This window comes from Topomyia yanbarensis, chromosome 2, assembly GCF_030247195.1.
Source record: "Topomyia yanbarensis strain Yona2022 chromosome 2, ASM3024719v1, whole genome shotgun sequence".
Lineage (NCBI taxonomy): Eukaryota > Metazoa > Arthropoda > Insecta > Diptera > Culicidae > Topomyia > Topomyia yanbarensis.
This window is the reverse complement of record NC_080671.1, coordinates 79,667,718-79,956,075: the sequence shown is the minus strand read 5'-3', so window position 1 is coordinate 79,956,075 and position 288,358 is coordinate 79,667,718. Positions and strand designations below refer to the sequence as shown.

The 288,358-nt window shown below is 38.6% G+C and overlaps 2 protein-coding genes across 2 annotated transcripts; one reads left to right on the top strand and one right to left on the bottom strand.

Moving 5' to 3' along the window:
• Nucleotides 1-29,696: 29,696 nt before the first annotated feature.
• Nucleotides 29,697-35,315, bottom strand: LOC131679550 (uncharacterized). Its single transcript, XM_058960290.1, has one exon. The coding sequence runs from the start codon at nucleotides 35,313-35,315 to the stop codon at nucleotides 29,697-29,699; it is 5,619 nt and encodes a 1,872-aa protein (XP_058816273.1).
• Nucleotides 35,316-46,140: 10,825 nt separating this feature from the next.
• On the top strand, nucleotides 46,141-284,103 carry LOC131678565 (uncharacterized). Its single transcript, XM_058958778.1, has 11 exons — nucleotides 46,141-47,866; nucleotides 149,983-151,846; nucleotides 172,896-173,045; nucleotides 184,959-186,078; nucleotides 204,823-205,051; nucleotides 205,150-205,246; nucleotides 222,930-223,062; nucleotides 223,490-223,710; nucleotides 234,207-234,468; nucleotides 281,126-281,201; nucleotides 282,192-284,103. Exons 2-11 carry the CDS (start codon nucleotides 151,076-151,078, stop codon nucleotides 282,424-282,426), a joined length of 3,294 nt encoding a protein of 1,097 aa, XP_058814761.1. The 5' UTR covers nucleotides 46,141-47,866; nucleotides 149,983-151,075; the 3' UTR covers nucleotides 282,427-284,103.
• The last annotated feature ends 4,255 nt before the right edge of the window (nucleotides 284,104-288,358 follow it).

The following is a 288,358-nucleotide window of genomic DNA, read 5'->3' as shown; positions in this document are numbered from 1 at the left end:
ATTCGCAAAAAACAACTTTGACCTGAATATGCGAATCGATTCGATTTATCCAAATGCTCTCCTGTAACTCTTCAATGAGAAATTGGAATCAAGCGTGTAGAAAGAAGGAAAGAACAGAGAAATCAAAAGTACAGGTAAATATAGTTCGACGGTGCTTGTCTTTCCTACCTGTTAAAACTGGCTTATTTATTGCCATCTTTATTGTGAGCAAAGAGAGCCATATTGATCCAGAAGAAAGCCGAAGAGAGGATTGAAAATAACGAAGTATGCGCAAGAGGAGCATGTCATATTTTTGTCTTTTTCCGGTAACATGATGCTGCCATTTGCATTACTGCGTTCTGATCGGCAATACACGGCAATGTTAAAAACCGTACAATGAGGTTAATTAAAAATTCACTGTTTATGCCATATATTTATATTTTTAAAATGATTTTGGAATCCTCGGTTTAGCTTAAGCAAAGTAACATTAGAATTATTTAAGATTCAAGTGGCTAATACTACGTTCACACAACAAGTAAAAACGTGTTTTACCGCTATCTCGATGACATTTTTCTTGTTGCTAATTATTATAACATGTTTTAACTCTGTAGTGTGAACATAGTATACAACGTTATTTCGCTATTTTGCTAATAATGGTGCATACTATCGTGAACGTTATAGAGTTGTATTGTTAGTCTCTAGCCACTTCAAGAATTGAAAAAGCTTCTCTAACATTATATTTAGTAGTCAGACAGTTCAGCCAAATCTGACTATTTCAAATTAAATCAAATGCTTACAGAACAATAATGGAAGCTTACCTTTTTTGGAAACGTTTTTATTAGTTGCTGTTCTGCAGCACATGAAAAAGCCAAAAACAATTATTTATTTGCTTCAGATAATTATGTGGTCATTGGAAAAGGAATCTGACATTTTAGCCTGGTGGGGCTAATTATACCATCCTACCCATCTACTCCACTAACCATGCATATAGAATTTGGCAGACCTACTTTGCTGAAAATGAAGTAATTCAAATTATCAGTACGAGCTGAGAATTTGACAATTCCAAAATCTGATTTTCAGCGAAGTAAATTTGTCAAATAGGTTATATCCAAATTGCTGAGCTTTCAACATCTTGAATTGCTAAAACGTTCTATTCAACGAAATTTTGCGACGTCGTGCGAGAAAGCTCCAAATCCTGATTACAAAATAATAAATTACAATTAATTACTTCCTATGGTCTGCAATCTGTCTGATAATCAATTGACAGATATAACTTAACAAATTGAACCTGACACTTGATGCAGACAGTGAATCTTCAGGAGGCACCTCGACAAAATGCGGTGTAAACCGTAAATCAAAATTTCCTGGACCAATCGTACTGAATTTTGCACAATTTTTTTTCTTCACATTATTGTCCATGTAACTACAAAAGCTTTTTGCAAAATGCTTGATATTATTATTTTTTCAATCAATTTTCATCGTTTTTTAGCAATAATTGGACTTTGAATTCAAAGTGCTACGAAAAGTTTGAAAATCGACCAAGAAATAAAAGCTCCATTAGTTACTTATGGAGTGATGTTAAAAACAACTATGCAAATGTATCAACGATTGGTCCAGCAGATTTTGAGTTATGGTGTACACCGTAAAACCAGTTTTCGATGTGGCACCTGACTGAATAGACAATCTTTGCATCGAAAAAAAAATTAAGGAATCCAATTTTTTTGCCGATAATACTTTACACAACCCCCCTTAAGTTCCGACACGATTTAGGCGATTCTTCCGCATTCAACTTTTTGTGTCATTTTTCCAAGTCATCTGTCCAGTCTCAACTTTCACAACTTCTTTCAAACCCTGTGCATTTCTGTTCTATCACTAAGAATTAAATGACAATTTGTTCTACAGTGGAAATGCTAATCGTCCAAGATCTGATGGAAAATTATAAATAGTGAAACAATATAAGCAAGCTTCGATATTATTTAAATAACGATCAAAATGAGAATATTTGTAGCATATCGTTTGCCGTCATAGTGTTACTTAGGTTGCATGGCATGGCTTTATTTATAATCTTTTATTAAATCTTAGTTTGAATTCTTTCGAAAGCAGTAAAAATATAAGAAAACTTCCCCATGCTTATTGTGTTCTTTGTGAGAAGATATAAGTAGAAAAGGGTACACATTGTGATTATATATTCTTTTATTTTCCTCTAGTTAAACTAACTAAAGAAATGAGGGTAAATTAAACAGCTTCACTCATTTTGATAGCCATAAGTAAACTAACAAACGCAAACAATTTTTATTTAATGCAGCTCTGCATCCAATTATAAAATTTTGTTCAACGGTTTGTTTCAAAATGATTCGACTTCTGCTAACCTGCAATATAACTCTTCGACATGGCATTTTCAAATGAGCGTGCAGCACCTTATGGATAGGACGATAAAGAATATCAAAAAAATGACATTTAAAACTCGATTATACCTGTTTTTCGTACGGGATAAAACTTGCTTACTTACCCTCATATGGTTTATGTGCAACATGGGCCATAATATTGCACATAAAGGTCGAAAAGTTGATTCAAATTATTGAGATGTATGCAAGAGGAATATGGCGCCCCTTTACACTGTTTTCATTTGGCTTCAGGATGCAGCCATTTCTGCGATGACAGGTACTAACGTCTTAGACCGGACTAAAATCAAAGATAGTACCGTGCGGCGGTACCAACTAGCTTCAAGCTTACCGCTATTAATCTATCACAGTCCTGCCTGGAAATGAAAGGGCGGCTGATTCCTATTCAACAAACATTTAAGATAGCTTGTGCGGCAGGCCTGCAAATGTTAAATTCACCATCAAGCATGAAACCAGCCAATATGTCTTGCAATGAAACCGAACAGAAAGATCTAGTATTCTTTTTCTCAACAAACTGCAAACCTGTTGCTCCGCATTCTTTGCATCCCTGTTGCACGTCACGAGAAACACGTAGAAGGGACATGGTCTTATTATACCGTGCAAGAAGCATTTGGGTGTTGATTTATAACGGAACAAATTTTTATATTTTCGCGCTTTCAAGGAAGAAGTTTGAGAAGCAAAAATGCTAATCCCTTTTCGCCAATCAAAACATGTGGGGTCGACAAACGGCCAGATAACAAAGTGTTCACAAGTATACTATCTCGTGCCACCACGTGATCATATCATCTATTGATGATATTTTATCGCTAGTTTGGCGTCGACTAATTATGATGCTAGTTGCACTTATTTGGCCTTTATAAACCCTCATATACATGTATTTTATTGACAATCGGCACATGAAGAATAGGAAATATTACCCTTGATCTATTTCGAAGCTCTTTTTTGACGGCTGAAAATGAACCTGATGCGACTCACGGTGAATAGAAACAATATTCATTCAAATATCCATGTTATTCATTCAGTTGAATATTAATTTTACCTAATTATCTAGGAAAATGTTTTCAAATGCCGGTAAAACATATGAAACAACAATCATCATCGCTTGCATTGTGCACGGGCCTACTTTGATGCGTTTGATTCGTTGCTGCACTGTCGCTTCGTGTAAATAACACTAGTTTACAAAATAAACATAAAAATCTGCACTTTAATATTCGAACACCATTTCTGATGTAAAATTTCGTGATGAATCCGAAAATGAGGTTCAAAAAATTTACAATAGGACAGTTAGAATATTATGTTTAAGTGCGACTACTGGTTCTGGCGTTATTTACGAATGTATTAAACTTTTTTTTATTTTTCGTCATTTTTGGCAGAAAAATGAGCGCTTTTGTCAATATTTTGGGTAAGATAATGCAATCCTAAAAATATATTTTTATGGTAAATTAAAACCTATTAACAACTTATGAAAATAAGCACTTATTAGTTCAAATCAGATGGAAATTGTGAAAGTTATTCAATTTTTGTAGAATGGAGATTTTTGAGTTTCTCTGGGTCAACTTATTGAACCGTCTCGACTCCATTTTTTTCTAGGCTTTGTTTCATAATATATGAGGGACTCTCTATCAGAATTCTGTTAAACAAGTAGGTTGAAGAATATTGAATGATTTTAATGTGGGGTAATATTCGAACTCGTTTATCCAAATGATTCAAGACTTCTGATAACAATAATTTTAGGCTCAATGAAATTATAAGTCATCGAATAATTGGTATGCAATACTGCGTGTAATATATACAAGTGTATTACATAAAATAACACTCTTTTGATACAAAACTCGTTATAAACTAAATCCTCACACGTCATAAAATTCGTTTTTTGAAACGCTAGCTGCTCAACTGGATTTTGTACAATGTTAATACAAACTATACGAATCCGTACAGATATGTGATACTACATATGTCAAGTATTATAAAATTAATAATTTGTAAAACTTTTAATTTGTTATCCTTCACAGAACATCTAGCAGTTCGTGTTTTGAAATTATGTAGGACATCGACTTATTTTAGGTTTAAAATCTCAAAATCTGAACTTCAGAATGATTTGAAGAACGTAGAATATTTTGTAATTGCACTTAGATGTTTTACGCAATATATTGTAGTATATTGAAATTTTGTGAACCAGTACAGTAAAATCGGTACATCGTAGAAGCCAATGTGAATCCCATATAATTTCCAATTATAAACTTAAAGACGTTGTAATAACGTAAAATAAATTGTTAGTAGAACAAAACGTGACGAAATAGGTCATAAGCTTCCGATGTGTGTATCCAGGCGTTGTGGAGCGTGCAGTTTACAACGTTTCTTGAACATTTGCGATTCTGTATGACACATTTAAACATTATGTGTATTTTTTAATGCCAAATTTTTGATGACATTACTCCACTGAGCTGAACTTATTGTTTTAGGAAGTCTTGAATCATTTGGATAAACGAGTTCGAATATTAATTTTTCTCAAAATTCTTCCACTTACTTGTTTAACAAAATTCTGACAGAGAATCCCTCATATATTATGAAACAAAGCCTAGAAAAAATTGGAATCGAGACGGTTCAAGTTCTAGTTGACCCAGAGAAACTCAAAAATCCCCATTCTACAAAAACTGAATAGCTTTCACAATTTTCATCCGATTTAAACTAATAAGATTATTTTCATTGGTTATTAGTAGGCTTTAATTTCCCATAAAAATATATTTTTAGGATTGCATTATCTTGCCCAAAATATTTTTCTTCAAAAAATGACGAAAAATCAAGAAAAGTTCAATAGATTCGTAAATAACGCCAGAACCAGCAGTCGCACTAAAACAAAATGTTATAACGATCGAAAGTGCATTCAATTACCTTTAATTCAACATAATAATATTTCATGTCGATGCACTACAACCGGAGATATTTTGGATTTTATTGAAGGCATTTTTAATTTAGCATTCATTTTGTTACTGTAACTCGAAAAATGTTCTACTGTGAATTTTTTGGACTTCATTTTCGGATTCAGCACACGATTTTACATTGAAAATGACCACCAGCTTATTTAGTTCAGAAATGCTGTAAACTAGTGTAATCGGAGTCGAATGAAAATCTGCATGGGTGAATGGGCGGTTTGTTCGTTTGACGTTTTCAGCTGCGGCACTGAATAGGGACCATTGATAAATTACGTAACGCAAAAATCGCCCAAAATTGACTCCCCCCTCCCCCCATGTAACAAATTGTCACAAATTTCTCCATCCCCCCCTCCCCTATTACGTAACAAATTCCCAGAATTTTTTTTTTCTTCGGTGAAAACATGTTACGTAACGATCTAGCTAACTCCCCCTCCACCCTGTGTCACAACATGTCACAACTTGTTGTACCCCCTCCCCCCCCCCTAAAAGCGTTACGTAATTTATGAATGGTCCCATATTGAAAATTAATGCGGCTGAATATGATCAATTTTCATTCAATGAATTTGAATATTTTTAACTTTGCTCCTAACTACACTGACACCTCAATTTACGAACTCTTTCTTTACGTCATTTTCTATTTACGTAACTTTTTGCCTTTCTCATTTTGAAAGGTTTTGCAATCACTGAAAAACGTCAACCTAATCCCGGCCCGAAGGGCCGAGTGTCATATCCCATTCGACTCAGTTCGTCGAGATCGGAAAGTCTGTATGTGTGTGTATGTGTATATGTTTGTGTCTGTGTGTGTATGTGTGTGTATGTATGTGCGTATGTGTCAAATAATGTCACTCATTTTTCTCAGAGATGGCTGGACCGATTTGCCCAAACTTAGTCTCAAATGAAAGGTGCAACCTTCCCATCGGCTGCTGTTGAAGTTTGGATCGATCGGAATTCTGGTTCCAGAATTACGGGTTTAAGAGTGCGGCCACACGGAAATTTCTCATATAAACTATAGGAAAAATTAAAAATAGAATTTTTATTTTTGATGCTAAATGTCTTCAAGGTGCATGAAACGTCGAGATTTGATGCAAACTCGAAAAAATTTTTTACGACGATTCACTTTTTTGGATTTTGGCACATTTTTGCCTTTCTCATATAGAAAGGTTATGCAATCACTCTGAAAAACGTCAACCTAATCCCGGCCAATTTTTTTTTTTTTGACTCGCATAAGGTGTCTGGATTTTAACAGGGGCGTAGTTGATGGCTTAAGGAGAGGGGTTACACCCCCCCTCTAGCGTTCACTCCCGTCCCTTAAAAATCTCCTTAAATCACCCCTCAGCCCTCACACCCCTCCCCTTCAACCCCATCATCTTTAAACCACCATTATATCACAAAGCATACCAATTTAAGCTGGGGAGTCGTTCGTTCATGGAACTTTCGCCCTCCTCACATACCCACCCCCGCATGACAAAATGAGTTAGCAAGCAGATAACATTCTAATACTGATTAGGCTAATGAAGTACGATATTTTTTTGTTTCAAGTGTTTCACCGTCGACACGTAGCTCATCAAGTTCGTGACTGGCAAGCCATTGTGTATAAATGCAAAGTGTACTAAGAATGTAATGGACATTTCCACAACTATGTTGAACATAAAAAGCCTCCGTGCTATAGTTTAGAGAAATGAGAAAGGCACAATTGCACCGCTAGGTGGATTAAAACAGGTTTTTAGTAGTAAATTCGAAATAACGAACTCTTCCAATTTTCGGCCTAAAGATGAGACTTCTCCAGCCCTTAAATTCCTCTGAATGTACTGTTGAACCAAACACAATTATTGACTAATAAAATAAGTGCGTGGAAATTGACTTACAATCCATCAGACCTCCTGTGAAACTAACTTAGACATAACTTCGTCAAAATCTTAAACAACTTTACAGAATGATTTCAGATCGATTTCCAGTTGTTAACAAAGTTGTAGAAAATTAAATTATCTATCAGGTTCTCGATTTTAAAATTATTTGAATGTCTAATGCACCTTTTAGGAGAAGAAATGTATACTAGTTCCCACATAAAACCTATGTTTTCACGAAATTTTTTTCAAAAAAGAAGTTGCTCTAGACCTTCTGACGGATTATTTTAAAATTGATTGCAAATGAAAGAAGATAGCCTATTCTTTCATATCCTGAAGTTTCAGAGGTGCTGATTTTTTTTGCATAAATTTGTTAAAAAAGACACAGTGTGCGTTTAAATTGAGGTGTTAAAATTGATATTATTTTCAAAAGGCTTACGTTTCCTTGCACTTTTTTAAGATTTTAGAATCTTATATATTTTTTTTGTGGATTTTAGAAGTTTGTTTATTGTTGTTAAAACAGTTATCCTACTTAAAAGCGAGAGCATTTTCAAGTGATGCCAGTTAGGCATAATCGATTTATTGGATGCCTAATTTTAAGTAGTTTCTATGCGATACTAACTATATCACAAGCGACTAGTGATCTATGAGCGTATATTTAAAATGTAGTGACTTTCCCCTCTCTGTCGTTGGTCTTTTTCATGATTATGATGCATAAAGTGACGCTATGAACTTTGCACATGAGCGATTTAGTTCGAGAGTTTCATTCACAAACTAATGAAAGCGTTAGTGAGTACCAACCATAGTTCGAGCTCGTATAAACCAACCGACTGACTAAACCTACTGGAATAAAGAAACAAATAATTCCTCAACCACTGCAGTGTGGTGTCGCCTATTGTTGTGAATTTAATTGGCTTGTAAAGGAAACAAGTTTGTTTAAGTTATATTATACAGTGCAGTACGAGACAGAGGGTGACCACAGGAGCTGGCTGGAATGAAACATGAAGTGTTCCTTCTACAGATGTCATCTGAACTGGCCCACATGCAATAACTTGGTTTCTTATCAGGTAACAACCAAGTAGTCATGAGGTTGTTTGTGATTGTATGTGGTTTCAATTGAAGAAAACATGCTTTGACATTGATTTTTCAAGCATAAGTTTTTGAAGGAATGTGGAATTGTATGTGGAAACTCACCACCCCTCCAGTGAGTCTATGGATGACATTTAATCCTTGGACCGGCGTCGACTGGGTGCTAAAATTTTGAAAATCACTTGATTTTTGAACACTGGGTTCAACACAGATGTAACGCTGTAGTTTCACAGCGCTAGAACATTAAGTCTCTAGTACCTACAGTCTCCAAAATAAATTCAAGCATTACCCATCCAGTAGCATTGGGTTTCAATTCTTGTTTTCGAAAGAAAGCTTTAAAATCTATTGTCGAATATACCAAATATATAATTTTCAATTTTCGTTGCCCCGCTATATTGCATCTAAAAATCAACGTGAACTGTACGTAATTGTAGATCCTGAAAGTATTACGCTCTTTTACTACTATCAATATCATTCCATCAACCACTATCAAGATGCCAGCAGATACCTAACGTTTCCCATTTAATCATGTTCGGTTCATTGCCGCAGCCTATCACTATAAATTGCCGGCAATCCTTCACAATTTGTCAACCATAGCAACGAGTTCCTCGTTCGTCATCGCTCCTGTCGCCGTCGCTCTAATCTAAATGCTGCCCACGAAAAACCTAAAAAAAAAGTCCCAAAAACTGCTGAGTCGACCTCGTTTTCGGTACATTGACTCCAGGGCTTTCGCTGTCTGATTTCTAGACGGTCGGTGTGTGTATGTGTGGTAGCATCAGCCACACCACATTGCGGCCCGGTGCTGTTCCCAACTAGCATCCGTCTTTCGACACTATATTTGTCCAATCGAGTTGGTATGTCACTTACAAATGAATTGTACCACCGCGCACCAGCTCGTGACGGAACTAGTAGTAGCACACAAACTTGAGAACGACCGGAATCGGATGGATAATGTAATGAGTGTGCTTTTTAGTGCCGAGACAGACATCTAACGCCGACTGCGCGCTATGGCCACGTCAGCCTGTTACCCGCTCGCAGCACGGTACCCTATCTGCTGCTGCTACTCGGTGAATAATCGAATTTTCATTCTGAATGTTTTAGGGCGCCAGACGATGGTACGATTCAATCGAAGCCGACACTATTCGAGTATCGTTCTATTTGCTTGGCAAGGTACTGCGATTCGGTATATATTAAAAAGGTTCAGGATGGTTCTGTAAAACGTGGTTTGTATCCTAAGGGGGTCTCCTCAGCAGCGGTTCACAGCGGCGGATACTGAAAAAAATTTCGGGAGGGGTTTGAAATTTCGATTATGAAATAAACATTATACAATACGTAATACGTAAAAATTTCACTTAATGAACATCGATTTTGGTGGTCAAATTTGGTTTGAAACGATTTTGAGTTTAAATCTTTTATAAAACTGAAACTAATTTAAAATATCTCAATAAACTGAAAATTGTCGGAAGGAGGGGAGGTGTTGAGTTCTGACCCCCAGGACTTTCTCCTGGATCCGCCAGGTGATTTTTTAGAATTTATGCTTGAACATGAAAAAAAACAAGAGAATCTTTTTCATATTTTTGAAAAATCACTCAATAAAAAAGGTAGACATGGGGAAAAATATATGGGGGTCTTAGGTTACTAGGGCGTCCTGGATCGGTTTATTAGAGAGTCTTTCTTGCTCTTACAGAACTCTATTAAGTTTAGGTCTGGCTTCACGATAATCACAGCCAGGCTCTGAGCAACTACCAGACGACATGGTCAATAGCCTTTACCACAATGTCAAATAATGCTTTCGGCAAGTTCTATGCGCGAGTGATGAAAATTACTGTTATAGTGGTTTGACACCAATCTCGACGTAAGGCGAATAAAGTGTCTCGGTTAGTCAAAACTCGTAAACCACTGTTTAAAATAAACGTTTGTTGGCATAGAGTGTAGCCAGCGCCCTTAATCACCAATAGGGCATTGAAAAAAATTTTTTTTTGGATTCTCAAAGGCCCCCCCTCTCATATTGTAACAATTATCAAAGTAATCTCAGATGCCAAATTTTACATCATTTGGACAATTTTAGACCCCCGCCCACTTCGCTTGAAATTTTTTGAAATTGGTGGTACGTGAAAATATGGAGGAAAAATACATTAAATACTACAACTTTTGAAGCAGCAATCAGAAAATTACAATTTATACTTCTTTTGAAAGGAAATAATCCTAGTATTTGAATGGAAATATTTTTGTTTCTAGGAAAATACGGAAAAGTGGGGTACTGGGCCATTTTGGCCCCAAAATCCCATATTTTTAATGATTTTTCTGCTCCGTGATGCAAATCATACATATGTTGTAGTTTTTCTAATGTAAAAAATCTCAAAAATCGATCGGAGCCTTTTTGACCTTTGTCCAAATACGAGAAGTTGGGGTTAAATGGCCTTTTGTCAATCATATTAAACTTCATCATTTTCTCGTGCATACATCTCTATTATTCTTCACTCAATTTTCAGAAACTATACCTTGTTGAACGTAGAAAATCCTTAGAATTATAACAAAAATAGATTCGTTACCGGTAAAATTCAGGAACATCAAATTATCTGACATATAGTGTCGATTTCACATTTTTATCTTAAAATCGCGCATATTGACTCCATTTAACAACAAAATTCTTATTTGATTTACTACTTTTAGTGTAAAATATGCTTAGGGCTCACGTGAGAAAACTTTCATTCCTGGAAAAATAGGGGAAGTTGAGGTATTAGGACAAATAATGAAAAAATTGAGATTTGTAGAGTAAATATCAAAAAATTTGATGTTTCTGAATTTTAACTCTAACGTTTTTATGTTTGTTTTATTCCTCAGAATTTTACACGTTCAACAAGTTACATTATATGAAAATTGATTGAAGAATAATAGAGATATATGTATGAGAACATGATAAAATTTAATATGAATGACAAAAAGCCATTTAACCCCAACTTCTCGTATTCGGACTAAAGTCACACAGGTACCCCACTTTCCCGTATTTTCCTAGAAACAAGAATGTTTCCATTCAAATACTAAGATTTTTTCCTTTCAAAAGAGATATTAATTGTGATTTTCCGATTGCTACTTCAAAAGTTATAGCATTTAATGTATTTTTCCTCCATATTTTCCCATACAACCAATTTCAAAAAATTTCAAGCGAAGTGGGCGAGGGTCTAGAATTGCCCAAATGATGTGAAATTTGGCATCTGAGCTTACTTTGACATTTGTCACAATATAAGAGGGGGGGGGGCATTGAAAATCCAAAAAAAAAAATATTTTTTTTGCAATGCCCTAATCACCAATACCACATCTCGATTGCCAGGCCGCAAGGACCTTTTGCCAAAGAGAGTTGAGATATTCGTTGTAGGAGATAAGCCTCTCGAGAATATTTTCTTTAGTAGCATCTTTTTTGTGAAGCTCGTCCGCCTTTTCATTACCTTGAACTGAGCAATGCAAATTTCACATTTTTTAGTTATTTTTTAAGGATCTTGCAAATTTTATAAATTTTTGTAAAGTTCACAATTTTTTCAAAGTTATGCAGATTTTGAAGTTTTACAAACTTTAATAAATTTTACAAACCTTCATAAAATTTTCAAATTTTACAAACCTTTGCACATTTTGTAATTGCAGATTTTTGTGTAAGTTTTACAAATTTTTATAGATATTACAACATTTTATAAATTTTACAAATGTTTGCAAATTTTACAAATTTTGGCAAACCTAACAAATTTTTGTGAATTGTTCAAATTATTGCTTGTAAATTATTGTAATTTTTTTAATCTTTTGTAAATTTTACAAATTTTTGACAATTTAACAAATTTTTGACAATTTAACAATTTTTTGAAAATTTAACAAATTTTCGGAAAACAATTATTTTTTTGTGATTTCACAATTTATTTCATTGGTGAATTTTACAAAATTTTTTTAAAGTTTTCGTAAAATTGCAAATTTTTGTGAGTTACACAATATTTTGCAAGTATTACCAATTTTCGTAATTTTGAAAATTTTTGGGAATTTTATAAATTTTTATGTTTTACAAATTTTTGTGAAATTTAAAAATTTTTGTGATCTTAACAAATTTTTGTAAATTTTCGAAAATTTTACAAATTCTGCAGTTTTTTGTGTATTTAAAATTTCTTAAACCGTCTTTAAATTTAACAAACTTTTGTAGTTTTCAAAATGCCTGTGAATTTTGTAAATTTTACGCATTTTTGTAGATTCTTTAAATTTTTACAATTTTTTGTAAATTTTAAAAATGTTTGTAATTTTTACAAATTTTTGTGAATTCTGCAAAGTTTTGTAAATTTTGCAAATTTTTGTAAATGTTACAAATTTTGAAAATTTAACGATTTTTTGTAAATTTCCCAAATTTTCGTAAATTGCAAATTACACATATTTTTACGAATTTACGTCGATTTTGGAAATTCATAAAAATTTGAAAAAAATGCAAAAAATTGACCAATTTTCAAAAACTGTGAAATTAACAAAAATTAGTAAATCTTAAAATTTTCGTTCATTTTTCACATTGTTATCAATTTTACAAATTTTTGTGAATAGTAAAATTAACGAAAATTTATAAAATTCATCAAAAAATTAAATACTAGCAATTTTTCGAAAATTTAGTTTTTCAAATTTTGAAAATTTCACAAATTTTTGAAAATCTTAAAATTTTTTGAATATTTTACAAATGTTTGTAAATTTTGAAATATTACGAAGAAATTTTTTGATAATTTTACTAGTATATTTTTTACTAGTATATTTTTGACTTTTTTGTAACTTTTTGTAAATTTTGGGCAAATTTATGTATAAATTCCGAATTTGTAAAATTTTTACAAATTTTGTTAATTTTACAATTTACGAGATTTTTCAAGATTTAACAAATTTTAGAAGTACATTTTACAATTTTTTCGAAATTTGATTTAGAAATTGTACAAACTTTTGTTTGCGAGCTTTACAAAAACATTTCAATTTTACAAACTTTCGTAGAGTTTGTAAATTTTACAAACTTCTGTAAACATATTACAAATTTTACAAATTATTTACATTCAATTTAAATTTTACAAATTTCAATAAATATTACAAAATTTTGTAAATCTTACAAATTTTGTTTTTTTAGAAATTTAATAAATTTTTGTTAATTTTACAAACTTTCGGAAATTTTACAATTTTTTGTAAATTTTACAATTTTTGTAAATTTTACAAATTTATGTAAATTTTACAAATTTATGTTAATTTAACAAATTAATGTAAATTCAACAAATTTTCGAAAATTTTGCCAATTTTACAAATTACAAAATTATAAATTTTTAAACTGGTAATTTTTTACAAATTTTTGTAAATTTTAGCAAATTTTTGTAAATTTCCAAATTTTTGTATGTTTTCCAAATTTTATTAACTTTACAAATTTTACATTTTTTAGTTATTTTAGAAGGATCTTGCAAATTTTATAAATTTTTGGAATGTACACAATTTTTTCAAAGTTACGCAGATTTTGAAATTTTACAAACTTTTTAAATTTTACAAACCTTTATAAAATTTGTAAATTTTACAAACCTTTGTACATTTTCTAATTGCACATTTTTGTGTAAGTTTTACAAATTTTTATAGATATTACAACATTTTATAAATTTTACAAATCTTTGCAAATTTTACAAATTTTGGCAAATCTAACAAATTTTCGTGAATTGTTTTTTAATCTTTTGTAAATTTTACAGTTTTTTGTAATTTTATAAATTTTTGACAATTTAACAATTTTTTGAAAATTTAACAAATTTTTGGAAAACTTTACAAGTTTTTGGAAATTTTACAAATATATGTAAATTGTACAAACTTTGTTAATTTTGCATGCTATTGTAAATTTTAGAATCCTTTACAATTTTGCTAACTTTTGTAAATTTTACGAATTTTTGTATATTTTTCAAATTTTTGCAAGTTTTATATTTTGTAATTTTTATAGATTTTCTAAAATTCTGTGAATTCACAAATTTTTGCAAATTTAACAAACTTGCCCAAAGTGAACAAATTCGTGCAAATTTTACAAATTTTTGCAAATTTTACAAATTTTTGCAAATTTTACAAATTATGACTAATTTTACAAATTTTGTGACTCACAAAAATGCGTTTCGATTTCGTCTTATCAGAATCCGACAATGACTTAATAATAATCAGACTTCGACATTGACTTAATAAGCAAGTGCCGGATTGATACTAGCTTTAAAATACCAAGACACAATTTGTGCTAACCCGATCAGAAACACATAACAGAAATATTTCAAAACTATATCTCGCATTGTTACTTGTTATAAATTTCTGTTATTTTAACTACTAACGAGACCTAATTTATAACACAATATTTTACAAAAATTATGTTCTGTTATAATCTTGCTATTTCATTCTGATCGGGAAGCCAAACCAAATGTTTCGATTTCATAAGTTCTCATCAGCTTAAAATGAAACACAAATGTGTCTCTGTTTTTTAAGCTAGCGTCAATCCGACCCTAGCTTAGTCCTGTTACTAAGTTCGTGTCGGTTTTCTGATGAGACAAAGTCGAAACGCAAATTCCATAACTAATTTAAACTGTGAGTTGTTAAGCTGCAGTGGGAAGCTCATAGAACCTTTCAGAAAGAGGAAGCACTCCAGCTACTATCTCAAAGCTTATCGTGTGAGAAGAATGCATGCAGTCAAGGGCTACACGCAAAACCATTACTGAATTCTTTCTAGCTGAATGATGTGCGTTTTGGATCTGAATCTTTCAATTTTGCTCTCCTGCTGTGGTCGAGTTATGATGTGGTCTTTCTTTTGAGTTGGGAGACTCTGATACTGAGTTCAACTGTTTGATTTCTAGTATCAACTTACGGAAGGTTGTAGGTTGTAAAAATACCCACAACATTTTTTAGGTTGGCAACAGTGAACGACTCTTCCGTTATAACGCCATCTATTTCAACGACGTTATCCGGAATGTATACGCGATATTCAATGTTAACCCTCCGGAAGTCGTGCAAATGGCTTAGTGAATGAGCAGCCGCTGGTGCAATAGGATGATTTCGTTGTTTTTTTCAGAGTGGAGTGTACTTAGTGCTCTAGCGCGAGTGACGGAATGTTAAAACCTGGATCATTTACGATAGCATTGGTCTGATTCCAGCCTAAGAGAACGACACGAAGTTCATTCGATATTCATAATTTCGTGCAAACACGCGTGAAATCGATAGTCAGACTCCTGCTAATTTGTGAAATTTATAAGAATTGTATTTATCATTTTAAAAACGTAAAAGAAACTTTTTTAGTGAATTTGGATCATGGAGAAGCTTTCAAAAAAAAAATTTCCCGACAAATTTTGACATATTTTTATAATTCATGGTATCTGTAGTCAAAAATACAATTTTCTTATTGAATATGGTTCTAAACGCCATTTCAAATCAAAATGCTTATAACAAAAAAAATTTAAATTCTCGCTACAAACAGATCGGTGGTGCATTCCACTTTTAAATTTTAATGCAAAACTTTCTTAAATTATTAAACAAACCGATATGCTGGGGATATAATTGTTTCACTTATAATTCCACATTGAAACACCTATATAACATAGAACGCTGCAGAACATGCACTAAATTCATTGTTTTAGTTTCAAACCGGAACCGGTTTAATAAGACTGTAATTTATTAAATAACTTCATTTGTTTGGACATTAATCAATTAAGAAATACTCAACCTAAAGATTGCTTACCTAAGCTGATTATTAAATAATTGAAGATTTAATTGGAAAATTAAACATTCATATTTTGTGGATGAACTGAATACTTCCTTTGGTGAACGTGGGCTTCCTCATCACAGTCCTCAATATGGAGCTACTGAAAATCATACATATTTTGCAGATTTTCTTATGTGAAAAAATCTTAAATATCGAAAGGAATCTTTGCGTTCTTCATCCGAATACGTGAAGTTGAGATTGTAGGGCAATTTGTCAGTCATATTAAATTCTATAATTTCCTGGAGCATATATCTCTGTTATTTTTTGGTCAATTTTCATAAAATGTACCCTCTGGAACGTGAAAAATTCTTAGAAACAAAATTCAAAAACATCAAAAATTTTGACATTAACTCTACAAACCACATTTTTGCCTTTCTCACATAGAAAGGTTATGCAATCACTCTAAAAATCGTCAACCTAATCCCAGCCCGGAGGGCCGATTGCCATATGCTATTCGACTCAGTTCGTCGAGATCGGAAAATGTCTGTGTCACCTCTGTTTCTCAGAGATGGCTGGACCGATTTGCACAAACTTAGTCTCAAATAAAAGGCACAACTTTCTCATCATTTTTTATTAATTGGACTTTCGGTTCCAGAGTTACGGGTTGAAGAGTGCGTCCACACAGCAAATTCCCATATAAACAAGAATGAAAAATTCTCAAAGGGGGGAAAAGGGAAAATTTCAAAATCAAATTTGCATTTTTGATGCCAAATGTCTTTAAAATGCATAAAACGTTGAGATTTGATGAAACCTCGAAAAACAAATTTTTGACTGAAATTGACTTTTTTGGATTTTGGCACCTTTTTGCCTTTCTCATATAGAAAGGTTATGCAATCACTTTAAAAATCGTCAACCTAATCCCGGCCGGCGATTTTTTTTTTTTGATTTATTTCTTGCCGATTTTTTTTATATTAGTTGAATTAGGGTGGTCCTTGTGGTAAGGGTGTTCAAAGCATCAACTTATTAGATATGTAAAATTCAGCTACATAGTGTTCTACAAAGCTATAAATCAATCAAATTGAAGCAACTTTTCTGAAGAAACTATGTGGCTATCTCTAATAGTTCATGTGCTATGATTTTTGCAATATTTAAGGTAGGGTGGCTCTTTAAAAATTGGTTTTCTATTAATATCTTTTTATGTGTTAATTTCTCGCTAATACTTTGTTGTAGAGGTTTTTAGAACTTTTGTAAATACACATTTTTGCCGAAGCGATGAAGTTTCTATCTCTTTTGTTTGCATAGTTACAGGCGATTTTCAAAACAAAAATGGTTTTTTTCAAAGCTATATATCCTCCAACATTGAAAATGGATTTTCAATTTATTAATTTCATTTGAAAGATCGGAGCTTTTGTAGTTTTTGGTGAAAAAACTGCGGGAGCGTTATTTCTGTAAAATAAATAATTAATTTTTGAAAATGCTGTATTTTTCAACAAAAATCGTTCATAACTTTTCAAATAGACGAGATAATATTTTTGTTACTTCAGCAAAAATATTCGCCATACAAAGTTCTAAAAGTGCTGCAAATAAAGTATTTACGATAAATCAATGTATGAAGTGACAAATGAAAAATAGTGATTTTAAGGGGTCACGTTTTCAACGCTCAATCTCTTATGGTAAAATCAACTGAGAAATAGTCATTGAGTGTGATAATACCGAATGTCATGGCAATTCTATTGGATTTTTAAACGTTTTTGAAAGAACAATCTACCGTACATCTAAATAGTGTTAGTGTTGTGTTAGCTGCAAACTATCGTTAATTCTTAATCGGCCAACAAAAGTCATCTATGCTCACTTAAGTAAATCCTTTTTGGTTTGGACTAGTGCTCAAAACGAGTGCTAGAAAGAAAATGTTTTAGTTCACGTCTTGTTATCTTAAAATAAAATCTTGAAACGAGTTTGTTATTCATAGCAGCGGAAATTTTTGTATGCTTTTCCAACATTTATGCAATGTTTGAAAGAATAAATTAATTATCGACTATAATGACGGCTGTGGGTAAGTTAAGGAAAGATTCTCAATTTTTTGTTACTTCAAAACAAATAAAAGTAAGAGGTCTGAAAATCGCTAACCGCGAACTGGTAAAATAACTCATAAAGCATAATTCCCTAGCATCTATATAATGCATGATGACGGTACTTGCTTTATTGGCCCCGTAATAGATAACTTTTATTTAGAGTTTACTATAGTACGCTATTAACACTATTGTGAATTCACGCTAACATGTAGTTGTACGGTAAAATGTTGTGTTTTCAAACAGTGTCACATATTCAATAGATTTTCATTATAACACACATTGACTATTTCTCAGTTGATTTTACCGATTTTAGCGATGAAAACGTGACCTCTTAAAATCACTATTTTTCATTTGTCACTTCATACATTGATTTATCGTAAATACTTTGTTTGCAGCACTTTTAGAACTTTGCATGGCGAAGATTTTTGCTGAAGTCACAAAGTAATTATCTCGTCTATTTGAAAAGTTATGAACGATTTCTGTTGAAAAATGCAACATTTTCAAAAATTTATTATGTATTTTACAGAAATAACGCTCCCGCAGTTTTTTCACCAAAAACTACAAAAGTTCAGATCTTTCAAATGAAATTAAAAGATTGAAAATCCATTTGCAATGTTGGAAGATATATAGCTTTGAAAAAACCATTTTTGTTTTGAAAATCGCCTGTAACTATGCAAACAAAAGAGATAGAAACTTCATTGCTTCGGCAAAAATATGTACTTACAAAAGTTCTAAAAATCTCTAGAACAAAGTATTAGCGGGAAAATAGCACATAAAAAATATTAATAGAAAACCAATTTTTAAAGAGCCACCACACCTTAAATATTGTAATAATCATAGCACACGAACCATTAGAGATAGCCACATAGTTTCTTAAGAAAAGTTGCTTCAATTTTGTTGATTTATAACTTTGTAGAACATTATGTAGCTGAATTTTACATACCTAATAAGTTGATACTTTGAACACCCTAACCACAAGGACCACCCTAATTCAACTAATATAAAAAAATCGGCAAGAAAGTTCTAAGAAAGTTTGCCGAAGATACTATATATCTAAAACCAACGGTTTTGGCGCAAACAGTTTTGTCTTCCTAAATACAGCTTTGGGACCATAGTGCGTTGTATTGAACATAACCAGCCTTGGAATCGTAGTTTGGACAAATGGGAAAGGCACAATTGCACCACTAGGTGGATTAAAACAGGTTTTCTTAAAATGTTCTAATAACGCAACTTCTAGTATTTTAATAGGAATGTAACTTTTCTCATGGGATCCTCAAGCGTATTTCTTCATTAGAAGTAGTAATTTAAAAAATAATTTATTGTTAAATGGAGTTGACATGTGCATTTTAATTATAAAAATAAGGAATCCATGCTAAAAGTAAAAAAATCTAACGTTTCTGAATTTTACTGCTAACGAGTCTATTTTTATTTTGTTCCTAAGGATGTTCCACGTTCAACGAGGTACATTATATTAAATTTGACTGAAGAATATTAGAGACATACGCACGAGAAAATGATAAAATTTAATATGAAGGATACCTATAACCCCAAATTTCTCATATTCGGACAAAGGTAGCAAAGGTTCCGTTCGATGTATAATTTGAAGTACGACGACGAAAAAATATTGAATATAGGATATTGTGGGGTAAAATAACCCAAAACTCCAGTTTCCTTTATTTTTGGGAAACGAAAATATCTCCATTTAAATACTAAGGTTATATCATTTAAAAAGTTATATGAATTGTAATTTTCTGAGTACTACTTCAAAATGTATAGAATTTAATATATTTTTCCTCCATATTTTCCCGTGGTACCAATCTCTAAAGCTTCAAGCGAAGTGAGCGAGGGTCTAAAGTTGTTCAAATGATGTGATATTTGGCATCTGAACTTACTTTGACAGTTGTCACAAAATGAAAGGGGAGGGACTTTGAGAATCAATTTTTTTTTGCGATGCCCTATTGGACAATAGTTTCTGTATTTGTTTTTGTTGTGCTCATTATTTTTGTCTGGGGTACTCCCGCGCAGGGGTTTTCGTAGTTAGCGTATTGTTTACAGTACTGACACGTAGGAGACTGATTATCACATGTACTCAATGTTCTCTGTGTATATACAGTAGGTGTTCCAGGAGACAGATTATGTAGTTTTACGTCGACTGCATTATCTTCAAAGTATACGGGTGAATGACCTATAAGGTTAAAACCCGCTCCAATAAAATCAATCAATCAATCTTCAAAGTACACGGGAGAGTCCACTCTATCATTCTCACACTCAACAAAGTGTTTCATGTTTCATGTTGTTGCGTGAAATAAAGATTTCTGCTACAAGTATGGATCGTATGGACCTTACATTCGCGAAGGCACATTTTATCCTGGAATCGCTCTACTTCTCAAATAGGGGTCTCATTTTCGCGCCTTTAAACTTCACTAATGTCGTACAGATACGTCGAAGAGTAAAGTGTTTGCAATCACTCAAGTTCACCTCACTCGATACAATCTTGATGATTATAGAGGTTTTAATCTGAAGGTTGTAGAATCTCTTTAGAAAGTTCTCTAAGCCTATGTGTGAGGTTGGGAATCGAACCCAGGTAAGCTGCGCACCAGGCATTCGATTTACAAACCACACTATGCCTGCGCGATATATTTCGATTAAACCGTTCATTTGGATGGATATTTCAGTCACACTTGTTAGGTGGATATGCACTTGATTTTACCCAAGCAGAACTATACTCGCCCCATTTATATGAACAATTGTATTTGCACAAAAGAGTCAAACATTCGAGCGAATAAAAACGGCCTGCTTCCGCTTTCGTCTATTAAATCGTCCGGTTCCGAATGGTGGATGTCGATAACATCGGAAGCAGACAAACTGGTAAACGCGATGACGGTGTGAGGCAGCAATCTGCTAGAAATCACACCGATGCGATGTAGACACATCCTGCATACCAATATTTCTATAGTACATGCCACCGTCAGGCGTTCAGGGCTTAATTTATTCATACCGAGTTTTTCGTGATAGTTGATGATATTTGTGGTACAATTGAATGGCTGGAGCCTTCAATAATTTTTGTCATCCGAACTATGGGATAGCTTCAATGAAGCGGGAAAATTTCGTGTCTACTCCTCCTACAAAATGATGAGGAATTATTTTTTCTCAATAGTCGAACAAAAAAGATTTATTTAAAGATGATGTTTCATTTATGCTCTAGGGACAGACAAATACAGCAAACCAAACCAAACCTTTATTCAAATAATTCCATTCAAGGACTGGACAGTTTATGTATACTGCCGTAATCAAGATAAATTAATTTTGGAGACTCTGAGACTCGTGTGAAATTGTTGTAATCTGTGGTTTCCGGCCAATTTTCACTTTGCCAAAAAAGTGCATTCTTTCAAAGCATTCAGCTTTCGAACCACATTGACTAATCTTCTTTTTGGTCGACCCACTGAGCATAACCTACTTCTTCCACTCCTCGTTGGGCTAACCGATGGATTTAGTAGGTGCCTGTGGACTTTATCACAATTTCGAAACGAAACAAATTATGGTGCTAGCTTCTCGTTTACCTGGTCTGGTAGTCAAGCGAGATGAGTTGAGTTGCGATGGTAAAACCGTATCCACACCCTTTTTCGCAGGTGACGGGTTCGACTTATAATTTCGGCGCAAAAGGATGCCAAAGGGAATTTAAACTAAAATCGTGGGAAAATACTATGCGTTATTCATGCGAAGGATTCAGCTCCAAGAAAAAAAAAAAGAAACACACCAATATACAAACTTCAAGAGAAAGAAAAAAACAACCAAACCAGACCAGGCATTGATTCAATAAAAAAGGGTGGAATTGCTCCGAGAACACCGGCTACTTGCCAATAGGGAGTGAATAGGAGCCGGAAAATGTGCCCCACTAGAAGGAGAACATCCGAACCAAAGTTTTCTCATTTATCGTCTACGGTAATTTGCATTTGCATACCCGTTCCTTCAAGTGCGATGGTGAAGGGCTGCTGACTTGATGCTCGTCATTAAGGCCAAGTTCGTCAATTCCCAAGTGCAATGTTTATTCTGCAATCGATTCGGACTCAAACTTTTCGGTATAAACACTGTGTAAAGTTATCTCCAGGGGAGTGCTTTGCTGCTATTTCTGTGGTTCTGGTGCAGGTTCGATATATACAGAAGTGAGAGAAGAGAGCAAAGCAAAGTTTCACAGCTAATAAAATTGAATTTTGTTTGACCTATGTGTAATTCAATTCAATGTTGCATTTCTCGGTCATTCAGATGTCCGGGGTAACCGAAATATACTGATGGTTGGAGAAAGAGTCCAACGTGCGGCAAATCAAACTTCATGAAATAATAATTCATGGATGCAGCTTGATCAAATTTACCCATTCTAACACAGCTCATGGGTACTTTTCCAAAAATATAAAGAATGACTTAATCATGATGTAGCATATCAAACTACATTCAATAACAAATTCTGAGCTCTTTATAAATTTACATTTAACCCTTGTATGTAGGGTTCGTCGCGGTGCGGATGTGGGCGGTAAATGGATAGTCCGCACCGCAACCGCAAAAAAATAATAAAACCGCACCGCTTACCGCAACCGCATTGCATTTACCGCACCGCACCGCGCGGTAATGCGGTAAATGCGGTAAAAATCATGTATTTTAAAAATTGTGCTCAAAAAAAATATTCATTTGTTTTGTATATCCATATATAATAAAATGTTATTCTTATTTACACGAAAATTAACTTTGACGGACTTCTAAGAATGTAACATTTATGAAAATATTGAACTTTGCAAGTTTTATTAAGGGGGTAAGGGTTTTGGCGTAAAAAACACTTTCTCGATTTTTTAAACTGCATAAAGCGAATTGATCAAAACTTTTGTACATTCTAGTGTATCATTTCCATAACATGCTATAATTTTTCATTACAAAAAAATCGACAAACGACTCGGTGACGAAGCTTTCTGTAGAACGTCTCTGAAAAAACATGATTTGCGATGTTACCTGCCATTCAAAAACTACTTAACCGATTTCTTTCAAACTTTGTATACAGATTCTATGTAAATGATACCCAACCCCTACGTTAAGCTTTCGAGATAAATTTACAATCAACGCAAAAACTGTCCAAACTATGCAAAATTTGGCATCTGGGCTAACTTTTACACTTTTCACAATATGAAGGGAGGCCTTGAGGGAGACTTTGAGAAACACAAAAAAATCGCACTGCTCTACACTAATTTCGAAAGCTTTACTTTCAAAAAGTTAAAAAATACTCCTAACTGAAAAATATTATTTGTTAATTTGGTAGAAAATATTCCCAGTTGGACGAACAATAGATGCACGCGAAAAAAAATTCCTTCAAATTCGTTTGGTTTGATGATGATAATTACATTCTTTGGATTGTTTTTAAGTCTTAGTATTAGTAGTTCTTCAAGTTCTCCAAATTAATCAAAATTCACAGTTGAGAAAATATCATCGAAAATGATTCATAATTCGATTGTCAAGAGGAATCGAGAGAAATGATGCATTTTGTAATTGGACTTGACATTACAATTTAATTGTTTTTCAATGATTGGATTTTGCGTTTTATGTATTTGAAAAGCTTCGTTTGTAAATTTTTTCTTTGAAGTATAAAATAAATAGTTTTCAAAATATGTCGTAAAATAATGGTGCCAAATTATATTGGACACAGCCTTTAGATTTTATTTCTTAATAACAGTATGTTTTATGTCAAGTCTATGGAAATTAGAGCAAGTAAATGTTTATCATGTTTCTGTATTATAGGGTAATAAGTAAAACTCGAACGATCTGACAGAGGGATTTTCCTAATAATGACATTGCTAAGCATTCGTTCAGAAAATAAATCTAGTTGCGTTCTTCTCAAGTGGTAAAAGTCATAGTTTTAATTCTTTATCAATTATTTTTTGAAGCGCGGTTGCGGTAGTACCGCGCGGTAAAAGCCATTTCCCGCACCGCATCCGCGGGAAAAAGTGTCTCACCGCACCGCAGTTTTTGCGGTGCGGGTGCGGTAAATACCGCGCGGTTGCGGTAATTACCGCAACCGCGACGAACCCTACTTGTATGATCAGTAAAAAAACCCAAAAGGCCGACAAGGGTACTCGGGTACTCGTCAATTAATAGGTTCATAACAATATAAAAATTTCCAACCGATTTGAGTTCTTCAAGATATTTTGGATTAAGAAACTCGTACGCTTTTAGATCTTGTGAAAATGAACCTAATGAACACATCTGATTCGCCGTAATCTGGATTTCCGAAGAGATAGAATATGATTTGCAAATGTGAAAAAATAAGTCTATCAATTGTCGTGAATTTCGAAAAGGCGATGAGCGCTCCATATAGAAGCGTTCATCCGTGGGAAACGTGGTCGAATGAATGCCGAACAAGGCTGATTTCTTTTTTGCTCATCGATTTGTACGCATCGTATATTCTCACACTCACATTGGTATTCAGTAGTTCCCGCGCACCAGGATATTGCTCTCGTTTGCTCAATCGCAATTCTTACAATGTTTATTTGCCGCTCTTATCTAGACCTTATTCTCCACAGGAATGTAGGTATGCAAATTTTTGAAAATTTCTCCGAAGTCTGTTATATATCGTAACAGAACTGGAACATTTCTCCGGAAATCCGAATTCTCGGGAATCAGATGAATTCATCCGGTTCATTCTCGCAGCGTCCGGAAGTAGATAAGTTCCTGCATCCAAAACATCCAACAATCCAGTATTCAGTTTTGCGGGTAGTCGGGTAGCTTTGTCGGACTGTTACGAGGGAAAATGAAGAAGCCCTTCCTCTCCTTACACCCCTCATTAATTTTATTCCCCAAAAAACAATGCTTCGTGATCTTCTTAATAAATAACAACTTTCTGCTTAGGGAAGTACACTGGAATTTCGTGAATTGAACTCTAACAAGGTACCCGGATACCCTTTCAGACATAAGAATCCTGAACACGATTTTGTCAGAATCGTTATTAAACCATATTCATCAGTGAAATTCATTTAAGAGAAAGATTCCATAGGAACCCCGTGAACCGTTTCTTTATAATCTTCCTAAGGAAAGTAACAGAATATTGGCCGAATCCTGAGGAGGACTCTACACAATTCTAAGAAATATTTTATCAAAACCTTCAGTCGAATTTCACAAAAATCATGAGGTTTGTCCTACCCGAATCCTGAAAAAAAAATTCATTTGAATCACAAGCAGGATAATGTATAAATAAAAAAAGAATTCCATCGGAATACTGAGATACATTCCTTCAGTATACTGAAGAACATTGAAACAGAATCTTGAATCTAGTCTGGTATAATTCATAGAAGAACTTAGTATGTCCCTGTTGAAATATTGTTTTCTACGCACTACTAATGCCGCAGAGCAAATATTGAGAGGTCTCTATATCACAGGCACAAAACTGACAGACTTTTATTTTTTCACTCGTTTTGTGACTCTCGGACCGATCACCGTAATATATGCAAGCTATGTATCGCTATAACATTACACTTCCCATCCTTCTCCACAGCACCAGGTTGCACTGGGCAATAGGCCCGTGCACAAATGGCTTCCCTTGACAGTGGTTCATCTCAAAGTGAGATGGATGTCGAAACAAAATCGGGTTCCCGGCTCAAAGCAAATCCAAGCTCGGCCACCGGGCCCTACGTTATCTTCTTCCGGGCCAAAGATGAAAAGTGTCTGAATCTATTATTGATTTCTCGAGTTCTGACGGAACGGTATTCGGCCGTGACAGAAATATCGAAAAGTCGCCCTGATAAACTTCGGGTGGTGGTAAACAGTTAAAATCAGGCAAATGATGTTGCCGACTCCGGGCCTTTTATGAAGGAGTACAGAGTGTATATGCCAGCTAACAAAGTTAAAGTATGAGGAGTCGTTTCCGATTCGAGTATGAGTTGCGAGGACCTGCTGAAATATGGGACTGCCTGTTTCAAAGACCCCATGCTTAAGCCAGTGAAGATACCGGAGTGCAAACGTTTGCATTCAGCATCAGTCGCAGCTGACGGATAGAGAATATACATCAAGTAAGACTCTTTTCGGGAGCACTGCCGCCCCCTAGCTTTGTTGTAAAGGCCAGAAGGTGTTTCTTCAAGGCCACCTAACTACTCGATGAAGTCCTAGTGCAAAACCGAAGTAAGTAGCTCCCGGTCTCCGAAACCTGAGCTCAGAAAAGGAGTTTCCAGCACTTCCTGGGCCATAAAAACCCCAAGTGTTCCCATGCCTCAGCCGGAGAAAGAAACCACCGCTGGCTTACTAAAATTCTCTGACATTGCGGACCGTATTTTTACAGCTTTAAACATGACCTTCTTATAAGCATTGATCGAAATAAGCTTTCTCCACGCAGTAAGAACATTTTTGATCACGTATTTAATCACTGTTCTACAGTGGAATTGCAGAAGCATTGTCCCGGAAATCGTTTTTTTTTTTAATGTTAATAAATAATTTGAAATGCGATGCATTTGCATTATGCGAAACCTGGCTTACTTCAGAAATAAACCTCAACTTACACGATTTTAATATGATTCGTTTGGATCGAGAAGTCTCTTGCGAAGGAGTACTTTTGGGGATCAAAAAGTGCCATTAGTTCAATCGAATCGACTTTCCCTCGACACCAGGCATTGAATTTGTCGCTTGTTCCTACCATCGAACTTCAAATGCCTATATCTCAAGAAATTCATGACCGATTGGAATAATTTTGAGTACTTTGGGAAGAAGGCTGAATATGCTAAACAATGAGATTTTTGTACAGATATCATTTGCGTTTGTTCTGAATCAAGAAAAAGAAATTGAGAAATTCAATATCATATCAGTAATTTATCTTTATATGTCTTACAATTTTTGAGATGGGAGACCATGGGTCACTTATCATGAATCTGACTCAGAATTTAGTATAGTTTAAAGATAGATAGGTCTCATCTTGCGCATTTTTGCGCCGAAGTTGTTATATGTATTTTTTGGAAAATACCCATATGAAGACACCCTGTCGCTCATAAATCTTCTTACATATTGGTTGCCTGAACAACATCATATCACTAAAAAACTAGTGGTTTTTACTAGTTTTTTTACTATCAAAAATTGATTCCTTCTATCTAGTGTGTGAAACATGAACAAACAATGAGTGACAACACAAAGCAAGTGTATACCCCGTTGCAGGCAAACTGTGTTGCAGTTGACTTCTCGAAATGTCCGGTAAGACCATCGATTCGTGAAGTGGAACAAATGTTGAAAGTGAACATGAATTTCAACGTAGCAGAAGTTAATGCTGTAAATTGTGCTATATACGCCATGAGGTACTAATTATGTTCAACAGTATTAGTCAAGCAGAATCATTCGCTTCGCAGAACAACTTGAAATACGTCGTCGAACGTAATGACATTTTATACAGCTATATAGATATATAGATAATGACAATATTGAAATAAAACTACATGACTTGACACCGCGTACTAGTCCCACCGCTATCAAACTACTCATGTCAAAATACGGAGAGGTGGATAGTGTTAAAGCAGATACTTGGAGGAACTTCTTCCCAGGACTTCACAACGGCATTCGTGTGGTGAGAATGCGTCCGACAAAACCTATTCCCTCCTACTTGACACTCACCACCAGATCACCTCAAGGTGTTACATATTCTCAATGAACACTGATCACGTACCCAGGGCAGATTCCTACGTGCGAATACTGCGATCAGCCGCCACACCACGGAAAACCTTGTACAGAGGCTGCCAAGGAAATTCCACCTGCTACGACCAAACCGGGATACAACCGTCGTATGCTGAACCACAACCGGTTCTTAAACCAACGACTGCGGACCAAGGCAGAGGATCTCAACACGTAGCAGCAAGCCGTCAACAAGACCGGATGGACACATGAAAGTTAATTTTAATTTTCACATATTGTCAAAATCATAAGACCCGCGGCTCAGTTATGCTAACGCATGGAACCGTGTCAAATAAACAAAAAGAAAATGGGTCGAGAAAATGGCTGTCATACACTATTTGGCTTTTACCTTGAGTTGTTCTCAATGCCACATTAGCTATCGGAAACGGAAGTGCCAACAAAGGATCAATTTTTTCCGTACAATAACTGGACCATCGCACAGTGGCCCAAAACAGCGTTTTGAGGTACTTAATTCATTGGAGTCAAAACTGTCCATAGTAGCGATTTTATGTATTCTACAATATTTGTACGTGTAGAAAGTGCCCTCTTTTGGTAACATTACTTTCTAAGAAAATAGATGATAGTAGGTTATAGAAAATTTAACGTTTGAACTGAAAGAGATAGCGATTGGCTATCTTCAACGAAGTTGCAGGGGAGTTATACCATGTTCACACTACAGAGTTAAAACACGTTATAATAATTAGCAACAAGAAAAATGTCATCAAGATAGCGTTAAAACACGTTTTAACTCGTAGTGTGAACGTAGTATAATATTCATAAATTTTTCAGAATAAATGTTGTCTGTCACTTATAGTTATCAAGTTATGAGACGTTTTCTATGATGAACTCCGTAAGTTCTTATTTTTACTTATAACTTTATTATTACAATGTCTGAAGGTATTATTTATCATTTTAAAACACGAAACTTTTCCGATGATATCAAATATCTGTGAATACTTTGTAAAGAGTTATGGCTGATTCTGAATTTATTTTAGCCTGATTTTGAACGTATATAATTTTGCTATCGGTAAAAAGTTAATTATTTCATAAATTTTTCTACTAGAACTGGGTTTCACTTACAAAACGAAGGTAAAACCGTTTGAGCATACGAACTCGTTCAGAAGTTATACACTTGTTCACGCACTTCACCACTCTTCTTACTTTCTGGATCTTTTAGAAAGTTTTTTGCCGTTTTCACCTGCTGAATCAGGACTTTTTCTGCATCCACTGCACTTTCAGCTGTCGCGCGCGAAATGAACGGGTTTGTAGGGAACTTTGGATATCGCGAAAATGAAAACTCGAAAAACTGTTTTTCTGCGACCGACACCAACGATTGCGTTTTACTATCTGTTTTTATTCTATGTTGTTTGTTTACATTCGTCGTCTGTTTTATGGTACAGCTGATTGACAGCGGTTTTCGCGATGCAGAATCCATTTCTGCTTTATGCTCGCACAATGGGTTTGAAGTGTGAATCTTATGGTAAGTATCTTAACATTGCATTTGTTTCTAGGGTTAGTTTAGTTCACTTATTCTTAAATCTAGGTAAGTATTTACAAGTATATACAAAACATAAAATTTCATTTTCATTTCAGGTTCGTATTGGAGAATTAGAGGTGAGTATTGAACATTCCGGCCGCCAATGAAATTTTAAGGAATTCAACGGGCATTAGCGGCGGAAGTTCGAGCTTCTTGCGATGACTGACGTTCAACGGGATATGAAGACCTGGATTCGTCTTCTCGGTACAGGCCTCCTTACAGCTTCCAGGATGATTTTTCGAGGTGCGTCGGGTCCGACTGCAGGATACTGTCCGGGAGTGGTGTGCTGTAAAGGAGGAACATCTGTACGCGAACTGTTGGTTTGACAAATTAGGATGGGGTACTTAACTTGAGTCAAGTCCCAGCCGGGGGTTCTAGGAACCCGCACGGCGAGGCTTGGTTCTTTACAGGTGAACCACGAACCGCTCGATACCCCCGAGCTTGGGCCAGGATCTCGTCTGGCGACTCATTTCCCCGAGTAGGGGCCGGGAGCTCGTCCGGCGGCTCTGTACCCTGAGCAAGGGCCGGGATCTCGTCCGGCGGCTCTGTTCCCTGAGCAAGGGCCGGAATCTCGTCCGGCGGCTCGGTTCCCTGAGCAAGGGCCTTCATTTGGCGTTGTTGACGTAGGGCTGCTAATTGGTGCGGGACTCTGTGCTACGATGGGTGGCGCTACTTCAACTGGAAGTAAGCAGAGCTTCGGGATGGCGCGTTGAACGATGCCGAAGGTCGACTTCACGGTGGCGACACGAACAAGGCCGTCAGGGCCGGGATGAACGCTGAGCACGCGTCCCAGGGGCCATTTCAACGGCGGTGCTCTCTCATCTTTGAGAGCGACGATGGAACCAACGGCTAGATTGTCCATGGCTTCTGTCCAGCGGTAGCGACTTTGCAGGGTGGCGAGATACTCCTTGTGCCAACGACTCCAGAAATGCTGAGTTAGCTGTTGTACTCGTTCCCATCGAGACAACCTGGATTCAGGAACTTCACGGCAATCTGGATCAGGTACCGCATTCAACGGACGACCAATCAGGAAATGTCCTGGAGTCAGAGCAAGCTCATCGGATGGATTGTCCGGCAACGGCGTGATTGGGCGAGAGTTTAGCATTGACTCGACCTGAATCAATGCGGTTTGCAGCTCGGATTCGGTTAGGTGGGCATTTCCGAGGATTTTGCGAAGCAGGGTCTTCACGGATTTCACGCAGGCTTCCCAGATTCCACCGAATGTGGGAGAGCGAGGTGGGATGAAGTGGAACTGTATTCCGTTGTCTGCGCATTCGTTTGCTACGGCATCTTGGTGAACTTGAGTTCGGAAAAGCTTCCGCAGTTCTTCCAGTTCTCGCTGTGCTCCAACAAAGTTCGTGGCGTTATCGCAGTAGATATGCGCAGGCTTTCCTCTACGGCCGACAAATCTTCGCAGGCTCGCAATGAATGTGCTAGTGGTCAGATCCGACACAAGGTCCAAGTGCACGGCTTTGGTAGCCATACATACGTATACGGTGATGTAGGCTTTGAAGAATGGCGATCTCTTATTTCGGAGTGACGTTCTCACGTACATTGGCCCAGCCAAGTCAACGCCAACATTCTGAAACGGGTACGCCTGGTTGACCCGAACAGATGGCAGATCCCCCATCAGCTGCTGCAACGGCTTGGGTTTGGCACGTGCGCATACCATGCAGCCGTGAACAATGTTGCGAACCAAGTTCCGTCCGCCGAGGGGCCAAAATCTTTGGCGCAACGAGGATAGTAGTAAGCTGGGACCGGCATGGAGCGTCTTATGGTGTTCTCTCGTGGCGATCATGTCGGTGAGACGATGTTTGGGGAGGACGATCGGGTGTCTTCCGTCGACAGGTATTGCAGCATTGTGAAGCCGGCCGCCGACACGAATAATGCCGTCTACGAGTGTCGGGTGCAGATACCGTAGCTTGGATTTACGGTTTACTTTTCCGACGGTTTCAAGTTGGCGTATCTCGTTGGCAAAGTACTGCTGTTGTATGCGACGGACCAGATTGAGCAGAGTGCGATCAATGTCAAGAGCCGTCAACGGGCCGACAAGAATTGGTTGGTGATTCTTCCGGTGAAGGCAGTTAGCGGCGAAACGCCGAAGAAGTGTGCCGATCCGAAGTAGCTGACGAAGATTGGAATAGCGATCGACGATATCTGACGGTTCTACGCTCACGACCGGAAGGGCAATAGTCTGTCGGACCTCCGGTTGGTCTAAGTTTGAGGTCGCTACGACGACGTACTTCGCTGGCCAAGGAGCGAATATTGGTTTTAGCCACTGCGGTCCGTTCCACCACAGTGCACTAGCGAGGAGTTCATCGAGGTCCATTCCTCGAGAAACGAGATCGGCGGGATTGTCTTCGGATGGGACGTGATTCCAAACGGCGTGAGACGTCAGCTCTTGGATTTCAGCCACTCGGTTGGCTACGAACGTCTTCCATGTCGATGGAGTTGCGGATATCCAGTTCAAGACGATGGAAGAATCGGTCCATAGATATGTGGTGGCGGTTATGTCGATGCTGTCCTGAACTTGTTTAAGAAGTCTGGACAGGAGTTGAGCTGCGCATAGCACGAGGCGTGGAATGGTTTGAGTCCCCATCGGAGCGACCTTGGACTTAGAAATCACCAGGCGAACTGTACAAGGGCCCTCGGCAGGTATTGACCGGAGATAGATGCATGCGCCATATGCAGACTCTGAAGCGTCGCTGAACCCGTGAATCTCCAAGCGGTCGTAACCCGGACGTAACACATGGCGAAAAACTCGAAGGTGGGCAAGTGCTGAAAGCTTCTGGTGAAATTCCTGCCATTCGTGAGCGAATCCGTTAGCCACGGGTGTGTCCCAGTCGAGATGGAGTTTCCAAAGACTCTGCAGCATGATTTTCGCCTTTGCAATGGTCGGTCCAATCAAACCTAAGGGGTCGAAAAGACTGCTGATCTGAGAGAGGATCGTTCGTTTGTTCAGAACCGTGCATTCCTTCCAATTCGGCGTCTTGAACGAAAGAAAATCGGTCGACGGTTCCCAGCGGAGGCCAAGTGCAGTCACGGAGGACTCGTGGTCCAAATCGAGTAGTGTTTTCGTCTCTCGGAGCTCCAACGGAATGGTATCAAGAATAGCTTGACAATTCGAAGACCATTGTCGGAGAGGAAGTCCTGCGCAGGCGAGCATTGCAATGAGCTGGTTGCAGGTAACGGCGAGAGATTCAGCATCGTCAGAACCGGACAGCAAATTGTCGACGTAGAAGTCGTGGCGGACAGCGGGTTCCGCCAGCGGAAAATGTTGCCCTTCATCATCGGCGAGCTTCTGCAGCACCCTAGTTGCCAAAAATGGAGCACTGCTTGTGCCGTATGTGACGGTGCGGAGCTGGTAGCTCTTCAGTGGAGCCTCGGGATCGTCGCGCCAGAGAATTCGCTGCAGCGGTTGGTCGGTGGGATGGACCAAAATCTGCCGGTACATTTTTTCAATGTCCGCAGATATCACGAACTGGTGGATTCGAAAACGGAGGACAATCGTCACGAGAGTGTCCTGGATTGTGGGACCAAGAAGCAGGACATCGTTCAGCGAGATACCGGACTTCGAGCGGCATGATGCGTCGAATACGGTACGAAGCTTTGTAGTGGTGCTGTCGAGTTTCATCACAGCGTGGTGTGGAAGGTAGTATTGCGGTTGCGCGTCGATTTCATCGGGGCCAATCTCCCGCATATGTCCCAATCTCACGTACTCGTGGATGAACTGCTGATACATCGCCTTCTTATCGGGACTCGCACCGAGTGAGCGTTGTAGAGAGAAGAAGCGGCGGGTGGTGTTGTATTTGTTGTCCTTTAACTGCCAAAGCAGCTCGTCACGCTTGGGCAGCTTGACGACGTAGCGGCCTTCGGAGTTGCGGGTGGTGTTCTTCAAGAAATGTTCCTCACAGTATCGTTCCGACGGAGACCATCCCTTTGCATCGTGGACTTCTTCGAGCTGCCAGAATCGGTTGACCAATTCATCGATTGTGCAGGGATTACTGAACTGGCACTTGCGTGGATCGCTGTGATCGTGGTTTTCCAATAAACACTCTCCGGAGACGACCCAACCGAACTCTGTGTTCTGCAGAAGCGGTAACTCTTCCCCGAGCGATATCCTGCCGTATCGAAGAATTTGGAAGAAATGGGCGGCACCCAGAATCATGTCGATGTCGCCAGTAACAGCGAATGTTGGATCTGCAAGCTCCACGTGCTTTGGAATCGGCCAGTGGCGGGCTTCTATCGTCGACTGGGGCAGCTTGACGGTAATGGAAGGCAGAACGAGCATGGAGCATTGTACGGAGAAGGGAGTGACTCGAGAGAAGATGGTTATCGTGGCCTGGTATTCAACCAGCGTTGTAGTGTTTCCGATTCCGCTTATCGGGATAGCATGCGGCAATCGGATGCGAGGAAGCTGCAGTCGTTCGCAAAGAGCCCCAGAAACAAAGTTGCGTTGGGAAGCACAGTCCAGCAAGCAACGAGCAGTGACGATGCGACCTCTACCGTTACGGATGTTCACTAGCGCAGTCGGAAGGAAAACGGTTCCAGGAATCACTTCACCAGTATGTGATACGAGGGCAGTCTGAGAACTCATGGAAGGCGCATGAATGTGGGATAAGTTTGCGATTGAGGTAGAGGTAGACGGTTGCTGGATGGGAGCTTGCGAAACAGACTGGGGTGACAGTGAGTTTGGAGCATGCAGCGCAGATGCTGCGGTGAGAGTCGGCTGGAGGGCAACACAGCAAGTTGATCCGGTGGCTTGACCAGAAGCGGGATTGTCGTCAGAGGGCTCAGTATGAAGAAGCGTGTGGTGCTTCTTGGTACATGTACGGCATCTTGACCCAGAACAGTTCCGGGCATAATGGGAACTCGATCTCAAACAGTTAATGCAAAGGTTTTTCTGTCTTACCAGATCTATCCGTTGGCGAAGGTTGAGTTTCCGAAATTCCGGACAGCTGTACAGGTAGTGACTCTCACCGCACTTGTCGCACGGCTTCGGCTTGCTGGCGCTGGAAGAGGGTGTACTGGATACTGCAGTTTGCTGTGTAGCTGCGACTGGAAAGGCTGCTAGCTTGGATGTCGGATTTGGCTTGCTGCGAGGAGGAGCGGTGTTCGAAGTGGCTGAAGAAACTGCTTGCAAAACTCGAGCGTAGTTCTGGAGGAAGTTTACCATCGTCACGTATGATGGCATTGAAGTTGACGCACCAGTGCTTGTGTCCTCTGATGTGCCGGCGGTTCCTCCCAGAACCGAAGCGATGTTGTCAGCATCGAGTTTGCTACAGTGGTTCTCCCATTCCCGGAGCGTACAAGGATCGAGGCGTATAGATAGCTGGTAAACCAGGATAGAGCTCCATCGGTCGGCTGGTTCACCCAAGCTCTTCAGAACGGATATCTGCTGCTCGAAGCGATCGATCAGCGCAAGCAGATCTTCAGCTGATTCCTTGCGCATCACTGGAGTGTCGAAAAGCGTCCGAATGTGACACTTGATTAACTGCCGGTTGTTCTCAAAACGCAGCCGCAACGTTCGCCAAGCGTCCTTGTAGCCCTGCTCGCTTATTTTGATAGGGTCGAGAATGCGCGCTGCCTCTCCTTGAACGAGGCCCTTCAGATAGTGCATCTTCTCGACCGCACTGATGTCGCTCCGGGAACCTACAGCGGATTCAAACGAATCGCGAAAAACACACCAGTCTTCCAACTTACCGCTAAACTTGGGTAGGTTAAGCTCCGGAAGCCTGATGTTCATTGGTCTCGATGGTGCGGGGTTGGCAGAAGGGGGAGAACGTATTTTCTTCGCCAGTTTGGCCAAGTAGAAGGACCGAAGAGCATAATAGCGACCGTCGAACAACTGCCGTTCCTTTTTCAGGTCGATTGGCTTCTTATCGGTGGAAAACATCTCCAATTTCACCACCGTCCGGTGAAACTCGTCGTAAAATTTCTCCAACTTTTCCGCCCACGCTTCTACTTGGCCCGCAAACTTACTGTCCTTGTCGAACTCCTTCGCATAATATTCCAACAAAGCCATTGAATCGACAATAATCTGCTTCGTCAGCTCCAACTCACTGAATTTCCTCTCGTCGGCCATTTTCTTCTGCGGTAGCGCCGTATTCCCGTTCACTCACGCACTTTTCAACCTCCAAGAATCCAAAATGCACCCGAACAGTCAATTTGCAAAATAAAAATTTCACCGCGAAACTTAAAAACTTTTTTGAAAATATTCCTTCAGAAATCTTTATGTTCCAGCACGGCGCGCTCCGTTCAGGCAGTAGGTAAACAATGCACACTACCTACGCTATCGTCAGCTGGCTGTGTCTCGCACGCACTACTCGTTGTAACGATGTAAATATTCTGCGATGGTGGATTCTTGGAGGGAACACTATGCGGTTTTGTTTGCACTACCGCGTAAAATGGCTAGTTTGCCGCTTGGGGACGCTACCGAAAATCACCTTTCGCGCACTTTTTCTGGCTTTACCCGTCTTCAGCGGGGCCGTTCTTTGCGATTTTTTCGCCTATTCTGGGCAATTTACAATCACCTTTTGCCTCTTCTGGGCACCTTTAGTTCACTTTTTGCCTATTCTGGGCAGTTTCCTGTTCACTCGCGGGCACTTTTCTTCAAGATCCGGCTCGAAGGACCAAATTTATGTTCACGCACTTCACCACTCTTCTTACTTTCTGGATCTTTTAGAAAGTTTTTTGCCGTTTTCACCTGCTGAATCAGGACTTTTTCTGCATCCACTGCACTTTCAGCTGTCGCGCGCGAAATGAACGGGTTTGTAGGGAACTTTGGATATCGCGAAAATGAAAACTCGAAAAACTGTTTTTCTGCGACCGACACCAACGATTGCGTTTTACTATCTGTTTTTATTCTATGTTGTTTGTTTACATTCGTCGTCTGTTTTATGGTACAGCTGATTGACAGCGGTTTTCGCGATGCAGAATCCATTTCTGCTTTATGCTCGCACAATGGGTTTGAAGTGTGAATCTTATGGTAAGTATCTTAACATTGCATTTGTTTCTAGGGTTAGTTTAGTTCACTTATTCTTAAATCTAGGTAAGTATTTACAAGTATATACAAAACATAAAATTTCATTTTCATTTCAGGTTCGTATTGGAGAATTAGAGGTGAGTATTGAACAACACTGTTGAAATCTTGAAATGGCTCACTGAACGAATAGGCACTGGTGTTCAAAAACATTTTCGCATGATTTTTTGAGTGGTGCGCACTCTGTGTACTAGCGCATCTACCGGAAGGTTAACACAGATATTGATTGATTTTCTAACAGGTGATGTACAAGTTCATATCGGCCCGCTTTATCGAGTGAATATTATTGGAGGATATATTTTTATATGTTCTTATTATCACCCCTCCAATTCAACTTCCTTCTCCTTTTCATCCATTCAGGGAAATTATGAAAAGATGCGCTAAGGCATACACAGCCGATGAAACGTCAAAGTACATACCAAAAAAATATGAATTTTATCGTTGACGTAACTGCAAGCATGACAAAATTTAACAAACCGTAATTCACGATATGACGAAATATAGCCGTGCTCCGTTTAATTTTACATGAAACATATACATTACACGCGAAATATCATAAAATTACACTTACTGCCTTTCAGAATAACGCCATATGTGGAGTAAAATTACGTGATTTACGAAATTCAACGTCATGTAAAATTAAAATCAAACTTAAAAGTAAGTCATTTTTGATGCTCGTATATGTCAGGGTCAGGAGACGTAAATTAACACGATTTTTTCTAGGTGTGTATTTTAATTCCTAATTGAATGAATTTAATACATTTCCTATATATGAGATGTAAAAACCGTTTTTTCAACTTCGATTATTTTTTATTTGATATATGATCCCGAAAATATGCCTCGGTTTTACCAACCCTAGACCGCACGGCTTTCCAACGATAATTTTTTTAATAAATTATTATCAATTTTTTAGATAATTTGTTCGTTAAATAACGCGATGCAAGCCGAGTTCGTGCCAGACCCTATTCCTTCCACGTCATTTGCAAGAAACTCGCAACAACACTCCTGTTCAATCACCACATTCGATTACCAGCGCTTCACGGTCAATTCGACAACCCTTCCCCGCACCCCAAAGCTCCGTTCGATAATGCCACCAGCACATTATTTCCAAATATCTTGAGAAGTTCTGGCAACTCTAGTTTAAATATTTACTATCAGAACGTTGGTGGCATGAATAGTACCATCTCTGAATATTTCCTGGCTTGCTCAGACTGTGAGTACGATATGTATGTATTTACAGAAACTTGGCTGAACAGTAAAACGTTATCCAAACAGAAATTCTTATTCTGGGTTTAAGCTGGATAGAAACGAACAAAACAGCAGTAAGAAGAGTGGTGGTGGAGTGCTTATAGCATTGCGCTTAAAATTCAAAGCACGTTTGGTGTCCCTCTCTAATGGTGCCAGCTTTTGGCAACTTTGGATCGCTCTCAGGCTCAATCTTTTCACGCTTTATATGTGTGTGCTTTACATTCCACCCGATCGCGTCAATGATTTTGATCTCATTGATCAACACTTGCGCTCGCTTTCATCGATCACGAGTCAAATGGCTTTGAACGACAAGATCATCATACTAGACGATTTCAATTTTTCCGGTATTAAATGGAACCGTTGTTCTTCTGATAATTTGTACCCGGATGCGAAATATTCTACAATAACTTCATCGAGCTCCCGGCTCCTGGACGATTATAACATCGCTGGTCTTGTTCAACTAAACGATAATTGTAACAGCAACAATCGTCTGCTTGATCTGTGCTTTACTAGTCAAGAACTTACAAACTCGTGTTCAACAACCGCTGCACCTTCTTCGCTTGTCAAAATTTGTCGTCATCACCCTCCTCTTCAAGTTACCATTAATGAATGCACACCTGTCGTTTTCGAGAACATTTCTAAAATAATTTATTACGATTTTAGAAATGGAAATTACGTTTGGATGAATCAATTTTAGTCATCATTGGATTGGGGTTTTCTTTTATCCAATCGCGATTGTAACTCGGCTGCTATGTTATGGCCGCACATGTTACTGTATGTAATCGATCAGTTCATACCAAAGAAAACCAGACGTGAGCCTATCCATGCAGTGGTTTTCAACCGGGGGTGAATTCACCCCCAGGGGTAAATTGGATGATTGTTGGGGGTGAATTATGCGGGACAAATTTTAACTTGTTATCCAAACATTCCCGTCGGGTATTTGTCTTTATATGTTGTGTCAGTATGTCAAGAATTGAGATGCTTACTGAGAGTGCCCTGGAACAGATTTCTAATTGTAAAATTGTGGCATTCATCCAATTGAAAATCTTTTTTACAGGGTAATAGGGTTACCACCTTTGGTAAGGTTTTCACCCGGACATTTTTAGTGACCTGGAATAGGTTTTTATAGAATCACTTTGAACCTATCTGACCTAGCTGCTGAGCTTAAATTAGACAAGTATAAACTCTTTCATTCTTTTTGTAACTCGTCGAAGTATCAATCACCAATATTGACTTACATTGACGGTTTGTTGTTCTGTTTTGGGAAAGCATGATGCACACCACTACTTTGAGCTTTTCTTATTAGCTGTAAATTTATCGCGTTTGTAAACCGTATTGTCTATTTAGATAGGTGTTAAATTTCACTTCCCTGGCTATCGAAAAAAATTCAAAAGCACCGGCCACTCACGCTGTGGAGGAGCAGCCGAACAACCATTGCTCTCTGCCATAGCTAAGTACCGTGAAGCAGGCAAGAAAGCGGTAGCATCTGTGAAGCACACTGCGGTGTATTCCGAAATTTTTGCTGGGCACAAAATATTCTGTTATTCGTCATCACAGTCGCTAGGAAGGTTCCAGCAAAGTAGCAGTTTTTTTCTACCTGGCCAACAGTTAAGGTCCGCTTCTGGAGCAGCCAACATTAACACCGGAGAAACTTATTTTAACATATTGAGTTAAAATTATTCTTCGTATCACTATACTCGGAGAAATAGACGCAAAAACCCGGAGGCCATGAGATCCTCTTCAAAAACTGGAGTCTCCGGGTCAAACCCGGAGGTGTAGCATCCCTACAGGGTAATGATGGTAAACAATTTTCAGACAGCGGTATATCATGGGGATCAATATTCGGAAAGGGGTACATGGAACGAAAAAGATTAAAAACCACTGGTCTAATGCAACTTTGAAAGGCTATGAACGTGCACAACGGCGCCCTAAAAAACTTACGGAGCGGCCCTCTCTCCAGTTGAGAGCGCATTATTTACACCTCAACATCCGCTATAATCGCCTGAACAGAACACTCCACTCTGCCTACTTACGTCGCATCCAGAATAATCTTAGAACCGACCCCAAAAGCTTCTGGAACCACGTCAATGAACAGAGAAAGGTAACTGGACTGCCAATTCACATGTCACTCGAAGGAGTTGAGTCATCATCCTTGCCCGATATATGCAACTTGTTCCGAACAAACTTCAGCAGTGTTCTGTCCGATGAAACCTTAACCAATGAACAAATTTCCGAAGCTGCCAACAACGTCTCTCTCCGTTCTCCTTTTGGCTCTCATCCTCCAATTGCTACCACCATGGTGAACACTGTGTATGTTCCAAGCTGAAATTATCGTCGAATGCTGGACCTGATGGTGTCCCGTCCGTAGTAGTGAAAAACTGCTCAAATAGTATTCTCGTACCTTTATCAATGCTCTTCAATCCCGAACAGAATGAAATAACAAGATTATAACAAAACACAATTTGTGTAATATATTGTGCTATAAATTAGGTCTCGTTAGTAGTTAAAATAACAGAAATTTATAACAAGTAACAATGCGAGATACAGTCTGGAAATATTTCTGTTATGTATTTCTGATCGGGATACCTCTCTACAGTCAGGAAATTTCCTCGTCTCGGGGAAAAAATCGAATATCTTCCTAGTATTCAAAAGGGGATTAAATCCGATATTTCGATTTACCGCGGAATTGCTGCATTACATGCTGTGTCTAAGCTGTTTGAGTTAATAGTTCTCGATCAACTTCCACGAATCTAGTATCATACACTTCTTTTATTTTGAAATCATTACAAGTACGTCAACAAATCGACTCTATCAACACCGATTTCACTGCAGCCTTCGACAAAATTACCCCATCAAATAGCTGTAGCAAAACTGAATAGGCTCGGGTTCAGTGGTTCTTTCCTGAACTGGCTTCAGTCATATTTGACTGGTCGCGAATCGACAGTAAAAATTGGCGACCATACTACATCTCCTTTCGCAGTCTTAATGATTTAAACTTTGCAATAGACTGTTTCAAGCTATCTTTTGCTGATGACTTCAGACTAGACCACCTAGTTAAAAACCTTGAAGGTATTTTGCAAATCCCTCTCGACCAAACATAGCGGTATATTTTCTGAACAATTGGAGAAAAAATTATTGAAATCGGACCAGTACTTCTATGAAAAGTCTTACTTGGCCGCTTAACAAACTCTACTTTCGGGAAAACACGTTTAAAGAAAAAGTACGGTATGTAACTCGATAGTAGGAACTTGCTAGATAATCTACTATACCGGGTCCGCAGAGCTCACCTTCCTCATTACGAAAATGTTCTTATTTTTGCACATTTTGCTCTCTCTGTTGAATTCGGGCCTGTTTTGCCCACTTTGCGTTCAGAACGAGTTATACGTTCACTGTCATCTTTCAGCTTCAGTCTCTAACGTAATCTCCTTCTCCTCCATAGCTTGTAAGATCTATAAAGATCCTTGGTTGAAGATACTGACTGCCAAATAAGTCACAACATTGACCACCTGCCAGTCAGAATTTGTGCATGTGTTTTGGGAGTAAGGAACAGATTTCACTATTCAGAGACTCATTGATGTTTTGGGTCTGAGCTTCTAGGCATCTTTATAATAAATCATTAGGTGATAGACTTTCGTAGATCCTGACATGTTCGAAAGTTTATAAAGTTTCTTTTACTACAGCCTGACGCTACTTGCACCAACTGCCTTCGCCGGGTGAACACTTTGAGTGTTGGGGATTTTCGTTCGACGGCGAGCAGTGTTCGAGGGAAGCCCAGATTGCTTTTCACATAAGGTCAAGGCTCCGAAAATGGCAACCAGAGGCGAAATTATTTTTTTATCAAATTTTGCGTCAAACTGTTTGTTTTCCGTATGTATATAACCTCTAATATTAAAACATATGAATGGTAATCCCAGAAAAAAAAATTCATGTCTGTCATTTATGAAAGTTTGTTGATGCTACTTGCATGACCTGAAAGTGGCTAAAAGACCGTAAGGAGATAAAAAGGTACACAAAATCCATATTTTCAAATTTTTGCTTGCAACCACATTTTTCTATCGTAGTCTAATTTAAATTTGATGGTATTGCTTGAAATTTTTTGATGAATATGGATTATTGCTTATTTTCAGTTGTGAAGTAATGAAAACCAAATAACTTGTAACGTGACAGATTAAAAATTCAAAAAAGTTTTGTGGACCACACCAACAGCATGCATACAATGTCTAACCTGCATTTTTTCTTACTACCCTGAGTCTACTTTTTGAAACTGCATTGTGAAAACTTTAAAGTTTTAATAAATTTTAAGAAAACACAGTTTATCTAATGTAACGTGACAGATTTTTTCTGCTGTAAAGCAATTCTATCAAGTTTGATTCAATTGCGTCAATATTGGCAACCATCTTTGATTCTGATGAAACCTTTTACGTTTCATGTATACTGCCCATGATCGCATACCAGTCCCATAAAGATAGGAAATCCCATAGAAAACGGGACAAATATGCGATCATGGGTAGTATATGGGAGACTAAGTATTTTTCAATATTAAACAAACAATTTTTATTCAAGAGTAATATTTAAAAAGGGCGAATGAGATCTTGAATGCACTACTTTCAATATATATTTTTCCAAAATCGCCATTTGTGCAGCAAAAGTATATGTTCTAGGGAATTAATTGTTCTGTGTGATTATTTTTTGGTGAAATTTTTCAAAAAAAGTAAAAAAAAATGTTAAAAATATAAATATATTGTTAAAAAAACAAAAAAAATGAAAATACTATTACAGAAAAACAATGTTTTTTTGTTAACGAAAGCCTGTAAACTGATAAAACTATAATTGCACTATTAGGAAGTTTTTAGTAAGAAAACATTTTAAACTTCAAGTATTCTTCTAAATTTCTTCGTATTTGCCAGTCATAAATATAATTTTCTTATACAATATTAATACTAAATATAATTTCAAAGCAAAATGCTCTTAAGAATTTTTTTTTCGAAACATTTTGATTTTTTTTTTCAACAAAAATATCTAGTAGTGAAAATACGCCCTTTTAATAAATTACTCACAAATACCAATCGCAAAAAACATAACTCGTTTAAAATTTAATTGCAAATAAAAAAAAAACTTTAAAATACAGAGAAATGTAGAGAAAATAACAATAAAAAGATTTAACATATTTCAATAATTCTTTTAATTTTAATTTTTTATTTAATTTTTTTCTTTAAATGATTTAGTTATAGAATGTATTTCAAAATGGGTTTTCAATTCAAAATGCTCACGAAAAATTATCCTTCAAAATACAGATGTTTTCAAGTTATTTTGGATTTTCTTTCGACGTAATATGTTACTTCGTGAAATTACGACCTTTTCAAAAGTTTTTCACGTTTGTTCATCAAAACCAATATGTTTTTCAAAATAAACATGAAATTTCCCGTTAACACTCAGTTCCTAGATTAAGGATGATTTGTGTACGATTGTCTTGATATCCTTGCTTCAAAGAAAATGCAAACAGTAACGTGACAGATTCTGGTTGTAACGTGACAGATCATTGAGAATACTCCATAAAATCAAAAACAAAGTTTTTCTTCAGGAAAACTATATTTCAAACTCTTCCTTGCTTTCTAAGCTTCAACTTAAAACTGTTTTCATGCAAATTTGGGGGCCAACGGAGCAGACTTTTTCTATTTAGTCGGGCAACCTCCAAACTAACTGCGAAAATTGTGTACGTGACAGACGTATCAAAATGACAATAAAGTGAAAACGGTTCATGATAGAAAAAAAATTTCTGTAGAAAAAATGTGCGGTTCATTGGCCTTAATAATGTGCAGTTGTGATAGAATATGGTTTTATTGTTTTTGCTGACTTATCTTATGAAATATGCGTAAAAATGTAACGTGACAGACAGAAGCCTTGACCATATGCTCTACAGAATTTGAGTTGTTCCGAATCTCCAGCCCATAAAATTTTGTTAGCCAGCCGATTGATTTGTCCGTCAACTTTCACTTTCCTTTACCACAGATACCTTTATTTTCCTTTTTTCGGTTTTAGTAATATCGTTCCCATACGCTTCGAAACATTTCCAACGCATTCTTTCTTCCGTACAATAATCTCGTCCCCAAAAAAAACAAGAAACCATTCCCATACGCTCACATATACATAAACCGTCGTGGACCGGTGAATTCTTTAAACAATGATTTTTCGATAGACAAGCGCTATCGTGGTGCGCCGCGTTTAGTATCTCAGAAACGGGTGGAAATGGGTATTTTTCGGTTCCCAGAAACATGCCAAGGAATATGATTTTCACCAAATCCTTTCGGTGGCGTATTCTCAGATACATGTAGATTGAAATTAAACAAAGAAAATTTTGAAACCGTACGAATAGAAGACCCTCTTAAATGCTTCAAAGTGTTTAGTCTCCCCTTTCACCCGCAAACGCTTATTAATTATATATGACTACAAAATTTCGCAAAATGTTCTCAAGCGAGAAACTTCTGTGAAGAAATTATTTTAGATCCCAAACTCAGTTTTAAGGATCATATAGAATAGGGTAAGGTGGGGCAAATCCGACCTAGTAAATGGTTTTGGCTGTAAAATGCTTATTTTACATCGGATCAAGTCGTTTTGTATACCAAATTAAAGGTTAGACTTCTGGACAACTTTCAATGTATAGTATTTTATTCCTATCTTGGGAAAACTATGAGATACAAGTGTTTTACGAAAACGTTCATTTTTGCTGTTTTCAAAAATTGTGGGGTAAACCCGACCGCCTATGTTTTTGGTTGATTTAGTATAGATACTACCCAAATTATATGGATTTATCATTGAAAATAAATCAATGAATGTTATGTTATTGAATTGTAGCATGAAGAAAATGGAATTCAATGTCAATTTTGGAATGTCAAAATCACGAGCAGTAGTACGTAAAGATATTCCCATTTTCTCGGAGCAATTACTAGACGAATTCTATATTCATCACGTTTTTGTATCTTTCGTTTGTAATTATTAACCATTGTGAAAAAATAATAAAAAATAACAATAAACATATATTCCAATCATTTTCTTAGCAAAAAAGCGGTCGGATTTACCCTACTATTTAGAGGTCGGATTTGCCCCACCGCGTCATTTTTCATTACGTTGCAATTAAAAAAAATGATGAAAAAGTTGGACTAAATTCATCTATGCACTTTGTAGGCCTTTAATCAAAGAATTTAAATCCACTTGCACTTTTTAGGCTTTCACTTCAATAATGAGAAACATCCTGTAGTCAATGATACACAAAAATTAAATCAAAAGTTGTAAAAACACACTTATTGTTGTTTGAGCATCTCAATGTGATAAAATGCTGTCATACCACCATTATAATTATTTTCGATGCTCTACACGACAACATTGATATTAGTTAGCGTAGTGCTTTCGATTTTCGATAACAGAGGGGGGTCGGGTTTACCCAACGGTCGGATTTGCCCCACCTTACCCTATGTTATTTCCAAAGCCTGAAAGCTGATCTAATTCAATCAAGAATTGACTGCCCAGCTCTCCCTCAGCGTGTGGATTTTGACATCCGCCGTCGTAGTCTTAAATCTCATCGATTTTTACGAATCCCTCTTGCCAGAGCCAATTACGCTTACAATGAACCATTCACCAGTATGTGTCGTCTATTTAATCGTTGTTCCAATGTTTTCGATTATCATCTGTCTCGCGATGTCTTGAAACGATTGATTCGACGATCCTTGTATTAGTAGCATAAGTTTAAACATTAGTTTCTAGAGATTTGTTATGTTTATGTTAATGATAATTTGTATAGTTATATGTTTTATTTGTTGAAATGTATCATTTGGATATTTGTCATCTGTTGGTACAATTAAAAAAGGGCGGTTGAAAGACATTTTTCGGATCTTGAAACAAGAGTTAGCGGGCTCCGAGCAAAGCAAGCAAAAATCGAAATTATTTGAAATAACATTTGCCAACTTTAAAATTTTTTCCCCTTGATTACAATACCAACCAACAGATTTTAAATATTCCAAGTTTACTAGCCACCTTGCGCTTCCTTTAAATGAAGCTAACTAGTACAGACAAAATAATATTGACTGGACGAAAAATAATATGTACCAATTCCTAATTGAAACTGTCTAAGATTAATATTCTATGAACTTTGTTCTTGTTGGAAAATACTTCAATTTATTCAACAACTTAGTGAAGCATGAACGAACTGAAAGGTATCTTCACTGACTTTGACTACATTTTGATATGATAAATACGCCTACGCCAGTTAGTTTCCCTGTCGGCTTTCCCAACTCGAAGAAATTCCCAAAAATGAATGAGGCGGGTAAGTTCAACCACGTGAATAGCGTAGCGAAAAATCCAAAACATTAGAGTTCATCGCCGGAAAACATTCTCTCGAATCCCGTTCACCCAAACGCGAGTATGAACAATTTTCCCGAACCCGGAGAGGAGCGAATTCCTACACTGCCGTCAATGATTCTAACGATGATGATGATGATGATGATGTTGATGCTGTGACTTCCACTGGACCAGTCTCGCACATGTTTTGCAGGCTGGCAGGTTTTCGCATCCCATCAGCATACCTCGGTTCGGAAACGTTATCCTAGGCTCAGTCTGGCTCCAGACATCACCGCGGATGGTGGGGCTTTTTCGCTTGGGTCGTGTTTCGAAGGGATAACAGCGCTCGGTTTCCTCGGCACCTAGTGATGGCAAAAGGACAGTTTGAATGGAGTTAAGTGGTACGATTTGTCGTTGGGCCTCGGTGCGGTACACGCAAGCGAGCAGTTGGAAACGCTTCTAGGCATTGTTTGTTTGTGTGTGTGTGTGTTGCTCGGAGCTGTAAACAAACTTTCCAGATAAGGTAAAAATGGAACTAACCAGCTGAGCAGCGGGAGGCACGTTCTTTGATGCTGGGAATCCAACCGACAGTCACGAGTCACAATTATTTCAGCCTGTTCGGGTTTTTTTCTTTTTATTAAAACCGTGTGTTCCCTGAGAAGGGAGGAAAAACTTCGAAAACAACGGAAAGCTATTATCCGGGGTGTTGGTCGGTGTTCGCTATGTGACGTTGAAACGGGGAATGAATCCGAGCGGAAGTTTTTTCCCTTGCATTACAATAATAATTCACATTATATTGTTATCGTTTGAAAACGAGAGTTGAGAGGTTGTGCGGAGACGTTTTCATGGTGTGGTATGGTTGATGGTACTGATCACCCCCAATGGAAAAACTTCTTGTGAGATTTTAGGATTTTCGGTATTTAGCATAAGTATGTAAAACTTGTCTGCTATTTGATACTATCATTACTGTTGAGGATATTATTTTTATAAGCGGAAAAATATATTTATGTGTAAAGAAAAAGTCTCATCTGTAAAGTGCTGTGAGCTGAAATATTATCCACGAGGCAAACCAAATGGTAGCATAAAATATGCATATTCGGTGTCGGAATAATATGCAATAAGCTGTATTATGGCAGCTCCAAATGATGGCAATAATCATGGTGTGATGATGATGTGTCAAGCTGTTTAGCGTTCTTGAGCTCGTTGGGAGCTCGTTCATTCGCTGCGTCATACAACGGAACGCAAAAACAAGACAAAAGGACAATCTCGCGCGCAAGGCGACAGTATAAAGTGTCGGGCTAAGCGTTTAATAAAAGTCATAACTCAGCAGATTCTCTGCGTCAGTAAAGTGTTTAAATTAAAAGCTTCCTCGGAGGATTGTGCCATCAAGTGATTACCCGACTACGAAGAAACTGTGCATTAGTGGAAAGATATTGTCCCCGTGGGGGTGGGTTAGCCGAAGAAAGGAGTAAAGCATAATCGTAAAGTGAAATTTAATCCTTAGAGTGCTCTGCTTTCAATGTCCGTACGGAATTCTGTTTAGCAACAAACAGTGCACAAACCATAAATATCAACGAACGAAAGGACAATACTCACGAAATAGTCCTCCCGTTCGCCCAACCTACGTTGCTATACATTGGTTACTCTTCTACCGTGAAACGAAATCCTGTTGTATAAGTGTGTATCTAGACACCGTTGCTTTCGCTGTCGATGACCAGTCAACAAAGTTCTGAGAATCTGACATCCACCAGCAGGTTTGCACTAACCGGCTGAAACTGCCATCCGTACGGTTTTTCACCATCCACACCAGGATTACGCGTGATAATGCAGTGGACCATATCTTCTACGGTTTTATGAGCACTTTTTCGGATTTCTCTACGTAAAAGCGTCAGTAAAAGTCAACGGCAGCATTGATGAGGACGACAACGACGACGACGACGACGGCCGCTTCATTGCACCATTTGTATCGAATCGAAGCCACGGTGGTACTTACGGCAGCATCCGGACCAGACCGAGTAAGTGAACTGAACACGAGTGGGTGGGATTTAGCGGGTTTTTTTGTACCAATGCCGGACCGTACAAAAAGGCGGTTACATTGTTTTGACAAAAGAGGCGCATTTGGGATTGGTTTATGGCTTGTTTTGCTTTTATGTTATTGAACAGGAATTTAGTGTGTTTCAATGGCGTTCGTTAGTGTAATGCAGAAGGCTTGTTATGGTACGGATTCTCTATTGTCAACAACAATCTGATGTGGCAGTGAGATAAGGTTCCACCCTTTTACTTTAAATTAAAAATGTATTTCTTAATACAAGAGTTTATTATTTGCAGAAAAATAACTAACGTCTATTATAACTAAGTTATTATTAAGAAGTTATTAAAAATAATTTAACCAAAATTAGCAATATAAAAAAACTAGGCATCGGTCCTTTCTGCAGAAATTTTCGAAACCACGCTCATTTTATAATTTTAGAACGGCAATGTAATGATTATTTATTATGTGCAATTGACTTGTAGAGAATTAAAGAAAATGCAAAGAATGACGATTAAATCGACTAACAGTGATTTTTATCAACGTTGGTTCCTCGGGAATTGCATTTAGATTCAGGTTACATTTTCAAATGGCAATCTCCAAGCGTGATACATTTTTCTTTGAAACCAGGTTGAACTCTGCGAAGTATGTGGGATCCAATAGGGCAACGAAAATTTCAAATTGACTGAATAGTATTATATTTGAGTTAATTTGATACGGCTTAATCCGCCAGCATTTATTTTTTTAGAATAAATAAAATTGATATAAACAATACCAAGCTACGGCCAACCGTTGAGTTTTGTGACGTCCATATCGTCATCGTTCAACAGGAATCAGAATATATTGACTCTTTTGGCACGTTCCCCATGTCATTCAGAGACTTTTGCATTGTTTAGGGGCGGTTCCGAGAGGAGGCTGAATTGAGCCGGAGTCCCAAACGTTGCAAGTTCGAATCCTGCCTATGGGGGGAATTTTTTGTGTTTCAAATATCTGCTTTCGTTTAACTTACAATTTTGATCAGTTCTCCCCGTTGGATATCACCAAAAATGTTTGAAATATGGCATTTGGCACTTACGTCAAAACTACAAAAAGAAATTAATTAGTAGTATAATTTTAAGTTAATTCCAATTTTAAATTAGTTTCAAACTCAAAATCATTTCAAACCAAATCTTTCACTGATTTTTATTGATTGAGGTTATTACATATTACAATTGTGTAATGCTCATTTCAAAATCGAATTTTTAGCAAATAACGACGGTTCAAACGAATTCGGACGAGCCAATTTGCCAACTCATGCGTAATATTGGGTAGTGTAATAAGTTTCCGCCTTTTTCCCCAAAGGTGTCGCTAGGATATTGACAGCAGGCGACAAATGGTTATCCCTGGATTCGATAGCGTTTGCCTTATAGATTCGAATGAATATGGCTTTGTCTGCGGAAATTTGCGGATTGGAGAGTTATTTCATACCAAAATGTAGCTTCTTTGGTACTAAAAATTTCGATAACTCAACAGATATAAGAGATAGAAATAAACTTGTTTAACAAAAATTGTGTATTTTCTTACGTCAAACAAAATCTTAGAACATTTTGAAATTCTAAAATATCACCCAGAAAAGTTATATTGAAAAAAGTGATTTTCAGTGGTGTATCATAGAAAACTTCACAAATGTGTATTGAAATCAAAAGATAGATACATAATCTCTTCAGCAAAGTTGTTTCTTATTATATTCCCTACAACTTTTCTGAATGCAGTTTTTTACTATTTTCATAAATGACCAAACAAAAATTTGCTTCTCAGCTTTAGGGGGATTAATCATCAAACTAATACTTTAATAAGATAGGGAATATTTTTTAGACAAGCTTTGCTGAAGACACTATATCTCGAAAATCGTTTTTTCGTGGTCACGTTTTTGCCTATTTGGAAATCACGTTTTTGTCTATTTGGAAACACTGTGCACCCCTCGGGTCATGGGAGCACCCCCCCGTTTTCGGCGATGCGCAAAGTGGTGGAGCAGCTCGATGCAATAATCGAGTACACTAGCGCAAAGCAAAACATAAGCAAGGAGTTAAAACAGAGTCTCCTGGAACTCCGAAAAACTGTTCGTGTCGCAAGACAGAAACAGCAGGCTTATGCCAAGAGGGTGGAATGTCGGGAGAAGTCCGACAGAGAAACCCAGACAGTGGCCTCCAAGAAGGAGGGAAAAGAGAAGGTCGATACGGGCACTCAGACAGTGCCCTTCACCTTCTATGGAGCAGCCACGTCGCTTGAAGCGGCGGCCGAGTTCCCCTCGAAGGGAAAAGGCAAGGGCAAGGGCAATCGCAAGACGGCGTCGAACGCGAAGCGCCCTAGGAAGTCGCCAGGCGAGGGTGCAAAAAGCGACACCACACGGCGTGCAACCGTTAAGGTCAAACGCCGTTTGGGCGAGGTAAGCGAGGGCGAGAGTGACCTCGCTGAGCAGAGTGTTGGTACCAGCAACCCGGCGCGACCGGGGCAGGGTGCCCAAACCCCTGGACGCTGGTCACCAGGAAGAAGCCGGCACCGACACCGGAGGTACCGCGGCCCGCGAAGAAGGCCAAGGACAGAGGCGAGGCCTTGTGGTTGAAAACCGACAAGGACAAATATGCCGATGTCCTAAAGTCGATGAAGGCGGCCGAAAGCCTTTCGGCCCTTGGGCAAGATGTGCGTAGCGTGAGACGCACCAACACGGGAGAAATGCTTCTGGTGCTGAAGTGAAGCGCACAATCTAGTGCGGTATACAAGGCCTTGACCCAAGAGGTCCTTGGTGAGGGCGCCCAAGTTAGGTCGCTAGGGGCGGAAATGACTCTCCAGTGCAAGCATCTGGACGAGTTCACGACCGCAGAAGATGTCGTCGCAGCCGTTAAGGAACAATGCGGCGTCACAATCGAGCGGGCCTCTGTGCGATTTAGAGATGGACCCTCTGGCACCCAAGTAGCCTACCTCAGACTACTGAAGGCGGATGCCAAAAAGGTACCCGAGAAAAAGAAGCTGAAGATCGGCTGGTTGGTATGCCCTATTAGTATACCCCAGCCGCCTTCAGTGGATAGGTGCTATCGGTGCCTTGAGTCCGGCCACAAAGCATACGAGTGCAAAGGCATAGATAGGAGCAAACTATGTCGTCGCTGCGGCGAGGAGGGACATAAAGAGCGGGGGTGCACTAAGGCACACAAGTGCCTTATCTGCACCGCTAAGAAGCAAGCCCATAAACATGCTATGGGCGGACCTTCGTGTCCCTTCGGTGAGGCAAATAAGAAGAAGCCGTGAACGTCACACAGCTAAATCTTAACCATTGTGCAGCAGCCCAACAGCTGCTGTGGCTGTCGGTCTCGGAATCGAGGACAGATGTCGCCCTCTTATCAGACCCGTACCGCATCCCTGCCGGTAACGGCCATTGGGTGTCGGACGGGTCTGGAATGGTGGCAATCTGTACAACGGGACGGTTCCCGGTTCAAGAGGTAATACACCCCTCCGCCGAGGGTGTATCGATTGCCAAGATCAATGGTGTGTTCTATTGCAGCTGCTACGCCCCACCAAGGTGGCCAATAGAACAGTTCAACCAGATGATCGACAGGCTCTCGTCGGACCTAGTGGGCCGGAAACCGGTAGTCATAGCGGGAGACTTTAACGCTTGGGCAGTGGAGTGGGGCAGCCGCTGTACAAATAGCAGGGGTCAAGCGCTAATGGAGGCGCTTGCGAAACTCGATACTGTGCTAGCTAATAATGGCTCCGCTAGTACATTCCGTAAAAACGGAGTGGAGGCGTGGATTGACCTAACATTTGCCAGCCCGAGTCTGGCTCCAGGCATGGAATGGAGGATAGACGAAGGCTACACCCATAGCGATCATTTAGCAATCCGCTTTAAGATCAACTATGGTGTGCAGCATCCGAGGGCGGGAGATCCCTGTCAGGTACGCGGGTGGAAGTCCAATCACTTCGACAGCGAAGCTTTCACCGCGACCCTGGGACTGGAGGCCAACACCGACAGTCTAAGCGGGGATGCGCTGGTAGCTGTTCTATCACGCGCGTGCGACGCCACTATGCCGAGAAAAACACTACCAAGAAACGGTAGATGCCCGGTATACTGGTGGAGTGCCGAGATTGCAGCTCTACGGTCAGCCTGCCTCAGAGCTAGACGTAGGATGCAAAGAGCTCGCACCGAGGATGCAAGAGAGAACCGCCGTGAAGTGTTTCGAGCTGCGAAATTGGCCCTCAACAAGGCCATTAAAAGCAGCAAGAGAGCGTGTTTCGACAACCTATGTGAGAGTGCCAACGCGAATCCGTGGGGTGACGCCTACAGGCTTGTGATGGCCAAGACCAAAGGAGGCTCCTCACCCCCAGAACGGTCTCCGGACCGGTTGGCAACGATTATCGAAGTACTCTTCCCGTCTCGAGCCACAAGCCCCTGGCCACCTGCACTACGAGACAGTGCGGGCACGACCGAAATGGTGACTCCAGTGACGAATGAAGAACTACTCGCAGTGGCTAAATCCCTAGCAATGAACAAAGCTCCAGGGCCAGATGGAGTTCCAAACAACGCACTCAAGGAAGCGATCATAGCGAACCCGAACATGTTCAGACTAGCTATGCAGAGATGCCTTGACGAGTGCAGTTTCCCCGATAGATGGAAAAGGCAGAAATTGGTGCTGTTGCCGAAGCCCGGGAAGCCGCCAGGCGACCCATCAGCGTACAGACCAATCTGTCTGATCGACACGACTGGCAAACTGCTTGAGAGGATCATCCTCAACAGGCTAACCCCGTACGCGGAAGGTACGGACGGTCTGTCAAGCAACCAGTTTGGCTTTCGGAAGGGTAAGTCCACGGTGGACGCTCTCAACTCAGTGATAAATACTGCCGAGATAGCGATCCAACGGAAAAGGCGAGGTATTCGATACTGTGCGTTAGTGACACTTGACGTGAAGAACGCATTCAACAGCGCAAGCTGGGATGCCATCGCGATCTCGTTACACCGGCTTAGCCTACCGGTGGGTCTGTACCGGATCCTGGAAAGTTACTTCCAGAACCGCGTACTGCTATACGAGACCGATGACGGTCAGAAAAGGGTTCCGATTACCGCCGGAGTCCCGCAGGGCTCGATCCTAGGCTCGGTGCTACGGAACCTCATGTATGACGGGGTTCTGAGACTGAAGTTCCCTCCTGGGGTCAAGATCGTCGGCTTTGCTGACGACGTAACCTTGGAGGTCTACGGGGAGTCAATTCCTGAAGTAGAACTAACTGCAGAACACGCGATCAGCACGGTGGAGGAATGGATGAGCGCGAGAGGCCTGGAGCTCGCTCATCATAAGACGGAGGTAGTTATCGTCAACAACCGCAAGTCGGCACAACATGCAGTTATCCATGTGGGAGAAGTCGCGATCACTTCACAGCGAAGTCTGAAGTCTCTCGGAGTCATTATAGACGACAAGCTGACCTTCGGCAGCCATGTCGACTATACATGCAGGAGAGCGTCGACTGCCGTTGCGGCTCTATCGAGAATGATGTCCAACAGCTCAAAGGTGTGCGCCAGTAGACGTAGGTTACTGGCAGGCGTTGCCGTATCTATCCTCAGGTACGGCGGTCCGTCATGGTCAAGAGCACTGAGGGTAACCAGTTACCTACAGAAACTGGAGAGCACCTACCGCGTGATGTGCCTCAGAGTGATATCTGCCTACCGCACGGTATCACACGATGCATCCTGCGTGATAGCGAGCATGATGCCAGTCGGGCTGGTCTTTCGGGAAGATGAGGAGTGCTTTGAGCTACGTGAAAATAGGGGAGCCCGCGAGCGACCTCCTCGAAAGGTAGGTGGACCCACTGGCTGATACCTAGCATATCGAGCTGGGTGGGAAGACCCCATGGGGAAGTTCACTTCCACCTGACACAATTCCTGTCAGGCCATGGCTGTTTCCGGCAGTACCTCCACAGCCTCGGGCACGCGGAGGTCCCAGTCTGCCCAGGTGTAGACGAAACTGCCGAACACATACTGTTCGTATGTCATCGGTTCGACGTCGAAAGAAGAGCAATGCTCGACGTCTGTGGCTGGGACACAACCCCTGATACCCTTATTCAGCGGATGTGTCAATCGGTGGCGAAGTGGAACGCAGTCTCGGCTGCTACCATCCAGATTGCCAGTAGGCTACAGGTAATCTGGCGAACCGAGCAACAGACGACGGGCACGGCTAACTAGTGATTGGTTAGCTGGAGCGAAAAAGGCCAAGTGCAAAAAACGGAGTGAAGGGTCTGTTCATGCCGAGGCAGGTTTGGCGCAGCGAATGGCAACCGTGTAAGGGGTAAACCCAGCCACCCCGAAGCAAGACAGAAGAGTGAGTGTATAGGCGTATAAGTGGACTGCCTCATGCCAAGACGGGAGGGTCGTAGCGTAGTATGTTGGGACTTAGCTATCGATATCTCATGGCGTGGCAGAGGAGTGAAAGGGTGAGCATCCAACTCAGTCTCACACGGCATGTTAAGGGTGAGCACAAAAGTCAGCCTCACATGGTATGGTAGAGGCTAGCACAAAAGTCAGCCTAGCAAGGAATGAAAAAGGTGAGCACACAAATCAGCCTCGCATGGTATGTCAGAAGTGGAGCCTAAGAAAAATGTCCCACATGGGATGCCAGGGGGGTGACAGAGGTACAATAGAGTGGCACGATTGAGAGTGAATCAGGTGATAGAGTCACAGCACCCAAGTCAGCCTCACATGGTATGGGTGGGGCGAGCACAAAAGTAAGCCTAGCAAGGAATGAGTAAGGTGAGCACACAAGTCAGCCTCGCATGGAACGTAAAAGGTGAGCACAAAAGTCAGCCTCATGTGGGAGTGTTTGAGAGTGAATCAAAGTGCGATTGAGAGAGCACCCAAGTAAGCCTCAAACAGGATGTATGAACGCGTGAGTGAGAGCGAATGAGTACATTTAGTACAGCCATCCCCCCAGAATTAATACCGAGAGGTAGTTCCTGGGAGGAATGATGGCGGAGCCCAAAGGAGTTTAGTCGGTATTAATGGCTGGTCACCATTCGAGTCCGACACGCCCCAAAAACCCTTGATTTTCTTTTGATCATATCTCCGGTTCTATTTACTCTAGAATCAAACCGCAAGATGGCTTTTGAAGAAAATTGTTCAAGGAATCTAGAAAAAATATTAATTTTTGGCGGCCGTACTGCCAACTACGCGATTTTTTCAGTTAAATATTAAGAGGTTATGTTTCTCTCAATACATATATTTTAATTTTGAAAATTCTAATTCCATCGCGTTCCTCAGACATTTTTACATACAAAGCACTTATCATCTCAAAATAATATGAGCACATCCTGAGATATACCATTTTGAAGGGGAAAACTCGCATTTTCTCATATAAAAATTCATTTTTATTGGCCAAAATTGAGAAAATCTTCAAACGGTCATAAAAATCGACCCTGATCTTCTAGGAGCAAACCAAAAACGTAGTTTTTCACTATTTCTCGTCTACTTCACGAAAAATTATGTTTGAACTCAGAATACTCAAGTTGGTTTTTTGGTGTTGTGCCCTTGCGATTTTATATGGGAAATTGCGGTTTTTTATCTTCAAAATGGTGTATCTCAGGATTCGCTCAAATTATATTGAGATTATAAGTGTTTTTTATGTAAAAGTGTCTGAGGAACACTATGGCATTAGAATTTTCAAAATTAAAATATATGTCCTATGCTATATTTCACCCTAAGGAGGAAAATTTGGTAAAACCAAAATATTCCGACAATGTGTTAGTGTCGGTTTCTGATGAGGCGAAGCCGAAACGCAACATAGTATGAAATAAGGATTTGTGCCCTCCTGTACAAAGACTGGTTTTTACCAACAAATTTTCACCCTAGTGAGAAATTTTGGTTTTACCAAATTTTCCTCCTTAGGGTGAAATATAGCATAGTGCTTTCGCATAGGCCTGCTAAGCCAAGACAAGTTTCGGCTTCACTTGTGTCTCATCGGCATAAACAGAACTTCTGCTCGAACGGGACATCACGTTTGATCAGTCGTTTGATTGAAACACATAGTATGTTTTAGTTTTAAGGGATTTGCGTCAAGCCGGCGCTAATCTATTCCGACAATGTGTTAGTGTCGGTTTCTGATGAGGCGAAGCCGAAACGCAACATAGTATAAAATATATGTATTGAGAGAAAAATCACCTTTTAATATTTAACTTAAAAAATCGCGTAGCTGGCAGCACTGCCGCCAAAAATTAATATTTTTTTCTAGATTCCTTGAACAATTTTCTTCAAAAGCCATCTTGCGGTGTGTTTCTATAGTAAATATGATCAAAAGAAAATCAAGGGTTTTTGCAATTTGCCAAAACGGGGGGTGCTCCCATGACCCGAGGGGTGGTTCAATTGACACAAAAATTTGGGTATTTATATATTGACCCTAGATGAACAATTCCTCCAAATTTGGTTGAAATCCGTGTAGGTCGATTACGCGTGCCTTGATCACTTCGCGTGGAATGACCCAAGTATTTCAAATTTCTTGTCAAAAATGACAACTTTCGTTCCAACAAAACAGCATTAGCGGGAAGTTTTGCTGCATTATTTTCTTATGGATAAAAGTGCTGCTGAAACACATCGTTTGTTGATCAATGTATATGGTGAAAGAGCCCAATCGAGCACAACCTGTAAAGAATGATTTCGGCGATTCAACAGTGGCGCTTTTGAAGTTAGTTATAAAAAACCTATTTTAATCCACCTAGCGGTGCAATTGTGCCTTTCTCAATCATGAATCACGAGAATGTGTGCGTTGTTTATATTCATTAAAAACTTTTAAATGCATATATTACATTTTATTATTATACCTCACATGACAACTATATACAGGAAAATAAATCATTATTCGAGTTCTAAAATTTTGAAAAAGAAAAAACAGCCACGGTAATATTGAACTGAAAAAAGGTGCGAAATCGGCAAAGTCCCAAAAAGTCGATTTTTATAAAAAAAATGTTTTTCGAGATAACATAAAATCTCGACGTTTCATGCATTTTAAAGATGTTTGGCATCAAAAATACGAATTCGATTTCTGAAATTTCATGGGGTCCCCCCTTTGAAAAAAAATATGAGTTCAGGCTTATATGGGAATTTCATGTGTGACCGGACCGTTCAGTCTATATTTCCGGAACCATACAAGCGATCCGTGCGAAATTTTATAGACATCTGTGGGGATAATATAGCTATCATTTGGGACTAAGTTTGTGAAAATCGACCCAACCATTTCCGAGAAACTGATATGAGTTTGCTAGTTATGAAAGATGGCCGCTTTTCCCGGGCACTTCCGGAACCGTCTATGGTGGTTAATGTAATCAACGAAAGTTTGGTTGGCCGTCGGTGACCTAGAACAGCAAATTTAAGTTGTTTGAGAGACATTTTAGCGAAATTTTTACCTTTTTTGCTTTCATCGGAGTATCGGTTTGAATCACAATTTGCTATGTGATCGCACGCCACAACCTGTAACTCCGGAACCGGAAGTCGTATCGGGATGAAATTAAATAGCCATTTACGGGGACGCAACACCTTTCATTTGAGGCCAAGTTTAGTCGAATCGGTCTAGCCATCTCCGAGAAACCGATGTGACTGTTATTCTGAATTTAGATACTTCCGCCGGGGCTTCCGGAACCGAGGATGGTGGCCAATGTGGCCAAATAGACTTTGAATGGATGTTAGTGACCTAATACTACAAATCGAAGCAGTTGTGGTCATATTTTGGAAAAATTTTCACCTTTATACATTCATTGCAGAATTTATTAAAATCGACATTTTCTGCGTGTTCGTACTTATCACCCTGTAAATCCGGAACCGGAAGTCGGATCCATTAGAAATTCAATAGCAGCCTATGGGAACGTTGCACCTTTCATTTGAGACTAAGTTTGTCAAAATCGGTTCAGCCATCTCTGAGAAAAATGAGTGACATTTTTGGTCACATACACACACACATACACACACATACATACATACACACATACATACACACACAGACATTTGCCGAACTCGACGAACTGAATCGAATGGTATATGTCACTCGGCCCTCCGGGCCTCCGTTAAAAAGTCGGTTTTCAGAGCAATTGCAATACCTTTCTATTGAGAAAGGCAAAAAGGTGCAAAATCGGCAAAGTCCCAAAAAGTCGATTTTTATAAAAAAAATTTTTCGAGATAACATAAAATCTCGACGTTTCATGCATTTTAAAGATGTTTGGCATCAAAAATACGAATTCGATTTCTGAAATTTCATGAGGTCCCCCCTTTGAAAAAAAAATTTGAGTTCCGGCTTATATGGGAATTTCATGTGTGACCGGACGGTTTAGTCTATATTTCCGGAACCATATAAGCGATCCGTACGAAATTTTATAGACATCTGTGGGGATATTATAGCTATCATTTGGGACTAAGTTTGTGAAAATCGGCCCAACAATTTCCGGGAAACTGATGTGAGTTCGTAAATTTTGAAAGATGGCCGCTTTTCCCGGGCACTTCCGGAACCGTTTATGGTGGTCAATGTAGTCAACGAAAGTTTGGTTGGCCGTCGGTGACCTAGAACAGCAAATTTAAGTTGTTTGAGAGACATTTTAGCGAAATTTTTACCTTTTTTGCTTTCATCGGAGTATCGGTTTGAATCACAATTTGCTATGTGATCGCACGCCACAACCTGCAACTCCGGAACCGGAAGTCGTATCGGGATGAAATTAAATAGCCATTTACGGGGACGCAATACCTTTCATTTGAGGCCAAGTTTAGTCGAATCGGTCTAGCCATCTCCGAGAAACCGATGTGACTGTTATTCTGAATTTAGATACTTCCGCCGGGGCTTCCGGAACCGAGGATGGTGGCCAATGTGGCCAAATAGACTTTGAATGGATGTTAGTGACCTAATACTACAAATCGAAGCAGTTGTGGTCATATTTTGGAAAATTTTTCACCTTTATACATTCATTGCAGAATTTATTAAAATCGACATTTTCTGCGTGTTCGTACTTATCACCCTGTAATTCCGGAACCGGAAGTCGGATCCATTAGAAATTCAATAGCAGCCTATGGGAACGTTGCACCTTTCATTTGAGACTAAGTTTGTCAAAATCGGTTCAGCCATCTCTGAGAAAAATGAGTGACATTTTTGGTCACATACACACACACATACACACACATACATACATACACACATACATACACACACACAGACATTTGCCGAACTCGACGAACTGAATCGAATGGTATATGTCACTCGGCCCTCCGGGCCTCCGTTAAAAAGTCGGTTTTCAGAGCAATTGCAATACCTTTCTATTGAGAAAGGCAAAAAGAAATTCTCAGATGTTGAACTGAAAGAATTACTTAGTGAAGATCCATGCCAAATACTCGAGGAACTATCGAATACATTAAATGTTGATAAATCAACGGTTGGTAAACGCATACAAGCAATGGGTATGGTACAAAAACTCGGAAATTGAGTGCCATATCATGTGAAGGAGAGATATATTGAGAGACGTTTGGTTACCTGCGAGATGTTGCTTCAACGGTACCTGCATCGAATTATTACTGGTGATGAAAAGTGGATTTATTACGACAACTCTAAGCGACCGAGGTCATGGACTATGCCAGGAGAACCAGGTCCATCAGTGCCGAAACGAAATATCCACAGTTCGAAGATTATGTTGTGCACTTGGTGGGATCAAAAAGGAGTTGTGTATTATGAAGTTCTTAAATCCTCCGAAACTATCACTGGAGATCGCTACCGACTGCAACTTATACGATAGAACCGAGCTATAAAAGAAAAAAAGCCAGTATGGAACGATAGACACGAAAAATTAATTCTGTTACGTGACAACGGAGGGCCTGCGCTGTAGCAAAACCTGTCAAAAACTATTTAGAAGGAATTAAATGGGAAACCTTAGCGCACCTGCTAACCCCCCAGACATCGCCCCTTCAGATTTTCACTAGAATCCATTTACTGCCAGAGAGGTGGGCGAAAGTTGTCGAATCTAATGGGGAATATTTTGCATAAAATTACTTGGTAAGCATATGTTAAAATGAATAACAAACTTAAAGAAAAAAAGGCGGGAACTTATTCCGCTACCCAATACTATCAAAGCAGAGAGTTGCATTTAACACATCTTCCCCGTCAGATTGTGAGAATGTTGGGCAATTTTTAACATAAAGTATATACAAATTTGCACTGCTTAAGTATCCCATCAATTCGGTTCCATCTTTGCCGATTATGAGTGGAAGTCCATTTCTGCCACATTACGATACAACCCTTTTGCAATCATCAGAAGGTGATGATTTATTATGCGTCAAATATGCCGAACAAAAGACGCATTGGCTGTTTATGTTGCCAACAGTTATATTGACTGTGATAGCACAAATATCGTGAATTGTAAGATATATAGCTTGCATAAGAATCACTATTCGCAGGTATACACGTACGAGGCATTTCACTTGGATTTATCATGCCATTTTTGTTAACAGCTACGAATACGAGGTTAAGTAGCTTTCCAACATACAAGTTTCCTTTATGGAAATGCGGTTCTATGAATGCTTTTCCTTCCTGCAAAAGACTGGATAGATTCATAGTTTCCCTACGTTTATGCTAGAGATACAGCAACTAGAAGATACCTAATACATTGGCTTATAATCGCCTATAGCGAACCGCGAAATGGGTATTAGGGACTTGACCATTATTTGAATCACACAACTTGCGAAGAAACAAGATACTTTGCTGTTTTTCGCAACCTGGACTAAGTCAAAATCTCAATATAAATCGAAACTGTGTTTTTCACAGTTCTCCCCAACACAATAGTTAATGAACTATGCCAACTTCTAAGCAATTTTAGTATGTAATAAACTAACTCAAATTTACTTTTATATATTCTGTAGTTATATTTATATGAATGGCTGTTCAATTCTACGACTAAGAAAAACCCGTAAATGATAGTTAAACCTTTGTTTCTCCGCAAAATGTTACAAAACGCTCTGTAAGACCCAACAGTTGCGATAGTGTCTATGTTAGTATCAAGAATCAGTAGTGTCTGGTTCAAATAGCACACTCCCCACGTTGATCGGAGATTTGTGCCTTGCCAAGAATCGTCTTTTCATCATTTCCTGATGGGAAGGATTGGGGAAGAGGTAAGGTTAAAAATAAGGAAAATAACGACACAGAACAATTAAAACAGAGCATTCTGCACCACCAGAGGGATGCTGAACGATCTGTAGGTGCAACAATAGCAGGAATTAAACTACCAACCCCCAGAGGGATTCTGAATTTTTATTTGATCAGTGAGCGGATATATTAACACTCCCGAGGGGATATTGAGATAACTGAACGTAAACACCTCCAAAGAGATATTGTCATTGAAATACGGCTAAAACTATAGCTCTTTACCACACTGGGTTAGGAACAATAGCATATCCTTCAGTTTCAGCTCTCTGTACATAGGTTCATCTATGTATGGAGAACCAAAAATCCGGGTACGTAATTGCATTACTACAGAGCAATTGCATATCAACTGATATGATGTTCCGTGATCGGATTCACAAAGATCGCATGAATACTACTCAGCGCGTTGAATAGTAGCCATGTGATAATTGAGTTTGCAATTGCCAGTCAGTGCTCTGACTAGTATATTGCAGTTGTGCTTGGACAAATGCAACAAATTCTTTGACATTTTCGGACTCACATCCGACAGAAAAGTCTTTGTTTGAACGCAAGTTTGCCAGCTACGCCAATGTTTGGCATGTTTGGATGCAGCCCAAGAGCGAATCTTGTGCTTTATCCAACTTATCGACAGTGGTAGAATTGGTTTTGGACCAACGAAGTCAGTCGCAACGACAGCTCTAGCCAATTCGTCCGCCCATTCATATCCAGTAATACCGGTATGACCGGGTACCCATAGAAGGTAGAAAGCATTTAAAGGGTACGCTATTCGATTTGAATTAGACATGCGATTACTAATTTCGATCTCGAATCTGCCGAACTAAGTGCTTTCAGGGCAGCCTGACTGTCAGAGCAAAAAGAGATTCTTTTACCGAAAATTCCCTGTTGTACGCCACACAAAATCTCAAAGATTTCCGCTTGGAGTACGGTACAGTATCTACCAAGCGAATGATATTGGTTTAATCTCATTTCACGACAATATACACCATCACCGGCTCGGCCCTCCGACAAAGAACCATTAGTATATAAAATACGTATTCTTCAAGTTGTCGCTCCGTCCAGCCAGACAGCCATTCCTCGCGAGGAGGAATTCTCACATTGAATGTTCTAAAAGGAAAACTACAAGTGAGCGTAAGCTCACTGGGAGCAAGTGTATACTCATCCCAAGTAAGCATTTGGGGTCACGGTCTGTGTGGCTAGCGGCACGATCTATTGGGTTACTGTTTCAGAGCCCAGTAGCCCTAAGACGGTATGGACAAGAAAGTGTTTCTTGTTTCAGACACACATGTAGCGGTTTTATGTTCAAGAGTGCCTCTAGAACAGCAGTAGGTGTTGTCGAGAACGCACCAGTCATCGCCATCAAGACCATCCTCTGAAGATGGTTTAACTTCGATTGGATTGTCATGACTTCTCCCTTCTGCTACCAAACAAGGAACCCGTATGCCAGTATTGGTCTAACAATTGTTGGGTAGATCTACTGAATGTACTTGGGTTTGAGTCCACAAGATTTGCCGAATGCCCGTCTATATTGGCCGAAGGCTATGCAAGCTTTCTTGATCCTGAAATCAATGTGAGCTGTCCAATTAGGTTTTGAGTCAAGAATTACCTCATCGTACTTAACCTGATCTGCGATAATAATTTCAGAATCACAGAACTGCAATGGACGAGCTCCGGTTGTAATTCGTTGCGTGAAAAGCACCATCAATGTTTTATTTGGATTAACTGATAGCCCAACATGAAGATACCATTGCTCAACAACACATAAGGCTTGTTGCATCAAATAAAAAATTGTGTTAATGCAAATATCGGTGATCATTATATGATAATCATCGGCGAAACCATACGTCGGAAACCCAAGCTCATGAAGTTTCCTCAACAAGCCATCGGCGACAAGGTTCCATAGAAGTGGTGACAGCATACCACCAAGAGGACATCCGCAGACACTCAGTTTCCTTATATCCACTTGTCTTAACTATGAGCACAGATGTCGGTTGCTAAACATTGCGTGTATCCACTTCTTGAAGGTACTCCATGACCTCGTGCTGCTTCCAAAATGGATTCAGAAAACACGTTATCAAAAGCACCTCCAATGTCGAGAAAAACTAAACTTGATTGCTTTTGTGAAAAAGCTGATATGCTGACCTAATGACCCATTCGGCCTAATGACCCATTCGGCCTAAAGGACCATTCAGCATAATGACCCATTCGGCCTAATGACCCATTCGGCCTAATGACCCATTCGGCCTAATGACCCATTCGGCCTAATGAACCATTCGGCCTAATGACCCATCCGGCCTAATGACCCATCCGGCCTAATGACCCATCCGGCCTAATGACCCATCCGGCCTAATGACCCATTCGGCCTAATGACCCATTCGGCCTAATGACCCATTCGGCCTAATGACCCATTCGGCCTAATGACCCATTCGGCCTAATGACCCATTCGGCCTAATGACCCATTCGGCCTAATGACCCATTCGGCCTAATGACCCATTCGGCCTAATGACCCATTCGGCCTAATGACCCATTCGGCCTAATGACCCATTCGGCCTAATGACCCATTCGGCCTAATGACCCATTCGGCCTAATGACCCATTCGGCCTAATGACCCATTCGGCCTAATGACCCATTCGGCCTAATGACCCATTCGGCCTAATGACCCATTCGGCCTAATGACCCATTCGGCCTAATGACCCATTCGGCCTAATGACCCATTCGGCCTAATGACCCATTCGGCCTAATGACCCATTCGGCCTAATGACCCATTCGGCCTAATGACCCATTCGGCCTAATGACCCATTCGGCCTAATGACCCATTCGGCCTAATGACCCATTCGGCCTAATGACCCATTCGGCCTAATGACCCATTCGGCCTAATGACCCATTCGGCCTAATGACCCATTCGGCCTAATGACCCATTCGGCCTAATGACCCATTCGGCCTAATGACACATTCGGCCTAATGACCCATTCGGCCTAATGACCCATTCGGCCTAATGACCCATTCGGCCTAATGACCCATTCGGCCTAATGACCCATTCGGCCTAATGACCCATTCGGCCTAATGACCCATTCGGCCTAAAGACCCATTCGGCCTAATGACCCATTCGGCCTAATGACCCATTCGGCCTAATGACCCATTCGGCCTAATGACCCATTCGGCCTAATGACCCATTCGGCCTAATGACCCATTCGGCCTAATGACCCATTCGGCCTAATGACCCATTCGGCCTAATGACCCATTCGGCCTAATGACCCATGCGGCCTAATGACCCATTCGGCCTAATGATCCATTCGGCCTAATGACCCATTCGGCCTAATGACCCATTCGGCCTAATGACCCATTCGGCCTAATGACCCATTCGGCCTAATGACCCATTCGGCCTAATGACCCATTCGGCCTAATGACCCATTCGGCCTAATGACCCATTCGGCCTAATGACCCATTCGGCCTAATGACCCATTCGGCCTAATGACCCATTCGGCCTAATGACCCATTCGGCCTAATGACCCATTCGGCCTAATGACCCATTCGGCCTAATGACCCATTCGGCCTAATGACCCATTCGGCCTAATGACCCATTCGGCCTAATGACCCATTCGGCCTAATGACCCATTCGGCCTAATGACCCATTCGGCCCAATGACCCATTCGGCCCAATGACCCATTCGGCCTAATGACCCATTCGGCCTAATGACCCATTCGGCCTAATGACCCATTCGGCCTAATGACCCATTCGGCCTAATGACCCATTCGGCCTAATGACCCATTCGGCCTAATGACCCATTCGGCCTAATGACCCATTCGGCCTAATGACCCATTCGGCCTAATGACCCATTCGGCCTAATGACCCATTCGGCCTAATGACCCATTCGGCCTAATGACCCATTCGGCCTAATGACCCATTCGGCCTAATGACCCATTCGGCCTAATGACCCATTCGGCCTAATGACCCATTCGGCCTAATGACCCATTCGGCCTAATGACCCATTCGGCCTAATGACCCATTCGGCCTAATGACCCATTCGGCCTAATGACCCATTCGGCCTAATGACCCATTCGGCCTAATGACCCATTCGGCCTAATTACCCATTCGGCCTAATGACCCATTCGGCCTAATGACCCATTCGGCCTAATGACCCATTCGGCCTAATGACCCATTCGGCCTAATGACCCATTCGGCCTAATGACCCATTCGGCCTAATGACCCATTCGGCCTAATGACCCATTCGGCCTAATGACCCATTCGGCCTAATGACCCATTCGGCCTAAAGACCCATTCGGCCTAATTACCTATTAGGGCTAATGACCCATTCTGCCTAATGGCATGTGGCTTAACGGCTTTCGGTGCAATGACCCAGCGCGCACAGAACAGACCTTTTGGAGTTTCGTATTCTTGATGTCTAAAGGCTTTGAAATGCATGAAATATCGAGTTCCCAGAATTTTTTGTTAAAATAATTGCCTTTCTGGGACTTAAAATTTTCTGAAATTGAGTGATTCAAAAAGATGTATAGGAGAGGTTTAGTCGGGCGGAATCTTGCATTACCACCCCGACCAAATGAAAAGCCCAATTTTACTCCCACTGTATGGTGTTTCGATAGCGTGTACCCCATTAAGGGGTTACATCACTGTAAAATTTTTAAAATATCGAATTTTTTTATTGGTCTAAAATGTGCTTTAAGATCTTGAAAATGCTAATCCAAAAAACCACATGTGACGACAAAAGCTAAATGTTCAAATTTTCAATTATGCCGTTACGTCTCTTATGTATACCCCGAGTGTACTGAAAACTTTAACCTCGTTTTTCTCAAAACCACATTTTTTGAGCGGACTGAATTAACTCGAACAAATGATTTTTGATCGTTTTGAAATTTTTACAGTTTATTAAGAATTGATTTTTCCGGATCGGGTGGTACAAGCGTGAATGTGTGAACTTTATTGTTCTTTGTAGTATTGCTCTGGAAGCTGATCAAACCAAATCAACATTTTACACTTACTGAAATCTTTGTTAAAAAATAGAAACAGATCGAATACTTGGCATCCGGAAATTAAGTTTGCGCTAATTTTTCGACCTACAATCGATAAATAGCACAGGACTAAAAAAGGCCCAATATTCTAGTTTAAAATCAATCCTATTTGTATAAATATTGCGCATTAACTCAGATTAGATATCATATACATGCATGGTGTAATTGTTTAAGAAGAAAATATATGCCTTTAAAAACAGCTCATGAAAGAAAAAATGATACATTTTATTATTGATTCAACAAATATATGAATATTGCTGCTTCTATATTGATTATATCCCAACTTGACATGGACCATAGTTATTGTCTTTTTAAGGGGATGTAAGGTGTTTATGTCCATGAGAATTTGCTGGGGACGTGCTTAGATGCTGTAGTGTATCTTTTAGGGATTCCCTCTAAAAATAACTACTCGGGAAGGACGAATGCACTGTGAATACATCTTTAACACTACATTTGAAATGAAATTTGACCCGCTTATCAGCGTAGTGTACTCCTTATATAATTTCCACACAAGAATTTGATGTCCACATTTGTATTTCGAGTCGGAGTTCAGTCAAGCAAATAACTAAGCTCCTCACATTCCAGCGTGCCTCGATCACAAAATGCGCCATCACAACCCTCTCCACCCCATAGACATAATACCACACTTATAGCACAATGATTTTATTCAGCAGGAATCAATACCCAGAACAGTAACAGAAATAGGCAAACATACATAATATAGTTTCTTGCTAGTTTCGAATTTCTTCCGACTCAGAAACCCAAACCAGACCAGACTCGGATGCAGTGAGACGTGTGTTACACATCGAATTCACTGCGCCAAGAGGGATACAACTTTTCCCTGCACACCATGTTGGTTTGTATTACTTCCGCGGGGCTTCATTTCCATTTCTGGTCCTGGTCTCGGTCCCCCCTGGAGGGTGAACCACTTCGGAACATTGTGGCAACAGCATGAAGTGTGGAATGTTCCGCGTGGCAAGCGTGAAACGGAACTAAACTCGACTAAGCGAAAACGTAAAATTATGTGCCTGCGAGGAGCAAAAGTTGCAAAACACATGTTCGCTGCCACTGCCGTGTGTCCGTGCCGGGAAATAGCGGCAGCAGCATCAACAGCAGCAGTGGGGGCCACAATGTTGATGGTATAGGATTAACTGAAGGATTGTAGGTATTAATAAACAGACAGGTGTTTCGCCCGCAGTGAGTAACACCCCTAGAATCTGTCATTTACATATGTGCGGTCGGCAAATTTTGCGATCGGCTTGCGGTGTGCGAAAAAAAAAGTTTGAAGTATGTACGCAATATTCTTTTTTTGTGCGTGGGTGGATGGATAGTCTCTGCGGTTGCCGTAGTGGGTTTGTTCCATTGTTTCGAATAATGAATGTGCCAGAAGTGGGTGTGTGTGTGTATGTGAGTACACATTTATCTTCAATGTGGCAGCGCCGTATTTCTCGAAACGGTACTGGACTGGCTGGTTTAATTAACTGCCGGTTCTGAGAATGACCGCCTCATTGTGGGTAAGTGATTTCATGCTTAGTACGAACATTTCTAATTTTGGTATAATGTGCTAAGCTATATTTATTCTCTATTGGAGGAAGTGTGAAGAAGGATGGGTAGGTTCGTGGTATATGAATGTTGGTAACGTCATCAGAAGGGTGAAGGCTGCTTTGTCACTGATGCACAGAGTTGCGGTAAATATCGCAATCACGCAGTGATTATTGCATCCGCACAGTAAGTTTTGCGGTGCGATAAAACGTTTTTCCCGTGGTTGCATATACCACGTGGGCGTGGTATAAACCACACCACACACAATATTCATAAGGTAACATATTTTTAAAAATTCTTCATTGGCTTTTAATTCATTCATACCCAGTTACATTCACTCCATGATTATATGTCTGTTGGTGAAGCTCTCAAGTTCACACACCAATAATTAGAACTAGATTTCGATTAAAGTTTTTCTATAACAATATTTAGCTGATGGCGAAGAGTATCTTCGGAAAATTGGTATTGCATTGCATTGGTATTCGAATTCAGATACCCATAAACACATTCTTCTCGTATCGAATCTTATACAACACATTGTCGAAGTAAGGATTTGAAATATGTATAGTTTGGTTGGTTTGATAAATTCTTTAAAATCCACAAAACTTTTCCCATTGAGAAAAAATTCGATAAAAAAATAATTTTATGGATCCAGTACCCAACATACAAAAGAAAATCCATTCAAAACAGTTTCCCCGGATTTCATCTCGAAAATTCGCTCAATCTGTAATCAAATTACCTATCATATTCCCACCCCCACCTACATGTAGGTATACCGTACAACAACTTCTACCCGGCACCCTTCCAACGATTTCCAATTTCATCAACGTATTTTGCCAGTATTAATTCAATTATTTCACCCAGAGGACGGCGAACAATCAGACACAAGAGAAGTACGAACACAATCTCGTAGTCAGTCATAATGGGGAGAAAAAGCACAAATTGGAAAGCTTCTACTCAAACTGGAACCGAAACGACATGCAGGTACATTAGACTGGCTCAAGGTTGTCTGGGAAAAATTTAAAACGTTTCTGATTAGCGAGTTTTGAGTTCTTTTTGTAGTCCCAAGTTACTGTGTAAATTATGGAAGTGATCGATAGCTCCTCGGATTTGCGCATTGCGTTTAAAGTTTGCATGGAAATTAGTACACTGGAACCTTTATTTACAAACAAAACCAGGGGTTCGTAAATTGAATTGGTTCTTTAAAAAAGTGTTCGTTATTTGTGATTTATTTGGTAAAAAAAAGTTATCTTTACATTCTTAAAGAATTTCCATTCGTAAAAGCATAATTGAATGATTATACAATTTAAAAACTATTCTGTATCGAATAGGTACTCTATCAGAAAAAAATACAAATTTCATTTGACATAAACAACGTGGCGACGTATTTTGCTATCCAATAATAGGATTTTATATGTTATGGTATGAAAATTAAATATTGTGACTCGTTTGATGTGAAACTCAGACTGAATAACCTAGGCAAAACTGAGCATCATGCATTTTTACCATTAATTAAATATAAATTTATTTGAATTGAGACGCTTATTTTATGTGCATCTGTCAAGAGGTAAAGTAACAAGATTTTTTTGCTGTAGAGCTAGATATGCTTTTTTTATTTCGATTATAGAGGTTTTAACCTTATGGTCATTCCCTCTTCGTGTTAGAAAAATCTGTTACGAAAAACTTCTAACCCTATGTGCGGGGTCGAGATTCGAACTCAGGTACAAGGCAATCGATTTACTAACTACGCTACGCCCACCCCTAGGTAGATATGCTTATATTTACTCATGTTACAGGTATTCCAAGAATTACCTAGAGAGTCTATTCAGTTATCTTTCGGTCGTATGCGATACATAGTCATTTAGGGTCATAATACAAAGTTCAATGAGATATTGCGTCCAATTGATGTTTATGGTCATCCAAGAACTTTTTTCAAATACAGAATTGAATATCTATAAACGTAATAAGTGCTATGTTGCTGATATTTTCTTGGTATGTTCTTTGAGATTCATAACATAATGCTGTATATAGTCAACGGATGTCACAGGTCAATTACGGTCGTCTATGAGCATAGGTCTAAACATTTACACTGAAACACTGTAAAAAATAGCAGATAAAGTGAAGTGAATCAAGATATTCTCGCTACTGGTTTGACGAGTACATAATGGATATTGGATATTTTTGGAACGGATTTGACAAGTAGATAACGAAAATTGATGAGAGACGTCATTTTTAAATTCAAGATGGCGACTTCCGGTTGAGCAAAACTTTTCAAAACTTTAACGATATGGGTACCGTAAAACGGGGGAACATTGATCAATTATTTTACATTTTTTCGAGTAACTTTCTTCAAATCAGGTAGATGTAACTGTTTGCATTTTTAAAACAAATACTGGTCTTCATAGATTGAAAACGTCCAAATTGTTTGGTAATTTATTTCGTTTGACCATAAAAATAAAATAAATTTGTTATAAATTTTCATTCGTTGTTTTCGGGGTAACTTTGATCAGCAAAATATGTGTATCGAAATAAGAAATAACGCTCCAAATGTTGCCTAAATTGTATATCTGCAGGCGATTTTATGGCCCGACATTGTGTCGTCTCGTAAGAAAACAAAATTGCCTGGAAGGATACGGCCGACTATTATCGAACTTTTTCGGGAAAATAGTCGAAATAAAAAAGTTAGCTATAAAAATCTCGGATTTTTTAAATAGATTATTGGTCTAAAATATTTACGGTTTCTAAAAAAGTGATCAGTTTAGTTGAAGTTGGTTGATTTCATTAATATACAAGGAATTGTTTGAACAGATTGAAACGATGCATGAAAGTTGCATCATTTTAAATTTGAATTTGTGGTCATAAAAGGTACATTAAATGTCAAAACAATCGTTGCTGGTAGATTCTGAACATGTTTAGAATATGGTTTGTATTTTGTTTCGATGATTTTGTTAGAGGGCATCATCTTATCGTATGTTACTGAAAAAAGTCTCATTTGATCAAACTTACCCCGGTGATCAAAGATACCCCGTTTACGGTATTTTTTTGGAACGAGCGTGACAAGTAGATTGCGCAAATCGATGAGGGACTTCATTTTGAAATTCAAATTGTCCAAAACCTTTAACAATATAGGTATTTTTGGACGGGCATAAGCTAGTAGATGACTGAAATTGATGTGTGACGCAATTTCGAAATTCAAGATGGCGACTTCCGGTTAAACAAACTTGCCCAAAACCCTATCAAAATCTGTATTGTTATAATGAGAGTAATAGTATAGATAACCAAAGTCGACAAGTAACGTCATTTTGGAATCCAAGATGACGACTTCCGGTCATGCAAAATCTGCCAAAATCCTTACAATACGGATATTTTTGGAACAGATTTGTCGAGTAGATAGCAATTGAAAGTCGTCATTTTGAATATTCAAGTTGTGTCGTATATTGACTTGTCGATTCCGAAATCTACTAAGCTAGTTTTAAAATACTCATACTATTAGGGCCATAGAAAATTTTGCTTTACCAGATGGCACCATTTAAGATTGTAAGATGGCATCGAAAATCGCTTTCTGGCATTAATTCTTGCACCCCATTCCGAAAATTCTCATAATGTTAGGCACATCAATTTGTTTTGCTCAACTGGAAGTCGCCATCTCATACATCAAAATGCTCTTAATGCATCGATTTCTGTCATTTACTTGCTAAATTTCTTCCGAAAGTCTCAATTTTGTTTGTTTTGCACCAAATTGTTGGCATACAGTAAAAACACGATTGTATCAGCCCCCGATTTAGTCTACCACCGATGGGCTCTGGCAAACGAACCAAGTAAAATTTGAGTATGCAGGGTGCGCCATCCGGATGTATCCTATTTCAACATTGAACTTCACCCTTTTCTAGCCGGTTTTGACAGATAAACACAATTATGAAACGTAATTTAGTGTTACTTTAGCTATGAGTCGATTTACACGAAAAGAACGCACTGTAACTTTTTGGACCAGAGTGTGCTCCAAAAAAATCATCGGAGACCATCGACGGCGCACTCTACTGTTGGGTTTTGGCACACTTTGTCTGTCCACAAATGCAGAAAAAAGTTCCATTTTAACAAGACGGGGCACCTTGTCACACCGCAGCTGCTACAATCAAGTTCTTGTAGAACAAATTCCCAGGACGCGTTGTCTCAAAAAATCGTGATTTGGAATGGCCTCCTCGTTCACCAGACCAGACTTTTTTCTGTGAGGTTACTTGAAAAGTAAAGTTTATTCTAGCAAACCTAAGAAACTCGACGAACACAAAGCTGATATTCAAGCTGAAATTGCTGCGATTAAGCTCGAAATGCTGTCCAATGTCATGCAAAATTCCCGCAAAAGAGCTGTTTTTTGTGTATCAAATGGGGGTGGTCATTTATCGACGTTGAATTCTATACCTGGTTTATAATAAATAGCATTATATATCCTAAAGAAAACTTGTTTACTTGTGAAAATAAGCTGAAAATGGCAGAGTTGTTCAAGGTTGAAAAAGGATACATCCAGCTAACGCACCCTGTATAAATGCTTTCTTGGGCATATTTTTCTTACCTTAAAGATTAAAAATATATATATTTTTAGATTTTGCACTGGAAATTGAGGATTAATAATTTAAAATGGCCTAAAGCATGAATTTCTGGCACCCAATCGTTAATCCCATTCCCATATTGTTGAGGTTATAGAGCGATTTCTAAGTGGAAGTCACCATCTTGGATTTTAACATGGCCTAAACATCTATTTCTTTGATCTATTCGTCAATCCTATTCCGGGAACACCCTTATTATCGAGGTTATAGAGTTTTCTAAATCGGAAAACGTCATCTTGGATTTCATCGACTCATCAATTCCATTCCGAAAATACCCATATTGTTGAGTTTATAAAGATTTTCTTAAACGGAGGTCGCCATCTTGGATATCCAAATAGCTTGAAACATCGATTTCCGTAATCGACACGTTAATTTTATTCCGAAAATACCCATACTGTTGAGTTTATAGAAAATTTTCGAATCCGGAAATCGCCATTTTGAATTTGAAAATGGTTTAAAGCATCGATTTCCGTCAGCTACTCAACAATCCCATCCCGAAAATACCTATATTGTTGAGTTTATAAAGAACTAGCTAATACCCATCACGCGTTGCTGCGATTTTCAACGAAATAGGAGAAAAACACAATTTGTTCCAAAGCGCCATCTGGCGGACAGATAATGTCCAACTAATAGCACACAAACACGCCCCATAACAAATACCCACTGTGTATAACACCAAGTCGTTGCGATGAACGTATTCTGAGATATTAAAACGTAGATGTGAGTGGTACATTCGCAGTGTTGACAGAATATTATTTGATATTCCTGAATTCTTCGATTAATTTATTACTGCTATTTTAAAATCTTAATAACATTGTTTCAGTTACAGTTTTCGGCAAAGTTGGACAAACTTTTATAGGGCATTAGGTTGGTTTTTCAGTTTGAGTGAAATAGCGATCTGAACGTGCGAAGAAGCAAAAAAGTAGTTTTCCTACACAAATTTTCATACAAACCATAAACGCAATACGCAAATTCGGAGAGCAACGAATCGCCCCCAAATTTTACAGCGTAATTTACGACCACAAAAAACTCAAACTGCTGGAAAATGGCACATATCGAGCCACTCTAATGGACATTGTACAAATGCATATATATTTTGACAGTTGTTTTTGCTACAACCTATATAGGTATGCATCTACTCAGACGACAGCATTGAGAGTCATTTTTCTGTTGTCTTTGAATAGAATTTGCATCGTGCAACAGACTCTACTTGGGTGAAGTACCGTGCAATTAGTAATGTAACGCCACCGCCCGCCGGGACAATGCATACATACAAAGGTACACCGGGGCAAGTTGAAATGCGAGATAATTTAAAATGAAATCCCGAGTCTTCAGTAGAGAAAAAATCAATAGCTGCATGTGATTTTTTTTTCTTCAAATTAAACAATCATTTAATATCTGTCTTTTATTCAGAATGGGCACTATTGTCTTAGAATTAGTGGTGCAATTTCAAAGACATTTTTGTTGAAAGCTGTGACGGCAACGTTTAGTAACTGTTCAATGTAGGGAACTGCCTTGATGGAAATGCGAGTATTGAAATAAAGTACCCCAGTAGACAGATATTTACAGGGTGAATGAAATTGTAAATGAATGGAAAATGATTGAGCAGCTCGGCTGTTTGAATGAATGATGCAAACAAACAACTGCGAATTGAACATAGTAGAGCATCATTTGAAATTTGTTCTTCCTTCAAGTTCAAAACAACCAAACAAAATTTGTAGTTCTGCTTAGGATTCATTATTGTTAGCTAGCACACTAGAACACCGATCAAACATTAGATCCCTAATAATTTATACCCGACTCTTTGTATACCCTTCCGCTAGACACGTGGCACTGTCCCAGAAAATTAACATTGTCATGCAGTAATCAGTACGAAAACCAAACTTTCAACCCATATAATCATAACTTACTCCGTTACAAGGAGTAAGCTGAAACAAAACATTTGAAAGTCTGAATTTTTAATAATCCCATGCAATATTTCAAATTATGAAATCAATATTAATTCGTCAAAAGGGCGAAACTGTTTTTTGTAAACAGACTTGTTTCGCTCATTAGTCTGCTGCAGAGTGAAATTTCATGAAAAATATGCGTTAATGTAAATTTTTACCCTTCGTAGAAGTGATTTCAGTTGTTTTCTGCTTTGAAATTATAGTAAATTAAGAGAAATCATCAAAATAAAAGTTTGTTTACAAATCTTATTCGCCCTTTTGTAAATTTAGTATGGAAGTATTGCATGGAATTATTGAAAATTAGATATGAATATTTTTTATCATCGATAATAAAAAGAATTTGATAATGTATGCCGCCATTAGATTTCATTTTTTTTATATCAGCGAGTATCAAATTTAAACTTTGAAAAATCCGTTTGAACTTGCCCCGTTGTACCTTATTTACCTATACAAACAAAAGAGTATTTCCACTTTACTGTGGATTTTTCAAAGAACGAAAGTGTTGGCAACATAATATGATCTGTTTTCAGATTCCTTTGCGTGGTATTCTTCACCATCATCTGGAAGTTTTATGGTTTCAGACGCAGAAAAGAAAAATCAGCACAAATCAGTGCCCTCGAAAGCGTTCGAGTCGCAAATGAAAGGAATGATAACGAGTCTGAGTAATGATAATAGAAATGATTTTTTTTTTGCTCGGATTCGGGGTTGAAGATTCATGCAATCTAGATTTTAAAAGCTTGCGTCTCGAATTTAAAAATTTATTCAAGTCTATGAATAATATTATACAATCATATTGTGACAAATATCAAAGCAAGTGAAACTATTTAGCATTCTTGAACGAATTTCAGACCTCAGTGTTCGAATGCTTTTTGCTTTTGGAAAATACAGGAAATTTTGGTTATACATTTTGTTCCAAAAAACTTTTATTGAAAATTTTGCTTCATTCCGAAATTCATACAATTCTTACAACTTTTCCCATGTAAAAATCTCAGAAGTCTTATTGCAGCCAAGGGATGAGTCGCTTAGAACAATGTGCCATACACACTGTATTACCTACGAAAACACAATATAAAAATTCGATTCATAGTAATACACAGTCATTTCGCTCGTTATCACAGTATGTGGAACATTGAGGCACAGTTATGTCAACCCAAAAGCAGCTAACAAAGTGAAAAGAAATGATTACACGTACCGTGTAGAAAACCGTGCAAAATAACCATGTTAATTGCGACATCCGTGTAAAAAACCGCGGTAATTGCAAAAACCGTGCAAAAAACCGCGTTACATTCAATGCAAAAGACTTAGACGATTTTAGGAAAAGGGGTGATTTCGGAATTTTATCAAATATGTCGTTATGAAGGCAAAAGACTTAGACGATTTTTGAACAAGTTTTTTTTGCATGGATTTTGCAAGTAACACGGTTTTTGATTTTATTCTAATTCCTTAGAAGAGTTTTGGAAAAGTTCAAAAGTCGGATTTTGAGAATTTCTTTTGGTCTGCATTTCAACAATATGGTAGTTTTCGGACCAGCATCAACGAGTAGACGCCAAATATGGATGCCTGAGACCATTTTAAAAATCAAGATGGCGACTTCGCGGAATTCTCTAAAACCTAATCAATAACGGTATTTTTGGAACGGGAAGACGCCAGATATCGATGTCTGTAACCTTTTTGAAAACCGCGTTGGCGACTTCCGGTTCAGTGGAATTCTCTAAAACCTAATCGATATGGAAATTTTTGAACGGGCTTGGCGAGTAGGCGCCAGAACTCGATGTCTGAAGCTGTTTTGAAAATCAAGATGGTGGCTTCCAGTTCAGCGGAATTCTCTAACTGAGTGGACGCCAGATATCGATGTTCAAGGCCATTTTGAAAACCAAGATGGCGACTTCCGGTTCACTGGAATTCTTTAAAACCCCTTCAATATGGGTATTTTTGGAATGGGATTGATGGGTGGATGTCAGATATCGATGTTTAGAGCCATTTTGAAAACTAAGATGCTGGGATACTACTGGGTGTACTGGGTGTTATTCGCCTTCTGCAGCAGTTGCTGAAGACGGAGTGCCAAATATGTGCAAATAATAATAGGGTAATTGGCCCCTCTTGTAGAACAATTACAAATAATTCTATCTGCTTTACGATCTGAACTTTTTTTTCGACAAATATTGAAAAACACGACGATTAAAATGTGTAAACTGCATTAATTTAAACAATCCTATTTCATAATGTATTTTTAATAGTAAATTGAGTCATACCTTGAGAGTACCTATTTTCCTAAAAACTGAAAATGGTGATGATTTTTAGAATATTCGATAGTAATGATTTTGGGCATTACAGGAATGCATATCAACGAACACTCGTTAATATTACCTTGATATCATTAAGTTTGAACGAATTTAAAAAGTGGCGAAAATTAACACAAATTGAAACTCAATTCTAATCTTCGCCCCTGACCAAATCTTTCTATCTTCGCCCCGCTTTAATGGTCCCACAGAGCAAGAGGTGGCTTTTTAATTGCGCTAAAACTATTTATTTTAGCTATAAGAGATCTTCGAGGAAGTTTCTTAGAATGAAACATCTCTTGTTTCGATCTCATCGGATCGAGGATTAATCTCCCTAATAGTGAGTTATTTTGTATTCCTCAATAATTCTGATAGAAAAATTCTCACTTCAGTGAAGTTGTAGAGAAAACTTACCGAGAAGATTTCTTTCGGAGATTTTTGGTTTTCGAGATATAGGGCGTTGTTTGTGAAAAGCCCCTAAAAAACTTCATACGATTTCTGATGTCCTGTAAAGTTATCTATACTGCTGAAATAGACAATTTTGTAAAATTCGCTAACCTGTTCTCGCTTATATAGAGGTATTCACGTTTTTCGATTGAAAATAACTCACTTTCTAAAATCACTCAATCTCTAAACTCTGTGGCAAACCACGTGGTAAATAAATGAAAGTACATTTTTTTTAAATACTGAAAAAATCAGTACACCTCAAGACTGCCCTCTACCTACACTGTTGCAGTGAGTGATTCTGCCATCTATCTTCGAATCCCGCATTCGATTTCTAAAATATGTTATTAACAGTTTAATTAAAGTACTTCAATAATAATGTTAAAACCTTTTACAAACATAATGTTTGGTGTTTTACGAATAAACAGGGTGTTTTAGAGGTTTTTTTCATATGGGATTTTCCGGCAACTGAGTTGACGTACGATTCCAATCGTTTTTGAATTACTTCAGTTTTCTTTGTAATTTCATCATGCACCAATATACACATGAACAGCGTTGCCAAATTTTGGAATTTTAAATAAAAAATGACCGTTGGATCAATCAAACTTTGCTACAAAAGCTTTATCTTTTCAGACGTTGCCCATGGTTGGTTAAATCGGTATGAACGACAGTGAATCCCTCTGGACAAAGCCTCGCCAGCTCTATCGTTTGTTTACCATTTATCCGAAATATGGAATGACACTGACAGATACATGGTAAACAAACGATAGAGATGGCGAGTTTTTCTCCAGAGGGATTCAGCGTCTTCAATGGGTATGTAAACAAATCAACAAATTGCATGCTAAAATAGTGACTTTATTATGCAGTTTGTACATCAATGATATCCGGTGCTCAGTTATCTTTATAAATGATACTGCAGAAAACGTCAACATCACTGCAAGGGCTGGTTGCTTCCAAATGTTGCTCTACAAGATTTGGAATATCTTTGGTTTTAACAAGATGGGTAATCAGTCATACGGGTGTTGCGACAATCGATTTATTGAATACGATGTTGCGGTCGTTGTCGAAAAAATGGCCAAAATTAGACCAATCGAATGGGTTTTGCAAAACGTAGTCGCGCTGGCTATTTGTGTGTTATATTTTATTTAAAAAAATAAGATATATTATATATATTCATGATATGGGAATTCTAAATACTATGTAAAATATCGAGCAGGTTTATAGGCTTTCTCTGTAAGCAAGATAACACCTTTCAAAATATCACCACTCCATTCTTGGAAAGTGTGTAAAATGTGTTTCTGTTTGTGGTTATTATAAGTGCGTATCGGAAGTCATTTTGAACATATTCGAAATACTTGAACGAGATGCTTTTGTTACTTCTGGTCAACTACAAAAAAATCCGACTGTTTCATACACGATTGGCTTCGAAAATGATTTTTAAAACCCGTGTTTGACACATTAATTGACGTATCCATTGCACCTGCTGCAAAACCGAATGTAAAGTTTTTAATCCTGCACAATTACGAAAAAAGAGTTTCCAAATGCTTTTCATCATAGAATCAGGCAATTTTCACTGTAAATATTTTGGGTGTCCTGACCTTTCTAGCATTTAGTACATGTTTCTAGTAATTTTATTTATTTTTTTTTATTCATTTCGTTTATTTGATAGGCACAAATGCGTTAGCTTGGCGGTGCCAAATTCTTTTGTTTTTACATTTTGTATATTTTAAAACTAGGAGGTTACAATGTTGAAATATTTTTTTAAAAAAGAAAAATTTTACAGCTATCTTAAGACTAGAAATAAGATTCTATATACAAGAGAGGGGGCGAAAGATTTTTTTTATGAAAAAATTTTAAAACAAGGAATTCAATAGTAATAATTTTTAGGAAATATTTACAGTTATCTTAAAACTAACAATATAGTTTGGTACACAAAAGGGGGAACAAATATTTATGAGAAAATTCGCAGGTGTTTTAAGACTAGGGATACAATTCTATTTACAAGATGGGGGACAATAGTTTTAACAAAGAGGTAAAATTACAACTATCTTAAAACTAGGAATACAGAATACAAATTTGAACTTTTTTAGCGGAGACTTATGCTTGGTCAAGATATTCAGAGCGGGGCTGTAGAAGCAGTTGTATCAAGGACAGGGGAGAGAAAGCGTAGATGGTGTCCGGGAGAGAAGAGCAAAACTTGCAACTTTCGCTCAAACGGGAGATCAGCGAAAGATTACCGCCTCAGTCTAGTAGGTCGGATTGGCGGATGGTATTCTTCGGACCCGCGGGGAATCCTTCAAAAGTCATCGGACCTTGAGTCGCTCTCGCTTCAGTTTCCGTAGTGGTAAGTGCGACGGCGGTTACATAGTTGCAGTCTGGAGCTGATCGGTCCCACAAGGCAAGAGAAAGCTTCTAAAACGAGAAATAAAAAGAGAGGGGCTAAATTGGGATATTTGTCGTTTTTATGAAAGTATAAATAAGGGACATATAGGGGAAATCACGATTTGCCAGTATATCTCGGACTGGGACATTGGGTGGTCTACCTCGGGCCTGAAGGGAATCTTTTAACTGAGACCTGGCGTCCAAGTACCCGGCGCATACCCAGACAACGTGCTCGATGTCGTGATAGCCCTCGTCACAAGCGCACAGACTACTCTCCGCAAGCCCAATACGCCGCAGATGCGCATCCAAGGTGTAGTGGTTGGACATAAGTCGGGACATTACACGAATAAAATCCCGACCCACATCCATCCCCCTGAACCAAGGCTTCGTTGATACCTTTGGGATAATGGAATGTAGCCATCGTCCAAGTTCACCATTGCTCCACGAGGTTTGCCAACTGTTGAGTGTCCTCTGACGACAAATACTAAAAAATTCGTTGAAGCAGATTGGTCTTTCGTATATGTCACCATTTAATGCGCCCACCTTTGCTAATGAGTCGGCCTTTTCATTGCCCGGGATAGAGCAATGAGAGGGGACCCAAACAAAGGTAATTTGATAAGATTTTTCAGATAACGTACACAAGGACTCCCGTATCTTCCCCAGGAAATATGGGAATTGCTTTTTGGGCTTCATCGCACGAAGAGCCTCGATGGAGCTGAGGCTGTCCGAAATGATGAAGTAGTGATCTGTGGGCAGAGTGTCGATGATCCCAAGGGTGTACTGAATTGCAGCTAACTCTGCGACGTAAACTGAAGCGGGATCGTTGAGCTTGAATGAAGCGGTGATAGTATTGTTGAAGATACCGAAGCCAGTGGACCCATCGAGATTTGATCCGTCAGTGTAGAACATTTTGTCACAGTCGATTTCTCGGAATTTATTATAAAATATATTGGGGATCACTTGCGGGCGTATATGGTCCGGGATTCCACGAATCTCTTCCTTCATGGATGTGTCGAAGAATACAGTAGAATCAGAAGTATCTAGGAAACGAACACGGCTGGGAGTATATGAAGAAGGATTAATGCTCTGTGCCATGTAGTCGAAGTACAAGGCCATAAATCGGGTTTGAGAATTAAGCTCGACGAGCCTCTCGAAGTTTTCAATCACCAACGGGTTCAGAATGTCGCATCGGATGAGCAATCGATATGAGAGTTCCCAAAATCGATTTTTTAGCGGAAGAACGCCCGCCAGCACTTCGAGACTCATCGTATGGGTCGAGTGCATGCAACCCAAGGCAATGCGCAAGCAACGATACTGGATTCTCTCCAGTTTGATGAAGTGTATGTTCGCAGCGGAGCGGAAACAGAAACACCCGTACTCCATCACCGACAATATCGTTGTTTGGTACAACCTGATCAGGTCTCCTGGGTGAGCACCCCACCATGTTCCAGTTATTGTTCGGAGAAAATTGATCCTTTGTTGGCATTTCTGTTTCAGATACCTAATGTGACATCCCCAGGTACCTTTAGAGTCGAACCAGACCCCGAGATATTTAAATGTGAAAACCTGGTTGATCGTTGCACCCATCAATAGAAGCTGGAGTTGCGCCGGCTCACGCTTCCTAGAAAAAACAACCAACTCAGTTTTCTCCGTGGAGAACTCAATACCCAGCTGAAGAGCCCAAGCAGACAAATTGTCCAAGGTATTTTGTAATGGTCCTTGCAAATCGGCAGCTTTGGGCCCTGTAACAGAGACCACGCCGTCGTCTGCAAGTTGCCTTAGCGTGCATGAATTGGCAAGACAATCGTCAATGTCATTCACGTAGAAATTGTAGAGCAGGGGACTTAGACATGAGCCCTGGGGAAGACCCATGTAGCTAAATCGCGATGTTGTTAAATCGCCATGCGAAAAGTGCATGTGCTTTTCAGACAACAGGTTTAGCAAAAAGTTATTTAAAATTGGCGAAAGACCATGCTGGTGCAGCTTCTCTGACAGAATATTGATAGAAACTGAGTCAAAAGCCCCCTTAATATCCAAGAAGACTGATGCCATCTGCTCTTTGTTAGCATAGGCCATTTGGATTTCTGTAGAAAGCAACGCAAGGCAATCGTTCGTCCCTTTGCCTTTGCGGAAGCCAAATTGTGTATCTGACAGTAAGCCATTTGCTTCAACCCAATTGTCGAGGCGAAACAAGATCATTTTCTCGAACAACTTCCGAATACAGGACAGCATTGCAATCGGCCGATATGAGTTGTGGTCGGAGGCTGGTTTTCCTGGTTTTTGGATGGCGATGACCTTCACTTGCCTCCAGTCATGAGGGACAATGTTACCCTCAAGAAACTTGTTAAATAAATTCAACAAGCGCCTTTTTGCAGTGTCAGGTAGATTTTTCAGCAAGTTGAATTTGATTCTGTCTAACCCTGGGGCGTTATTGTTGCATGATAAGAGAGCAAGTGAGAACTCCACCATCGAAAACGGTGTTTCGTTCGCGGTATCGTGAGAAGACGCGGCGCGGTACGTTTTCTGTACCGGGACAGAGTCCGGACAGACCTTCTTGGCGAAAGCGAATATCCAACGGTTTGAATATTCCACGTTCTCGTTGGTACTATTACGGTTACGCATACGTCGAGCCGTACCCCAAAGAGTACTCATCGCTGTTTCTCTCGTTAACCCGTCGACGAACCGGCGCCAATAACTACGTTTTTTGGCTTTCATTAGACTCTTCATTCGCCTTTCTAACGACGCGTACTGTAGATAGCTAGCGGGTAACCCGTCTTCCCGGAAGGCCTTATATGCAGTGGACTTTTCCGCGTACAGCTCTGAGCACTCTTTATCCCACCACAGGGTGGGAGACCGTCCATGGGTATTCGCGCTGGGTACTGGTTTAGTCTGAGCTTGATTCGCACTGTCGAGAATCAAGCCAGCCAAAAACCTGTACTCTTCCTCCGGAGGAAGTTCTTGAGTGGATTCGATTTTAACGGATATCGCGGTCGCGTAACTCTTCCAATCAATGTTCCGTGTGAGGTCATACGATACATTGATTGTTTCCGATGGTGTTGAACCGTTAGCAATTGAAATCACGATAGGCAAATGGTCGCTACCGTGGGGATCAGGGATCACCTTCCACATGCAATCTAACTGTAGCGAAGTCGAGCATAGAGATAAATCCAACGCGCTTGCGCGTGCTGGTGGTGTAGGAATCCGCGTCATTTCTCCCGTGTTTAAGATGGTCATGTTGAAATTATCGCAAAGATCTTGGATTAATGTTGATCTATTATCATCATGAAGACAGCCCCATACCGTACCGTGCGAGTTAAAGTCTCCCAGAACTAGCCGCGGTGCCGGTAAGGATTCCGTGATATTACAAAGCGTTCGGTGCCCTACCGAGGCTCTAGGAGGAATGTAGATGGAAGCAATGCAAAGGTCTTTACCTTTGATTAAAACTTGACAAGCGACAATTTCAATGCCTGGTGTCGAAGGGAGGTTAATTCGGTTGAAAGAATAGCACTTTTTGATCCCCAAAAGTACTCCTCCATAGGGGTTTTCTCGATCCAGACGAATTATATTAAAGTCGTGGAAGTTGAGATTTATATCTGAAGTTAACCAAGTTTCACATAATGCGAAAGCATCACATTTTAAACTATTTAGTAAAAATTTAAAGGAATCGATTTTCGGGAGGATACTTCTGCTGTTCCACTGTAGAACAGTGATCGAGTCGGTGACCTCGTTCGATGACTTAGCCATCGAAGGATACGATCGCTGCAAGGAGGGGCCATTTAGTAGTCAACTGCTTCAAAAATGTTTGCACTATAGGGAGAAAACGTATCAGAAGGCTTTTAAGAGGATCAGTAACATTGAAAGCTGTGAAAATTAAGTCCACTATATCAGAAAATTTCATTAGTCCGCTACTGGACTGAGTATCTGTTTGAAAAAAGGGGACACTTGGGGTTTTTGGTGTCCCTGGAAGTGGTGGGTACTCCTTGTTAGAATTAATATTTCCAAGTCCTGGAGCAAATTGCTTCGGCTTTTGTGCATCACTTCCATTGGATTTATTGATTGCGGTTGGCGCACTCTGAGTGGACGACACCTTGGCACCCTTACGAGGCAATGTAGGGGAGGCTAGATTTCTCCTCTTCCTGGATTCCCCTGGGTTAACCAATGATGTTCCCTCTTGTGGGTCGTCAGATTCTTGCTCAACGCCAGCCAAAAGAGCAAAGGAATTTTCGGAAGGGACAGATGGCGAAGCATTCTTTAGCATTTCTGCATAAGAGTGCCTCGAGCGATCCTTAAGGGAGCGCTTAATTTTATCCCCGCGCTGCTTGTACGCCGGGCATGACTTAAGAGCATGCGGAGGGCCCCCGCAGTAAATACACTTCTCAGTTTCTCCACCGCAAGCGTCATCCTCATGCTCTCCCTCGCATTTGCCGCACCGTTTTTTATTGCCACAATAAGTGGCTGTGTGGCCCAGTTGCTTGCAATTGCTGCAGTTCATTACCCGCGGTACAAATAGGCGAACAGGTAGGCGAACCTTATCCAGGAGGACATAGTTGGGAAGAGCAGATCCGGAGAAAGTCACCCGAATCGAGTCTGACGGAGAATAAGTTGTCTTATCATCTTCAGTTTTTGCGGAATACAATTGCTTGCATTCCAGAATTTTCACCTTTTGAAGTGAGGGGTCCTTAAAGCAGCCAACCCCGTACTTCAACAGGTCTTCGCATTTTAGACCCGGTTCGGCGACGACCCCATCGATCTCCACAACTCTACAAGGCACATACACTTTGAATTGCTTCGTAAAACGCTCGCTGCGAGCAATCTGGTTTGCCTGGTCGAGGTCATTTACTATAACGCGTATCTTATTAGCTCGAACACGTGTTATCTGAGCCACGGATGGGTAGTTGGCAGTCAGCTCCCGTGAGATTTCTAGAATATTGGGCGATTTCGTGTTGGGCCGGAAATACACCACCCAGGGTCCAGTCGAACTGGTTGGGTATGTTTTAATACGGGGAGGACTGGGGGAATCAGGGGAGGGAGTAATTTCGGGTTTATCCGGTATATCCATGGGAATATCATTCCCATCCAATGTTACTTCGCCCTCGGCCATTTAGGCACGAGGATAACACGTGGTGTAAACGAGAGATGAAACTTATATTCAGGGGAAAGGGCAGAAGTAGAGACCGATCGGGGAAAGGGAAATGAAAGAGAAAAAAAAAATACTTAGCTTATATAGCGGCGATTCCGGCTATTCTGGTATTCACTTCACCAGCCTGGGCACCGGCGAACAAAGACTGCCTCGAACAATGGTTGACCTTCACTGACAATTTATTCTTGTTCACTTTATGCACAACTCCAGAAAACGAACTGCTTCGATCGAGAGCTCGGAGGGTTATGTAGTAATTTTATTTAGTTAACGAATGGTTTGTTCATTTTTTGCCCGTTTTCGAGTTGTTGAGCTTGGAAAATGAGCTTTTCAATCGAAAACCGTGAATAGATCTAAAAGTACAAGCGCTTGTAAGTTAACGTATTGTTACTTTAATACTTGGTTTAATTTGTCTAATCTTTTCTCTATTACCTATTATGTGATATTGTAGCATGAAAGAATTCGTGGGATCGTGTGTGGATGCGCGGGGGCGAAAAATAGAGCAAGAGGGGGCGAAAATCAAATTTTCGGAGGCGAAAATTGAAACACAACTTGATTATGATATGATAGTAAATAAGAATGATAATATCAAATTAGTTATAGCAGTTCAAGACTGTTCAAATATTAGATTTTTTTAGGGGAGCGAACTATGGTACATCTACTCTAATATTCTACAGGTAAGAACAACTATAACAGATTTGTTTCAATAACTACATTCCCATCACGGGAATTCCCTATATTGGAATGTTACTAAACGTTGCCGTAACTGCTTTTAACGAAAATGTGTAACGGAATTCCCGTGAAATGCCTCGTTCTTGAATATTTACAAATAATGCTATTGGTACATATGAGGTATGATTTACCTCACAACACGCGGTATTTGTACTGACACAGTCAATATGACCATTGATAACATGGACAGGAAATACGTCTATTGTTTGCCGTATAATGAATGATCATTATCTGATGAATATGGCTTAAAAGGAACTTACTCATAATCGACAATGATCCAAATACTCATCGCATAATTTAGGACAACTCAGTCTCTTAATTTAGCGAGTCTGAAATTATTGAACACTTAGAAAGCACCCAGCTGCATATACTCAGTGAAGGCAATCGCTCAATATTTGCACGATCTAGCAGGGAAGAGGTGCAAGATGCAACCCTTTGCTCTGACAGTACTACGTATGAGCTGGTAAAGTAACTCGTTCCGAACTAGTTCCTTTTGAATATGTAATCTATGTGTATTCAATCAAGAATTAACCCAACGTACTTAACTTGATCTGCGACAATAATTTCAAAAGTCAAAACACTGCATGGATAAACTCACTCGTTACGTGGAATTTTACTGATGTTTTATTTAGATTACCTGATAGTTCAATGTTAAGACACCACACTAGCGAGCTGGTCTAGATGGTGTTAAAATTTAAAAGCAATTTGAAATGTTTTTCTTGTACTGGATGGAAGTCCAACTAAACAAGCTCTCTGAACTGCCAGAAAAGTGAGGTTAAACAATTTCGTACGATGTTCTATTTATAAATATAAGCGGCACAACTCATTCCAACACCAATGGCGAGGTTACAGCACACCGGGTTTGTGTCGCTCTAGTTGAGACTGCGTTGGTCAATTGTTCGAATACTGAGTTTTTCAATTTACCAGATAATTTAATTATTTTATTTTTGTTAGTAGGGCAGACAAGCCCTTATTCATCTCATTAGTCAGGATATCACACTATTTCGTTGATATTTCGACTTAGTGTTAGTGGATTGCGCTTAAATAGGTATCATCATCTTTGCTTCGTTCCTAAGAAGCAGTACAGTTAAAAAATTTTCCTGGGAAATGTAAAATACTCGCGTTTGAGCGAAGCGAAAAGTCGAGCACAACGTACCCTTATTCATCCTACCATTTGAGCTAATGCGTTGAATAGAGATAGCAGATACTGCTCTAACTAATGTGTTCAAATGGGTGAGATGAATAGAGGTGCTAAGATGAATTAGGGAGCAGTTACCCTACCAAGTGCGGTGCCTCCAAAATTCTGGTGCTCGTGTTCCAAGCCCAGTATGCAAATTCTTAAAGGCAGCATTGAACAGGCAAGTCAGATATTAATAGCAGCGAAAAAGTTTCTCTTTTGGAAAATACAAAAAACGTAGTCTTGTGTTTTAAGGGGGGAGGGGGTAAAGGTTTCAGAGTGAAAATAAAACACTTTTTTGCGAATTTTTTTAGAACTTTGCGTGAAGCAAATTTATCAAAGCTTTGGTACATTATAGTGTATCATTTCAATAACTTGCTGTAATTTTTCTATGCAAAAATATCGACAAACAACTCGGTGACGAAGGTTTTCGTACAACGTCTCTGGAAAAGACATGATTTTCGGTGTTACCTGCCATTCAAAAACTATGCAACCGATTTCTTTCAAACTTGGATACACATTCTATGTTAAAAATACCTAGCCCCTACGTTGAGTTTTTGAGATAATTTAACCTTCCCTTAAAGAGCAAATGTTAAGCAACATCTTTTCAATCGGATTATACCACTCATCCAGTTTTGTCTGCAAACCTTTCCACTTGCTTCCCACTGGTTACCTCATATAGTGTCCAAATAAACATTCTGGAGCAGCTGAAAATTTGAGATGACGAAATACGGAAATGCTTAACCGCGAATTACATTTCTGTGTAGCGACTGAAGCAACTACGTTCAGTGTATCATCTCAATCCCTAATCTAAGCAAAGCCCTTCAAAAGAAGATGACATTATATGAACAGAGCGAGAGTTTATCAACGTGAAAGATTTTTTCAATGGTTTGCAGTACATCAAAAAGACATCATCTGAAAACTGCCCAAGACTAATTTTTTGCACATTACATTAATCAATTCTCCGGTATTTACATTTTTCCATTTTTGTTCTGTATACTAGCGGAACAGTAAACCGCCGAGAAATGGAAACTCTAACCATGACATCGTATTGATTCAACTTCTACCGAAAATATAATTGCTAAATCCATGCTATAGCCATCTATGACGAATTCGATTACAACTTCATTGCAAAAAGACACATTGGGTAATGTCAAAATCACTTCACCCTTTCCCGTTCATAATAAAAAATAATGTTTAAAACTGTCCATCAAACCGGCCACAACACCAAACTCATACAGTCGGTACAGAACAAACAAATCCAACTACGACCCGGAAACGGGCCAGAACTGGGCACCCATTGATGGCAATGGCCGAACAACAAAAAGTGCCGAAAAAGTACGGTCAAATTCGAACTGAAAGTGGCCACTGTCAATCATACCGGCAGACGTGTCGGGCACATAACGACACGCACACATACCGACTCACATAGCCACACAAGATGATGGACGAACTGCTGTTCGGAACATAACCCTGGTTGGGTGGGGTGGAGTGTTGAATAGAACTTTTTTTCCTCCTTCAAGCGATGAGAATCACAAACCGGAAGGAAGGATATCTCACTCGCTTGTGTATGTATTGTAAGCTGTGTGTGTGTGAACGTGAATGAATACATTCCGCAGACGGACGAGAAGATTGCCGATTGACGTGGATTGTGAATTGTGGATTGTGGAAGCTTTCCTCCTGGCCCGTTTTTTAGACTTTGAACGAGTGGTTATGTCTGCCGATGCGATGGTTCGGTATGTGTATGTAACTGCAAGGGCTGTAGTGTGGAAGATTATTAGGCTTCCCTTCTTGCCAACAAGGCTTTTGAGATAAGATTTATGCGAGGAAAGAAATTCATTATTCGAGCGGCTTCGTTTCACTGGCAGTCGGTTGTTTCGGGATTGTTGTGTGGAATTTTGTTTTCATATTGAAGACGTTCACCCTCTCTGCTCAGGTCAAATCGGAAGATATGATGAAAAACACAAAAAGTATTGCTCGGGTTGTTTGTTTTTTAAATTTACTAGATATGGTGCCACGCTATTTGTTACTTTATCTAAAATCAATTGATTACACATAAACTAATATAAAGTGACCAGACGTTTTCGGGATGAATACAGGACGCGCACGAGAAACCCATTGAAAATGTACGTTACCAGATATTTGCACAACTTATTTAGGACTGAAAAATAAACGGCCCCGGGCTGAAACAACTTTTGCACCCAGTTTGTAAGTGACTCATAGACAGCTGCTGTAACTCGATTGAGATGTATGGTAAACTACCATGCGTCTTCATCGTCTTTCTACATATGGGACGTATATATTGAGTTGCCATATTCCTTTTATTAAAAAAAATGTATCCCCGACACTTTTAGTGCAGCCAGTTTAGTTTTTTGGTATGATATGTAGAATTAAATAATCTTTCGACGAACCTGAAAGTATTAAGTCTCTAATGTCCATCGCAGTGAAAATCAAAAGAAATCAATCAATACGCAATTTTTCAAACATAATCAAATATTTTTGAAAGTTTCCTATTTTTCATTGATACTACATTTGAAATCCTTTTATTAATAATAAAAATCTATTAATAATAAAAATGGGTGCTGTGGTTCAGAGACTATGATTTATTTGAAAAAAATAAGCTTTTGGAAGAATCACGAAACATAGAAAACGGCACCCCATTGAAATAAAAAAAAAACCTGTTTTAATCCACCTATAGGTGCAATTGTGCCTTTCTCATTTCTCCAAACTATGATTTAATAACTGGTTCGTACAATATAACATTATGGAAATGTCTTTCATTCTTATTACACTTGGTAAGTATATATAAGAGCACCTTTTTGCATTCATCGAGGTATCGGTTTGAATCGGAGTTTTCTATGTGATCGCACTCCACAACCCGTAACTCCGGAGCTGGAAGTCGGATGGAGATGGAATTTAATATCAGTTTCCGGGGACGCAACACCTTTCATTTGAGACTAAGTTGATCAAATCGTTCTAGCCATTTTCGAAAAACCAATATAACCGTTATTCTGAATTTGGATGCTTCCGGATCCGTCGATGGTGGCCAGTGTGGCCAAAGAGACTTTGAATGACTGTTGGTGACCTAGATCTACAAATTCAACAGTTGTGTTTATATTTTGGAAAAAAATCACCTCACCAATTCATCGCAGATTTCGTTAGAATCGGGATTTGCTGCGTGATCGTACGTATCACCCTGTAATTCAGGAACCAGAACTCGGATCCACACAAAATTCAATAGCAGCTGATGGACCTTTCATTTAAAATCAAGTTTGTCAAAATCGGTTCAGAAAATTCCGAGATATCGATGTGGACAAATCAACAAATTTTGTTTTGTAACCATACTCTTCAACTCGTAATCCGGAACAAGATGTCGGTTGAAAATGAAATTCAATAGCAACCTATGGGAATATTATACATTTCATTTGAATCTTAGTTTGTAAAAATCGGTTCAGCCATCTCCAAGAAACCGATGTGGACATTTTGTTAACAAATCCGCACATACACACATACATACATACATACATACATACATACATACATACATACATACATACATACATACATACATACATACATACATACATACTCGGCGAACTGAGTCGAATGTTATATGAGACTCGGCCCTCCGGGCCTCGGTTAGAAAATCGGTTTTTGAAGCAATTACATAACCTTTCTATATGAGAAAGGCAAAAGAATAATATTTAATTAGCTTATAAAGCATGAGTTCAATGTTATCTTCATGTGATTATAATTTGGAAAGGTTGGTGGAATGGGTTTGAACGTGTAGGGAATGGGGGGTTAGTAGAGTGGGAGTGGAGGATGCGTCAGAAATCCTTCATCTTATTTCGGTATACGGGATGGATGAAGGAAATGCGGGCGTGAGGGTGGTCCAAGGGGAGGGGAGTGATGAAGGAGGGAGGTGTAAGGGCAAGACGGGGGGGGGGGGGGGGGGACGCAATACTCAACTGCATATTTTGCCTTCCATTTGAGACTTGGTTTGAGAAAATCGGTTCAGTCATCACCGAAGAACCGATTTGACTTTAATTGTGGAATATGCCCGGAATTCCGGAATCGTCGATAGTGGACAATATATTCAAAGAATGTTTGATTGGCAATCAGTGATCTAGATCTGCGATTAGAAGTTATTTGGTGACCATTTCAATAGTTTTTAGCCTCTGAGGTATTACGATTGTACCGATTTATATGGTAAATTCCAGTGTATCCTTACTAATACCCCTGTAACTCCGGAAGCAAGAGTCAGAACCGAATTAAATCCAGCAGCAGTCAATGGCATTACTGTATCTTTCATTTGAAATCAAGTTTGTAAAAATCGGTAGTGAATTCGTTGGGGAATGGGTGTGATATTAGCTTAGGAACTTGGCGGGTTCCCCGGGGGCGTCATGAACCGTCATAGGTGGCCAATGTGGTCAAAGCTACTTTGATTGATCATTAGTGATCCAGACCCGCAAACTAGAGTAATGTTACATCAATTTTAATATGTTTTACATCATTTGAACATCATGGTGGTACCAGTTTATATGGGAATTTGCTGTGTGACCGCACTCTTCAACCCGTAACTCCGGAACCGGAAGTCGGATCAACTAAAAATTCAATAGCAGCTTATGGGAGCGTCATACCTTTCAGATGAAACTAAGTTTGCGAAAATCGGTTTAGCCATCTCTGAGAAAATTGTGTGAGTTTAAATGACACACACACATACACACACACATACATACACTCACAGACATTTGCCGATCTCGACGAACTGAATCGAATGGTGTATGACACTCGGCCCTCCGGGCCTCGGTTAAAAAGTCGATTTTTACAGTGATTGCATAGCCTTTCTTTATAGGAGAAAGGCAAAACGTTCCTAATATTTTTCGATAAGGTTCGATTCTACAAAATATTACGAAATTCTGAGAGATCGTATTACTTTTCTTCATGGAATTGCTGATATGGCACTATTCATAAATTGCGTAACGCTTTCAGGGGGGGGGGGGGGTGAGGTGGTATAACAAAATGTGACATTTTGTGGTATATGAGGAGCGGGAGTAAGCTAGAACGTTAAGTAATATGTTTTTACTGAAGAAAAAAAATATTTTACGTGATAGGGGAGGGGAAATTTGGGACAATTTTTACAGAGCGAGTTTTGCGTTAAGTAATTAATGAATGGTCCCTATACTGCTTATGATCGCAAATCAGTCCCACACAGATAGGAAATCCTATAGAAAACGGGACAAATATGCGATCATGGGTAATATACTACTGCGATCTCCACAAGTGTCACGAGAAAAATGAGATTGAGAGTTGGTATAAGCATTCGATTGCGCGATTTTAGAAGTCTCTGAGCGGAGACTCATAAGGTGGCCAACAATACGTTTTAGGAACATCATAACAACGAATAGCGAGAAATGTTCTAGTAATATACTTAATTTAGACATTATTCATTAGGAGCAAGCAAAAATAAAAGCACCGATTAATCTCAACAAAAAATAAATAAAAATAGTAAACTAACTAAGGCTACAACTAAAATGGTATCGATTTTATGCGCGAAGGGAACTTTCTGACTACCAGAAAGATAAAAAAGCAGGTTTATTGCAAATAGATAAGAAGAATGATAAGAATTAGACAGTATATAAGATTCAGAAAATGCAAATGAAGGTCCTGTTTTTGTCGCTTCTTATGACTTGAGAGCTGGAAACCAGTGGATGGGTTCTTGGCTTCTTTAGCATGATGCAACGCGGCCTTTTTCCTGGGTTTGCCCGGGGCAAGATAATAGTGATATCTGATAGCTCACAATTATCAGATATCCAATAAACGATAAATGAATATTCTAGTATTTATTGAATGTGATAAAATGGTATCAAAACAGAATACGACGAAAATCCGGTGGTACCTAATCATAAGCCATTCGAGAAGCGCCATCCTTGCTGGAGAAAAGAACAGAGCAAAACAGCAATTGATTTCGGGTACGTTCGCTGCGCCAAGTTGCTTTGCTTAATTTTCTATGCAGGCAGAAACCTTTCTTGTGACTGAAAAACGAACGGTTGGTGATGCAATTTTTTCCATGCTTGCTTGTATGCTGTACGACTAGGTGCTGATGAAGCTGTCTTGAGCGACGATGAATCATTTGCGAAAGCCGAATTTAAACAAATCCCGGAATTCAAATTCTGCGAGGTTCCTGCTCGCGACTATAGCAGATTCAAATTTGTTTTAGCGAAAAAGAATTATGGTTTGTCAAGAGATCTGCTCCTACAGCAAGGAAACCAGCGTTTTTGTGAGGGATAAGTTTTCAAATTTGAAAGTGTTAAAAGTAGAGTGCCACAACAAATTTCACCTTTTGTTAAGACCCACAGCTCATTCTAAAAGAGCCAAATCCAACAAATTATTCCCGACTTAGTTCAATAGGCCAACAATGTCCATAATGAGTATTAAGGCGGCAGTCACCGGTATCAAATTGGTCGGATGAGAATTAGCGTAATCAGCTAACCAAGATCGTGACTTAAGAAAGCATACGCCGTCTGATAAGCGGCAACCGAACAAAAGAGAGAGAATCTTCGAAATTATGATAAATGATTTGTTGCTGTTCTTATCGTGCAAAACATGTTATTAGTTTCGTTAACAATCCATTTTTAGAATGAAAAACCTGTTTTAATCCACCTAGAGGTGCAATTGTGCCTTTCTCATTTCTCCAAACTATGATTTAATAGCTGGTTCGTACAATATAACATTATGGAAATGTCTTTCATTCTTATTACACTTGGTAAGTATATATAAGAGCACCTTTTTGCATTCATCGCGGTATCGGTTTGAATCGGAGTTTTCTATGTGATCGCACTCCACAACCCGTAACTCCGGAGCCGGAAGTCGGATGGAGATGGAATTTAATATCAGTTTCCGGGGACGCAACACCTTTCATTTAAGACTAAGTTGATCAAATCGGTCCAGCCATTTTCGAGAAACCAATATAACCGTTATTCTGAATTTGGATGCTTCCGGATCCGTCGATGGTGGCCAGTGTGGCCAAAGAGAATTTGAATGACTGTTGGTGACCTAGATCTACAAATTCAACAGTTGTGCACATTTTGGAAAAAAAATTCACCTTTTTACATTCATCGTAGAATTCGTTAGAATCGGGATTTGCTGCGTGATCGTACGTATGACCCTGTAATTCAGGAACCAGAACTCGGATCCACACAAAATTTAACAGCAGCTGATGGACCTTTCATTTAAAATTAAGTTTGTCAAAATCGGTTCAGAAAATTCCGAGAGACCGATGTGGACAAATCAACAAATTTTGTTTTGTAACCATACTCTTCAACTTGTAATCCGGAACAAGATGTCGGTTGAAAATGAAATTCAATAGCTACCTATGGGAATATTATACCTTTCATTTGAATCTTAGTTTGTAAAAATCGGTTCAGCCATCTCCGAGAAACTGATGTGTACATTTTGTTAACAAATCCGCACATACACACACATACATACATACATACATGCATACATACACACATACATACACACATATTTTGCGATCTCGGCGAACTGAGTCGAATGTTATATGAGACTCGGCCCTCCGAGCCTCGGTTAGAAAGTCGGTTTTGGGAGCAATTGCATAACCTTTCTATATAAGAAAGGCAAAAGAATAATATTTAATTAGCTTAATAAGCATGAGTTCAATGTTATCTTCATGTGATTATAATTTGGAAAGGTTGGTGGAATGGGTTTGAACGTGTAGGGAATGGGGGGTTAGTAGAGTGGGAGTGGAGGATGCGTCAGAAATCCTTCATCTTATTTTGGTATACGGGGTGGATGAAGGAAATGCGGGCGTGAGGGTGGTCCAAGAGGAGGGGAGTGATGAAGGAGGGAGGTGTAAGGGCAAGGTGGGGGGGAGTTGCGGCGACGCAATACTCAACTGCATATTTTGCCTTCCATTTGAGACTTGGTTTGAGAAAATCGGTTCAGTCATCACCGATGAACCGATTTGACTTTAATTGTGGAATATACCCGGAATTCCAGACTTCCGAAATCGTCGATAGTGGACGTCACTTAGTAGCGCGCTTGGAAAACGTCAGCAGGTTGATGCCGTTTACGTTGATTTTGCAAAAGCGTTCGATAGGGTGCCTCATTTGTTAATCGTAGCCAAATTTGAGCGCATGGGACTTCCTGAGTGGTTGACACGGTGGATAATGTCATACCTCACCGAGCGTAGTGCTTTTGTGCGCATAGATGAAACGAGATCATCTCCGTTTGTGATAGAGTCGGGTGTGCCTCAGGGTAGTCATTTGGGCCCGCTACTGTTTATTTTATTCGTAAACGATTTGTGCTCCGCTATACAGTCTCCTAAGTATATGTTTGCTAATGATCTGAAATTTTTCCGTGTAATTGCGTCGGCAGTCGATTGCTGTGCTATTCAAGCTGATATTGATATGCTGCTAAATTGGTGTACTCATAACGGGATGGAAGTAAATGTGCAAAAGTGCAATGTAATATCGTTCTGTCGAAACAGGCATGTCCTGACATTTGATTATAGAATGGCAGAAAGCAGTATCAACCGAGTTAATACGATAAAGGACCTAGGCATTCTCATCGATAACAAACTAAATTTCGCGCAGCACATTGCAATGACTACAGCCAAGGCCTATGCCGTGCTGGGGTTCATTAAGCGAAACTCGCAGCAATTCAGCGATATTTATTGCCTAAAAACGCTATTTTGTGCACTCGTGCGTAGCATCCTGGAGTACGGCGTGCTTGTGTGGACACCCTACCATGCTGTTCAAATTAATCGCATCGAACGAATTCAGCGTCACTTTGTTCGTTACGCTCTGCGGTTACTACCTTGGACTGATCCTATTCGTCTACCGCCCTATGAACATCGATGCAATCTTCTACGTTTGCCAACTCTTGCAAGTCGGAGGATAATGCTGCAACGGCTCTTCGTGTTCGATCTTCTGGAAAACAATATAGATAGCCCGGAGTTGCTGAGCCAGCTCCGATTCAACGTACCACCTAGACCCACCAGACGAACTGATTTCTTTCGGTTACCGATGTATCGTACTCTTTTTTCACAAAACAATCCGTTCAATGTATGCTGTCGTAATTTTAATGATGTAGCTGACAAGTATGATTTTAACATTACTAAGACTACCTTTAAGCATAGAATTATTATTAATTAAGGAACTGTCTGTACGAGAAAATCGAAGACCAGTATAAATAAATAAATAAATAAATATATTCAAAGAATGTTTGATTGGCAATCAGTGATCTAGATCTGCGATTAGAAGTAATTTGGTGACCATTTCAATAGTTTTTAGCCTCTGAGGTATTACGATTGCACCGATTTATATGGGAAATTCCAGTGTATCCTTACTAACACCCCTGTAACTCCGGAAGCAAGAGTCAGAACCGAATGAAATTCAGCAGCAGTCAATGGCATTACTGTATCTTTCATTTGAAATCAGGTTTATAAAAATCGGTAGAGAATTCGTTGTGGAATGGGTGTGATATTAGCTTAGGAACTTGGCGGGTTCCCCGGGGGCGTCATGAACCGTCATAGGTGGCCAATGTGGTCAAAGCTGCTTTGATTGATCATTAGTGCTCCAGACCCGCAAACTAGAGTAATGTTACATCAATTTTAATATGTTTTACACCATTTAATCATCATGGTGCTACCAGTTTATATGGGAATTTGCTGTGTGACCGCACTCTTCAACCCGTAACTCCGGAACCGGAAGTCGGATCAACTAAAAATTCAATAGCAGCTTATGGGAGCGTTATACCTTTCAGATGAAACTAAGTTTGCGAAAATCGGTTCAGCCATCTCTGAGAAAATTGTGTGAGTTTAAATGACACACACACACATACATACACACACACACATACATACACACACAGAGACATTTTCCGATCTCGACGAACTGAATCGAATGGTGTATGACACTCGGCCCTCCGGGCCTCGGTTAAGAAGTCGATTTTTACAGTGATTGCATAGCCTTTCTTTATATGAGAAAGGCAAAAAGGTATTCGCCTTTAGAAGATCCCATATAATATGTAAAATTTAATAACACGAATAAAATGAATATTCTGAAACAAAAAAACGGATCGAATTAAATTTAATGAAATAGAATGAATGGGTTGATAAAATAGATTAAATGAATAAATCTAATTAAATTGAACACTTGATAATTTTGATTAAACTAAATCAAATTCATAAAATTATTAAAGCTGAATAAATAATTAAATCAGTTTTTGAAAAAATATAATAATCAAAATAAAAAAAAATATTAAATTATCAAACATAAGAAAAACGGATATTGTGGTCTCCCTTGTGCTCTACCAGCAGTAGGGTGACTATATCAGGCGAGTAAAAAACCAGGGCAGTCGAAAGAATACAGCCTCCCTCCGTTACCTCTCAATCAACTGTGCCTTCTCCACAAGTTTTCGGCAGTAAAAAAAAGTTCTGGAGTTCTGAAGCCCCACCAGAAAGTATTTCGTTGGAATTCGATCACCAAGCAACTTTTTGGATCTACACACACGCAATTCTTGCTGCACCACCATCAGCGAAAATTTTATGCGGATCGTCTGTGCAGAATCCGCAAGGAATTTTGCAGCACTAAATACGCTCCATTGACGTAAAGCAGAAACATCAACGGTCCCAAATAGCTTCTATGTGCTTTACCTGGCAATCTCCAATGAGGGAATCGATGAGAAACCGGCCGACCACAAAATATGACTATCGTCGATTCTAACGAAACTTTGAAGTTGGATTCAGTGTATGAATCTCCTTGATTTTCTCTGACAATTGCAATGTTTTGATACAAGAGTAATTTTTTAAAAGGGCGTAGATATTTCTATGTACATTAATTTCAATTTTTTGTTCGATTATTGTATTTTATACAGCAAAACTTTCTAAGAACGACTTACAGGGAATGAATATTTCTGTGCAAAAAAAATATACAAAAAAAATGTTGTCATTTTTTATAAAAATAAAAATTTGTGTTAAAAATTTAAATTGCAAAAAAAAACAATTTTTTCTAATTTTTTATATTTTGTAAACAATACCTTAAAGAGAAAAGGAACATTCGGAATATGATTAAATGATGGAGAACTTATCGGTAAAAAAGTTTTTCTAACAATAACTACATGTTTTTAAATTCCATACTGATTGACACACAAAACTGTAATTTTATTACAGAATATAATTTTAAGTATCGTTTTAAATCAAAATACATTTAACAACAAATTTCCAAAATGCGATAGTTTTCGAGATATTTGGAATTTTGTTTCAACATAAACAGTTAATTCGTGTGATTATGCCCTTTTTAAAAGGTATTCGTGTTACCCCATCATAAAATGTCAAAAATCTAATGTTTATGGTTTTAAAGACGCAAAAGAAACTTTTTCAGTGTATTTAGATCATAGAGAAGCTTACAATAGAAAAGTTTTTCTAGCAACAATTTTTGACATATTTTGATAAATCATACTATTAGCAGTCAAAAATACAATTTTATTTGTGAATATGATTCTTAACACCATTTTAACTCAAAAAGCTTTCGGACGGATCTTCGTGGAATTCCTCCAATGATGATCATTATCTCTCGATCTAAGAGCTGATCGAAACTGCTGCAAAACCTAGTGTCTCCGAGTTACAGAACTGACACGTAGGGGTCTGTCCTTCATATATACACAGCATTATTTGAGATTTGGTTACGCCTTCTATTTTGTATTGAAAGTTCAGGTATGAAGGAATAGATTCCGTCACTCGCATTCTCACGACACGAGCACCGCTGGAAATACCTAGTAAAAAATTTCCCCAGGGTTCAAACTTAACGGATTCCACCGTTACGTATTCCGACATGATGGTTGTAATGAATTTATTGGTAGTAGATCGTGCAGACGCATATCAATCTTATCATTGTCAATATAAAGTTTAAACGTTTTCAGTATAGTGTGGTGGAATTGTATGATGTTGTTGATGTTTCACTATTTTCCTTTTTATGCAATGGGTATCCAGTAAGACAGGCAAGAGGAAGTTGAATCATCAAAACTTTTATGTGTCTTCTCAGAGGAATTCTTTCGATCCCGCATTGAAAGACGGTTTAAGCCGCGAAGAAGCTCTTTTCAAATTCGATGTAAGAAAATGAAGTTTAAAAGAAAAATAACGAGGCACTCTTGAGAGATTCAAAAAACCATCAGAAGGTACAACTGGGAAATTACAGTGTACTAAATTTTGTTTGTCGTATTTTGATTGAGGAAGAGTATACGTTGAAGCTATGGTTGCGGTCGAGCGTAACTGCGATCTGGAGCAGAATGAATAAAGCGAAGACTCAATAAATAGAAGTAAATTAGGCATTCAGAAGAAAAACCAGCGTTTCCTTGACTGTCATTCTGTTATCGTTTTCCTTGACTTCCTAGGACACCAGAACAGTTAATGAAAAACGAGGATATGTGCGAGGTTTCCCAACCTCGCACATAGAGATTTTTCCAAAAGAGATTTCTCTAACCCGAAAAGAGGCGAATGAGCCTAAGGTTAAAAACTCTATAATCTAAATAAAAAACTTCCCAACAAACTGCCCGCTAATTAGTATTATGGAGCCTCATCGAAACATCAGTACTTTTTAAACATTCCTTGGGATTCCACGGAATGTAAAGGAATACTTTATTCTAGTGAAGGCTATATGATTTGACAATAAAGCAGAACTCCCGTGCCTTCCCACTTATCTTCTCCAATTAGTATAGATGTCCGTAGAAACCGGTGGCATTTAACATTTACACCTCGCGTTGTTTGTACGCGGCACATGTTGGAAGATCATGTGGGTTTCCTCAACAATAGTAGAGAAACTTTGCAACATCCCTTCCACGGGAATCATCACCAGGATTCCACCTGCATTTCCCACAACAGACCTTATTTCTAAAATGGGAGGATGTGTGTTCCAATTATTTGCAATTAGTACAGATCATGGCGCTGCGGTACAAAAAGGCGAGCAGGTAGACGAATCTTGTCAAAGAAGAAATAGCTATGTAGGGCAGATCCAGCGAAGGGCACCCGAAAAGAATCTGAGTTGACATAAGCCATCTTTCAATCTCGAGTCATAGACGATCCCACAGGCTTCAACTTGATTTGCTGGTACATATACGGCCGAATATCGTTTCGTCAGAATTCGATAAATTTGCAATAAATTTAAACACTTTTTGTCTTTGACCTGGAAGAAGCTCACGTGAGGCCCGAGATTTCTCGCTCTGGGAGTCAGTATGTTTCTCTTGTTGCTTTCATCTTCTAAAAAATCCCAACAAAGCACCTTTTTATGAGCTATTCATTATTTTTTTACAAATCGATTTTCAATGCCCTAAAAAGTACATTATGGTCTTAAAACTGATATTTCAAAATATAGAAGGGGGCAATAATATACAAATGTTTAGATTTTCAATTCTACCGCAACGACACTAGATGTACTGAAACCTTAACCGCGTATTTCTCGTAACCACATATTCTCGGCTGGAAATGTAGCTCAAACAAATGATTTTTGTTCGTTCTTGAATTTTCACATTATATTCAAAATAGCTTTCTCCAGCGTTTAACGTAGGGTTTTATTTTTTATTGCATATTTTTTTAAAGAATGAAAGATCTAAGTTCTTTTGAGTCAATTTTTATGACATTATCAGCGCTTTTCGATACAAAGTTTACCGTTTCGCGAAAAATCAATATCGAGCAAAATCCCACGTAGGTCGCTTGCTAACGTTCTAAGGAATCGAACAAACTTTAATTTTAAGATGTAGGTCAAAAAATACGGGAGATAGATTTCCGGTCGTAGACCTTTTGAAAAAAATGCACTTGCAGGAACATGTTGCACAGCCGCCATCTTCTGACAAAAGTTTTTGAAAAAAGAATTTTTCGTGCTAGTAGAGTAGAGAATCAAGTAGGTCAATTTTTTGGCGAGCTCGTGCGCTGGTATATTTGCATTGATTTTGATCTTGGGAATAATGATTTTATGCGTGGTTAAATATTGTTCAAGCTAAATCCAATAAGGCGAAGGTACTATTTTCGATGTTTTTTTTTTAAACTGATAGTACGATAGGTCCCTATGTTCAAGGTTTAATATGACAATGCACGCACCTAGAAAAGCAGAGGTTCAATTTTTTTTGAAGAAGTCATACTGCAGACTATTTAAAAATTAGTAACATTCGCAATAAATTCTTACCTGCAATTCGTTGCCATCATTTAGGTAAGAAAATAAAAAGTGGGGAAATGATGTGAAACATCATGAAACCGTAGAAAGAAATGTTGAAAACCCATGTTTTACAGTACCCGCGTCTGGTTTTGTATTTGCAAATGACTCCTTCGGTGTCCTCGTCGTTGCCAAAATGAAGAATTGACGTTGTGCATTCCGGTTCACATTGATTCTCATCTATGCGACGATCACGTGTGCGCTTCGGAGCATTTTTTGGATTCCTTTCCCTTCTCTTTTTCGATCATGTTTTTTCGATTATTTACTTCAACAAGACCTTAAATTATCAGAGCTGCAAAAAATCGAAAAAGGGCTTAAAAATGATAATGTAGCTAATTTTGAAGCCGAGGGTCCCAGAAATGAGGTAAATTTTTTGCAATCTACACTAGGTCACTGGATAAGTTAAGTGGCCTAGTGTAGATTGCAAAGTTTTTTTTTCGAGCAACTTCTCCAAAACCACTTCGATGGTCGCATAAATCCAACGATTCTCGCGTCCAGTTGTCAAATTTCGTGACGACGACGACAAGGGCAATGTTTGTTAGTCGAAACACGTGTTTGCGATAAAAACGTACGGCTGTCAATTTCGGTGTTGATTATATTTGCCATAAATCTTCCTGCGTCAAGGCCCTAAATGCAAATGATAATATCAATTAGCGAAACAAATAACTTTCAAGTGATGTTGGAGAGTGTCGTAAAAATGTAACAAAACTTTTTTTTATAAAGCTTTGGATACATGATGAATATTGAACAAGCAGCATCCATTTTACTGTCGTTCCTCTTCAAATACACTGTAAAAATATTTAATATCTTTAAAAGCACACGAATCGACTTCTTGAGCAAGTCCCAGCGATAGAATAGTTAACTTAAAATATGAATTCCATTACTTTCAGGACAGTCCCAACACCGCATGTAAAAATAAATTGCATGAAGAAAGTTTCGCGAGGCAACATAAACTCTGACACAATATCATCATCTACCGACCCACCCCCCACCGCGAACATCTCGACATCAGCATCACCGTCATCATCATCATCACATTGACGGCACCCTTGAGTACAAAAGTGAACATTTGTCAGCTTTCATTTGCACACTAACTAGAAGGAGCGCAACAGTAATCAATGCGGGATAAGAAACCGTGTCGGTCGCTGTGTATGTATATGGGCCAAGTTTACGAGATTCGCCGTACGGGAACATATCTGTACTTTTAGCGGAATGTTTGTACAGTCCGGGAGGGGAACACAGGATGCAGAGTGAGGTCACCAGTACCGACTACCGAGTGATAAATAGGTGCAGGGGAAAAAAAAGTTTACGACAAACACCGGCGTGGCGGGGAATGGCAGGCATGTTAGGAAAGAAGCGCTGTTTTTTGTTTTTATTCCGGAAATGGAACTTTGTTTAGTGTATGGCGTAACAATCTGTTGTCGCATCCGACGCTAATGTATTCTTGTCCTTCCAAGGGCTGCTCATGTCAGCTGGAAGTAATATTTATGACCCTTTTAGCTACCCTGGCAATAATATGACATAATTTTGGCGTTTATTTGCCGGCTGACGACGGATTCGGCATGATTTATCTGGGTTGTTTGAACTTTTGATAACGAAATCGCAAGGAAGCGCTGCGCTGTTTGAAGATCTTATTCGAGTAAATATGTTCATGATATATGCAAATTTTGAGGCGTTAAACCAAGCGCATCAAACGAGATTTGAAACATTATGCAAATATATATGTATCTAAGGAAAACACTTTCTTTACCCTGAAAGATATCATACAAGACGCCCTCTGTCGTCGGCAAGTAATGTTGACTCTGGAGAATCTTCTATCATGTGTTTATTTTGTCCCTCGTGTCTCCTGTTTTTCATTCCCTTTTATTTCCCATATTGTGTATGGCAAGGGAAACAGGCATAAAAGTCAAGGATGCTTTTATTGCAAGGGTTTCGAAAATGCCCGATATGTTTACGTTATGTTCTTAAGAGGATTTTAAAGACCACACACCTAGAAAAAATAGTGTAAATTTACGTCTCCTGACCCTGACATATACGAGCATCAAAAATGACTTAGTTTTACGTTTGATTTTAATTTTACATGACGTTTAATTTCGCAAATCATGTAATTTTATTCCACATACAGCGTTTGTTCTGAATGGTAGGAAGTGTAATTTTATGTCATTGCGCGTGTAAAGCATATGTTTCATGTAAAATTAAACGGAACACGGTAATGTTCCGTCATTTCGTAAATTACGGTTTGTTGAATTGAGTCATGTTTGCAATTACGTCAACGATAAAATTCAGATTTTTTTGGTGTGCATGGTTACATATACATTTTCTAAATATGGGTTGTTTAGAAGGAAAAAGAAAGGAACCTTGACATGGTCGTCATTCGTTTACTTTGTCAAGGTACTTTTCTTTTTCCATGAAAAATACGACATGAATGTTTGGATATGTCTTATTATTATGAAAAAAAAATATAGAATGAGTTTAAAAAATCGTCGAAAAAAAACTACGTCATTTGTTTTGGCACCTTATGAAAAAATATGAGTAGCTATCGAAATGAAATAGAATACACTTCAGTCTTCTATTTTTAATGCTGCAATGTTTATCCTCTACTGACTAATTATACTAAATTGTGTAAATTAAAATACACCGCGCTTAAGTTTCGATTTAGCCACCACCAAAATCTGAACTCCTTGCTAGAGTTTTAACAAAACTGGGGGTAACTTAGTATGAGCCATAATGACCATTTTGAAAAGAATTGTTGGTGCCAGCTGGATCTGTCAACGCGCAATGTCTCGATTTAAGGGAGGGGGGAGGGGGTTCAGCAAGAAAAAAAAACACTTTTTTGGCGATTTTTTTTTAACTTGGGGTAAAGCGAATTGAACAAAACTTTTGTGTGTAAAAAGCACCCTTAATTGAACAATTATCTCAAAAACTCATTGTAGGGGTTAGGTATTTTTCACATAGAATGTGTATGTAAAATTTGAAATAAATCGGTAAAGTGGTTTTTGAATGGCAGGTAACACCGAAAATCGTGTTTTCTCCAGAGACGTTCTACAAAAAGCTTCATCACCGAGTCGCTTGTGGATATGGTTGCTTGAAAAAATTACAGAATGTTATTGAAATGATACATTATAACACACAAAAGTTTTGGTCAATTCGCTTTACCCAAGATGCAAAAAAAATTCGCAAGAAAAGTGTTTTTTTATTAGCTGAAACCCTTAAGACTCACCCCCCCCCCCCCTTAACCCTTTCATGCCCAACTTTTTTCTGGTGCGGGTAGGGTTTCAAAACTTTTTTTCCTTAAAAACGGTGGGGTTAAGTAACACAAAAAACATTTATTCATAAAAATAGGTGCTAACCTCGCAGTGCGAGAAGCTGCTCAATTTTTACCTTCTAATGCTCCATAAAATTTTCCTAGAATGTTTACAACAGTACAATTGCGACGAAAATGTAGCCAAAGATAGCCTTAATTGACAAGTTTTTTCCGTTTTCAATAATATTGCAACATAACGAAGATATAGAAAAAATAAATATGAAATCAACGTAAACTGTCCCTGGCAGCACTGCTCCATCGAACTTCAATCAGACTAATTGCAATAACTTCAAGTTTAGAGCTGATCCTTGTAACTGTAAATACTCAAATGAAAGGCAATAGTCTCATTTATTAGCCTTACTTATTTTGGTGAGCAAATCTTGCCTCAATCAAAAGTTATAGCTGTTTAAAAACGTTGTTGTCCACAAACAACATGGACATTAGAGTGACAGGAAAAAAATGACCCCTATCGGCCCACCCCTGAGTCGATTCCTAGTCCTACCAGGAGTACTTGTTCCAAATTTCAGGCAAATCGGACAAGTCTAGCTACCGGACCAATATGCCTGAAGTTTGTATGAGATTTTTCGACAGTTTACATGGAGAAAAGCCACTTGCTCACATTTTCACCACTAGGTGGCACTGTTCGCATCGTATTATCACTGTAAGTGAAAATAAGAAAGATAATTTAATTGTCTACAACTTTGTCGAAGACTGCTAGTGAATCTGGCTTTGTTAAAAGAAGTTATTAAACTTTTAGCGACGTGATGTCTGAGTCAGTTTTGCATGGGGCCTAGCAGTGCATGGTTGTGTATCAGTACTCGATTCGCATGAACTAAACATTTTTGTGAAATAAACGTTAGTTTTAGCTCAATAGTATGTTCAGAAGAATTGTAGTAAATAATAGGAGTCATGTTTTGGTTAGAAAATTTTAGTTCCACATTGTACCGCATAGAGGGCGCCAACACTAACTTTTCAACGGAGAGAGATAGAAATTAGGTGTCTTCTACAAAGTTGTAGAACAGGAATTTTTCAATAATTCTCCCGAACATTTTGATATTCTATCTCTCTTCTATAAAAAGTTAGTGTTGGCGCCCTCTATGCGGTCACAGTTGGAACTAAAATTTTCCATCCAAGACATAACTCGTATTATGTGGTATAATTCTTCTGAACATATCATTGAGCCAAACCTAACGATTATTTCACAAAAATGTATAGTTCATGGGAATCGAGTACTGATACACAACCATGCACTGCTACGCCCCATGGAAAACTGACTCAGACATCACTTCATTAAAATTTTAATAACTTCTTTTACCAAAGCCGGATTGACTAGCAGTCTTCGACAAAGTTGTAGACAATTAAATTATCTTTCTTATTTTCACTTACAGTGATAATACGATGCATGCAGTGCCACCTAGCGGTAAAAATGCGAGTTAGTGGGTTTTCTCCATGTAAATTGTCGAAAAATCCCATACAAACTTCAGGCACGTTGGTCCGGTAGCTAGACTTGTCCGATTTGCTTCAAATTTGGTGCAAGAGCTCCTGGGGGGACTAAGAATCGAATCAAGGGTGGGCCGATTATGTTTTCAAAAATTCATTATTTTTCTGGGCAGTCTAATGGACATGAAAGGTTGAACTTTTCGATTACGAACAGTGCGATGTTGGCCACCATTAAGGAGGACGTCTGGTGTAGTGGGTAAAAAAACAACTTTTTTTTATTTCGATTATAGAGGTTTTAACCTTAAGGCCTCTTCGGGTTAGAAAAATCTCTTATGAAAAATTTCTAACCCCATGTGCGGGGTCGGGACTCGAACCCAGGTGCGCAGCGTAGAAGGCAATCGATTTTCCAACTACGCTACGCCCACCCCCAATTAACTTATTTGTGATTCGCTTAATTGTTAATATTGAACCTCTGTGGGAGAATATCCACAATCTCGGTGGCCACGCTGAACTTCTTTTTTTAACCTATTCATGCCCATGTTGTTTGTGGACAACAACGTTTTTAAACAGCTATAACTTTTGATTGAGGCAAGATTTGCTCGCAAAAACAAGTAAGGCTAATAAATGTGACTATTGCCTTTCACTTGAGCATTAACAGTTACAAGGATCAGCCTTAGAATTGAAGTTATTACAAATAGCCTGATTGGATTCCGATCGAGCAGTGCTGCCAGGAACAGTTTACGTTGACAACGGAAAATGAATTTTTCATATATCTTCGTAATGGTGCAATATTTTTGAAAACTGATAACACTTATCAATTTGGACTGTCTGTGGCTACGTTTTCCATGCAATTGAACTATTGAACTAATTCTAGGAGAATTGTATTGAGCATAGGAAGGTAAAAATTGAGTAGCTTCTAGCGCTGCAATGAAACCACTTTTATCTTTATGAAAAAAGACTTTTCGCGTATCTTGATCTCACCGTTTTCAAGGAAAAATAGTTTTGAGACCCTACATGCACTACAAAACAGTTGAGCAAGAAAGGGTTAAACATCCATGCGTTGCTCGCAAGTGTTACTTGTAACAAACACACATATTTCAATCTATAAATAACTTTAATAGCGACCTTCTCGAATACGCATTTTTTAATTTGACGGACAGGATAATATTTTTCGATTTTCCGGTTTTTATGATTCCATTACAAATTTAAGCTTTATAAATCTACCTAAATTTCCTGTTTCAGACAATTTTATCAAGAATTATCATGTCCATCGTGACGCTCCTCGACGTGGAAGCGGTTGGACGTCTACTCTTGGAACGCTCGTATGTGTTGCTCTGCGTGACTGAAAAATAGTTTTTTCGTACATAATGGGTGCATAAATAAATCTTTACATTACAAAAGTGGTCCATTGTTGCCTTATCTTGAAAATCGTAAAACAAAATTACTTCCGGTTATTTATTTGATAAGGCACATTTGCGTTAGCTTGAATGTGCCAGTTTCTTTGTTTTACATTTTACATACAATAAATTTCTAAAAACTAGGGGTACACTGAAACCTCCATTTACGAACCAAACCGGAGGTTCGTAAATTGAATTAGTTCGTAAAAAAAGTGTTCGTTATTTGGGATTTAGTTCGTAAAAAAGGTTTGCTTCACATTCTCATTAATATTCGTTTGTTGAGCAATATTCTCAATAACCGTTACAATATGGGTATTTTTGGAATGGACTTGACAAGTAGATGCTGAAAATTGACAATTGGACTCTTTTCGAAAATCAAGATGGCGACTTCCGGTTGAGCAATATTCTCGATAATCAACAATATGGGTTCTATTTCTGTTATGCGCTCGTCAACCCCACCTTGAAAATACCCGTATTGTTGAGGTTATAGAGAATTAATCTAAACCTGAAGTCGCCATCTTGGATTACAACATGGCTCAAGACATCGATTACCGTCATATACTCGTCAACCCCATCCCTAAAATACCCATATTGTTGAGGTTATCGAGAATTTGTCTTAACCGGAAGTCGCCATCTTGGATTACAAAATGCCTCAAGCCATCGATTTCCGTCATGCACTCGTCATGCCCATTCCGAAAATACCCATATTGTTGAGGTAATAAATAATTTAACTCGAATATTATGTAAAAAAAAGAGTTATGAACTCTTGAGGTTTCAGTGTAATATTTTGTATCATGAAACTAAGAACATTGTACAGCTCAAATCTAGGGATACATTATGATAGGGTAAGGTGGGGCAAATCCGACCGTTGGGTAAACCCGACCTCCCTCTGTTACCGAAAATCAGAAGCACTACGCGAACTAATATCAATGTTGTCGTGTAGAGCATCGAAAATAATCATAATGGTGGTATGATAGCATTTTATTAGTCTACATTAAGATGCTCATACGACAAAAAGCGTGTTTTTACAATTTTTGATTTGACTATTGTGCATCATTGACTACAGGATAAAATTTTGTTAGGGTTAGGGGAGTCAATGAGAGATATTTTTTTGAGTAGTAATACAGATTGCAATTGTTTAGCAAGAAAGAATAGGGGAAATTCATTCTGTGAAACTAAGGGCAACAATTTTACAACCATCTTTAAAATAGGCATCTCGTTCGATAAACTAGACGAAATGTTTGAATTTTATTAAAACTAAGGGTGTCAACTAGAACCATTGTTATGAGTAACAGTAGAGCTAAACATTTTTAACGACAGTATTAAGTATCACAGGTACGGCTTTCTCGGTTTGAATAATGTAGGCAAACGATTTATTTACAGATTGTCCGACGTTTCGGCCGTTTTGGTGACCCATTTTACGGAAAAATCTAGTCTTGTCGTTTTTTCGGAGTCGTTTATTGCCAATGGTGGAAGGTTCGGTGATTTTGTGTAATTCCATGTACTGGATATTATGAGGAACTGCCGAAACGTCAGGCAATTTACAAATAAATTATTCAGTCTGAGAAAGCTGGAAAATACCTGTGAATATTCCGTAACCAGTCGTGAAATATTTAATCGTATTAAGTTTCTTCAGTCAAAACCAGAAAAAACACAGATAGGGAAAATATGCTTTGGGAAGATATTTAGAAGGGGAATTCTTACATCTGGTTATCGGAGACAGGGAAGTGAGGGTGTAAGTGATTACAGGAAGAAGAAATTATTAACTTTAAGTTTCGGGTAAACAGAAGTTCACGGGAATCGATTTCAGACTAGGACTAGGTAGTCCTCCTCGAACCGGCAAGGCTTCCTCCAGACGATATTGTAGTACGGCTCAGATGCGGATCAGCAACTCACAGAGTTGCCCATGTGATGTTTGTAAAGTAGGTCCCGTGTTTGTTAACTCATTCGACAGAGATGTTTCGTGTCACCTTGAAGTCGAATCAAACCATCCATGGTGTACGATACTGGCGGATGAGGGCACTTCTGAGAATGATAAGAAAAATGAAACGGGGAGTTATTTCTGTATACTGTTGGTTTTTAGGAAGGTCTATACGAGAGACATATATAGAGAAGATCTTGACTTGCCAGTACAACTCGAACCAGAACATTGGTTGATCCAATAGTTGAGATGTGGCAGAACAACCCAATTAACCATAAGCATTAAGCCATTGCACTATATTGGCTATATATTTGAATTTATGTTGCATTGAAACTCCATTACAGCATTATCAATGCAATGACCGCATCAATACCCAAGTAACAATTGAAGTTTTATAGCACGCTACAAGTGCAATCTAAGTTTTATGAGAAGCTATAAAACTATCATAAAACCTCAATTGTTACTAGGGTAATGCATAACTGCACAGCCGACATATAACATTATCGCTTGCTCTATATGCGTATATAAAGCTGATATAACGCGTACATGCTTCAAGGATTTTTAAGTTTTAATGCTATATAATGCGATATAATGCTATTGTAATGATGTGGGTTTATTTGTTATGCAACTCTTCTTGAAGATTATATTCGGCATATTTCATTTCAATCTAACATGTGCAATATAGTCTAGGGAGCAAACGCAGCGCACTTACCGTGAAGGACGAGGCAAGCTACCTTCTTTCGAGACTGACTAAAGATAATTTTCGTAAAACATTCATATTATGTGAGATCGAAAACCCATTAAGGATATTCATTACAAAGCATTAGAAGAGAGACAATTACGGTTTTAAACAGAACATCTTATTTAAAAAAATTTCCTTTTTGCTCATCATTCCGAAAGGAAACATTAGAAATGGTTTCAAAACCATGGCGGACAATGACAGCCAACTAAAACTTTTTAATAGCATTAGTATTGCCAATAAAAGGCTATCAAATTTGACATATATAATAGCATTAGTACTGCAGAAACGAGCTGTCAATCTCTGCACAGTATTAGCACTATATTTCGCCTTTTCTGGCATAATATCAGCATTATGTCAGTATTTAGGGCTTCACGGCTCTTTAAGACAGCTTTATTTGTGGATCTAAAGCAGATATTAGGCTACGTTATAATGCTTATTGATTACTTGGGATTATTCGGTGCATGCCCAGACAATATGTTCGTTATCGTGATTACCGTCGCCACAAGCGCAGATACCGCTATTCGCGGACCCAATACGTCGGAGATGAGCGTCTAACGTGTAGTTGGTGGACATGAGCCGAGACATCGTACGAATGAAATTCCGAACCACATTCATTCCTTTAAACCAAAACTTCGTTAGTACCTTCCGGATGATAGAATGAAGCCACTGTCCTAACCTTCTTTTACTCCCCGATGTCTGCCAACTTCTAGCATCCTCTGACGAGAGAAATTCAAAAATTCAATGAAGCAGATTGGTCTTTCAAAGATGTCACCTTCTAAAGTCCGCTTCGTCATTACTCGGGATGGAGCAATGCGAAGGGACCCAAACTAAGTTAATCTTGTTTTTCCCAGGAAATACGGTACGTGCTTTGTGAGTTTCGCCGAACGAAGAGCCGCTATCGAGCTTAGGCTGTCCGAAGCGATAAAGTAATGATCGGTGGGTAAAATATCAATAGTCGCAAGGGTTCACAGAATGGCAGTAAGTTCTGTGATGTAAATAGATATAAACTGGTTATACCGAGTTCAGTAGTGTCGTCGAGACTTAACACGTCGGTGTAAAATATTTTGTTGCAGTCGACTTCTCGAAATTTACTACAAAAAATGTTTGGGATCAATTGCGGTCGTATGTGATCCAGGATTCAACAATTCTCATGGATGTGCCTAAACACGCTGTACTTTTTCTTTGCAAAAATATCTACAAACGACTCGGTGACGAAGCTTTTTGTAGAACGTCTCTGAAAAAAAAACATGATTTGCGGTGGTACATGCCATTTTAAAACTACCTAACCGATTTCTTTCAAATTTTGCATACATATTCTATGTTAAAAATACCTAACCCCTACGTTGAGTTTTTGAGATAATTTTTCATTTAAAGGGGTGTTTACTCATAAAAGGCAGAATTTTTCGTGAGAAATAGTAATTCGTTTCACGCAAAGTTCTAAAAAAATTCACAAAGTGTTTTTTTTTTTTTACGCTGAAACCCTCCCCAACATCCCTTTCACAGGAATAATCCATATGATTCTCACTGCATTTCACACAATGAACCCTATTGAAACAATGGGAAGCTGTGTGTCCTAATTGTTTTCAATTAGTACAGTTCATGACTCTCGGCACAAAAATTCGAACAGGTAGACGAACCTTGTTAAAGAGTTGGTATTTAGGTAGGGCATATCCGTTGAAAGTCATCTGATAACAATCTGAGTTGACGCGTCCTTTTCCCATCAGCTGCAACTGATGCTGAATGCAAACGTTTACACTCCAGTATCTTCACTGTCTGGAGCATGGGGTCTCTAAAACAGCCAACCCCATGTGTCAGCAGATCCTCGCAATTCAAACTCGAATCGAAGACAACCCCGCAAACTTAAACCCGATTAGCTGGTACATATACTTTGTAATCCTTAGTAAAGGGCGCGTTGCTACATCCAAAAGTAGGGCGTAATACTTTTATGGTAATAAAAAAACGCTCCAATAACAGTACGTTTAATACTACAACGGTCCCAACAAAAAATCCCTAAACGGTTATATCAACACATTCAAATCTTGTCTGCGTCGCACTCATATTTCATCAATTAATATGTATAAATGCGTCGGATTTCTAGAAGTGTGTAGCATTTCGCTTGTCATTGTGTAGTGCATAAAGCAAAGCGAACATAATGTGAATAAAAATATGCTTCGATTTTCACAACACGACACATTTCGTATTTGAAAATAGGTTCATACGCGGCCAGCTTCAAAGCACAGTCTGAAAAAACCGACTCGGAATAGTGGTGGGGTATTTCAGTAAAAATCCATTATTCCGACTGGTTTCTACCAATATCGGGACAGATTCCAGCCTGAATTCCGGCAGAAATCCACCGGAGTTCCGGTTCATTTGACTCGATACTGATTCTATCCTAGACATCGACCGAATGATTACACATACGAACAGAGCCGAGGTTGACACATACTGAAAAACTGTTTGGTTGTGTGATACACACACATGTATAACTACCGAAATTCGTTTATTATCCTTGCGGTAATATGGCTTTAATACCACAATGCGCAATTACGTGGTCTGTTACCAAAAAGGCAATTGAATTTTGCCCAAAAGTAATAGAAACGTACCCGTCGGATTTTGGGTGTAGCAATATCATTTATTCAAGCTATTCACCACCACCCGTTGCTTATCAGGGCATAATTTCGATATTTGTGTTACGGCTGAATATCGCACCGTCATAGCTTGAGAAATCTTCAATAAATTTAGATAAGACAAGAAGATCACGTAAGGCCCGGTGGTCGAGCATGGATATACCGGGGAAACGATTTTGTGTCGACATCCATCTCACCTTGAGATGAACCACTGTCCGAGGAAGTCATTTTTGCACGGGCATATTTCCCCCTGCTACCTGGCATTATAGGCATTATGGGAAGTAGTATCTTAGCGATACTTTATTTGTGTATATAACGGTATCTAGACGGCTTACTAGAAAAAAAACAATGCTTCACTGCTCACTGGCCGGATAACGGTAAATGCACAGAGATATAAAAGAAGAGACAAAATACTGAAACCTCGACGAAACGGAGAATGCTCAAGATAGCCTTGGCAGCAGATTAGCATTATTTTTTAACGTTACGCTGCACGGACTGGAAAGATCGAGCAATCAGTCCGAGAGTCACAGAACGAATGATTACAGTTGATGTAGCGGGAACCTTTCTCAAAGTTGTGATTCATAATTTTAGAAATACGGGTAATATTTTGATTTTAGATTTCCTCGAATTAATACTAATTGATATGAGCAGTTATTGATAAAAATCCAATGTGATAAGAATTGATTGATTGCCCGAAATTGAGATCAAACCAAAGCATTCTCTTGGAAGCCGAAAACTGGTAATATTTGCGTTGCAGACATTCAACTCACTGGCTGCAAGATAGAGCTGATCTGCCTATATTTGCACACCGAATGCCACTATGAATTTAACTAGAGCCATATAACAGACATTTAGGAAAGAATGTAATATATTTAAAGACCTGTGTAAACTTTCAAATTGATAAACATTGAAAATTAGTGTTTCACTATTGCCATCTACGCAACACGTGTTGAATGCTGTAGTCCAACGCATTACAGCCTAAACCTTCATCGCTAAAATTATGACAAATGAACAAATGAAATAGTAACTGTCACCGCGAACTGGCAATGGCCTGTCATTGCGAACCAGACCTTTCTAGACGATTTTCATTTTCTTGGAATGGACAGTGTCTGGGTAGTATCGTAATATCCTGGCTATAAACAAACATTTAGAAAACATAGTTCACATGTTGCTTAGATGCATGTAGATGCACACAAACAAATATGCAAAATGCACCGAAGGCACGTGCAATTTTATTATTCTGCTCAACAGTTATGGTTAATGTTGTTTTACACAGTTCAGCCAAACGATAGCATAATTCATGTCATGTCGGCACAAATCAATACCTCATCGGCAGAAATCTATGCCGCATCAGTACAACACTATCATCTCATCGGCATTTACTTGAAATTATTTTGCAAGCGGATTTTTCCCTGCAAAATAACATGAATATCGGGAGGGAAAAAGAAGACCGTCTTCGCATGTCCGTAGTTTATTTTTTGCGTATCGAACAGTCCACTAAATCACCGGTTGAGAAAATGATTACAGAAACAATAAAAGGCACCTTTAAATACATAAAACGCTTATTCGACATTTGATGTCTTCTTTTGGGTCTCCTCAGATAACATCAACTTTGACGGACTGTATACAGGAAGGCACGATCAGGCAACTAATTATGCGAACTTCGCCATCTTCGGAAAACATTATTTTCCATGTCGCTTAGCCCCCTAGTAGAATATTCAACTTTTTAATCGTCCCAAATTACCGCCGGCTACACGAACAACCATTAGCGGAAACGCTTTATGCGTTCAACCGTAACACAAATTTACCGAAGTACACCCACGGGAGTTGAAGCGTTGCCGTTTTGTTCCGACGCTCAACAAACGACTTGCTGGCCGTCGCGTCGGATAAAACTATAAATTGAAAGTAGGTTAATTAATCAAATTGTTATCAGGGGGGCTGCCACAACACGGGCAAACGTGGCGGAGAGATGAAAATGGGACTCTAGCACTCTTTATGTACCTACATGCCATCCAGAACGAGTGTTCCTGTTCCGACCGAGTTTTGATGTCCGGTCACATTCGTATCCAAAATAGTGGCCATAAACGATTCGGTATAATCCGATTGGTTTGAACAGGGGCAGGGCTTGCCGTGTCGAGTGGAGGCATTTCGAAAAACATTCAATTTTATGAATGACTACGGAATTAGCTCTTCATTATGTCGGATAAAGAGGAATGCGGACTGCTAGCATCATGCGCTAGTGTTGTGATACTATGGGTGAAATAATCAACCAGCATATTAGCAAACAAGTGTTCAATCTGATTTTCGATGTGTCTCGGTTTGGCAGATCCCATGGATTGCGGTTTGAAAGCCTCAATTCCAACCGAGCTTGGTTGAGTCTGATCAATGCTAAATGGTAATTATCCGATGCCTAGCTAATGGATTTATGATTTAACTAGGTTTCGTTCGTTTTTTGAAGAGCTTTTTCGATGTTAAACGACAAGCTAATTTTTCGGACGCCATTAATTTTGACCATTTGCCTTGAGGAATATTAGGGGGTAATATCATATCAATTTTTGTTTGCCTCCCAGTGGTTTTCATACGATAAAATAAAATGGTTTTTATCGTGTGAATTCACAAGTTCCATGTATCCAAACTTTCCATGTAGTTGAACTTATGTGTAAACGTCTCCAAAGAAACTGCATTAACTAATTTTGACTTTCTTTTGACGGACCGTAGCAGCTACGAAAGGATGACGAATCGTACAAAACCACCTAAACCCGTTCACATGCATCAACATCAGCCGGTACTAGCGTGAGATGATGATTCCTTAACCAGCGTCATTCCACGCGACGTTGACGCTAAGATGATCGTGCTCTGATTGGGAAACTGCACAGAATGAAACCTGAGACGTGCAAATATTTTGCTTCCAATGCATACCATCCATAGTGTGACGTTTCTAACCACATTTCCGAGTCTAGCGAAACCAGATTAAATTGAATGAAAAACGATTTAAAATGCATTTATAACAGACTCCACCTTCCCCGCTGCAACGGCGTGCAACTCCAGGAGGACAACATCCCAGCTTCCGTCTGGCATCAATTTGGAGCACCATCAGAGCTGGTAACGTTCCAAATAGGGATGTTACACTGCCACACAAACACCCTTGCTCTGTCTGGAATGAATATAAACAGCGTTAAGCCCCAGTCGCTGCCGTCAATGAACAGAGTGAACTACGAGCAGTACCTACTAAACTGCAGCCAGTTTTGGTTGGGAATGGGTAGTGCCCCGGCGGGGGTAAGAACGAAATGAAAAATCCACCCGAAGCTGATGGCGGAATTTTCCCGTTCGTCTGTTGCACTCGGGGATTATTTTATTATGATTTATTGAATTATGGGAGAGATTTTGCATATTGAAAATAAATTCTCCAGCGTCTGTGGCAGTACACAGCAGGCTGCCGCCGGTTTGCCAATTACTCAGGCGGCAATCGCGATAAATTGATTCCACAGTGATTTTGATGGGTGCCCGGTTGTCTGGAGTGCTTCCGTCTGTGCGTAGGGGATTCATTGGAGCCGGATGCGGATGCGCCTTTGACACGTGAGGAGTAGTATTCTCATGGATATTGGTGACGTTTGACAAAGTAATGGTGAATTATGTTTCGATTACTGTCAATGCCTGTTTCCAGGAAATTATCGAAAACTTGAAAGATCTCTACTGTGATTGGTAGCATTTTAAAACGTCTCCAAATGGACGCAAAATACCCACAAGTTTTGATGTCGAATTCCGAAAATAAAACATTTCTTATTTTTATTTGATATTTACCGAGTGTTAGGAAATTTCATGTTTCATTATGTTTTTTTAAAGAAATCAATTTCTATCAAAGAGTTGGCCTCGCAGTACAGTTACAGTAGAAGACTTAGAAAAGGTACAATCTAGCTGCAGAAACGAAAGGTGGAAAATACATAATTCTTTATGATTATTTATTTACTTTTTGAAATCCAGAACAGAACTTTTGAAATCGGGGGCGGGAATAGCGTAGTTGGTAAATCGATTATTTTGTATGCCTGGGTTCGATCCCCAACCCCGCACATAGGGTGAGAGATTTTTATAACGAGATTTTTTACACGAAAATAGAGGCAAATAACCCTTAGGTTAAAACCTGTTTAAAACGAAAATAAAAAAAAACTTGAAATATTTAGAAAAAATTGTAGTGTATACATTTCTAGACCAACAGGTGAAAAGAGCGTAAGTACAAATGAGAGCCTCCCTGTGTTTACTTTCTCTTTCGATTATTATGGCTTTATCGTAAAACTTCCCAACATTTTTTTATTATATGATGAGAAATTCCGATTTCGCCTAGCGTATTAAGCTAAGAGTAAAGCAGCAAAGGTAAAAGCGGCCGAGTAATTGACGAAAGAGAAAGTAAACAAAGAGACTCTCATTTCCACTCACGCCCTTTTCACATATTGGTCTAGACTGTATGCCATGGCCGACTCAAGGCAACTCGAAGCCGCGTGGGGGCTACTGAACTATAAATGGTATAAACAGATATAATATTATTTTCAACGAAAATCATAAAGCATCAAATGACAGAGATTACTTATTTAGTAAATATATCATGTTCGATCCAAGGACTGTGACGGATGGACAAATAATCATTTAAATGGCCTTTGAAAAGATAACAAATCATTAAAAGACCAGAAATATTTCTGCTTCGCATTTTGCCAAACTGCATCCGCCTAACGTAATTCTCAGTTATGAGCATGCTGACAGATCTAACATCTAACAACCTTCATAGCTACATGCCGTTATTTGCAGAGTGCTACGGTTAAAAAAAGAATAATGGGGTATAGCGTGTAGAACGCATATGGTCAAGGCTCCGAACATGGCAACCATAGGCGAATTTTTTTTATTAAATTTTGCGTCAAACTATTTTTTTCCGTTTGTATATAACCTCTAATATTAAACAAAATGAATTATGAGCCCAGAAAAAAATTTATTATCGTTTATAAAAGTTTGTTGGTGCTTCTTTCATGATCTGAAAATGACTGAAAGACCGAAAGGAGATAAAAAGGTAAAGGTCTTTGTTCGCGCACATTCAAGCGTCTGTAGAGCTGTCGGATATTTATGATGAGGGAAACTGTTCGGTTCGCGGTGCAGTAAGCACTCGCGGTCACTACTATTAAAGTCAGTGGGTTTATTGAGGAGAAGTAATTATGTGCACATGCACTGAAAGAACTGTACTGTTCTGTAGATAACACAATGTATTTTACTACGAAAAATTTTAAAATGCAACTACAAAAAACAACGATTTTTTTTTTGTTAACGCAAGCCTAAAAATGGAAGAAACAGTGATTGCATTATTAAGAAGTTATTAGTAAGAAAACATTTTTAACAACGACTTTAAGTATGCTTCTAAATTTCCTAATATTTTCCAGTCTATTAATGACTGTTATACACTATTAATACTGAATATCATGTCAAAGCAAGAAAAATTTCCAAAGCATTTTAATTTTTTTTTTTAATATCTTGTGGTAAATATACGCCCTTTTAATAAGTTACTCACAAATACCAAATGCTAAAAAACATAACGCGTTCAAACTTTATTTAACCCTTTCATGCCCAAGATTTTTCTAGTGCATTAAGGGTTTCAAAACTATTCTTCCTTGAAAACGATGAGATCAAGGAACACGCAAAGTCTATTTTCATAAAGATAGGTGCTTCCCTTGCAGTGCTAGAAGCTGCTCAACTTTTACCTTCCAATGCTCAATACAATTCTACAAGAATATTTACAATGGTCCAATTGCATGCAAAAGGTAGCCAAAGACAGTCTAAATTGATAAGTTCTATCAGTTTACAAAAATATTGCACAACAACGAAGATATATGAAAAATTCATTTTCCGTCGTCAACATAAACTGTCCCTGGCAGCACTGCTTCGTTGGAATCCAATCAGAATAATTGCAATAACTTTAGTTCTTGAGCTGATCCTTGTAACTGTTAATGCTCAAAAAGAAAGGCAATAGTCACATTTATTAGCCTTACTTTTTTTGCGAGCAAATCTTGCCTCAAACAAAAGTTATAGCTGTTTAAAAACGTTGTTGTCCACAAACAACATGGGCATGGATGGGTTAAACAAAAAAGCTTTAAAATACAATTGCATTGTGGAGAAAATAACAATAAATGATTTTATAACAAAAACTTGAAACATATTTCAAAAATCTTTTAATTTTTAATTTTAATCCAATTATTTTTCTGTAAATAATTTACAGAAAATATGTCTTTCAAAATGTTATTGCAATTCAAAATGCTCATAAAAAATTATCCTTCAAAATGCAGATGTTTTAAGATATTTTAGATTTTCCTTCGACATAAAGTGTTACTTCGTGAAATTACTACATTTTCATAAGTTATTCACGTTTCTTCATCCAAACCAATATGTTTTTCAAAATAATCATGAAGTTTCCCGTTAATACTCACTTCAAGGATCAAGGATGGTTTGTATACAACTGCCTCGATATCCTTGTATCAATAAAAACACAGAACTGTAGCGTGACAGATTCTGGTTGTAACGTGATAGATAATTGAGAATACTCCATAAAATCGAAAAAAAGTTTTTCTACACGAAAACTATATTACAAACTCTTCTTTGATTGCCAAACTGCAACTTAAAACTGTGTTCACGCTAATTTGGGGCAACGGAACAGACTTTTTCAATTTAGTCGGACAACCTCCAAACGCACTGCAAAAATTGTGCAACGTGGCAGACTTATCAAAATCACGAAAACCATTCATGATAGAGATTAACTTCCAGTAGAAAAAATGTGCGGCTTAGTGACCTTAATAATGTGCAATTGTGATATAATTATATTTTTTAGTTTTTGAAGACTTATCTTTTGAAATATGCGTAAAATTGTAACGTGACAGACAGAAGCCATGACCATATTCTCCAATAGAATTCCGTTGTTCAGACCAGTAATGTATTGATTGTTTTTCATTAGGTGTATAAGGTAGCTTTTCTTGCTATTATAAATAGCTTAAATATTTCGAATGATTCAAGCTCAATTAGCCGCAAGTCATTTGGCTAAACGCCGTTTGACCGAATGTCATTTGACCGAATGGGCCATTTAGCCGAATGTCACTGGGCGCAATTCTATTCGGCCGAACGAGTAATTAGGTCGAATGCCATTTGGCCGAATACCGTATGGCCGAATGCCATTTGACCGAACGATATTTGACCAATTGCTGCTTGACCAAAGGCAAACTAAACGAATGTAAAAAAAACTTATTCAATTTTTTCGCGTTTTTCAGGACACATAAATTGAATTGTTTTACTGAAGGTGTTCTTATAGTGGGTATAGTTATAATATAAAAATTTGTATATGGCGATAATTGTTGGAGCAGTATTAAGTTTTGTAATTGTTCTCAACCCTTTGCGTAGCTATTGTTGAAGCGGATTCATTGATCTTAGGCTTATGCGAGAATTAAATGATTTGTTAACTATTTAGATTTATTGGTTATGTTCGACGAAATAGCAGATCGAACTATGAATGACTTAAGCCTGTTAGTCCGTTGGACATTACCAACAACCTTAACCTCGTTTAGGTGTTAACTTTTTGTATGGAATAAGGTGTTAGCAAATCATGTTGACCTGGCTTTTGAACTCAATTTTAACACAAATGTTCAGCCAAATATATGTGAACTTATACCCAAAATGTTCGTTAGAGTTTCAATTTTAAATTTCTGGTAAATCTTACCGTTTTTGACCTGATTGGCCAGAGGGAATCGGTGCCGAATGGGTTAATGTTTGGCATACATAGATATATGCAGAACCGTTATCATAAATCACAGGTTTATTGACAGAATACTAATAATAAACACACAAAAAACAAAAATGAAAATGCATATATCAAATTTGTACATTATATGACCCATCTTGGATGTTTCGGATTAGGATTACGATGCGGATTCCGGCGGTATAATAGTATTTATCATAATATTGAATAAGCAACAATGTGGAGTATCAATCAAACGGATCCCAAAAATTTGCAATATTCGTGAAAGCTCATATAAAATCCCATTTTAAATGATATTCATACTTTGACTCAACTATTGGACCTGAATTCTTCGTGAAAACCAACCGAAAAATCTGGAACATCCATCCGACTGGTCAATTCATGAATCTAATCATAGAACTCTGAAATATTTTCGAAAATATTTGTTGCATTGACACAAATTCATAGTTATTAATGGAAATGGGTGCATTTTCCAGTTATAACAACGAATTTATGCCACATAATGATTTTGGTCACATAATGACTTTCCGAAACATCCGTGCAGCTGGTCATGAACCTTGTCGTAGAGCTCTGAAATAGGTATATCATTCGCATAAATTCGTGCTTGTGACTGGGACAAGCGCCCATTGACCTTTCGTATGATCCGGCGTAGAATTGGGCAGTTTACAAATCAGATCTTTGATCCGGTTACTAATCCGACTTCTTTGCAATAACAATTCTGAAAAAAAACATTCGAGAAACCCAGACTTTCATAGAGTGTTCCAGATATTCCGGAATGTCACTATGTTACCAACAGGGTCCCTATCCCAGTCTCAAGTACGAATGTATGCAAATGATATTCCCAAAAATATTTTCGAAAAAGCTCGAGCTCTAGGATTAGCTTCATGAATTGGCCAGTTCCACGGATGTTCCTGATCCTCCGGAAGGTCATTATGTAGCCAAAATAACATGTGTAAGTCATAAGTACGAACTCAATTCAAGAAGCACAAAAACACCTCGTTCTAAGATCAACTTTATGAATAGATCAGTTCAGGGAATATCTCGGATGGAGATTTTGCGTCAATAGGGTCAATTATTCACTCGGAACTACGAAGGCCATTTTGAAAACCAAGATGACCAATTCGGTTTGGTATAATTTTTAATTACCAAAACAATGAGAATTTTCGGAATAACGTTGATGACTAAATACCGGATGTCAATTCCGGAAGTCATGTTTTAACCTAAGATGATGACTTCTAGTTTAGTGGACATCTCGTTCATCTTAATAATACAACGAAGACCTGATTTTACTATTCCCCCTGATTTTGTCAGTTTTTTTTTATTCGATTATGAGCCTCGAAAATATGCTCGATGAGCCCTAGTAGACGAACCAGCTCATATTCGAGTAAATCCATTCATGAGCACATTTTTCTTATCTTTTAAATTTAAAGACGTCATACCTCTGGTAACTACATATTTGTCAACCAAGTTCCAAAACACTCCACGTTGTATGAGTTATACAGAGTATCGCTAAGGTTATAGTTGCCATTAGACCCGCTCTGATCATATGCATACTGATTGGGTTATAGAAAATTCCGTTAGACTGAAAGTCGCCATTTTGGTATTCCAAACGGCCTCATAGATATGGATTTGGCGTCTACTCGTCAAACCCGTTGCAAAAATGTTCACAGTGATGGGTCTTAGAGAATTCTACTGAACCAGAAATCGCCATCTTGGTTTTCAGTGGTCTCAGACATCCATATTTGGTGCGTACTCGTTAATACTGTTCCGAAACAACCATATTGTTGAAATGCGGACCGAAAGAAATTCTCAAGATCTGACTTTTCCACAATTCTTCTAAGGTATTAGAATAACCGAGCTACTTACAAAATCCACGAAAAAAAAATCAAAAGGACATTTTTGATAAAACTCCGAAATCACCCCTTTTCCTAAAATCGTCTAAGTCTTCTACGGTACGTGTGCCCCGTGTAAAAAAACTTAGTGTATAACTGAAAGAAACGTAATAATGAATAGGTTACGCTTCCTTCTTCGGATTCACTTTTTTGAGTCGAGAATCCACTAAACTTCAGACCTCTTCAAACTAAATTTCAAACCTTTGTCGATTTTTATTAGCAAAAAATAAATGTTAATCAACGAAAAATGAGAAATATTGTATTATACCTTAACCCTTAAAGAATACAGGTTGTCTATCAACAGTTCTCTCTCCTACCCTCTCTTCCTGAAAACTGGAGAACTTGTCGAGCTCTATGTAGGATATGGAAAATATATAAAAATTTATAGAAAGATCAGTTAATGTTAAAAGGAAGGAAAATACCCCCAGAATGTTTGGACCAATAACTATGAATATTGTACATACAAGAGTAAATAAACAGTATTCAATTTACTATTTTCTATTCTATTCTATTCTAACCCTTACACAGCCAGCATTGAAAAGCATCCTGGAAAACACTACAGTTAAAATAAACAGTAGTCAATTTACGACATATTTCCTGCACTAAATCCAGTCGGCTCAATGACATTCGGCAAAATGGCCGTCGGCTAAGCGGCATTCGACCAAATTGCATTCGGTCAATTGGAAATCGGCCAAATGACTCTTTTGGCAAATTATCCCTTTCAGTTAAGTTTCCGGTTACCAGAAAATAGAGAGAAGCATCATCAATATGAATGCCATTTGAAAGGGGGGGGGGGGCAGTAAATATAGAAAATTGAAGATTTATGCCGTTTTGGAATCCAAGATGGCGACTTCCGGTTACCAGAAAATGGATGGAACCATCATAAATATGGGTGTCATCTGAAAGGGAGATCAGTAGACGTCGGAACTCAATAATTAACATTTTTTTTGGAAATCCAAGATGGCGACTTCCGGATACCATAAAATATAAAGAACCATTAATTATTTCCGGAAAGTTATGAAAATTTTAGAGTCAAATTACTCAAATGAGAACAAGGATGTGAAATATGCAGATAGTAAACTAGAAGTGGCAGGTCATTAGAAACAGGCTTAGAAGCTTACGGACTAATATTTTGTCTTCTGCTGGCAGGTGTCGAATTTATGCAGAGTTACTACGACTCGCTCAAGTCTACCAACATGTCTCACGGCAAAGACAGACAGAACCGACTGTAGGACGATAAGGTTGCTATTGCATTCTTGGTAACTTAGCTTTACTGTGCAAGGTTACTCTTCGAAACCATGAACCAACTTTCATAAAAATTCAAAAGCGAACTTTTAGAAATTTTTGCCATCCATTCTTAAAAATTATAACACACATCTGAATGGGGTGTCAATCGGTCAATTTTTTATTGCAAGATCAAATCATGTTACTTTTGCAAGTTCAATTCATACAGAATAAGGAAAAAAATATTCACTCAAGCTTCCTTTTTAGCGAATGCGAATTGTAGGGCCATTAGTTTGACTTCTTCCACCAAGTACTCTCGTTATGATACAGCTACACGTTTGAGTAAATGATTCTGAATTATGAAATTTTCGGTAATTTTTCTCAGCGTTCAACTCTCTTATCATATCATACCAGCTCTCTTATAGCGTTTTCGTTTTTGCCTGGTGCTACGTCACATTTTTTTTTCGAGATGCCTCACTGTCACTCACACAATTTTAAATATTTTGCCATGAAAATTCAGGAAAATATTGTTCCAGTGTTCAATAATTGTATGAAAATTGACTGAGTACATTAACACTTTCTGTATCACCAAGATTTTTTTTTTGAAAATAATACATTGTTGCAACAAAAATACATTATTACCTCGGGCTCGAATCCCAACAAAAATCAGTCCACATTCTGAACTCATTGTGGATGTGTTGTACTGGGATGAGATTATTTTATAGTGCGGAAATCTATGCGTCGTCATAAAGAAGCTCTTGTTTCAAGAATATTTCCCCAAGAATTCATAATATGGAAAAAGCGCATCTTTTCATATAAGGCAAACAGAAACAACATTAACTACTCAATCGGTAAAATTTATAACCAATATTATCAAACGCTGATTTTTGGTGAGATTGATTTTCTCTTTGGATGATTTTATGAGCATGTGTGAAAGAAGAATACATCACGATAATGAGATTGGAGGCGGCGTAATTATCCCCACATTTTCATTGGTATACTAAAATGGACTGTGATTTTGCAGATTTTTTTTCTATTCATTTATTTGATACGGGTCACAGCGGTAGCTTAACGGAGCCGTGAATCCTAGATATGTGTACAATATGTAAAAAATAAAAACAAATGGTATTGATTATCCATTGGATCTCATATAAAAACTATTGCGAAGCATTGCGCGCGGAGACCTTTCTTTGTGTGTCGTTCATGTCATGATCATCGTTAAAGCTGTCTTGGTGCCCGCCAGGGACGGATTCAGAAAAAAAATGTCGGAGGGAGTCCGAGATTTCGATTTTGAAATGCAATAACCTTATTTAATTAAAATCAGTTTTGCCGGTTGAATCTGGTTTGGCAAGATTTTGAGTTTAGAACGAATTTAAACTAGAAACTAATAAAAAACCTCCGGATCCCCAGGATCCGCCACTGGTGCCATCAGATGTTCTTCTCTGTTTATTGCACGGAACCCCGTGTAAACCCGTCATCATTGTTATTAACTTCCTCGCCAATATTGCTTTCAGTTGATTTTGGGGGGTGCTGAATGCTGCGTTTGCGGTTGTCATTGTGGCTTGAATAGTTGCTGAAAATTTGGACATCGTTTGTGGGTCAGGTATTGGTATTGAAAACTGTTTTGAACTGCTTTTCCGTTGATAATTAAGATACTTCCTCATAGGATTGCACTCCTCATGAGTGCATAGCGTAGTTTCCCAAGTACCAACTTAAGTTTTATAGCACGCTACAAGTGCAATCTAGTGGCAAAAAAACTGTCATAAAACCTCAATTGTTACCAGGGTTGTTTAATAGTAGTTCCGTGTGATTTAAGTTTTATAGTCAAGTAGGAGATAATAGGTCTTTCGACCCGCTTCTCCACCCCAAGAACACCGTTAGAAATAGCCAAGAAGAAGTTTTTCCAAGTGTCAGCTGCCTAATGCGACATGCATTTTGCAATTATCTCAGGATGGGTACATAGTGATAAATCATTTAGCCTTACCTCTATATAGTCATTGTCCATAAACACGGGAATCTTAATTCTAGCGTTGTCCCTCTCAACCACGTTTTTGAAGTTGTTCTGCAGAACGAAACTTTCGGCTTGGGCTAACTGGATGAACGATACACTGCATTACGGAGATGATGATACTCAATGGAAGCACCAGCGTAATCTTAAGTTCCATTTTTTTTCTTCAGAAGATACCTTTTTCGTACCACGGACCCCTTTGAAATCACCTTGGGTTGCTGCGGATCCCCAGAGATAAACATTGATTTTGTATGCCATCAATATGTTATTTTCAGTTTGTTAGGAAACAAGACTTGAAATTTCAATATGCACTCGGAAAATATATTTTTCTTCGCGGACCCCCAGCAACGACTTCACGGCCCCCTGGGGGTCCGCGAACCCCAGGTTGAGAATCACTGCGTTAGGCAATACATATTGGATTTAAAGACTGCTAGTTGTCGTTCACTTGGCTCGATTGTAGGACTGACTCGGACAGAACTAGAAAGTAGACTTGTTTGCTGGATAATGATTATTGAGTAAGGTAATCGCCATTAAGTTTTCCGGTTCCAATTTTAGGTATGGTGATATTTTTCCCATACTGTCACAACCTATGGTCCAGCAGAGTTTAAGAAATATTTTGTAATACCAAAAACCCCCCAAACCAGAACGATTCTTATTTATAGGCGATCTACTGCAATCCACACTTCTTTAATAAAATCTCCTTGGATTAAAAGGATTCCATGAGAATCCGGCCAACCACAGAATATGACCATCGTCGATTCGAACGAAACTTTGAAGTTGTGTTCGGTTTATGAATCTCCATGATTTTCTTTGACAATTGCATTAATTTGATACAAGAGAAATTTTTGAAAAGGACGTAAACATTTCTACGTACATTAATTTAATTTTTTTTTGTTCGATTACTGTTTTTTTTGCATCAAAACTTGCTGAGAACGTGTTTCAGGTAATGAATATTTATTTACAAAAAAATGTTTTGTCGTTTTTTACAAAAACAAAAAATTGTGTTAGAAATTTAAATTCCATGAAACCCATTTTTTATAATTTTCTATAGTTTGTAAACAAAAATCTAAAGAGCAAAGAAACATTTTGAATTCAATTGAATGATGGAGAACTTATCGGTAAAAAAGTTTTCCTAACAATAACTTTATACATGTTTTAAAATTTCATACTAATTGACATACAAAACTATAAATTTATTACTGAATATAATTCGAAGTATCATTTTATATCAAAATGCATTTAACAAAAATCTTCTAAAATGTGTTAGTTTTCGAGATATTTGGAATTTTGTTCCAGCGAAACAGTTAATTCGTGTGATTATGCCGTTTTCAAAAGTTATTCGCGTTACCCCATCATAAAATGTCAAAAATCTACTTTTTATCGTTTTAAGGACGTAAAATAAACTTTTTCAGTGTATTTGGATCATGGAGAAGCTTTCAATAAAAAAGTTTTCATAACAGCAACTTTTGACATATTTTTATAATTCATACTATTTATGGTCAAAAACACAATTTTCTTTTTGAATATGATTTTAAACGCCATTTTAAATCAAAATGTCAATAACAAAAATTTTCTGAAATGGTGTGGTTCTCGAGATATTTTAAATTTTGTTTTAAGAACACAATTCTTTTGTTTTATTACAACATTTTCAGAAGCTATTCGCGTTTCTCCATCGTCAACAATAGGTAAAGGATAAACATTAGATTTTTGACATTTCATGATAGGGTAACGCGAATAACTTATAAAAATGACATAATCACACTAATTAACTGTTTTTGTTGGAACTAAATTCCGAATATCTCGAAAACTATCGCATTTTGTAAAATTTTTGTTAAATACATTTCGATTGAAAATGATACTTAGAATCTGTAATAAAATTAAAGTTTTGTATGTCAATCAGTATGAATTTTAACCCTTTCATGCCCAACTTTTTTCTCGCGCATGTTGGGATTCAAGACTATTTTTCCTTGAAAACGGTGGGGTCTAGAAACACGAAAAGCTTTTTTTCACAAAGATAGGTGCATCCCTCGTAGTAGTAGAAGCTGCTCAATTTTTAAGTTTATCAATTTTCAATAATTAATTGCAACATAACGAAGATATATGAAAAAATCATTTTCCGTCGTCAACGTAAACTGTTCCTGCCAGCACTGCTCCATCGGAATCCAATCAGACTAATTGCAATAACTTAAGTTCTAGAGCTGCTCCTTGAAACTATTATTACTCAAATGAAAGGCAATAGTCATATTTATTAGCCTTACTTGTTCCTGTGAGTAAATTTTGCCTTAATCAAAAGTTATTGCTGTTTAAAAATGTTGTTGTTCACAGACAACATGGGCATGAATGGGTTAAAAACATGTAAAAAGTTATTGTTAGAAAAACTTTTTTACCGATAAGTCCTCCATCATATAATCCCATTCAAAATGTTTCTTTTCTTTTTAGGTTTTTCTTGACAAAATATAAAAAATTAGAAAAAATGTTTTTTTTGCATTTTAAATTTTTAACACAAATTTGTGTTTTTGTGGAAAATGACACAACATTTTTTTCAGTCTATATTTTTTGTGCATAAATATTCATTCTCTAAAACTCGTACTCAGAAAGTTTTGATGTATAAAATACAGTACTCAAACAATTTTTTTGAAATTAATGCACATAGAAATGTTTGCACCCTTTTAAAAAATTGCTCTTGAGTCAAAATAATCTTACTGATTGTGGAAAATGTTTAGTCTCCCAAGCCGATGAAACGTGCAAACTTTCATAGGAATCTAAGATGGTCGGTCACGATTTTAAATATTTTCGGACGGATCTTCTTGGAATTCCTCATTAGTATTGCTACTTTAATCGATTTTATGAGTATACGTACATAATAAACGACATAATTTAATAATGGCTATTCGAATAATCGCCGAAAAACCACGTTTCCATTCCATCTCCAAAGTTCAGAAGCCAGACCAAAGTCTACTCCCCACCGGCTTTATTTGATAAAATAATTATTATTCTTCCACTGTGCTCTTTACCGGCACAATGGAAGCAAAACAGAGCAACTTGATTATCTTAATTAGCTGAAGATTATTGCAGTCTTATCGCACAGGAGGTGATACTGAACGAAGCGCAAAGCATCATCACAGAAGCATGACACCTCGCTAGGGACAAAACACACTTTCGTTTTGGCGACCGGAACACAACCGTAACGACTAATGTATCGTGGAGGCCGCAGGACGATTCCCCTTTTGGCCAAAATAATTTTCACGAGGTTGAATCGCGGTGATCTAAAAAATTGGGATTTGCTAGAATGATAGACTTTTTGGTTTCCCCGTTTACTGGTATGTTTTGCCCCCATGTACTGTAAGAATTGCTGTCAGCTGCTAAAGAAGAGTTTAATTAATCGCTTATTTAGACAGTTATAATATAATCGAAGAAGTAGCTCGAAGGCAGATCTGAGTTTAAATAAAATGCAGAAAATCGATGTCTCCAGTCTGACCCGCTTCAACGCGTCCGGCTTTAGTCTTCCGCTCGTTTGAAACAAGTGGTTATCGTTGCCGGAAGGCAGCCTCATTGTGCTAGCCAACTTCTTATTAACCAGGCAGAAGACACTACATACAGGCGGCCAGTCGAACGGTAAGCGTTTAGCTTCATTTACCTAAGCGCTCTCGTTCACTTCACTACTGCCGGCTGGAGCACACGAAAAACTCAACGACGACTGCACCATCGATACGATGAGCACGATAATGTGTTTATGCTAGGGAGAGAACGCTGCGAACGTGCTATGCTTGCCAATGGGATCCTGTTCAATGGCAAGTAGCGTCTGTTCGGTGCTTAAAGCTTCTCAACTTTTTCATCTTGCTCCGGTGGTGTGCTGCCCGAGGCATCTTATCTGACAACAACGAGTTTCTATAAACTGCTGTTCTCGGTGCGGTAGGTACAGTCAGCCCTCTAAGGGAAACTCGTAGTAAAGCTCTATTGTACTGTGAGCACAATAATGATGGCGATCTTATTACGAACAGATGTTCTATGTACATTCTATATTTTGCCCTTACACAGTAGCAATTAAAATGTTCAACAATAATCACTAGTTGTTCGTATTTGCACATTTACCTACATCCTACAGTTCGTTGGGCAGATTTGCAACTTTACATAGACGTTATGTCGAAAATTGTTATTTACTTTATTCTATTTCTTTTACACGTCAGCTTGAATGAGCCGTAAAACTTTAATAAAATTTCAATACAGATGGTAATGAGCCAATGTTGGACTTATGTATTAAGGAGGGAGTCGTTCTATGTTGTTAATTAATTAGTCTACAAACGATGGAATGCGTTAAAGGACGTAGCCAGCCATAGGGCTGGAAGGGCCCGGGCCCCCCTAAACCAAATCGAAAAGAGAAAAAAAAAAAGTGAAATTATTTTACAAAAATTTTGGAGCGTGACTTCACAGATTCTTCTCAACGGTTTAGTAGAAACACTAAACCTTCAGCAGTTTTTGGTTTTGTTCAGTTTAGTTCATTTGGAAAATTCGACAATCAAAAAAAAATGTTTGAAGTCCAAAGAATTTTTTTTTAAAGTTGTCCTCAAGAAAATTTCAATATTGTTGCGGGATTACTCAAGTTGATATTATTTTGGTCGTTTTAACGTTTAAAAGATCAAAAGCAGAGAATTTGCCCTATGACACCAAACAGAAAACTATTTCTGTTATCAGTGTAATCAACTTGTAAACTCGCTGAGGTGTTGAAATTTCGTGTTGAGAACAAAACGAATACTCAATTTGATGTTTTGACAGAGAAATACAGGGCGATTCAACATGAAGTTTTTCAACAGATTATTTTCTATTACTTAACGGGTGCTAACAGTAAACTGTTATGCTACTGTTGTTCAGGATTGTTTTCCATTTCATAAAGGAACGACTTAAACCGGCTCACCGTCTTTAAATTGTTCAACTGTATACGAAAATCAGCGCTCTGTGAGAATTGTGTTTTGTGCGCTTCGACCGTACTATGGTCAACGCAATCGGCCAACTGAGCCCACTATTTGCCATATAATCGAAAAGTTAGAAGTCGCACGCTGTGAAGAAAATATAGAGGTGGTGGCCCAGAGTGATGGCGAAGAATCGAATGGACACCGATTTTTAAAACCTTGGTTTGTTATACGCAACGACTTGGGGTATTTGAAGGCAGTGTATATGTTTAGAAACATACCATATTAACAGACTAAATACTACTCGAACTGGATGCCTGTATTTTTGACAACATTTGGTGTCATGGAACAATGGAATTATTGCGTGAGAAATTCGTTGAACGTTTGATTTCAATATTCATGCAAACCATGAGTCGCACGTGAAAAGCTTCGCGGGCGAAGCCATCCGCGTTGGGAGAGGATAGCATAAAAAGCATGGTATGTGCTTCTTCATTGGTTTTTATAGGGTGATGATCCCATTGTCGCCATGTTTCTATTATCGCCCTACCCATTTGAAACCGTCGGTTAGAGCAGTGTCTTCCATCTTTGTTCAACGCATTGAGTCAAATGGTGGCGCAACAATAGGCGCACTCGATTCGAGTTTTTGTTGCGCTCAAACACGAGAGTCTCACTGTTTTCAGCGCATTTGTGTTATTATATTGGTTCTTAACAACAAAGCAAAGCTGTTGATGTCAATTTTAGGCATTCCATTGATTGTAGGCCGAGAAATTAATGAATTAGTGAGGCACCCTGCTTAGTATGGTGAAAAGAGACACTTAACCCTATGTCGCTTTGGCTTGCATGTGTTCGCAGTACCAGGTTGCAATGCATCATTTTCTAAGAAAACAGAATGCATCACAACTGCAAAAAGATTTCTTGTGAATGACGAATGAACGGTTCGTGATTCGATTTTCCCATACTCGGTTGTGAGTGGACCAGTTACACTGCAAAGTTCGACCAGCGGGCTAGTAACGGGAACTAAGGAGGAAAAACACGAAGTCGGAGAAAAATCGGGATATCGTTGTCTGGAGAAATTTCATCACGGATGATCTGTCCGTCGAAGTGGCTGACACCTAAATGGCATCGGTATCGGGAGAAATACCGCCGTCGAGAAATTCTCAGTAGCAGCTAGCATAGAAAGATAAATAAATAGAAACGAGTAGCGCCAAGAAGAATAAGAAACCGTGCGAGAGTGGTGAAGAGATAGAAATCATTATGGTCGTCACCTCCGGATCGATCCGTATCTTGACAGGGGGTGATATTTGCAGCTGACGAAGGTTGGACAGCAAACAAGAAACGATTATTACACGGAACACTTTCATTCCAAGCAAGCAAAGGAAAAATCGGCTCTCGAACCATTTGTTCGCCATTTGACCACCCCTGGCTGATACTCCGTTATCGATCTGTACTAGCTGAACTTGCACAGGGAATCAGTAATGGAATTTTCTATTGATGTGCACCGGTGTAGTGGAGTGCACTGGTTTTGCACTTTTTTCTACCAGAAGTGTCAATGGAACATCTAGTTTTCTGCACTTCTGCTAGAAAGTGCAAAAATTGTGCAGTTACAGTGCACTCTACTACACCGGTGTCAATCAATCGAAAATCCCATAAATAATTATGCTTGGGAGTAGCGAAACATCATTCAATGTGCAACTCCTGGTAATCTAAAGTGTTCATTGATCAATACCGGCACCGGCTAGGCCCGAACGCCAGAGAGGTGAGTCCACTATCTGTGAACTAGATATCGATCCATCAAAAACTCATGGACCGGGGACCAACGGCTTCTCTTCCCTTCCAAAGGAAGACGTGACCGCAGATGTTTTCACCGCAGAAAAATCTCAACGACCTCGGCTGGAATTCAACCCAGGCCAACTGGAATGAGTGGCAGTCACGCTTACCACTCAACCACCGGCGCCGTCTCATAGGGTGTTCACTAGACTGCCCACAAAAATAATGAATTTTTGAAAACTCAACCACTGAGTCGATTCCTAGTCCCACCAGGAATATTTGCTCCAAATTTGAAGCAAATCGGACATGTCTAGCTACCAGACCAACGTGCCTGCAGTTTGTATGAGATTTTTCGACAATTTATATGGTGAAAACCCACTAGCTCGCATTTTCGCCGCTAGGTGCCACTGCATGCATCGTATTATCACTGTAAGTTAAAATAAGAAAGATAATTTAATTGTCTGCAACTTTGTCGAAGACTGCTAGTCAATCCGGTTTTGTTAAAAGAACACATTCAGCCTATCTTGGTATGCCTACTGGGTGAAAGTGATTGGGATGAGAGAGGGGTGGGTCCAAATAGGGTGCATGAGGTGGTCGTAAAAATGTGCCAAAGTCCAAAACAGTCAAAATTCGTCGAAAAAAAATTTTGAGATTACAACAAATATTGACGTTTCAAGCGCTTTAAAGACATTTAGCATCAAAAATGCAAATTCAATTTTGAAATTTTTCTTTACTCCTCCCTTTGATGTTTTTTGTTGAGTTCCTGCTTATATGAAATCAAGAACCGTCGTAAGTTGCCAATGTGGTCAAAATGACTTTAGATAGTGATTATTGATTTAGACTGATAAATCAAAATAATTTTGCACCCTTTTTAAATAAATTTTGCATCATTTTGACATCATGGTGGTACCAGTTTATATTGAAATTTGCTGTGTGGCAGCACTCTTCAACCCATAACTCCGGAACCAGAAGTCCAATAAATAACAAAATCGATAGCAGCCGATGGGAAGGTTGCACCTTTCATTTGAGACTAAGTTCGTGCAAATCGGTCCAGCCATCTCTGAGAAACAGAAGTGACATTTTTTCCACATGCACATACACATGCCCATACATACAAAACACTCACAGACATTTTACGATCTCAACGAACTGAGTCAAATAGTATATGACACACGGCGCTCCGGGCTGGGATTAGGTTGACGAATTTCAGAGTTGTGGCGGGCCAAATGGCCGTTTACGGTTTCCGTCTACCAAAACGCTCCTCAGGACGTTTTAAACGAGTAGCTTTAGCGCCACCCCCGAAGAGGACCACTCGTCAGGTTAGAATTGCCCAGCATGAAACCTAACCTCAGGGCATGTTATAGAAATTGATCCCGAAATGGCGCAAAGGAACGGTAGGTAAACACAAAATGTGAAAAGATGCACTCCGTTTCGCGTATAGAGGGAGCCACTACTATGTTTAGCAAAGACGCAAGAGAAATGATCGTTATACCAACTCGAAAGCTCATGCACTAAAAAAAACGATCAGTTATCATCACAGGCAGAACTCAGTCGAACACTCTTTCCCTCTCGCTTTGTAAGTAGTAGTGGGGACTAATTCCCGATAGCCCATCGGAGTAAAACAAACACAAAAAAAAATCAAATCTACGGAAACGACGCGAAACGTGAGAAATCTTCTCGAACCAAATTCACTACACGGGAAAGCTAATCAACATAAAAAATACATTTCAGGTAACACTAACTAACAGGAAAACATTTTATTGAACGGATTGAAATACGGCATTTTATTCTTAACCTAGGTTTTATTAATTCATTAAGCTTTACATTTTTCGTGTTCCTTCCCTTTCTAGCTTTCCCCTTTCCTGTCTACCTACGTGCGGTCAAAATTTCCTGCTAGCGGATAAAGCTGCGCTGAGCAGTACAAATGCGCGCTCGGCTTTAGCTTTCGAGCGGCAAAGAAAGCTTTCGAAGGTTTGAGTGTTGTGTGTGTATGGATCTACGTGCACGGAGCAATGATCTATTTTTAACTTACATGCGTTATTTCAGGAACAGCGTCGATCTAGCAGAGCTGCATCTCAGCTGGGTGCCGACTGGTATTGCGGCTTCGGCACCGACTTCCTATCGCAACACTATTCAGCGATGGCGACGAACGGCGTCTACAATGGCGTCGCAATGATGACGCTAATTAGGCCTTTGCCTACCGGGTGTTGAATTCGGCCAACTTTTCGACGATGAAGATGGCCGTCGCTCTAACGAAGCGCGTTGATAATTTTGCTGCTTCCTTCCGACCTTTTGCCAAAGGCGTCGGGAACTTTCGAAGCCGGAACGTGGGGTCAGCAGGGTGGTAAACGAGACGGGCGGTGTGCCGAGCGTATGTGTCGCTGGATGGCGGAAAATCTCCAAACTTTCAATAAAGGAAAAGAAGCCGTCGATCGGCTATTCGACGCTTTGAAGCTTTTTATCACACAACTCAATTATTTAATCTTACCTTCTTTTCACACACAAGTTCGCACGAAATGTAGCGAATTCAAATTTGTATTTCTGACCGCACAATTCACTGACCGCACTAGCTATGCCTATCGGAAAGGAACTTTTTTAATGATTTTAATCCTAAAAAAACTTCTCAAATTTTTAACAAACTACCTTTTAAAACACACCGCGATACTAAAAAATGAACTTCACACTGCTGCCTCTTCCACGATCAGGATCTAAATGAACGACTTGCAGTTCTGTAAATCCTCAGATAGGCGTCAAGTGATTCGAGTATTCGTAGTCGGAAGTACGTATTTTTACAAATACTACTCTTTTGACAACCATTTCTCTCGCTTGAATTTTAAGAATACTCTTTCCTCTTAACACCAGGGCCGCCGAGAGGGGGGGGGGGGACCGGGGTGTTCCCCCCCGGGCCCGGAGTTTTGAAGGGGGCCCCGATTTTTAACAGAAACTAAAATTTTAACAAATACTTTTTCGACAAAAATTTATTTGAGAAGACAATTAAAAATTCAATATCTTGTGTATGAGGTAACTAGAATAGCGAAAGTGCTAAACTACTACATATTTGATATCAACTATGTTTATACCAACCTAATTTTCGCATCGAAACAAGATCAGATTCGAGCGGGCATAGCGGAATTTGTACATTGAATATCATGTACGCAACTCACCTGGGTTCGAATCCCAACCCCGCACACAGGAATAGAGATTTGTTATAGGAAAATTCCAAACCTGAATGAAGAAGCGAATGACCTTAAGATTAAAATTTCTATAATCGAAACAAAAATATGATCAGACTTGTAAGGGTTAAAAAATTAAATGATTTGATTGGAAGTCATGAGGTTTTCTTCAAATTTCGCCAATTTGAAATCGATTTTTTTGATTTATTGAATTTCCAATGTTCGAAAGCGCTGGATTAGTACCGAAAGTAATTATTGAAAGAAAAAAAACCTTGCCTAGGGTTGCCACATCGGTTTTCGGAGGCGAATTCCGTGTCTTCGTTCAGGTAAATCCGAATTTGCCCGGAAGAATCCATTGGATTATTTTGCAATTTTGCGTTGCCCTTTTCTTTACCAGGAACCGTCCAGCACCCAGTCCTCATCATCATCGGGTTGCAGGAGGGCCCCTCTTGGCGTTGACAAATATTATTTCAAAACTGCCATTTGGGTTTACTTTACCCCATTGAACCTTCGCTTCAATGGATTAATGTTCCTCACAAAGATTCTCGAAAGAAACTGAAGTGTGATTTCACACCCCGTGTTTGTTTACTGAGAAGCAGAGCAAAGCTCGCTTGGGTGGTTATCCTTCACAGCGAGAGTGGTCGGTGCTTTTGGATTCTTTGTGATTATCCGAGCAAGCGAAGTACTACAGCCAACTAAATCAACAAAACTGTTAACAAATGCAAAAACATAACTAAATGTAAACGGCACAGAAAGGTGGAGTGCTTTACAAAAACATGACACTCTACGGTGAATGTGAAGAAAATAAGATATTTTTCTTCCTAGTGCTACGAGCTACATAAGAAATAAAACAGTGCATATTTATTTGTTTTTAAGTGTATATAATAAAAAGCAATGGAAGTGCTCCAAAATTCAGTCGAGTGATCACTTTAATTCGAAATTCTAATTGATTTAACGCATACCCATGTGTCTCTTGAAGTATATCCCCTGCTCAGTAAAACTCTGCTGGTCAAAGTACCACTAGAGGCGGTAAATCTACCACTACTTGAGAGCTCAATTGGTCAAATTAATCATCAAAAACTTTTGATATACCAAAAGAATTCGAAATTAATCCCAAAATTTAAATTTAAAATTTAATATATTTGGTTTGCCGTTCATTATTACACAATCTATAAAAAATCATATTCGGATACGAGATGACATTTTTGTAAAGGGGTCATACTCAGATGACGTAGCTTTTTTCGGCGATTTTCGACTACCAATTCCACCTTGCAAAGAGGCCAGGGATGAAAAAAAATAAATAATACTAAATAAATAAATTATTTCAAATATCAACATTTTCATTTTAACAGCAAATTGCGTACACAACAAGCCCCTTTCGTGACAAGTAGAGTGTCTTCTACTAGCGAGGTCTAAAATTGAGCACTTTTTTTATTTTGAAGATACATGTTTTGACTTTTCAATTTTCCTTTTAAGACGAAAAGAAAAATCTCTCGCGACCTTGGAACTTCATTGATGACATCGATTTTGAAACTGCATGGGTCCCGCTTAAGTAAAGTTTTGGCAAATTGGGTTATCTGTAATCAGAAAACTCATATTTTTTATAATCTTAGTCACGTTGGCTATGTTTAGACCAGAGGGATTTCTTTTATTTTATAAATTGTAAAAGTTATGTAACGATTTGTGAAAATTTCCAATATTTACGTTATTTTTTGGCCTATTAAGAGCCATAAAAATGGAACAAGTTGGCATCTTGCAAATCTCTCTCGACCAAATATAGCGGAATATTTTCTGAACAATTGGTGAAAAATTTTTTTAAATCGGACCAGTACTTCTATGAAAAGTCTTACTTGACCGCTTAAAAACACTTTGCGAGATATTACAATTATAAACTTAAAACAAGGCAATTTTACACTAAACGCCCAGTGTGAACCTGTTATAATTGAAATATCTCGTAAAATACTTTAAGTTCCATTCTGAAATTTTCAAATAATCTTCCTTATATACTTATGTTATCAAAAAAAATGTTTTCAGGGCGGCACTAATTTTTTTTTTTGCTTCTATCACTTGGATACCACCAAAAAAGTCTTGAATTTGTAGAATGCGAGTCATTCCACGTCAGATTTACAACTACAATTTTAGTTCCCTCCCAGTTTTTTGCATTCTTTAGCTAAAGATTATTGACACGAATTTTAGGCTTTAACTGAATTTAATGTTTTTCAAGTTATGAGTTTTGGAATTTAATAAAATATTTAATTAAATTTTAAAAATTTAATAAAATTGATCATTTTTCAATCCTTGATAACTTAGAAACTATTAGATTAGTGGAAAAAAGCATTAAATACTAAAAGCTGCGTTTTCGCATGATGTCAGCGGATTTTTTTAAAATATTTGTTAGAAGCATGTTAGAAGCAAAAAATTTTTTTGGGCCGCGCCGAAGAAAAAAAAAATTAGGCTTTTCAAATAATTTATAATTATATCGAGAAGATAGTGTAAAAATTTCAGAATGGAACTCGAAGTATTTTACGAGATATTTCAATTATAACAGGCCTATCACTGGGCGTTTAGTGTAAAATTACCTTGTTTTAAGTTTACAATTGCAATATCTCGCAAAGTATTTTGATATCCACTCCCAAATTTTTATACAATCTTTTTAACATGATTCTTAATATTGGTTAATAAGGGCATAGAGAAGAAGAGACGAAGTCGAAACGCACCCAAGTAATAAGAAAGGATTTGTGCCCTTCAAGTGCAAAGACTGTTTTTTACCAAAAATTCTCCTTAGAGTGAAACATAGCATAGTGGATAATTCATGTTTTTATAGGATTATGAATGTTTTCGAAACCAGCATAGCGTAAAATCCAACCAAAACCCTTGTTTGAAATTTGATCCATGTTTCTCATTTTTTCCATTTTTTATTCCCACATGGATTTTTTTTATTTTGTTAAAATTTTATTGATCTATTTTTTCAAGTTGTAGATTGTATTTGTATTTCTACAATTGTACGATTCTGCCTTTTTATCTATTTGCATACTTTTATTTTATCCATCTTTTTATGTTCCTTACTTTTGCTTTTTGCCTTTCTCATATAGAAAGGTTATGCAATCACTCTGAAAAACGTCAACCTAATCCCGGCCCGGAGGGCCGAGTGTCATATCCCATTCGACTCAGTTCGTCGAGATCGGAAAAAGTCTGTATGTGTGTGTGTATGTGTGTATGTATGTGTGTATGTGTGTGTGTATGTATGTGCGTATGTGTCATTTTTCTCAGAGATGTCTGGACCGATTTGTCCAAACTTAGTCTCAAATGAAAGGTGCAACCTTCCCATCAGCTGCTATTGAATTTTGGATCGATCAGAATTCTGGTTCCGGAATTATGGGTTTCAGAGTGCGGCCACACAGAAATTTCTCATATAAACTATAGGAAAAATTAAAAATAGAATTTTTATTTTTGATGCTAAATGTGTTCAAGGTGCATGAAACGTCGAGATTTGATGCAAACTCGATAATAAATTTGACGACAATTCACTTTTTTGGATTTTGGCACATTTTTGCCTTTCTCATATAGAAAGGTTATGCAATCACTCTGAAAAACGTCAACCTAATCCCGGCAAATTTTTTTTTCGACTCGCATAAGGTTTCTGGATTTTAACAGGGGCGTAGTTGATGGTTTACGGAGAGGGGTTACACCCCCCCCCCCTCTACTGTTCACTCTCCTCCTTTAAAAATCTCCTTAAATCACCCCTCAGACCACCACCCCATCCAGCTCTCATACCCCTCCCTTTCAACCCCATCATCTTTAAACCACCACTATATCACAAAGCATACCAATTTAAGCTGGGGAGTCGTTCGTTCATGGGACTTTCGTCCTCCTCACATACTCACCCACGCATGACAAAATGAGTTAGCAAGCAGATAACATTGATCTAATGCTGATTAGGCTAATGGAGTATGATATTTTTTGTTTCAAGTGTTTCACCGTCGACACGTAGCTCATCAAGTTCGTGGCTGGCATGCCATTGTGTATAAGTGCAAAGTGTACTAAGAATGTAATGGACATTTCCACAATTATGTTGAACATAAAAAGCCTCCGTGCCATAGAGAAATGAGAATGGTACAATTGCACCGCTAGGTGGATTAAAACAGGTTTTTTTCTATTGCTATCACTATCACTTACTTTAATTTATAGTTTCTTCTGTGTTATTTTATTTTATTTGCAATTTTTCGAGAAAATTCTGCTTTCTTTTCATTTTTTTTATTGTTTCATATTTTAATACCCTGCTTTTATTTGTTTCTTTTATCATTCCATCTAATTATTAGAATTTGTCTATTTACTACATTTATTCTTGTCATAGCCTTTTTCTATTTCCTTTTTTCATATTTTTTTGCATTAAAAAAGGCATTTTTACTTATTCAAATTCATTCAAATTTATCTTAGTGTTCAATATTTTACCTTTCTCCTATTTTCTTGCTCATTTTCTAGTTTTTAGCTTTCCGTTTTTCCTAGTTTTATTTATTCCCATTGTTCATTTAATATAATTTTATTTATTTTTATACTTTTTTCTTAAGATTAATTTTCGTTCTATTTGAAAGTACTTTTTCTGTTGACCATCTTCCTATACGTTGAATTTTTTTTATTTCCCTAAAAAATATTTGATTTATCTTTTCTTGACACTATGCACTTTTTCTTAACTTTACATTTAGTTCGTTGTTTGAATTTATTTCAAATTTCATTTCTAATGCTTTTTCCATTCTTTAAAGGCAGCCCTAAGTTTGCGCCGCTAAAACAACAAAAATGATCCATAAAGAATTGTAAAACGATCCATAAAAAAGTTGTCCATGTTCCATAAAACAAAACTGAAAATCCATAAAACAGTGTGAATGATCCATAAAAAAGGGTGATTTGATCCATAGATTATGTAAAATTGAACCATAAAATGGTCGCAAAAGAGCACTAAAATAGTAATAAAAGAGCAATTAAAATCAACCAATGCCCCATAAAAATATAGGAAATGTTCCATAAAATGATACATTTTGCGCCATTAATTTACTGACATTGATCCATAGAATATTAACAATGTACAATAAAACACGTCGATATGTTCCATAATATCGACAAATATGTTCCACGGTTTTAAAAAATGGAGCAATAAAATGGCAAAAAAGTTCCATAAATTTGATGAAAATGCTTGCTAAATAATTTTTCTTGGTCCATAGAAGATGTAAAAATGAACATTAGAAATGATTCATATATCGAACGTTAAATTATGGTTCATGGATATTTACAAAACGATCCATAAGAAAAGAAAATGTAAAACGATCCATTAATATGCGCTTATGCACCAGAAAAATTAAATTTAATGAATTCATGCGAAATTTTTGCTATTCGAACTAATAATAAAGTTTATTACATTTGGTTGTAATGTCAAACTACAACAAACCATGCATACATGCACTGCATATAACTACAACAAACAATGCATACATTATAGTTAAACTTAAGCTTCCGTATCCCACTAGTCAGGTAACTGACCTTAGCTAACCTGAAATCATTATGGCAACTCTTTAAACGTCAGGGTATTTATGATATTAGAGCGCTGAGAGTTATTAGACCACTGATACAGGCTGGCATGAGTCGCAAATACTATCTGAATAACTATCTGAAGCGAAAACGGACACTTTATACACGAACACTGACTAATGTGGCTACGCCACGTCGCTTTCTAGTGCACTGTCCGACTTCGCTGCCGCTCAGTCGGCTTTTAACTAGCTATAGCCCCTATGTTTAAGTAAACCGGGCAAACAAGAGGACCACAGGTTTGCTTGCAATTCCAGCTACGGGTTAATCAATGCCTCGTCCAACGGATCCTCAGCGGTTTTGCGCCGCTTCGGATCCTTGGCCTCGGAAATGCGGCCAAGCCGCATCACACTAGCTCCCAGAATAAGCTCACTTGTTAAAACACTGTCACTGTTATGAGTATTATTAAGCACAACTTATTTTTTCAGTTTACCATAAAATTTCGCATGAATTCATTAAATTCAATTTTTCTAGTGCATAAGCACATATTAATGGATCGTTTTACATTTTCTTTTCTTATGGATCTTTTTGTACATATCCATGAACCATAATTTAACGTTCGATATATGAATCATTTCTAATGTTCATTTTTACATCTTCTATGGACCAAGAAAAATTATTTAGCAAACATTTTCATCAAATTTATGGAACTTTTTCTGCCATTTTATTGCTCCATTTTGTAATACCGTGGAACATTTTTGTCGATGTTATGGAACATATCGACGTGTTTTAATGTACATTGTTAATATTCTATGGATCAATGTCAGTTAATTTATGGCGCGAAATGTATCATTTTATGGAACATTTCCAATATTTTTATGGGGCATTGGTTGATTTTAATTGCTCTTTTATTACTATTTTAGTGTTTTGCGACCATTTTATGGTTCAATTTTACATAATCTATGGATCAAATCACCCTTTTTTATGGATCATTCACACTGTTTTATGGATTTTCAGTTTTGTTTTATGGAACATGGACAACTTTTTTATGGATCGTTTTACAATTCTTTATGGATTATTTTAAATATTTTATATGCAAAAGTACATTTTCCCATTCTTTAAATAATATCAGTTTTATTAATTTTTTTCGTGTTAATTTCTCCATTTTTGTTAGCTTTTTCTACTATTTTTTGTTTTCCATTTTGTTTTATTCCATTTTTGTTCAATACTTCCAATTTTCGTTACTTTTTCGTCTTTTCACCATTTAAATTTTCCAGCTTTTCGAAATTTTCTGGTTCGTTATTTTTTTTTAATTTCTCTATTGTTATTTTATTCTTGTCTTTTATATATACTCCTCTAGTTTTATGTATTCTTAACGTTTCATTTATTTTTTCTATCGCTTTAAGTATGTCTTGTTTTTAATGTTAAATAAATTTTATTATTCTTGATTTATCGAGTTTTTCAGTTTTATGCATTTTTTATAGCAATGTTTGAATTCTTTTTAATAGTTTTTTTTTTCATTTTCATTGATTCTTAAATTTTTTCCTATTTTCTTATCGATTTTTCATCATTTTCACCATTTGTTCAATAATGTTCGACTTTTTTAATTTTCGCAATATATTTTTCTAGTTTCCTGTTTTCCTTTATCAATTTTGTATAGGTTTTGTTTTGGTTTTTCCCGATTAAACATTTTTTGACAATTGACATTAATTTGTTTATTTGGTTGATTTTGTTGTTTTTAGCACTTTTGTACATTCTTTTAATATTTAGTTTGCCTATTGTTTTTTACCTTTTGCCGTTGATCACCGTTTAGATATTTTTTATTTTTGTGATTACTACATTTTTAATCTTGCCATTTCCTTACTTTTTTAAATACTATTGACAAAAATGGTGCTTCTCAAAGTCACCAAAAGTGTCGAAGAGGTATTAAAAACTCTCCAAGTATAAAAAACTCTACTTTTTTTTCTTCATTGGCACTACAAACAACTGGAGCAAAAAATGGTACATAAAATTTTAGTGTACTATACATAATATCAGTGAACTGGTGTGGGCCCGTACGTTGGACCCCCCGGGCCCGTATTTTCTCTCTGCGGCCCTGCTTAACACATTCGTATCTATCCATTTCATTCTAATGCGCATTTGGGTTTCGGTGAGACGGAATATTTTTGAAAGTTCATCCGAAATAGGCTAAAATTGCATGCAAGGGAATATTTGTACACAAGCGTCTGAATATTTCTTGATGTGATGCGTTTTGGCACAGTGAGCGTAGTGAACGAATAATGACAAAAATCACGAAAAAGGTGAACATGCTACAGCATAAAGTAACAAGTTATTTTACGCTTGTCCGGACATGCCGTAGACTCAGGTGATTCGCATTTCTAATGCCAAAAGACCCTGACTCCTACGGTGGCAGACAAAAGGTTAAGTCGCCGGTGAGCTCTAAGCTTGCATATATGATCCTTCCACGCTTTTCTAAACTTTCTCCCTTCAACACCTTGCTCTCCCTTGAGTACTATGGCTCTAAATATTGAAAAATATACCTCACCTTCCAGTCCCTTGCTAATTAAATGCCGTAAAAACTGCTACAGACTGATTGCATAACCTTTCTGTATGAGAAAGGTAAAAATGTAGGGGATTGCTTGAACGGTTTACACGATATTCATAGTACCGATTTCGAAGACATGGTTTCGAGGAAAAACGCGTGTAAAGTAGTTTTGTGTACGATTTGCTTGCAGATAAAAACTGGTTCCATTCAAAGATTTGTCTGAAATTTAACATAGGCTGCTTTTAGAAAATGCAGAATACGAATACAATGATTCTACTTTGCAGCTGATAGTATTCTTAAAATACTATCATTGCAGATTATACAAAAGTAATAAAATTTTTAAGAAAAATTCTATGTCCCCTAAAAAAGATACGTAGCATGACACGATTCACTACCTCCATGTCATCATAAATCATCACAAAACACTAAACTCACCCCTCCCTTATATAATGCTACGTTATTTATGGATGAAGCCTTTGTGAATTTCAGTCACGGTTTCATGGTTAACATAATTCGTAAAACCAAAATTTGACTCGCAATTTTATTTATAGATTTAGCAACATGATTCAGAGAAATGACATGAGCTGATTCATTTTGAGCATGATGTGGTTTTCGTGATCGTGAATTAGTTCACAAAATCAGAACGTATTTTCTCGTGTATTGTTTCACGACGCGAAATAAGTGCAAGTTTGTGATAAGCTGGGCTCAGGTCAAATTCACGGGCACGTGATATTAGGCAACACGTTGGTCACTTAGTGCAATCAAACGCTGATCCCTTCGATCGCCGAAATCAGTGAAGTCAGCCCACAGATACCGGCATATTTGTCATTGGCGAATTCAAATGGTTTGTCAAAAATCTAATGTTTATCGTATTAAAGACGTAAAAGAAACTTTATCAGTGTATTTGGATCATGGAGAAGCTATCAATAGAAGTTTTCCCAACAACAACTTTTGACATATTTTCATAATTCATACTACTTGCAGTTAAAAATACAATTTTCTTTCTCGTGTATTGTTTCACTAAACTCAGAATATTATTCATGAATCCTTTCAATCATCGTGAAGTTCGTGATACCTAATATATTAGTGAAGTTCATGATACCTAATGTATTAGTCACGATTCAATATCCGTGCTTAACGAATTATTCGTACCACCCCCCCCCCTTCTTACTCGTGAAATATAAAGTTTAATCATAAAATATAATTCATATATTCGAGGGCTAGCTATTAGTCACCATTCATGCTCGGGAAATAGGTCATAAAATCATGAAATATTATTTATGGAACGCCGAACTAATTAATCATTCCTAGTATTAGAGTTATGCTTTACCACGCGTGCCCGTGAAGTAGTTAACAAAATCATAAATATTGTTCACGGATTCATAAACTTGCTCATGACTGTTAGTACAAATGTCACGATTAACCATTCCTGCTCGTGAAGTACTTCACAAAATCATAAAATATTTGTGCTCGTGAAAAAGTTCACAAAATCATAAAATATTGTACATAGATTTGTGAACTGGTTCATGATTCCAAGTGCATTATTCACGTTCAATCATAAGTGTTTGTGATATTTAGAACATATCCCTAATCATTTTCAATTTCATGCAACTCTGCACATGGTCATCAAATGCTTGAACATCGTTGTTTAATTGATAAGGTTCAATGTGATGTCCGGACGGAAAACGAAAATTACACTGAGCACCAAATAGTCACACTTTTATGATTCAGTTCATATTGAGATGTTACTCCGAGTAAAAAATCCAACAGTGATTAAAAATAACATATCGCGATAAGGCGAAGAGAAATTAGGAATATCATGATATAACTGCTGATATGATGAACATGAGTCACGTTACTCCACGTGTCAGATTCGAAAGGGAGAGCTGAGCAAATCCACAAAGCTCCGTCGGAAAATAATTAAAATCGTTACTGACTATCTTAGATTCCTATGAAAACTTACACGTTTCACCGGCATGGAAGACTAAACATTTTTCACAATTAGTAAGATTATTTTGACTCAAGAGCAATTTTTAGAAGGGCATAGACAAAAATTGTTGACAAAATATAAAAAATTAGAAATAATAGTTTTTTTTTTGCAAATTAACTGTTTAACACAAATTTTTGTTTTTGTGGAAAATGGCGCAACATTTTTTTCAGTGTATATCATTTTCGTACAGAAATATTCATCCCATGTAACTCGTTCTCAGAAAGTTTTGATGCATAAAATACAGAAATCAATCAAAAAAATAGGAAATAATGCACGTAGAAATCTCTACGCCCTTTTGAAAAATTGTTCTTGTACCAAAATATTGCAATTGTCAAAGAAAATCATGGAGATTCATAAACCGAACACAACTTCAAAGTTTCGTTCGATTCGACGATGGTCATAATTTGTGGTCGGCCGTTTTCTTATGGAATCCCTCAACTCAAGAATATCATATCACGAAAACGACATATAAATGACGAAAATCGTGAGTAACATCCTGGAATCATAAACATAAATCACTCTACTCGTGACTAAAATAATAAAAATTATGACTGAGATCCTGAAATCATGAACACAAGTCACTCTACTTGTTACTAAAATATGACGATAAGTTGAGTATAAGTTACAAAAATCATGATTAAGATCCTAAAATCATGAATATAATTCGCGTACACTGCGCGAAAAATCCAATAGTTTACTCATGAAAAAGATAAGTAATGGAAAATAACGATAATCGCGACAAAGCTTCTGAAATTATGAATAACGTTTAACTATCGATTCTTTTGGTTAATATAGTTTATACTAGAGTCTGTATACAATATAGAGTCACGTACAGAGGAATGCGCAACACTGCGTGGAATACAGACTATTTATTTTTTTCTGGCAACCGGAATATTTGCTGTAACTTTGAGTGACTTTGATCAAATCACAAAATAAATTCATACTTAATGAAAAATTAAGCAACTTTATCGTGGCAAACGGAACATCCCAGCGAAAACCATCTCAAACATTATTTCATCTGATTTATTGAATGCTATTTAATCAATGAATAACGTGTTTAAATTTATTCAAAGAATTTGAGTCAACGCAGGACTCAGGTTATTTTAAACGGATTTTCAGGTTATTTTAAGCGGAGACCATGTCACTGTGACAGAACAATAATAACCATTTGCAGTGAAGTCCAATGTTATACTATAATACCAAAACAAGACTTTAACAGTAACTAGGGTTGGGTACCGGGGTGACATTGATCACTTTTCGAAGTAATCATTACATTTTTCTGGACGCAACATATTTTTTTCAAGTTTAATATTTTTAAACCATGTACTGTGTATGGAGAACAAGATTGGATAGTTTTCCCTAAAATTGCCCGCTTACAACTATTTTTCCAAAAATTATTTCAAGTTGAAGTCCGTTTTCGTATTCCGGGGTGACTTTGATAACCTGCATGTTCACCCACATTAAGTTATCGTTGTCAATGTTTTTCATTGAAATGTTTGTTTAAACTGATTCTGGAAAGATATTCATTGTTAAATAGATGTTAATTGGTATTATACAAAGTATTTCAAGGTACTGTAAAATTCAAGTAACCAAAATTCGTGTCCAACTAGAATAAAAGATTCTGAAAACCTTTTAAACTGATAAAATTGTTTTATTTCAGGTCTTTATCGATGTACAAAAGGTTTCATCCATTCTAACACGTTGGAATATTGAACAAAAAAAATGTTGCGAATTTTAGCTTAAAATAATTTGAAATAATTGCCAACTAGTTTTACAAAAAAATGTATTTAAAATAAACAAACTCTTAAAACTAAAGTTGGTACATCCCAATCTAAAGGAAAATAAAAACTCGCTTGTAATTTATTACTTTCGCTCAAATCTGAGATTTATTTGTTTTATAAAAAATAGACACTTCACGAAGCTTCGTAAAAATAAGGTAAAGTCAAATTTCGGTTTTTTGTAGTTTTTGTACCCAAAAACCGAACAATATACTCAAAAAGTATAACAAGTCAGTAAAAAAAAAAAAAAAAAAAAAAAAGTTTGAAGTAAAAATCAGTTCAAATTAAAATGATTCGGTAGAATATTCTGGTTTAATAAGCGATCTATGAAAAAAGTTTCGAGTGATCAAAGTCACCCCGCTGATCAAAGTCACCCCGGTTTACAGTATGTGTTGATTTTTACTTTTTAATTGTTATTTAACAAATCTTTTTGTTCCACGCATTTCACATTTAATGCTAATTTACTGAATCATTGTTTATTAGTAAATGAAATTAATTATTACTTGAAATTTTAGTGTAAATTTGTTGCAAGAACACTGCTTGAATATCGTCCAACTGCTCTTCGATTTAAAGATAACTTGAATTTGCTTTCGTTATCATAGTTCATATTTGAAATTCCTTCATCATCTTATAAGTTGGACGATATAAAATGGTTAATGAACTTAACCGAAGGCATCCGTAAATCAAACAAATCAGATCAGATCAGATCAAAAAGAGTATAATGAACAGATGGAGGAAAAAGTAAACCAGGTGGTACCAAATATAGTCTTGGTCAAAAATGTCTTCCTTTTTTTCGGGTGGATCTTGTGGAGTTGGAGTATTCTGAAGATTTTTGACGATAGCGTGTTCGATAACTCAGAACGTAATCTAGTGTACCATATTGCAGGATACATTCTTAAGAGGGCTGGAAGTTGTTGGCTCGAATCAAAACTTGTCGAAAGTAAACAAAGTTCATTTCATATCGTCAAACTGGCGCCCAGGTGGTGAAATCGTTAGAATTCAACGGGGTGCTGGAGCTACTAGTTAGAATCGCTTGTGTTACTGGTGCCGGAAAACGAATTGGCACCAGCTTTCCGGCTCCTTCACGGTTGAACTTTACTGGGTTCCTGTAACCATCCGATACCCTTCAGGAACCTCTGTTTAAGGGGTACCATTTCGATGCGACTTAGACGCATAACCGAGGCCTAGGAACCGAAGCGGCGCAAAGCCGTATTTGTTTTTCATTGCGCTGTAGAGAATATTTCGGGACGTCACGAGTCTCGTCACTTGTAATGAAAACGTTTCATCAAACCTGGCAAAACTCATATTCGCAATTAGATAATAGAGTATTTTGTAACGTTCCGTTTGTGAATTTATCAACTATACAAAAAAGGGAAAATAAGCCTGATAGTCGTTCAATGGCACTGTAGAGGTGAATCAATTAAAATATGCATGATTTTTGTAAGCAATACAAGAAATGAGAAATAGTAAATATATAAACAAATAGTTTTCCAATCCTATTATTGTAATATTTTTCCTGCCAATAACAATACTTCCCTTGCGAGCACGCATGAGGGCATTGCTGAAGAAGTATGTTTGTTTACTTTGCACGATAGGTAGCCGGTGACATGTTCGATTGGTAGATTTGGCTTCATTCTGTGCGAGCCTTTATATAAGTAAACAGCGCCTTTGGTTTATACAAGCCAGTGTATTCCCAAATTATGAAGAAGAATCATAACGAAACTAAACACTAGAGTGGGACATGGTTATATGAAAAAAATAAAATTTGGCTCCGAGTAACTTTTTGGGTCCCATTTAGCTCCCAGAACAACTCTGCAAATTTTTAGCTCGATCGGTGAAACTATATTTTTGCGCCCACGGTTTAAAGTTTACATGGGATTTCGTATGGGAAAATTGTCTTTTGCAAATTAATTCTTCCAAGAGTCGCCCGTTATCTCCTAAAAATAAACAGATGTCTGATTTTTATAGGAAATTTGTCAAGGAAACAAAGTCTAGAAGACTGCAAAACGATCTGATGCTTGTGGAAAATGTTATTAAGCAAAAACCGATTAATGCCCTGAAGATTGATGAAAATTTCAGTTTTCATAGCATCATTGCTTCTGGCGGTCTAATTATATACAAAATTTTTAACTTTCTCTTATTATGTACAAAAGAAGCCTCAATTTATCCCTCAAAACCTTGCGAAGTTGCCAAATAGTATAGATAAACGATTTAGATACGTTAAGAGAGGATTAAAACAAAATTGCGTATAATTGGACAACCAATAGCAGTGGTGCTGGAAAAAATGAATATTTTATCAATCGTCAGAGCATCAATCGGTTTCTGCTTAATAACTTTTTTCTCAAGCATCAGATCGTTTCGTGGTTTTCGAGACTTTGTTTCTTTGTTAAATTTCCTATACAAACCACATAACGATTTATTTTTAGGAAGTAATGGGCGGCTCCTGGAGGAATTATTTTGTAAAAGTTAACTTTCCCATACAAAATCCCATGTAAACTTTAAACAGTGGGCGCAAAAATATAGTTTCACCGATCGAGCTGAGAATTTGCACAGTTGTTCTAGGACCCAAATGGTACCTAAAAAGTTGCTCGGAGCTGGAATCTATTTTTTGTCCCACCCTACTAAACACGTCCAGGGAACAACCATAGTAACCCAACCGAATATTGGAACGCAACGCCATGTATATTTTTGGCGCGAGCTAGTGTTTTGAAAAGCCAAATAGTTCCATGAATACGAGGATTATTATTAATAATTTCAAAAATTTAGTCACGATTTTCGGAAACCGTTCAGTTAACGAAATCGTGATTTCGATTTTTTTGAATTTTCAAACAGACTTTTTCGTTTACGACGCAAATTTGATCGGGTGAAGCCCTTTACTCTATTGTGGAATGTTACGTGAGAAATAATCGATTCCGCCGCCTCGCTTCGCTGTTATTGGTATCTCATGTTTCCATTATATTATCATTTATTCCATTTGTATCGGTAGTACGATGACTTCTAACTCAAATTTTGATTCATTTCCACGCAAAATCAATCATATTTAGTTCGCCGAACAACAGCAATCTCCTTTCGAACGATGGGTTGCGTTGCTATAAGCTGCTACATGTCAAGTGAGACACGGTCCTCGTGCCAAATTGAAATGATGTGCAATTTATTTAGAGATTACTACACCAAATTTATGCCCATTCGTGTTCCAATTACAACCGAACCCATTACCATCGGTACTTCCTGCGTAGGTTATACACAACAACACACTAAGCCCCTCGAAATCAATGGGTCTTGTTGAATTAATAGGTCCCGCGAGTTCTTCGAATTTTCCATCTCCGCCCACTCGTCAACATGTAACCCGAAGGCTATGAATATTCAACGAATCTATTAGAAAGCACAATAAATCATGTAATTTTCCATCGTCTTTTTCCCCTTCAATTTCAGAACACACGTACGATTGGGAATCGACTGCATCATCATCGTGCTTCCACCGTATAGGAGACGGTAGTAGCTCTCCGTTCGGCGCGGCTGGGTTGCAGAAAAACAAGTTAACCAGAAACCAAAACAACTATTCTTCCTCACCACAGGCCAAACGAGATGGGGAGCGGACTCTGCGTCTGCGAGCTGCCTGCAGTGCAATGAAGGGTACTAATTTCTAAGAGTGGTACGCCCCGCAGGGAGCCTAGAATTCGAGCAGAAAAACACCGTAAACCGTACAGTCTCCAGCACAAGCACGGTACGAGTAACCTTTTCAGACGTCGAGCAGCGAGTGGTTTCGGATTGCTTTTGTCAGTGAGGAAATGCCAACAACAGAATCAAAGTTTGTTAGTTCTACCATCGGGACGGTCCCGGAGGGGACCACAAGCTGGAACGATCCAAGAAGCAAACAGTCAGAAAATATGGCACTAGGGCAGCGGGGACATAACATAATAGTCAAAAAGTGGTTCGACAAATAACCCACCTTTGGGGCTTGGTTCAGGTCGGGAAGTAGCAAGATGTACGAAAAAACACAGTTAAATCTAGAATATAGGGAATGAAGTGTACCACCTCAGCAGGAGATATTCGAATGCAAAAAAAAGATAATACAAAAGAAACGACCAAGCTTAGGTTTTGGCAAGCAAAAAAAAAGGATGCCGTTTCCGGTTGTTCTTTTTATTTTACATATTCAATTGTGAAGTGTACCGAGCGGAAGGTGGTTGGGATCCAACTGCAGACCGTCCGGTAAATTGTCGGTGGGTTTTTTTTTCCTACTTGACAAACAGCGGTAGAGATAGGGGAATACGGATTCGAGTCTCACGGGTGATGAAATTCAATAATATAGCAGCAATACGATATCGTAATAGATAGTGAAACCGTTGCTCGAATGATTTTTTTTTTTTCATTTTTGTGACCTTTTCCTTTGATTCGTCACCAACTCAACAGGGTAGGTGTGTCGATAGTGAATATTGAAGCAGTGAATACATTAGCAGTATGTAAATTGAAAATGTTGATGTTAACAGATTTTTGAAACAAGTGTCCAAGTGCAAACAACGGTATAATGACCGACGTCAACCGCAGTACGCAGGCTTATCTGAAGCACAACGGAAGAATCGAATCGGGCCCAAACGCTTCCAGTACGCTGAAGCGTAACAATAGTTATCATCAACGATTAAAAAAATCGTACGGTGAGTGCGAATACGCTGTCAACAACAATAACAACAACAACAATGGTCAGCAATCAGCGATCAGGAATGGCACGGAATCGATAAAATGGAAATCCCTAAAGCCGGAGCCACCATCTCAGCAGGGTGCGAAACCGGTGGCCACTGTCAAATCAGGTACGTCGGCTGTCGCTATCGGATCGGCTGATGAGTTTAAACGCTTTCACATGCTGCGCAACAGCTACGGCGGAAAATCCAATTTAAATGTAAATAGCCTCAACGAGTCCACAATAAAAACGCAAGTTTTGCTTCATCAGCAAAGGCTCAAAGAGTACAGCCGACATGCTGCGGACCAGAACAATGATAGCTACTCGACCTGTTCCTCGTCCCAATCGGACTATCAGCATCCACTGCATTCGCACAAACAGCTCCATCGATACCGGCACCAGCATCCTCAGCAGCAGCAGCAGCACCCCCAGACACAGCAATATCCGGTGTCGGCGACGGTGGCAGCAACTGCCACCCTGACCCGACCCGGTAATAATGGAAGCTCCTCGATCTTGAAGAACAAGGACGCCAACAACGGTGGAAGTGCCAAGAACTCGCTCAGGCGTGGTGCCGGAGGATTAAGCACATTATCGCTGTGCAGCTGTGACGCCGATACGGAGGTAAGTGTGGGAGCAGTAGCGGAGAGGTGGGTGGTAAAAAGACCCTTTTCTTCTGCTTTTACAGTCGGGTCTCCTACTACGCGGATTCCTACAACGCGGCTTCCTACTGCGCGGATTCCTACTGCGCGGTACCCGCGTTGTAGGATACCCATAGCTTATGGGATTTCGACTAATTGGGGCTGTGGCCGATTATTTCGTCCGTGTCAACATGTAGCGCCATACGTTCTTTGGCAAAGTTGTTGTACACACTTAGGCCTACAACTTAATGTAATTGGGTATTCAATTAGTTGCGAACTATGCCGCCAGGGGTGCTATGAAAAAAGAGTAAATAAATCGAAATTCTCATCGTAAATTCGACTATCATCAAATGGATTCAATGCCAAATATATCAAGACCCTGGTTATTTTGAAATGTGGTGTCTTCGGGGAATTTATAAAATAAGTCCAGAGCTTCTGGATGGTAGAAAGTATAACTCACAACTACCCCACCAGGCGGCGCTAGTGCTAATGCAAATATTCAACACATGTTAAAATAATTCTATATCTCAACATAGTGATTAGATAGACTAGTACTGTCTTCAACAAAGTTGCCCCAGAGGTCGAGGACTACCCAACGGTAACGGATTAGTTTGGAATACTCTCACTGTGCGGCGCTAGTGAGCGTAGAAGCTTTCAACATATGGTAGATTATGATGTATCTCAAAAGTCTAATAACTTGGAAAAATGGTGTTTTCGGCAAAGTTCTCGAGGAGGTCAAAGGCTACTAGATTATGGATAAATTAAACTGGAATGGACCCGCCAGGCGGCGCTAGTGAGCATTTTCTTTCAAAGCATGTATCTCGAGATCATGATCATTTGGAAGGGTGGTGTCTTTGGCAATATTTATAGGCAGGTCGAGCTCTGTCCTACGGCAAACAAATTAGTTCAGAACTCGCCCACTAGATGGCGCTAATGAGAATGAAATTTTCTTAACATTATAGATATATTTCTAAAGTCTGATAATTTAGGAAAGCGCTGTTTTTGGTAAAGTTCTCCAGGGGCTGCTGTTTGACAATGTATAGACAAATTTCGATTCTACCCACTAGGTGACGCTAGTGAGCACGAATTTTTCCTTTCAATTTCTGCATCTCAATATAAAGGCAGTTTAGAAGGTGGTATCTTCAACAAAGTTGCTCGAGTCGTCGAGAATTACCCAACGGTAACAGATTAGTTTAGAACACTCTCACTATGCTGCGCTAGTGAGCGGTGATGTCTTTGTTAATATTCATCAGCAGGTCGTGTTCTGCCTTACGGTGAACAAATTAGTTTAGAACTCACCCATTAGGCGGCACTAAGGAGGATGAAACTTTCAGAATACTATAGATCTTTTTTTAAAGTCTGGTAATTACTAGGTTACGCGAGTAAGCACGATTTTTTTTCAATTTCACCATTTCAATATTAAGGCAGTTTAGAAAGGTGGTGTCTTCAACAAAATTGTTTGATAGGTCAAGGACTACCCAATGGTGACCGATTTGTTTGGTATATTCTCACTATGCGGTGATAGTGGGCGTGGAAGCTTTCAGCATATGGTAGATTATGATTTATCTCAGAAGTCTAATAAATTAGAAAGATGGTGTTTTCGGAAAAGATTTTGAGGAAGAATAATGGCTACTCGATTATGAATAGATTATTTACTGCTCTGATTCTTAATTTTATTAATTTTATTTAAATTTCTGAAGTAGCCTCAAAACGGATAAGAGGATAAATTCATGCCATCATCAGACAGCTCTAGAACTACCGATAAATTTCACTGAAGGAAGCCTTCTTCTAAACTGTCAGGATTTTGAGGTACAAAAATACGTAAACAATTTTTTTTTCTTTATAATGCCACCTAGTAACTGAAATCAACGTTAATCTGATAACACCATTTTCATGAATTATCAAACTTTTGACTTAAGCTACTACGTAGTAGATGTTGTATTCTCCCTAACAATGAGTGAGTTCTGAACTAATCTGATCACAGTAAGATAAAACTCAACCTGTCGATGAATTTTGCCAAAGATATCACTCATCCCAATTATCCTGATCACGAGAAATAATATTTAAAAAAAAATCTTGCTCACTAGCGCCGCCTAGCGGGTCCATTCCAATTCAGTCTGTCTATAATCGAGCAGCTCTTGCTTTCCTCCAGAACTTTGCCGAAAACACCATCTTTCTAAGTTACACTCTTGAGATGTATCATAATTTACCAGGTCTTAAAAGTTTCTGCGCTCACTAGCGCCGCATAGGGAGAGTATTCTAAACTAATCGTTGGGTGGTTCTCGACCTCTCAAGAAACTTTGTTGAAGATACCACCCTTCACCCAGCCTTTATGTTGACATGCAGAAATTGAAAGAAAAAATGCGTGCTCACTAGTGTCACCTAGCGGGTTAATCCAAAATATTTTTTACGTTGTCAAACAGCACTTGTCCCCCTGGAGAACTTTATCAAAAACAGCGTTTTCCTAAATTATCGGACATTAGAAATATATCTATAATGTTGAGAAAGTTGCATTCTTATTAGCGAGGCCTAGTGGGCAAGTTCTGAACTAATTTGTTCGCCTTAAGACGGAGCTCGACCTGTCTATGAATCAAACAGCAGCTCCTGGAGAACTTTACCAAAAACAGCGCTTTCCTAAATTATCAGACTTTAGAAATATATCTATAATGTTAAGAAAGTTTCATTCTCATTAGCGCCATCTAGTGGGCGAGTTCTGAACTAATTTGTTTGCCGTAGGACAGAGTTCGACCTGCCTATAAATATTGCCAAAGACACCACTCTTCCAAATGATCATGATCTCGAGATACATGCTTTGAAAGAAAATGCTCACTAGCGCCGCCTGGCGGGCCCATTCCAGTTTAATCTATCCATAATCTAGTAGCCTTTGACCTCCTCGAGAACTTTGCCGAAAACACCATTTTTCCAAGTTATTAGACTTTTGAGATACATCATAATCTACCATATGTTGAAAGCTTCTACGCTCACTAGCGCCGCACAGTGAGAGTATTCCAAACTAATTCGTTACCGTTGGGTAGTCCTCGACCTCTGGGGCAACTTTGTTGAAGACAGTACTAGTCTATCTAATCACTATGTTGAGATATAGAATTATTTTAACATGTGTTGAATATTTGCATTAGCACTAGCGCCGCCTGGTGGGGTAGTTGTGAGTTATACTTTCTACCATCCAGAAGCTCTGGACTTATTTTATAAATTCCCCGAAGACACCACATTTCAAAATAACCAGGGTCTTGATATATTTGACATTGAATCCATTTGATGATAGTCGAATTTACGATGAGAATTTCGATTTATTTACTCTTTTTTCATAGCACCCCTGGCGGCATAGTTCTCAACTAATTGAATACCCAATTACATTAAGTTGTAGGCCTAAGTGTGTACAACAACTTTGCCAAAGAACGTATGGCGCTACATGTTGACACGGACGAAATAATCGGCCACAGCCCCAATTAGTCGAAATCCCATAAGCTATGGGTATCCTACAACGCGGATTCCTTTTTCACGCCCCCAGTTAATCGCGTAGTAGGAGACCCGACTGTATTTCTACTCGATTCTCTGCCCGCCCTCCAATTCAATCACCCAATATTGTTACGGCTCTAATCGGCGAGTGGTTCACACTAGGTGCTTATCTCGGGGAATGCCGAGTTCGAGGGTTTTTACCCCTCAAACTGAACTCCTAATCTGGAGAATCGCTACGAACGATGTAGGTGCCATCAAACAAAGGGGTAGTAACGGTCGAGCTTATCCCATTAGAGCTATAATTATCGAATAAATCCTCCCAATTAACCTTTGTAATGCCGTTGATGTGCGCCGGGGTTCGATTTCAGCCCATCCGGTTGGGTAATCGAGCTGAACAGAATGTAAAACAGCGAACTGGCTTGGTGAGCGTGGTGTGTGTTAAATAATTCTTGCTTGTAAGAATTATGTGTAGGATGACTGAAATGGTTAAAAAGGATTTTCTAGAGCAAATTAAAAATTGTGCTTATTTTCTTATACCGTGAAGCTTGAAAATGTGCAATTTGGTCATAGTAAGAAAAATTTTCAGAAATGGAGATTCTTTGAAAGAACTTATTTTATTTTTATTTATTGCACGGTTGAATTGACCTCAAAAATGAAGGCTCTCTACAATTTATTTTGCCAGAACGATCACTGGCGGCTCCAGGGAGGGGCACGCAGGGGCACGTGCCCTCCCCTATTCGACTAGATGCTGTTTTGGTAAATTGATATTTGCATTTAACTACTTCAATATGTCAATATTCTAGAGGTGATCAGTTTATTTTTTGTAATACTTTATTTAACCAAGTAAAAGATAATTAATTAAATTTGGCAATAAAGGCAATTTCGAATTTGTTCAAGCAATACGCAAAGTATTGTTTCCGATCCACTTTTGGTACGGAAATATTGGTATGGAATAAAAATAAGTACGTACCGGTATATTCGGTACCAAGCAAAACTTTTTATAAAATTATTTCTATTTAATATATCTAGCTAAAGCTTGAAGAGAAACAAAATGCCATCACCTATGAAATCTATGCGGTAATAATGGGAGTCAAATGGCACACTCACCTTCTTTTAGCCACTGCCTCAGCTAACCGATTCTCCATCTGTGCGCCGATGCTGGTGATTGCTCCTTTCATCTACACTTCGAGTTTCATTATCGCCCAAGTTTTTTCTATTGGACGGAACTAGTAACAATTTTGCGGATTCAGTTTGTTTGAGATGAAATGACTCCGATGTTTTTGGACAATTGTAGCACGCAGCCCGTGCGCACGGGGAGGGTTTTAGTGGCTCAAACCCATCGCATGAGGATTTAGAATAATTACCTTAAAAATGTCTTAACAGGAAACACTATAGCGAGCCGTTTGAAACATAAAATGACATTTGAGTTCAGACACTCTAGAAGCAAGCCGTTGAAGGAAGAAATATTGCGAGGGTGGCTGGAAAGAGATGTGAGTCAAACTGGTCGGCATCTCCGGATCGGTTCCTGTTTCGACAATTTGCGATATTAGCAATATTTGTGAGTAGACACAGCAAATGTCGGTCAGCAAACTAGTAACAGGATATTAAGGAAAGAAAAAACACGAACGAACCACATGAAGTCGAAGAAAATCGGGATGTCGTTGTCAGGAAAAATTTCACTGTCGATGATATCTCCGTCGGAGTTATTGAGAGCTATATGGCTCACGAAAACGGGCATCGATATCCAGAGAAATACCGCCACCTAGGAATTCTCAGCACAAGCTAGCATATAAATAGGAACGAGCGGCACCAAGAAAGATTAGAAAAAGTAGTAATGGAGAAAACACAAACGATTAACACAAAATAAAAAAGCAGGAGCGCAATCCATCCTGAAGTAATATTTAACGATGGAACCGGGGTATGAGAATTAGGGTAAACAAGAAGTTTAGATTTAGTCGGTAGGCTTACCACTGCAGTAAGAATCCGATACTACCACGAGCCAGCAGACAGCGATGTTTGTTGAAGAATCCTTCTCGATAACAGATATTGACTCAATTTGTTAAGCTTAATCGATGGGTACGTAAGACTCGGCCCTCCACGGCTTCTTGTCTTCCCTTGAGAATTTTCTGTGCACGGATCTGCTGTTATGGCAGCTTACTAGATTTGACCAACACGTAACTGGATTACCATGAAAATTAATGAAACGTAAAATTCGTTTTTTGAAGCACTCCCTTTGAAATACTCCCACATTCATAGTCAAATCAGCCACAAAAAGCCGGTTTTCTTGCTGAAGGAACAGAGCCCTCGCCAAATCCTTTTTTTCGTGAACTTACGCAAACAAACTTGCCTCTTCTACGAACCTTTCCATGAGCAGAAGCCTTGTAGAGTTTGAGCCCCGATTTGCTTGAAATTCCTACAGACTTCATCGTCGCTGAAGACACATCCATCGAGTCAGTACCTCGCTGTACAGGTTTTTTCGCAAAACCATAATTCAAGGTATTGAGATCAGGTTTCATTTTCCGAATGACCTTCAACCACAGTTGACAAAAATGGATGGCAGTAGTGAGAGTTTCCTTGAACTTTTGAATCACTCGAGCTACATTGCATTCAGAATAGTCTAACATTATTGCTAGTTCCCGAGTTGACTATGAAGATTTTTCGAGTAACTGTTCACAGTTATTTTTGTTTTCACCTCCTACTTGAGGAATAACTCGGCACCATATTGGTATAAAACTGTGACATAAATAGATCGAGCAAAACAAACAATAAAAGGCTTTTAAAAGCTTGCAGAGATGAGCTCAAACTTTTTTATTTCTCGCGCATTTGCATTCCGTTGAACGAGGAGTCTGCCCAAAATCAATGGCTACTAATACTAGACCACTCAGAAATATTCGATTTGCAGAAAAACTTAAAACACGTGACTGAAAGTTACAGTATTGGAATTAAGATTCCCGTGTATATAGAAAATGACAGTATATAGGTATGGTTTTATGAGCTCTCAACGCCTGTAAGCCAAATACAAAATACACGGAGATGAATGAATATTGGAGATGTTGAATCCGTTTCACCTGATACTTTTTACCGAATATGGCTAATGATGTTCTTGTGGTGAGAATGCGGGTCGAAACATCTACTTCCTCTTGACTATACAATTAAAACACAACGGAACTATAATTGAACAAGCCACGCATCCATGACGGACAGATTTCTATGTGCAAGTACTGTAATTAAACGGGACATACCGGAAAACCTTGCGCGGAAGAAGGTTAGGAGAATACACCACAACCGATTGCGAACACCTCTACGGCAAATCAAACCAACTACCAACACCTGAACTACATCAGGTTTCCAAATTTGTGGCAACTATTCAAGTGAAAACACGGCATTAAGCACCCCAACATCAACAGCCAGCACCTTCAGTGCGGGTTTAGTGACCTGTATTTGCAAAAGGCAACGAAAAACATCTAATCGTGAGCCCGAACATGGCGTTACCGATTAGAGATGGGCAGACTAGTTCTGTAAAAAGAACTAGATCACATGAACCATTTTACCGTTCAGTTGAATTTTTCATTGTATATAGCGAATGATTGTCGAAACAGTCTGATCTGGAAGACGCATGCAGTATAATTTCGGATCGAAAACTCTCGTTGAGCATTTGCCAGCTGAACTATTACACAGGTTCGTTGAAGGGGGGTCAGTTGTTCATAATGAAATTACAGAAATAGAGAGTTAGAGGAATTTTTCTATTCTTCATGAATGTCATTCTTCGTCCAGTTCAAAATTAAGAGAGCATCCACGACAGGTTGTTGGACGGTCAGTTCATTGTCATCCGTTCGCCTAACAATTGGTCTTTTGAATTTGGCGACCTTCTGTAGGTGAACTGACCGATTTGTTTCTAAGCGAATTAGGTAAGTACTAATGTGCGTAGAAAAGGAACTCCCTTTCACTCTTTCTATTTCAAGAACCAGTTATCCTGAACCGTTCGCGAACAGATTTCCCATCTTTACGTGAATGTTAAGAGAAAAGTAAATGAACCTCAAGATGCAGCAGGCGACCAGACACGTTTTTTCCCGCCACGAAATAAGCTATAGAAAGTAGTAGGGGAAACCGAGGAGATTTGAAACAGAGGAGAGTTGAAACAGTGCCTATTACTAGCGAAACAGTGCCGTTAGGGATAAAACAATAATGCATTTATTTTATTTATATTGTGCCCACAAATACTCCAATACACGCCAACTACGGTAAATGAGTGGTTGAGTATTTACGGTAACCACACTACAAAAAATGAGCAAAAGTAAGTTTTCGTTATTTTCTTGAAATTGGTGTAAATAGGATATTAAGTGATGTTCGATCATGAAAATATCGTTATGATGTAGTCTAAGAGCTAATATTTATGAATTGTATACGGTTCTTTCTATCTTTGTGATGTATAAATTGTAAATTGTGGATCAATCCTTACTTCTTGACCTAGGAGAGTTGAAACACTTTGTTTCAACTCTCCTGGATGATGAACTTCTAGCACCGACGTCGGTGCTTCTAGTTTTATGGTAATGTTATAATCACATTAGCGTTCCTGAACAAATAATAATATTCAAGATTCTTCTTTGCTGAATTGACAACAGTGATCAAAGTTATCAATTTATTAGATCAAGGTCATTTATAACCACAGAATTTGCATTTGTTCTAATTGTTTACTCCTATCAGCTTCTGAAGCTTGAAGCGAAGTGACCATAATTCAAAATGAACCAAATACTACCGACATGGATACCAAATTAAGTGTTTCCATAAACCCGTATCACTTGAAGTTATAAATTGTATCCCTGGTCATATCAACCATTTTAATGAATGCAGAATGTTCTAGACGAAGTGGCTGGAAAATAATACATAATTAAATATATGAAAAATGGGTGTCAAATTTCTTAATTTTACAGTTAAAGTTAGGTAAAGTATCTTACTGTTATTACTGTTAGGATAAGTGCAGAAATTCCTGGATGTGTAGCCAAAATCTAACATTAATTTTTAAAACAAGTGTCAGTTTATACGTAGATATACACTGTGAAAAATAATGATAAGAATGCATGTCATTTTGAGGAATTAACTTAGTGTGAACGAATAAAAATGACACAATTGTAACATTTGATGCTTTAGAAAATATTTTGATAATATTTAAAATAATTGGTTACTTGTTTCAACTCACATTCATTGCTGTTTCAACTTACCTCGGTATGAGGAGAGTTGAACCAAAGAGAACACTGTTACAAAAATCAATATATTGATGCTTTGTTATTGATTTGTACCAGTTATTCTGATGTATTTTGATATAGCATAAACCGAAGTAAGAAATTTACAAATAAGCAATCATCGAATGACAGTTTTTGTCGATTTATCTAACAAAAACAAAAAAACGTTTCAACCCTCCTCGATCTCCCCTACATACGAAATCCGACGAACACTCAATAACATTTGGTCTTGTTTTTGTAAATGTATAAAAGACCCTCGGCTCCGTTGAGACACCACAATGAGCCGTATAGTGATTTCATTCAAGGATGGTGTTTGATTCACCAGTAGCAAATCTCTAAATATTAACCGTGTTAAGAAATAAGAAATGAGTCTACGCTTCTAAATGTGTTTATTTTGTAAATCTCGTCTATAAGCAATATTTTGTCAGCCAGCTGGAGCCGCCTATGAGAACGATATAGTACTAACAAACGTTCAATATACAGGACTATTCAAGGGGTACAGGACATGGTGTTAACTGTTTCCTGTTCGGGGAATATTTTGACGCGGTGGTCCACTAGGAAGTTGGTAGCAGTCTATTACCTTTCTCCGGACAAAAACAGTCTAGAGCCCGTGTAGCATCCGGCGGGTTGAAGTATCACAGCCAAGAATTGATTCACTGCTGTGTTTCTCCCATGTTGCAAGAGGCGACTGAAAACAGGAGTCCTCCTTTCCGAGGATTGAATGGAAGGCCCGACTAAAATATGCCAGTCGCGTACGGAGTGTCGTAGGTCCTACCCTTGCTGTGTTATGCGAATCTCTAACACAGTGGACGTTTTCTTCTTCGTAAATCGTGAGATGTCTCTTATACACATTTCGAGGTTCGCTACAGGCGAGTATAAGCCAACGTGTTTGGTATCTTCTTGATGCTGTACAATAAGTGCTGGTGATGAAATGTGTAGTTCTGTGATCGAGTATGGTTAGAGTAGAACAAATTAATCTTCAGCATAAACGTACAGCAACTATGAATCTATTCCGCCTTTTGCAGGAAGGAAAAGCTTCCATAACTTTAGTTCAAGGACGTATTTCCTTGAAAGAAACTTCTATGTTGGAAAGCTACTTAACTCCGTCTTCATAGCTTTCAACGAAGATAGCATGGCAAATCCAAGTAAAATTCTTCGTGCATGTAAAATTGTAAATAATGCCATTGACACATATCTTCTATCCGACCTCACAACTCGTGATAGAGAGTTTTATCAAACTGTGTTAGAAAATGAGATTCCACTCATCTAACTATGAGTGGAAACTCATTTTTATTGATGCAAATACGCACCGCATAATTTAGAGCAGCTCAGATATCAATTTGAGAGGCACAGAATTGATGGAATACTTAACTCTTTCATGCCCAACTTTTTTTTAGTGCATGTAGGGTTTCAAAACGATTTTTCATTGAAAACGGGATCAAGAAACACGAAAAACCTTTTTTCATGAAGATAGGTGCTTTTCTCGCAATGCAAGAAGGTGCCTTCCAATGCTCAACACAATTCTCTTAGAATATTTTCAATAGTCCAATTGCGTGCAAAACATAGCCAAATACAGTCTAAATTGATAAGTTTATCAGTTTTAAATAATATTGCAACATAACGAAGATATATGAAAAAATCATTTTCCGTCGTCAACGTAAGCCTTACTGGTAACGTTCAATAGCACGACGGCTATGTGCGGTTTCACGAACGATGAGAACGTTTTTCGGCTGCAGAGGAGCTTAAAAAGACGAGCTTTCGATGCGATAAAGAGTCGTTTGACGCGTCCTTCTGACGTCCCTGATGTGTTCAAAACCTTAAAAATGATGTTCGGGCCATTATTCACTAGCTCATCGAGCTCTCTCGGGATTCTAGGTGGGACATAGTATGGGAGTTCTCGCTCTGTCGACGGTGTCTTTGTCGTCACGATGGTTTGTGCCAAGCAAAGGTATGTGAAAAAGACGGATACCAATATAAGCACCATTGCTTCATAACGACCAGAAGCAGTACTCATCGGTTACAGGAATGACATCCAAAGCCACGACCTCAACTTCTCCAGAAAACATCAAGGAATTACCAGAATCGAATTCAACGATGACGCACGGTTGGCACATACACACCGGACAAGAACCAGCGACACCATGTTCCGCTACTTACCCGTACTACTACATGAAGAATGTAGATCCGTGCGAACTTACGCATTGCTAGATGATGAATCAGCTCTTACACTGCTTGATGAAGAACTGGCCGACGAACTCAATCTGAAAGGAGATATCAAGCCGTTGTGTCCGCACTGGACCGGTGGGTACAGCGACAAGAAACGAATTCACTAATTCCAACTCGTCCGACCACGAATTCTGATCGGACTTAAAGATTTGATTCCCAACTGTCGTGAAGGTAAACCGAGCCAATCGATCGCAGCAAAGACACGTCTGGGATGGGCAGTGTGCGGAGGTGAGAGCTCCGATCTGTCTACCACATTAGTAATTGCGGTTCGTATAAGACAGATGAAGATCTGCACAATGCGATGAAGGGTTATTTCTCACTGGATAGTCTGGATATCAGGAAGCCGCATAGGGTACTCCTGTCCGTCGAGGACCAACAAGCCCTATCTCTTTAACGATCTCTGACCCGATTCGCTGGACAACACTACGATACGGGTCTACTATGGCGCTTATGCAAATCGCGTCTGCCGGACAGCCAAGCGATGGCCCTGCACCGCTTTCAATGCCTGTAGAAACGAATGCTCAAGAACAAAGCGCTTGCCGAAACTCTGACTCAATAAAAGCTGATCAGTTGAGCAAAGTTTATATTCGCAAGCTGAGAGAGGATGAGCTGCTGCAGTCGTACCGTGGTATCTTCCAGTATACCAGGTAACGAACCAGAACAAATCCGGGAAGATAGTGATGGCGAGGGACGCAGCAGCTAAGGTACAGGTAATCTCTCTCAATTCGGCACTGCTCAAGGGCTCCGACCTACTGTCCTCGCTGTACACCGTGTTGATCCGTTTCCGAGAGAGCCCCATTGCTTTGACTGGTGACATCATAGAGATGTAAGGAAAACGGACCAGCAGTGCCAACGCTTTTACTGGAGGGATGAGACATGTCAGCTTGTTGTTGATGTGATGAGTGTTATGTCAATCGCTTCGCACAGATATATCCAGCAGCCACGGAAATCATCTAAAACTGCACTACGTAGACGGCATGTTAGTGAGCGTCGACACTGAAGAAAAGGCGGTCAGGCTTGTACAGGATGTAGCATACGTGCTCTCACAAAGCGGTTTCGAGATCCGGAATTGGACCAGCAATTCTCAAGGCGCCTTGAAGGCCTTGCAGGAGATATACACAACCGACAAGAACATGGACCTTTCGCCAGAAAGTGTCACGAAAAAGGTGCTTAGCATGTGGTGGCGTACCGAAGCGGATGTTTTTACTTTCAAAGTCCGCTGGTATCGCTACGACCTTGACCTATTAGAAGGCCATCGCCGGCCAACAAAGCGAAAAGTACTGCCAGTTCTGATGATGATATTCGATCCTGAGTCCACATCGCTCCGTTTTTCGTCTATTTGAAGATTCTGTTGCAAGAAATCTGGCGTTCAGTGGGATGATAAGATTGACGACATTTTCACAAAATGGCTTTCTCTGGCTGATAGTACTGCATCAAGTCGAACAAGTCCAAATTCCACGATGCTTCCGCTCAAATTTCACTCATGATTACGAGCATGTTCAGTTACACATATTCGTGGACGCGAGTGAGAACGCTAAGGCCGCTGTCTGCTACTTACGCTTCGTTCAGAACGGAGTCGTTCGATGTTCCCTCGTCGCGCCAAAACTAGAGTCTCGCCACTGAGATGTCATACGATCCCGAGACTAGAGTACGAATCTGCAATAATCGGCGTTGGACTCGCCCGGTTAGTCGTTCTATCACACGGATTCCAGGGACGTGATCTGTTGGTTGAATTTCGATCATCGCTCTTCATTGCTTCTCTGGTCAGCGAGATCTTGGAAGCCACACTAATGGCGACTAAACTTAATGTTGCAGATGAAGCTACAAAATGGGAGAATTCTTCAGATATTATTTCCGAGTTCGAGATGGCACAACGGCCCGGACCTTCTCTGGTTGCCGGAAGAAACATGGCCACACCAATTAAAGAGGGGAAGCAAAACCGACACTGAACTCCGTCCGTGCCTGCTTGTTCACTTCACCAAGTCGGATACTGCAATTAATGTCTCCAGTTGGAAGCGTCGCTATTGCTATTCATCGTTTCCCTGTAAGCTGCCGTCTGAAGAATCAGAATATACCCATCATGAATTCCTACTTCGGAGGAACTGCTGACGCCGAACGTTACGTCATACGTCAAACTCAACTTGAAGCCTATCTTGATGAAGTAGCCATCCTCCTGAAATCGAAGCCGTCCGTTCTAAGACCCAGCTCACTGTTCAAGTTGTCACCCTGGTTGGATGACCATGGTCTTGTAAGGAAGGATGGCCTTGACAGAAAGAATAAGTGCCTGTGCGTTAGCTACTGAAAATGCCAAGAACCCATTCTTTCTACCCGCTAACCGTTACACTACTAAGCTCATAATTGCACACTAACAAAACAAATGTCATCACCAAAACCACGAGACCGTCCTTTACCAACTGCGTCAACAATTCCGTATTTCCAGAATGCGTACCGCCTATGCAAAGGTGGGCAAAGCTATCAGCGTTGCAAAAGCAACCGTTCTATCCCACCGCCAACAATAATGGCAGACCTTCCATCAGTGAGACTCGATGCCTTAGCTCGCCCGTTCACACATACAGACGTTGACTACTTCGGACTATTGGAGGTGACCGTAGGTCGTCGAGTGGAGAAACTTTGGGGAATGTTAGCAACATGCCTGACTACCTGTACGATCCATATCGAGGTGGTACACACACCGGTTCGTGCTCGCCGGGAACTACAAGAACGATCTACAGAGACCATGGCACCTGTTTTATCGGGGCGAATCGAGAATTGCAGGAAGCAGCAGCGGAAGTCAACTTATATAAGGTGATAAAAGAGTTCAGCAGTGCAGAGACACGCTGGAAGTTTAACCCTCCTTTGTCGCCGCATATGGGCGGCAATTGGGAGCGTCTGATCGGAGTAGTGAAGCAGAACCTGATGTCGATTCGTCCACTAAGGAAGCTCAGCGATGAAGTGCTACGTAACTTTCTAACCGAGATCGAAAACATTGTGAACTCGCGCCCCTTGACTCATGTTCCGGTAGACGATGCAGATTACTCTCACTCCAAATTACTGTGTCCTAGCATCATCCGATGGCACAAAACCACTATGTATCCTCGAAGATAGTGGTGGCATGCTGTGGCAGAGCTGGCGAATATCACAGGTGCTGGCGAACCAATTTTGGAAACGTTAGTTGCGCTATTACCTACCAGAGATCACTCGTAGAACAAAGTCGTATGCCAACGTAAAGATTGTCGATGTGGTGGTAAACGTTGGTAACTAGCATCAGCAAGAGGACGGCCAAATCAAAGCAGCAACTGTAAAAATCACGACCGGTATCTACCAGCGTGATCAAGTTGGCTGTGTTAGACGTTCGGCGCAATGGATTGTAAACCGACCAATTAGGTTCTTTACTGGCACAGTTAACCTCACTTTTCTTGACAGTTCGCTTGTACTGTTTACATGGACTTGTGGAAATTTGTGGACGACTAGATTCGCTCGAAGAAAATCGCAAAGAATTTTCATGTCCATGTAAGCAGTACAAGCGAACTGTCAAAAATGAACAATCAGTTCATTTGTGACATCAGCGTAAAGTATTCAATGAGTCGACCTACTGGAGAGGAGTGTCACTCGCGAACAGCGCAAGCGCGGGCACCTTACCTCCACTTACCTTTGTACCGCAGATGTAGACACCTTTTGATTCAATACTTGGTAGGGGAACATGAGGAGACTTGATCAAAAAATCAAAAAGTATGTCAAATGATGCGGAAAACGTTCACCTTCAATAATCTGTAAAGATATTTTTGATCCGAAATATGCAAAAAATAAATTTCATTTTTTTTTTAATTTGCGCTATCAGACCCCTTTAAACGAAATTTAAACTTAATAATCATGTAATGTTATTAGGCTTTATCTAGGGACTAAAGAAGAATATTTTAAGAGCTTCGGTTTCTTAAAAAGAACGAAAAATATTTGTCCCAATTTTGTCCCCATTTTATCAGCCTAAAATTCATCAAGGGGATGATAAAAACAAGTCGTCACTGTATAATAAAATCAATATTCAAACGCCGCACCCCCATAATGATGTTCGTTTGAGCTAAAAAAATTCCTTGATTGCTTTTTCAATGTAAAAAGCCTTTTATGTAAGACTTTATGCGAAAATTTAAGATGACCATTCGCATTGATATCTTTCCACGGTGTCTCTGGTAGCACATATTTAGACAAAAAAATCGGTATCATTAAGCTACTCACTAATCGAAAGCTTAGATGCCCCTGTTTCATCTGAGCATTTACTTTGAAATGTTCCATCGCGGGGTTTAGAACATTTTTTTTTAACATTTTGACAGTTTCGCGTTGTTAATGAGGTATCTTGAAATTCGCAAAACAAACCTTCAATTTATTTTTCTTCGAAATATATTTTTGCTCGGGATTCCTATATAACTTATTGTTCTTTCAAAATTCAATCATGGTTCTATGGATTCTTTGAACAATTTTATCTCAATTAGATTTGATTTCGTTTTTAGTTTCGTTGAAAATTACGAGTTTAAACACGATCGAAAGACACCCCCTATGGAAACACATAAGATCAGTGGTCCACATTTTAGTAGAAAATTATCTTTTCCATAAAATTAATTCATGTTCATGTTCTGTAGTCAGTGAAAAAATGTTTGGAAACAGCAGGGTGTTATCCGTTTTTAAGAATGGTGTATGTGTTCAAAGTAGCAATTCAATTACTGGAAATATGGGAAAGTTGAAATTTTAAAGTGCACTTTATCAAGACTATCGATTTGATTTATTGACAAAACAATGGAACTAAATACATAAAATAAAGGTAAAATTGTCCGAGAAATCCGAAAATGATATAAATTTGAATAAGAAAAGAGTCGGAAAAGAATCCCGACCAAAGAACTCTAAAAACATGAAATATAAACCAAACGGTATTGTTTCGCAGACTTGAAGAATTTCTAAAAATTTATTATAATAGGTTTATAACCTTATGTTGGCCCAAAAACTCATCTGTTTAAGTTTTTTTATCTAGTAGCATTTACAAGGTAAAATATAATAAAATATAATAATAGTTTAGTGTATGTAAATCCAAAGAGAAAGTATTCAAAATTTCAACCAATTTTGGAAGGTTGATTCACAAAGACAGTTTTATCTCACGTATCATTGAAGTGGGAAGCAGATATAAGACCAATATTCTTATAACGTATGTACTAACAAATACTGCAACCATTGAAAACGATACGCATGAAAATGACTTCTCGTTTAGAGGGATGCTCGTTTGTGAAATAGTTCTCTAAATTTAAATATTAAACAATACATAGACAAAACAACTTGAATTCAACAAACACAAATACATCATAAAATATAAATTTATTTTCTAATACCAATTATTCATGTATGTTAAAGAAATAGTTTCCTAGATCGAAGTATAAATGAGTAGCAGTATCCATATTACATAAACTTATATATTTACTTTTCCAAAATGAAAAAGTTCTAGACCTTTAGAATTAACAATTCAAATCTTGTCTCGTTTAAAAGAGAAGTAAGTTTCCGGGTAGTGAGAACATCAGTGATATTGACTTGTTTGTGGTAATATTGTTCTACTAGAGACCTAAAATTAACCTAGTAAAAATATTCTTCAAATTTACAATTTGAATTAACGCGAAATTGGCTAAATGTCTGTTATTGGTATCTTCGGCGGTATTTATTAACGTAACAAGTCCCTCATTTTGATATTGTATGTCTAAAGATTCATTCACCTAAAAGTGAGATATCTTCTGAGAGCGATTCATTGAAATGCAATCCTCAACATTTAAAAAAAAAATATTAGCCTAGACCCCTGATCGAACATTTCAAATTTAGTCTCAGATGAAAGAGGAGTATCTAAGCTTTCAATTAGTGAGTACTTTAGCGATACTGATGTTTTGTCTAAACTTTGTTCTACCAGTGACACCGTGTATACTGTACTTCTGGGATAGGTCTCGTAATCGTTATATTTTAGAATATTTAAAAAACTCACCAGAGCGTAACAAATATAAGTTCACTTTTGGCTAGAATTAGCTCTTATTTTAAAAATACAGGGCTTTCTATGAAGTGGTTTTCCATCAGTTTTGAAACGAAAATTAAAAAATATATTACAGTATCTTTTCTTTGCGAATAAAGACTATCTTGAAGGAAATACTAATTTGACAGTTCATATGCAATATATCCACCCTAACCATGCGTCGCCCCCTAGAAAAATTTTAAGCAATTTTCCTAAGATGCTAATAGAAAGCACCTAAGAGGCTCAATCAAATCCGAGAGGTTATCAACAAAGGTGCCGCGTAATTTGTTTGAATCGTTTGTTGCTCGCGTGGCAAACGAGCAACATCCTGACTATAATGTTCGGAAGGTACCATAATCGGAAGACGCTATAGATTTTCGGCGGTGATGGCCGTAACTCGCACATGGTTAAACCGTGTACAAATATTTCGGGTACCAGTACATTATATACGTGGACGAGTATAGAGATGCGATAGGTGCGAGTCGTATACACACGATGATTAGCAAAGTGGGTGGACTGTAGGGTTGAGTTCAACATAGCAGGGTACGAAGGGTGCGCGCTGTTTGTGTGTGTGCGTTTAGTTGACGATACGGGGGTAATGGTCATGCCAAAATGCTTTCAGTGGTTGATAAGTACGTAGGGCAATGAGCCTATTGGCATACACATTTCATATTTCAGATATACGTGATGCTCTTTTTCTCGATACGGCATCTGATAACATGCTTCTATAGATCTTTCGAAAGCATGGACGAACTCAACTGGGTTTGTGCTTATTTAAATGCTATACTATGTAAAATACAACTCCGCAGAACAATTGTCAAAATTTCAGATTTGCATAACGCTGTATTTTATTAAATAATATTATTTGTTTAACCATTATCCGAGTAAGGAATACTTAATCTAAAGATGGTTTACCAAGGTTCATTTGCACATATTAAAACAATTAATCAACACCTTAGCCCTCAAGTATGAACCAGTTTGCTTTGAATATATTTTCGAAGCAGATCAGCCTATTTTCCTTCTGTAACGTAAGTGAGTACAATGTATCCAAATTTGTCGAATTTATTCGAAAAGCATCGAAATCTTTCTACACATGAAAAATGCATTTTACCGTAAACAATTTAACAAACCGTAATCTACGAAATGGCGAAATATAATCGTGTTCCGATTATTTTTCATTAAAAAATGTACTTTCCATGCGCAGTGGTATAAAATTACTTACACTTATTAACATGCAGAACAAACGTCACACGTGGAGTAAAATTACGTGGTTTGCGAAATTCAACACCATGTGAAATTAAAATCAAACGTGAAATTATGTCATTTTTTATGCTCCTATATATTTCAAGAACAGGAGACGTAAATTTACATGATTTTTTCTAGGTGTGTAGATACTGAAATTGATTATTGGCGCACTACTCCAATACTTTATTATATTCAATAATATAATAATACAGTATCCTTTTGTGTGGGTAGATTTGTAGCACGTTCTGCACTCTGAGAAATTGCTGAAAATTTTTATTAAGGCTTGAGATCAGCAAGGTTGCAGAATCAGTACACGGAAAAAAATGTTCGCTAAAATCATGAATTAAGTGCCATGAATTCTGGAACAATCACGGTTTTAAGTTCCGAAAACAGGACCATGAACAAAAATCATGTACTTTATAATTATGTTCCATTTTCATTCAGTAACGCCTATATAACGCTTTTATTTGTGAAGATATTTGTTTTTGTTTTTTGAACGGTTCCGACATACCATTACCTAATCGATTTTATATACGTGAACTTGATCACAACTTTGTAAATATTGAAAACATAAAACCAAAGGTTGAAACGTGATTTTATTCATAGCTTTAGGAACATCATTCAGAGTCCCACTATGCGACGTGAACTGATTCATGATCTTTTACATCGTGAACACGATCTGATTTTCTGTGTTTTTTTTGTTAGGGGAAACTTTGCCACTGCGACCACTATTCAGATTATCTTTTGTGGCTGCCTCTGTACGCTCTATATGTTACAAATTACCCGAATCCAATGTAGTTGGAAGCGAGGGTTTAAACATAAATTAGATCTGATTTAGGTGGTTGTGAATTAGTTCACTAAATCAAAACATATTTGCTCGTGAAATATTTAACGAAACCCGGAATATTAGTCATGAATCCTTTCAACCATCGTGAACTCGTTCATGATTTATAAAATAATAGTCACGATTCAATATCTGTGCTCGTGAAATAGTTCACAAAATCACAAGATTTTATTTATGTATACGTGAACTGATTCCTGATTTCTAGCATATTAATTAACTCACATTTCAGGCTCATGAAATAATTCTCAAAACCATAGAATAACGTTGTTATATTTGTGAACTAGTTCATGATTCCTAGTAAAATAGCCACAACTTATCATTTGAGCTCGTGCAATAGCTCACAAAATCGAAAACAATTATTCTTGTACACGTCTGATGATCTGACCGACCATTCGTCCTCGTGAAATAGTTCACAAAATCATAAAATATTATTCGTGGATTCATAGACTGGATCATGACTCCTAGTACATGATTCATGATCTCTCGTGAGTGTTTGTGATATTTAGGAGACGATTTCATGCAGTTTTCACATGGTCTGGAAATTTTCTCGTGAACTATTTCACAAAATTTGGGTTTTATTTTGAAACATCATATACACCGCAAATTCGTTAGTTGAGAGATCGATGGACGGGAAGTTCGTTAGATGGGTTCAGTCACATTAGTCTACGTGTCAAATTCGAACGTGAGCTTAAGAATAAAATATCTCGATAAAGTGCACATAAATTAGGAAAAACGTGAATAAGATGCAAAAATCATGAACATAAATTATACTACTAGTGACTAAAATATTAAAAATCGTGGCTATGATCCTGAAATCATGAACACAATTCACTCTACTTATGATTAAAATGTCACGATATCGTAAATAGAAATTACGGAAATCGTGACTCAGATCCTCAAATCATAATGAATGTAAGTCACACAACTTTGCCAAAAAAAACCATCACGAAGCTCGCGAATAAAACATCTCGAAAACGTGAATATAAATTACGAATATCGTGACTAAAACCCGGAAATCAAGAACATAAATCGTACTACACTGCCAAAAAAATCCGATGTTAAACTCATGAATGCAATATCACAGTAACGTGATGAGAAATCACGAAAATTACGACTAAGTTCCTGATATCAGCTTGTAACCATGTACATTTCGCGAACTAGGTTTTTGAAAACACACATAGATTCATGAATCAGAGGTTTATTATCCATAATTTCAGAAACTTGGTCACGATTATCGTAAATCTTTCAGTTTACGAAATCGTGATTTTTTGTTCATGAATTTATGAACGAATGTTTTTCCGTGTAGCTTTAGTTGGAAGTCAATTTCAAGAAAATTAATATGACTTTTCACTTGTCCATAGAAAACATTCAATAGCATAGGGACTTGCGCCATTTTCTGTATGTACATCGGATTAACGCTGTTGGCATTGTATACAACATCGCTATTCTTCCGTTTATATCAACAAGTCGTCCTAATCGGAATAACACAATAAACTTGACCCACGATCGTGTATCGCTCGGAATTACTTACCCACATCACTACATCAAACATTACCGCAATCTAAAAGCCTCGGCCTCCAAAGGCTGAAGTTTCAATATGACATTGATTTAGGGTAATCCATCGTCCTGCTCTAACCGATGAATGGGACTACTTTTCCTTCCATTGCCACACTTCACCCTTCAATCGCTTCCATCCATCTGTTCCGTCTCCCACGGGAAATATATATTCTCGCCTCGAAAGTTACCAAAGAACACCGAGCCAATAACACTGACCACGGCCAACACTTGCTTCGCCGAACTCCTCCTTGCTATTGTGGCTGTGAAATCGGTGAAATCCCGAAATTGGTACCACGAAATCCCATTAAATATTTACGCAACCACTTTCGTTGCTGTCAGCTTCTCCGTCCGAATCCCACCACCATCAAGCTTCAATCTCACACCGTCTCCTGTTGTATATCCCAAATATTTGCAGATAATACCGAATCCATTAAGGCCATTATACCAGTACAGTTTGGATAGGAAGAATCCACGTCAGCACACCTATACGTGCGAGCAGAATGCCCAGATTCTGCTGCGTCTCGAAAAGGACCGCCACCGGAAGTACGGGTCCTCCGGAAAACTGGTAAGTTTAATGCTGTGTATGCATTCCCTCATGCTAGTGTTTATTTTTGGTGCAGGGAACGGGTACATTCCTTTGGGTTTTCTATTTTAAAAAAAGAGTCATGGAATAACTGTCAGAAAGCTATTAGGGCTAGTAGATTAAATTGTCACTACAGAATTTTAGTTCAAAACAGACCGATATTTAGATCAACGCGCAACATTTAGTATCAACGATAGGATCTTCAATTGTCCAGCAGATGAACCTTGCGAAGAGGTTTAAATTCAGAATGCGATTTTCCGGGTTGAATTTTTAACGCTTAACCAGTTCTTTAGTATTAGCACAACACTACCGGTTCCTGTTACTTTGCCTAATTAGAGCAGTTCCAATAGTTAGAGTAGAATTTTTACTATATAGTTAATTCGACTGTAGTGCCCCCTATGTTCTATACTCCAACCCTGAATCCAACTGCATTTCAGGACCAGGACTTTTAGCTTCTCTCCTCTGCCGTCGTTCAAAAAGTACCAGTGTTCCCTCAATGTAGCTTGTAAATCTTGTCTTTACACAGACCGTATCGGGGGCACTGGCTACACTATTGAAATTAACTCAATTCCCAATCTAAGTATCGCCTCGCCCACCACCACCGTCAGGCCCTACCACACGCAATTTTCAAAGGCAATTACGGTAATTGATTTTGCGCTAAAACATTGCACTTTCTCCTTGCTTGCCATCGTCCCCTCGAACGTAGAATTTCACCACATCCACCAGCGACCTAACAACTATGCCTACGGCGACTCTCCAAAATTCCAACACAGCAATCGCTATTCCTACGACAGTGAGCTTGGCCAATCTCGGACCGAAGTCGACGATTGGAGCGGATCTTCAATCCGGAAGCTGCAATAACGAGAACGGCCCATTCGACTACCCCGGAGTTTGTCCGGAGAACAGCTTCAATATAGAGGTAAGTGACTGCTTGTGCCACCATGCTTGCTCGAATGCATGATTTTTTGTTGAGTTTTTTTTTAAATTTCTTCGAAAGCAAGTTAATTGAACCATGGGCTGTGGTATTGTTTGCTTGTTTGCGTTTCGTGTTGTTCCGGGTTCCATCGAAGGTGACTGTAAACCGTTTGTGCATCTGGTGTTAATTAACATGGCCACAATTTGCTTTGCCTTTTGCTGGGAGCACAATGCTGGTCAATTATAAAAGCAATCAGAGAGCTCTGTGGCAATCAGGCAAGGATGTGCCAGAGCGACCCACATGCCGTGTCTGATCTGATTTTCGATTGAAGCTAAATTTGCTGCTTGTTTAAGTTTTGGTTTACCGGCGGTTAAACTTTAAAAATATCATCAACCCTTGAATTTCATTTTGAAATCATTTTATTAGATTGTTTTCTTTTCAAGTGCAGTATATTTTTCCCAAAGGAGAAAAATGTGGGTGAAATTCAATTTTTCTCTACTAAGGAAAAAAAATGGGTAAAGCCATTTTTGCACAAGAAGGGTACAAAACTTATAACTAACTTAGTTCAGAAATTTGCGTTTCGATTTCGTTTCATCGGAATCCGACAATAACTTTGTGCCAAGATTAGAGGTTTGCTCAGGAACACAAATCGTATCGCAGCTTTCAAAGCTAGTATCAACGGATTCTGATCGAAGTTTTATTACCATTTCGATGACATTTAGCTCAGAATTTCGATTGAAACCTTATTCTTGTGCTGAATTTTTTTACAAAATTTTAGAGAAAAGCTTTTCAAAGAATTTTTTTCAAGATAAAATTTTGCTGACTATGATTTGCTCAGGCTACTAACAGCAACTAATCATGCTCATAAGATGATGTGTGCTTCCACGCATCAATTTGCAGTGGAGAATTACAATTACAACATGTTACCATGCGTCTCCATTAATATGCTCGTGTTATTCAAAAATAAGCTCAAATTATATTCTTTATTTATTGCGCACACATTTATTTAGAACTATCCTCATTTTAGCTTCATTAAAGGTTGGATCTTTAATTAAACTAAAATCATCATCTTGAAATATCTGCTAATTTGCCTCATTCAGATAGTAAACCGAAACAGGTTGAACCTGAGCTTAGCAAAGCTATGTGCTGTGAGCCGACAATTAGCGCCTTATATCTCGTTATTCTGCCACAACTATATCAAACATTACACCGATACATACCTACCATACCTCAGGTAATTTTTTATTTTATGCTGATGCATGAGTTGTCAGGAAAATTTGATGGGTACAAAAAATGTTTAATATTCCCAAGAGGAACTTGTTTGTCCAAAATTTCATGCAAACTTTGGTTATAAACTTTGGTGCTTCCATTTTTTTTGAAGATGATTTTCAAAGCTTGCTTAGGATTGGTTTATCGAAGAAATACTCATTTTGTATTGAGTTGTTAGGAAAATTCGATGATAACGGTCAAGTCTCCACGAAGCATTTATTAAAAAATAATCTAGACGTCGGGACGATTTTTTTTTTCGAAGTTTTTTGAACGTTTAGGTCAGTCGTGTATGACTGATAGCTAGATCAACACCAGTCAACGCCATGAGCGCCATTCTTTGCAGATGGTTTAGCTTTGACTGGACTGTCATCACCTCTTTCCAGGTCTTTCCAAAAGTTCGTTTGCACTGCCCTAAGGCCATGCCCCCTTTTTGACTCTGAACTCAATGTGAGCAGACCAATTCAGTTTATAATCCAATATAACCCCAACGTATTTGACTTGATCCGCACACAGTAGCTCAGAATCAAAGAACTGCAAAAGGACGAACCCCGGTTGCTATTCGCTTCTTCGTGAAAAGAACCATTGAAGTTTTGCTTGGGTTAACTGATAATTTAACTTCTCGACACCACTGTTCGACAGCCCTTAATGCTTGTTGCATTAAGTCAAAAATTGTTCCGATGCAAATTCCTGTAATTAGTATTTGGTAATCGTCAGCAAACCCATATGTTGGAAATCCAAGCTCATTGAGTTTCAACAAGCCATCGGTAACCAAGTTTCATAACAAAGGTGACAGAACACCACCCCGAGAACAACCGCAAATACTCAGCTTCCGTATTTCAGCTTGTCGCAGTGACGAGCAAAGAATACGGTTACTAAGCGTTGCGTTTATCCAACCCGAGATACGTGCAGATATCCCATGACCGCGCGACGCTTCCAGAATGGCCTGAAAGGACACATTGTCAAAAGCATCCTCAATATCTAGGAATATACTCAAGCTAGATTGCTTTGGCGAGAAGGCTTTCTCAATGTTGTAAACAACATCGTGATGATCTCCAAAACTTTAAGAAGAAAAGAACTTAAGCTAATAGTACTATGCTATATTTCACCCTAAGAAGAAAAAATTGGGTAAACACCAAAATTCGTCACTAGGACGAAAAGGCGGCCCATGTATTTTCTTTGCTGTGGCGAATTCAATGGTATGCGCAGCCGCAAGTCGCTGAACGGTGGTTGACGGAATAGAGGGTCCGAATAGCCCCGTACGCTCATTTCGCACAAAAGTGGTGAGCGTCTCGAAAATGTCTGTGTTTTCACACAAACAAAAATCATTTAATAAAATAGGAGCCTCAAGCTTTCCAAAACACTTATATTGATTTTTGTTTTGATAATGGCAAAAAACTAAACACGTTGAATCTCCTTTCTACAAAGAACAAAGAATCAAATTCACCTCTCAAAATTAATGTTTCAGAATAGCGGTTCCATGAATATGTACGATAGTCGCCTTGCTATTTTTTGAGAAATCGAGGGGGTCCGAATTACCCCCACTGTCTTAATAAGCCCGGGTCCCCTATAAATACCGGTCGAAATTCCTAATTGTTAGTTTGAAACCTCAGCTACATTTTGGTGCCATAAAAGGTTCATTTGCATCACTCAATGGTAGCGCTTGGCGACGATTTGCAAACTTCTTCGTTTTTCCATCCTTTTACAATGTAGGGGTAGTTCGGACCTCCGTAAGGGGCAATTCAGACCGTCATTTTTCTTCAATTTTTTTGCAAATGAATTATGTTTACCTATAAAATATTTACAAGAGACACTCCTTAAGAAGCAAAAAAAATGCTGCCCAAAAACTTAATCTGGTGTGTCACAGCTGTCGACTGGTGGCCCATGCATTTTCATTGCTGTGGCGTGTGTAATGATGTATGCAGCCGCAAGCCGCTGAACGGTGGTTGACAGAATAAAAGGCCCGAATAGACCCGTACGCTCATATCACACAAAAGTGGTGAGCGCCTCGAAAATATATATTAATGTTTAAGTGGTTCCACGAATATGTACGATTGTCAGAAAGTCTTGCTATTTACTGAGAAATCGAGGGGCGGGGTTCTAATTACCCCCACTGCCTTAATAGACCCGGGCCCCCTATGCATTAAAGAATGAATAAGTATGAGCTTAAAATGGAACTCTTTGGACTCTTGACAGCAGATTTATTGCTAAGTCTAGATCAAACCATTGCAGCAAATATAAATCGTTGGTTAATTCTTCGCCCCCCCCTCCTAATGAAAAAAGGCTGCTCGCGTCCATGATTAGTGCCTGGCGCAGAGTAGACGCACAAAGCATCAAAAGGAGAGGCAGGAGAAGATATGGAAAATTAAAGACTAGTCGAGATAGTTTAGAAGGGCACTTATCTGTTTACTCGATATGCGACAGGATCCAGATTCGGCCCACAGTTCACTTTATTTTGCACGCACAAATGACTTGTAAAACGTACAGCATCCGCCGTCCACGGAACAACCTGTCACGTCTTCCGAATGATCCGCGTTGAAATCAAATTTCTTTAGATATTGTTATTAGGAAAGACTAACTTTACACATTCTTTTCTCGACACAGATTCAGACAAGGCCTTCTTTCAAACTCATCGTAAAATTTGAACTAAATTATATGCAAAATAGTATCATACAAAATATAACACTGATAAAACAAAAACGGTATTACTTCTGGGGGATGGCTGTACTTGATGTACTCATTCACTCTCGCTCACGCGTTCATACGTCCTGTATGAGGCTTACTTGGGTGCTCTCTCTCTCTCTCTCTCTCTCTCTCTCTCTCTCTCTCTCTCTGTCACACCTTGATTCACTCTCTAATACTCCACATGAGGCTGACTTTTGTGCTCACCTTTTTCGTTCCTTGCGAGGCTGACTTGTGTGCTCGCCTTTTTCATTCCTTGCTAGGATTACTTTTGTGCTAGCCTCTAACATACCATGTGAGGCTGACTTGGATGCTCACCGTTTTCGTACCTTGTGAGGCTGACTTTTGTGCTCACCATTAACATACCGTGTGAGACTGACTTGGATGCTCACCCTTTCACTCCTCTGCCACGTCACGAGGCATCGATAGCTAAGTCCCAACATACTACGCTACGACCCTCCCATCTTGGCATGAAGCAGTCCACATATACGCCTATACACTCGCTCTTCTGCCTTGCTTCGGGGTGGCTGGGTTTACCTCTTACGCGGTTGCCAGTCGCTGCGCCAAACCTGTCTCAGTATGAACAGACCATTCACTCACTTTTCTACGCTCGGCCTTTTTTGCTCCAACTAACCAATCACTAGTTAGTCGTGCCCGTCGTCTGTTGCTCGGTGCGCCAGATTCCCTGTAGCCTACAGGCAATCTGGGTGGTTGCAGTCGAGACTGCGTTCCACTTCTCCACTGATTGACACATCCGCTGAATAAGGATATCAGGGCCACAGACGTCAAGCATTGCTCTTCTTTCGACGTCGAAACGAGGACATACGAACAGTATGTGTTCGGCAGTTTTGTCTACACCTGGGCAGTCAGGGCAGGCGGGGACCTCCGAGTGCCCGAACCTGTGGAGGTACTGTCGGAAGCAGCCATGGCCTAACAGGAATTGTGTCAGATGGAAGTGAACTTCCCCATGGGGTCTGCCCACCCAGCTCGATATGTTAAGTATCAGCCGGTGGGTCCACCTACCTTTCGAGGAGTTATCCCACTCATGCTGCCATCTAGCGACCGAGGTCACCCTGGTGCGCTCGCGGGCTCGTCGATTTCTACGTAGCTCGAAGTACTCCTCATCTTCCCGAATGACCAGTCCTACTAGCATCATGCTCGCTATCACGCAGAATGCATCGTGTGATACCGTGCGGTAGGCAGATATCACTCTGAAGCACATCACGCGGTAGGTGCTCTCCAGTTTCTGCAGGTGACTGGTTACCCTCAGTGCTCTTGACCATGACGGGCCTCCGTACCTGAGGATAGATACGGCAACGCCTGCCAGTAGCCTACGTCTACTGGCGCACGCTTTTAAGCTGTTGGACATCATCCTCGATAGTGCCGCAACAGCAGTCGACGCTCTCTTGCATGTATAGTCGACGTGCCGAAGGTCAGCTTGTCGTCTATAATGACTCCGAGAGACTTCAGACTCCGTTGTGTGGTGATAACGACTTCTCCCACATGGATAACTGCATGTTGTGCCGACTTGCGGTTGTTGACGATAACTACCTCTGTCTTATGCTGAGCGAGCTCCAGGCCTCTCGCGCTCATCCATTCCTCCACCGTGTTGATCGCGTGTTCTGCAGTTAGTTCTACCTCAGGGATTGACTCCCCATAGACCTCCAAGGTTACGTCGTCGGCAAAGCCGACGATCTTGACCCCAGGAGGGAACTTCAGTCTCAGAACCCCGTCATACATGATGTTCCATAGCACCGGGCCTAGTATCGAGCCCTGCGAGACTCCGGCGGTAATCGGAACCCTTTTCTAACCGGCATCGGTCTCGTATAGTAGTACGCGGTTCTGGAAGTAGCTTTCCAGGATCCGGGACAGACCCACCGGTAGGCTAAGCCGGTGTAACGAGAGCGCGATGGCATCCCAGCTTGCGCTGTTGAATGCGTTCTTCACGTCAAGTGTCACTAACGCACAGTATCGAATGCCTCGTCTTTTTCTTTGGATCGCTATCTCGGCAGTTTTTATCACTGAGTTGATAGCGTCCACCGTGGACTTACCCTTCCGAAAGCCAAACTGGTTGCTTGACAGGCCGTCCGTACCTTCTGCGTACGGGGTTAGCCTGTTGAGGATGATCCTCTCAAGCAATTTGCCAGTCGTGTCGATCAGACAGATTGGTCTGTACGCCGATGAGTCGCCTGGCGGCTTCCCAGACTTCGGTAACAACACCAATTTCTGCCTTTTTCCATCTATCGGGGAAGCGGCACTCGTCAAGGCATCTCTGCATAGCTAGCCTGAACATGTTCGGATTCGCTATGATCGCTGCCTTGAGAGCACTGTTTAGAACTCCATCCGGCCCTGGAGCTTTGTTCATTGCTAGGGAATTAGCCACTGCGAGTAGCTCTTCATTTGTCACCGTAGCCACTATTTCGACCGTGCCTGCACTGTCTCGTAGTACATGTGGCCAGGGGCTTGTGGCTCGAGACGGGAAGAGTACTTGGATAATCGTTGCCAACCGGTCCGGAGACCGTTCTGGGGGAGAAGAGCCCCCTTTGGTCTTGGCTATCACGATTCTGTAGGCGTCACCCCACGGATTCGCGTTGGCACTCTCACACAGGTTGTCGAAACACGCTCTCTTGCTGCTTTTAATGGCCTTGTTAAGGGCCAATTTCGCAGCTCGAAACACTTCACGGCGGTTCTCTCTTGCATCCTCGGTGCGAGCTCTTTGCATCCTACGTCTAGCTCTGAGGCAAGCTAACCGTAGAGCTGCAATCTCGGCACTCCACCAGTATACCGGGCATCTGCCGTTTCTTGGCAGAGTTTTTCTCGGCATAGTGGCGTCGCACGCCCGTGGTAGAACGGCTAGCAGCGCATCCCCGCTTAGACTGTCGGTGTTGGCCTCCAGTCCCAGGGCCACGGTGAAAGCTTCGCTGTCGAAGTGATTGGACTTCCACCCGCGTACCTGACAGGGATCTCCCGCCCTCGGATGCTGCACACCATAGTTGATCCTAAAGCGGATTGCTAAGTGATCGCTATGGGTGTAGCCTTCGTCTACCCTCCATTCCATGCCTAGAACCAGACTCGGGCTGGCAAATGTTACGTCAATCCACGCCTCCACCCCGTTTCTACGGAATGTACTAGCGGAGCCATTATTAGCTAGCACAGTATCGAGTTTCGCAAGCGCCTCCATTAGCGCTTGGCCCCTGCTATTTGTACAGCGGCTACCTCACTATACTGCCCATGCGTTAAAGTCTCCCGCTATGACTACCGGTTTCCGGCCCACTAGGTCTGACGAGAGCCTGTCGATCAACTGGTTGAACTGTTCGCGTAGCAGCTACAATAGAACACACCATTAATCACCCTCGGCGGAGGAGTATATTACCTCTTGTACCGGGAACTGTCCCGTTATACAGATTGCCGCCATCCCAGGCCCGTCCGACACCCAATTGCCGTTGCCGGCAGGGATGTTGTACGGGTCTGGTAGGAGGGCGACATCTGTCCTCGACTCCGAGACCGACTGCCACAACAGCTGTTGGGCTGCTGCACAATTTGTAAGATTTAGCTGTGTGACGTTCACGGCTTCTTCTTATTTGCCTCACCGAAGGGACACGAAGGTCCGCCCATAGCATGGTTATCATGCGCCTTAATGCAGCCCCGCTCCTATTCGTACGATTTATGGCCGGACTCAAGGCACCAATAGCACCTATCCACTGAAGGCGGCTGGGGTATGCTAATTGGGCATACTGACCAGCCGATTTTCAGTTTACCTGTCACGGTAGCCTTTTTGGCATCTGCTTTCAGTAGCCTGAGGTAGGCTACTTGGGTGCCGGAGGGTCCCCCTCTCAAGCGCACAGAAGCCCGCTCGATTGTTATGTCGCTTTGCTCCTTGACGGCTGCGACGACATCATCTGCGGTCGTGAACTCGTCCAGATGCTTACACTGGAGAGTCATTTCCGCCCCTAACGACCTCACCTGGGCGCCTTCACCCAGAACCTCTTGGGCCGAGGCCTTATAGACAGCACTGGATTGTGCGCCTCGCTTCAGCACCAAAAGAATTTCGCCTGTATTGGCGCGTCTCACGCTGCGCACGTCTTGCCCGAGGGTCAAGAGGCTTTCGGCTGCCCTCATCGACTTTAGGACGTCGTCGTATTTGTCCTTGTCGGTCTTTAACCACAAGGCCTCGCCTTTGTCCTTGGCCTTCTTTGCGGGCCGCGGTGCATCCGGTGTCGGCTTCTTCTTAGTGACCAGCTTCCAGGGATTTACACTTCCCCTGCCCCGGTTGCACCGAGTTGCTGCTGCCTTCTTCCTGCCCGGCGGGGTCATTTGCGCCCCGGTTTACCTCGACCAAACGGCGTTTGGCCGTGACGGTTACACGCCGTATGGTGTTGGTTTTTGCACCCTCGCCTGGTGACTTCCTAGGGCGCTTCGCGTTCGACGCCGTCTTGCGCTTGCCCTTACCCTTCGAGGGGAACTCAGCCGCCGCTTCGAGCGACTTGGCTGTTCCATAGAAGGGGAAGGGGAAGGCCCCTGTCTGGGTACCTATGTCGGCCTTCTCCCTTCCCTCCCTCTTGGAAGCCACTGTCTGGGTTCCTCTGTCGGACTTTTCTCCACACTCCACTCTCTTGGCGTAAGCCTGTTGTTCCTGTCTTGCGAAACGAACAGCCTTCCGGAGCACCAGCGGGCTCTGTTTGAGCTCCTTACTGATATTTTGCTTCGCGTTAGTGAACTCGATTATAGTATCGAGCTGTACCACCACTTTACGCATCGCGGATAGTGGCCCGTCCAGCGCGTTGGAAGGGCTATTTTCTACCACTGCAGGGGGGTCACTGTTGCTGTCGGATACAGCCCTCGTCGCTCCACTACTCTCCCCACTGGGGGGAGACCTCACCAAACCACCTTTAGCAAAGGGGTTTGGCACCTCTGTTTGTTTGTTTTTGTTTTTCACTGATCCCACGAGTCGCGCGAGAAAGAAAGGTCGGCCACGCCAGAGCTCCGCAGTAACATGGTAAGGGACGCTTACTTTGGGGTTGCCCAGGTACCCCACAGGCTCCGTTAACGATCGAGCATCTTTTTCACCACCTCGATCACTCATCCCTCGGCACGGGTCGCTTTACGCCTTAGACTTGGGTTTATGACCTATTTTGCTTTACGTGGTGACCGCGGCCCAGATCATCACAACCATCCTTCTTTACCAGGGCTTTGGACCTGTAGCTCTGGTTCTCAATAGTTCCAAGTACATAAATTATTACAGACATGCTACTATTGATATCCGCCATTCGCTAGCGGAGTGCATGGGCGTAAATAAAAATAGAAACATTTGGCGACACTGAAGCGTTACTGATCACACTGATGTTGAAACTGCCACCGAGTAAGACTTTTCATAAAAGTATTGGTCCGATTTCAACATACCGCTACGTTTTCCCGTGTACGATTTGCAAAATTTTGTTTGTTTCATACTTATAGTTTCTAATATGTTGAAAAATGATGTAACTGACAAATCGTTGCATAAATTTTACAATTTGTAAAATAAAAAAAAATATCTGTCACGGGAAAACTTAGCAAACGTAACTATTATTACGAAAAATATCCATTTTCTGATTACAGATTACCCAACTGGCCACAATCTTATTTAAGCAGGTCCCATGCAGTTTCAACATCAATGTAATCAATGACTTTTCAAGGTTGCTTATGCTTTGTACTGGTCTTCAATAGTAAAATTTAAAAGTCTAAACATATATCTTCAAAGTAAAAATTAAAATTTAACATCTATTCTCTAGGTGCTTTGCCATTTATTCTCCAAAAAATAGCTAAATTTCCGGCCTCGAAAGTAAAGGACCCCCTTAACTCTGATCTAATACATTTTCGAATATCCATTCTAAAATTCATCCCGAGCGAAAAACAGCCCTTTACTGTAATAAACTCATGGGACACGATGGCATGCTTTTTTGTTGTTGTTAGATCTCAAAACGCCATCGTTCGCCGCTCCAAGCATTAACTTTAGGCCCTGTCATGACTGTCTGATGTGAACCCCCATTTTCCGGGGAAACAAAATGAAAGTCATTCCCAAATCCGACCACGTTGAAGTGTATTTTCCCATTTAGCACAAAAATGATCTATTCAGCCCTGGTCCCTTTTGTGCTGATCGTAATGGAATTTTTAATCTACCCCGTTTTCGCTGAACTTGTTCTCCCTAAACAAACTGTACAGCTTCATTTCAGTTGGGTTTTTGTATCATGCAAGCATGGCTTATTCCGAGCGGGCCTCAAATAGCGTGAGATTGTACTTGTGCGCTCAAAAGTGTCTACATGTGAATATGGTACTACTAGTGGTTCAAATATTAGCCTTTCTGAGCTCGCTGCTAAATAAACAGGTAGAGTATTCTTCTTCATTCATGGTCAAGTGGGATACGACCTTCATTTTAAGTGGAAAATTCTAAAAATCGTTGGTTGTGTGAATTTTTTTGTTAATATGAATTATAATCTGGTCCTATACGAAATGCAAGCGAATTATTTGATGTACATTTTAAATAATCTAATAGACACGCTACAATATATTTGAACCACCGTTGAAGCTAATCGTATTTAATCATAATTATGATGATGTTGCTTTACAACCCATACTAACATCAAGAGTAAAGTAAACACAAATTCAGCACTTTTGGACACTTCGTCAGCGCATTGATAAACGAAGCCCTGTAGCATGAAATAATTTTACGCTAGAATGCAATGAATAAATTTAGATCGCTCCATCGTAAATTCATACTATATTCAACTGAATAAACATAGTTGATGACCCAAGATCAGAATTTGCGATGCGTTGCTGCAGGACGCCTATAGGGACTAAGACGGTCTCCCGACAGCCATCCAAGCGCATTGTACCGTCGTACAACATCGTTTCTGCTAAAACTAGGACAATGTCGCAATTGCAGCAATCACCAATTCAAATAATGCTGTTCATCATCGTTCCTGTCTGAACCCTTTCCCTCTGAGCCATTTCTGAAATTACTAATTAGCTTTCTATATACTATCTATGCCTTTCAGGATGAACCATTCGTGGAGGATATGATACCACCACCGCCACCGCCTCTCAACCGTCGACCGTCATTCGGTTACAGTTGCATTCCACAACCGTTGGCTAATGAGGTTGGCGGCCTCGGTGGAATTCATCAGCAGCTCCAACAGCCATCGGTCAGTCTAGCTAACGATCTGACCTCTACGGTCACTGGCAACAATGGCATCATTAATAATTATCCCTCAAATCAGCCGGACTTGTTCAATTTCGCATCAACCGCTGGCAACAACGGAGGCACAATTGGTGCACACACTCAACAGAGCCAGGCAAACTGTTTTGGAACTGGTGACTATGGTTCGACACTCAAATCGACGTTGAGAAATAAATCAACTAGCCGGGTGCTATCCAATGGGGAAACTGCAACCGCGAACAACGATGCCGGCAAAGTCAAGCCAAAGCTGAAAAAGAGTGGCTCAAACTTTGACATAATGAATAATGGCACATTTAGTGACCCCATTGCGGATGACTTGGTCAGCGGAGGGAACGGCACAATTCCGGTGAAACAGTTTCCTCCCTACTACTTCGACGATAACTATCTCAATCACAGCTTGCACCAACATTTCTACTACCAAAATCCGGACGGAAGCTTTCCCGTCAGTAGCATAAAGAATGACACCGAGGGTCAACTGTACCTGTTTCACCACGAGCCGGCATCCTACATTCCGAACTACGACACATTAAACCTCCCGTCGAAGTACAACACTATCGGGCCGAGCGGAAGCGGAGACAGCAGTGGCCACATGATTGGCGGCGACTATATCGAAAACAGCAAATATCATCACGCTAGCTCATGCAACCTAAATCAGTTTAGTACGACGAAGAGTAATCTCATTAGCAGCCATCAGCACCACATCTCCAACTCGATCAGTAATTTTAACTTCAATCCTTCGCAGTATTTCGGAACAGGGTTGGACCCGGCTCCAGGTGCCACCATCATCGGTGGTCCCGGGGGTTTGGGCGTCATCGGGGGCGACGGGTTCACGTCGACTATCAGCCTGAACGGGGGTACGCCCAGCAAGCAGCAGCACGCCTGGAAGCACCGACAGTGTCCCAGTAGAGGGTCCAGCAGCACCGGTTCGGGATCGTCAAGTAAGTGGATTAATTTGTTGTAGCAATTTGCTTGCAAAGCGATGGTTTTTGTGTTTCTGTGCGTCAGCCGGCGTGGGCTGGTGACGACAAAGTTGTCTGGTGGATGGATGGTACTGGTCGAAGAAGTTTCGAATGCGACGTGTTTGTGATCCTAGATTTTGAAAGATTGCCTCATTGAACACACTGGGGGGTTTGATTTGTGATTGCCATCGAAATTATAGTACACGCAGAAGAATTAGGCCTTTTGGAAACAATAAAGCGTTTAGTTGAATTTCGAACTTGACAAATGACTGTTTCAAATTGAAATGGGCGTTTCTCGAAAGCATGTATTTGGTTCAGTTCATCAAATACTGCTGTTTGCATTTTAATAGAAACATAAATAAAATGTGTTAGATCTAACTGATCCCTTTGTTGAAAACCAGCAGAATCTTTGTTTGATTTCTACTAGCAGACACAGGGTTAAGTCGCCGGTAAACTCTAAGCTTGCTCATATGACCCTTTTCCACGCTTTTCTAAACTTCCTTTCTTCACCTCCTTGCTCTCCCTTGAGTACTACGGCTCTTAATAATGAAAAGTATGCACCACTTCCCTGTCCCTTGCTAATTGAATGTCATTAAAAACAATCTTCCTAGTGGTGCAAATGATGCCTTTCTCACTTTTTTTATATTTCGATAATAGAGGTTTTAACCTTAAGGTCATTCGCTTCTTCGTGTTAGAAAAATCTCTTATGAAAAATTTCTAACCCTATGTGCGGGGTCGGGACTCGAACCCATATGCGTTGCGTACAAGCCTTTCTCACTTGTCCAAACTACGATTCCATGGCTGATTATATTCAATATAATGGTGGAAATGTCTATTACATATTCAGTACGATTTGCACATACATAGATCGACAGCCAAAAACTTGAGATGCTATGTGTCGACGCTGAAACACTTCAAACCAGTGGCGGATTCAGGAGAAGAGTTCGAGGGGTCCGGACCCCACCAAAAATATTTATCTTGTTGAGAAATTTTAAATTAGTTTCAATTTTGAAATAGTTTCAAACTCAAAATCATTTCAAACTAAAATTTTCACTGGTTTTGCCTTTCTCATATAAAGAAAGGCTATGCAATCACTGTAAAAATCGAATTTTTAACCGAGGCCCGGAGGACCGAGTGTCATACACCATTAGATTCAGTTCGTCGAGATCGGCAAATGTCTGTGTGTGTATGTATGTATGTGTGTGTATGTGCGTATGTGTGTGTATGTGACCAAAAATGTCACTCATTTTTCTCAGAGATGGCTGAACCGATTTTGACAAACTTAATCTCAAATGAAAGGTGCAACGTTCCCATAGGCTGCTATTGAATTTCTAATGGATCCGACTTCCGGTTCCGGAATTACAGGGTGATGAGTACGATCACGCAGCAAATCCCGATTCTAACGAATTCTGCGATGAATGTAAAAAGGTGATTTTTTTTTCAAAATGTAAACACAACTGTTGAATTTGTAGATCTAGGTCACCAACAGTCATTCAAAGTCTCTTTGGCCACACTGGCCACCATCGACGGATCCGGAAGCATCCAAATTCAGAATAACGGTTATATTGGTTTCTCGGAAATGGCTAGACCGATTGGATCAACTTAGTCTCAAATGAAAGGTGTTGCGTCCCCGGAAACTGATATTAAATTCCATCTTCATCCGACTTCCGGCTCCTGAGTTACGGGTTGTGGAGTGCGATCACATAGAAAACTCCGATTCAAACCGATACCGCAATGAATGCAAAAAGGTGCTCTTATATATACTTACCAAGTGTAATAAGAATGAAAGACATTTCCATAATGTTATATTGTACGAACCAGCTATTAAATTATAGTTTGGAGAAATGAGAAAGGCACAATTGCACCTCTAGGTGGATTAAAACAGGTTTTTATTAAATGCGGTTATTGCCTATTACGTAATGTGTTCATTTCAAAATTCAAGTTTATTCTAGAGACACTAGGAAATTTTAATGGGGAGACTTAATGGGAGGGGCTTGATGAGGGAAGGGGGGTATAGGGAAGGGTGATATGTGATGTGTGGGGCCTAACCCCTCACCGCATACCGAAGTTAGTGTTGTTGCCCTCTATGCGCTAATGTGGAACCAAAATGTTCTAACCAAAACATCACTCGTATTATTCACTATAATTCTTCTGAACGTGCTATTGAGCTAAACATAACTATGATTTCACAAAATGTTTTGTTCATGCGAATCGAGTACTGATACACAACCATGAACTGTTAGGCCCCATGCAAAACTGACCCATACATCACTTCGCTAAAAGTTTAATAACTTCTTTTAACAAAGCCTGATTGACTATCAATCTTCGACAAAGTTGTAGACAATTAAATTATCTTTCGTATTTTCACTTACTGTGATAATACGATGCATATAGTGCCACCTAGCGGCGAAAATTCGAGCTAGTGGGTTTTCGCTATGTAAATTGTCGAAAAATCCCATACAAACTTCAGGCACGTTGGTCCGGTAGCTAGACTTGTCCGATTTGCTTCAAATTTGGAGCACGTACTCCTGGTGGGACTAGGAATCGACTCAAGGGACCGATAGGGGTCATTTTTTTCTTGTCACTCTAGGCTACACTCTTGCTACTTAATATAAAATATTTGCCATAAAAAATACAATAATGTTCATAATACAAAAATCTGTTTTAATCCACGTAGTGGTGCAATTGTACCTTTCTCATTTGTCCAAACTACAATTTCATGGCTAGTTTATGTTCAATATAATGGTGGAAATGTCCATTACATATTCAGTAATGTGTGTAAAGTTAGCACTACCACTTACGAAAAACTGAACCATGACACATTGATTAATTGTTGTTGATTTGTCGTAAATTAGTTGTGAAATCCAAAAATTTGTCGCGCTCATATTTTGAAAAATTGCTAGAGTAGTACTATCTTTACAGTAAAGTTAGCACTGTCACTCAAGAAAACTGCATTTTTTTCCAAAATTCAAACACTTTACTCACACTTATACATTTGTCGTATATTAGTTATGAAGTTAAAAAAATTGCCGCGCCTGGTTTTTTGAATTTGGTATAGTAGTGCTAACATTTCATCACTAAGAATACGTTGTTCTGGTTTCAGTTTATATTACAATGAAATTCGGAAATTGAAATTTGGATAGAAAACACGATAGTAGGCGAAAATCGCTGGATTAAAGATGGCAAGTGTTAATACTCGAGGTTATCCACTGATAAATCCAAATTCTAGGTGAACATTTTCCATAATTTTTTTGAGGTTGGGTTGTTTAAACCAACACAACCTCAAAAATACAATAATAATTCCGGGTCTCGATAATTCGCAACAAAATATCGATTTCGACTGAATGTTTTGGTATCGAACGAAAAAACAAGTGCTTTCTTATCTTTAAATTTTTGTAAAACCATGTAATGGTTATTCTAAAATAGTTAAAATCAGGAGCGGATCCAGGGGGTCCGAAATTTCGATTTTGAAATGTTCATTGTACAATACATAATATGTTATATTTAATATCAGTTTTGGTGGTCGAATCTGGTTTGGCATGATTTTGAGTTTAGAACGAATTTAAAATAGAAACTAATTTAAAATTTCTCAACAAGTTAAAAAAATTCGTGGGGGGGAGGGTTCCGGATCCCCACTACCCTCCCCCTGGATCCGCAACTGGTTAAAATAGAACAACCGTCCTATATCATCAACGCAAGAAAATACTTAGATAATTTGACTGGCGGATAAGTTGCACGTTTGAGAGCCAATGAAGCGTAGTGTTAAATAGCGTTACTTTCCGTTTCCGAGCCCCGGCTCGACAGGAATGACGCTTCCAACGCTCTTTGTTTATTGTTGCCAATAAACTGCTCACAGGTTTTCTTAAGAGCAGCAAATCAGCCAACTATAGAGTGCAGTCCATACATTTTTTTTCTCGAGAACAGTAAAATTTAATGTAAATTTACTATATCAGTTTTTTGCTGAACAGTAAAGTTGATTGTTACATGAAATTTTATTGAAAATCTACTGCGAGAACTCTGCAGTAACATCTATAATATTTATTGTTTTATGATTGTTTGTAGGATAAATGCTATTGTAAAATTCTATCCGGGTACATACACATACATACATACAGACATTGTCCCAATTTGTCGAGCTTGGTAGATTGTTATATGAGACTCGTCCCTCCGGGCCTCGGACATTTTTTTAAAGGTTTGAGCTAATTCTTTAATTTCTTTTGTAAGAAATACAAAAATTATGAATATACAATGCAGACCCGATTTTATCAGCCCCCGATTTTGTCCACCCCCGATTTTATTAGCTTATTGACCCGATTTTGTCAGCCTCATATGAAAACTGATAGTTGAAAGTTTGATGGGATCTAGCAGACGATCCAAATTGAATTCGAGTAAATCCTTTCTTGGGTATATTTTCATTATCTTAGTTATCCAAAATATGCAAAAATAAAAATTTTAATTTTTTTTTCTTTTGCGCTGTCAGACCCCATTAAGGGAAATTTAATTTAAATAATCAGAAAGGGTTATGAGGCTACATCTAGGGACTAAAGAAGAATATTTTAAGAGTTCCGGTTTATTCAAAACGGACTTCCCATGAACATCGACAATTTTCTACCTGTGTACCAAGTTCCGTGAACGCGTTCAACCTCAAACATGCTTCGTCTCGATGTACAAGTACCCCTCGAACATCAAACCCAAGCGAACGATGTGCAAACTCTAGTTCAAACATCCGTGCACGTACACCGGGTGCGTATACGAGAACGATTCGCACAAGTCAAAAAGAGTCAACGCTAGTGATGATGAGAGTGAGAAAGAGAAAACTGGTGCCACGAACCTGTGTGTACGCACACCTTGTACGTGCATGGGGTTCGGTTGTGCAGGCGAACACGTGCACGTGTTTAGGTACGAAATAGCGTGTTTGTACACTAAGTGTGGGTTTAATATCATACACTAAGTGTGGGTTTAATATGAGCACAGAACCCGAGCACTAAGTGTGGGTTTAATATGAGCACAGAACCAGAGCGAAAATTGTGTGCGATGTGCATAGCGGAAGACTGATTAAAAAGAAAAAAATATATGTCCCAATTTTATCAATGTACCCATTTTATCAGCCTAAAATTCACCAAGGGGCTGATAAAAACGGATCTTCTTTGCATTTCATATAGTTGATCATATACTTACTGTACTGCCCTTAAAAGCATAAGAGTCCCATATGGATTTTTGTCGAAAATAAGTTATCTGTTGGATTGTAGTCTGTATCATCACTGAATCACAATGCACAAATAAGATTAAGGTAGCTCGGAGCAAGTTGAACTGGTTTTTCAAAGTTGAAATATGAACTTCTCCAATATGCTAGTGGTATATATTAGCACATTCTGTTTATTATTGATAAAAAAATAAACATTTATACATCTAGTTAAGAAATATAGTGGTTATTGAAAATTTCAAATTTCAAGTGCTTTGAATCGGCTTACCCCTCGTAGCGGCGTAAGTTGAAATAATATGATGTCATGAGTTGAAAGTTTGGCATTTGTATCAATCCCTGCATAATACACATGTTTGATGTTATCATAAATGCTAGGGACTTCTCCGCGAGTTTGGCGGAAGGGTACACACAGAATCGAGCATAAATCGTTAAGGGTCTGAAATTTTGAGCAATATTATTAAAAATTGAGGTCATTTTTAATCAATATTATTTTGTTTTATAAAGTTATTCAACAACTGCATAAAATTTTGAGAAGGTACGGTTGGGTGAACATTCTTAAATATAGATGTATCTAGAAGCTATTCAATGATGTTGAAAAATAATATTTTTATTATTTTCATACATTTAATCTGATAAGTTTCATAAAACTTTGAGCTTATTTATTTAATTAATGATACAGAATACATTTTTTTTATCAATACCAGTAAAAGTACCAGAATACACAAAATGTAGGACAACAATAATAAATTCAAGCCCTGCATCCAACCTAGTAGAACTCTGAAATATTGAGATCCCCGAGAGAGCTTGAAAGAGAAACGAAAGAAAAATCACGCTCGGCGCGCTGGCGGTTATTTGCATTGTTGTTCAATCGTGCGTCGTAGCGCGTTCCTTCAGTTATTTTCGGTTCAAATTCAATTTCAGTTGCCAACTGAATTTTGAATCCATGCTGACTATGATTTATCGAGCTAAAATACATCAGGCATAGATTACAAACTTCACTAATGCTCGAAAATATAGAAGATGTCACTTTCTGTCCAGATATAACAAATGAATGCGTTGGTTGGTGAATGAATACATATTTTCCCTGCATCGAATGGATTCGATTCTGCGTGAAACTTCAGTCAGCTTGGAAGTGAATGTGTGAGAGAGGCCTTGAAACTGAATGCTTAGTTTCGATTGATTCACACAGCAATTGGCAACTGAATTTGAGATTGCGCTGCAAATTACAAACGAAAATAAATCAAGTATGTAATTACTTGTTATTAAATTGTAAAGGAAATATTTAGTCGGCTTCCTGGTGTACTAGCGGACGATAACGGATGCTAAAACAAAATGACCAATCCCGAATTGAAGATTAGTGAAATATTACTAGCGTTCCAACTTGCCCCTCTGTTTGTATTTCTAATTGCCCCAATGGGTGTCAAAATAATGGGTATAATGGAACGCTAAAAATTTAAGGTGAACAATGGTTTCTCAGCAGACAGTTCATAATTACTACATTTGATAGATCCTAAACGATTGGTTAACATACAACTTTTTAGTTTTAGATTGATCTGGTTAGGGAAAACAGGTTTTTGATTTCGCGAACGACTAAAAATAAACAAAAGGGCGAAAATCATTGAGATGTTTCAAACTATCGCATATGGTATTCCAAAAGGTGCGTTTAAGGAAGCGTTTTTCTGGAAAAAATAATCTCGGCGATTGCTCTTTTCTGGTAATGGTTCAGGCTTCCGTTCCAACTTACCCCGCATTCCAACTTGCTCCGGTGTACCTTTCCAGGTTTGGTTAGAAAACGTCGAAAAAAATAGCAAAACATGGTTGTCCTATCCACAAGGTTTAATGAAAATGTAAACCTTAAACAGCGCTTTTCTCGGCTTGCTGTTTTTCTTTACGGAACAGTATAAGACATTGGCTTTAAAGTATAATACATTGGCTTTGAAGTATATAATGGATGTAATTTCGCAAAAACGCCTGAACTTTTGGGACGATTCACCTGTAAAATGGCGATCCTCTCTCTCTTCAAATATCTTTCGTGAACGGCAACACAGTTTTCCTTAAACCTCATCGATGTTAGGTCTGACGTTCGTTATCTCGCACATAATAATGCATCCTACGACGATTTTAATACTACAATGTTGAATTTATTATATGCAATGCAAAATAACACAGAAAAATGCAGTATAATATAAGAAAAATTATTTACTGGAAATGCCTACGAAGTTTTTAATATAAGTATATAAATACAATGCTATTCAAAACATAGCTTTACGTTTGAAAATATTATTGAACGATTTGGGATTATTTTAAATAGCGAATGTAATGAATATAATTAAAGTAGAGAAGATAACAAGATTTATAATTTATTACTTTATTACAATTACATACAATATATTAAATGATGGTCGCAAAATATCACAATCAACGTAAAAATAAAGCATTCTTTATGTATACTTAAAGTAATAAATAAAATACATGTATTGAATATAATGGGCGTTACATAAATATAATACAAGTACATAAAATATGTTATTTTATAATGAATAGTACAGGGTGTTTGGTTCATAGTCAAGAATCTCTCGAGGGGTGATAGAGGATCATACTCGAGGTAAAAATCGCCCCACACATGTCATTTAATCTCAATCCTCACAGAGCCATTATACTTCTTCTCCAATTGACCCGCTTGTCTCTAAACGCCTTCAGTGTATGTGTGATTAGAGTACTTAAACTTAGAAAAAGCAGATTTCTTGAGTGGTAGTGCTAACTTTACTGTAAAGTTAGCACAACTATACCAGTTTTTTTTTAAACAAGTGCGACATTTTTTTAAACTTCACAACTAATTTACGGCAAATGTATACGTGTGATTAAGGTGTTTGAACTTTGGAAAAATGCAGTTTTCTTGAGTGGTAGTGCTAACTTTACTGTAAAGTTTGCACTACTATATAATTTATTTTTAAAAAATGAGCGCTATAAATTTTTGGATTTCACAACTAATGTACGATAATTAAGCGAAAATTAATCCATGTGTCATGGTTCACTTTTTCGTCAGTGGTAATGCTAACTTTATACACATTATGTAGCACGATTTGCACATACATACAATGGATCTACAACCATGATCTTGAGATGGTATGTATCGACGCCGAAACACTTGAAATCAGCGGCGGATCCAGGAGAGTCCGGACCCCGCCAACTTGTTAAAAAATTTAAAATTAGTTTCAATTTTATAGTAGTTTCGAACTCAAAATCATTTCAAAATAATTAGTGGCTTTTATTGAAGTTATTGCGGTGATTGCGTATTACTTAATGTGTTCGTTTTAAAATCGAAATTTCAGACCTACTTGGAAATTTTATTCTGGATCTTCCCCTGCTTGAAGCAAAAATATAGAATATTTGGGGGGGGGGGGGGGGTTGTCTTTCGGCTAAGTTGATCATGCGTGTGTGTGATTGCATAACCTTTCTATGTGAGATAGGCAAAAAAGCAAAAATGTGTCAAAGTCCAAAAAGGTACTTTTTTCAAAAAATGATTCTACTCCCCGATTTGAGGTTTCTTCAGTCCCTGCTTATATGGAATCCAGAACCGTCGTAGGTGGCCAATGTGGTCAAAGCGACTTTGGTTAGTCATTATTGATCTAGACTGGCAAATTAATGTAATTTTGCATACTTTTTAATAAGTTTTGCATCATTTTGTGTCATTTTAATATCATGGTGGTACCAGTTTATATGGGAATTTGCTGTGTGGCAGCACTCCGGAACCGGAAGTCCAATAAAAAAAACTTCAATGGAAGCCGATGGGAAGGTTGTACCTTTCATTTGAGACTAAGTTTGTACAAATGGACCTTTGCAAAAGTTATACATGTTTCTTCATCAAAACCAATATGTTTTTGAAAATAAACAAGAAATTTCTTGTAAATACTCAGTTCCTGGATCAAGGAAGTTTTGTGTATGATTATCCCGATATCCTTGCTTCAATAAAAAATATACAACTGTAACATGACAGATTTTCGTTGTAACGTGACAGATAATTGAGAATTCTCCATAAACTCGAACAAAAAGTGTTTTTTTTAGGAAAACTATACTTCAAACTCTTCTTTGTTTTCCAAGCTTCATCTTGGAACGAATATAGTATCATTGTATGCGCATTACCCGAGATCAAATTCTATCCATGACATATCTCTTCTCGTCTGCGCATCCGTCGTGACTCTATGAATCCATTGAGCATTGGAAATTTTGTTAATTTGCCGAATTCCAATCACAAACCAAATTTCCGAGAGTGTACTTCAGTAATGTGCGCAAGATTAATTCTGTTACGTGTGTTTCTCAAAGATTCAGATTCCCCGTTCTGTACAGAATACACGTCCATGAAAGAGGATATTCGTGGACTACGCTCGCGGATGATCTTAAGCATTTTGGCAAATAAATACAAACAGGTTGACTGCAAGAAATTTCGTGGACTCTTCGATACGTGATCCGCGAACAAAATTTTATTACAGTATATGTGTCTTTGGTATCTTCAAAAACTGTTTATCTGTCATCTGCAGGTTCAATGATACTGGTTCTGTATATAACACAGAACCATGTGATAGAATGGTGGTTACATTCTATTATCCTTAAGGTATCATCGAATGCATTATTGGTGGAATTTAAGCAGGTCGTGATTTCAATCATTTGATGTCCAAACTCATATCCATCACTATGCACAACTTATTTATATCGAGTATACTGATGGCAATCTATGCGTGCGGTGGCAAAATTTTTCAAGACATCGAGCACGTTGTATGGGCATGTTCAGAACATCGTGGTACCAGATCCCTGTCAAAAGATTGCTTAATCAATACATCCAACCTGAAGGTGACATTCCGGAAGTCGCATAGTCCTGAGTACACGTGGTTATGAAATTCTAGCTAAATCGCCTTAGAGCTTTTAGTGCTCACCTAAATGACACGACTGCCAAAGGGTTGAGTTAAAACAAATCAGTCCATTAGGTTAATAATACATGAATTATAGATGTGGTGCAATAATTAATTCAAACATAGCTCTAAAACGCTCCTTATTCCATTAGATAATACAGTAACGACATCATTCTATAGCAAGGGTCCCATTATATGTCGGGAAGCATTAGTGTTTCTACCAGTTATATCAGTAATTGTACCATGTTTTCACCAAGCACCGCTACAAATCGGTGTCAACAGTTTCATTGATGCAGGGGCGTATCTTCACGAAATATAGACTACAATGCGCACTATAAAATTCCTTTCTTAAACCTGAACCGACTTCAACAGTACAATAATAGTATATCCAATCGTAAATTGCCATTCGTATCACGTTTACAAATTGGTGACACGAACGTTGCCTCAATCACCTATCTCGTCCTGGAGGTTGAAAACAACACGGTATACCGTATCAATTCAACAATAACATTCCCGTCCCCTGGCGGCACCAGGCTAACAAATTACGACACTCTTAGATTGCATTTTCTGCATTGACTCCCACCGCATTTCAGCCTCCTCCATTCAAGCGTCAGAGTTGCCGTGTTGTATTCTGGACGAACGAACGAACGAACCAAAGGACCAAGCTTTGCATTATGCATCGGACGGATGAGCGCACCGGGCATGGCGTTTGCCTGGTATTGCCACAGCCTCTCGGGGACACAGATTTCAGTACCCATAAAATGTGCTTATTATTTTTGCGGTTCATCCTACGGTTGGCGTTGGTAGAATGGGAAAATTGTTTCATTCAGTTGGTAAAGTCATTGCTCTACATATCTGGAACCTAGCTTAAGTGTAAACAGTTCGAAGGGTGGATCAGCCAATAATGGAATTCTTTCACCATCGAATGAAAATAGACAACACTTACCGTCAAGCCAAAAATATATTTACCAAGGCTGCCACCACCACCGGAACGTTACCGCTGACTGTGCTTGTGTCGGGAGGAAACTTTTTCTGTCCCATTCCTCGAGGAACTGTAACACAGCTGCTGGCTGTGTGCAAAACTTGTTTCCACTTTCCAATGCATACAAACACGTTTTTGTGAAAGTTGTGTCTGCAGTCTGATAAATAATTTATTTCGGATTACCATTTCATCTACCTACACTGCATTTTATAAGCAACCCACGACCGTGTTGTCGTGCACTGTGTGGAGGGATTTTGCTTTGCGGGAGATTTTTTTTCTCTATCAGCGAAACGAAATAGTGAGGATGAGAGCTTAATTTGCTGGCATAGTGTGTCAATGGAAGTTTTGGGAGAATTCAGAACGGTCGGATTCGATCAGATAGAGAAGCAATTTCATTGGAAAACATAGGCACTATGCTTTTCAATAAACTAGGTAGTGGCTTCCAATTGATTATAGTAGTGATTGAAATTATTCCTTGTCGAAAATAACATAGGAAGATGAGATTCCATTTCCCGATAGTTGCGTGTCCTATTTCATGCCATAGTGTGAGAACGAAAGTACAAAGAAATTATAAATGGGGAGGTAAATCTGACATGGTATTCATATTTTTCGTTTAAAACGACGATTTTTAAGTGTCAATACTATAATTGATGATTTTTAATAATGTCCAAAGTTAAACTATACCGAAATTCGAATGAATTAAACCAGAGAAACTATGTGGAAAAGCACAATTGAGACCTTTGCCCGATCAAAAGACCATAACAGAATGCGGCAAAATACACTGGCCATCGACTTCCGCTCTGTATCCAGCTCGATCATGTCAGGCGTTCAGTGTTGATAACGCCTAAAAAATTGGATCATTTTGCGTAACAACATAAAATATGTGATTGTGTGACAACGCTAAAATTTCGATCCTCATGTATTTAGACGATGGGAAAATCAAGGTAAGACTGAATGATTTGGCACCACTGGTCGTTATAAGGTTAACCTCTTCATGTCCATATTGTTTATAAACAACAACGTTTTCAAACAGCTATAAGTTATGATTAAATAAGATTTGAACACAAAAACAAGCAAGGCTGATAACTGTGACTATTACTTTTCATTTGAACACTAACAGGTTATTAGAATCATCCGCAAAACTCAAGTTATTGCAATTGTTTTGACTGGTTTTCATTGAGGCAGTGCATCCAGAGATAGTTTCAGTTAACGTAGTGTTCAATAAAAAATTAGAATTTAATCAGTCATGTAGTTAAAAAACAAACAAAAAATCCATCTTCCGAACACAATTCCAGATCCTGGTGGTCAACTGCTTCGTATCCTTGGCCCGCCAATTATTTTTGTACAATAGGGCACTGAGGGAGCCGAAAAAAATCTCAATGCGACGACACTGGGGAAAGTTGGTCGGGTTCCTTTCTTTCGACACGTGCGGTGCTTTTTCTGCTCAAGATGATGCTCCTTTAAAAACGGTCACTCTTCCTGATACACTTGTTGATTGATGGCCAGGCCGCTCGGCTTGAACCATGGCTTTGAAATCCCTCTGTCCAATATCATATCTTTTTTTCAACTTTATGCTTAAACTTATATTTTATTTCGGGGGGTGTGGCCGACTTGTCGCTGGAATTGTTGCTGGAATAGTAGTCGTTTCTTGGAATGTGGGTCTTCGAGAGCGGAAAGTAACTTTTGTCGTCCAGCACGAACGACGTCCGGTGGTAGTTCTTCGTCATCCACCGGCACAGCAATTTCACGATCGCTATATGCTCGTCCGTGTACTCGGGACACCGAGTCTTCTTCCGACAGATAATGTCCTCCATCTTGAGGGTTTGGTGAATCAAGGTATGGGAGAAGAGATATTTTCGACCGGCGTCAGGCAAAATCGTTCCGTCCTTGTTGTCGAACAGCTTTTTCAACACTATATTCTTCTTCTTCGTCATTATCTTCGCCGGACGGCCGCTACCGACCTTCTGCTCCACGCTCAGGGATGCCAGGATCCGGTAAACGTTTTCGTCTCGAAAGTGGTCTACCGTAAACTTTTTTCCACGATGACTATGCGTTTCATAAAACCATACAACACGCTCGCGGAGAGCTTGCTGTTTCAACGCCATCTTCGATTGAGCTAACAGCACCCAAGCGAAAAGAAACATGCCGCCCATTCCTAGGGAGTCCAAAGAGCAATTCTCTTGGAGAGAAAAAAATGCGCTCTTTACTTTAATTACAGAAAGGTATTGACATAATTCTCATTTTTTATTGAACACCCGGTAGAAAAAAAATGATATATCTTCGTTGTCTTATTTTAGAAAACTTAAAACTTTAGATTTCGACCATTTTTTACATGCAATTGGACTATAGTATATATTCTAGGAGAATTGTATTGAGCCATAGAAACTAAATATTGAGCAGTTTCTTGCATTATTTGGAAAGAACTAATCTTGATCAACACAGATTTTTCATGTTTCGAGATCCCAGCACTTCAAAAAAAAAATAATGTATTAGCCCTATATACACTAGAAAAAAATTGAACATGTAGAGGAACTACTTCAAATGAATTCCAAATATTGTTTAAGCGGCGAGAATGCGGGTAAATGAACCCATTTCCTGCATAGTTCCGTAAAACTAGTTCACCTAAACCATTCTTCCGTTCAGTTAAGTTTTTTATTTCTGGATAAACATGTGAACATGGCATATCGAAAAGAATATTCTTACGTTGCTTATGTGTCTTCCTATTCCATACTGAGACAGCCTCGAGAACGGTTTCGAGAATGTAATTTATCGTTCGTTTCGGTCCGAGATGTTCAATTCCAACACACAGTCTCTAATTCCATCACCTGAACTACAAACGGTTTCAAAACGTGTGGCTACTGTTCAAGCTATCATGACAACTGCGTCGAGTACCTCAAACTCAACAGCCAGTATCATTAGTGGGCAAGCTACTACCAAGGGCGGAGAGTTCACACTCGTGACCTATGAGGGAAAATACCCTAGTAACAATTAAGGTTTTATGGTACTCTTGAAGCCCTTCTCAAAACATAGAATGCTCTTGTAGTATGCTATAAAAGTAGAAATGCTACTTAGGTAGTTAGGAAGAACATCTGAACGGAAGTATTCAGACAGTAATCATGATGATGATACGGGCATAGTCATGAATGAAACAAATATTTTCCCGCCACGAAAAAGGGTCTCCGCGCGCAATGGCAAGTCCCAAGCACGTGATCTCACACTAATAATGTTTTTTTTTATTTTTGCTGTATCGATTTTCAGCGAATGTGAGACGAAACCGAAAGTTATAAAAATTAAAAGATGGATAGGTATTTAAGAGTGAGTCAGTTATAAACTTAGAACAGAAAACTAGAGCTAGGCACACTTATATAGGCAAAATTGCAAAACAAATATGTTTCGCCTTCTTCTGGGAAGAGTGGGCCGTTTCATCCGAGTATACCGCATGGTCGGCGAAAGAGCATAACTAATGGTCATGTTTTGCCGCCGACGCCGGCAAAAGAGGTCTCGCCTAGAAACGATCACGCGATCATTATTCGCCTGCTGTGCTAATATAAAGCAGTGAGTGTATGCATACATTCGGCACCAAGTTATCAGTGCCATGCCGATCCTATTGTTATTAATCTACTCTCGACTCCTACCGGCAGGAGGTGAAAGACTCTTCGCATTTCATTGAGATCAATCTAAAAAAGAGACTGGGGAGTACACAAGCCCCCCCCACCTCTTCTGTTCATTTTCTGACTACGTCTACGTTATGCAGCATTTTTGACATTAAAAATGTCTTACTGCACTATCTGGGGCTAGGTGTCGTTCTAAAATCTAAACTAGAAAAACTCCAGAAAGAGAACTGCGGAGACTCCAATTTGGATCGATTGGATTCGCGTTTTGCTGTCAAAAAACGAATCCAATCGAACATTGCCTATCCTTATAACATTGGACGTGTTGCCATACAATGCCAGGGCATACGTTGCCAAAAATGCTGTTTTTCTCTCCGCAGTTCTCTTACTAGAGTTTTTCTAATCTAAACTATCTCCCATGTAACGAAACTATGTAAGGTTTGTACGCTTATAACTCCGATATTACTACATGGATTTTAATCATTCATACACCAACCGATTCAGAAACACCTAACTTAAAAATTGGTAATAATTTAATATCTCCCCAATAAAAGTAGACTTTTGGAAATTGGTAAAATTAAAAAGTTCACGAAAACGGGAAAATTACCATTCGTGAGGCAGATTTCTCAGACACAGCCGTCAAGAGAGGGCAGCTTAGTTGCTCAATGAAACACGAAAAGTCATAAATAGAAGCAACGCAGTTGTTGCTCTTATCCCATACAAGCAACATCGTCTCCGGGCGATGCAATAAGCGCTATCGATTTTCGGTAATGTTGGCATTTGCACACACTCGCACCTAAGTGACTAAACCATATACGGTTAGTTTATAAATAGAGGTGACGCGTACCCGTTTGAATCAGTTTTTGTTCTTATGTCGAACGGGTAAGATTATGGCTGCAGCGTCTGGGCGCTTTGTAGCTGCGTAGGGTAAAGAGCCTATTGGTTTTCATGTTTCATGTTTCGGTTATATGTTTTTTTTATCAGTAAGGCATCTGACAACGTGCTTCTGTAGTTATTGCACTGTTCAGCAGCGTAGTATTTTATATAGGAGAGTACACTCAGGTTTTTTGCGCGGATTTTGAAATTCACGCGGTTTTCATTAACGCGTTTTTTTTTTTAAATTTACGCGGTTTTCATTTACACGGCCTGTATCCCCTGCGTGAAAAATCTGAGTGTAATTGCATCGGAAACAATCACATCCCCAGCAGAACTTTTTGTTTTCTAATTTCAAACACTTTTGTTTCGTACTGCACACAAGGGAAAATTTTAAAACAGAACTTACCGTCCCAGCAGCAGTTTAAGCGGGTGTTCTTTTTCGATTCAAATTCAAGCCATGTCTTAAGCGTTACTGGACTTAAAATTGTTTTCCCAGTTTATCCAGTCAGAATATCTGTCCTACCCTATGTATTTGAAACACAGTTCTAATTGCGTTTTAAAGTATACAACAAATAGAACGGTTGGGTATACTAATTTAAATTTTAAAATAAATCTGTTTTAAATTATGAAACAAACCGCTGTACTGAAGATATAATTATGTCAGTCCTATTACCATATAAAACACCTATATAACATAAAACGCTGCAGCATTGGTTTAATAATACAATGTTTACACTACAGAGTTATAACACGTTTTAATAATTAGCAACAAGAAAAATGTCACCAAGATAGCATAAAAACCCGTTTTAACTGGTAGTGCGAACGTTGCATAACAATGCAATTTATCAAATAATTTCATTTTTTCCACCACTAATCGATCAAGAAATACTTAAACATAAGTTTGTTTACTTTAGTTCATTAGTACATTATTGAAAATTTAAATGGAAAATGAAATTTCGTATTTCATGGAGAATCTGTATATTTCCGTTGGCGGGCGTGGGCTTCCTCATCACAGCTCTCAATATGGAACTTTTCTTTTGAATATATTTTCTGGACAGACCAGCCTATTTTTACTAGATGGATCAGCCAAATAATGCCAATCACCTAGTGAGATACTTTATTAATTAATTACCGTTAAAAGACCTTCAATAAATTATGTTTTGATGGGGAGGGTATATAGCAAATTGTAATATATGAAAACAGGCGATCGAACAAGAACGTTAGTCGATATATGTGATAGATAAAATTCATTTGCACGCTCTTGAAAAAAGCTACATTTTTAATGTCACCGTGGTCGTGTCCTGCACACAACCCTTTAATTTTTTTCAGTATTCATGATTTTAAATTTACACAAAATCTGATTCATTTTTTTGTATTTTGTTAATCGTCAATCGCAGTGGGTGGTTGCCATTTTTACAATTGGATTCGATAATTATTGCAACACTTTCAAACTTGTGCAATTTTTTTCATATTTGTCCGTACCGCGCCCAGTTTTTCGTTAGAGTGTATTGTTTACATCCGACAAGTTGTCACATTTTCAGTGAGCTTCGGGTCGAGTTGGAAGAAAATCAGCAATCCGTCCTCGAAAAGCTTTTGCTCATCCACATGCAAAATCCTGGGATGTCGCATCACGGCTTGGGAAAACTGATAAATATAGATTTTTCGACCGTCTCAAAAGTCTCAAAGGTTCCAGGAACGAATCACAATAGACCAAAAGGCAGGCGCTGGAAGCAAAACGGGAACAAAATGTAAAAAAAACCGACAGAGTTCTGTTTGTTCGTTCCAAGCGGAATCCGAACATTTCAACGCAGAACTAGGCTAAAAAACTTGAGGTTTAAAATTGCGTCCAGAGGACTTAAAATCGATCCGGATTGAAAACGTGCAGAAATTCCCCAAGCGGGACGAGAGCCAGCAGAGTGTTGTCAAATCGCGCGTCCGAAAACTCCACACGACACTGTTACCGAAATACCGGTTCTGCCTCATTCAAGATGAGAACTACATCAAAGCGGATTTCATGCATTTAGCGAGACAGGAATATTTCACCGGTAAGGACAACTTTGCTGTGGATGACCGTTTCAAATGGAAGAAGCTTTCGGCATTCGCTTCGAAGTACCTGATTTGGCAAGTTATATGCACTTGTGGCAAACATAGTGCACTATTTGTAACCAAGAGCACCACGACCGGTCAGATTTATAAAACTGAGCGTCTCAAAAACTTGCCGTTTTGAGACGACTTGATCAGCAACCGTTATTTTGGTCAGATTTGGTATCATAAATAGTACAGGTTTATTCAGTGGATTTTGTGCTGAAAGACATGAACCGACTAAAGTGCACTAACTTCGGAAGACCAAAAGAGTGGCGTAGGATGAAAATGAAACGATAACGATATGAAATCCCTGAGAAAAGCGTACCGGAAACGACTGTACAACTGTACGACTGATGGAGGACGTCAATTACAAATGTCAATCTAAAGTGTCCCAATAATTAACGATTCACCCTTTAATAATCTTCAAGTTGCCATAAATCGATCCTGATATTCTAGAGAATGACAAAAAAGCTCTTTTTCTTATGTGGTCAGAGTACACTACGTCAATCCCACTTTAAAACACATCGTCAATACTGCAATTTCTTCCGGCAGATATTTTCAACCTATAATCAAACCAAAGTTTGTAGTTATTTTATTATTCTGGCTCTAAATTTAACTTTGAGAAGCGTTTTCATTTTAACCTTACATATAAGGAACCAGTTAACTATTGCTGTATTCTGGCACACCCATGCGGATCACAATGATTCGCACACCCAAACACACTTGAGATGGGATTAAAATCGAATACGTTGTTAGGCAAATGATACAACCGACTCCTTAATGTAATTTACCCATTGACATTGAACTTAAGATGGTATTATTATGGATACTCGTGCAGAGCTACATGCCGAATAAAAAAGCTTTAACAGTACCAGCAAAAGCAAAGCGAAATCGACTTTACTGAATTCCCTAGACAGCATTATTTGTGGGTGAAGGTGGCAGAAAAATTCAAGGGCACTGTTTGCCGCAAATGGCATCCTGACACATTGTGTAAAGACGTAATCCGATAATCCTTTCTTGTTTGTTTCTTTTCCGATATTAAATACTTCCACATGACAGAGTGGGATCTGCCTTCGCGACAGTGGCTTGCGGTGACCTCGATCCTGCTGATAGCCGGTGCTGCCGGTGTGGCCGTCCCGTTTGCCTTGAAGGTTTCGGCCGGGGCACCGCTCGACGAACGGCTCCAGGTCGCCACCCAGCTGCTCGATACAGTGCCTTTAATCGACGGCCACAACGATCTGCCGTGGAACATTAGGAAGTTTTTGCATAATCAACTCAACGAGTTCCGGTACGTGACGATTTGAGTTTTGCTAATAATTCCACAAACGAGATCATTATCGTTATTCTTTTCTTGTTTCACTCTTTCTTAACTTTATCTTCTAACAGATTCGACGACGATTTGAAGCTGGTATCACCCTGGTCGAAAAGTGCTTGGAGTCATACCGATTTGCAAAGACTGAAACGCGGCCGGATAGCTGCACAGGTAAGCCAATCAAACACAAAAAGGCCAGAGGAAATCCTATAAATGTTCAACTTTACCAAAGCTTGTCGGATATGACAAAAGTTCCAAACCCCTGAACAGAATTGGGAGAAATTGAATCAACTGAAAGTTTTCAGAATATACTCCTAAAGACACACAAGTTTGAGTTACAACACGATATTTCACTTTATTTTTGACGGTAGGGATGTTCCATTGACAGTGAATCTGCCATAATCGTTTCTGGCGGACGCTAGTCTATTGCAAGGGTTAAATTTTTGATCTTCCGCGTCAAAGAGCAAAATTTGTCACCCCTACACACCAACGGCTCTTCCGGTTAGAAGCCAGCAATTTGTGATCTACCGGACCTGGGTGGCAGCTGTGGTTTGCCTTCAAACTTCTAGTTCAGCTGGAGAAAAACGTTCAAGTGGAAAACTTGAGTTATACACAGGCAGGAAAAGCCAAGCCAAAAGGCTGCATGGCAATTTCCTCACATCGGTATTTTCCCCATGGAATCAAATATCAAAGTTTATTTTCCTTATTGGAGGGATAGAAAGTTTCTTACCCGATATAAACGTGCCCCAACCCAGTGGTGATCAGATTCCAACCCCTTCAGGCTCCACGTCTGGTTGTGGCCGGGAACATGGTCACACTTGTTCCTTTCATGCTCCCGGGTTCATGCTGAAGTCAAGTACAGGCAGTGCTTCGGCTATAATTGCGGGACCAGGGGGAAGTAGTGTCGTTCTTTCACGAAAAAGATGCACGTAAATATGATATAAATATTTTGCGGAAAAGTCGGCAAGCACAACAACGTTCGAACCGTTATGCGGTGTTGCTTGGAAATCATGAATCTTTTGTCTTTTTTGGCTAGCTTGCTGGACTAATTGCGTCTGAGTGGGAAACACTAATAGTTGGGTGTTGACGTTTCTACGAATAATTTGTTTGGTTAGTTTCCGAGAAATATGTATTTATGTAAATGTTACACGTAGGTATAATGCCATTCTAGGCAACAGTGGTAACTTTCACTTAATACTGATTAACAGGTGTGAGAGAATAATAAAGATTGAAAGTTTACTGGTTTGTTTATGGCTGCGTATCGCTTGTAACGCGGAAATGATATCGCAAAAGAGATATAAACTTCGTGATGTATCACGATTGTTACACGAGAAAAGGCATGTGCAATTATATAGAAAATCATTAGTTAGCTAAATTAGAATAAATGAAAACAAATTTTGCATCAAACTTATGGTTTGAGTTAATCTGTCCTAATAACTAGTAGATTTTTTTTACTTTAATTTTGCATTTTATTAACTTGTTTAATTACTTTACATTAATAATTTAATATAATGTTCACCCACATGAAGGTGACTTTTCGTCCCTATTGCTTACATGAATCTGCTATGGTTTATCTGCGAAAGTCTAAAAAACTGTGCTCTTTGAAAACGAAGAAAGCTTTTTTTATTAAATGTAGCTTTAACATCAATCATTGGATTTGGAGCATTGTTAGAACACTACTGATTTATTTTCATAAAGATTTTGCGGATATTTGTTTATAAAATAATAGATTGTTCTTTAGGCAGATCCTACAGTTCCTGTATAAAAAATAGTGTAAACATTCACAGTATTTGTTACATTTTGCTAGAATTCATTCAATATGATTCTTGAAAGTAAGATTTTTAGCGTAAATTAAACCCAAGTATCTAACTTGACCTGATCATGTTAAATTCAAACTACTAAATTTAATGATATGATTATTGTGTGGTTTATGAGAAGAAGCGTTTGGTTTACGCGGCAAAACTCTCGATTGTGTTTTTGCTGCGTTAGCAGAAATTTTCCTTTTTTCAGATAATAATTGAAAATATTCAAGCTTCATTTGAATCAACTGCAACTGACGCTCAGTCTTCTACTCGTGGCACACGGGAAGTGGTAAGAGGTGAAAATATTTTCAGGATTGAAACGACTTTAGAAATCTGATAATTTACCCGTAAAGTTCACTCGGTTAGATAATTTTCAATTATCTTGAATAGGAAAATTGTAAATTTGAAGTTCCACAGTTTGAAGTTTGTGCCAAATATTATAGAAAACGTTTTCGATATCTCGTAGAGCAGCTCCAGTGGAATAACTCTCTGAGATATTTACCTTTATCATGTTAGTTACTGTAACAAGTTGATAAGTAGGCAAAGGCGGCTCCAGCTGGCTTACAAAAAGCGGGCACACTATTCTGACAAATTATATCTCATACACGATTTAAAAATTTAGTAAATTTAGAAGCATCAACCTTGGAATCCCAATTCCTAACATGGTTCATATTTGGAGAGTGGCGAATAATGAGACACATCGCACCGTCCGTGAATGCAATCACTTTTTTTACAATTCATTAATTTAGCGTGGCTCATTTCGATGACCTAACGGAGCCGCACATATTTACAATATTTACCAAAAATATTAATAAGTAAAAACAAATCTTATGTCCGTTGGATCTCCAGCACGCAGTTTTCGATTACACTTTTTTTCACGATAGGAAAACATTTGCTTAGTCGCCTACTCATTAATATTGCTGGCTGTTGAAGTTGGGGTACTTGATGCTGCGTTACCAGCTGCCACAAAGTTGATAATCTTTTGTGGTTCAGATAATGGTATCAAAACTTATGTTTCAAATTGGTATGCCGTGGAGCAGTACACAATCGGTCGTGACCCTTTTGAAATCATTAGTCGGGTATGGTTCACCTTGCGGAAAAATTCGAAAGAATAGACGTATTTATTGTTTATGTTATCAATAGCCATATTGACCGTGACAACTCAAATTTCGCGAGGTCGTATATTAGACATGTGTCAATAGCACTATTTGCAAAAACACAAGCACGTATATTTGTCATGCCGTTTTGTTGCAAGCTACGAAGACGGGGTTAAGTAGCTTAACAACATAGAAGTTTTCTTTATGGAAATACGGTTTTTGAAGCAAAGTTATGGAAACATTACCTTCCTGTACAAGACGGGATAGATTCATAGCTACTCTACGTTTATGCTGAAGATTCATTTGTGCTACTCTAGCCATAGTCGATTACAGCACTACATACACACTTAAACATATTTACATCTCGTAAGATGCACATAAAAGGAGCGTCACAATTCACATGAATTTACATTCAAGAATATGTAAAAATGTGCTATGTTCACAATTTTCATCTCCATGCAACCGAGTACTACATCAAAAGAGACACAATATTTTATTTCACATGTCAAAACATGTAAAATTTCATTATTAGACAGCAAAATACGTCGCAAGGTTGTTTACGTCAAATGTAATTTTCATTTTTTCTAAGTGTGTATTTCATAATCAGCACTTGTACAGCAACTAGAAGATACCAAACACGTTGGCTTATAATCGCCTATAGCGAATCCCGAAATGGGTATTAGGGAAATGACCATCATTAGAATCCCACGATTTGCAAAGAAACAATCGTACACCGTGTCAGAAATTCGCGTATCATAGCAAGGGTAAGACACAAGAAACTCCGTGCGTGACTGACATATTTTAGTCCTGCCAACCATTCAAACCTCGGCTCTGAAAAAAAACCCTTGTTTCGAGGACTCCTGTCTTCAGTCCCCTCTTGCGACATGAGAGTAGGAACCCGGCAGATCAATTCTTGATAGAGATACTTCAACCCGCCGTATACCACACGGCCTCTATGCTGGTTTTATCCGGGGAAAGATAATAGACTGTTATCAACCTCCTAGTGGACTACAGCCACAGCTGTTGTTAGTCGGTTCTTAAGGCAAAGGAACAGAAACCCAGTGGGTCAATTCCTAGCTGATATACAGCGACAGATTTCAGCCGCTGGATACCATACGGCGCCGGCCAGGCCCGAACGTAGATCACAGCCGGAAAAAGAAGAAATGTTAGTCTGACACTTGCTTTTGCTAAAGGCCGTATATACTAAAGCGCATATCACAAGTGTTACGTGAGGAGGGCGATCACTAGTAAAGATAGGGAATCGAAACTGTGCCAACCGGCCATCATGAGACTCATTATACGATTAAAATTTAGGAATGTCGTAACGACATATAATGAGACAATGTTTAGAATTATACTTAATTCAAATGATATTTTTTCAAAAGACAAACTAGCAAAAGAAAAAGTAACAAAAACTTTTCAATAGGAAAAAATTAGGAGTGGAAAACAAACTATGGCCACAGCTAGAAAATATTGATTGTTTTTTTGGAGAAGGATATGAAAAAAAATTTGAGCAGTGCAAATAAGTATTAACTATACTGGAAACGACACTTTGCACGGCGTACATGCTAGCAATTTTACGTGCGCGTACTTTAATATGGTCTTAACTACTAGAAAGAGAAGGCAAACAGGTATCACGAATAGATAAGAACAATGATCAGAATTAATTTACTAAATTTGCACAAAAAATTAGGAAGTCTAAAAGATGCAACAAATGATGGATAGAGAGTTTTTCTTTCGTCGCTTCTTACGACATAGGAAAACTAATTTACTAATTTTAAACGACAATGAAAATACAGAAGATGCAAGAAATAAAAAGAGCACCTGGTTTTATCGTCTTTTAATACAAAAATTAAGTTCTAATATTTTTATGCTCATGATTAAAAATATGGTAAACATGGCAATTAATACTATAGTGCATGTACATCTCAACAGTATATAACACTAGCTGTAACCCGGTGCGCTTCGCTACACCCATCAGGACTAAACGAAATATTTTAAAAATACTAAATATTTTTGCTCGCGGATAGACAATGTTCTTAGTTTGACCACCTGGAGCACAATTAAATTAATTGCTCTGTTTTCCTATACACAATCGTTTGAAATCCATTGATATCATTCGAATTCGAGGTACATCTGCTCCTTTATATTTTCTAGCTACAATGGTCGCTTAAATGAAATTTTTCAACCAAAGCACAGTTGTGGTGGGTCGATGTTGCGCAGTAACTAATATAATAAGCACACAAAGTTTCAATTGCAACACATGCGGTGCACAGTGTTGCAAAACAACGTTTTCGCGATCAAAATTTAATAACTCCTGATCCATTGGTTTTGGAGAATGGATTCTTTCGATGAATTTTCTGGATATAAATAGATGCATGTTTTGATATAATAAATTGAGTGATTAATCCCCTAAAAGTGAGATAGAATAGAGATTCCCCAAATAATTTAGCTAGAAGCTCACTGTCTTCAGTAAAGTTCTAGAAAATATTATTGTGAAAATCTTTACTGAAGATACTAAAGCTCTATACAGTAGCGAGATATGTAGGTTTGCTTGGGATAGACCCCTTCAAAACAGTTTTCGAATATAACTTTTTACGATTACTTTTTATTATTAAATGAGTCTTCTACAAAGTTGTGAAAAGCGATAAAATACACATTTTTATAACAACGATGAATCTGTAGCTCTCGAAATAACAAAGTTATTGTCAATTTTCGAATATTTTTTTATCAATTTACACCTTAAGCAACTTCCTTAATCGCAAAAATTCGTAGAAAGAGCTTTATTTTTTCGATTAAATATAAAAACCTTCGTCTGACGGCGACTGCTGGGTTGGTAACGTATAAAACCAATACTTCTGAAAGCATGGTGGATCGACTGAATTAAATAATTCAATACGATAATCCAAAGATTTATATGCGTAACAGAATTACCATCGATTTTATTTTGGATGGAGTAGTGTATGAAATTGAAGTCAATTTACGCAATCGATTAATTCTTCAACAGATTGTATTATGTTTCAAAATCATGTGGAAATGTGGTGCAAGTTATTGTTGCATCGATTAACATTTTCCCAATCCATATATCTAACTTTTTTGGCAAATTAACCTGCGAAGGTGACTATAAGAATCATTCAATAAAAGTATGCACATATAGTGAAAAGTTCTGTTTTCGAAACATATTTCCAATGATACGAAGACATAACGGAGTATTGGTGGACGTGGGTAAAGTTAATTCATAAAAACCTGTTTTAATCCACCTAGCGGTGCAATTGTGCCTTTCTCATTTCTCTAAACTATGGCACGGAGGCTTTTTATGTTCAACATAATTGTGGAAATGTCCATTACATTCTTAGTACACTTTGCACTTATACACAATGGCATGCCAGCCACGAACTTGATGAGCTACGTGTCGACGGTGAAACACTTGAAACAAAAAAATATCATACTCCATTAGCCTAATCAGCATTAGATCAATGTTATCTGCTTGCTAACTCATTTTGTCATGCAGGGCTGGGTATGTGAAGAGGGCGAAAGTCCCATGAACGAACGACTCCCCAGCTTAAATTGGTATGCTTTGTGATACAGTGGTGGTTTAAAGATGACGGGGTTGAAAGGGAGGGGTATGAGGGCTGGATGGGGTGGTGGTCTGAGGGGTGATTTAAGGAGATTTTTAAAGGAGGGGCGCGAACAGTAGAGGGGGGGGGGGTGTAACCCCTCTCCGTAAACCATCAACTACGCCTCTGTTAAAATCCAGAAACCCTAAACGAGTCGAAAAAAAAATTTGGCCGGGATTAGGTTGACGTTTTTCAGAGTGATTGCATAACCTTTCTATATGAGAAAGGCAAAAATGTGCCAAAATCCAAAAAAGTGAATCGTAGTCAAATTTTTTTTTCGAGTTTGCATCAAATCTCGACGTTTCATGCACCTTGAACACATTTAGCATCAAAAATAAAAATTCTATTTTTAATTTTTCCTATAGTTTATATGAGAAATTTCTGTGTGGCCGTACTCTGAAACCCGTAATTCCGGAACCAGAATTCCGATCGATCCAAAATTCAATAGCAGCCGATGGGAAGGTTGCACCTTTCATTTGAGACTAAGTTTGGGCAAATCGGTCCAGCCATCACTGAGAAAAATGAGTGACATTATTTGACACATACGCACATATATACACACACACACATACACACACACACACATACACACACACATACATACATACACACACACATACAGACTTTTTCCGATCTCGACGAACTGAGTCGAATGGGATATGACACCCGGCCCTCCGGGCCGGGATTAGTTTGACGTTTTTCAGAGTGATTGCATAACCTTTCTATATGAGAAAGGCAAAAATGTGCCAAAATCCAAAAAAGTGAATCGTGGTCAAATTTTTTTTTCGAGTTTGCATCAAATCTCGACGTTTCATGCACCTTGAACACATTTAGCATCAAAAATAAAAATTCTATTTTTAATTTTTCCTATAGTTTATATGAGAAATTTCTGTGTGGCCGTACTCTGAAACCCGTAATTCCGGAACCAGAATTCCGATCGATCCAAAATTCAATAGCAGCCGATGGGAAGGTTGCACCTTTCATTTGAGACTAAGTTTGGGCAAATCGGTCCAGCTATCACTGAGAAAAATGAGTGACATTATTTGACACATACGCACATACATACACACACACATACACACACACATACACACACATACACACACATACACACACACATACACACACATACATACATACACACACACATACAGACTTTTTCCGATCTCGACGAACTGAGTCGAATGGGATATGACACCCGGCCCTCCGGGCCGGGATTAGGTTGACGTTTTTCAGAGTGATTGCATAACCTTTCTATATGAGAAAGGCAAAAATGTGCCAAAATCCAAAAAAGTGAATCGTAGTCAAATTTTTTTTTCGAGTTTGCATCAAATCTCGACGTTTCATGCACCTTGAACACATTTAGCATCAAAAATAAAAATTCTATTTTTAATTTTTCCTATAGTTTATATGAGAAATTTCTGTGTGGCCGTACTCTGAAACCTGTAATTCCGGAACCAGAATTCCGATCGATCCAAAATTCAATAGCAGCCGATGGGAAGGTTGCACCTTTCATTTGAGACTAAGTTTGGGCAAATCGGTCCAGCCATCACTGAGAAAAATGAGTGACATTATTTGACACATACGCACATACATACACACACACACATACACACACACACATACACACACATACACACACACACATACACACACATACATACATACACACACACATACAGACTTTTTCCGATCTCGACGAACTGAGTCGAATGGGATATGACACCCGGCCCTCCGGGCCGGGATTAGGTTGACGTTTTTCAGAGTGATTGCATAACCTTTCTATATGAGAAAGGCAAAAATGTGCCAAAATCCAAAAAAGTGAATCGTAGTCAAATTTTTTTTTCGAGTTTGCATCAAATCTCGACGTTTCATGCACCTTGAACACATTTAGCATCAAAAATAAAAATTCTATTTTTAATTTTTCCTATAGTTTATATGAGAAATTTCTGTGTGGCCGTACTCTGAAACCCGTAATTCCGGAACCAGAATTCCGATCGATCCAAAATTCAATAGCAGCCGATGGGAAGGTTGCACCTTTCATTTGAGACTAAGTTTGGGCAAATCGGTCCAGCCATCACTGAGAAAAATGAGTGACATTATTTGACACATACATACACACACACACACATACACACACACATACACACACACATACATACATACACACACACATACAGACTTTTTCCGATCTCGACGAACTGAGTCGAATGGGATATGACACCCGGCCCTCCGGGCCGGGATTAGGTTGCCGTTTTTCAGAGTGATTGCATAACCTTTCTATATGAGAAAGGCAAAAATGTGCCAAAATCCAAAAAAGTGAATCGTAGTCAAATTTTTTTTTTCGAGTTTGCATCAAATCTCGACGTTTTATGCACCTTGAACACATTTAGCATCAAAAATAAAAATTCTATTTTTAATTTTTCCTATAGTTTATATGAGAAATTTCTGTGTGGCCGTACTCTGAAACCCGTAATTCCGGAACCAGAATTCCGATCGATCCAAAATTCAATAGCAGCCGATGGGAAGGTTGCACCTTTCATTTGAGACTAAGTTTGGGCAAATCGGTCCAGCCATCACTGAGAAAAATGAGTGACATTATTTGACACATACGCACATATATACACATACACACATACACACACACACATACACACACACATACATACATACACACACATACAGACTTTTTCCGATCTCGACGAACTGAGTCGAATGGGATATGACACCCGGCCCTCCGGGCCGGGATTAGGTTGACGTTTTTCAGAGTGATTGCATAACCTTTCTATATGAGAAAGGCAAAAATGTGCCAAAATCCAAAAAAGTGAATCGTAGTCAAATTTTTTTTTCGAGTTTGCATCAAATCTCGACGTTTCATGCACCTTGAACACATTTAGCATCAAAAATAAAAATTCTATTTTTAATTTTTCCTATAGTTTATATGAGAAATTTCTGTGTGGCCGTACTCTGAAACCCGTAATTCCGGAACCAGAATTCCGATCGATCCAAAATTCAATAGCAGCCGATGGGAAGGTTGCACCTTTCATTTGAGACTAAGTTTGGGCAAATCGGTCCAGCCATCACTGAGAAAAATGAGTGACATTATTTGACACATACGCACATACATACACACACACACACATACACACACACATACACACACACATACACACACACATACACACACACATACATACATACACACACACATACAGACTTTTTCCGATCTCGACGAACTGAGTCGAATGGGATATGACACCCGGCCCTCCGGGCCGGGATTAGGTTGACGTTTTTCAGAGTGATTGCATAACCTTTCTATATGAGAAAGGCAAAAATGGTGCATTTAAAAAAATATTTTGGCGATACAGAGAGTGTTAGTATATTCATTCACTTTTCATATATTTACTGCACAATTGAACAGTATTTCTTCAAATATCATAGCAGAATACTAAAAACAGACAGACAGAAAATCTCTGGAGGTAGCTCGTTTAAAACTTGCTTTGTGGTGTAAATCATAAATCAAGATATATTGGACCAATCGTTTTCAAGGTTTGTACAGTTCTTCTACATATTCCCAGGTATTGATCGAAGCTTTTATTTTTTTCCTAATATTTGAATTTTTTATAGCATTCTGCAGCTAAAAATGCAATTTTCGCTAAAAAAAATCATGAAACTTATTTTTGTGAACAAAGTTATGATCTTTAATGATGTTATGATATGAAGGAGAACTGTGCAAAATTTCAAACAATTTGGTTCAGTAGGTTTAAAGTTATTCTGTACATCGCATTTATTCGTGGTGTCTCCTGAAGATTTTCAATATTTTGCGGTGATCATTAAGGAAAATATTGCTTAAAAGTTGCATTATTGTCTGAATAGACTAACACTCTCGGTATCGCCAATATTTTTTAGCACGATTATTTTTCAACAATAATCCTACCCCCTTAAGCAAGAACTGATTTCATCAGTAGGTGTCGACTAACGGATAAAATTTGACGAAGATCGCGGACCACGCTACCAAATATTCGATTAGTTCCTTTTATAGGTCATCGTGAATTCGTCCTATATAACAGTGTTGCATTCTTTCAGCATTTTGCTTACATCCGAATTTTGATTGATATTGTAAGTAACGTTTTCCGCAAGCGCAAGATTTAGTGGCTGTTTTAGGGCAGAGCTGTTCGTCCATAATCCAGCAATGTTGATTTAACTTCAGATGAAGCGATCGCAGGTGCAATTTTCAATTTAATTTTCGACAAATTCATGCAATTCATCAGTATTATATTGTCATTTGCGTAATAGATCTCTATCAAATAAATTCTTGCCATTTCATTTATGTGCTGGTAAACATACATGCAACAAAATTTTAGATTTTTGAAGTAATTGATAGATATTGCATCAGAAACCCTCCCTCTCCTTTAGATTCCGAAACCAACAATCATGTCCACCGTTTTGGTGCCAAATCATATATAATATATATAGCTAAAAAAGTTCTTCAGTACACCCCCCCTCTCCCTTTCCTCGGATTAGGTACTTCTCACCCTTCCCATCGTTCACAAAAACCACCCCATGACCATCTCCTTAGTGGAAGGAATACTTATGTCAAAATCGAATTCATCGCTAATAATCACATTGAATGAATAGATAAGGATTACTTCTGAACCCTCCCCCCCCCCCTTTCTTGGTCCACTCCCATCATCCATCGGCTCAGTGGGAGAAATACATATGTCAAATACTAATAAATATGGAGATATAAATAATTATTTGCCTAAAAAACAACCCCCCCCCCCCCCCAAAGGTAATTGTACCCCCCCCCCAAAAAAAAAACATTCCATGAACATCTTCTTGGGGAAAAGAATACGTATGCCAAATTTCATCAAGATCGGACTGCTAGTTTAGAAGTAGTTAGCGGACATACATACAAACATACATTGATTTTTATATATATATAGATTATTCAATAAAATGAGAAACATTATATAATCATCATGATTTAATTAATTAAAAGCAAACCAATGAACATGACAGTAGTACAATTGTTGTTCGCGCTTATATAACTGAGGGAAATTGGTACCTGACGTTCGATCCTTCTTGCGAATTGTCGATTCTCGGCCTTCCTTCATGATTGATGACATCATTCCACTCTGACAAGATCATGCGCATTCCCTAAACACATTTAATTCCCTGTGATTTAGTTCCCTAATTGGTCAAATAAACGCTAAACAAACATAGAACTCAGTTTGCTCAGTCCAAAGAAATGTCAGCTCGATTGGTATCACCCAGCGTTCCCTTACAATGATATACAATGATATCAAATCCACGAACATTTACAATTGCTTACGACAAAATTGGTGCAATTTTGAAAATAATTAAATAAAGACTACGCCTTATTTGTAATAAAAAAAACTTCTCCAAACGGTTCTTTAGTCCATATTTTTGTTTGCTTTACATTTCTCAACATTTGGCAAAGACAGTCAGAAACATAACCCAAGTGAAGTATAGTACACTGTAGGCTGTTAATACGAATTTACTTTTTCCTACCTTCTGAAAGGGTATTAAAATTGGTTATTTCGGTATTTCTAATGGAAGTACCGCAATAAATGGTACACTTACATCGAAATCTAAAATATTCAATCATATGGTTTTTCATAGGGTAGCCCTGAAACCCCCATTTAACCCTTTGGAAGTCGCCCTTAAGGGCCACTGAACGAGCATCCGCTGGTGCCTTAAGACGATTTCACTAGATTTTCAGAGCAGCGTGCACTCAGTGCACTAGTGCTACTGCCGGAAGGTTAATGATAGTGAAAGAATGCATTTCGGATTAGAAGAAAACGGTGCATTCGTTTGTCATTGCAAATGGCTTCTGCTATCCACCTTTTTCGTGCCATAATGAGTATCGACAGTCATTAATTGTACGTAGGACCATTGCGGTGGACGTTGGTTTTATGGCTGGAAAAAATCATAATATCTGTTAGCACTGTAGCCAAGATTTAAGATGTTTGTAATGGTTATGGTTAAACTATCATCAAACTATTGTTATAACTTTAACTCAAGCTTTCAGAAGACAGTAAAATTGATGCATTTCGATAAACAGTCCAAAATGTATTCTACTTCACTCCGATTATGTCACTGGTATTACCTACCCATCATTTTCCCTCGGAATATATGCGATACAGGTTTTGCCTTTCTCATATAGAAAGGTTATGCAATTGCTCTAAAAACCGATTTTCTAACCGAATCCCGGAGGGCCGAGTGTCCTATACCATTCGACTCAGTTCGTCGAGATCGAAAAATGTCTGTGTGTGTATGTATGTGTGTGTATTAACAAAATGTCCACATCGTTTTCTCGGAGATGAGTTTTCTCGATTTTCACAAACTTAGTCGCGAATGGAAGGTATAAGGTTCCGATCGGCTACTATTGAATTTCATTTCATTCTGATTTCCGGTTCCGGAGCTACGAATTGTGGAGTACGGTTACATAGAAAATCTTGTTATAATTTGTCCACATCGGTTTCTCGGAATTTTCTAAACCGATTATCAAAAACTTAGTTTTAAAATACAAGTACAACGTTGCCATTGGCTGCTATTGAATTTTGTGTGAATTGGACTTTAAGTTCCCTAATTACAGCATGATGAGTACGATCACGCAGAAAATCCCGATTTCAACGGATACTGCGATTAATGTATAAAGTACTAATGTATGAATATTTTTAGCTATTCAAACAAGGTCGCTATGATTAATAATAAAATCCACTTGTTTTGAAGCCATGCTGCTTCTTTAGTTAATAACTTTCCTCAGCGAATTTTCACAAACTTACAATGCTCCACGAATGTGTTCAGTATAAGAATACCTTTAGAAATATATAGTTTTCTCATGAATTGATTGATGATGTGATTTTTTAAGAATTTATTTTTATTTTAACCGATTTTCCATACTAATTTCCATATAAACTTTGGAATTTTTGGAGGGCACAACCGATCGGTACCAAAATTTGCACAATTACTAAGGGCCATAAAAGGAATCAGTAAAGCCTGGTGGAGCTAAAAGTCAAAAGTTGAACCAGTCTAATGTCCACATCGTTTTCTCGGAGATGGCTGTACCGATTTTCACAATCTTATCCGCGAATTGAAGGTACAAGGTTCCCATCGGCTGCTATTGAATTTCATTTAATTCCGATTTCCGGTTCCGGAGTTACGAATCGAAACGTACAGTCACATAGAAAATCTAGTTATAGTTTTTCCACATCAGTTTCTCGAACTGATTTTCACAAACTTAGTCTTCATTGAGAGATACAACATTCCCATAGGCTGCAATTGATTTTTTGTGTGTCCGACTTCCGGTTCCCGAATTATAGGGGTGAGTAGTTCTAGGTTACTAACGGCCATTCAATGCCTCTTTGGCAACATTGACCCCCATAGACGGTTCTGGCATTCCAGAGAAAAATGGCCATTTTTCAAAATTAAAAAAAATCGCATCGATTTCTAGGAGATCGATAAACCAATTTTCATCAACTTAGTCTCAAATGAAAGATACATTATCATCATAGACTGCTAATATAGAAGGAATTGTTCGGCCACATATGAAATTCCCATATACACGCCGAAAATTTGGAAAATTTTCAAAGCAGGCAGTACACTAGAATTTATATTTCTGATGCCAAATACCTTTGAAACCTACACGATGAGATGAAAACTCGCAATTTCAAAGCCGTAGCATTGTAGGAACTTTACTTGGCGGTACAGAATGTGTCGAAAAGCGGGCATCAAGCGGTTACATTTTACTAGAGCGATGACACAACAAACGAGTTGGGAATCTGCTTCGTAGTACTGAGCAAGATGCACCAACGCGTAATCAAGTAGTAGACGATCAGTGAAAGGATTTGTGTGGATCAAAGGCCATTTCTACAACTACAGCGTCGTCACCGTGCACTGTCCTCTCAAAGCGAGACCCGAGAAGATGCATTATACGCGCATTTGAAGCCCGCGGCAGAATGTGAAGCTTCTCATCGGCGACATGAACGCCATCCTTGAGATCACCTGAATAACAAACTGAGAACCAAATCGACCACGTGCTAATGAACGGAAATTTCTTCTCCGATATCACAAATGTTCGCACCTTCCGCAGTGCTAAGGTAGATTCGGAATCGCCTACAGAAAGATCGGGATACCGAGGCGATGGATGTACAGAGTTACGAAAATTCTACAAGTAGGTAAATCGCTCGAGTAAAAGCTATGTACCAGAGGCCGACATATGAAGAGATACTAATGGAGATCTTCTCACGACCTACTGTGAGTTGATCGATAAGTATATAATGAAGAACATCGAAATAGCGACGAGAGGGAGCTGCAACTAGTTACCGAGGAATCACATTGCTGAAGCAAGCGAGTTAGTTGAGAAAATTGGCATATAATGCCCAAATACGGATCCAGACAAAAGACAATAGATCGAGTGGTGTGTGATGAGTACTAGAGATACTTCCGTTTTGAAACTCGGAAAGGGCTACGGCAAGGTGTGATAATAAGAGCGAGGTCTGTTCACTAACTTGACAATATTTTTAATTTTCATCATTTCCAATCCTACTTAGTGGCTATTCAAATAATTTATAGTATAAAAGATAATCAAATGCTCATAAAAACTGATACTGACCTACTACAGGCCAACGGAGAACGTGATTTTTCATCAGTTTCTATATGGATATTTTCATGCAAGTATTTTATTTGTTATTGACATGATTTGTCAACTATAAGATTTTCACTGAGATCAGTTACAAGATCCTATTCCCACAATTTACCAAAAGACCCCATTGTGTTTAAAACACTAAGTTCTCAATGTAATGATCAGATATAAAACTTATAAAATTATTATTTAAATATTAAATGTTAAATATATTTTTAACCCTTTCATGCCCAACTTTTTCCTAGTGCATGTAGGGTTTCAAAACTATTTTTCCTTGAAAACGGTGAGATCAAGATACACGAAAAGTCTTTTTCCATAAAGATATGTGCTTCCCTTGCAGTGCTAGAAGCTAATCATTTTCTTCCCTCCTATCCTCAATACAATTCACCAAGAATATTTACAATAGTTCAATTGCATGGTGAACGTAGCCAAAGACTGTCTAAATTGATAAGTTTTATCAGTTTTCAAAAATATTGCACCATACCGAAGATATATGAAAAATTCATTTTCCGTTGTCAACGTAAACTGTTCCTGGCAGCACTGCTCAATCGAAATCTAATCAGACTAATAGCAATAACTTCAGTTCTAAAGCAGATCCTTTTAACTGTTAATGCTCAAATGAAAGGCAATAGTCACATTTATTAGCCTTACTTGTTTTTGCGAGCAAATCTTGCCTCAATCAAAAGTTATAGTTGTTTAAAAACGTTGTTGTCTACAAACAACATGGGCATGAATGGGTTAAATTAAACTGGTCATAGCCAATAATTTTTTTTTCGATTAGATCAATTTTTGGTTTGTGGGGGGGGGGGGGGGGGGGTTCAAGTTTTCGACTTGTTTTTTCATGCCATGTATTGTACGTGCACATATTTCCAATCAGATAGTACACAAATATAGTGATTTCGTTCAGTTCATATATCTCAGCTGAATTTTTTGTAACGGGAACCCAGTATTGAAACAATAGAATTATTCTATTTCAAAAGAATGGAAAAAATTAGTTGCATCATTTTAGAAGACAGTTGACGAATCCCTTATAAATCGGTGCAAAAGAACGCGGACGAAAATAGCAGACACTACTCTCACCATTCGTGCTCGTGAAATAGTCTAAAAAATCATGGATTCGTGAATTGGTTCTAGATTTGTAGTGCATTACTTACGATCTATATTGCATGCTTGTGCTATTTGGAAGATATCCCTAATTATTTTCAACTTCAGGCTACTCTAAACATGGTGATGAAGTTTTCACGTAAACTATTTCAAAAAAATTGAAATAATGTTCATGAAATTACCTTTTTAATTTTTCATGGGTTCTAGTAAAGTTGTGTCCAGCTGCTTGCGACCAGTAATAGGTACGAGCAAGAGATTTAAGAAAATTATTAGAAACTCGACCATCTTTATTCATTTCGCAAGGTTCAGTGCGATTACCGGACAGAAAAGAAAAACAGCGCTGAGCACCAAAAATAAACTATAGAGTAACAAATCGTATTCGCGACATAGTTCATAAAACAAGATATCGCGAGTCAGTCACACTTTTATGATACCGTTCGCATTGTCAAGTTTCTCCGACTAAATATCCGGATAAAAAGAGCATATCACGATAAGGCGTAGACAAATTATGAATATCATGATGCAACAGCTGATATCATGAATATGAATCACTTTATGCTACGTGACATAATCGGTAGTAATCTCGAGCATAAAATATCACGATAACATACATATAAATTACAAAAATCGGGACTACCCGATCAGAAGGGCATAACTGATTTATAACACCTGGAGTTGTTTTTTCAAAAATATTTTGAAACAGAACCTGTTATAAATCCGGCTGGTTAGTTGTTAAAATAACATAAAATAAAACAAAAAACTGGCTAATGATAACAAAATTGTAACTAAATTTGATATGATTTTATCAAAGTTAAAACTAAATGAGATATATTTTTTTCCAAAAGTTGAAACGTCCTCTGTAAAAGAACTGTATTAGATATAACCATCTTATGACAACGACCTGGTAACAAACGATCAATTCATAAATTGATCGTTTCATAATAGATTATGTTATAATATTGATAGTATAGAAAACTGTCCGCAATCCATTTTGCATTCCGTTATCTGAATATAACTCCAGTTGTTATAAATATCAACCATAGTTATAATAGTATTATTGTATTGTTATGCTCTTCTGATCGGGTAAGATCCTGAAATCACGAACATAAATAACACTACTTTGCTAGAAAAACCCGATACGAAACCCGTTACAATAACGTGAAAATCACAATTAATTTCCTGCAATTATGATCATAACTCACGCTAAACTCATGAACAAAATATCCCGAAAACCTAACAAGAAATAACGAAACTCACGACTAAATTCCTGAAATCATGAACACCGTTTAACTGTTGTCGGCTCGTTTTAATTGATATAGTTTCAACATGTACAAGAATCACAACCACAGTAACCCAACCAAAAATTCGAATATAGCGCCTTGTGTATTTTGGCGCGAACTAGTTTTTGGAAACACAAATAGTTTCATGAATACGAGGTGTATTATTCATAATTTCAGGAACTTCGAATTTTGATAAGTTGTTTGAAACTGTTATTTAAATTCCTTCGGATCGATAAATCTAACACCCTCTAACACCTGCTTGAACTCTTTTATCTCTTTTCAGTTCTGGGCCGCGTACGTGCCCTGTGAGGCACAGCACAAAGACGCCGTGCAGATTACGTTGGAGCAAATTGATGTAATTAAAAGACTGACGGAACGCTACTCACCGCATCTAACCGCTTGCACCTCGGTTCACGGTAAGGTGCTCAATTTACATGCTGACCATTCCAAAAAACCCTTTTCCGATCCGATAGTCCAGTCCATCCAAATCACGCTAACGACCGCAGCGTTCTTGCTGTCGCCGGTCAACAGGACATTACGTGAATAGGGACACTAATTTTGTGCCTGTGATGTCTCATTATCTACCACTGACCAAATGCAGATGGGTCCCGTTCAGCAACCATGTCGTGATCCTTGCTGATGGTTTTATAATCCAGCCACGTCCAACCTTGCTCGCATATATATAAAGCATGTATTTGCACGGTGCATTACGTTCGAAGCAACATCATCCGCTTAAAGCACAGTGTTGTTTCACCAAAAACTGTTATCTTTTCCACGGACTCTAATTATTTCTTCTCTTCACTTTTTTCCATGGTTTCTTGCTGGTTGCTGCCATTTCAACAGATATTTTAGAAGCGCACAAAAACCATCAAATGTGTTCACTAATTGGAGTCGAAGGAGGTCACTCACTGGGTGGATCATTGGGTGTCCTGCGGATTTACTATGCACTCGGCGTCCGCTATATGACCCTAACGTCAACCTGCCACACACCTTGGGCGGATTCGAGCAACGCAGATGCACCCAAGTACGACGTCAAGCACGGTGGTCTCACGGCATACGGGAAGGTGAGTAAGAGTGCTACGTGTTACCTAATCGTGACCGTGTGTGACGTGACGGTCCCTGGTGAGCTGATGTATCGGCGCACAGTCAGTTGAAAACGAACGGATGCACATCCAGGGACTGGACAGAGTATGATTTGAGCTCGAGAAATATATTAAATAATACTGGATAAATGGATTTGGAAGTCCAAAAAAATAACTTTGGAGAACTTTCCAATTTGCATGAAGAACTTGCCAAATAATAACTAGCGTTGAGGAAGTTATACCAAAACATAAATTTAAAACTAGAAGAAGATTTATAGTTTTCTGCGTTAGCAATAAATATAAATATTGAAACAGCAAACTTAGATTGCAAAATCAACTTTAAGTAATTTATTACCCTCATATCAGTGCTGACCAACATGAACTACTAAACGAGAATATTGCAATTTCGATGCAGCTGGAAAAAAAATGCTCGCCCTTGCATTCTCTGAACATGATGGAACATCCTCACACATCAGTATCAACATTTCCCGACCAGCTCGATGTCGTATGTTTGCATTACCCATTCATAGAATACGATGACATGACATTCACTCTAGATTGAGCCGCTGCTTTTTATACCACTCAATATTGTCGAGTTGATGGAAAACAAGCCAGGTCAGGGAGTAGCCACACGTTGCCGACCGCAGTCAAGCGAAGCGTCTGTCCACGTTTATACAGTGCACCCGAACCGCAAAATGCTGGTGATAAAATCATTTTTTGTGGTTTTGTTTTTCGCCCCCCCCCCCCATCTCTTGAATGGGGTTGGGATTGAGGCTACTGCAAACATGTTACACGACCGAGCAAGGACAACATGGTTGGTCGCCTGCTGAGCGATGCTCAGAGCGCGTGTCCCAATCAGAGTGTCAATTTATATTGAATTCGTTCCATTATCGTGCTTTTTATCCACGCGAATGTAGCGTCAGACCTCGGTCAAAGATCAAACTGTGTAGGTAGGTGATCTGGTGGCTAAACGAATCGAACAAAAAAATGAATCCTGTCTAAAAAGCTTTGCCTATATATTTTACACTTATCAAAAAATAAATTGCTGGAGGTAGCAACACAATAACGGTGGTGCGATGTTATGAAACTCCGGTGTTTTACACGGATGCTGTACTCGTGCTATAGCAACGAAGCGCATTTTCAGTAAAGAGTCGGGTTATGCAATGTACTTTATCGCACACATTTAGATTGGGTGCATGTTTTCTGGGCATTGCAAAGGTACTAAAAATTGTGCTCTGTTCGGTGATCGCCTAGTGCTAGTAGTAATACCAGTGTGGGTTGGGTAGTTCAAAAATATGGTTATCAATCTAATTTAAATTTCAAGGCAGCATGTGTAATAATAATGGTAAGTATTTCATGTTATAAAGTGGAATCTTGGCCAAATGGAATACAGGTTACCAATGCCATGGTCTCTCTGCACACCTACTAGGATGGCTCAAAAATGATTCTAATTAGACTGTGCCAATTTTTAATCGATTGGTTGATCCTCAGATTTCAATAATTTAAAAATTTAGAGAGAATCTAACCTATTTTCATGATATATATTTTAATGGAGTACAAATATGATAATACCTACGATTTTTTTCCATTTGTTTATTTGATAAGGCACGTATGCGTTAGCTAAAAAGTGCCATTTTTTCATTGTTTTACATTTTGAATTTCTTAAAGCTAGGGGGTTACACATTTCAATATTATTTTGTTTTATATAACGAAACTAAAAAAAAAATTACAGCTAACTTATACATATAAAAGAGGGGATAATATAATATTCGTAAGATTAGGGGGACGGGTCATTTTGTGTGTTCTTTGTATAGTGATTCATTAGAAGGGAGATTGTAGGAGAAATTAATTATTAACTAGAGAGAGTGGTTCAAGATTAGGGGGAATTAATTGGGGCTATTTTAAAGTACTGTTGGGCATTTCTTAACGAGATTAAATATTTATCAACTAAAACTAGAAGATAGGGGGGCACATAAGTTTTGGGAAAATATTCAAGAGGAGAAGGGGGTGAAGTCATACATCTGTGTATCAGAGACATGGGAGAGAGGGTGGACAAGGCTGAACGGGGGGGGGGGGGTGGAGATATAAACTTGCAGTTTCCGGCATCATGAATCAACGGCCAGGATTACAGATTCGAACGGATGCATCAAGTATTGGGACGCCGGGCGGTTTTCCTCGAGCCGGCAGGGGTTCCTCCAGACGACTTCGTAGTACGGCTCAGATACGGAACGGAAACACACCGCGTTGCGCGTGTGATGTTGTACTGTAGGTCTCGTGTTGTTGGTTCATTCGACAGATGTTTTGTCTCGTCTTGATGGTTTTGAGGAACGTGTATATAAGGGACATGTAGAGAATATCGCGGCTTGCTAGTACATCTCGAACCGGGACATTGGGTGATCTTCCTCGGGCCCGAAGGGAATCGAATAGTTGAGATCTGGCAGAACAGTACTCGGCGCATGCCCAGACAACATGTTCGATCTCGTGATAACCGTTGCCACAAGCGCAGATACCGCTATCCACGAGCCCAATACGCCGGAGATGTGCATCCAGCGTGTAGTGATTGGACATGAGCCGAGACATCACGCGAATGAAATCCCGACCCACATCCATCCCCCTGAACCAGGGTTTCGTCGATACCTTAGGGATTATCGAATGTAGCCACCTTCCTAGTTCACCATTGCTCCATGAAGTTTGCCAACTTTCGAGGGTTCTCTGATGAGTGATACTGAAAAATTCGCTGAAGCTAATTGGTCTTTCATATATGTCACCTTGTAAAGCGGCCGCCTTAGCTAAAGAGTCCGCTTCTTCATTACCTGGAATGGAGCAATGCGAGGAAACCCAAACTAAGGTAATCTTGTACGATCTTACAGACAAAGCACGCAGGCGCTTCCAGATTTTTCCCAGAAAATATGGAATGTGCTTTCTAGGTTTCATTGAACGGAGAGCCTCGATTGAGCTGAGGCTATCCGAGACAATAAAGTAATGATCGGTGGGCAAAGTATCAATGATCCCAAGGGTATACTGAACAGCAGCAAATACTGCGACGTAAACTGAAGCAGGATCATTGAGTTTTAATGAGGCGGTGAGGTTTTGATTGAATATTCCGAAGCCAGTGGAGCCGTCGAGGCTTGACCCGTCGGTGTAAAACATCTTGTTGCAGTCGACTTCTCGAAATTTACTATGAAAGATGCTTGGGATCACTTGCGGACGTATGTGATCCGGAATTCCACGAATCTCGTCTTTCATGGATGTGTCGAAGAATACAGTTGAATCAGAAGCCTGAAGGAGATTGACACGGTTGGGATAGTATGAAGAAGGATTGATATTTTGTGCCATGTAATCGAAGTACAAGGACATAAATCGGGTTTGAGAATTGAGCTCGACAAGCCTTTCGAAATTTGCAATTACTAACGGGTTCAAGATATCGCATCGGATGAGCAATCGATATGAGAGGTCCCAAAATCGATTTTTCAGCGGAAGAACGCCCGCCAGCACTTCGAAACTCATCGTATGTGTCGAGTGCATGCAACCCAAAGCAATACGCAAACAACAATATTGGATTCGCTCTAGTTTGATGAAATGTATGTTCGCAGCGGAGCGGAAACAGAAACTCCCGTACTCCATCACCGACAATATTGTTGTTTGGTACAGCCTGATCAGGTCTCCTGGGTGGGCACCCCACCATGTTCCGGTTATTGTACGGAGAAAGTTGATCCTTTGTTGGCACTTCTGTTTCAGATACCTAACGTGACATCCCCAGGTTCCTTTAGAGTCGAACCAGACCCCGAGATATTTGAAAGTTGAAACCTGAGCAATAGTTTGACCCATTAATTGAATCTGTAGTTGCGCTGGTTCACGCTTCCTTAAAAATACAACTAGCTCAGTTTTCTCCGTGGTGAACTCGATACCCAGCTGGAGGGCCCAAGCAGACAAATTGTCCAAGGTATCTTGTAATGGTCCTTGCAGATCGACGGCTTTGGGTCCTGTAATAGAGACCACGGCGTCATCTGCAAGCTGCCTTAGCGTGCAGGAATTGACAATAATTTCGTCAATTTTTCTTTTTTCCTTTTTTTTTTAATTTTTTTTATTTCGACTATGTTAGTCACATTTTCTTTTTTTACGTTTTAACGACATTCAATTAGCTAGAGATTACTGGGTAGGGAAAGTTATGAAACTTAGAGCCATAGTACTCAAGTGAGAGCAAGGATGTGAAGTAAACAGATCGGAAAACTAGAAGTGGCAGGGTCATTAGAACAGGCTTAATATCGTGCGGGCTTAATTTTTGCCTTCTGATAATGAGGGTCGAGCTTAGGCAGAATAACTACGAATCACCCGAGTTCACTATCATGTGTCCTTGATAAAGGTAGACGTATCTATCTTTACCGTGACAACCGGCGGTAAAGATAGATACGTCTACCTTCATCGATGTTTCTCTCGTTAGTCCGTCGACGAACCGGCGCCTACGTTTTTTGGCTTTCATCAAACTCTTCATGCGCGTTTCCGCCATCGCGTACTGTCGGTAGCTAGCTGGCAGCCCGTTGTCCCGGAAGGTCTTATACGCAGCGGCCTTCTCCGCGTACACGTCTGAGCACTCTTTGTCCCACCATGGATTGGGAGGACGCCCGCGTGAATTCGCGTCTGGTACGCGTTTAGTCTGAGCTTGAATCGCGGTATCGAGAATCAAGCCAGCCAGGAACCCGTACTCTTCCTCCGGAGGAAGCTCTTGTGTCGATTCTACTTTTTCGGATATCGCGGACGCGTAGCTCTTCCAATCAATATTTTGTGTGAGGTCATACGAAACATTGATTGTATTCGGTGGCCCTGAACCGTTAGCAATATTAATTACGATTGGCAGATGGTCGCTGCCATGGGGATCAGAGACTACCTTCCATATGCAATCTAACCGCAGCGATGTCGAGCGCTCGGACGCGCTGGAGGGGCAGGAATCCGTGTCATTTCACCCGTATTCAAAATGGTCATATTGAAGTTGTCGCAAAGCTCATGGAGTAGGGTAGATCGATTATCGTCATGAAGGCAACCCCATGCCGTGCCGTGGGAGTTGAAGGCACCTAAAACTAGCCTCGGTGCGGGGAGGAGTTCCGCAATATCGCAAAGCCGTCGGTGGCTAACTGAGGCTCTAGGGGTGATGTAGGTGGAAGCAATGCAAAGGTCTTTGTCTTTAATTCTGGTTTGGCAAGCGACAACTTCAATTCCTGGTGTCGAGGGGAGGTCGATCCGATTGAAAGAATAGCACTTTTTGATCCCCAAAAGTACTCCTCCGTAAGAGTCTTCTCGATCCAAGCGAATAATATTAAAATCGTGGAAGTGTAGGGTTATTTCTGAAGTGCGCCATGTCTCGCATAGGGCAAATGCATCGCATTTCAAATTATTTAGTAAGATTTTAAACGAATCGATTTTCGGGATAATGCTTCTGCAATTCCACTGTAGAACAGTGATTAAATCCGTGACCTCGTTCGATGAATTAGCCATCGAAGGATACAATCGCTGAAAGGAGGGGCCATTTCGCAGTGAACTACATCAAGAATGTTTTTACTGCGGGGAGAAAGCTTATCAAGATGCTTTTAAGGGGGTCAGAAATATTTAAAGCTGTAAGAATCCGGTCCACAATGTCAGAGAAATTTATTAAGCCAGCGCTGTTTTCTTTCTCTGGCTGAGATATGGGAACACTGGGGGTTTTTGATGTTCCTGGAAGTGCTGGGAACTCCTTTTCTGAGCTCAGGTTACTGAGACCGGGAGCGACTTGCTTCGGTTTTGCACCAGTACTTCCTTGAGTAGTTATTTTAGGGCGGCCATGAAGAGACACCTTCTGGCCTTTACGACGAAGCTTGGAAGAAGAAATGTTCCTCCTTTTTCTATTGCTTCTAGGCATAACAGAAGATGTTCCCTCCTGGGGTTCATCAGAGTCACCTTCATCAGTAGACAAGTTGGTATAGATGTTCGTAGAGACAGGTGGCGTAGCTATCTTAAGCATTTCTGCAAAAGATCGCTTAGAGCTTCCCTGAAGAGAACGCTTAAGATTCTCCTCGCACTGTTTGTACGCGGGAAATGAAGGGAGATCATGTGGGTTTCCCCCACAGTAGAGACACTTTTCGACATCTCTACCACAGGAATCATCCACATGATTCCCACCGCATTTCCCACAACGGGATTTATTGCTACAATGGGAGGCTGTGTGTCCCAATTGTTTGCAATTAGTACAGTTCATGACCCGCGGCACAAAGAGGCGAACAGGTAGACGAACCTTGTCAAAGAGGAGGTAATTGGGTAGGGCAGAGCCGCCGAAGGTTACCCGATAAGAGTCTGAGTTGACGTATGTTTTCTTTCCGTCAGCTACGACTGGTGCTGAATGCAAACGTTTGCATTCCAGTATCTTCACTGACTTAAGCATGGGGTCTTTGAAACAACCAGTCCCATATTTTAGCAGGTCCTTGCAATTCAGACTCGAATCGGAAACGACCCCACTGACTTCAACCCTGCTAGCTGGAATATACACCCTGTACTCCCTCGTAAAGGGCTCGTAGCCAGCAATATCGTTTGCCTGAGTTCAACTGTTAACCACCACCCGAAGCTTATCAGGGCGAATTTTCGATATTTTTGTCACGGCCGAATACCGATCCGTCAGAACTCGAGAAATCTGCAACAGATTCAAACACTTTTTTCTTTGGTCCGAAAAAAGATCACAAATGGCCCGGTGTCCGAGCTCGGATATACTTTGAGCCGGGGAGCCGATTTTGTTTCGACGTCCATCTCACCTTGAGATGAACCGCCGTCAGGGGAAGTCATTTTTGCACGGGCCCATTGCCCAGGGCACGTTATTAAGACAACCAAGAAGGAGAAACGTAAACTAATACTTAGCTTGTGTAGGTAACGGTATCCAGACGGCTTACTAGAAGAACACAACTTCGCTTGTCACTGACCGGCTAACGGTACTCAGAAACAGAAACACAAAAGAAGGGAAAAAATACTGAAACCTCAACTAGGTGTGCGAATAACCTTGAACGCGGATTAATACTATTTGTCCCTATAGAGTGTACGGACCGATGACAAAAGACTTCTATCTCGACTGAGTGCTCGATAACGAATGATGAATACCTACGATTGTATTTTGATAATAGTACTAAAAATGTCTGAATCAAAACCACAAGATCTCATAAAACTTTTATTAGAAAAGAAAATTATCTTTGATCCAAGAGCACTGACGACTCTAGACAGGGGTAGGGTAGTCACATTCCTTCTTCCCATTTCTCATTACAGTTAGTTTATCTGTAAAGAGTACCGAGATTTTCATATCTGTAATAAGATTCGGAGTCGGCTCGCACGGGAGAATTTTTATCGTATACGCCCATGTTACCATCGCTGTGGCACAGACGAATGTTCTTGTTTGCTTCTAGTGCTTACGAATTATGATTGTGCATTTGTTTTCTTAGTCGTACGCTTTTCCTCTAATAGTACTGGTTATTTGTTCGGAGGTACTAGGCGTATTCCTCGCTCAATGTGCTATGATTGGGCAACCGGCGTACAAAAGGAAAGCTTTCATACCACGTCCTTACCAGGGATGGCACATTGAAATCTGTGTTTCGACCAGAAAAATCTTTTAACCATCTGTGATAGCTAAAACAGAAAAAAAAATCTGTGTTAAATTTCCAAAAAATCTATGAAAGAACACAATATTTCCAAAAATCCGTAAAATTTTAATCAAAATGCCAATAATCTATCGTCTGTGGAAAAGAATCTGTGATCAAAAATTGTGAAAAAAAAATCTGTGAATATGGTGTCCCTGGTCCTTACGCTAGATCAGAACAACCGTTTCCCACTAAGAAAAAGCGAATCGGAAGGTTACATAGAAGAGCAACAAAATGGGAAGAACAAAATCTTCGGAAAGAAGGGGAGGGAAGGGTTACTTTTCTAATCTTCCGGCCATCATGCCAATATATCACCAAGGGGCAGTCCATAAATGATGTCATGCATTGACAGTTGGAAACGAGGGTGACATAACATGAATTACCGATATTAAAACTAATTTGAATTAATTTGAGACGTACTAGTGGAACGGAGATAGTAAAATCAACAACAATTAGCAATATGCTTGGAGGGGAAGAGTATTTCAAAAAAATTTATTTTCTGCGAGAGGTGGTTTATGAATGGGATCCCAACAAACTATATTCCAGAACGAATATCCCGTCACATCGATGAAAGAGTAGTGGGATTAAGGCCAAGTTCCCTCTGGGTCGTGCAAAACTGAGAAGCAACACCGATTTAGGCACAGAGAACAGACATCCATCTCAAGCGTAAAAAAAATTACGGTTAGTGCAACCGAGAGGAGAGGTATTTAACAAGGTTAGAATAAATGAGGAAAAGAAGGAGAGGACGTCAGTTGTGGAGAATCATATCAAACTATTTCCACTATATTAAAAAAGCAAAGTGGTGTTACAACATGATTATTCAACCTGGCGCAATAATCATCCAAACAATCAATAATACACACTAGAACAGGAATAATAACTGGCAGAATACTAATTTCCCGGCAGTTGCCGGGAATTAGTATTCGTGGACACTGCGGTTACCAGTGCTCTTTGGTTTACTTAATAGTCAATTGATTCGCTTCAGACCTCGGAGGCCCAAGAGCAGATTCAGAAGAAGATAGAAGTAGAATCAATGTGGAGTGTCAATTGCATCATGCATGATACATTGGACTAAAGAAACTTGAAACTATATGCAGCTCGCGGGTGTTGTCGTGGGTGCTATGACTCAATATACTGAAAGACTAAGTTGTAGACTGACGAAACGGAAACATTGAAAAAATCGGGACATATATTTTTTTTTTCTTTTAAAGAAACCGAAGCTCTTAAAATATTCTTCTTTAGTCCCTAGATATAGCCTCATAACTTTTTCTGATTATTTACTTTAAGGGGGTCTGACGGTCACTAAGTTGGTGTCAGATTCCACAACTAATTTAAGTCAGATTCCACAACTAATTTAATTATATAATTTAAAACAATTTTCTTCTAAATAGAGAAAAAATAGTTTTACCAAAATTGTTCTCATCTACTGAGAAATATAGCATAGTACAGATTTATGCCAACACTGCCGAAAATGTGGTACAAAACGGAGACGCGGGACTTACATATAATCTCCCAATATCCCCCCCCCTCTCGTTCATGTGTGTGCAAAGTTTAGCCTCGCACAGCAGTGTAAAGAGCGTTAAAAAATTAGAGCTCGGTTTAACTATGTACTACTTGATACCAATAGTACTGAAAATCCATAGCGTCTACCGTTTATTGTACCGTAAATACGTTATAATCAAGATGTTGCTCGTTTGGAATGTAAGCAACGAATAATACAAAAAGGGACAAGCGTTACCTATATATTAGCGTGACATTTTTTGCGATATTGGAATTTTGTTAATCGCCGTTCAAAAATAGATCAAGGTTTAAAAAAAAATTGGTCAAAATTTGAGCGAAATCGCAGCATTTTAAAAAGTGCCCCAAAGTGATAGAAGTTTTAAACCTGATAGTATGAAAGGTTTCCAAAAAATGATATGAATGAAGAAAATAAAACAAACATTTCAAGAAAACCCCGAAATTTGAACATTTTAATAAAACTATATTTAAAAATTTAAGCCGTCCAAAAATTTTCCGTTTGAATCCTTTCACGTTTTCAAAATTTTTCGGTCACTGTGAAAAAAGTTTTGAAGTTTCATATAAAACGTATGTAAAAATGCATGTATTTCCCATATAAAACTTCAATAGCTTTGGGGCTTGTGTTAAAATTGTCCAATATCGCTCAAATTTTGCCCAAATAATTGACTTATTTTTTAACTGGCGATGGACAAAAATGCCACCCTACTGTATATAACCTCCCACATAAGATAAAATTAAAAATTTAGTATAAATTTTAACGAATATGTGACATTGTTCACAGGTAGGTGTGGTTGAACATATAAAATGTGATTTTTTCAATAATTCTACGATTATAATCTTCGTTATCTGGTTTGGGGTCCATTTTTCTAACTCCCGGTACCCTTTCATATAGACGGCACTGAACGAAATTCCCCTGTTACGATAAGAGCTATTTTCTCCGGAGGAATGTTTGTTCCACAAACCACATGGGATTTCGTTTGATATTCACATACGATGCGTAAAAAATGCATTCAAACCAGTTTGCTTTTTCTGCACCTATCTCTGAGGAGAAATCTTACCATATTTACGTACTGTCCGCTATTGACTACCCACATTGGTACACATGCTCCAAACAAACAACAACTTTTCATTTGCGAGGAAAATATTCTATGGCATATTTTTTTCTGCTTTCATATTCAATGCATTTTTCCCTACGCTCAGCGTTCTGCTGCATGCAAGCTTCGACCCCGGCCACGCGGTGGTCTATGATCTCCACAGCTTGCGGATTCCCATTTCATGTGGTATTTCTACTGTTTTGTTTTCGCTTCCATTTTGCAGACCGTCATCCGGGAGATGAATCGCCTCGGTATGATAGTGGATCTATCGAAATCATCCGTCGCTACGATGAAGGACGTCCTGGCGACCTCACAAGCACCGGTCATATTTTCCCACTCATCGGCCCACGCCCTGTGTAACTCGAGCCGGAACGTGCAGGACTCGGTGCTGGGGCTGGTGACGAAAAATCGCGGCCTGGTGATGGTTAACTTTTACAATAAATTCCTCAGCTGCAGCGAGAATGCCTCGGTCCAGGATGCAGTAGGTGAGTACTGATACAACTGACGATTCTCTACACGCTGAAACGGGTCCTTGCTGTGTTTGCTGTCTGAGTTCTTCTCGCCTGCAAACACAGCGCAGTGTAGTACCCCAGTCGGTGGTGATTTGCCCACCCGAAGGCGATATCACGTATTCCCACGGGTGTACGGTGATGATGTGGTTTTGGAACTAAAACGCGCAATGTCATCGTTGCTGTGTTTTGCCGGAAACCACATTCGTTGTCCATATATCACGTTCTGCAAATTTGCATCCCATTCCTTCATATAGATAACACCGCAAAAGTTTACCATGCCAGTTGGTTTGCAAAAATATTACCGTTTCATGAGGCAAGGATTTCTAGTATCTAAACTTCTGGTTTGACGGTATGATTGTTGAATGAGTAGACCAGTGTATATAGCATTTTACTTCGACCCCCATCCAATGGAATAGCAACGGGAGTCTAACGTTGGCTACGTTAATAATCCCACTGACTGTGGTGCGATTCTCTATGCTATTACAACATGATTCAAACGTAATGTCAATATTTTAACGTTTTTCATTATAGTGTTTTTGGTATTTGGATAAAGATTCCGACACCATTTACTACTACCAATGATTCATAAACATGCTCATTTATCATCGGTATTTACTTCGCAATCCTCGCCTGAACTGGATTTGGCAATTTTGAATGCTTCAGATCACCTGAAAAATTTGGATATCTTTGATGTAACTTCTGCAATGGATACGAAAGCAGACAGGAAATTGAAATTTACTATATCACTCAGTCCAAACCGTAAAGGGTGTCCCACATCAAATTGCATCACGGAAATGCTGTAGAAAATAACCTATTGGGGTTTTTCTCTTGAAAATTTAGGTAGAAGTAGTTTAGAGTGTATTGTTTACACTGCATTTTTGTCGCTGACAGATTTTTTGAAAAAAATTGCGACACCCGAAAAGCACCCTGAAAATCCGAAACTCTCTCTCTCTCATCGGGACATCGAAAAACAACTCGGAATCGTGCAGTCAACAGTCGTGTGATTAAACGTTACTACCAAACTCTGAACTCGAACTGGATGTCAGAGTCGGTCAGAATGGATGTTCTATAACTGATCAGGATCACAGGCGTGTAGTGAAAGCGTTCTAGCGAAATCCCAATGTTTCGGTCAGGGATGTGGTCAAAAAAATGTAATCTTTCCAAGTCTTTCGTTCAGAGAGGTTCAAAGTGCAGAAGGCTTCAAAGCGTGACGAACCGGAGACCGTACAGTGTACACCCAGATGCCAACGAAGCCTCATTGTATCAGCATGGATGATGAGACTTACATCAAGGCGGACTTCCGGCAACTTTCGGGACTATTGTCATTAAGCACAACTTTGATGTTCCGGATAAAGTAAGTAACTTTCAAAGTTTGACAATAAATATCTGATTTGGCAAGCGGTCTGCTCAAAAACAGAATGCACCGTTCGTGACCATTAGGACTGGAAAAGGGGAAATCTACCACAAGGAGTGTCTACAAAAGAGTCTTATTCCTCTATTCCAGCAACATGAGGACCCTACGATTTACTGGCCGGATCTAGCTTTATACAACTATTCAAATGTTGTCGTGGAGTGGTACGAAGCCAAAGGGTCACTTCCGTACCCAAGGGCATGAACACCCTCCCGTCCCCCCAACGCACCGGAACTAAGGCCCATCGAAACATTCCGGGCAATTATGAAGAAGACACTACGGATGCATTCCAAGAAGGTCAAAGGAAGACATGAAGAAAAAGTGGGATTACGAACATAAGAAGCTGCAGCCAGATGTTGTACAGAACCTAATGAGTGGAGTTAAACGTATGGTTATGGTATTGAAGTTAATTGAAACAAATATGCCAAAAGATTACTAATGGGTTATTTTATTACCTGAAAGTTTGAAAAAGATCGGTCCACTAGGTAATTTTCTACCGCGTTTTTTCCGTGTTGAAATTTGATGTGGGACGCCCTTTAGTTCATCTTTCGTGCTTTGCCATACTATTGGAATCATCCTGACAAAGCTGCTTTTTAAATTCGCTCTGTTTATTAGACTAGGAACGTTGCGTTTGCTTGGAAGTCTTTGAACGAGCTTGAAAGTAATAATTTTTTATCCATTGAAATATATTTAAAGCTAAAAAAAATTCGGCGAGGGTAAAAAAACGACCCAAGGAACAGTTGTTAGACGATCTTAAAACTAGGAATACATTTTGATATACAAGGAGGGATTTATTGATTTGAAGAAGGATCAATTGGAAAAACTCTTTAAGATGCAGTTTGTATTCTCTTTACTAAGAAAATTATTAAGTTAAATCAAATCTATAAGAGGCACATTGAAATATGCTGCGCAACTTTCGTACATCCAGCTTCCAACAGGCTTTAACCTCTTTCGTTGGTCAGCATGCTACCCCAGTCCTTGATTTCAGTGTTAAAATCACCTTCTATAACAACAGGCGTACGTCCGATTAACGAGTCGGTTAGTGCGTCCAACATCCAGGTTGGTACGTATGGAAATTGTGAAGCGCTAGTTAGTTCGATTCCTATCATAACATTTTTTCGACTACGCCCAACAGACCAACCGCCCAACGATTCGACAGAATGCGATGTAATACGGGGGATACGCGAATCTTATACACGGTTGCGCACTATATGCGTAATTATATCACTCACATAAGTCTAACGGAATATCAGTAGTTTTAAAATCAATATTTATAATATAACCAACGATGTAAAAACATTTAAAGTATTTTCAAAATATGTTTAACGATTTTAGATCATCTGATCCATGTGGGGTTGTGTTAGTGTAACGGTTAAGGTCATTGCGTTGAGATTATGCCATTGCACAATGGTTTTTTTTCACCAAAATCATGCGATCTATTAATTACACCTAAATCGTTAGTTTTGGGTCAATAATGTCTTCGGTGGAATTAGTAAACATTACCAGCCCTTTCATACGGTGTTGTTATTTTGATGAATAATCTCCCCAAAAGTGAGATATATACACCAACTTTCTTGCAAGTCGATATATTCAAATTATGTCTTCGGCAAAGTTGTAGAGCAAGCTTTTGCCAACAACTTTGCTGAAGACACAAAGTCTTCATTTTTAATATCTTCAACATTATTGCTGGTTGTTTGTGAGTGATCCCTTTAAAGCCAATTCATTTCTCTAACAACTATATAATATAACAATATCATTCTCATTCGTAACCCAACTTTGTACCGGGAAACAAGTGCTTTTTGTTCTCTCCGGTGTGGTTTAGTTTTTTCGGTGGTACGAAGGTGCTTGCTGTGGCAGAGGCTGCAGTAAAGCATTACTAATAAACAGTCCCGCGAGTGATAATTGTTACCTGCGATATCAGTTAAAGTAGTGCAGTGAAGTGCGTTACTAAACATTTTTCTTGCCTGAAAGACGGCTTTGTTTAGACGAGCTATATCAGCTCTAATGTGTGAAGGTCACGCGGGTGACGAATAAAACAAACGAAGGATCAATTCACCTACCAGCTCGTCAGGAACCAACTGGTGAAGTGTTTCGTTTTTTACTTTTCTTATCGATTTTTTTCTTTTTATTGCTTTTGATTTTTTATTTTGATTTAAGTTAAACAGTGCGGTCGAGCGTGTTGCTCCCGCAACAAAATGGAACAAACAGAAGGATCACCCTCCGAAGAGGAATATTATGAAGAAGAAGAACGTATATCTGATACTGAGACAGATAATGTTATGGTCGATCCACTTCCCCCACTTTCCCCCAATGTCTCACAGCCCCCCCGAGTCAAGGTTTACCAGGATGGATCCGCTGGTCCTTGGGTGGTATACTTTCGGCCCAAAAATAAACCGTTAAACAGCATAACTGTTGCACGGGAGCTGACAAAACGTTACTCGGCCGTAACCGAGATTAAAAAGGTTCAGTCAGACAAACTGCGCGTAGTCGTTACTGACTTGAAACAGGCCAATGATATCGTTAGAAATAGCCTCTTTACGCTGGAGTATCGCGTCTACATCCCTTCTCGTGATGTGGAGATCGACGGTGTGGTAAGTGATGCGGGACTAACTGTCGATGATCTGATGAATGATGGGGCTGGCCGCTTTAAGGACCCTAACCTTCAATCAGTTAAGATTTTGGAGTGCAAGCAATTGCACTCAAAGTCCATCGAAGATGGTAATTACTATCCATCAGACTCGTTTCGCGTAACCTTCGCCGGATCTGCACTTCCGAGCTACGTTGAAGTGGGAGGAGCTCGTCTACCTGTACGCCTGTTTGTACCGCGGGTCATGAATTGTTCCAATTGCAAGCAGCTAGGTCACACGGCCACCTACTGTAGCAACAAGCAACGGTGCGGTAAATGTGGGGAACGCCATGCGGATGATACTTGCAGTAGCCCTGCTGAGAAGTGTGTTTACTGTGGGGAGAATCCGCATGCACTTTTGACATGCCCAACGTACAAACTTCGCGCGGATAAACTGAAGCGATCCGCCAAAGATCGCTCCAGACGCTCTTACGCAGAAATGCTTAAAAGAGCTGTTCCACTTATCTCCGAAAACCCATTCGCTCTCTTGCCAACTGACGATAACGCCTCTAACGACCCTTGCGAGGGGCATTCTTTGGCTCCGCTTGGAAACTCTAGGAAAAGACCTAATCAAAACTCACCTGAACTTCCTCGTAAGGGTCCTAGGTTGTCCCAAACAAGGGTACAAAATAAAAATAATTCATCAACTGGAAGGGCTGGTACAAATCCGAAGATAATACCTCCTGGTTTTGGGAAATTGAGATACAACCAGGAGTTCCCAGCACTCCCCGGGGCACCAAAAATCCCAAGTGCTCCAATTTTACAGTCAGAAACTCAACCTAAAACGGGATTCCTTAAATTTTCTGACATTGTGGACTGGATATTCACAGCTTTCAACATTACCGATCCTATGAAAAGCTTGCTGGTTGCTATTCTACCAACAGTAAGAACATTTTTAAAACAGTTGACTGAACAATGGCCCCTCCTTACAGCGATCGTATCCTTCGATGGCTAACTTATTAGACGGAATCAGGGATCTGATCACTGTTTTACAGTGGAACTGCAGAAGTATTATCCCCAAAATTGATTCATTAAAACACTTGCTAAATTACAATCATTGTGATGCATTTTCCCTATGTGAAACATGGCTAACTTCTAATATAAACCTCAACTTCCACGATTTTAACATTATCCGCTTGGATCGAGAAGACTCATATGGGGGGGTACTTTTAGGGATCAAAAAGTGCTACTCCTTCAATCGAATCAACCTCCCTTCGACGCCAGGCATTGAAGTTGTCGCTTGTCAAACAACAATCAAAGGCAAAGATCTTTGCATTGCTTCTATTTACATTCCTCCTAGGGCCATGATGGGATATCGAAGATTCTCCAACGTGATTGAACACCTTCCCTCGCCCCGCCTGCTTCTTGGAGACTTTAACTCTCACGGTACGGGGTGGGGCTGTCTATACGACGATAATCGATCTTCGACAATTCAAGACCTTTGTGACAACTTCAATATGACAATTCTGAACACAGGGGAAATGACACGAATTCCTAGACCACCTGCGCAAGCAAGTGCACTGGACATATCTTTATGCTCGACATCACTACGGTTAGATTGCAAGTGGAAGGTAATATCTGATCCCCACGGTAGTGACCACTTACCAATTGTAATTGCAGTCACCACTGGTTCAAGACCATCGACACCAATCAATGTTCCCTATGACCTCACACGAAACATTGATTGGAAGAGCTACGCTGCTGAGATATCCAAAACTATCGATTCAACACAGATACTTCCCCCGGAGGAAGAATATAAGTTTTTGTCCAACTCGATTCTCGATAGCGCGATTCAAACTCAGACGAAACGAGTACCCGACGTGAACACCCAAAAACGTTCTCCCAACCCGTGGTGGGACAAAGAGTGCTCAGACGTGTACGCGGAGAAAGCTGCCGCGTATAAAACTTTCCGGAACGACGGGTTAGTTGCTAGTTATCGAGTGTACGCGATATTAGAAAAGCGAATGAAAAATTTAATGAAAGCTAAGAAACGCAGTTACTGGCGCCGGTTTGTCGACGGGTTAACAAGAGAAACATCGATGAGCACTCTTTGGGGCACGGCCCGACGTATGCGAAACCGAAACAGTACTAACGAGAGCGTGGAATATTCAAACCGTTGGATATTCGATTTCGCCAAGAAGGTTTGTCCGGATTCCGCCCCGGCACAGAAAATCTACCGCGCCGCGTCGCCTTACAATACCGCGAACGAAACACCGTTTACGATGGTGGAGTTCTCACTTGCTCTCTTATCATGTAACAATAAAGCCCCGGGGCCAGATAGAATTAAATTCAACTTATTGAAGAATCTGCCAGACTCTGCCAAAAGACGCTTGTTGAATTTATTTAATAGGTTTCTTGAGGGTAACATTGTCCCACATGACTGGAGACAGGTGAGGGTCATCGCCATCCAAAAACCAGGAAAACCAGCCTCCGACCACAATTCGTATCGTCCGATCGCAATGCTGTCCTGTATCCGGAAGTTGTTCGAGAAAATGATCCTGTTTCGGCTCGACAATTGGGTCGAAACAAATGGCTTACTGTCAGATACACAATTTGGCTTCCGCAAAGGCAAAGGGACGAACGATTGCCTTGCGTTGCTCTCAACAGAAATTCAAATGGCATATGCTAACAAAGAGCAGATGGCATCAGTATTCTTGGATATTAAGGGGGCTTTCGATTCAGTTTCGATCAACATTCTTTATGAGAAGTTGCACCAGCATGGTCTTTCGCCAATTTTAAATAACTTTTTGCTAAACCTGTTGTCTGAAAAACAAATGCATTTCTCGCATGGCGATTTATCGACATCACGATTTAGCTACATGGGCCTTCCCCAGGGCTCATGTCTAAGCCCTCTCCTCTACAATTTTTACGTGAATGACATTGACGAATGTCTTGTCAATTCCTGCACGCTAAGGTAGCTTGCAGATGACGGTGTGGTCTCTATTACAGGTCCTAAAGCCGTCGACTTGCAAGGACCACTGCAAGATACCTTGGACAATTTGTCTGCATGGGCTCTCCAACTGGGTATCGAGTTCTCCACGGAGAAAACTGAGCTAGTCGTATTTTCTAGAAAGCGTGAACCAGCGCAACTACAGCTTCAATTAATGGATCAAACTATTGCTCAGGCTTCAACATTCAAATATCTCGGGGTATGGTTCGACTCTAAAGGTACCTGGGGATGTCACATTAGGTATCTGAAACAGAAGTGCCAACAAAGGATCAACTTTTTCCGTACAATAACTGGAACATGGTGGGGTGCCCATCCAGGAGACCTAATCAGGTTGTACCAAACAACGATATTATCAGTGTTGGAGTACGGATGTTTCTGCTTTCGCTCCGCTGCGAACATACACTTCATCAAACTGGAGCGAATCCAGTATCGTTGCTTGCGTATTGCCTTGGGTTGCATGCACTCGACCCATACGATGAGTCTCGAAGTGCTGGCGGGCGTTCTTCCGCTGAAAAATCGATTCTGGGACCTCTCATATCGATTGCTCATTCGATGCGATATTCTGAACCCATTGGTGATTGCAAATTGCGAAAGGCTTGTCGAGCTTAATTCTCAGACCCGATTCATGTCCTTGTACTTCGATTACATGGCACAGAACATCAATTCATCTACATATAACGTCAACCGTGCTCATCTCTTAGATACTTCTGATCCAACTGTATTTTTCGATACATCCATGAAGGAAGAGATTTGTGGAATTCCGGATCATATTCGCCCACAAGTGGTCCCAAATATTTTCTATAACAAATACCATCAAGTCGACTGCGCCAAAATGTTCTACACTGACGGATCAATTCTCGACGGGTCCACAGGCTTCGGTATCTTCAACGAAAATCTTGCTGCCTCATTCAAACTCAATGATCCTGCTTCAATTTACGTCGCAGAATTAGCTGCCATTCAGTATACTCTCGGGATCATTGACACCCTGCCCTCAGACCATTACTTCATCGTTTCGGATAGTCTCAGCTCCATTGAGGCCATCCGTGCGGCGAAGCCTGGAAAGCACTCACCGTATTTCCTGGGGAAAATACGGGAATATCTGAGTGCTTTATCTGAAAAATCTTACCAGATTACCTTGGTTTGGGTCCCGTCACATTGTTCTATTGCGGGCAATGAGAAGGCGGACTCTTTAGCCAAGGTGGGCGCATTAGAAGGCGACACTTACGAAAGACCAATTTGCTTCAACGAATTTTTCAGTATCTCTCGTCAGAGGACGCTCGATAGTTGGCAAACCTCATGGAGCAATGGGCATCTGGGACGGTGGCTACATTCCATTATCCCGAAGGTATCAACGAATGCTTGGTTTAAGGGGTTGGATGTGAACCGGGACTTTATTCGTACGATGTCAAGGATCATGTCCAACCATTACTCGTTTGACGCGCATCTCCGTCGTATAGGGCTTGCTGAAAATAATCATTGTGTTTGTGAGAACGGCTATCACGACATCGAGCATGTTGTTTGGCTGTGCGCAGAGTACTGTGTTGCCAGGTCCCAACTAATAGATTCCCTTCGGGCCCGAGGTAGATCACCCTATGTGCCAGTCCGGGACGTCCTGGCAAGCCGTGACCACCCCTATATTTTTCTTATCTATATCTTTTTGAAAACCATTGATGTCCAAGTTTAATACATTTTACCCTCTCTCATTCACAGTAGAATCTCACCAACCTATCCCTGTATCTACAATATGGCATTGCTTCACGAGTCTTCGGTGCACACTCTTCTTGATAACCGTCTATCCAGAACATCATGACATACCGCACATGCAGATGATATAGAGTGCCAATAATTATCCGAAATATCGACCCTCCCCTCGCCCCTGCGATTACAGGCTGGAAACTACAACACTACAACAAAGTGTGCATATCCGCCACAATGATCAATCAGCAAACGACGATGTCAATTACACAATATGTATCCCACTTCCTACCTTTGTCCTTTACTTACATAAGAGGGGAGCAAGCCGCCCCTAAATACGGCTTTCCCTTCCCCCACTAACATGTGACATGTAATATAAAAAAAAATGAATTATCGGCCTCGTTAAGCTACAGCATTTGGGCCTAAATAAACGTATTTTAAGATAAAAAAAAAAAAAAGATAATATCATTCTGACAAGTTCGGTATGTTCCGTAAAAAGGTTTGTATTATCAAAATGGACAACTTTCTATATTACAACAACGGCTGTATTTTGTATTTTCTAAATTATTTTACGATTTTTGAAAAATAAGTAATTTAAAGTTAGCGTGGAAACGCCTGAGTTTACGTCAATAGTGTTTTCGATCTACTTATTAAAAATTTCAAGGTGCTATGCTGCTATGATTTTCGTGATTAACCCTCCTATAAGTGAGATTTTTCAACTATTTTTTTCTGCTGAAAGAAATGAGCTAATGTCTTTGGCAAAGTTGTGGAGATTTAATTCATGAATAATTTTTCTGAATACATAAAGTCTGTTCTTGTAATGCTTAAGAAGTTATGGCTCGTTATATTTGGATGACCCCAAAAATATTTTACTTTAAATATCTTTTCAATTATCCATTTCTACGGGTTTCATATATTCTACGAAGTTAGTTCAATTATCAAAAGACACACTTTTTATAAGTGCATAATCTCGAATACTTTCAAAGATATCGTTTTTAATCAAATCACATCACAATCACATCACATTTAAAAAAAACAATCGTTTTTTCTCAACTCATCTATAACTCTACTGGAGACAACGAGAGACAAGTGAACTTTTTTGAGTTTCATAGTGTTGATGCAAAATTTCTAATTGCAACTAGAGTTGGCTGCCCGTTTTTATCGTTTAAGGGTGATTAGTTTTATTTTTTTTGCGAATTTTACCAAAATCACCCAATAACTTCTAAGTAGGAAGATATAGACCAATGATCTCTTTCGGAAAGATATGTATCTTAACAAGTCGATCAACTTTCTAGAATATGCTGAAGCTTTATCTACGATATTTAAAAAGTTATGTTGCACAAATAATTTCAAGGGGTCATTGACAAACAACGACCAATAACTTCGAATTATTTTAATAGAGATTTTCGGTCTTCAGTAAAGATGGTCGCAAAAACAAGTGCTTTAACATTTCTGAAGACTTCATCCTATTTTTCGCACGATAAAAAAATGCCGTTTCTAGGGGAACTAATCACTCTAACTATATCATCAAAATGAAGGTCTTGGATCTTCGAAAAACATCCTAGAAGACACCAATGCTGTACGCATTACTGTTTTCGCATAAATAATTTTTCGCACGTTTTTGGCGAAAAAACCACTGTTCATTGCGAATTCAAAGATATTGGGTGAATAAGGAAAAATTCTCGATTTGCTTTTTTTTTCAAGAGTTATCCTTCTGGATCTGGAGAGCTATGTTCTCGGAAGGGCTCCCCGTCAGAATCACTCACTGCAATTGCAGACGAGGTGGGAAATGTCTCCCACTAAAATACTACTTAATCTTCCGGCAGTCGCGCTGGTGCACTGAGTGCACGCTGCTCTGAAAATCTAGAGAACTTGTATTAGAGAACCAGTGGGTGCTCGTTCAGTGAGCTATTTGTGCGATTTCCGGAGGGTTAATGCCAATTGCAGCGGGTCGTGATTCTGAATGTGCTATTCATTGTACGGTTCAGATATATGAAGGGGCAGGGACTTTGCGATCGCGTGTATCATCGTGAAGGGATCGAGCGTTTGTACGTAAGCGTGTCCGATCCCATGTGCGTTTATATGGCTCGTGTGCTAACGTGTATGTGACTCCGCGCGTATAAAATCTATTTTATAACTGTACGCCTTTCGCACATTCACGTCTGTTCACTCGCGGACCGTAAATTTGATGCTTCATTTTTGGTGTACGGCTCAGATGTTAGAAGAAAGTGTGTTCTTCCATATCCCTAGAGTTCCCGGTCATGTCGCCATGGAACGTGTTGTCTAGTGAATATGAGCTTTAATTTTTGATTGGTTCAATTGAATGTATGAACCGAAGTTGCTAGGATGGAGGGTAAAGATTTCCGGACATGACCGATTCATACTTGCGCGGACACGGGCGTTTGTGGGTTCTGGTTTGAGACCGCGTTTGTAACTTCGTAAGTACTAAAACGTTCACCATTTTACCGGGGTGTTATCAAGTTTGCGCGATCGCGGACGTAGGTGTGTGTGTATGTGAAGAGCCTAAGCGCTCGTATGTTAACGTGTTCGTCGCGTATGCTCGTTTGTATAAAATTAATTTTGTAACCATGTGGTAACTAACATATTCGCGTATGTTCTTGGATGGTCACGCGAACCGTCGCAGTGGCTGGAGGCTGGCCAAAACCTCAAAAATTTATTTTTGAAATATTGATATTTTCTATTTTTCCTAAATTTATCATGTATTGAATGATGTATATTCAAAATATTATGATCATTGGATAAGAACACGATTTTTAACATGAGTTTAAACGTATCAAAGTCCGGACATTTGAATGATTTTCATTTCCGAAACCACCATTGCTCTGTTCACTTCAAATGCATGTTGCTCTTTTGATTTAGGTCAGATTTTAGCACAACTAGTTTCATTGTGTAAAGGAACGAAAGAACTTGGTTAGTGAATAAATTAAATTAAGTAAATTTGCTTGGAACTATGACTTTTTAGTTCAAATATGTTTGAGGTGGTCAGATCAAAAATACTTTTTTCACTAATGTATTCTGAACAAATTTCGGAATCATTTCGGAACGGTCACATAGTATACATTCTATGGTAACTAACCTCTACTTTTCGAATATCATGGTCTCGTTCTGCGCCTAGGTGCGCAAAAAGGTTTAAGGAGATTTTGAAGCTTTGTTGCTGATATGGATGCACAGGATGTTTTGTGTAAAATAGTTAGACAATCTATAGTAAACCAACACGTTATACAATAGATTTAAAGTATTGTTCTTCATTTTTATGATATTGCTGACATTGGTGAACAGTAACGGAAAATCTATCATGAAAATGGGATCATAGTTATCAGAAAGGTTCAATGACACTGTATGGAAAAATTAATTTAATATTTTACAACTTTTGACATCAAAAATGAGCTCAGCACCTCAAAATTAGCTTAAATTGTGATTTTCAGCCAAATTAGGTAACATTTGAGGTTTTGTCCGACTTTTGTTTGAAGACCCGCCACTGTGCGTCGTTCTGATATTTAGTTATCAGTGCGCGGTTCACATTTTGACAGGGAGCGAATTAGCCCATATCACTGGAGTCTCGGAACGTGTTGTCGAGTGAATATGTGACCTTTTATTTGTTTAATTGGTCCAATTGACGCCATAGATCTTGGCTACTGGTATCGAGGATAGTGACTTCCGGAGGTGACCGATACACGATCGCGCGAACGCGGGAGTTTGTAGGTTCACGCTTGAAACCGCGTTTCAAAATGTTTAAGTGCTGAGACGTTCACCTTATCACCGGGATGTTATGTTGACGAGATCACGGGTGTAGGTTGCATGGATGATCGCGAAAGGCTCAAGCATTTGTATGTTAACGTGTTTGTCGCGTGTATGTGACTTCGAGTGTATAAATTTGATTTTATAACCGTACGTTCATTCGCATATTCGCGTGCCTTTGGATGGTTGCGCAGACTGTGATTCTAATACACAATTCTCAATGTAGGGTAATTTCGGATAATATGCCGCACATTTCAAATTTAAAATGTCCACGAACATTTTTAAAAACAAAGGTCAATTAGGGAGAGATGCCGCATGTGCGAGTGAGACGCCGCGCCGTCGTCCTAAACTGAAAAATGGTGAACAAAAAGTATTTTTAGGTCTCGTTGATGTTCTCGTAACTAGGTGTCTTCAGCTAAGTTTTATGAAAACTGATTCCGCATATGAAACAGCTTGCACCTTCACTTCTCTTGAGAGGGTTTTCTAGAAACATTTTTCATGCAACAATACATATGTTTCTTTTGCGACCTTGTGTCAGTGGCGTAGCCAAAAATTCGGTTAGTAGGGGTTTTGGTGAAAACCGATGAATTTTCGAAAATGTTAGAATTTGATATAACTTTGATAAAATAGTCTATAAACTAAAGGAATCAATATGGAACAGCTTTTACACCCCACAAATAACTTTATTTTATAATATGTTTTAAAAGTTAAAGAATATGCACTCTTAAAGTGGAATAAATAATCGAAAATTCCGAAAACGTCATCTTTGGAGGTTTAAAAACTTCGAAGAAGCTTTCCAATATAATATAGCGTGTATTCTGTCCTAGAAATAATTAATGAGAAAAACAGTAAAAGACTTCCTGTCTTTACCAAAGTTGCTGAGAATGTCAACAAACAACTGTGTCGAAGGTATGAATGGTACCTGTATGCAGCATATTGACTAATAAAGCGATATTTACTAAATTTCCCTAAATCAAGATTTCTTGAAAATGACTTTTTATTTAAACTTTCAGAAACTTATACCTTGAACAAAATGTGAATTTTATCGTTTATCAGCAACAGAAGAGTTTTTTCATGCGCAGTAACATCAGAATAACTTATTTTGAAGCTTTTCTTTCAAAATTAGCCTAATATATATCCCACATGATCAATGCAATTAAGGCTAAAAGCAACAAATTTAATTTCAAAAATACGATTTGTAATTGCAGGAATATTCATGCCTCGTAGACAGTTAAAGTGCACAGGAACACTTTCAATGACCAAGAAATTCAATACTTATTATGGTACCTTGAACCAGTGGTGTGAAATCTCAAACCTAGTTGCCTATTTCGATACTTATTTCGATACCCTGAACGCAGGCAGCATTCATGTCTTCAAGAAAGTTGATAGCACTATCGAAAACTTTGGTGAAGACATTAAGTCACCAACTAGCTTTGTTTCAAAAATAAACACAAAAATTATTTTATCAAAAGATGTGTTGTTTTAATTTGTATAATTTTCCGAAGATACTAGACCTCCAATGTTGACGGTCTTGAAATTGTATGACCTTGACCTTAAATAACAGTTTTCGAACATTTATTTAATCTATTCATTAGGGTGGGACAAAAAATAGAATCCAGCTCCGAGCAACTTTTCAGATACCATTTGGGTCCTAGAACAACTGTGCAAATTCTTAGCTCGATCCCTGAAACTATATTTTTGCGCCCACTGTTTAAAGTTTACATGGGATTTTGCATGGAAAAACTAACTTTCATAAAATAATTCCTCCGGAAGTCGCCCATTGCTTCCTAAAAATAAATCGTTATGTGGCTTTTATAGGAAATTTAACAAAGACACGAAGTCTCGAAAACCACGAAACGATCTGACGCTTGAGAAAAAAGTTATTAAGCAGAAACCGATTGATGTTCTGACGATTGATAAAATGTTCATTTTTTCTAGCACCACTGCTGTTGGTTTTCCAATTCTATGCAATTTTGTTTCGATCTTCTCTTAATGTGTTTAAATTACTTATCTATGCTGTTTGGCCACTTCGCAAGGGTTTTGGGGGATAAATTGAGGCTTCTTTTGTACATAATAAGAGAAAGTTAAAAATTTTGCATATAATTCGACCGTCAGCAGCAGTGATGCTATGAAAAGTGAAAATTTCATCGATCTTCAGGGCATCAATCGGTTTTTTCTTAATAACTTTTTCCACAAGCATCAGATCGTTTCGTGGTCTTCTAGACTTTGTTTCGTTGACAAATTTTCCATAAAAATCAGTCATCTATTTATTTTTAGGCGATAACGGGAGACTCTTGGAAGAATTATTTTGCAAAATTAGATTTTCCCATACGAAATCCCATGTAAACTTTAAACCATGGGCGCAAAAATATAGTTTCACCGATCGAACTAAAAATTTACAGAGTTGTTCTGGGAGCTAACTGGGACCCAAAAAGTTACTCGGAGCGAAATTTTATTTTTTTCATGTAACCATGTCCCACTCTACTATTCATATTATTGATAATACAAAAAAATGCTCATGAAAATCGCCCCTGACCTGCTATAGATAAATGAAAAATGCAATTTGTCATAATTTTCTTTCTACTTTCTGAAAGTGTTATATTGTTATTAGTCATACTTATCCTTTGTCACAACGCACCTTCGCCTCACCTTCATAAAAATCATTTTCAGCAAATGTTGAAATTTATGCAATTTTTTGGTGAGCATTGTCTCTAATCCAGATTTCGGAACATCCCTTCAAAAAGAGCTTTTCGATCATTCGAAATCTTGGCGTTACGATTATTACATAGTTAGAACCCCGGAATCAGTTTCGATTGGAGTCTTCTCATGCAGGTATTTTAAATGATATTGAAATGATTAGACAAAAAGGGAATCCCGACTGCGAGATTATTAAGGTTTCATCAATAAAATCAAAATTTACGAGTGTACGGTGTCAAAAATGGCGTTCAAATTGTGTTCTCCTGCTTGCGAGATAGCGGGCGTAGGTGTGTGTGGATGATCGCGAAGGACTCGAGCGTTTGTAAGTCAACGTGTTTGTCACGTGTGCTAGCGTGTAATTAACTTCGCGTGTATAAATTATTTTTATAGCCGTGTGCCATTCGCATGTTCTTGAATGATTGCGCGCGGACCGTGAATTTGACATTTAATTTTTAGTGTATGATTCAGATGCTAGAAGAGAGTGAGTTCTCCCATTTCACTAGAGTTCCCGGTAATGTCTACATGCAACGTGTTGTCTAGTGTATATGAGCATCATTTTTCTATTGGTCCAACTGACGGCTAGGCTGCTAGGGTCGAGGGTGGAGACTTCCGGATGGGACCGATTCATGATCGCGCGATCGGCGGGTTAATGCTTGAGATCGCGTTCGTAAATTTATGAGTGCTAAAACGTTCACTTATGGTTACTTCGGTAAAATCGGTCAATTAGGCTACCTCATTTTCTAAAAATAAACAGGCCAAAAACTTACAAGGTCAATATAATGATAAAAAAAAAATTTACGGTACGAGCATTCCAATCGAGCGCCTCAATTTTTGCTTTACCATTTGACTGAAAGTGTTGAACATAAATAGTACCCGCCGATTTAAGCAACAGTTTCAAATGGGTTGGGTTACGATTGGAATTAATCTAAGTAGCACGACTACGGATGTTTCTTTCATCGCACTGCATGCTTCCCACAGCCGCATTTCCTTATACGGAATATTAAACCATCAGTACCAAGAATTTTCTCTAAGTTGAAACAATTTCTGCTCTATAAGCTCTTTCTAGTATAAACAGGCAAGGCATAAAAAGATAAGCCTTACTCATGTGGTTGTCCTCATCATATCTTGAAAATGACTTTAGCAGTCCAATATTCGTAGCGTGCTGTACTTTTAAATTGGTTTCGTTCTTATATGTGCTGTTTAAGCAGATTTCGAAGTTATGCGAGCGGCACGTGACGTACCGTACGTCATTCAGAAGTACATGTTGAAACCATAACGAGATTATATTTTCCCTTATCGTGGGGAAAAACTAATTTCGAAACCACATTAGTTCCGTTTCTATGCACAAACATAACAAAAATGCCACAGAAACCAAATTATTACATTAAAGTACAAACAAATCTCATATATTACGCACACATTTCACTACCTCGCTTCCGCATGCAGGCCATCTGTCTCTCAAGGCGATTTGAAATTAATTTCTCCACCAGCGAACAAAAGCGACGGTTCCAACACGTTATTTCCCGCATGCCCGACGAGAGGTAGGGAGTGGAGGGAGGCACGTGTAAACCACATCTTAGGCCAGCCAATTGACCTCCTCGTCGGAGCAACCGTAGACCCGGGAAAAGGAATTACATACAAGAAATATGAGTGTTTCCGAGCGCCGGCAGTCGGCAGGATTCCGTTCCAGATGTAAATTTCCTGGCTGTTGTTTTCGCTTCGAGCACTATGTAATAACAGAATGCAAGACGGAAACAATTCATGGAAAACAGGCACTGGAAGAAGGTTAACTTCCCTTCTGTAGGGCTGTGCTGTGATAGCCTACTGGCTGTGGGAAAAATACTAGCAGTAACCGTATCCCCTTCGTGAACCTTCCAACAACACACACACATAATGCCAACCAACCGGTAATCTCGGTGACAGAGCCGAGGAAACTGGCGACCGTGTTCCATCGGTTCAGTAGAGACCGTACAAGACCGGTCCCAAACACCGCGGGTGATGAGATATATTTTTCTCTGGAACTGTGTACAACCGGCCGTAAGGCTCAAAACCCGGTTGAACCGGCATCATCCATGGTATACAGGTTTGTTCTGGTAGCTAATAAAAGTTCTAGGGTTATGGAGATGATTATATTTCAACAGGATGTATTGGTTCATTTACAACCTGAATCGGTTATGCGTTGCTGATTATTAGAACGGTAATCATACTGAATATTACATTTCTTATGTCGTTTTTCTAGTGATAAATATTGTGGCAGAGAATTGCACTAGTGTTGCACTTTCGAGCAGAACTGCGTATGAAAATTATTTAGTTAGCTGCTCTTTTGTTCGAAAATGCAACACTAGTGCTGTCCCCCGATCGGAGACTTTCAATTAAAAGCAATATAATATTCATGATGTACGCTGCCCATAAAAGCATAAGAGTCCCATAATGAAAAACAGCAAGCCGAGAAAAACGCTGTTTAAGATTTACATTTTCATTGAGCCTTATGGGATGGGACAACCATGTTTTGGTATTTTTTCGATATTTTCTAAGCAAATCTGGTAATCCTATATGTGTATTGTGATTCAGTGGTGATACAGAATACAATCCAACAGTTAACTCATTTTCGATAAAAATCCATATGGGACTCTTATGCTTTTATGGGCAGTACGAATTCGCCCCATGTACATTCTTGGATAACTATATTTCAATTACCATGCGTCTCCTTAATAAATATTACGAAGTGGACGAACCACTACCAGTGTCCATTACAAAACAGAAAACTGAACAGCCCCACTAACAAACCGAACGGATATACCCTGAAAAGCACCACGCATATGGAAAACACCATTTCTGCTTGAACCCCAGGCTGTACAGAGTCTGTCAGTTGTTTTGTTCCTTCTATAGCTGTGGCGGAAAGTGTACATAGAAACCTACACCCTCTGGCGGGCATCCTATCGACGAATGGCCTAAGAGGAACACGTCGCACGTGATACGAGTAGTAGGATACCTCGTCTAGAATGAAATAAATGGACTTGCTGATGTCGTAGAATATATGTTTAATATGTTAACCAGCGGGTCTGAGTAGAGAGTACTCTAGGAGCATTTGTTTTGCCAAACAGAATGTCTTTTTCCTTTTCATTAGACAGATTGCCGTGTTTTGCTCCAACCTAGCAATTAGTTCTGTCTACACTAACAGAATTAATAATGTGGCAACAAAAACATAGCTAGGAGACATAAAACAAGAACACTAGCAAAGACGAACGTTCTCGGCGAAGCGCTTCGAAACAAGGTCCTAACATGCGTCAAAATTGCTGGCATTGCTTTCAAAACGTAGTAATGATGACTTCCAAGCGTTGAAAAATGGCCGCACATGCAAGCACAGTAGCAGTTTTCATTTTTACGTATGATAGGACCTTCCCATAAAAGGACTTTGGATTCTCTGATCAAACCGTATTATCAGTAGAGGCACAGCATGATATTGTAAATTAGAGAATGTTTCACTTCATTACTCATTGTGTGTTGTTGTCGGAACTGAAATCTGAACTGAACTGAACTGAAAAATTATGTATAAAGCCTTGTATAAAGTTGACTATGAAATTGTGTGCTATACTACCTACGGAAGCATCTGTTTCATATGACTGTTCAACAATTTTCTAAAAAGTGTTTTCAATCGTCATAATTGGTCACTTCCTCACAGCACATTTTTTGTGAATAGAGACACGGCCGTCTTAAGGACACTCGGGGCCCCTGGGCACTACTGAGCTAAGGGGCCCCGATCCTAAACAGTTACTAACATTTCTAACCGATCTGACAGATAGCTGCGTACAGTGGAATGAACTTATCAACTATGCTGTGCCATGCCCAGATGGTGTAATCTCACCTTCATAGTTGTACGACGTTGTTTGAGGATGAAGCGTGTTTCCGTTAAGAAGAAGGGACGGTGGAGTAAGGCGGATTACACGTCCGTTATTTGAACGTAAAAAAATTTCTTCGTACGACCTGCGTAATGTGTAGCCTTAAACAAGGCGCACTGCTGCAAATAATCTCTAGTTTTCACAAGTTAAATTTGATTTTCTTAACACTGAGGCCATTTTTGTAAGTAGTTATCAATTTTCGTTAACATATGGACAAAACGTTACTATTCTAGAAGACTATCACCATTAATCGACACGTAGCTGTTCAAGTATGGAAACATTAATTTTAAACATTTGACGACACCACTATGACTGTTTTGACATATAACTAAAACAATCTACGAAAAATATGTAGCAATATGTAGCAATATGTCAATAATGTAAATATATGTTTTGTTTATGATCTACATGATAATGCTCTGAAACGTATGTGTTTCAGAACTTAGACCCCGAAAATTACAAGAGTTAGATTGTTTCATTCAATGTTGTTCTCAACGTCTTGATGTTTTTGATATGATAAAGCTGTGAAAAGTCAATTTCGAACTTTGGAAATAGTAACATTTTTTGTTTCAATCAAAATCCTTTGTGTTCAGATGAAAATATTGAATATTGCAACTTTTGAAATCAATCGATATTATGTTGAATCTAAGTGCGTATTTCATTCATTTTCGATGTTCGCATTTTTTTCTGAAGGAAAGAAACTACCGATTATTTGCAATATTGTCTCTCTTTGTATGAATTGTTGGTGACGTAGATTTTTGTGATATATTTCCACAGACGTTTTGTGCATTCATTTATTGTGACCGGTTCGCGGAATCGAGTAAGCGATAACGTGCATTTTAAGTAATAATAATTCAATTATGGGTATTTCGAAGAGGCGGTTTAGGGTTCAAATGAATGAGTTCGTTTTCTATTTGTGATACGCACTCAGTGCGGAAAGAGACCGATGGATAACAAATTTGAATAATAACAATAATTAGCATTTTCACCGTTCGAAAGAACAAATGTTCAATATCTTAATTGTGATATCTTAATGTCTTCACAGTGAGACATCGAAATTACTCGAACCTATTAACATGAGCGGTAGAATTCATTTCAATGCCAGTCGAAATAGAAAACACATGCACGATGCAGTGAGGCACAAATCCCCGACTACATAACGGACACATTCCATTTTAGCCAATATAGTCTGATTCCTGATACTGATTTTGCAACCTTTGTGATGCATAATAAATATTTGTGTTCGTGGTTTGACCGTAAACTGAGAGTTTGAATTCAGCAAAGCAAAACTGAATTTTAAAAATAAATTTCTGGAGCCAATAATTTTCTGCTTTAGTTAACAAAACTTTAAACATCCAAAAATTCAAGAAAATTCATAAAAATAAAAACATTTACGACCAATCGAAAAAAAATTATGCCCACAATATAGGTCACCAAATTCCCAAGATTATTCAAATATTTTCAAAGGCACGCAGATTTGCCTTGACTCCTTCAATGAGATTTAGTGTAAAAGTAGTGTGGAAACACTTTTAATCACATTTTCACAAGGGCATTTTAAAACTTTTTTGGGACTGTATTAATACATTTTTAAGGAGACGGAGAGTAGTACAAAAATTATATTATTGGTTCTGTACCAGTCTAAGACGACGACATAGTGAGATATGCCCAATCCGCCCGAGAAAGTATCGAGCCTACGTTAGACCTCAAGAAATTCGCCACTTTTGGAGAATTCCATATTGATTTGTTCGTTCATGGTCGCAGACGTGGCGAAGAACTGAATATTTACCACATCCGCGGATCACTTGTCATACAAGGATTTTATAGCGAACTTCGACATCATCCTCTTCCACTTTCTGTACAGCTTTCTTGTGCAATTGTTCTGGTTGTCGCTTGTGCTCAAAATAAATAGAAACTTGAATTAAAATGTTGGCTTGACGTTTAAATTGGTTCAATACACATCCTGGCCATGCAGCGCCTCTTTTGTGGAACTCAGCCTTAGAATGGTTTTAATTTATCCTAATTTGGGGGCCCCCAAAATCCCGGGGCCCCTGGCTCTGGCCCAGTGTGCCCATGCGTAAAGACGGTACTGAATAGAGATACCTACATGCTTTACCCCCGGGAAACAGAGCAACCAGAAGTTCTTTGTACCCAGTGTGACAAACAGGTAGACACAAATCGAATGCCATTGAGCGGAAGGATGACGGGGATTGCCTGAAAAAGGATGACCACTGAAGAGTAGACATTTGAATTGTTCATCTAAGTGGCGTTTTTGTTGAAGACGAACCACTGCGACCAGTATTTAGATCTATTGTGGTATGCCGTAAGTGGTTTCAATACTCACACTACTCATGCGCAATGACAGTTCTGTGTTAGCACTGGATTCGTAAAGGGGTACTAGGTTCGAAACCCTGCCAGTAAAAAGAGTGTTAGTAACAAAAAGTATTTGTATTAATAAATAAGTATTTTAAAAATATTTCAAACAGCGCACAGTGGCGCAACTATATCCAATCCATGGCCAAAATTATTTCACATGTTTTTAAGCTTTTTTTATACAATAACAAGTGATGAAAAATGGTTTTTCATGGTTTTAGACAATTTATGACCAAAATATGAAAATATTAAACCTCCTTGCAGTATGATGCAAAGCCGAAAATAAACGAATTCCACGAGCATTATTTTTCCATGTAAACGTGTTTTATGAGTAATCTATCAGTTTAAGGAAACCTCGCATTGAGATTTAGCCTGTTTCAACTTTTTTCATAAATTAAAACATTTTGTTTCAAGTTCATATGTTTATTTTGCTTTTCTGGTTTTCTTATAGTAGAAAAAAATATTCACGTTTTTGTAAATTCGGTAATAGAAATCTATCCAAGTGATTATCGTATTCAATCTGGATTATTCACGTTAACACTTGCAATCCGGAGACAAGGAACTGGAATGAGAACTTTGCATAATTTGTTTGATGCTTCGCTTACGTTTCCAAGGCAACTTGTGTACGTTACGTTTCATATAGCAAGGTTAGTGGAAGTTATATTTCACACTCTTTTATATGGCTATCGTGGTCATAATAGCTCAATTTGGTTAATGGACGCAATCTAACAAAAAATAATATGGAGGACTCAATCAAATCATTCTTGTCATATAAGCTTGAGCTTGAGCTTGTGCGACCACTCCTGGCCGCTACTTCGTTATCGATCTGGACTAGCTGAAGTTGCACAGGGAATATGTAGATAATTATGCTTGGGCGAAACATCTTTCAATGTGCAACACCTGGTAATCCTAAACTGTTTATTGATTAATACCGGCGCCGGCCAGGCCCTAACGTAGATCGCGGGAGAAAAGTGAAGGAATGGTTAGTCCGACACTTGCTTTTGCTAGAGGCCGTATATACTACTGCTCAACTCCACAAGTATCACGGGAGGAGGATATTTGTTAGTAAGTATGCAAGTTGGATACTACTTCTTCTTTACCAACGCCAGGGATGTGACTTAAGTTCTGGATTCGATATCGATCCATCAACTCATGGTCCGGGGACCAACGGCTTTACATCCCTTCCGAAGGAAGACGTGACCACAGATTTTGTCACCTCAGAAAAATCTCAATGAATCTGGCTGGAATTTAACCCAGGCCAACTGGAATGAGTGGCGGTCACGTTTACCACTCAACCACCGGCGCCGTCTCAAATTATTATTTTCATATAAGATCTTTTAAATAGCCCCAATACTGATTTTTTTTAATTGTATTACAATTTGAGCAAAAAACACGACATTTTCAAACAGCTGTAAAAAACCGAATGGGATTAATTGGGAATGTTTTCTTCGTGGAACAGTGAGAGGAAACTCCAAATAATCTTCTCCTTTTCACAGATTTACCCGATATTGCCCGACAAGGTACTTTTTTTATTAACGAATATGTGGAAAATTGAAAAAAGTGAGCAAAGTGCTCCTACCCTACCCAAAAATGACAAAAAAGCTGAAATTGACCCCAATTGATTGTAGTTGCTGGAATTTGCTATGAAAAGCTTGATTTTGATTTATATATTGACTTTGGGTAATTAGTTTTTGAGCAATCTGAAAAATTGAGGGATAATGGCTTTCAAGCTCATAAAATGTGTAAAAGAATCACTGATTTCAAATTATTGCATACAAATATTATCAAACGGAAACGCTTTTCTTTTTAAGGTAAACGTTAGAGTATGTTTCGAAGAACAATCTAACTGAAAATATAAACAAATAAACAAAAACAATATTTTTTTCTATTTTGGCCAGGATATGAAGTTAGTTACGCCTCTGTGCAACGTCAGCATAATTGAGCCATTGATCTTTTATAATTTTACAATATACTAAATTTAAAAACCTGTTTTAATCCACCTAGTGGTGCAATTGTGTCCGTCTCATTTATACACCCTTTGATTGCTTAGCTTTTTTACTTTTTTATTAACGACTTAGAGTGGGTCAGTCTTTTTCCTTATTTATATTGTAACGATATTTGATTAGCTACGGACTACAGGGTGTGATATATTTTTCAATATTAAGAGCCATAGTACTCAAGGAAGAGCGAGGAGTTGAAGGAAGAAAGTTTACAAATGCGTGGAATAGGATCATATGAGCAAGCTCAGAATTGCTCGGTTCTGGCAGCATAAGTCATTAGGTGACTCTACGCTTGTCTGGGCATGCCGCTGACTCAAGTGATTCGCATTTAATGCCAAAATTTTCTTACCCCTGCGCTGCAGAAGACAAAAGGTTAAATCGCCGGAAAACTCTAAGCTTTCTCATATGACCCTATTCCACGCTTGTCTAAACTTTCTACCTTCAACTCCTTGCTGTTCTTTGACTAGTACAGCTCTTAATATTGAAAAATATTTCACACCTTCCAGTACCTTGCTAATTAGCTGGGATTATTCAATACAATTGTGAAAATGTCTATTACATTCTTATTATACGTAGCACGTATTCCACTACTACCACGAAAGTTGACGACGAATCACTTTAAACAAAAAAAGTATAATATTTAATTGACTTTATCAGCCTGAGTTCAATGTTATATTCATGTGATCAGATTTTGGAATGTTGGAGGAATGGGTTTGGAAGTGGAGAGGGTGGGGTTTAGTGGCTTGAGAAAGGAGGATGCCTCAGAAACCCTCCATATTATTTCGGTATACGGGGTGGGTGAAGGGAATGCAGGTGTGAGGGAGGTCCAGGGGGGAGGGTGATGAACGGGGAAGGTGTAAGGGTAAAGGGGAGGGGACGATGCTACATCCAACTGCATATTATATTATCCATTTGAGACTTGGTTTGAGAAAATCTGTTCAGTCATCACCTAAAACTCGATGTGACTTTAATTGTGGAATACGCCCGGAATCCGGAACTTCCGGAATTATCGATAGTGGACAATATATTTAAAGAATATTTGACTGGCAATCAGTGATCTAGACCTGCCAGTCGAAGTAATTTGGTGACTATTTCATATCTTAGCCTATGAGGTGTTACGATCGTAACGGTTTATATGGGAAATTCCACTGTGGCCTTACTAACCAAGCTGTAACTCCGTAACCAAAAATCAGAACCGAATGGAATTCAGCAGCAGCTCTAAGGGTATCACTGTAACTTTCATTTGAAATCAAGTTTGTAAAAATCGGTAGAGAATTCGCTTGGAAATATGCGTGATATTAGCTTAGGAACTTGGTGAGTTACTCGGGGGCATCAAGAACCGTCATAGGTGACCAATGAGGTCAAAGCTACTTTGATTGGTCATAAGTGATCTGGACCTGCAAATCCAAGTAATGTTGCACTTATTTACATTGTATTACATCATTTAGACATCAGACATAGACCAGTTTATATGGGAATTTGCTGTCTGATCACACTCTTCAACCCGTAACTCTGGAACCGGAAGTCGGATTAACTAAAAATTCAATAGCAGCTTATGGGAGCGTTATACCTTTCATTTGAAACTAAGTTTGTGTAAACCGGTTTAGCCATCTCTGAGAAAATAGTGTGAGTTTAAATGACACACACAGACATTTTCCGATCTCGACGAAGTGACTCGAATGGTATATGACACTCGGCCCTCGGTTAAAAAGTCAATTTTTACAGTGATTGCATAGCCTTTTTTTATATGAGAAAGGCAAAACGTAACACTAACCTTAGCGATGAATCATTAGCTGCGTTGTCCGCCGTAACTTAAGGGTCATACGGTTACTCTCACTTTATTGTTCACGTCCATGTTACCATTGCACAGTGGTCCGAATCACAATTTAGGATGACAAAAACATTTCTGACTAAAATACTTCCATGTCTTCGGTACAAATAACACGGTGCTACAAAATAAAAATAATTGAATGTACTTTTAAAGTGATATAGTACAGGTTGTAGATCTTGTCCAATACAACACAAAACCATGTTTGATCAATTTATTATACCTTCAAAATCTTGATTTATATGGGGTGGGCGTTGCGTAGTTGGTAAAATCGATTGCTTTGTACGCAGCGCACCTGGGTTCGAGTCCCGGCCCCGCGCATGGGGTTAGAAATTTTTCATGAGAGATTTTTCTAACCCAAAGAGGCTAATGACCTTAAGGCTAAAACCTCTATAATCGAAATAAAAAAAATCTTGATTTATAACAAAAAAAAAGATTTTTCGGAACTTTCGCTACTAAAATTTTTTTACGCGGTCATTTTTCAACCGATTATGAAAATTGCTCAACATTTTTATTAGAAAGCATATTTGTTTTAATAACGATTTAAGGAGAACATTTAATTCCGTATCCAACAACCTATTTATGTTCAAAATCGGTTGAAAAATGGTCGAGTTATTATTTTTTTCCAAACTGCTAGCATGGACTTTTAAGGGGACGGTCTCATATAAAATATTAAAAAAAAAACTTTTTATTGCTCGATTGCGTATACATTCAAAAGTATGTGTGTGAACTTTGAATATGAAATTGGATAAAATAACGGAAAATATAATTATAGCATCTTATAGTGCGAGACAATACCTCACTAACCCCTTAAAAGTTGATGCGAGCAGGTTTATAATTTGGAAAAAATTAATAACTCTACCATTTTTCAACCGATTTTAATCAAAAATAGGTCATTGGATGCGGAATTACATGCTCTCCTTTTTATTAAAACAATGACGTTTCCTAATAAAAATGTTGAGCATTTTTTATATTTTTAATTAAAAAGTAGAAAAACAATGCTGACTTTCAAATTGTTGTCCCAAAACCGCATAGTATTTTTAACAAAAGAACATTACATAGCATACCGTTAGAAAGAAAATTTGTTCTTCTTTTCAAAACTCTCAAAAAATTTAAAATCGGTTGAAAAATGATAACGTAAATTTTCTTTTTTGAAAAGTTTCGAAAAATCGTTTGCTGCTATAAATCAAGATTTTGAGGGTATACAACATTTTTCATACATTGTTCGGTGTTACAATTGAGGAGATCTACAACCTATACTAGGTCTCTTAAAAAGTACTAAATCACTGTAGCACCGTGTAATCTATGTCAATTGAGGCATCTTTTGAGATGGCTGACCTAATTGTTTGTATGATCCGGAAATTATTTTCGAAACAAGAACAATCAAGTGTTCCGCAAAATTGTAGTACAACCTTTTTCAAGAAACTTAGCTGAGGATGTCATATTTGTAAATTTAATGGTTTTAATTTTACAACTATCAGAATGTTGTGCGATAGGGTATCCTTAAAAATCAGTTTTTTCATTATAACTTTTTAAATATTTTTTTCCTATAACAGCGTCTTCACAAAACTTTTGGAGCTTATCGAAACGAATAATATTTATGAAGGCAAGTTTGAGATAGCTCATTTCGTTTTAAAATTATGAGAAATTACCTTTCAAATGTTTATATCTCAAAATGGAGCAAGTGAAATTGAGCAAAAATTGCGAAAAATCATTCACGCGAAAACAGTAAAGCGTACAACAATGATATCTTCTGGGATATTTTATTATGACCGAAAAGCTGTATTTTAATTATTTTAATAACCTTGAAGTGAGATATTTGCTACAATTTTTTTTTTCAATGTTTAAAAATCAAGATAAAGTCTTCAAAAATGATAAATAACTTTTTTGTGAGCATCTTGCCTGAAAACCACTCGAAGTTATTCACAGTTATTTGGGAATGACCTCCAAAAAACATTAAAATGTTTTTAACATAACTTATTAAATATCGTAGATAAAGCTTTAGTGCAGAAAGCCAATTGTCTTAGTAAGACACAAATCTTTCCAGAAGAGATCATCAGGCTATCTCTTGCGCCTTAGAAGCTATCAGGCATTTTTTGTAAAATTATCAAGTTTTAAAAATAATAGTTTTTGAACGGTTAAAAACGGGCAACCAGCTCTGGTTGCAATCAAAAATGCTACATCAGTACTCTAAAACTAAAAAAGATCTATTTGTGGTTATGTTTAATTGTAGTGGGAAACCATTGTAATCAGATGTTAAAAACATGGAAAACGATGGGGTTTAACACCAATTCGAGGATTGCTTCCTAAGTATATCCTGAAATGTGGTTTTTACGTTCAAGAAACATTTCAGGTAGACCAATACAGGACAGATGGAAAATAAGCAGAATAAATAAATAAATATAGCTAAGCTGTTTTTTTTTCTAAGCACATAACTAAGTGGAAGCATAAACCACCATGCATATTTTTACATATTCATTCCAACACTAAATTAAACGATACTTTCCCACATCAAAAGGTATAGTTTTGGCTATTATTTCACATAAAAACGTGTATTACAACTATTGGGTCAAGACAGTTTGCCATGTCGGTATAGTTGTAATAGTAGGAGTGGTTTATTTTAAAATTTTCTAACATCTAATTCTAATAGAGTGGGACCTGGTTATATGAAAAAAATAAAATTTTGCTCCGAGTAACTTTTTGGGTCCCATTTAGCTCCCAGAACAACTCTGCAAATTTTTAGCTCGATCGGTGAAACTATATTTTGCGCCCACGGTTTAAAGTTTACATGGAATTTCGTATGGGGAAAGCGTCTTTTGCAAAATAATTCTTCCAAGAGTCGCTCTTTACCTCCTAAAAATAAGTAGATGTCTGATTTTAATAGGAAATTCTCAAGGAAACAAAGTCTCGAAGATCATGAAACGATCTAATGCTTGTGGAAAAAGTTATTAAGCAAAAACCGACTGATGCTCTGAAGATTGACGAAAATTCCACTTTTCATAGCATCACTGCTGCTGACAGTCGAGTTATATACAAAATTTTTAACTTTTAAGTCTCAATTTATCCCTCAAAACTCTTGCGATATCAATTGTCAGAGCATCAATCGGTTTCTGCTTAATAACTTTTTTCTCAAGCGTCAGATCGTTGCGTGGTTTTCGAGACATTGTTTCTTTGTTAAAGTTTCTATAAATGCCACATAATAGTTTATTTTTAGGAGTAATGGTCGACTTCTGGAGGAATTATTTTGTGAAAGTTAATTTTCCCATACAAAATCCCATGTAAACTTTAAACAGTGGGCGCAAAAATATAGTTTCAGGGATCGAGCAAAGAATTTGCACAGTTGTTCTAGAACCAAAATGTGACCTAAAAAGTTGCTCAGAGCTGGAATCCAATTTTTGTCCCACCCTAATGACTAAGTAAGCCTTTTTCCCACCCAATCTACTGGGGTTGTTTTGACGAGATTGACAACGTCAAAATGACTACAAAATACGAAAATTATATTCAATGGCAAATTTCAAGTAGGTACGCAGGTAACAAGAGTTTTTAAATTGATTGATCATAATTTCACTCGTTTATTATTGAGTCAAAATATCTCAAACGAACCACCCAAAGTAAGTGAAATTACAATTTCAATGTGAGGTGCAATGTTTTGGTTATATGGCCCTGCTTTCTTCATCTAATTTGGGTGGCCCGCGTGAGAAATTTTGACTCTATTAGTCATGACTTTCAAACCAAAAAAAACTGAGAATAAATTATAGTTTTTTCTTTACCTTTATTAATGTTTATTGTCTTAATCATTATTAAAATATGATTGAGCAAAAACAGATAGGACAATTATAGGAACATAAAAAACCTTCCCGAAATCACCATGAGATGCTTGGTCAAAATATTCATCAAATGTTTTGAATTAGCATACTTTCCTGAAAGATGGAAAAATGCTAAGGTTATTCCTATTCTAAAACCAGAAAATTACTCAGCAGAAGCATGTAGTTATCGACCAATTAGTTTACTCTCTTCTATTAGTAAATTATTTGAAAAAAAACGCTTTTAATCCACCTAACAGTGTGATGAGACATTTCTTATAACTCTTATCACTCTCTTCGGATATTATATCGTTTGAGAACATTTAGAACTTGATGCTTCGCGATGTTTTTGATAACACATACTACATGGGAAAGTGGCAGGACTCAGAGAATCGCTCAAATCAGCATAGGACAACATCATTGCTAGAAATCTCAAATCAAATCAATGAGAAGCGAAAAAATGGCCCATAAAATAGACATAGCTACGAATTATTGTTAATGCTCTGTTAATAAAATATCTAAATTGTGGTGGGAAAACTGAATTTTTCTAAAGGGGTTATATATTGTACTGAGCCAAAAAAATCGAATTTTTTTTTTAATCGATTTGAAGTTTATACTTTACTCAAATTTCCAACGTGACTGAGAACTAAGAAATCAACGCTTTTTCTTGAAAAGGGCGATACTAGCAATGATACCATTCAAAGAAAATCAACAGTGAATATTTCCAGACTTGGTTTTATTATATAAGAACTATTGTGTTTTTACATCCTAGATTACATGATTCAGTGATCGAAACCCAAAACTTCATAAAGTATTTGAAATTATTAAATTAAAATTTGTTTTTGCTATTGAAATTGACAAAATGATAGTATCGCCCCTTTGGCGATTGTTTACTTTTTCGGTCCCACCTATCAGCATTGAAGTATCGCCCTTACGTTTTTTTACAATAACTACCGTATTACACCACCGATTTCGTCCGTGTTTTTTCAATAGCGATCATTGTTACTATTTACAGCTGGTATCAGAAAATAACAGTTTCGCCTCTAAACTGCTAGCAAAAAAAGTATCGCCCTGTTTGTTTGCATGGAGCGTGGAGGGCGAAACTTTAAATAAATAAACAAAAATACAGTTTCGCCCGTTGTATTTTTTGCTGTAGTTTAAGAAAGCAATATCGTAGAATCAAAATTTTTAGTTTAATTTGTTGCGCTTCAAAGCCCTCATTCGCATGTATCAAAAACCCTTATGTTTACATTTGTAAGTATTGCCCTTTTCACAAAGAAGCGTTGAAATGAAATCGCAGCTTCTGATATCACGCTATCTCTGAAGTGCATGCGTGCATAGTTCCAAATTTTACTTTGACATCGACTTTTTTTTAAAGGTGACTTCCCAGTAGTATCCTTGATTTGAATTATTATCGCTAATCCTAATGTCAAAGAACAAATAAAAACCTCTCGAAAACGAACCGTTTGGGAAAATCATCATCATTACTGGAATTTTCATTTTCACGAAACTTTTCGATAACCTTCCGTCACTTGCGTAAATGCACTGGGTGCACAGTGCTCTGAAAATCTAGCGAAATCGTCTTAGGGCACCAGCGGGTCTAATTCAGAGCTATCTGCGCGGCGAGTTTAATCTGTAAAGAATACTAAAAATTAATTTCTATTCCATAATTTTCAGTTCAGCAATTCGAGAGATCGTGTTCACCGCAAGCCATGAAAAATAGACTACGTTGTGAAGCGATGGTCACTATATATTAAAAATCACGGTTAAATAAAAAATTAAACTATTAAAAAATTTCAAATAGTTTATAATTTTCACAAACTTATTAGGAAAAATGTATTAATAAGCTTTCGTAATATTGTGTAGGAAAAAAACTGAAAATTGCAGTATTTTCTCTATCTGCAACATATAAACCCTCAAGTATACCAATTAATTGGTATACGAATTGGAATAGGTTCGCCAAATTTTGGAAGAAGTCTATAAAATAACCCCTTGAAAGCTACCTAAAAATTGTTGTAGTTCGATGCAATAAAAAAATCCCCAAAAATGAAATGTATCTATTAATGTGAAACACAGTGAATAATACATACAATAAAGACCCATTTTTATCAATCTCATGGTATATTTTAGGCTGACAAAATGGGGACATTGACTAAATCGGGCAATTTTTTTTCTTTATAATAAACTGAAGCTGTTAAAATATTCTTCCCGTCCCTTGATGTAGTCTGATAACTATTTCTGATTGTGATGAACTTTTTATTTTTGCATATTTCCATCTGCATGATTAGGAAAACATGCTCAAGAAAGGATTTACTCGAATTCAATCTTGTTCGTCTGCTAGAGCCCATCAAACATATGTTCATATTTGGCTGATAAAATCGGGGTTTCAATGTATTATAATAGATATTCAGCATTCGAAGAAGTTTCTTGTGAACGAGTGTAGAACGACTTTGTTTCTACTTATTTGAAGTCAGCGGCGTAGCCAGAAATTCGGTTTGGTGGGGGTTTGGTGAAAATCGATCATACTGTCCAAACGGCATAATTCCGAAAGTGTAATTTTTGAAGTTTTAAAATTATGCAGAATTGTTTTTTCAGAAAATAGTGACAGAGTTCGTGTCTTTAGCGAAATTTTTGAGACTTTATATACCGTCAAAATTATTTACTAAAGACTAAGATACTACTAAGATACTAAACCTCCGAAATTGGTGGTTTCAAAATGATGCTTTCTTGACCTTAAATTACTGTTTTTAATCATTTGACCTATACATATAATTGGTCATATAACAAAAATTAAATGCTCATCAAAATCGATCAGGAACTGCTAGAGTCGAATGGAAATCGTCATTTTTCATAAATTTCTCTCTACATTCGGAAAGTGTTATCCTCGTTATTAATCATCTTACGTTTTCGTCTCAACTCGACGCATTCCCAAAATAAAAACCTGTTTTAATCCACCTAGTAGTGCAATTGTGCTTGTCTCATTTGTCCAGACTACGATTCCATGGCTGGTTATATTCAATACAATGGTGGAAATGAATATTACATGTTCAGTACGATTTGCACATACATACAATGGATCGACAGCCACGATCTTGAGATACTATGTGATACTGAAACATCGCTTGAAACCAGCGGCAGATCATGGAGAAAGATCCGGGAGGTCTAGGTCCTGCCGAAATTTTTCAACCTATTAAGAAATTTTAAACTAGTTTTAATTTTAAAGTAGCAACCCCTCACTGCATACCCCCCTCGGGCCGGTATAATTGAAGATTTTTAGAGTGATTGCATAACCTTTCTATATGAGAAAGGCAAAAATGTACCAAAGTCTAAAAAAGTCAATTTTTGTCAAACATCTCAATGTTTCATGCATTTTAAAGTCATTTGGCATCAAAAATACAAATTTGATTTTGAAAATTTTTCATTTCAGTTTATATGGGAATTTGCTGCGTGATTGCACTCTTCAACTCGTAACCCCGGAACCGGAAGTCCAATCAATAAAAAATTCAATAGCAGCCGATGGGAAGGTTGTACCTTTCATTTGAGCCTAACTTTATGCAAATCGGGCCATCTCTGAGAAACAGAGGTCACATTTTTTTCCACATACACACATACACACACAGACATTTTCCGATATAGACGAACTCAGTCGATTGGCACATGACACGACCCTCCGGGTCGGGATTACATTGACGAATTTTAGAGTGAATGAGAAAGACAAAAACATTTTTGGCAAATGTTGAAAGTTATGCATTTTTTTGGTGAGCAGTTCTATGTTTCATAGACATTAAATCAATTTTAACTTCGCTTCCTATTAAATAAAGACCCTTATTACAGTACATCTCTACAAAAGCGAGCTCAATTTGAAAATAAATCTGAGGATTATGATTGATTACAGAACTCTGGAATTTTCTATTGGAATGTTTTCAGGCAGGAATTTGACATTGATGCTATTAGACAACTGTGAAATCAAGAGCAATAGATCAGTTACATATCAGGAGGACCCCATTCCGACAATTTATCAAAAGTCCTCATGATGTTTGCAACAACAGGTTATCAATCCACGGATCAGATAATTGTTATTGTAATATTGAATTAAATCAGTCTGCATCAATAAATTTTCAACTTCAATTCAATTTTTTTTTTGGGTGCGGTGGGGGGGGGGGCGGTGGTTGTATGGTGGTCAACCCCAAAACCTTCTCTTGGCTACGCCGTTACTTGGAGTTATTTATTTCGCTTTTCATTTTCCGATATGTTTCAGATCGATCCGATGGTTATAAGTTAGAAAAATTGCAGTCAGAAGGTTCGCACAAACGAACATTTTCGCACTGATAAGTTATCAAGTTCCTTCCAGACAACTTGGAAGTGTTCGGTGATTATTTCTAGCGGTTGTAGATAGATAAAATGAAATATAAAATTCGTTTTATCGAAATAATGTTTGGCTTATTTAAATGGATTATTACTATATTGAACAATAAATAGGCGACAAAGAGCAATCCACTAACAACAAGCCATAACTTTTAAAGTATTCAAAATAGATATTTGAAGTCTTCAGTAAAGTTGTTCGCAAAAGTAAGAGCTACAAATTTGCTGAAGGCATCATTTCCATATAATCACTTCCAAGAAAATTTGTGAAAATATCTCACTCATAGGGGGATTAATCAGCTAAAGTACAATACCAAAAGAAAGGGCATATTACCTTCATTAAATTCTCCAAAGATACTATTGACCTAAAATAAGCCGTTTTGGCGTTAATAATAGATTACATGTTTTTGGTCATATTTCTGGCAATGGGAAATGATAAAAATCTTTCGTCCGCATTTAATGTTAAATATCTCTTTTGATAATAGTTCGATTTCAACAATCTATAGCTTGTTCGAAAGGTGTTCGTTAAAGCTATCTAAAAACATATAAATTGTTAATCTATCATGTCAATTTCGGCAGATAATTTAAAAAAACTGCAAAAAACGTCATTTTTACGCATTCAAACATTCATATCTTGGAAACTAAACATCAGAATCAAAAACAAATTAATAGCGTTCATACTGTTTTTTAGTTCTTTCATTTAAAATTGGTTTGGATAAGATCGGTTCAGCCATTGCTGAGAAACACGAATGAGAATTTGTCCGTTACATACACACACACACAGACACACACACACACACACACAGACATTGTCCCAAATCGTCGAGCTGAGTCGATTGGTATATAAGACTCGGCCCTCCGGGCCTCGGAAAAAATCTTGAAAGTTTGAGCGAATTCTATACATTTCTTTTATAAGAAATGTAAAACATCCTAACTAGAATGATGACACATATCAATGAGAATTCTATTTTTCTACCCGAGCAGTTTGGATTTCGTATTGGACATTCAACTACTCATTAACTTGTGAGAGTAACTAACATGATAAATGTAAATATCTCAGAGGGCTATTCCACTGGTGTTGCTCTTCTAGACATCGAAAAAGCTTTCGACAGTGCCTAGGCACAAAGGTTTAATTGCCAAAATGTGGGATTTCAATTTTCCAAATTACATAATAAAGATAATTAAAAATTATCTTACTAACCGTACCCTACAGGTTTCTTATCAGAATTGTAAATCTAATAAGCTACCCGTAATAGCAGGTGTTCCTCGAGGGTCAAGCGTCGCACCAATCCTACACAATATTTTTACCTCTGATTTTCCAAATCTACACGTAGGCTGTAAAAATCACTTTTCTGTTATGATACTAGCATCTCAGCCACTGGTAGGAGTCTTCATATTATCTGCTTAAATATTTTCAATGATTACCTGAAAAAATGGAAAATTTCCACTAATGCGGAAAAACACAATTGATTGTGTTTCCGCATAAACCAAGAGCTTCTTCTCTTAAACCAAATCATAACCATATTATTAAATTTAATGGTTTGAATTTAACGTCGTCAGATCAAGTTAAATACTCGGGCTTGATTTACGATAAAAAGCTCACTTTTAAGGATCATATTGAAGGAATCCAAACAAAATGCAACGAATATATGAAATGTTTATAGAAATATATGAAATGTTTATAGAAAATATGATAAACAGGAATTCTAGCCTCTGCCCAAAGAACAAACTAATAATTTATAAACAAATATTTAGACCGGCAATGCTATATGCAGTGCCAATCTGGGAAAATTGTTGTGCTACTAGGAAGAAAACGCTTCAAAGGATTCAGAATAAAATTCTGAAAATGATTTTGAAGCGTCCTCCCTGCTTTAGCACAAACGAGTTGCACAGACTCACAAACATAGAAACATTAGAAATTATGACGAACAGTATTATAAGCAACTTCCGACAAAAATCGTTGCAATCATGAAAAGTCACCACTTGTGGCTGAACACCCAATATACTAAATTAGAAATGTAATGCAAACAAAATAATGTAATCAAATAGAACATCTATCTATATATATATATATATATATATATATATATATATATATATATATATATATATATATATATATATATATATATATATATATATATATATATATATATATATATATATATATATATATATATATATATATATATATATATATATATATATATATATATATATATATATATATATATATATATATATATATATATATATATATATATATATATATATATATATATATATATATATATATATATAAAAGTCAATGTTTGTATGTATATGATTTATGGACTCCCAAACGGCTTAACCGATTGCCATAAAAATTTGTACATAGTAGGCATATGTTCTGGAGCGTGTTTGTGTGCTATTGGACGGGGATTATCTGCCCACCAGATGGCGCTTCGGAGCAAATTGTGTTTTTCTTCTATTTCGTTGAAAGTCGCAGCAACGCGCGATGGGTATTAGCTAGTAATATATAAAAATATAGGAACATGTATTTTGAACTATAGAAACAGTATCACAACTATTGTGTCTTATGGAGCGCTTCCTTCTTTTAACATTTTGGAGGTTTAACTCACTTGTACAGATTTTTCTTAGTTGTGGATTTGAACAATCTCTCATATAAATACAATTACAAGAGAATTAGTTTACTTTTAATATTGTTTAGGTGTTGTCATAGTTCATACAGTAGTGGATCTTCTCTCTATACAATGTTCCGTATCACACAAAAAAAAAGATGGGTGGGTAATGTCAGAGACATAACCGGAGTGAAGTAGAATACACTTTAGACCGGTAAATTCTGCTCTGGAATAAGCAATTTCTATGCGATTTTGTCGACTTTAGCACATTCATAGTTTATTTGGAGTATTTTTGGAATTATCAATTATCGCAAGTCCACCGGAGGAAAGGCTCCCCGCAAGCAGTTGGCAACAACCCCCTGGCAACCCTATACCATCATATGGAGTTTGACAGCGACCGACATATATGGGGCGTTATAGCTATAAAGCCCCAAACAAAGAATTATGTTCGGCACTATGCTCGATATTCAAGCATTCCACACGACGTTTTGCATCTTGTGGGATGATTTAATAATTTAATTTAATCGACATTTTGTAACTAAATACAGCTTCTAATCATTCGGTTCAAAATCAATGTTTTGCCTTTCATGGCAGTGATGCTGGCTGTACAGAGACGTCGTCCTTGACAGGGGGCTGGTTGGCAACGAAGGCCGTGTAAAAGTGCCCAAGTCACGGTTGGCGTTAAGAAGCCTCATCGCTACCGAACAGAAACAGTCGCCCTGCGAAAAATTCACAGCTATCAGAAATCGAGCGGGCCTAAATTGTGACCCAAAATAAACCACAAACCAACAAGTTGTTTTCAGAACCAGCCAATTATAAAGTATTATTATTATAAATGAAATTTTCCATTGCCTTACAACCTCCCTCTCCCTTTCCTCCCGGCTTGAATAACTATCAATCTTGATGATGCTGTGCGGCGGGGGCACTAGTTTTTATTATGGTGGAAAATTTAGGTTTGCTCGTTTTTCCCAAAAGTTTTTTAGCTGTGCTGTTTTCAAAGAAGTTGTAGTTGAATTCAAAATAAAATAGTTTATTTCTATTGTCAGAGATGGACCTTCCAACGAAAACTAGTCTGGCTCGCTTGGAATCGAATTGTATGGACCAACCACTGCTTTCACAAAATCTGTTATTTTCAGTAATTGAACATTCTACATTTTTGTAAATTGAATCATTACACTAACCTGTCTACAAATCACACAAATAACTTTTTTATTTTGTGCCATTCTACTTGAAAGCGACGATATTGTTCACAAGTGGCTCACTTACCATCCAACGCTCTTGGCAAGCCACTTTCTGATGCTTGTAATAAAATTTCAATTCGATTCTTTGTCGATTAATTGATGGCCCTGAAAAGGGCCTTTTCTTTGGGCAGTGTTCGAAATTTACTTGGTGCTGGTGTATATGGTAACAGTTTTGGTGCCATCGAAGACGGCGTGCTTGGCCAACTCTTCTGACAGCAGCAAACGGACTGCGGTTTGAATTTTGCGGGAGATGCTGCAAACGAACTGATCGTGAACAACAGCATGCTGAGTTTTTATACCTGACTACAGCACAATGTAAGCTCGTCCTTTTTTGTGTTGTCCTCAATATGTGTTCGTCGTAGCTCCACCCCTTTGTTGGTCGACCACATATTTTTGATAAAGAACAAAATTGAAATTGTGTTTCCAATACGGAGGTTATCGAAGACTCAGGGTAAAAAGAGTAATGTAATACGGCACTTTGGTAAAATGTTTGAGAATTGAAACCGTTTTTGAATGCGCCTAGTAAACACGAAACTGTAAACAAACAGACAAATGATAACTTTTTATTTTGTGTCATTCTACGTGAAATCTACGATATTGTTCACAAGTAGCTCACTTGCCATCGAACGCTCTTGGCAAGCTACTTTCGGATGCTTGTAATTACAAAATTTCAATTCGATTCTTTGTTGATAAATGGCCCGTACCAAACATACCGCTCGTAAGTCCACCGGAGGAAAGCCTCCCCGCAAGCAGTAAGCAACGAAGGCCGCGTAAAAGTGCCCCAGTCACGGTTGGCGTTAGGAAGCCTCATCACTACTGAACAGAAACTGTCGCCCTGCGAGAAATTCACAGCTATCAGCAATCGAGCAGGTCTAAATTGTGACCCAATATAAACCACAAACCAACAAGTTCTTTTCAGGACCAGCCAATTATATTCCAGTAAGATATAAATGAAATTTTCGTTTTCCATTGCCTTACAACCTCTTTCCTCCCGGCTTGATGATGCAGTGCGGCTGGGCACAGGCAGTTTCCATTATAGTAGAAAATTTAGGTTTGCGCGTTTTTCCCAAAAGTTTTTTTAGCTGTGCTGTTTTCAAGGAAGTTGTAGTTGAATTCAATATAAAATAGTTTACTTCTATTGTCAGAGGTGGACCTTCCAACGAAAACTAGTCTGGCTCGCTTGGATTCGAATTGTACGGACCAACCACTGCTTTCACAAAATCCGTTATTTCAGTAATTGTACATTCTACAGAATTAGTCACAACTATTTCCAATCAGCGCAAAAATCGAAGGTTTTCATTCAATACAACAGCAGATTTTCACGTTTGAAAAAACAGGCAGCATTCTGGCCGAAAATTTTGAAACGGAGCACCTATATCGAAACGTTAGAAAACGTTCGATTTTTGTAAATTGAATCATTACACTAAAATGTCTATAAATCACAAATAACTTTTGATTTTGTGCCATTCTCGTGAAAGCGACGGTATTGTTCACAAGTGGCTCACTTACCATCCAACGCTCTTGACAAGCTGATGCTTGTAATAACAAAACTTCAATTTCATTCTTTGTCGATAAATTGATGGCCCTGAAAAGGGCCTTTTCTTTGGGCAGTGTTCGAAATTTACTTGGTGCTGGTGTATATGGTAACAGTTTTGGTGCCATCGAAGACGGCGTGCTTGGCCAACTCTTCTGACAGCAGCACGCGGACTGCGGTTTGAATTTTGCGGGAGATGCTGCAAACGAACTGCTGTATGCTGATGCTGGAAACGAACTGATCGTGAGCAACAGCATGCTGAGTTTTTATACCTGACTACAGCACAATGTAAGCTCGTCCTTTTTTGTGTTGTCCTCAATATGTGTTCGTCGTAGCTCCACCCCTTTGTTGGTCGACGACATATTTTTGATAAAGAACAAAATTGAAATTGTGTTTCCACTACGGAGATTATCGAACACTCAGGGTAAAGAGAGTAATGTAATACGGCACCTTGGTAAAATGTTTGAGAATTGGAACCTTTTTTGAATGCGCCTAGTAAAAATGTTTTCCACTTCACTCCAGTTTGTTTCTGACCATATTTGCAATTTACGTACTGAAATAAATCATAATTTAGGGTTTAACCCAAATTGCTCTCCAGGGAGAAACAGTCCATGAAACAGAAAATGCAAACTTATTCTTTGAAATGGTTTTGGTGGCCATGAAAAGGGCCTTTTTATAATGATACAAGTGAGTTCTACCTTTTCAACTTCCAAATCCATACAAAGTGCGTCCCTGCCGCTTCAGAGTATAGACGACATTCATTGCGGTTTTGCGCTTGGCGTGTTCAGTGTAGGTCAAGGCATCTCGGATGACATTTTTCTGCACACCATCAGCATTCGTAGATTAAATTGGAGATGCATTTTACACCACCACGACGAGCCAGACGCCGAATTTGGTGATTCCCTGGATTTTATCACGAAGAACCTTGCGATGACGCTTGGTACGGGAACGCAAATATGATACCGCTCATTGTACCGTCCGGACGAGCATGTTGCTCGTGTGGTAAGCGAGCACCCACTGATACAAAACAAGCTCGCGTGTCCTGTATATATAACATTCCCGTATGTAATGAAACGCTTACATGCTCCTTTTTGACGGCTCTGCGTGGGATATGCTGGCAAATTGCGTATTTTCCTCGCTGTTTCCGAAGGATTTTCTGAAAATCCTTGTTTTGGTTTATTTATAGTAGTCGCAGTAATTCCGAAATTTAATACGAAATACGTGCACAAATTTCCGATCAGATAGTGCAAAAATATTGCGATTTCGTCCAGTAGAACGGAAGATATTCGCATTTCAAACCTGGGAAAATTTCTCAACTGAAATTTTTGAAACGGGACCCCATATTGAAACGTTAGAAGTATTCTACTTCAAAACTTCTGCAATGATCTATTTACCCTTTAGCCGTTACACAAATACCATCACTCTGTGAAGCATGCAAAGCCTTGCTCAACACCTAACGCTAAATGACACACTTCTTATATCCTATCCGCAATTTGTCATCATTCGATGAGCAAGCTTCTGCATCATCCCTGCTACCACAGTGACGACGATCATAGAAAACCAATCAACTCGGTATTCTTACCTCACACGTAGAACCCTCCAGTCCTTCAGCTCCACCATCCAATGATCCATACTCAAACGAGATTTCATGTCTTGCACCGGTAACGAATCTGGTGGGGGGGGGAGCTGAGGAGAAAAATAGAATTGTGGCTGAATTATCCGTCACTGCGAGTAGCACCGGGGTACTGATGTCTTCCGAAAAGTGCACCCACGACGACAAAATCAGGCGAAAAACACTCAACCAGCGAAAAGTGCAGTCTCAACGTGAAAGAAAAACATTTTTCTACTACTGCAGCTAACATTTTTCTGTGGCTATTGAAACTATTCAAGTTTTTAAGGTTCCTTCTTCATGCCTTTTCGCTCCGGCATTCCATCCCGAATGCAGCGAATGGTTTACCACTTCCGGAGCTTTCCCGCGGCTGCATAATGGAGGGAACGATAACAAGGCTCACGCTGTGTCTGCATGAAATGAGTTCTCTCACAATTCTTTCCACATTGACAATTCCTTTTTCTCGGGTTGGTTCTGTTTTTCTGCTTCTGACACGGGGTCACCACACTTTTTACACCGATCCAGCTGTAATCCGACGCAGAGATGATGGAGTATTATGGTTTTATACTGTCGTTGGTAGGGTTGCCGTATGCACCGGAATGCTATTTGTTACATTGGATAGAAAGTTGATTGTTTTATATGCGGATTCCAAATTATGGTGTTTTATTTTCGATGTCTGCCAAAGTGCGTTGACTGGCTCTCTCTATTTCGTAGATATTTGTACCGAGCGAATGCGATAACTCTAAACTCATTTCGCTACAACAGAAAACAGCACCGGCTCCCTCCAACGAAGAACAGTTCGTGTAACAAACTACCTATTCCCAGGGCCGCCGAGAGGGGGGGGGCGGGGTGTTTCCCCCCGGGCCCGGAGTTTTGAAGGGGGCCCAGATTTTTAACAGAATCTAAAATTTTGACAAATACTTTTTCGACAAAAATTTATTTGAGAATGCAATTAAAAATTCAATATCTTGTGTATGAGGTAATTAGAATAGCGAAAATTATAAACTACTGCATATTTGATATCAACTATGTTTATACCAACCTAATTCTCGCATCAAAACAAGATCAGACTCGAGCGGGCATAGCGGAATTTGTACATTGAATGTCATGTACGCAGCTCACCTGGGCTCGAATCCCAACCCCGCACACAGGAATAAAGATTTGTTATAGGAAAATTCCTAACCTGAATGAAGAAGCGAATGAACTTAAGGTTAAAATGTCTATAATCAAAATATGGTCAGACTTGAAAGGGTTAAACAATTAAATGGTTTGATTAGAAATCATGAGGTTTTCTTCGAATTTCGCCAATTTGAAATCGAGTTTTTGATTTATTGAATTTCCAAACTTCGAAAGCGCTGGATTAGTATCGAAAGTAATTATTGAAAGAAAAAAAACCCTGCTTAGGGCCCAGATCGGTTTATGGAGACGAATTCCGTGTCTTTGTTCAGGTAAATCCGAATCCATTAGATTATTTTGCAATTTTGCGTTGCCCTTTTCATTACCACGAATCGCCCAGCACCCAGTCCTCATGAATATCATCCTCGAGTTGCAGACCCTAATTGTTAAGGAGGACCCCTCTCGGCGTTGACAAATATTATTTTAAAAGTGCCATTAGGGTTTACTTTACCCCATTGAACCTTCGCTTCAATTAATTAATGTTCCTTACAAAGATTCTCGAAAGAAACTGAAGTGTGATTTCATACCCCGTGTTTGTTTATTGAGGAGCAGAACAAAGCATATTTATTTGTTTTTAAGCGTTATTTACAGCGCATATTTATTTTTTAAGCGTTATTTACAGTGCATATTTGTTTTTAAGCGTTTTATACAATAAAAAACAATGGAAGCGCTCCAAAATTCTGTCGAGTGATCACTTTAATTCGAAATTCTAATTGATTTCAACGCATACCCATGTGTCTCTTGAAGTCTATCCCCTGCTCAGTAAAATTCTGCTAGTCAAAGTACCACTAGAGGCGGTAACCCTACCTCTATTTGAGAGCTCAATTGCTCAAATGAGTCATCAAAAACTCTTGATATACCAAAAGAATTTGAAGTTAATCCAAAAATTTAAATTTAAATTTTAATATATTTGATTTCCCGTTCATTGATACAAAATCTATAAAAAATCATATTCAGATACGAGATGATACCGAAACATTTTTGTAAAGGGGTCATACTCAAATGGCGTAGCTTTTTTCGGCGATTTTCGACTACCAATTCTTTCTAGCTAAGAGGCCAGGGATGGAAAAAAAATAAATACGTTTCACAATTCTTTCAAATACGGCATTTTATCAACATTTTCATTATAACAGCAAATTGCGTACACAACGTAAGAGTTTTGTTTTGAATTTTATATATCATGCAGCATGAAGAGAAGATCTCTCAGTTCACAATCTTGCAGCTGCCAATGATTCTAAGAAGCATACGTTCAACTAAATTGCTAAATTGTGTTTGGTTGATTTCGAAGAGAAAATTTAACTCTGCTACCAAACTAAATGAACTAGTTAGCAAGATTAGCTAACTAATGTAGCAAGTTAAATCCGCATACAAAATTTCTTCATTTTGGAGGAGTGAGCGTGAGATTTCGAACGTCGCTTCCTGAACGTAACGATTTTATTTTTATTTTTGAACTCTTTTCTAGAAATCAGTTACAACATTCTTGTAAAATATTTTAAGGTGTGCTAACACACCAACACAAATAAAACAATAATTCATGTTTTTATAGGATTATGAATGTTTTCGAAACCAGCATAGTGTAAAATCCAACCAAAACCCTTATTTGAAATTTGATCCATGTTTCTAATTTTTTTCCATTTTTTTATTCCTACATGGATTTTTTTTTGATTTTGTTAAAATTTCATTGATCTATTTTTTCAAGTTGTGGATTGTATTTGTATTTCTACAAGTGTAAGATTCTGCCTTTTTTATCTATTTGCATAGTTTTGTTTTATCCATCTTTTTACGTTCCTTACTTTTGTTTTTTTCTATTGTTAACACTATCATATTAATTTATAGTTTTTTCACGTTTGATCAGTCGTTCGATTGAAACACAAAGTGTGCTTTAGTTTTCAGGGATTTGCGTCAAGCCGGCGCTAATCTGTTCCGACAAAAAGTTAGTGTCGGTTTCTGATGAGACGAAGCCGAAACGCACCCGTGTAACAAATAAGGATTTGTGCCCTTCAAGTGCAAAGACTGGTTTTACCAAAAAAAATTTCGCCCTGGTGAGAAATTTTGGTGTTTACCTAATTTTCCTACTTAGGGTGAAATATAGCATAGTATTCTTTTTTGTTTTCCATTTTGTCCGTTTTTGTTCAATACTTCCAATTTTCTTTACTTTTTCGTCTTTTCATCATTTCAATTTTCCAGTTTTTCAAAATTTTCTTTAATTTTTCTATGGTTATTTTATTCTAGTCCTTTATATATGCTCCTCTAGTTTTATACATTCTTAACGGTTTTGTTTATTTTTTCTATTGCTTTAAATATGTCTTGTTTTTAATGTTAAATAAATTTTATTATTCTTGATTTATCGAGTTTTTTAGTTTTATGCATTTTTTATATTAATTTTTGTATTCTTTTTAGTAGTTTTTTTTTTTCATTTTCATTGATTCTAAAAAAAATTCCTACTTTCCTATCGATTTTTCATTATTTTCACCATTGGTTCAATAATGTTGCATTTTTTTAATCTTCGCAATATGTTCTTCTAGTTTAATGTTTTCCTTTATCAATTTTCATAGGTTTTGTTTTGGTTTTTCTCGATTAAACATTTTTTGACAATTGACATTAATTTGTTTATTTGGTTGATTTTGATGTTTTTAGCTCTTTTGTACACCCTGTTAATATTTAGTTTTCCTATTGTTTTTTATCTTTTGCCGTTGATCGCCGTCCAAATATTTTTAGTTTTGTAATTACTACATTTTTAATCTTGCCATTTCCTTACTTTTATAAATACTATTAACAAAAATTGTGCTTTTCAAAGTCAACAAAACTATCGAAGAGGTATTAAAAACTCCCAAAGTATAAAAAAAACTCTACGTTTTTTTTCTTCATTGGCACTACAAACAACTAGAGCAAAAAATGGTACATAAATATAAAATTTCAGTTTACTATACATAATATCAGTGCATTCCAATGGATTTCAAACATTGACTTTTTTGTACTCAGGCAATACACAGTGGTGGGGGCCCGTACGTTAGACCCCCCGGGCCCGTATTTTCTCTCTGCGGCCCTGCCTATTCCTCAAGTTTACAGGGTGTTTGGTTCATGGTTAAGAACCTCTCGAGGGATGGTCGACTGTCTTATTTGGAGAAAAAATCGTTCTACACATACCATCAAATCTCAACCGTTACTAAGTTATTGAACTGTTTGAGTTAAAAACTTAGTTGTCTTAAAATAGCTCTAACTCAAAAAGTATACTTTGTATTTCAAATCTTTTAGATCCATTGAAGGTGAAAAAAATTCCCAATGAATGATGCCCTAACATGCTTCAGCTAATGAGGTTAAGGAACCTTTTCACAGTAATTCACTTAAAATTTTGCAATTTCGATCGATTTTTCGTTTATTTCGCGAAAATCTTAATAGTTAACATCACCATGTTAATAAAAGAGATTATATACTACTGAGATACTGCCCGCCAGATGGCGCTTCGGAACAAATTGTGTTTACTCCTATTTCGTTGAAAGTCGCAGCAACGCGCGACGGGTATTAGCTAGACTTGCTATGTTGGCGCCCTCTACGCGTTGAAATATGGAACTCAATATTTGTAGTCAAAAGATGATCCATGTCATGAAAAAATAGCTGCAAACATACTATTCACTACTGTACTGGGAATCGACAACTGGTACACCACCATGTGCTGTTTGGGCTTACACAAAACTGACTCAGACAACACTTCATAAAAAATTTAACAACTTCTCCCAATTAGGTTGGATTGATTGGCAGTCTTTGACACAGTTGTAAGCAACAAAATTATCGCTCTTAACTATTTTCACGTGCAGTGATAAACTGATGTATAGAGTGCCACCTAACCGTGAAAATGTAAGATAGTGGGCTTTCTCCATGTAAATTGTCGACAAATCCTTAACACACTTCGACCATATTGGTCAGATAGGCTCTAAATTGTAGCAGAGACTCCTAGAGGGAATGGGAATGGACTCAGGAGTGGACCGATAGAGTTTTCAAAAAAAAATTCTGGGCGGTCTACTACATATGACTGCACGGTCACTGGGAGCAAGTATAGGGGAAAGTGGTCGGTTGCCGGTACCCCTACGTAACTTTTCACAGAAAGCAGACATGGACATTCTGATAAATATCATTTGTATGTTATATTAGCACGATCTTTTTGTGCTGATTGCTGGAGCAAACAGACTTGAAGATTTTATTCTATAACCAATATATTTTTTGAACAAGTGAAACTCTGCTTAAAAGTTTTTTTTATTATTTGCTTAGTGTTATAGAAAGAAGTAAATCGATCGAAAAATCGATCAAAGATGTTTTATTTTTTGATCAGATAACAATCGGTTCGTGCTCCTTGGGTACAAACCAGTTTGCCAACTCTCGCGTAATACCGTCAGAGCAGAGAGTTACATGTAACACCATTTCCCTGCCATATCATATAAATGTAAGGTGATTTCTTTCACTGAGTATATGCAGATGTGAGCCGCTTAAGTATTTCATCAATTCAGAACTTCTCAAAGTGATCCCTGAGCTGCCCCAAATTAGATGATGAGCATTTGCATCACTACCGAATATGATTAAAAGCCAATTTCTTCCACAGTATGATTAGGGCAGGGCAAATTAGGGTTTCCATTTTTTCAATATTAGGGAAGACTTTTTTTTCCTATTGTACTGTATTATAATTCCACTCACGATTTCACATTAGAATTGACAATCAATTGAACATAAAGAAAAAAGAAGTGAATTTCTGAAAAGTTATAAAATTTATTAATGTTTTCTACTGTACGCAAAGTAACCCTAACTGGCGGGCAAACCCCGCGATGACACATCGGAACGACCGGATTTTCATTTTCTTGCATAGCGATGCAGGAAGTACCAATGTAGGGAAGTCTTGAAAGAAACAGCACTTGCACCAGCTGGCGAAACTGGAAGCTTGACGACAAATCCCAATTCACCAATCATATGTGCGATAATATGTTGGCTGTAATAACATTGATTTCAGTCGATTGCTTTTCTTAACGATTTTCCTCTATTTTCTTCCACTACCTTTCATAGCGCACATAAATCATATCAGACAGATTGCCGGGATCGATCACGTGGGACTCGGCGCCGGATACGATGGCATTAATTTGTAAGTAATTCAATTCATTTTTAATACCGTATTTATTTTTTTCAAACATCTTCCGCTCTGTTTGTTTTTTGTTTTACTCGTCGGCGAAGGGCCGGGCAAGAAAGGGCAAATCGCTTCACCCATTTAGCTTGTTCCTGGCGCAAGCATCCCTTCTAATCCCGGAAATGGTCGCTGGAAGTTGTGACCGTGCTATGGGCGGTCTCGTCGATTGTTTGCTGATGGTGTAGGTTGTCGCCAGGCAGCTGACTAGCTGGGTGGATGAGGTCGAATACATAAATATTTATTTGTTTCCCATTATGGAGCCGTACAGGCGGAGCTGCAGCGGGAACTATACATAGAATAGGGATCGGGATGAAACAACCGCGTCGGACAATTTGCGGCTGGGCGAGCAACCTCAATTGAATTGCTGGTTCAATTTGAATTTGAAAAAAAGCGCAAAGCGTAAATAAATACTTGATGGAATCGTTTAAAAAGCTTTTACAATCACTATGCAAAATCATTTGTCGCGCGGGGAACCATAATGATAACGTCCCCAACCGCATGTAAATCTTGATACTGATGATAATGCATGTTGTTGATGTTAACTGCGCGATCTGGAAGCGGTCGTGGTTTGTTTCATTGTCATTTGTTCAGTTGGCCTATTGTGCGCAGCAAAGAAAAAATAATCAACAGTGTTCTATTGAGTAAAGTTTCGGGTTTTGAACAGTATAAAGCTGGCACTTTAATCGCGTTTTTTTGGTAACATTTTACTGTTTGACGGTTTAGCCAATGTCACTTTTCAGCGAACAACTATATATTTTGCCAACCAGCGGTAAAAAAACTTTTTTATTTCAACCACCCTTCCCCGGTAACCGACGAGAGCATAAAGCAAATATTGTCAGCATGACCTTAACACTGCCAAACACCGCAGGCAATTTACGAACGCCGAAATTGTTTCCACATGCCTCAATCATGTTTTTTCCATCATCCTGTTTATTTTTTTCCGTCAAGCACCCCGAACGGCCTGGAGGACGTGAGCAGCTATCCAAGACTTTTTGCCGAGCTGCTCGGCGATGGATGGACGGCCGACGAGCTGGAGAAGCTGGCCGGGCGCAATCTGCTCCGGGTGCTGGAGGAGGTCGAAAAAGTTCGCGAGAACCAGCGGCTGTCCGGTGTACGGCCGTACGAGGACATTCCGGTGGCGTTACGGGCCGACGAGCACTTCAACTGTACCACCAACAGTTAATGAACTGTAGTACCACCTGCAGCGATCACTCCTGAACCCGCCTAGCTGTGACTGTGAAGTGAGAGTGGGTAGTAGACGACCCTCGCCTAACGTTGGCGTTGGCAGGCAACCGAAAGTGGGTGTCGTCATGCTGCTACAGATTGCACTCCAAGATCTGGCCTCGAGTTGGTACATTTTAGATTTTTAGGCGAAAATGTATATTTTTCGACGAAGTGAGAAATGCCTTTTTACGTATATATTTAATGGAGGTAGATAAAAATGTTCCGTTTTTTCAGGTTTGAAAATTATCTCCTCGTAAACAGAGCATTATAATGAAATGAGTGTTCTGTAATAATGAAAGAGGCGGGAAAATCTAGCGTTAAGCATAATCTGGGAAAATGAAAAAAAAAATGCCGGGTGAAAAATAAACCAACAGTAACCAGTGCCGGGCAGTGATCATTTTTTTTATTTCTCACTGCAAAGTGATTTTTCTCGCTGGATGCGGTCCGTGGAGCGAGCAAAAAAAAAATAATTAAAATACCCACATTAGTGATTAATGATTAAATCTGCGGGTGAGCGACCGCCCGGGAGCCTCGCCTGATGCCTGGTCAGAATCCAACGATATTTTTCATTATTATTTTAAACTACCTTGCAGATATTTTTTTCATGGATGGAGATTATCATCAAACATTTAAAGTGGTTTTGTGAACGACTTTATTTTACTCGGAAAATAAGCAAAGTTCAATGGAGTAGCTGAGATAAACTGTCGAAATGATAGGGTCTGCTTCAGTAAACCTCTTTAATTTTAATGGAGCGTAAAAGTTGACTTGAAACTTAGAGCGTAGACTGACGGCAATCGATATATAAATCAAACCCTTTTGAATAAATTCCCGACTTTTAAATGTGACACTTTTTAGCCGACCTATACTGTGGAATGTAGGTAACTTGAAACGCAATATTTAGTTATTCATTCAGCTTTGTCCAGTTTTTTTCACTGAAGGTTTTACTCGTCCGACATTTTCGATAGAAATTTCTAAGCGGTTCTAATACCAAGAGAACGATTGAAAATTTCTACCATATTTTTCAATTTAATCAGGAGAGTAGAAAGGGGTAATGTCATGCGTTCTGTTTTGACGTGGATGTATAGCTGTATTTTTGACTTATTATGGCTAGTAAGCATTCGTTCGAACAATGATCACATTTATGTGAAACGACATTTTTAAAAGAATAAATCATATTGGTGTAGAATTGTAGGGGGTGGTTTGGTTCAGTGTATTCATAACGATTAGTTGTTTACATCAATCGTCTCCAGCTATTTTCAATTTTTTACGAGATTTGTGAAGCTTTATTGTTGTTTAGCGTATCAATCGACTGGGAATTTTGTTTATACTGTTGTTTGCGCAGTGTAAAAGAGCCTCCTGTTTGCTTTTATGTTGCGAAAAACCCATCGAAGAATGCAATCGAGTGAACTTCTGCGACTTAACCACCAAAATTTTCTACCGAATGCAGTGCCATCTGTATTTTATTGTCTGCATTCTCAAAAGAGATTATAACTACTAGAGAGAGCAAAGCGCTACTGTCTCCATGTATTTACGGACTGAAACATGGGGTCTCGCTCTAGCATGTTGTATCCCATTACTTTGACATGTGTGTACCCGGGGCAAGAGGTGTCAAACTAATGGGCCTAGCATATGTGAGAGCGAGATGATAATTTTCTGTGTTGGCTGCGACATGCGACCTCTAGTAGTTATAATCTCTTTTGCATTCTCAGAACCGCACGCATTATTGGCGATTTGCGGCAAAACCAAAATTAGTCATGCGACATCTATGATTCAGCTCATGAACTGGCAAAGTGATACAGTTTGCTTTTTTTCACACACAAGTGAGTCATAGCTTACAACAAAAACTTCATTTTCCTCTCGGAAAAGATTACCACTGCCAAAATATGAGTAAGAAATTTAGTTTCATTTGCAATTATTCTGAAATTACAACCATTTGCAACTTTTTGGCTCATACATTTCTTCGAAATGTAATCGGGGTATTATTGTGGTTATAAAAAATCGTTCCATAAATAAAGTTCCAAACCGATACCCAATCAGTACCAATGTCAAACTCCTTCATATTTTGGACTACGTAGGAGATTCAGTGAAGACTATCAGAGAGAAGGATCGGCTGTGTATGATATAAAACTGACAATTTCCTATTAGCCAGATATAGTCTTTCCTCGCGTGATCTGGAGAGTTTCATGAATTTACCCCATCTTATGAAGGTTTAGCTTAACTTAGGAGGAACGGGAAATGATGCTGCGACGGCTACGGTGCTAAACAACTTACATTTCGGAACAGCACACATAGCTCTGCGAATAATATTAGAAACCTCTATGGGTTACACCCTTTTCGCAAGATGTTTACTCATCATCTCATAAAATGATGGTTTTCCTTCATTTTCATAAACAATTATCAACAAATTGATCTGTGATTTGGTGTTTAAAAGTTTTTTACCAATGTTTACAGAAAATATATGCACTATGACAGAACAGAATCAAACCAGCAACACTTTGCTTCCAGCGCTATCTGTGAGCGGTTTCAACGTGGAATCGCCATCGCCGGCAAGTGCATGAAATCACTGCGCGATAATCGTTAAATCGGACGACGACTTTATCGAATGCATGGGATTTTGCAAAAATATGGTGTATATGCAATACGGGAATCAACATCAGTTCTTGAGAATTCTTACGGAAAATCCAAATTTGTTTTGGATGTACAACGAATGTATTAAGTTGAAATTTGCTCGCTTTCGCGACACCGTTTCTTAGCTTGAGTATGCTATCGCTGGGAAAACGGATGACGTCTTTGCTGAACTAAAGGCCGAGTTACCCAAAAATAACCGGCAAATTTCGCGCCTCGTTAGAAAGCTTTTAACAGCTACTCCAGATCGACCGAATCCCGGTACCTCTCGACCACCTCAGAAACGTCGTCGCGAGAATGATCTTGGGCCGAGCAATATTCTAGTTGGTGGTCGAAAGCTAGTCAATAATAGCAACATTGTTATTTACGGTTCTACCTCCTACGCCGTTTTTCTGGATGTAGCTTCCCCCTTTTCAGTTAGCAAACTAAATAATATGGACAATCCACAGAGGCGGCCGCATCCTGTTAATCTTCTATTCACCCTGCATTAATATGCCTGATTTTTCCCAATTGGTGTCGCTTCTAGCACGAAACTTGATAAACTAAATGAAGCAGTCGAGACGGCATAGCTTCTTCTTGATATGCAGTCTCCCGAAAATACATTCAATCCGATGCATTTGAACAGCAGCGCATTCGACTTGAATCACAATTCTTTCTGTTCAAGATTTTCGGCTCGATGCATGAAATTAGCGGAAACCAATCACAAACAAGTTTCGCTCCGGTGTTTTGAAATGCAGCCATTAGTTGTGTATGCTACTAACCATCAAAAATAAAAATAATGACCTCTGCCAGTAGCACATAACGACAGAAACTAATTGAATCGCTATCCACCAGCCGTTCACAGCTCCCAAATATTTCCTTGTCGGCCCTTTGAAGAGATTCCGCGTTCGCTCCGAACAGCTCTATACGAATGATAATAGTAACAAATCTTTAGCGGACCTAAATTTAAAAATTTAATCAATTTAGTGTTCGGTCGTTGCGCTATATTCGCGGCTCTGACCGAAATGAGCTAGAAACTTTCATTTTTCAAAACACTGTTTTTCCTTATTTATGGTTGTTTCACATACTACAAAATTTAATACAACTTTGCTGAACATTTTCGGAAAAATGCGAATAAATTGAATAATTCCATGCAGTACAACAAAAGATACAAACGTCCCAAAGCACGACTTTTCATCCGAAATTTTGAAATCAACATTATCCTCATCGAAACTTGTGGATAAATGTCGTACACTGTTTTGTGGTAATCAGTGGTTTAAATCAAAGAAAAAACATTGTTAAAGTAGAATACTGTTAACGATTCAATACTGGGTTCAAAATTTTCTGCTGAGAAATTTTCCCAGTTTTTAAATGCGAATAACTTTGGTACTACTGAACGAAATCGAAATATTTTGCACTATCTGAACGGAAATATGCAAGTATTTTGTAATTTCGCAAAATATACGACCAGTATAAATAAAACAAAATCGGACTTTTAGAAAATCCTTCGAAAACGACGGGAAAAATGCAAAATTTGCAAGCCTATTTCAGGCAGAACCGTCAATAAGGAGCATCTAAATTATTTATACAAGTCACGCGTGCTCGTTTTGTATCAGTCGATGCTCACTAGCTAAACGAGCAACATATTGACTGTATTGTCCAAACGGTACAATAAGCGCTAGATGCAATGGATTTTCGGCGACGTTGGAATATGAACACACTCGCACCTAAGTGGCTCATTCAAATACGGGAAGTTTATAAATAGAGGATCCGCGTGCCCGTTTTAACCCATTATAACCCAGGGGTTTCAAAAAGTGAGCCAAATGCAGTGATATCTTCAATTCCACCAAAAAATGTATCAAAGATTATAGGAAAAATAAAATCACCGCTTAAAATGGTTTTGAGAATAAAAATTTCTCGTGCAAAAAATTTCGTGCGCTTAAATAAAAACAACAAATTTTAAGTTGTTTGACATATTTCTTCGGATTTTCTGATAGACAACACTTCTTTTACATCTGTAGGAACGTTTTGTCACATATTGGAATTATTAGCAGGAATTCCAACAATAAAATTCAATTTAATGTATTGCTTACTTTTCAGCCGCCATTTTCCCCAACTATACACGTTTCAAAAATGTAAACAATAAAAAATGGCAGTTGTCTTGTTTCACAATGAAATATGAGGTTCAATGATCCCATTAGAGTAATAATAAAGTAGTTAGATGCCAAAATTGTGTAGTAAATACGCGTTAAACGATGGATAGTTCTGCGTATTAAATTTCATACGCTAGGATATAATGGGTTAATCATTCGTCACACAAACATTAAACGAGCAACATCATGGCTATATTGTCCGAATGGTCTGATCGATCGCGTACATGCATTATTTCGATTTATTGATATTTTCGAGGTAACCTAAGGACATGTTCTGGTGTAGTTCAGTTTTAGATTGCATTACATAAAACTGAAAAATTTTAAAACTAGAACGTACTCTCTTCAGCTTCGGTAGGTGTTCTTTTTTATTATTAAATTTATACCTCGTCATGTCTTAAACGTTACTGGACTTAAAATCATTTTTCCCCAGTTTATCTAGTCTGTGAAGATAGATTGTTTACCACGAAATTGTTGATTGTAATCGATCAATGATAAAAAATGGTAAGGTACTTGGTTTTACAAATTTGTTATATAGCAAATTGTAGCATATAGGAGCAGGAGAGTTGGCAATAGCGTGTGTTACTGAAGATTATATAGTCTTTAGTAGATAGTTTTGATAGATTGAGATTCATTCTCGAATTGTATTGCACGCTCTTGAAAGGGGTAATATTTTTTAGGTTGCCGTTGTAGTGACATGTACAAAACTCTTTATTTTTGACTGATTGCCAATTCACAATTTCTATGATTTCACAGCGAGATCAAAAATCGACAATCCTTTAATTTAAAAGATTCAAAAAAGTGTAGATTATTGTCTTTTATATGAGAGAAATAATTTCAATTTTATCATGAAAAATTGCGAATAAATTAACGTATGTGAGATTATTAGAATCAAGATCACGGTATACTACGAAGGCCAAGCAGTGCCCCTTCAGTCTATTCCGGAAGCGACACGCAGTCATGGAGTATCTGCATGTGTCTCGGGATGGATCAACGCAATGCTTAGTAACCGCATTTTTTATTCGTCACTGAGACAGGCAGATTAACAGGAGGAAGCTGAATGTTTGCGGCTGTCCTAAGCGACTGTCAGGGTGGCGTTGTACGGGGCGATTTTATCTCTTTGATCTGACGCTTAAT

What these genes read in the sequence shown, in the direction of transcription:
- LOC131679550 (XM_058960290.1), bottom strand. Translation starts at nt 35,315, where the DNA reads ATGGCCGACGAGAGGAAATTCAGTGAGTTGGAGCTGACGAAGCAGATT.
- LOC131678565 (XM_058958778.1), top strand. Translation starts at nt 151,076, where the DNA reads ATGACCGACGTCAACCGCAGTACGCAGGCTTATCTGAAGCACAACGGA. An exon ending in GCGGCCGGATAGCTGCACAG is followed by an intron (nt 205,247 to 222,929) that starts GTAAGCCAATCA and finishes ATCTCTTTTCAG; the next exon opens with TTCTGGGCCGCGTACGTGCC. An exon ending in CTCGGTCCAGGATGCAGTAG is followed by an intron (nt 234,469 to 281,125) that starts GTGAGTACTGAT and finishes TACCTTTCATAG; the next exon opens with CGCACATAAATCATATCAGA.